At 42.2% G+C, this 234,301-nt stretch overlaps 2 protein-coding genes and 1 long non-coding RNA gene across 9 annotated transcripts; all 3 read right to left on the bottom strand.

The window, feature by feature from the left end:
• Positions 1-33,839: 33,839 nt before the first annotated feature.
• On the bottom strand, positions 33,840-66,269 carry LOC139420873 (carbonic anhydrase 4-like). 2 transcript variants are annotated; one of them, XM_071171247.1, is made up of 8 exons: positions 66,079-66,269; positions 44,203-44,247; positions 43,733-43,897; positions 41,308-41,453; positions 39,669-39,761; positions 37,799-37,865; positions 37,054-37,217; positions 33,840-36,138 (listed from the first exon to the last, which is right to left on the bottom strand). In XM_071171247.1, exons 1-8 carry the CDS (start codon positions 66,140-66,142, stop codon positions 35,959-35,961), a joined length of 924 nt encoding a protein of 307 aa, XP_071027348.1. In that variant the 5' UTR covers positions 66,143-66,269; the 3' UTR covers positions 33,840-35,958. The 2 variants fall into 2 exon arrangements, with proteins under 2 accessions (XP_071027348.1, XP_071027349.1); XM_071171248.1 differs by lacking the exon at positions 39,669-39,761.
• Positions 66,270-70,665: 4,396 nt separating this feature from the next.
• Positions 70,666-230,192, bottom strand: LOC139420868 (phosphatidylinositol-3,5-bisphosphate 3-phosphatase MTMR4-like). 4 transcript variants are annotated; one of them, XM_071171240.1, is made up of 20 exons: positions 230,122-230,192; positions 193,311-193,412; positions 137,977-138,066; positions 111,831-111,947; positions 105,302-105,331; positions 103,887-103,969; positions 102,656-102,822; positions 102,462-102,558; positions 95,388-95,501; positions 93,027-93,229; positions 91,457-91,585; positions 84,935-85,046; positions 84,018-84,213; positions 83,590-83,775; positions 79,689-79,859; positions 79,172-79,326; positions 77,263-78,838; positions 77,006-77,116; positions 73,367-73,455; positions 70,666-73,047 (listed from the first exon to the last, which is right to left on the bottom strand). In XM_071171240.1, the coding sequence occupies exons 1-20, from the start codon at positions 230,122-230,124 to the stop codon at positions 72,870-72,872; spliced, it is 3,909 nt and encodes a 1,302-aa protein (XP_071027341.1). In that variant the 5' UTR covers positions 230,125-230,192; the 3' UTR covers positions 70,666-72,869. The 4 variants fall into 4 exon arrangements, with proteins under 4 accessions (XP_071027341.1, XP_071027342.1, XP_071027343.1 ...); XM_071171241.1 differs by lacking the exons at positions 193,311-193,412; positions 230,122-230,192 and adding an exon at positions 166,364-166,560; XM_071171242.1 differs by lacking the exons at positions 193,311-193,412; positions 230,122-230,192 and adding an exon at positions 158,982-159,065.
• On the bottom strand, positions 205,659-222,607 carry LOC139420872 (uncharacterized). Of its 3 annotated transcripts, XR_011635556.1 has the most exons (6): positions 208,472-208,583; positions 208,194-208,279; positions 207,923-208,074; positions 207,098-207,753; positions 206,283-206,354; positions 205,659-206,072 (listed from the first exon to the last, which is right to left on the bottom strand). It is a non-coding gene; the product is annotated as an uncharacterized lncRNA (long non-coding RNA). The 3 variants fall into 3 exon arrangements; XR_011635555.1 differs by lacking the exons at positions 208,194-208,279; positions 208,472-208,583 and adding an exon at positions 222,492-222,607; XR_011635557.1 differs by lacking the exon at positions 208,194-208,279 and having other exon boundaries at positions 208,472-208,682.
• Positions 230,193-234,301: the final 4,109 nt, after the last annotated feature.

Here is a 234,301-nt window from a genome sequence, read left to right as displayed (position 1 = left end):
GTGAGCCCACTTCACCCACCCAGCACCTGCGTGAATGAAGAACAGCTGCAACTTCACTCACAATGTTTTGGTTGTCACATATTTGTACTTCTCCCAGTAGCTCCGCAGAGGACAGTTTCGTGTTTCTTTAGATGACTAGGTTTTCCAAAAATATTTTTCTGTTGAGAAACTGCAAGCAAATTTCACATTTAAAAGAAAAGACCTCTCCTGGCCTTACTGACTTTTCAGTTGTGTGTTGCCTCGACAAATGTACCTCAAATCAAATAACATTTTATTTGTCACATACACATGGTTAGCAGATGTTAATGCGAGTGTAGCAAAATGCTTGTGCTTCTAGTTCTGACAATGCAGTAATAACCAACAAGTAATCTAGCTAACAATTCCAAAACTACTACCTTATAGACACAAGTGTAAGGGGATAAAGAATGTGTACATAAAGATATATGAATGAGTGATGGTACAGAGCGGCATAGGCAAGATACAGTAGATGGTATTGAGTGCAGTATATACATATGAGATGAGTATGTAAACAACGTGGCATAGTTAAAGTGGCTAGTGATACATGTATTACATAAAGATGCAGTAGATGATATAGAGTACAGTATATACATATACATATGAGATGAATAATGTAGGGTATGTAACATTATATTAGGTAGCATTGTTTAAAGTGGCTAGTGATATATTTTACATCATTTCCCATCAATTCCCATTATTAAAGTGACTGGAGTTGAGTCAGTGTGTTGGCAGCAGCCACTCAATGTTAGTGGTGGCTGTTTAACAGTCTGATGGCCTTGAGATAGAAGCTGTTTTTCAGTCTCTCGGTCCCAGCTTTGATGCACCTGTACTGACCTCGCCTTCTGGATGATAGCGGGGTGAACAGGCAGTGGCTCGGGTGGTTGTTGTCCTTGATGATCTTTATGGCCTTCCTGTGACATCGGGTGGTGTAGGTGTCCTGGAGGGCAGGTAGTTTGCCCCCGGTGATGCGTTGTGCAGACCTCACTACCCTCTGGAAGCCTTACGGTTGTGGGCGGAGCAGTTGCCGTACCAGGCGGTGATACAGCCCGACAGGATACTCTCGCATTGTGCATCTGTAGAAGTTTGTGTGCTTTAGGTGACAAGCCAAATTTCTTCAGCCTCCTGAGGTTGAAGAGGCGCTGCTGCGCCTTCTTCACGATGCTGTCTGTGTGGGTGGACCAATTCAGTTTGTCTGTGATGTGTACGCCGAGGAACTTAAAACTTACTACACTACTGTTCCATCGATGTGGATAGGGGGGTGTTCCCTCTGCTGTTTCCTGAAGTCCACAATCTCCTTAGTTTTGTTGACGTTGAGTGTGAGGTTATTTTCCTGACACCACACTCCGAGGGCCCTCACCTCCTCCCTGTAGGCCGTCTCGTCGTTGTTGGTAATCAAGCCTACCACTGTTGTGTCATCCGCAAACTTGATGATTGAGTTGGAGGCGTGCGTGGCCACGCAGTCGTGGGTGAACAGGGAGTACAGGAGAGGGCTCAGAACGCACCCTTGTGGGGCCCCAGTGTTGAGAATCAGCGGGGTGGAAATGTTGTTGCCTACCCTCACCACCTGGGGGCGGCCCATCAGGAAGTCCAGTACCCAGTTGCACAGGGCGGGGTCGAGACCCAGGGTCTCGAGCTTGATGACGAGCTTGGAGGGCACTATGGTGTTAAATGCCGAGCTGTAGTCGATGAACAGCATTCTCACAAAGGTATTCCTCTTGTCCAGATGGGTTAGGGCAGTGTGCAGTGTGGTTGAGATTGCATCGTCTGTGGACCTATTTGGGCGGTAAGCAAATTGGAGTGGGTCTAGGGTGTCAGGTAGGGTGGAGGTGATATGGTCCTTGACTAGTCTCTCAAAGCACTTCATGATGACGGAAGTGAGTGCTACGGGGCGGTAGTCGTTTAGCTCAGTTACCTTAGCTTTCTTGGGAACAGGAACAATGGTGGCCCTCTTGAAGCATGTGGGAACAACAGACTGGGATAGGGATTGATTGAATATGTCCGTAAACACACCAGCCAGCTGGTCTGTGCATGCTCTGAGGGCGCGGCTGGGGATGCCGTCTGGGACTGCAGCCTTGCGAGGGTTGACACGTTTAAATGTTTTCCTCACGTCGGCTGCAGTGAAGGAGAGTCCGCATGTTTTAGTTGCGGGCCGTGTCAGTGGCACTGTATTGTCCTCAAAGCGGGCAAAAAAGTGATTTAGTCTGCCTGGGAGCAAGACATCCTGGTCCGTGACTGGGCTGGTTTTCTTTTTGTAATCCGTGATTGACTGTAGACCCTGCCACATACCTCTTGTGTCTGAGCCGTTGAATTGAGAGTCTACTTTGTCTCTATACTGACGCTTAGCTTGTTTGATTGCCTTGCGGAGGGAATAGTTACACTGTTTGTATTCGGTCATGTTTCCGGTCACCTTGCCCTGATTAAAAGCAGTGGTTCGGGCTTTCAGTTTCACGCGAATGCTGCCATCAATCCACGGTTTCTGGTTTGGGAATGTTTTAATCGTTGCTATGGGAACGACATCTTCAACGCACGTTCTAATGAACTCGCCCACCGAATCAGCGTATTCGTCAATGTTGTCTGACGCAATACGAAACATATCCCAGTCCACGTGATGGAAGCAGTCTTGGAGTGTGGAATCAGATTGGTCGGACCAGCGTTGAACAGACCTCAGCGCAGGAGCTTCTTGTTTTAGTTTCTGTCTGTAGGCAGGGATCAACAAAATGGAGTCGTGGTCAGCTTTTCCGAAAGGAGGGCGGGGCAGGGCCTTATATGCGTCGCGGAAGTTAGAATAGCAGTGATCCAAGGTTTTTCCAGCCCTGGTTGCGCAATCGATATGCTGATAAAATTTAGGGAGTCTTGTTTTCAGATTAGCCTTGTTAAAATCCCCAGCTACAATGAATGCAGCCTCCTGATAAATGGATTCCAGTTTGCAAAGAGTCAAATAAAGTTCGTTCAGAGCCATCGATGCGTCTGCTTGGGGGGGGATATATACGGCTGTGATTATAATCGAAGAGAATTCCCTTGGTAGATAATGCGGTCGACATTTGATTGCAAGGAAATCTAAATCAGCTGAACAGAAGGACTTGAGTACCTGTATGTTGTTATGATCACACCACGTCACGTTAACCATGAAGCATACGCCCCCGCCCCTCTTCTTACCAGAAAGATGTTTGTTTCTGTCGGCGCGATGCGTGGAGAAACCAGCTGGCTGCACCGATTCCGATAGCGTCTCTCCAGCGAGCCATGTTTCCGTGAAGCAAAGAACGTTACAGTCTCTGATGTCCCTCTGGAATGCTACCCTTGCTCGGATTTCATCAACCTTGTTGTCAAGAGACTGGACATTGGCGAGAAGAATGCTAGGGAGTGGTGCACGATGTGCCCGTCTCCGGAGTCTGACCAGAAGACCGCTCCGTTTCCCCCTTTTACGAAGTCGTTTTTTTGGGTCGCCGGCTGGGATCCATTCCGTTGTCCTGGGTGAAAGGCAGAACCCCATGTTTTGAAGAAACAGATGCAATCTGGGGGAGGCAGGGCAGTGGTTGATTATGTCCATGCCTTATGTCCATGCTATAGCGCTTCAAAAGTTATGTTTGTTTGAATGCAGCAAAACTGCAGATCTTACATTGCATGTGCCACCTGATCCCTACAGAATTTAGATGAATCTATTATTTCTGTGTGTATATAAGCTTAAAACATTATTACTAACATCCCCTATGCTATCTCATTCTAAAATAAGTAAGACACACATTGTTAATCCCTACCTGGGCGACAAAGCATTGTGTAAAACACGAATCGAGCTCGTGTTAACTTTTTGTTGCCTAACTTGTTCAATCCATTTGGTTGATTTTAAAAATACAGTATATACTGTATCTAATACCTATTATTCACACTAATGTTGGGTTACTGTAATAAAAATATCCTGCGTATCCTGTTCGTATTCCGTTTAAATTTCTGGATTCCGTCTTGAGTTTTCCGCATTGCGGAAATCATAGGGCCCTATAAGCCCTAATGGGAGCTACAATCAAAACACACAGACATTTGAATATATTTACCTTGTCTTTGTATTCTGGAAAAAATGGTCTGTCCAGTACTCAGGAACGTCTGAATACGTGAATACCTATAACGTTACCTAAAGAAGAGGAGTTAGATTTTAATACATGACAATGTTAGGAAAATAAAACTCTACTTCAGCTTTAGATAGCTAGCAGAAACTTCGCAATCCTTGCTGACTTCGAAGATCTGCTTGTTATCTTACTAGCCAGCCCAGTTATTTCATTTAGCAAGTTTGGCTGTTAGATTATTGACTAGATACACAAGGTCAATGTAAAGGTCAACGTTTGCAGTGCTACCTTGAACATGTTGTGAATACATGAACAACAAGGTTTCTGCAAGGACAGGTGTCGCTGGATAGCTAGGTGTAGCTAGATAGCTAGCTACGTTTTGTTCATTCCTGTCTCTGCCTGGCTAGCTTGCCTAGCAGGAAAACATTACATTGCAGGGGCACCATGTTTTCAGTTCTACTGTAATGTTTACTGACTATGCATTTTTTGTAAGCTAGGTAGATAATATGTTACATAGCTATTTCGGGTTAATATAAAACGTACACAAAAATGACAAAGGTTAGAAACAGTGTGAAGGCAGCGTGCACTGCTAACTTACTAGCTAGTACCATGCCCACCACTAGCTAACTGTACAGACATCACGGTCGTTAACTAGCTAGCTTATCAACGTGCAAATATAACATGCTCTGGCAATATAGCTAAAGTACTTGAAGAATATTATCTAACGTTTTCCACAAATCATTTCGCCGTGAAGAGAGATCCAACTACATTCCAAGTTATAATTTGGTCCTTTCCTGCCGCATAGCCATTCCAGAGGAGAAAGATCAAGACAAAGTTTGAAATGTTCCAAGCACAATTGACATTCAGAACTAGATTTCGCATGTCAGTCCAACATAACAATTACACTTTGAATATCATATTTTTAAGTTGTTGGTTGTTACTTAGAAATATTCGTTCTAATTTAGCACCTTAGATTTTTATTTGCAAATGCCAGTCTTTTTCAACCCATATAAATTAAGTATTATATTCCAGTAAAACCATAAACCTATTATTTTAAGTAAAAATCATTGATTTTCTTTTGCAATATTTACTAAGCCCGTGGGTCATTTTTTACAGTGTATGATCATTGTGGTTCACAATATTGTATACCTATTGCTAGACAAGTTGCATACTGATAAGTTTAGTGAACATTAACATGCATTCATTGTGTTTGATAATGTTGATGACAAAGTTGTTGTAAAAGTTGAGGATCTGACATTTTAAAAAGCCTTTTGTCCTTCAAAGTGCTTATGGTTCTGATGAGAGCCTTTATGTTGTTCATTTGTTTGACATGATTGAATTATTAGTCAGATTATTGGCAACTTTGTCAAGAAAACAGCATACGTAGTCTTAGGAGTTGTTAAATAAAAACTCTGCAAATACTATAGTTCTCGTATGTATTGAGGCACCTGTTTTCATTCTGAGGAGCCTGTGATGCACTGTTTTCATTCTGAGGAGCCTGTGATGCACTGTTTTCATTCGGAGGAGCCTGTGATGCACTGTTTTCATTATGATGCACTGTTTTTTACTTTGGCCTAAATAAATGAAACAAAGCAGAGTCACTACTCTTGTACGGAATCCTTTATTTCTCCTGTTTAACTCACCTACAACTTGCAGGCATGATTTATGAGTGGGAAAGAACCATACAAAAAATGGTTATTTCCTAGTGTGAATATTTAGCACTTCCTGGTGTCAATTCAGATACAGGATGCATTCTCTAGAGTTGATCCTCAACACTGAAATGTGTTGCTGCTTAATACTGAGGGTGTTGAAAAAACACTCCCATGGGACATTTGAACAACATCAGACAGTGTTTCAATATTAACACTACAAAAATGGTTAAATTAACACTGATGAGAGTGGACCTATATAAACACTGCACAAGTGTTAAAATGAACACGCCTGGTGTTAAATTAACACTTTCAAATTTGCTGTGTACCCAAGAATACTCAAAGCTGTAATCGCTGCCAAAGGTGCTTCAACAAATTATTGAGTAAATGGTCTGAATACTTATGTAAATGTGATATTTCAGTTTTATTTTTAATACATTTGCCAAAATAAAATAAAACTGTTTTTACCCTGTTATTATGGGGTATTGTGTGTAGATTGATCAGGGGAAAAAACTATTTAATGCATTTTAAAATAAGGCTGTAACATAACATTTGGAAATAGTCAAGGGGTGGGTAGCACCAATATGGTTTAAATTAATCTAGGATTAGAGTTAATCTAGGTTTTGTATATCTAGGTTTATAATTAATCAGAGATGTGTTGCACCACTTAATTTTAAATCCGGATCAGTAAATCTATGATTAACGGTTTTAAACTATGATTAGTGACATTTTACACCAATATATGAGGTGTTTCGTGAGTTGAAACAAAGTAGCTAGCCTACTTCATAAATGAGGCCACAAAGTTGCTGTTCCTTGATACATTGTTATTATTTTAACGTTAGAACTACTGCAACTCCATCGTGAAAGGTTCTCATGGGTTGGCTGATTTGAAATAAAATCCGTTATTTGACAGTACTAGACAGAAAACGAATTCGTTAGCTACTGTAGCTAGCTAGTTTATAAACCAAGCTAGCTAGCATACAATATTATTTATTGTCATTACTTAATGTTATTTAGCCATTAATTATTTGTCCGTGCCACCTGATCACGGCACGTCAAAGAAGTTCAGATTTCTCTGTTTATGAAAAAATACTCTTGTCGGAGCTGATGGAGGAATGTTGTAACGTACTGAAGGATAAATAGACAGACATCATGACTGTCAAAAAGAAGCAAGACACCTGGGCCATTTTATGCGACAAATGTAATGGATTGACACAGATTAAAGAGAAGAGGGACCCAAATCGGATGAAAGCGTGCTGGAAAAAAATTAAAAGCCAAAGCCAAAGCCTCCATCCAAGGGAATTGATCCCATATCACCCAGAAGATATACGAGATGATTCCCCAGCAGTTTGCCGCTTTCCACAACCCCAATGATGACGACGGACAACTTGACCCACCAATATTTAGTAAGCATAAATATCAATGCCTGTAATGCACGTTAAAACTAACGTTAATGCTACTTCACAACAACGTTACTGTTATCAGGGGCGGCAGGTAGCCAAGTAGTTAGAGCTTTGGGCCCCTAGCTGAAAGGTTGCTGGATCGAATCCCCGAGCTGACAAGGTAAAAATCTGTCGTTCTTCCCCTGAACAATGCAGTTAACCCACTGTTCCCTGGTAGGCTGTCATTGTAAATAAGAATTTGTTCTTAACTTCTTGTGGGTGGCAGTATTCGGTATTTGGGATGACTGACGTGCCCAAAGTAAACGGCCTGTTACTCATGCCCAGAAGCTAGGTAGTATTGGATAGAAAACACTAAAGTTTCTAAAACTGTTAAAATAATGTCTGTGATTATAACAGAACTGATATAGCAGGCGAAAACCGAGGAGAATCCATCCAGGAATGTTTTTGATGTTGAGCTCACCACTCATTATAATGGCTGTCTATGGGAATATCAAATGAAATCCTCCCAGGTTGTAGTTCCTAGGGCTTCCAGTAGATGTCAACAGTCTTTAGAAAGAGTTTCAGGCTTGTTTTTTGACAAATGAGCTAGAATTTGTAGCTTTTCTAAGTGGCTCTCATTTTGGCTGTAGTGTTGTGGCGCAAGTCGGTGAGGGCGCGCACTTCGTTATTTATCTCCGGTAATGAACATACTATTCTCTGTCTTAAATTTTATCGTTTATTTACCTATTAGGGTACCTGAGGAATGATTAGAAATGTTGTTTGACTTGTTTGAACAAAGTTTATTGGTAACCTTTGGGATTCATTTGTATGCATTTTGAACGAGGGAAACCGGTGGATTACTGAATCAAGCGCGCCAACTAAACTGACTTTTTTGGGATATAAAGAAGGACTTTATCGAACAAAAAGACCATTTGTTATCCCCTTGGGATTGCGAAAAGAGGAATATCTTCAGAGGTAAGTGATTTATTTTATCGCTATTTCTGACTTGGTTGGAAAATGTTTGTAATGCTTTTGTACGCGGGGCACTGTCCTCAGATAATCGCATGGTATGCTTTTGCCGTAAAGCCTTTTTGAAATCTGACAAAGTGGCTGGATTAACAAGAAAGTTAAGCTTTTAAACAAATGTTTAATATTACGATTTTGTATTTTGAATTTGGCGCGCTCCGATTTCACCGGATGTTGTCGAATTTGATTCCGGTAACGGGATTTCCGCTCTAAGAGGTTTTTAACTGACTTGCCTAGTTAAATAAAGGTTATATACTGTGGGGAGAACAAGTATTTGATACACTGCCGATTTTGCAGGTTTTTCTACTTACAAAGCATGTAGAGGTCTGTCATTTTTATCATAGGTACACTTCAACTGTGAGAGACGGAATCTAAAACAAAAATCCAGAAAATCACATTGTATTATTTTTAAGTAATTAGTCTGCTCTGAGTAGCAGGGGTTCAGATTCGAGGCTGGTAACATACACAGGGTGAACTAGTGATCCATCCTGGAAGTGTAGTTTCAGCATGACTCTCAATGTGAGAGGTGAGGTAGTCTGAGTGAAACCTCGAAGTGTAGTGTTGCATCATTCCACTTTTAACCAACGTTTATTTTGCTTCAAAGCCCTTTTGAGATCATTGAACAATTTTTGAGAGATGAGCGCTATTGTTGCACCCGAACGTAGTGAACAGGTCGATTGTAGCGGTAGTCGTTTTGATGACAACGTACTTTACAGTGATTTCATCCGCAGAGGTTATTGGATTTGTGGTTTTGTGGTAGAAGCTGCTGTTGTGCGTCATCTCTCAACGCTCCAATACCTGATAATGCACCCTCTAACTGGAGTGAGTGCTTCTGGTCAAACTTCAGAACCGGTGGTCAGGGCTTTTAGTGTTGCGAGCTTTGGATGCCTCAAAAGCTGTGCTTGCAAGCTCTCTGAGTTGTAAGATAGCCAAACCAACGTGGGTTGTAGGGCCCAAGTAGGTAATGAAGGTGGGATACATGTTTGACAGAAACATTTGTTTGAATGGTAACAGCTCTTCCATTCCTGTTTCAGTGAGTAGGCCAAAGTAAGCTGAACAAAGCTTGTGGGTGTTCATGCCGAGCTTGTTTGACAATGTTAGCAAGTGAGCTATCGTGTTTGCGAGTCGCAGAGCAACTGAACTCTAATTTCAAAGCTGTGGCAAGTTTTGCGTAGTCGTTTGGCACTTGTTGCTGTTGTAGACAATTGGAGGCCATGGAAGGAGAGTTGTATGGCATTGAAGCTCGTCTGGAGGTTAGTTAACAGTGTCCAAAGAAGGACCAGAAGTATGCACAATGGTGTCTGCGTAGAGATGGATCAGAGAATCACCAGTAGCAAGAGTGACATCATTGATGTATACAGAGAAAAGAGTCGGCCCGAGAATTGAACCCTGTGGCACCCCTGTAGAGACTGCCAGAGGTCCGGACAACATGCCCTCCGATTTGACACACTGAACTCTGTCTGAGAAGTAGTTGGTGAACCAGGCGAGGCAGAGAAACCAAGGCTGTTCAGTCTGCCGATAAGAATGTGGTGATTGACAGTCGTAAGCCTTGGCCAGTTCGAGGAATACTGCTGGAGAGTATTGTCTTTTATCGATGGCGGTTATGATATCGTTTAGGACCTTGAGCGTGGCTGAGGTGCACCCATGACCAGCTCTGAAACCAGATTGCATAGCAGAGAAGGTACGGCGGGATTTTATATTGTTGGTGATCTGTTTGTTAACTTGGCTTGCGAAGACCTTAGACAGGCAGGGTTGGATAGATATAGGTCTGTAACAATTTGGGTCTAGAGTGTCTCCCCCTTTGAAGAGGGGGATGACCGTGACAGTTGTCCAGTCTTTGGGAATCTCAGATGATACAAAAGAGAAGTTGAACAGGCTAGTAATAGGGGTTGCAACAATTGCGGCGGATAATTTTAGAAAGATAGTGTCCAGATTGTTTAGCCCAGCTGATTTGCAGGGGTCCAGATTTTGCAGCTCTTTCAGAACAACAGCTATCTGGATTTGGGTGAAGTAGAAATGGGGAGGCTTGGGGAAGTTGCTGTGGGGGGTACAGAGCTGTTGACCGGGGTAGGGGTAGCCAGGTGGAAAGCATGGCCAGCCGTAGAAAAATGCTTATTGAAATTTTTGATTATCGTAGATATATCGGTGGTGACAGTGTTTCCTAGCCTCAATGCAGTGGGAATCTGGGAGGAGGTGCTCTTATTCTCCATGGACTTCCATGTGTTTATGTGGTACCTGACCACACGACTGAACAGTAGTCAAGGTGCGACAAAACTAGGCCTGTAGGACCTGCCTTGTTGATAGCGTTGTTAAGGCAGAGCATCTCTTTATTATAGACAGACTTCTCCCCATAGCTACTACTGCATCAATATGTTTTGATCATGACAGTTTACATTCTAGTGTTACTCCAAGCAGTTTAGTCATCTCAACTTGCTCAATTTCCACATTATTTATTACAAGATTTAGTTGAGGTTTAGGGTTTAGTGTTTTGTTCCAAATACGATGCTTTTAGTTTTAGAAATATTTAAGGCTAACTTATTACTTGCCACCCACTCTGAAACTAACTGCAGCCCTTGTTGAGTGTTGCAGCCATTTCAGTCGCTGTAGTAGCTGACGTATATAGTGTTGAGTCATCTGCATACATAGACACTTTGGCTTTACTCAAAGTCAGTGGCATGTCGTTAGTAAAAAAAATTAAAAGCAAAGGGCCTAAACGGCTACCTTGGGGAAATCCTGATTCTAACTGGATTATATTTCAGAGGCTTCCATTAACTTCATATGGTTAGCTACTGTCCCACCTGGCCAACATCCAGTGAAATTGCAGAGCGCGAAATACAAACTACAGAATTATAAATATTTAACTTTCATAAAATCACAAGTATAATATATCAAAATTAAGCTTAACTTCTTTAAAGCTTAACTTCTTGTTAATCCAGCCGCTGTGTCAGATTTCAAAAAGGCTTTACGGCGAAAGCACACCATGCGATTATCTGAGGACAGCACCCCGCATTCAAAAGCATGAAAAACATATTTCAACCAGGCCGGGGTTGTCCTCGGGGTTTTGCCTGCCATATCAGTTCTGTTATACTCACAGACACAATTTTAACAGTTTTAGAAACTTATCCAAATCTACCAATTGTATGCATATCCTAGCTTTTGGGCCAGAGTAACAGGAAGTTTACTTTGGGCACGCTTTTCATCCGGACGTGAAAATACTGCCCCCTAGCCCAAAGAGGCTAATGTCCATTGCTTGTGTTTCTTGGTCCAAGCAAGACTTTTCTTCTTATTGGTGTCCTTTAGTAGGGTTTTCTTTGCAGCAATTCGACCATGAAGGCCTGATTCAGAGTCTCCTCTGAACAGTTGATGTTGAGATGTGTCTGTTACTTGAACCCTGTGAAGCATTTATTTCGGCTGCATTTTCTGTAACTCTAATGAACTTATACTCTGCAACAGAGCTAACTCTGGGTCTTCCTTTCCTGTGGTGATCCTCATGAGAGCTAGTTTCATCATAGCCCTTGATGGTTTTTGAGACTGCACTTGAAGAAACTTTCAAAGTTCTTGAAATTTTCCTAATTGACTGTTCCGGAACAGAACCATTATTTTAAAAGCATGGGAACCGGTTAATAATGTTATATTTTTCTAGTCCCACAACAATCGTGACAAAGTGCCTATGTAAAGCCCTCACTCAGAAACGTATTCCAGTGCCTGCCTGCCAGCTGGAAATCTTTGCTAGTTGTAACGATGACGCTGGGAGTCAGGAAGCAAGTGCAGGTGGTGAGTTTAGTAATAATAATGAACATAAAGCGAAAAGCATCTGACATGAAAGCTTCAAGTTCCTCGGCGTATACGTCACTGACAAACTGAAATGGTCCACCCACACAGACAGTGTGGTGAAGATGGCGTAACAGCGTCTCTTCAACCTCAGAAGGCTGAAGAAATTTGGCTTGGCACCTAAAACCCTCACAATCTTTTACAAATGCACAATTGAGAGCATCCTGTTGGGCTGTATTATCGCCTGGTATGGCATCTGCACCACCCATAACTGCAGGGCTCTCCAGAGGGTGGTGAGGTCTGCCCAATGCATCACCGGGGGCAAATTACCTGAAACCTACAGTACCCGAAGTCACAGGAAGGCCAAAGCAATCATCAAGGACAAAATCCACCTGAGCCACTGGCTGTTCACCCCGCTATCATCCAGAAGGCAAGGTCAATACAGCTGCATCAAAGCTGGGACAGAGAAACGGAAAAACAGCTTCTATCTCAAGGCCATCAGACTGTTAAATAGCCATCACTAGCACATTAGAGGCTGCTGCCCTATATACATAGACTTGAAATCACTGGCCACTTTAATAATGGAACGCTAGTCACTTTAATTAAGTTTTTTTTTAAAAATGCATTACTCATCTCATATGTATATACTGTATTCTATCCTATTCCACTGTGGTCTATGCCGCTCTGACACTGCCCAAATATTTATATATTCTTAATTCTATTCCTTTACTTTAGATTTGTGTGTATTGTGAAATTGTTAGATATTACTTGTTAGATATTACTTCACTGTTGAAGCTAGAAACACAAGCATTTTTCTACACCCGCAATAACATCTGCTAAACACATGTATGTGACAAATACAATTTGATTTGATTTGAATACCGCCTGAAGAGAGATGCTAGGGAGTGCAAGATAAAGGGGGAGTAATCAGGGTAGTGATGGAGTCCAGGTGTGCCTCATGATGGGGCGCAGGTGTGTGTAATGATGGGTTGCCAGGACCGGTGGTTGGTAAACCAGCGACGTCGAGCGCCGGAGCAGGGGAGCAAGAGCAGACGTGAAAGCAGTGAATGTGCGTGTACCTGCCCCTCCCGTCTGAAGCATAGGTTACTGTAGCTTGATGACATTACAAACATAATTCAGAAATTAGGGGGAGATGTTTAATAAGAGAAAAATTGATTGACTTTTTCAATGCTAGTTAAGGATACTATAGTTATAACGTTTCACATTGGATTTATTAACTACAAAAAGGTAAAGATGTGTTTTTAATTCTAGTGCTGCTCTGTACACACAAGCTTGTTAGCTAGCTAGCTAACATTTGCTCTGGTCCAACGCTAAACCAACTCGGAAGTTAAGAGACATTCAAAGTTCCTCCATAGAAGCCACTCCTCCGTAGGTACAATTCTGTGGGCCTAATTCAGATCATGCATGTCATAACAAGATGCCCAGCACTTCAAGGCAAGCTTCCTCTCTCCTCACCCTCAAAATTTCAGTGACTGCCAGCACAGTGTGTATGTTTGTCTTTCATTATGATCAAATCATGCTGTTACGATAAAACACAATTTGTTCTTAATGATTTTCCACACTGATTGGTAAAGTAATTAAATGTTGAGCTATTGAATGGAAAAAAATTATGGTTCTGTTCAGAACCAAACAATTGGAAAATAAGTTCTGGTCCAACCACTGGTACAGAACTGCAATGTATTGACATACAGTGCCTTCAGAAAGTATTCACATCCCTTGGCCTTTTCCATATTTTCTTGTGTTACAGCCTGAATTTAAAATATATTAAATTGAGATTCTTTGTCACAATTCATATTGGAAAATAATTTCTGTTCCAACCACTGGTACAGAATAAAAAAAAATATTTTTAAATGCATCCTGTTTGCAACAAGGCACTAAAGTACTGCAAAAAATGTGGCAAAGCAATTCACTTTTTATCCTGAATGCAAAGTGTTATGTTTGGGGCAAATCCAATACAACACATTACTGAGTACCACTTTCCATATTTTCAAGCACAGTGGTGGCTGCATCATGTTATGGGTATGCTTGTAATCATTAAGGACTGGGGAGGTTTTCAGCATAAAAATAAACTGAATAGAGCTAAGCACAGGCAAAATCCTAGAGGAAAACCTGGTTCAGTCTGCTTTCCACCAGACATTGGGAGATGAATTCACTTTTCAGCAGGACAATAACCTAGAACACAAAGCCAAATCTACATGGAAGTTGCTTACCAAGAAGACAGTGAATGTTACTCTGGAGTTGCTTACCAAGAAGACAGTGAATGTTCATGAGTTACAGTTTTGACTTAAATCTGCTTGAAAATATATGACAAGACTAGAAAATGGTTGTGTAGCAATGATCAACAACTAGTTTGACAGAGCTTGAAGATTTTTGAAAATAATAATGTTGCACAATCCAGGTTTGGAACGCTCTTAGAGACTTATCCAGAAAGACTTACAGCTGTAATCAATGCCAAAGGGGATTCTAACATGTATTGACTCAGGGGCTCAGTTGAATACTTATCTCTTCAAGATATATTAGTGTTTTATTTTTTTACAAATTGTATAATTTTTCTTAAACTTTGACATTACAGAATATTTTGTGTAGATTGTTGACAAAGAATTACAATGAAATACATTTTCATTCCACTTTGCAACATGTGGATAGAGTTAAAAACCTGTTTGGGCGCATGAACCGCTAGCGGGACACCTACGACAACATCCGGTGAAATTGCAGAGCATGAAATTCAAAATACAAAAATCATATTATTAAACATTCATGAAAATACAAGTGTCATACATCATTTAAAAGCTTAACTTCTTGTTAATACAACCGCGTTGTCAGAATTCAAAAAGGCTTTACAGCAAAAGCATACCATGCGATTATCTGAGGACAGCGCCCCACATCAAAATACTTTTTCAACCAGCACAGGCATCACAAAATCACAAATAGCGATTCAATAAATCACTTACCTTTGAAGATCTTCCTCTGTTTGCAATCCCAAGGGTCCCAGCTACACAGGGAATGGTAATTTTGTTCAATAAAGTCTTTCTTTATATCCAAAAAAGTCAGTTTAGTTGGTGCCAATGATCTCAGTCATCCACTCGTTCAACATGCATACAAACAAATCCAAAAAGTTACCGGTATTGTTCGTCTGAACAAGTCAAACGATGTTTCTAATTAATCCTCAGGTACTCTAATATCTAAATAAATGATCATATTTAAGACGGAGAATAGTATGTTCAATAGGGAAGATAAATAACGAAGAGCGTGCACCTCATTCACGCGCCAACAATACTATTTTTTTAATGAGAGACACCATGTAGTTTTTCCAAATACTTGCTCATATTTCAAAAAACAAGCCTGAAACTCTTTCTAAAGACTGTTGATATCTAGTGGAAGCCATAGGAACTGCAATCTGGATCCTATATTTGTATTTCCCATAGACTAGCACTGAAATGGCCTGTGACCTCAAAAACAAAAAATCCCGGATGGATTTTCTTCTGGTTTTCGCCTGCCATATCAGTTCTGTTATACTCACAGACATTATTTTGACAGTTTTAGAAACTTCAGAGTGTTTTCTATCCAATGCTACTATTGACATAAGCTTCATGTGCTGTGAAGATATTTTTGCAAAAACGTCACAGAATGAGTTTGAGGCTGATAATGGGCTGCTTTGTTTTTGGTAGAGAGGACCATCTTTCACCCTTGCCTTGGCATAGCTTCTTGTTGATCTAGCTACCTTGTCTGTCTCCTCCCTCAGTGTTTATTCAGGTCGCCATGACACCTCAGTCCTTTTTATTGCCTAAGTGCCATTATGTTTGTTGTGTTGTATCTCTGCCAGAGTTAACTTTGTCTTTTTTTTTTTTAAACGTTGTCTTTTAAAAATAAATAAATTATACTCTTCTCTGTGGAAGACCTTCCCTCTATGCTGAAAATAAGCTAGGCTCGTTTGAATGACATCATAGTTTGCAATCGCAAGGAATAATCTGCTCAAACCCAAATCCAAGGAGCATCAAAAGTCGTGCTATGAATTCTCAGACAACCCAAAGATTCCTTGATGCCCTTCCAGACTCCCTCTGCCAAGGATGTTAGAGGACAAAAATCAGTTAACCACCTAACTGAGGAACTCAATTTAACCTTGCGCAATACCCTAGATGCAGTTGCACAAATAAAAACGAATGACATTTGTCATAAGAAACTAGCTCTCTGGTATACAGAAAATAGCCAAGCTCTGAAGCAATCTTCCAGAAAATTGGAACGGGAATAGCGCCACACCAAACTGGAAGTCTTCCGACTAGCTTGGAAAGACAGTACCGTGCAGTATCGAAGAGCCCTCACTGCTGCTCGATCGTCCTATTTTTCCAACTTAATTGAGGAAAATAAGAACAATCCAAAATGTATTTTTGATACTGTCGCAAAGCTAACTAAAAAGCAGTATTCCCCAAGAGAGGATGGCTTTCACTTCAGCAGTAATAAATTCATGAACTTTGAGGAAAAATGTAATGATCATTAGAAAGCAATTTAGGGACTCCTCTTTAAATCTGCGTATTCCTCCAAAGCTCAGTTGTCCTGAGTCTGCACAACCCTGCCAGGACCTAGGACCAAGGGAGACACTCAAGTGTTTTAGTACTATATCTCTTGACACAATGATGAAAATAATCATGGCCTCTAAACCTTCAAGCTGCATACTGGACCCTATTCCAACTAAACTACTGAAAGAGCAGCTTCCTGTGCTTGGCCCTCCTATGTTGAACAAAATGACTCTCTATCCACAGGATGTGTACCAAACTCACTAAGTGGCAGTAATAAAGCCTCTCTTGAAAAAGCCAAACCTTGACCCAGAAAATATTTTAAAAACTATCGGCCTATATCGAATCTTCCATTCCTCTCAAAATAAATTTGAAAAGGCTGTTGCGCAGCAACTCACTGCCTTCCTGAAGACGACCAATGTATACGAAATGCTTCAGTCTGGTTTTAGACCCCATCATAGCACTGAGACTGCACTTGTGAAGGTGGTAAATGACCTTTAAATGGCATCAGACTGAGGCTCTGCATCTGTCCTCGTGCTCCTAGACCTTAGTGCTGCTTTTGATACCATCGATCACCACATTCTTTTGGAGAGATTGGAAACCCAAATTGGTCTACACGGACAAGTTCTGGCCTGGTTTAGATCTTATCTGTCGGAAAGATATAAATTTGTCTCAGTGTTCCTCAAGGTTCCGTTTTAGGACCGCTATATATATATATATATATATATATATATTTTACCTCTTGGGGATTGTTACTCTATGAAGAGGGAACGCAACACCCTGCTACAACTAAACTCTCCGTGAAGTGAAAGAGGTATGGACTGTAGGCGCGAGTAAGGATGACAACAGGCAGAATGTGGTACCGTTTACAAGGACTTTATTCCTTTACACGGTAATATGGGGAAAAGGGGCTGGACGGAACCAAAGCAAAGAAAGTTAATCTCAAAGCCCCCCCTCTCCTATCTTACCTGCCTAACCACTTTTACCTAACTTAGCACCACCTGGTGCACTAACCAAAATACAGGGGGTGGTCCACCCAGGTCTTACCTAGTGTGCCTAGACAATGAATATACTACGGGTATATGTATGCCCGCGGGCCTCTTGCCTAAACACTCCCAAGGTGCCTTCCCCTTTCCCCCTGGGAACAAATGAAACAGAATATTAAACAATTTCACAAACAAACTAAGAAACAAAGGACATCAAATAAGCTCCATCTGAGCAACAAACTCACAAAACATACCAACTTCCCAGCAATGAACTCCCAGCAAGATCAACCTCTAGCAAAATCTCTGCAATGACCTCCCAGCAAATCAACCTCTAGCAAAAACTCTCTCACAAACAATCGCTCTGCAATGACCTCCCAGCAAATCGCTCTGCAATGACCTCCCAGCAAATCGCTCTGCAATGACCTCCCAGCAAATCTCTCTCTCCTGAACAGAACACTGGCTTTTATATAGCTTCAGAATGAATGTGTAATTGGAGACAGCTGTGTCTTGACGAGGGGGCGGGGTCAGCTCTCCAATTAGCTCTGGAGTCGACCAATCAGCTGCTTGAGGGATTTCAGGAAGCCATTTCCTGAAATAAACACATGCAAATACACAAACTACAACACATAAACTGGGGAATGTAACAGGGATGTAATTTGAAATCCATAATGTTAACTTTCACTGCTATGTGGATGACACACAGCTGTTCATTTCAATGAAACATGGTGAAGCCTCAAAATTGCTCTCCTTAGAAGCCTGTGTTTCAGACATAAGGAAGTGGATGGCTGCAAACGTCCTACTTTTAAACTCGGACAAAACAGAGATGCTTGTTCTAGGTCCCAAGAAACAGATCTTCTGTTGAATCTGACAATTAAACTTGGTTGTACAGTTGTCTCAAATAAAACTGTGAAGGACCTCGGCGTTACTCTGGACCCTGATCTCTCTTTTGACGAACATATCAAGACTGTTCAAGGACAGCTTTTTTCCATCTACGTAACATTGCAAAAATCTGAAACTTTCTGTCCAAAAATGATGCAGAAAAATTAATCCATGCTTTTGTTGCTCCTAGGTTAGACTACTGCAATGCTCCACTTTCCGGCTACCCGGATAAAGCAACTTCAGTTAGTGCTAAATATGGCTGCCAGAATCCTGACTAGAACCCAAAAATGTGATCATATTACTCCAGTGCTAGCCTCCCTACACTGGCTTCCTGTTAAGGCAAGGGCTGATTTCAATGTTTTACTGCTAACCTACAAAGCATTACATGGGCTTGCTCCTACCTATCTTTCCGATTTGGTCCTGCACTGTACATACCTACACGTACGCTACGGTCACAAGACGCAGGCCTACAAAATGTCCCTAGAATTTCTAGCTGGAGGCAGGGCTTTCTCCTATAGAGCTCCATTTTTATGGAATGGTCTGCCTACCCATGTGAGAGACGCAGACTCTGTCTCAACCTTCAAGTCTTTACTGAAGACTCTTCTCTTCAGTAGGTCATATGATTGAGTGTAGTCTGGCCCAGGAGTGTGAAGGTGAACGGAAAGGCTCTGTAGCAACGAACCGCCCTTGCTGTCTCTGCCTGGCCGGTTCCCCTCTCTCCACTGGGATTCTCTGCCTCTAACCCTATTACAGGGACTGAGTCACTGACTTACTGGTGCTCTTCCATGCCGCCCCTAGGAGGGGTGCGTCACTTGAGTGGGTTGAGTCGATGACGTGGTCTTCCTGTCTGGGTTGGCTGAGTTTTTCCTAGCCACCGTGCTTCTACACCTGCATTGCTTGCTGTTTGGGGTTTTAGGCTGTGTTTCTGTACAGCACTTTGAGATATCAGCTGATGTAAGAAGGGCTTTATAAATGATTCGATTGGATCTTGTGATGTTTCAGATATAGAAGATCTTGTAGGCCTATATCACACACCACTTTTTCTTTCTTAATAGAATAATTGAGTTCTGATCTCCTTGAGTTCTGATCGCTGGGCCTCGGACCGCCTGCCGCCAAAAGGAAACGGGAGGACTAGAGCCAGGGGCTTAGACCACTACACCAGAATCTGGCACAACAGGCCACTTATTAATGAGATTTTCAGGTCTTGATCTCCTTACCTATTTTATTGTTCATTGACAGGACCAATACATAGTAAGTAAAGTGTGAGATGTCAACATAGAGAGAATTTAAGGGCACAGTCAGCTGAGCTGGGGCTTGAACCTCTTGCTGCCAAAGGGGCACGTGAGGTCTAGAGTCAGGAGCTTAGACCACTACACCAGAATCTGGCACAACAGGCCACTTATTAATATGATTCTCAGGTCTTGCTAAGCTGCACTCTATACTCCTCTGTAAACTAGCCAGCTCTGTATACCCGTCGCAATACCCACTGGTTGATGCTAGTTTATAAATTTGTTTAAACAATATGTTTATTGATCTTTAACAAGACATATATAAGCAGAATTATTACATGAAAAAAATTACAGTGAAAACCACATCAAAAGCTAACAGCAACAAAAATGATAAATACATAAATGATGAAACATCTAAGACAAAACAAAAGTGTTACAGAAGCATAAAACCACCAAATACATTTTACAGTGGTCTGATGCAATACAATAGAACATATTTGGGACAAATTTCAGATGAAACACAACGCCACAAGCCAATCGGATATCTCTCACCACCACCACCCCACATGCACACAAAGCATAGTACACTACCCAGAATTCCCATTATTTAGCCAATATTTCACCCACACCCCAATGCTCAACAAAATCCCAAAATGGCCCCCAAACATTTTCAAACGTGTCTTGTTTAATGTAGGTTATGTTATTTTTTCCATTGTTAGACAGGACGACATTTCCCTAAACCATTGAGCAATACCAGGCTTGTTCACACTTTTCCAGGCAAGGATCTATCAAGCGTTTTGCTGTAAGTGTTTGTACTTGTTTCTTTCGATGAGGATTGATTGGGTACAACCCCAGGATAAACACTTTGGGATGGAGAGGCAATTTTACTGATACTATTTGGGATATCATATGGGATACCTCCTTCCAAAAATCTAGAATTTTCTCACAATCCCACAGACAATGAAACAGTCCCTTCAGAGTGATTGCACTTGTAGCATATATCTGGAACTGTACTATTATACTTATTGATTAACTTAGCAGGGGTTACATATGTTCGCATCAACCAAATGTATTGCATTAGTTTTAGCCGAGTATTCACAGTCTGTGTCTGAGCCTTAGTACATATATACTTCGTTCGTCCAAGACTATGTCCTCCCGAATATCTTCCTTCCAAGAGTTCAGTTTGTGTGCAGAGGATTCTGTTGAGCCAGACTCTAGCATAATGTATAGATCTGAAATTCTACCCTTATCATTACAATGAGTTGAGATTGTATTTTCTAAAGTGGACAGAAGGGGTTAAGTTAGGTTTTGGTTCTGGGCAACCATGAGGAAGCTCCTAAACTGTAAATATAAATCTATGTTTTCTAGGAATGTCATATTTTACTATGAGTTCTTCAAATGACATAAAAAATACCTTCTTTACAAACTTTCCTTAAAAGTTTTGCTGGCCCATAGTTGGAAACCCGGATCAGCTCTCCCAGGAGTGAAACTGTGATTTCCCCAGATAGGACTAAAACATGACAAAGAATGTGCTTCAGCAAGGAACATCTGCACCTCATACCAAATGTTGATTGAAAACAAAGGGATTTTTTTTTTGTGTGTGTGTGTGTCTTGATATCAGCTGAGTAAATGTAGAGGTCAAGGGGTAATTTGGGTACAACTGAAGACATTTTAATCTCCATCCACGAAGGGAGATACTCAGAGGTAAAATAGTACATAGCAGTGCGAAGCTGAGCTGCCTAGTAGTACCACTGGATATTAGGCAAATGGAGCCTCCCTCTGTCATACGCTAGGTACAATAAGGACACACGAACTCTGGGACGTCTGTTATCCCAGATAAATATAGTGAACATCTTTTTAAGCCTTGTAAAAAAGGGATGGTGGCGGCGGCAAGGGAATGTTCTGAAGTAGATACAACAGTTTTGGGAGGACATTCATTGTCAGAATGTTAATCCGGCCAATTAAAGATATAGGTAAAGATGACCATCTATCTATATCGATTGAGTTATTGAATCTACGACAGGACCATAGTTAGTTGAGACTATACGATCAATCTCTGGCACAATACGAACGCCGAAGTCAGAGGTCTACGTATTTTCTCCTCCTTTAGCATCATAATTGAGGATTTTGCAGTTTTTATTTTGTATCCCGAGAACATCCCAAACTCTTTGATTAGGTCCAGAAATGCAGGTATGGAATTACACAAGTCTGTAAGAAACTAAATTAAGTTGTCTGCATAAAGGGCATTTTGATGTTCCATCTGATCTATTCTGATACCTGAAATATTGGGGTGGGACCTAACAGCTATGGCTAGAGGATCAATGGCTAGGATAAACAGGAGAGGAGAAAGAGGGCAGCCCTGCCTTGAACCCCTGCAGATATCAAAAGGTTTAGATAGCGTAATAGTAGTAAGGCTCTCTGCAGTGGGATTTGTATATAGTATCTTTATCCATTTACAAAAGCTCTCACCACAACCAAAATTAGTTAACACTTAAAAGAGGTAGGGCCACTCAACCCTGTTGAAGGCCTTCTCTGCGTGTCTGACGACCCAATTCTAACATGTAGAACATTTTGCACTCTCCTAACATTATGAAATCCTTGACGACCTTGAATAAAGCCATTTTTCTCTACCCACCACATCCGGGAGATAACCCTCCAACCTCCTCGCAAGTGCTTTACAAAGAACCTTAGTTTCAGAATTCAAAAGTTAAATAGCGTGATAGGAATCACATTTGGTATGCAGCTTTGCAGGTTTTAGGAGCAGAGTGATCAGAGCTCCTCTCAAAGGGGGCAGGAGACCATTTTTGTAAGATTCCAAAATCTCCAGGAGTGCACAGTTTGTTCTTAAATCTCTTGTAGATGTCAGTGGGCAGCCCATCTGGGCCAGATGCCTTCCCCGCCCTCATACTATCAATTGCATTGGACATTTCCTCCACAGTCAGCTCAGCACTAAGAATATCCTTAGATTCATCTGAAATATTGGGAAACTCCAATCTCTCTAAAAAGCTAACCTAGGTATCAGTTTCAGGAGGAGACTCGGATGCATATATTTTTCCGAAAGTTACTTTTTAACAAATTACTATTGTTAATCTCCCAAGGGTCTACCATCACAGCTCCACCTGCATCCTGAATTGAATTGATTGCTCTCTCTGCTTGCTGCTGTTTGATTCGCCAGGCCAAAAGATTCCCAGCTTTTTCACCCTGGTCATAACGTGATTGGTTTAGTCTCAATAAGCCTGCTGCAGCTCTACCCGCAGAAATTCTGTTATATTGTACCCTGAGCAAGAGCAACTTCTTGTATGCACCTGTGGAATTAGTGAGGAATATTTTTCTCTCCAGCTTTAATTTTGTTTTGAAGTAATTTCAATTTTTTGACGACTATTTTTTTGACTTGGAGGTGGTGAAATGTATCATTTGACCCCTTATGAAGATTTAAAGGCTTCCCATCTAGTACAAGCTGAAGTCTGTGTTGTATTAATTGAAAAGTATAGGTCTATTTGCTGTCCAATGTATTCTGTAAAACTTGTATCTTGCAGCCATTTAGGTTGGAAGCACCATTTTAGGTGGGTCACCTACTAAATTAGAATATATAAGAGATGCTGGTGCGTGGCCAAAGATGACAATGTTATTATAAAAGCAATCTTCAATTTTAGAGCGTAATACTGCTGAGATTTAAAACAATAGTCGATTTGGGAATAGGTCTGGTGAGGGCTTGAGTAACAGAAGTAGTCCACATCATCTGGTTTCATTTCTCTCCAAATAAGTTTAAATCCTTCATAAAAGGCTCTGTGGGTTTCCTAAACTGGGTGTGGGAGTAGTTTGAACCCGAAGTGCGATCTTTAACAGGATCTAAATCGTTAAAGAATTTAGAGTCATCTTCGTTGGGACCATACAAATTCATTAAATTCAACTGCTCGGACAGCAAAGTACGCCCGTATAATAATATATCTGCCGGCAGGATCAGAAATTGTTTGCAATATCTGATATGGAATGGACTTATGTATAAGAATAATAACTCCCCTTGCATGGGAACTAAACGAGGCTGCAATGACCTGCCCAGGCCACCTCGTGCATATCTTAGGAATGTCGCCAGAAAATATATGTTTCTTGCAAAAATATGATCTTCGCCTGAAGTTGTTTTAATTGACTTATTATCTGTTTTATTTTGGGGATTTTATTTAATCCCCTATAGTTCCAGGATGTAAATTTAACCGTAACACGATGAGTCATCACATTTACCAGGGACACTTGAACTAAAACATTGGATCAGCCTAATATACCTATAGACCTCTGTTACCACCATAAACAAAAACACAAAGGACGCTTTAAAGCTCGTCAACATACAAAAACACGTGCCTAACAATCAACCACAAACGTGATTAACCCTCTTTCCCCAAAGTCTCTAACAGACCTCCCTCTTCCCCTCTCAGTAACACTCCGTATAAGGTGCTCAACAGATCCACACACACGAGGAGCCGCCTCTGCCTATGCGTTTTTCCCCTCTGTACGCCTTCTGCCCTCCACTTGTCATTACACTATATTGTGTTCATCATTTAACAAAGCGCCAAATAAAATAGCAGGAGTCATCCAGAAAATAAGACCCCTGTGATCTTGCCTCCTATAGGCCTAAATAAAACAAACCTGCACCAGGATGTTCCGATGCATAAAAGCTAAGTTTCATGGTACATAAAATTAATAATTAATAAGGCCTACTTGTAAACAGGCCATGTTATAATAATTCAGTAGACTGTGCTACTATGTTACTAGATAAATTATAACACGGTAAACTGGCTAAAAGTTTAAATACCTGTTTAGACAAAACCAAAAGCAACAGTTAAATAAAAAAAAACAGTAGTTCAAAGTTTAACTTTACGTTGCTATTCCTTCTTCAGCATTGCTCCACTTCCACACCTCTGCCTAGCTTCTCAAGAAACTGCTCTGCCTCGGCTGGTTTTTAAAAAATGTAGGAACGATCGCCGTGGGATACCCTCAGGCCCACTGTAAAGATGATTCCATACCGGATAGCCTTAGCCCGTAGCCGCTGCTTTACACTGTCGAAGCATTGCTGCTGCTTGTGGACTTCCATGGAGAGATCTGGCAAGAACATAAATGGCCAATTCTTGTAGAGTACTCTCCCTTTCACCCTGGCTGCATTCACCACTCACATTTTATCTTTATAGTTTAAGAACTTCATTATCAGAGCCCTCGGGGTGCGTTGGGGTCGGCTCTCTCAATGATCAAAGGAGAGTGGAGTGGCTCCATCTCCAGAGCCTCGGGAAGCCACCGCTCTAGGAATGAGCAAGCATCACTGCACTCAGCGCCTTCCGGGAGATGGACTAGTCTCAAGTTCAATATCCTGCTGCGGCCATCCATATCAATTAGTTTAGAGGTAAGCGATTCAACCTTTTCCTCAAGAGTGGTGGTCGTTGCCTGCAGAGCTATCATGTTGTATTTGGTTCTCTCTCTACCCTACTGATGTTACATTTGCAAACACCTTGGTTAACATAGAGATTCTGGGAACATCAGAAGGTGGGGGGAAATGACCTATATTCCGGTAGTCCGACCAATTGAACATATGCTGTGGTACTTAATGAATATGATGTCAGTTCGGTTGTCATCTGAGACGTTCTCATCAATGATAAGATGACAAACTCTACAGTGAAAAGTTGACACATCAGAGTTATCGGATTCACATGGAATTGTTGTTCAGTTTAAATGTTTGAATTGAAATTATTCATGATGGGATGAAATGTGATTTTAGCTTCTAAAATGTGAGATTTGGGTTTTCATGATGAATTATGCCCGACTCAGTGGCCCACCCACGTGAAGAGACATAGGTTGTAAACTATGAAACATACCCCTTTTCTCCCTTCCTTATATAGGACAAAACACACATCACAACAAGAGAGACAACACAACACTACATGAAGAGAGACGTAAAGACAACAACATAGCAAAGCAGCAACACATGACAACACAGCATGGTAGCAACACAACATGACAACAACATGGTAGCAACACAACATGGCAGCAATTCTGTGTGATTAGTTAGGTATTTAGTAAATAAATAATTAAACCCAATGTTGTATTGCTGATTCAACTTGTTAGCCAGGGTTCGTGAAGATAACCAAGAATTTACAACTTTCAGATGAGACTGAATTAAGGTGACGATTAATGTTGACTGCTATTAATGTAAAATATTACTAGGTCTTTTAAGAGTTTATTCAGAAGATAACAGCTCTATAAATATTATTTTGTGGTGCCCCGACTCTCTAGTTAATTACATTTACATGATTAGCTCAATCAGGTAATCATAATTACAGTGGCTTGCCGTGGGCCTGGGGCCTGGTCCTTCAGTGAGGTCCTACACAGTCCCACCCGAATTAATCCACCTCTTATTACCATCATTATGATGCCATGGCTCTAGACACTATACATTTAGACAGAAACGCAGTATAACCAGGCGTTGCGTCACCTTGAAATTGACATTTTTATTCAGAGAATTGCAGGGGAAGAGTACAATACAGTACAGTTCAACTAATAGGCAAGAACATAGTCGAGTGCAACAGAGTTATATTAATATTCTTCTTCTATCCATTTCTGGTCCACAAACTTTGAGCTTTAAGTAAAAAAAAAAAATACAGTGTGTTCACTAATAAACAGCACATTGTCGCAGCCAAAGCAGTTTCACCGTGATGACAAAGGCACATAACTATTCACTGAAAATAAAATAAAGAAAATAATTTGCAACATAGGCTATTTGCCATTTTATTTTGTTAATATATAGGCTATTTAATATTAATTAAATAAAATGCGAAACATACATACACATTTAATAAAAATAAAATGCATTGTATGCCTACTCACCAAAGACTATTATTTGAACACAAAATCCATCCTCCTTTCTTTCCTCAAGAAGACTTCAATGACTCTGTTGTACAGTCTATCTGTGCGTTTTAGTTCCACCAATAAGTCATTTTCTATCGACATGGAGGCAAATGCTGAAAGCCGAGTCTGTCCAGTAGCATTTCTGGAATACGCTTTGATTTGCTTTAAGGCCGAGAATGACCGCTTGACAGAAGCCGTGGACACAGGGATAGTCAATGTCACACATGCCAATGTGTAAAGTTGCCCCATGTCCTCATTCAGATTTTTCTGCTTAAGGAAATCAAGGAGATCGAGGGACTTTTCCCTTCAAAATCAGTCATAGCATACATTACAGTCAGTTCTGTTTTTAGCTTGGATACGTCGAACAGTGTTCCGTGACTCTCTGTTAAGCTGGAGAAGGCTGTTTGCGGGAATTTTTTCCGGTAGGTCTGAAAGTTCTGGGGGTCCAGGAGGGAGAGAAACATAAATTTTTCGTGGTCTTGAAACCTGTTTCGTATCTGGCAAAGAACGTTGTCCAGAATATTGCTGTGGAGTTGTTGGTGGTACAGTTTGCAGTGCTTCTCGGAGCCTGTGAGCCATTGATAGCGCTCGTAGTTGGAATTTTGAAAGTGGTGAACGAACCCCTTTCCCGCCTGTGACAGGCTTTGTAGCGTCGGCGTCGGGCGACCTCTCCTTACAATGTCTAACTTTTCTTGAAAAGTTCGTCTTGAGAATGGCGTTATAATTATATCCTCGACCAAATCGATATCTTCTCCTCCTTCCGCCATTGTGGGTTGATAAAACAGCTTAGTAGTACGCAAATTAATTATTTTATCAAATTAAGTTTCCTAGTTCTGAGGTTCTGCATAGACCTGCCCATAGGACCTGCCTCTCAATATTGGTAATCCAATATTAATCCAATCAAAAGACGTGCACGCACTACCGCCTGCTAGCTGGCTCCTGTGTAACACTGGAGCCAGCCAGCAGGCATACAATAGCCAACTCTAAAGCTGATTGGTTGACACTAAATTTAAATTTCCATTCACTTTAAGCTACAAGCACCCGCACTGTTGATTCTGAAGGCCTGAGCGCAGATTTTAGACCCCTGGCAACACATGATGGCTGAATATGATTGGATAAAAGATCTAACATAAAGACCAGCCCTCCAAATCTCAACATGGGGCTGGAAGCAGTGCAACCAAGAGGAAAGCTATGAAATGAAGAGTATAACTCTTACTCTGGGGAATAATTTAATACATATTTGTGGGAAAATATATATATTTTTTAATTATATTCTGATGATGTTTAGGCCAGCAGAGAAGGCCTTGCTGGCCCTGACGGCCCACCACTGCATAATTACGGAGAAATTATTTTATAGAATAGAATGTCATATCACTTAATAGCCAAAGACACGACATTACCTTCTTGCCCTTTGTGCTGTTGTCTGTGCCCAATAATGTTTGTACCATGTTTTGTGCAGCTACCATGTTGTGTTGCTACCATGTTGCTGCCATGTTGTGTTGCTACCATGTTGTTGTCATGTTGTGTTGCTACCATGCTGTGTTGTCATGTGTTGCTGCTTTGCTATGTTGTTGTCTTTAGGTCTCTCTTCATGTAGTGTTGTGTTGTCTCTCTTGTTGTGATGTGTGTTTTGTCCTATATATATATATTTTTTAATCGCAGCCCCTGTCCCCGCTGGAGGTCGTTTGCCTTTTGGTAGACCGTCATTATAAATAAGAATTTGTTCTCAACTGACTTGCCTAGTTAAATAAGCCTCTCTGGGATAGGCGGGATGCAAATGTCCCACTTGGCCAATTGCCAGGGTGAATGCAGAGCGCCAAATTCAAATAAAATACAATAAAATTCAAACTTTCATTAAATCACACATGTAAGAAACCAAATTAAAGCTACACTCGTTGTGAATCCAGCCAATATGTCAGATTTCAAAAAGGCTTTTCGGGGAAAGCATAAGGAGCTATTATCTGATGATAGCACAACAGTAAACAAAGAGAGAATAGCATATTTCAACCCTGCAGGCACCACACAAAACGCATAAATAAAATATAAATCATGCCTTACCTTTGACGAGCTTCTTTTGTTGGCACTCCAATATGTCCCATAAACATCACAAATGGTCCTTTTGTTCTATTAATTCCGTCGATATATATCCAAAATGTCCATTTTATTTGGCGCGTTTGATCCAGAAAAAAACAGCTTCAAATTTGCAACGCAACTACTAAATTTGCGCAACGTCACTACTAAATTTCTCAAAAGTTACCTGCCAAAACATTTCAAACTACTTTTGTAATACAACTTTTTAAACGTTAATAAACGTTAATAATCGATCAAATTGAAGACGGGTCTATCTGTTTTCAATACAGGAGGATCACAAACTAACGCTACTTTTTTAGTCTTGCGCAACTCTCAAACAGTACACATATAACGTTACCCTGATCCAAGATGGCCGTACTTCTTCATTACACAAAGGAATAACCTCAACCAATTTCCAAAGACTGGTGACATCCAGTGGAAGCGGTAGGAACTGCAAAAAAGTTCCCAATGAAAAGTCATTGAATAGACAGTGACCTCAAAAAAAAATTATCTGAATGGTTAGCCCTCTGGGTTTTGCCTGCTACATAAGTTCTGTTATACTCACAGACATGATTTAAACAGTTTTAGAAACTTCAGAGTGTTTTCTATCCAAATATACTAATAATATGCATATCTTATATTCTTGGCATGAGTAGCAGGAAGTTGAAATTGGGCAAGTTGAAATTGGGCACCCATAGAAAAACAAACAGACTGCCCCCCCCCAACTCACGCCCTGATCATACTAAATAATGACAAAACAAAGGAAATAAAGGTCAGAACGTGACACAGACTTTGAACATTTATATTTGTGTCATTCTCAAAACTTTTGGCTACGACTGTAGGGTCACCCAGCTACGTAATAATACACACACAAATGACCTGAGAGCACAGCAGGAAAGGAAGTGATTGAAAAAGCATTTTCTACTTCCCCAATGCACAAGTGATTATCTCCACACTGCTACCACAAAAATACTTCCACCCTGCTACTATTCAGCGGGTAAATGCAAGTATTTCCCGTGACTGTGCCTCAAAACCAAATGTTTAGCTGGCCCACCACTCCACCCTGGACTTGAACAACATTTACGACAAGGTCCACCTAAACAAGGCAGCAGTGCTCACATCGCCCTCAACCGCAACTGCAACCCCAACACCTCACATAGGAATAACAGACAACCCCGGACCTATGCATAGAGGACCCACACAAAGGTATCACTATCTCATCCTGGAATATCCAAGGCCTGAGGTCATCTGCCTTTGGCCTAAAGAGCAGGAACCTGGACTTCAAAATAAATCAGAAATACAGACATTGTCATCCTACAAGAAACATGGTATAGATTAGATGGACCCACTGGTTGCACTCTAGGTTACAGAGAGCTGGTAGTCCCATCCACCAAACTACCAGGTGTGAAACAGGGAAGGGACTCAGGGGTTATGCTAATTTGGTATAGAGCAGACCTATAGTACCAGTCAAAAGTTTGGTCACACCTACTCATTCAAGGGTTTTTCTTTATTTTACTATTTTCTACATTGTAGAATAATAGTGAAGACATCAGAACTATGAAATAACACATATGGAATCATGCAGTAGCCCAAAAAGTGTTTGCCAAGAGTGCAAAGCTGTCATTAAGGCAAAGGGTGGCAACTTTGAAGAATCTGAAATATAAAATGTACTTTTTTGGAGTGAGTTTTTGCACTACAGAGTAAAGCCGCCATCGTTCCTCCCGCTGTTATTGAAAAACCTACACACTCGGTTGATATATTATCGAATATATATTTTAAAAACTACCTGAGGAATGATTATAAAAATGTTTGACATGTTTCTGTGGACATTATGAAGACTATTTGGAATTTCCGTCTGCGTTGTCGTGACCGCTCTTTCCTGTGGATTTCTGAACATAACGCGACAAACAAACGGAGGTATTTTGGGTATAAAAATAATCTTTATGGAACAAAAGGAACATTTGTTGTGTAACTGGGAGTTTCGTGAGTGAAAACATCCGAAGATCATCAAAGGTAAACGGTTAATTTGATTGCTTTTCTGATTTTCGTGACCAAGCTTCCTGATGCTAAGTGTACATAATGCTATGCTAGGCTATCGATAAACTTACACAAATGCTTGTACTGCTTTCGCTGTAAAGCATAATTTCAAAATCTGAGACGACAGGTGGATTAACAAAAGGCTAAACTGTGTTTTGCAATATTGCACTTGTGATTTCATGAATATGAATATTTTTTTGTAATATTATTTGCTATGTATTCAGCGGTTGCTGACGAAAATGATCCCGCGACAGGGATGGGTAGCGTCAAGAAGTTAATGGCATCAGACCGAGGCTCTGCATCTGTCCTCGTGCTCCTAAACCTTAGTGCTGCTTTTGTTACCATCGATCATTGCGTTCTTTTGGAGAGATTGGAAACCCAAATTGGTCTACACGAACAAGTTCTGGCCTGGTTTCGATCTTATCTATCGGAAAGATATCAGTTTGTCTCTGTGAATGGTTTGTCGTCTGACAAATCAACTGTAAATTGCGTTGTTCCTCAATGTTCCGTTTTAGGACCACTATTGTTTTCACTATATATTTGACCTCTTGGTGATGTCATTCGGAAACATAATGTTAACTTTCACTGCAATGCGGATGATACACAGCTGTACATTTCAATGAAACATGGTGAAGCCCCAAAATTGCCCTCCCTGGAAGCCTGTGTTTCAGACTTCCAGGGATGTTTTACTTTTACTTTTAAAACTCAGACAAAACAGAGATGCTTGTTCTAGGTTCCAAGAAACAAAGAGATCTTCTGTTGGATCTGACAATTAATCATCTCAAATAAAACTGTGAAGGACCTCTGCGTTACTCTGCACCTTGATCTCTCTTTTGACAAACAAATCTAGAATATTTCAAGGACAGCTTTTTTCCATCTTTGTAACATTGCAAAAATGATGTAGAAAAATTAATCCATGCTTTTGTCACTTGTAGATTAGACTACTGCAATGCTCTAATTTCCGGCTACCAGGATAAAGCACTAAATAAACTTAGTGCTCATGCTAAAGTTAGTGCTAAACATGGCCGCTAGAATCTTGACTAGAACCAAAAAATTATCATATTACTCCACTGCTAGACTCTCTAGGCTAGGGTAAATTCAAGATTTTACTGCTAATTTACAAAGCATTACATGGGCTTGCTCCTATCTATCTTTCTGATTTGGTCCTGCCGTACATACCTACAAGTACGCTACGGTCACAAGACACAGTCCTCCTATCTGTCCCTAGAATTTTAAGCAAACAGCTGGAGGCAGGGCTTTCTCCTATAGAGCTTCATTTTTATGCAATGGTCTGCCTGTCCATGTGAGAGATGCAGAATCGGTCTCAACCTTTAAGTCCTTATTGAAGACTCATCTCTTCAGTAGGTCCTATGATTGAGTGTAGTCTGGCCCAGGGGCGTGAAGGTGAACGGCACTGGAGAGGATAAACCGCCGTTGCTGTCTCTGATTGGCCGGTTCCCCTCCCTCCACTGGGATTCTCTGCCTCTAATCCTATTACGGGGGCTGAGTCACTGGCTTACTGGTGCTCTTTCATGCCGTCCCTAGGAGGGGTGCGTCACTTGAGTGGGTTGAGTCACTGACGTGATCTTCCTGTCCCGGTTGGTGCCCCCCTCGGGTTCGTGCCGTGGGTGAGGTCTTCGGGTCAAGCCGTGGGGGAGGTCTTTGTGGGCTATACTCGGCCTTGACTCAGGGTAGTAGGTTGGTGGTTGAAGATATCCCTCCAGTGGTGTGGGGGCTGTGCCTTGGCAAAGTGGATGTGGTTATATCCTGCCTGTTTGGCTCTGTCCGGGGTTATTGTCGGACAGGGCCACAGTGTCTCCCGACCCCTCCTGTCCCAGCCGCCAGTATTTATGCTGCAATAATTTATGTGTCGGGGTCAGTCTGTTATATCTGGAGTATTTCTCATGTCTCATCCGGTGTCCTGTATGAATTTAAGTTTTTAAATCCCTCTAATTCTTCTCTCTCTCTTTTTCTCTCTCGCTCTCTCTCTCTTCTCTCTCTCTCTCTTTCACTCTCTCTCTTTCTCTCTCTCTCCCTCTTTCTCTCAGAGGACCTGAGCCCTAGGACCATGCCTCAGGACTACCTTGCCTGATGACCTTGCTGTCCCCAGTCCACCTGGTCATGCTGCTGCTCCAGTTTAAACTATTCTGCCTGCGGCTATGGAACCCTGACCTGTTCACCGAACGTGCTACCTTGTCCCGGACCTGGAGTTTTGGACTCTACCACACCTGCTGTCTCTAACTCTTAATGATTGGCTATGAAATTCCAACTGACATTTACTCCTGAGGTGCTGACCTGTTGCACCCTCTACAACCACTGTGATTATTATTATCTGACCCTGCTGGTAAAACGTCTATAAACGTTTGAACATCTTAGCCATGTTCTGTTGTAATCTCCACCCGGCACTGTCAGAAGAGGACTGGTCACCCCTCAGAGCCTGGTTCTAGGTTCTAGGTTTCTTCTTAGGTTCTGGGAGTTTTTCCTAGCCGCCGTGCTTCTACATCTGCATTGCTTGCTGTTTGGGGTTTTAGGCTTGGTTTCTGTACAGCACTTTGTGACATCGGCTGATTTAAAAAGGGCTTTATAAATACGTTTGATTGATTGATTGATCCATCTTATTGTCCAGATACTGAACATTGACTCGTAACATACTAGGAAGCCCATTTTCTCAGCCTCACTAAAACGCCACCTCTCCTACCACGTTAACGCCTCTACCTGGGTAAGGAGCCAGGTGTGAGTAGGACTGTTTCAGAGGATCCAAACAAAGGGTTCAGCTCTGGAAAGCCGAATTTGAGGTGAGTAACCAACGATCTGATGTTCAAAAGTCTTGGCGGTCATAATAAAAACTAAAAACAATAGAAAACCGCAAAGTTGGACTGTCTCTGTCGGCATCATCTTACCAGGATTCTGTGTGTGGTGTGTAGTGTGTACGCGCGTGCGTGCGTGTGTGTGTGAGCCAAAGACAGCACCCAAACACCCAGAACAAGTCAATTAGAAAAGCATTAGAGGACTGAGATCAGACTCTCTGACAGACCGACTAGCAGAAACTCCGAACCACAAACTTTGAGCCCCCAGATAAAATGAATCAGAGCCAGAACACTTGATCTTAGATTAGCACCTTTCAGGGTACAGTAGGGATTAACAGTAACTTCGAAGCTGAGGCAGGAACCTGTGTTTGTCATTGAATTCAAAGAGCAGACACACTTATACATACAAGTGTACACACACACCTTTTCTTGCTCATATCTTGCAAAATATGTGGACACCTGCTCGTCGAACAATGAACAATTTGACAATGAACCAGACAGACCAAAGCATTGAAAAGGCATGTCAGTAGTTTATTGTTCAATCGGAACACATTCTCCATATCACTTATAACATTTTCAAGCATTACAAATAAACAAACAAAACTATTCAATAATTTTGAACGTCAACATAGATCATTCCAAGAGTACAGGTATTTTGAATTGGTCAGAAACCACTTGATAATGCAGTCAATGAAACTTTTTTGCGTTGGTTCTTCTTTCTGATAGATGTCGATATATAAACTTTTAAATACCTAGCTATATATAAATAACATCAACAGTGTGTCTTTATATGTCAATATACACATAACGACCGATGCTGGGAGACGAGAAGCAAGTGCAGGGAGTGAACATTTAATGGATAATAGACAAGAAACAAACAAGGACAGCATCTGGACAGGGGAAAACGTAACGACATCAATGCTGACACGGGGAACAAACTGAGGAGCAGAGAGATATAGAGGGGCAATCAACAAAGTAAAGGAGTCCAGGTGAGTCCAGTGAGTGCTGATGCGCGTAATGATGGTGACAGGTGTGCGTATTGAAGGACAGTCTGGTGCCCTCGAGCGACAGAGAGGGGAAGCGGGAGCAGGCGTGACACATACAGTACATAAATACATGTGTACAAATGTCAAGAGTATAGAAATATAACATTGGTGCGTTATGAAACAATGGAATATTTCTAATATATTCCCACTTCAATCTTGTCTTATTCACAAGAAACTCAAGAAACAAATATATTGCTTGAATTAGCTAGATAGAAGCCATGTGAATAAACAAAATGATAAGTCAAAATATTGAATGTAGTAATAATTCACAGTGGGTATAATTCAATGCATCCGAGACCCTGCAATCCAAGCCACAAACCTAGTCGCATGTTCGCAAAGATGAACCTGAGACAGTTTAGTTGGCCTAGCTGGTGGAGAAAGAGTATAACGTTACTGAAGTGTCCATGGTGGCTGGGTAGAAGGCTGTGCTACAGTTGTACAGTCTGTATGGTACTGTACAGCAAGATTCCAGCATGACAGAACATGCAGATCAATGCTAAACATTTGATATGGATAATTGGTCAGAACACTGTAATGACAACGGTTCAATAAGGATCAATCAATGAGTCCATTTTTCAAATCAATTGATTCATCTATTTATTAATGAATGAATGAGTTAGTTATCTTAAACGCTACTGTGTTTAGCTTCTAGAAACTGAGTCTTCAGAATCCCCCTGTCACTTGCCTCATGACCTATATTGTCAGAGCAGTTTTGCAGGCAGCCGACAAGCTCTTCGCCCCATCACTGCATCATCATCATTATTATCCTCCTGGAACTCATGTGTGACTGGGGATCTGGGAGTCGGGACAGGGACAGGGACAGTTCAGCTTCTTAACTCGGTAACACACAGGACCGCATGGTCCGTTGCGCTCGTCATCAGCCTGTGCTATTACCCTATGGTGGGTGATTCACCTGGAGCTAGGGGACCTCCATTCCCCTCACCCCTCAGATAATTTGCCCGGCCCGTGGTGGGTGGCATAGAATCCCCACCTGACTCGTGACAGTGGTGGTGGAAATAGGAGTTGCAGAGGGAAAGGCAAGACCATGGCATCTCTCTCTCCTCCTCTCCTAGGTTTGAACTGGAGAGTATTTATGAGTGCTATCTATTATTAGCTATGACCCACCATTCACACATTCCGTTCTAAGAACACGGTCACGTGCCAGTCTAATACCAACTAGGTCATGGATTTATTGACGTCTATGTTTAGACTCTAGTGCAGTGACCCAACGACCTGAGCACTGAGCAGAGGCTCCTCACATTTTGTATTGTAAATTTAGGCTGAGGACTCTAAATTGATCTGACAGTGGACAGGGAGGGAGGTTGAACCTATGGACTGTAGGACTTGTGAACTTCAGAACTTGAGCTACAGAACTCGATAATTCAAGAACTCTAGAACTCATGAATCACTATGATGTATCGTAAGGGCCTGGGGCATGTTGGTTTTCAGGCTGAATGTTTAGGGCATGGCTGTTGGTTGGTGCTGTACTTTAGTTTGTCAGTTGGTTGTTTGGTTTTTTGTTTTGAGAACTCATTGTGTTCCTGCATGTCGTGGTGAGGCTCGCTCAGAATGCCTTCCTTCTTCTAGTTGGGCTGTGATAATCCCATCGCCATGTTGACGGAGGCCAAGAGGATTGCAGTGCTGGCCACTACCACAGCGCCTCCCGACCTGTACACCACGCGGCCATTGAGGGGCTGCACCGGCCGGTATGTGCCCACCATAGGCTTGCCATCCTTAAACTGGAGGTCTGAGAACACCCGCAGCTCGAAGATGGAAAGAACACACAGGCACAAAGGTCACTGAGATGCAGCTGATATTAAAAGTAACAATAAGTATCATATAAAATGAACACAGTGTATCTACTGGTGCGTTTTGTTCAATTACTCAAAGCCAGACTAACAGACTCTCTTCACATAAGTATTTTTAGACAGACAGAATGCTCGGCTCTCTACCACATAACTTCTCTGCTTCCAGGGTGTTTCATAATGTACAAACAGTGGTGGGAAAAGTACCCAGTTGTCATACTTGAGTAAAAGTAAAGATACCTTAATAGAAAATGACTCAAGGAAAAGTGAAAGTCACCCAATAAAATATTACTTGAGTAAAAGTCTAAAATTATCTTGTTTAAAATGTAATTAAGTACAGTGGTAAAATAAGTACTGAATTGTCATATTTGAGATAAAGTCAAAAGTGTAAGTAAATGTTATCAATCAAATTCCTTATATTAAGCAAACCAGACAGCATGATTTTCTTGTATTTTTTTTATTTACAGATAGCCAGGTTCACACGCAAACATTAATGCCAAACACAGTATTTGTGTTTAGTGAGTCATTTTTGTTGGGATGTTTAGTGAGTCATCCCTTCAGAGGCTGTAGGGATGACAATGTGTTGATAAGTGTGTGAATTTACCTGCTGTCCTGTCTGAGCATTCGAAATGGAACGAGTACTTTTGGGTGTCAGGGAAAATGCATGGGAGTTAAAAAGTACACATTTTCTTTAGGAATGTAGTGGAGTAAAAGTAGTCAAAATATAAATACTATAAATACTATAAATACTACAGTCAAGTACAGATACCCCCCAAAAAACTTCTTAAATAGTACTTCAAAGTATTTTTACTTGACCTATTTTTACTTTTACACCACTGGCCAGCAAGATGATGGGTTAACGAGCTGCTCTACCTGGTCTCTGCTGAGAGGGATGGGCTTCTCGAACACAGTCCAGATCACAGACTCGGTACAGCCGGGGGTGGTGAGCGAGCCCTTGTAACGGTAGTAGTTGCTTAGGTTCTGCTGGGGAGGAATCAGCTGTTCCAGAGAAACTGACACCAGAGTTGCATTGGCACCTGCAACAACACAGCCCAGTACATTGAGAAACATTGAGCAATGAAACAAACAGACAAATTGTATTTGCTACACTGAAGTTATATTAATCTTAGCAAAACATTGGTGTTGGCTACCTGCAGACAAACGGAATGTGGGAGAAACAGAACAAATTGAGACAAATGATTTCTGCAGTGCACATGTTACATACTGTACAAAGTTACATTCATCGTAGCATGTATTCGTGAAAACGTTGGCCTCTTAGGGCTGATAGGGCAAGACACAGAGGAAAACATTGAAGAAATGAGGGAAGACACCTCAGCCTTTCTTGTTGATCGTTGCGCATCAACAAAATTAAACTACTGTATGTAATGATGAACAGTATCTGCTACACAGGAACTAAAATACACATAATGATTTATGTATTACATGTACAAAGATACATCAATCTTAGCAGATTCTCATTTCAGTGTCTCAGCTGTGAGTGTAGCTGTGTATGCAATTTTGTAAATCAAATTTATGAGACATGTCATATTGTTAGCAAGATGGATCTGAATAACACATACGGTTGCTAGAGGAAGCATTAGTTATGACATTTATTCACCAGTCATCATGATGCGCTGGAGGGCTCTTAAAACGGGGTCATATTTTCTGTTGGCACTGAGGGATTCCTGAAAACGATACGAAATAAGAATCATGACACGTACATGTACAGTGCCTTTGGAAAGTATTCAGACCCCTTGACTTTTTACACATTTTGTTACTTTTACAGCCTTGTTCAAAAATGGATTCAATTGTTATTTTTTTACTCATCAATCTACACACAACACCCCATAATGAAAAATATATATATTTTTGAAAATGTTGCTAATTTATTAAAAATATCACATTTACACAAATATGCAGACCCTTTACTCAGTACTATGTTGAAGCACCTTAGGCAACAATTACAGCATTGAGTATTCCTGGGTATGACACTCATACCTGTATTTGGGGAGTTTTTCCCATTCTTCTCTGCAGATCCTCTCAAGCTCTTTCATGTTGCATGGGGAGCGTAGCTGCACAGTTATTTTCAGGTCTCTCCAGATATGTTTGATCAGGTTCAAGTCCGGGCTCTGGCTGGGCCACTCAAGGAAATTCAGAGTCTTGTCCCGAAGCCAATCCTGCGTTGGCTTGGCTGTGTGCTTAGGGTAGTTGTCCTGTTGGAAGGTGAACCTTCAGTCTGAGGTCCTTTGCCCTCTGGAGCAGGTTTTCACCAAGGATCTCTCACTAGTCTCCCAGTCCCTGCTGCTGATGCTCATCCCCACAGCATGATGCTGCCACCACCATGCTTCACCGTAGGGATGGTGCCAGGTTTCCTCCAGATGTGAGGCTTGGCTTTCAGGCCAAATAGTTCAATCTTGGTTTCATCAGACCAAATAATCTTGTTTCTCATGGTCTGAGAGTCTTTAGGTGCCTTTTGGCTAACTCCAAGTGGGCTGTCACGTGCCTTTTCCTGAGGAGTGGCTTACGTCTGGTCACTCTACCATTAAGGCCTGATTGGTAGAGTGCTGCAGAGATGGTTGTACTTCTGGAAGGTTCTCCTATCTCCACAGAGGAACTCTAGAGCTCTGTCAGAGTGACCTACCTGACCAAGGCTCTAATCCCCGAATACTCAGTTTGGTCAGGCGGCCAGCTCTAGAAAGAGTCTTGGTGGCTCTAAATATCTTGAATTTAAGAATGATGAAGGTCACTGTGTTCTTGGGGACCTTCAATGCTGCAGAAATGTTTTGGTACCGTTCCCCAGATCTGTGCCTCAACACAACCCTGTCTCAGAGCACTACGGACAATTGCTTCAACCTCATGGCTTGGTTTTTGCTCTGACATGCACTGTCAACTGTGGGACCTTATATAGACAGGTGTGTGCCTTTCGAAATAATGTCCACTCAATTGAATTTACCGCAGGTGGACTCCAATCAAGTTGTAGAAACATCTCAAGGATGATCAATGGAAACAGGATAAGCCTGAGCTCAATATCGAGTTTCATAGCAAACAGTCTGAATACTTATGTAAATAAGATATTTCTGTTTTTATTTTGACAAAATGTGCAAACATTTCTAAAAACTTTGTCATTATGGGGTATTGTGTGTAGATTGAGGAAAACAATTAATGAAATCAATTTTTAAATAAAGCTGTGATGTAACAAAATGTGGAAAAAGTCAAAGGGGTCTGAATACTTTCCGAAGGCATATCTACATACATCTCAACATATAAATATACGTATACCTACATAATATTCTAAATCACATACAAGATAAAGACAGTAGATTTCCATTAGGGTTATTGCACGGTCCTATAATGCATGCATGATATAATGTAATATCATTATCCTCCACATTATGAGTCTTGCCATGGATATATCTATTAAAAGTCAAAGATTAACTGGGTATGGCAAAGAGTTTAGCAAATATGAATAAAAACAATGAAATGTTAACCTCATAGAAAAATCCAAGGACTGCAACTCCTATAGGGTCTTTCAGGGCATCTTCCAATGTTGAGTATTCCTCATTTATGTGAACAATATGCAGCTGTAGAAAAGAGTATCAATCGAAATGTGTTATAGATAATGTCACAAGCCATTCCCAATAGTAGCATTTAAACACCATTTGGGCTCAGGTTATGGATTTGGTATCAATGACAGAAATCGCAGAAAACTTTTTACTCTCACTTGATTGTGTTTAATTGACCTTGAGAAAATGACAATCAAAACTTGTTTACAAAATAAATGCGTGTTATGACCTGTGCGTATATTGTTCTGCTGTTACAACCACTGTGTTTGTGTGTGTGTGTGTGTGTGTGTGTGTGTGTGTGTGTGTGTGTGTGTGTGTGTGTGTGTGTGTGTGTGTGTGTGTGTGTGTGTGTGTGTGTGTGTGCTTGCATGCGTATGGCCATCCTACAGGACATTCGGAAAGTTTTCAGACTCCTTGAATATTTCCACATTTTGTTACAATACAGCCTATTTTAAAGTTGATCAAAAAAATGTTTTACCTCATCAATCTACACAGAATACCTCATTATTACAAAGCGAAAACAGGGTTTTAGACATTTTTGTAAATGTATTAAAAATAAATGTTTCTACAACTTGATTGGAGTCCAACTGTGGTAAATTCAATTAATTGGACCTGATTTGGAAAGGCACACACCTGTCTATATAAGGTTGAACAGTTGACAGTGCATGTCAGTGCCAAAACGTAGCCACGAGGTCGAATGAATTGGCCGTAGAGCTCAGAGACAGGACTGTGTTGAGGCACCAAGACTCTTCCTAGAGCTGGCCGCCCAGCCAAACTGAGCAATTGGGGGAGAAGGTCCTTGTTCGGGGAGGTGACCAAGAACCCGATGGTCACTCTGACAGAGCTTCAGAGTTCCTCTTTGGAGATGGGAGAACCTTCCAGAAGGACATGGAGGAAACATGGCACCATCCGTATGGTGAAGCATAGTGGTGGCAGCATCATGCTGTGGGGATGTTTTTCAGCAGCAGGGACTGGGAGACTTGTCAGGATCAAGGGAAAGATGAACGAAACAAAGTACAGAGAGACCCTTGATGAAAACCTACTCCGGATTGCTCAGGACCTTCACCTGCCAACAGGACAACAACCATAAGCACATAGCCCAGACAAAGCAGGAGTGGTTTCGGGACAAGTCTATGAATGACCTTGAGTAGCCCAGCCAGAGCACGGACTTGAACCTGATTGAACATTTCTGGAGGGACCTGAAAACAGCTGTACAGCAACGCTTCCCATCCAAGCTGACATAGCTTGAGACGGTCTGCAGAGAAGAATGGGAGAAACTCCCCAAATACAGATGTGCCACGCTTGTAGCGTCATACCCAAGAAGACTTGAGTCTGAAATCGCTGCCAAAGGTGCTTCAACAAATTACTGAGTAAAGGGTCTGAATACTTATGTAAATTCAATATTTCAGTTTTTTCTGAAAACCTGTTTATGTTTTGTCATTATGGAGTATTGTGTGTAGATTGATGATGAGGAAAAAACAATATGATACATTTTAGAATAAGGCTATAAAGTAAAAAGTCAAGGGGTCTGAATAGTTTATGAATGCACTGTACATGACATTACCTCCATGGGGTACTGCTCTCCGTCGATAGTGTGTTCTGACCCTGGTCCTCCGTTCTTTCCCCAGTGCAGGTGAAACTGCACTACCTTATATGGCGTCTCCAGGTCTCCACCAATGACATACGGTTGGTGAGGCACATTCACTTGAACTTGAGGGGGAAGACACAGTGGAAATCAGACAACAAAGGACTAAAAAACTTTATATATATGTATAGAAAACTGCATGCTTTTGGGGGGAGGTGGGGATGTCAATGACAGGATGTTTTCTCTTTGAATTAAAACATTTCCAGGTAAAAGGCATATTTCTAAATGTGCACATTTTTACACCATTTTTTATTTTATTTAACCTTTTTTTAACCAGGTAGGCGAGTTGAGAACAAGTTCTCAAAGCAAAGCAGTTCGACACATACAACAACACAGAGTTACACATGGAATAAACAAACATACAGTCAAAAATACAGTAAAAAAAGTATATATACAGTGTTTGCAAATTAGGTAAGATAAGGGAGGTAAGGCAATAAATAGACTATGGTGGCGAATTAATTACAATATACCAATTAAACACTGGAGTGATTGATGTGCAGAAGATGAATGTGCAAGTATAGATACTTGGGTGCAAAGGAGCAAGATAAATAAATAAATAAATACAGTAAGGGGATGAGGTAGTTGGATGAGCTATTTACAAATGGGCTATGTACAGGTGCAGTGATCTGTGAGCTGCTCTGACAGCTTGTGCTTAAAGCTTGTGAGGGAGATATGAGTCTCCAATTTTTGCAGTTCATTCCAGTCATTGGCAGCAGAGAACTGGAAGGAGAGGCAGCCAAAGGAAGAATTGGCTTTGGGGGTAACCAGTGAGATATACCTGCTGGAGTGTGTGCTATGGGTGGGTGCTCCTATGGTGACCAGTGAGCTGAGATAAGGCGGGGCTTTACCTAGCAAAGACTTGTAGATGACCTGGAGCCAGTGAGTTTGGCGAAGAATATGAAGCGAGGGCCAGCCAATCAAAGAATCACCAGCGGCAAGAGCGACATCATTGATGTATACAGAGAAGAGAGTCGGCCCGAGAATTGAACCCTGTGGCACCCCATAGAGACTGCCAGAGGTCCGGACAACAGGCCTTCCGATTTGACACACTGAACTCTATCTGAGAAGTAGTTGGTGAACCAGGCAAGGCAGTCATTTGAGAAACCAAGGCTGTTGAGCATGCTGATAAGAATGTGGTGATTGACAGAGTCGAAAACCTTGGCCAGGTCGATGAATACGGCTGCACAGTAATGTCTCTTATCGATGGCCGTTATGATATCGTTTAGGACCTTGAGCATGGCTGAGGTGTACCCATGACCAGCTCTGAAACAAGAATGCATAGCGGAGAAGGTACGGTGTGATTCGAAATGGTCAGTAGCCTCTTAGTGCGTAAATCCCTCTAGCGGGATCAAAATCGACAACATCCAGTGAAATTGGAGCACGCCAAATACAACATCGTAATATTGACCATTAATGAAAATACAAGTGTCCTACATAATTTAAAAACTTCTTGTTAATCCAGCCGCTTTGTCAGATTTCAAAAAGGCTTTACGGCGAAAGCATTACAAACATTTTCCAAACAAGCAGAGGCGTCACGAAAGTCAGAAATAGCGATTGAATAAATCACTTACCTTTGAAGATCTTCCTCTGTTTGCAATCCCAAGGGTCCCAGCCACATAACAAATGGTCCTTTTGTTCGATAAAGACCTTCTTTATATCCAAAAAAAGTCAGTTTAGTTGGCGCGCTTTATTCAGTAATTCAGTTTCCCTCGTTCAAAATGCATACAAATTCATCTCAAAAGTTACCAATAAACTTCGTCCAAACAAGTCAAACAATGTTTCTAATCAATCCTCAGGTACCCTAATAGGTAAATAAACAATACAATTTAAGACGGAGAATAGTATGTTCATTACCTGAGATAAATAACAAAGTGGGAAACACCTAGAAAAACTAAAAATTCTAGCTAATTTTTCAAAAAACAAGCCTGAAACTCTTTCAAAAGACTGTTGACATCTACTGGAAGCCCAAGGAACTGCAATCTGGGAGGTATCCTTTGATTTTCCCATAAGCAATGATTTGGATGGGCAGACACCTAAAAAAAAAAGAAATCCGGATGGATTCTCCTTGGGTTTTCGCCTTCCATATCAGTTCTGTTATACTCACATACATTATTTTAACAGTTTTAGAAAGGTCAGAGTGTTTTCTATCCAATACTACATGATTCCATGTGTTATTTCATAGTTTTGATGTCTTCACTATTATTCTACGATATAGAAAATAGTACAAATTAAGAAAAACCCTTGAATGAGTAGGTGTTCTAAAACTTTTGACCGGTAGTGTATGTTTTTAAGGATGTGCGTATGACCGCAAACTTTTATATAGACTGGCCTAAATTAAACATACCAGAGTGTCCATTGTTTTTGATCAGGCCACTGAAGGAATCCTGGTATTTTCTGAACTGGAAGGGTGTGAGGCGCTCATCTGGTAGGGTCTTCCTGTGGACGATGTTGATGGGGGATTGGGCTCTGCCTTCACAGTCTTTGTTGGCATGGTACCACTTCTCAGGTCCTGTAGAACGGTGAGGAGACAAAATACTGTACACCATCAAGCTCTGACCGCAAACCCCAAACGAGGAATGTTCAAGTTTATGTTTGTCTGAGTAAAACTGTTTTGAATGGGTAAGTGTTTAAATGGGAGATTAGGGAGGGACAGGTATGGATGGATAGGTGGATGTAGAGGAAGTGGATTTGTGGCTGTAACTGTCAACTCCCTTTTAACAACTTGAACTTGTGACGGTGACACAAAGGTAAGAGAGGATCCAAGTCAGTGCAGTGTGTTGCATGGAAAGTTCAGTCACGGTGTATCAAAATCACCATTACAAGGGGTGGCACAGGTATGCTGCGACTGGTAGCACCAATCTGGAACAAGAGGAGAAACATAAGGGAGCCACATGGTCAGTAGTATACTCCATACATAAAATAGAATCAAATTACACCATCTGTTTTAGGACTGTAATACATTGTTAAAGACCTACTTCAGGTTCCCTAGCACCTCATTTATCATCTGATTTACTTAACAAATCTAAATAGGCGGTCCAGGTATCCTCATGACATGGCACAAGTGGGGGGGGGGGTGGGCCTTTCCTGTTTTGTCCGCTAATTGCTCTTCTCTTGTTCCTGCACGCAAGGGGGGAGGCCGATGACCTCAGAGTGCACCCATCAGACCAACTTGAATTGCCAACTCCTTGAATTTGTGTCTAATTTCTAATTTTTTACCCTTTAAGACATGGCCCGGTAGTAAGATTTTTTTTTAAACCTCCCGCTTTGGGCTGGATGTGTCAATAATTAGTTCATACATGCATAATCTATGAGCATAATTATTGTCTTACCTGAATTAGTCACGAAATGCCTAGTTTGAAATCCACTGTTTTCTGGCATCTGTGCGACACCATTTTCCCTACATTTACCCCTACAAGGGCCAGCCCAATAGAAATTTGAATTTCTGCCAATGAGCTTCAGAACCTCTCCATTTGTGTGACAGCTAGCAAGATGTGCACACAGTAGAGCAAGAGAGAGAGCAATTACGTGGTGCACATATCTGCACATTTGTGAAGTAGTACGCAATTTTCGTGGCCGGTACTTTCAGAACTACTGGCAAAAGTATACAAAAGTTCTAGATAATCTTTTAAAGGGGCAATCAGCAGTTGCTTAATCCGTTATTGGACTACATTTATAATATGTACCAATTGATTCTTGAAGAATATAACTTAAATGCCTCATGAGCTTAGTTTAACCGCTGTACCCCATCAGAACACAAAATATAAGCTTATTTTACTCCAATGCTAGTAAACAAAGTAAATGTAAACAAACACTGTATAGCCTCAAAACATGGTTAGAGATACAATTTCGATATCATGGACGCATCCATATTGCTGTCCATGAATTTGAAAGTGATTACATCTCCAGCCCCATCCCTCAGCTTTTTATGGAAACAGTGGTGGGGAGTACGTTTTGTTATTGTTTCAACTGCTTATTGGCCCTTTAAGTGTGTGTACTCTACTGTATATACATTGCCTTTGGAAAGTATTCAGACCCCTTGACCTTTTCCACATTTTGTTAAAATTGATTAACTAAATAAAAATCCTCAGCAACCTACACACAAAACCCCATAAAGACAAAGCGAAAACAAGTTTTTTGAAATGTTTGTAAATGTATTACAAATAAAAAACAGAAATACCTTATTTACAGAATTATTCAGACCCTTTGCTATCAATCAAATTTCAATCATATGTATTTCTAAAGCCCTTTTAACATCAGCCGATGTCACAAAGTGCTGTACAGAAACCCAGCCTAAAACCCCAAACAGCCAGCAATGCAGATGTAGAAGCACGGTGGCTAGAAAGGCCAAAACCTAGGAAGAAACCTAGAGAGGAACCAGGCTCTGAGGGTTGGCCAGTCCTTTTCTGGCTGTGCAGGGTGGAGATTAGCCAAGATGGCCAAGATGTTAAAACGTTCATAGACGTTTTACCAGCAGCGTCAAATAATAATAGTCACAGTTGTTGTAGAGGGTGCAACAGGTCAGCACATCAGGAGTAAATGTCAGTTGGCTTTTCATTGCCGATCATTCAGAGTTAGAGACAGCAGGTACGGAAGAGAGAGAGGATCAAAAACAGCAGGTCCGGGACAAGGTAACACGTCCGGTGAACAGGTCAGGGTTCCATAGCCGCAGAAAGAACAGTTAAAACTGGAGCAGCAGCACGACCAGGTGGACTGGGGACAGCAAGGAGTCATCAGGCAAGGTAGTCCTGAGGAATGGTCCTAGGGCTCAGGTCCTCCGAGAGAAGAGAGAAAGAGAGAATTAGAGGGAGCATACTTAATGCCAGGTCGCAGTTGTAAATGAGAACTTGTTCTCAACTGGCCTACCTGGTTAAATAAAGGTGAAATCATTTTTAACCTCTCTTGGGTAGGGGGCAGTATTTTCACCTCCGGATGAAAAGTGTGTCCAAAGTAAACTGTCTGTTACTCAGGCCCAGAAGCTAGGATATGCATATAATTGGTTTATTTGGATAGGAAACACTCTTTCTAAAATGGTTAAAATAATGTTTGTGAGTATAACATAACTAATTTGGCAGGCGAAACCCCGAGGACAAACCATCCAGGGAACATTTTTTTAGGTCATAGGATTTTCCAATTGTTTGTTTTTTTGGATACCCTTATTATTAGGAACCTAGTTGCAGTTCCTATGTCTTCCACTAGATGTCAACAGTCTTCAGAAATTTTTTGATGTTTTTCTTTTGAGAAATGAAGAAGTAGTCCTATTCATTGTAAGTGTCACTCCAGGTGGACTCTACTGTTTTGGTGCGCGTGAACTGGAGCGCGCTTCACATTGTTTTTATCCAGTATTAGAAACGGTTTATTCCATCTTAAATTGTATCGATTATTTACGTTTTAGGGTATCTGAGGTTGGATTGGATTGGCCCGACCAACCAATGCTCTCGCACATTGGCTAACCGGGCTATCTGCATTGTGTCCCACCACTCGCCAACCCCTCTTTTTACGCTACTGCTACTCTTTGTTCATCATATATGCATAGTCACTTTAACCTGTACATACTACCTCAATAAGCCTGACTAACCGGTGTCTGTATATAGCCTTGCTACTCTTATTTTCAAATGTCTTTTTACTATTTCATTTCTTTACTTACCTACCTACACACACACACACACACACACACCTTTTTTTTCCGCACTATTGGTTAGAGCCTGTAGAGCACACGTGACAAATAAACTTTGATTTGATTTGATTAGGAACGTTGTTTGAAATGTTTGGACCATGTTTGGACCAAAGCGGCTGGACCAGGTTTACAGGTAAGTCAGATACTTTGTAGGCATGTTGGGCGAGTTGAAACCGGTGTATTTCTGAATAAAGCTCACCAAATAAATTGACATTTTTAGGACATAAAGAAGGACATTATCGAACAAAAGGACCATTTGTGATGTTTCTTGGACATTTTGGAATGCCAACAGAAGAAGATCTTCAAAGGTAAGAGGCATTCATTATTTTGCCATTTCTGACTTTTGTGGCGCACCTGCCTGGTTGAAATATGATTTTCATGTGTTTGATGCGGGGCGCTGTCCTCAGATAATCACATGGTTTGCTTTCGCCGTAAAGCCTTTTTGAAATCTGACACAGTGGCTGGATTAACAAGAAGTTACGCTTTATTTTGATTTATAACACATATATTCTCAAGAATGTTAAATATTTGAATTAGGTATTTTTGAACTTGGCGCTCTGCAATTTCACCGGATGTTGGCCAGGTGGGACGCTACCGTCCCACCGTGCCCTAAGCAGTAAAACAATTCAAATAAATTCACACAGGACACCGAATAAGACAGGAGAAATACTTCAGATATAACAGACTGATCTAGCCCCCGACACATAAACTATTGCAGCATCAATACTGGAGGCTGAGACAGGAGGGGTCGGGAGACACTGTGGCCCCGTCCGACGATACCCCCCGACAGGGACAACCAGGCAGGATATAACCCCACCCACTTTTCCACAGCACAGCCCCCACACCACTGGAGGGATATCTTCAAACCACCAACTTACTACCCTGAAACAAGGCCGAGTATAGCTCACGAAGATCTCCCCCACGGCATGACCCGAAGACCTCACCCACGGGACAGGAAGACCACGTCAGTGACTCAACCCACTCAAGTGACACACCCCTCCTAGGGACAGCATGGAAAAGCACCAGTAAGCCAATGACTCTGTAATAGGGTTCGAGGCAGAGAATCCCAGTGGAGAGAGGGGAACCGGCCAATCAGAGACAGCAAAGGTGGTTCGTTGCTCCAGTGCCTTTCCGTTCACCTTCACACCCCTGGGCGAGACTACACTCAATCATAGGACCTACTGAAGAGATGAGTCTTCAATAAAGACTTAAAGTTCGAGACCGAGTCTATGTCTCTCACATGGATAGGCAGACCATTCCATAAGAAATTAGCTCTATAGGAGAAAGCCCTGCCTCCAGCTGTTTGCTTAGAAATTCTAGGGACAATAAGGAGGCCTGCATCTTGTGACAGTAGTGCATGTGGAAAAAAAAAAAAATAACACTTTCTCTTTGCCAGCACAAAACAACTGTATTATATTGTAAAGATAGGTAGCAGCAAGCCCATGTAATGCCTTGTAGTTTAGCAGTAAAACCTTGAAATCAGCCTTCATTTATTTATTTATGTAACCTTTATTTAACCTGTTGCGACGACCAAACCCGGATCCGGGATTCTATTTATAGACCTAAGCTCATTACCATAACGCAACGTTAACTATTCATGAAAATCGCAAATGAAATGAAATAAATATGCTAGCTCTCAAGCTTAGCCTTTTGTTAACAACACTGTCATCTCAGATTTTCAAAATATGCTTTTCAACCATAGGAAAACAATCATTTGTGTAACAGTAGCTAGCTAGCGTAGCATTTAGCGTTAGCATTAGCGTTAGCATTTAGCAGGCAACTATCACAAAAACAAGTAAAGCCTTCAAATAAAATAACTTACCTTTGAAGAACTTCTGATGTTTTCAATGAGGAGACTCTCAGTTAGATAGCAGATGCTCCGTTTTTCCAAAAAGATTCTTTGTGTATTAGAAATAGCTCCGTTTTGTACATCACATTTGGCTACCAAAAAAAAAAAAAAAAAAAAAAAAAAAAACGAAAATTCAGCCCTCAAAACGCGAACTTTTTTCCAAATTAACTCCATAATATCGACTGAAACATGGCAAACGTGGTTTAGAATCAATCCTCAAGGTGTTTTTCCACATATCTCTTCAATGATATATCCTTCGTGGAAGCCTGGTTTCTCCTTGCTCTCAAATGGAAAAATAATTGCACCTGGCTTTACGCTCCAATTTCGACGCAGGGACAGGCGGACACTTGGAAAATGTAGTCTCTTATGGTCAATCTTCCAATGATATGCCTACAAATACGTCACAATGCTGCTAACACTTTGGGGGAACGACAGAAAGTGTAGGCTCATTCCTTGCGCAATCACAGCCATATAAGGAGACAATGGAAAACAGAGCTTCAGAAATTCTGATCATTTCCTGGTTGATGCATCATCTTGGTTTCGCCTGTAGAATGAGTTCTGGGGCACTTACAGACAATATCTTTGCAGATTCTGAAACTTCAGAGTGTTTTCTTTCAAAAACTGTCAAGAATATGCATAGTCGAGCATCTTTTCGTGACAAAATATCGCGCTTAAAACGGGAACGTTTTTTATCCAAAAATGAAATAGCGCCCCTAGAGATCAAAGAGGTTAACTAGGCAAGTCAGTTAAGAACAAATTCTTATTTACAATGAAGGCCTCCTGCCTGCGGGGACGGGGGCTGGGATTTCAAAAAATAACATAGAAATATAGGACAAAACACACATTACAGCAAGAGAGACAACACAACACTACATAAAGAGAGACCTAAGACAACATAGCAAGGCAGCAACACACAACAACATAGCAAGGCAGCAACACACAACAACACAGCATGGTAGCAACACAACATGACAACAACATGGTAGCAGCATAAAACATGGTACAAACATGATTGGGAACAGACAACAGCATAAAGGGTAAGAAGAGACATTACATCACGCAAAGCAGCCACAACTGTCAGTAAGAGTGTCCATGATTGAGTCTTTGAATTAAGAGATTGAGATAAAACTGTCCAGTTTGAGTGTTTGTTGCAGCTCGTTCCAGTCGCAGCGAACTCAAAAGACGAGGCCTAAGAGGGTTTCATAACCTCACTAGGGTAGGGGGCACTATTTTAATCTCCGGATGAAAAGTGTGCCCAAAGTAAACTGCCTGTTTCTCAGGCCCAGAAGCTAGGATATGCATATAATTGGTAGATTTGGATAGAAAACACTCTAAGATAATGTCTGTAAGTATAACCGAACTGATATGGCAGGCGAAAAACCTGAGAAAAATCCATCCAGGAAGTGGGATTTTTTTATGTTTGTAGTTTTCCATTGACTGCCTATACAGATTCCAATGAGTTAGGACTCAAATTGCACTTCCTATGGCTTCCACTAGATGTCAACAGTCTTTAGAAATTGTTTCAGGCTTGTATTCTGAAAAATGAGGGAGTAAGACCACTCTGAATGAGTGGTCTGGGAAAGTCACCAGAGCTGTTCGCTGCGTGCGACCGAGAGAGTGCCTTCTTGTTTTCCTTTTTTATTGACAACGTTATTGTCCGGTTGAAATATTATTGATTATTATGACTAAAAACAACCTGAGGATTGATTATAAACATCGTTTGACATGTTTCGACAAACTTTTCTGATACTTTTCGGATTTTTTGTCTGCCTGTGAGCCTGTGGATTACTGAACAAAACGCGGCAGTTTTTTTGGATATAAAAAGGGACTTTATTGAACAAAATTAACATTTATTGAGTAAATAGGAGTCTTGTAAGTGCAACCATATAAAGATCATCAAAGGTAAGTGATTAATTTTATTGCTATTTCTGACTTTTGTAACTCCTCTACTTGGCTGGTAACTGTTTGTAATGATTTGTCTGCTGGGCGCTGTCCTCAGATAATCACATAGTATGCTTTCGCCGTAAAGCCTTTTTGAAATCTGACACAGCGCTTGGATTAACAAGAAGTTAATCTTTCAGCCAATGTATAACACTTGTATGTTTATTTTATACATTTTTATAATGAGTATTTCTGTTTTTGAATTTGGCAGTCTACAATTTCACTGGATGTTGGCCAGGTGGGACGCTAGCGTCCCACAGACCATAGAGGAGATAAATAAGCATCACCAGTTGGTCTTGCGACGGGTATACAGAGATGACCAGTTTACAGAGGAGAATAGAGTGCAGTGATGTGTCCTATCAGGAGCATTGTTGGAAAATCTGATGGCCGAATGGTAAAGAACATCTAGCCACTCAAGGGCACCCTTACCTGCTGATCTATAAATGATGTCTCCGTAATCTAGTATGGGTAGGATGGTCATCTGAATCAGGGTTAGTTTGGCAGCTGGGGTGAAAGAGGAGTGATTATGACAGAAAAAAACAAGTCTTGATTTAACTTTAGCCTGCAGCTTTGATATGTGCTGAGAGAAGGACAGTTTGACTACCTCAAGCTCTAAACCCTCAGAGGTAGTAATCACACCTGTGGGGAGAGGAGCATTCTTCTTACCAAACCACATGACCTTTGTTTTGGAGGTGTTCAGAACAAGGTTAATGGTAGAGAAAGCTTGTTGGACACCAAGAAAGCTTTGTTGTAGAACATTTAACACAAAATCTGGGGAGGGGCCAGCTGAGTATAAGACTGTATCATCTGCATATAAATGGATGAGAGAGCTTTCTACTGTCTGAGCTATGTTGTTGATGTGGGGAGCGTGGGGCCTAGGATTGAGACTGGTACTCCCTTGATGACAGGCAGTGGCTGAGACAGCAGATTTTCTGACTTTATACACTGCATTCTTTGAGAGAGGTACTTAGCAAACCAGGCCAAAGACCACTCAGAGACACCAATACTCCTTAGCAGGCCCACAATAATGGAATGGTCTACTGTATCAAAAGCTTTGGCCAAGTCAATAAAAATAGCAGCACAACATTGCTTAGAATCAAGGGCAAGCCAGTCAGTTGACTATTGACAAGTTTTTCCAATGCTTTTGATAAACAGTCAAAATAGAAATAGACCTATAACAGTTAGAATCAGCTTGATCTCCCCCTTTGAATAAAGGATGAACCGTGGCTGCCTTCCAAGCAGTGGGAACCTCCCCAGAAAGGAGAGACAGGTTTAAAAGGTTGGAGATGGGCTGGCGATGATAGGGACAGCAAACTTAAAGAAGAAAGGGTCTAAACCATCTGACCCAGATGTTTTTTTGGGGTCAAGTTTCAGGAGCTCCTCTTGCACCTCGGGCTCAGTGACTGCTGAAACTTTGTAGCGGGGGAAAAAGAGGGAGAAGCATCGGGGATAGTCGCATTAGAAGGGGTGGGAGATGAGGAAATGTTGGACGGGCAAAGAGGAACAGACTGAGTCAAATAGGAATCCTGACTTAATGAAGTGGTGATTAAAGAGCTCAGCCATGTGCTTCTTGTCAGTAACAACCACATAATCAACTTTAAGGGACATGGGCAGCTGTGAGGAGGAGGGTTTATTCTCCAGGTCTTTAATCCTTTTCCAGAACCTAGTTCTACCTTTGGCCTGCCGGATAGCCTGAGTGTACTTATTTCTCATTTGCCTGAGTATGCGTGGGCCGAGCCTTTCGCCAAATGTAATTCTTGAGGTGGAGTAACTCTGCAAGATCATGGTCAAACCAGGGGCTGAACCTATTTTTAATTCTCATTTTCTTCACGTGGCGTGTTTGTTAACCTGTTGAACCTATAGGGGCGCTGTGTCATTATTGGATAAAAAGACGTGCCCGTTTTAAGCGCAATATTTTGTCACGAAAAGATGCTCGACTATGCATGGAATTGACAGCCTTGGAAAGACACAACTCTGACGTCTCCAAAACTGCAAAGATATTATCTGTGCGTGCCCCAGAACTAATGCAACAGGCGAAACCAAGATGAAGTTTCATACAGGAAATGCCCCGGATTCTGAAGGTGCTGTGTTCCAATGTCTCCTTATATGGCTGTAAATGCGCCAGGAATGAGCCTGCGCTTTCTGTCTATTCCCCGAGTTGTCTGCAGCATTGTGACGTGTTTGTAGGCATATCATTGGAAGATTGACCATAAGAGACTACATTTACCCGGTGTCCCGCCCGGTATCCTGTGTGCGTAATCTGTAGGTCCATGCGCGTTCCATTTCTTCAGAATTGAAAGTAAACTGCCACGATGGATTTTATCGTCGATAGATATGTGAAAAACACCTTGAGGAGTGATTCTAAACATCGTTTGCCATGTTTCTGTCGATATTATGGAGTTAATTTGGAAAAAAGTTCGCGTTTTAATTACTTTTTTTTTTTTTTTTTTTTACCCAAACGTGATGAACAAAACGGAGCGGTTTCTCCAACACAAATAATATTTTTTGTAAAAACGGAACATTTGCTATCTAACAGAGTCTCCTCATTGAAAACATCTGAAGTTCTTCAAAGGTAAATGATTTTATTTGAATGCTTTTATGGTTTTTGTGGAAAATGTTGCATGCTAAATGCTAGGCTTAATGCAATGCTAGGCTATCAATACTCTTACACAAATGCTTGTTTAGCTATGGTTCAAAAGCATATTTTGAAGATCTGAGATGACAGTGTTGTTAACAAAAGGCTAAGCTTGAGAGCAAATAGATTCATTTCATTTCATTTGCCATTTTCATGAATAGTTAACGTTGTGTTATGCTAATGAGCTTGCTGATAGATTTACACAATCCTGGATACAGGGGTTTTTTCGTAGCTAAACGTGACGCAGAAAACGGAGCGATTTGTCCTAAACAAATAATCTTTCAGGAAAAACTGAACATTTGCTATCTGAGAGTCTCCTCATTGAAAACATCTGAAGTTCTTCAAAGGTGAATTATTTTATTTGAATGCTTTTCTGTTTTTTTGTGTAAATGTTACCTGCTGAATGCTAACGCTAAATGCTACGCTAAATGCTACGTTAGCCATCAATACTGTTACACAAATGCTTGTTTTGCAATGGTTGAGAAGCATATTTTGAAAATCTGAGATGACAGTGTTGTTAACAAAAGGCTAAGCTTGAGAGCAAATAGATTCATTTCATTTCATTTGCGATTTTCATGAATAGTTAACGTTGCGTTATGGTAATGAGCTTGAGTCTGTATTCACGATCCCGGATCCGGGATGGGGAGATCAGAGAGGTTAATAATACTACTGAAAATATCAAAAAAGAAGGTCCAAGCATCCTCGACAGAGGGGATCAAGCTGATTCTACAACATTTTACAGAGGCCAGTTCATGAAGGAAGGCTTGCTCATTAAAGTTTTTTAGCAAGCGTCTATGACAAATCACGACAGGTAGTTTCACTGAGCAGCCATTACGAACACAGGCTGTTAAACAGTGATCACCAAGGTCATTACAGAAAACACCAGACTGATACCTGTCAGGATTATTTGTGAGGATAACATTGAGGAGAGTAGCCTTTTCTGGGTGTTTGGAGTCATACCTTGTGGAATAGGTAATAATCTGAGAAATATTTAGGGAGTCCCATTGCTGTAGGACTTGGTCAGGTGGTTTAAGCATGTCCCAGTTTAGGTCACCTTGCAGGACAAAATCAGATTTTGTGTAAGGGGCCAGGAGAGTGCTTAGGGCAGGTAGGGTACAGGCCGGTGCTGATGGAGGGTGATAGAACCCAGCAACAGTCAACAAAGAGCTATTTGATAGTTTAATACATAAAACCAGTGAATAAGATTGTTTGGGGATAGACTTGGTGGAGACAACCGAGCACTGAAGGTGATTCTTGGTAAATATTGCCACTCCCCCACCTTTGGAAGATCTGTCTTGCCGAAAAAGGTTATAACCAGAAAGGTTTACATCAGTATTCAAAACACTCTTCCTTATCCACAAATGTTTTAGTTCTAGTCAAGATTCTAGCAGCCATGTTTAGCACTAAATTAAGTTTATTTATGAAAGTAGAGCATTGCAGTAGTTTAATCTAGTAGTGACAAAAGCAGGGATACAGGGATCATTTTTGGAGAGAAAGTTTCTGATTTTTGCAATGTTACGAAGATGGAAAAAAGCTGTCCTTGAAATATTCTTGATATGTTCGTCAAAAGAGAGATCAAGGTCCTGATTAATGCCGAGGTCCTTCACAGTTTTATTTGAGACGACTCTACAACCATCAACAGAAGATATCTTTGTTTCTTGGGACCTAGAACTAGCACCTCTGTTATGTCCGAGTTTAAAAGTAAAACATTTGCCGCCATCCACTTCCTTATGGCTGAAACACAGGCTTCCAGGGAGGGCAATTTTTGGGCTTCACCATGTTTCATCGAAATGTACAGCTGTCCGCATAGCAGTGAAAGTTAAAATTAAGTTTCCAAATGATATCACCAAGAGGTAAAATATATAGTGAAAACAATAGTGATCCTAAAATGGAACCTTGAGGAACACTGAAATGTACAGTTGATTTGTCAGAGGACAAACCATCCACAAAGACAAACTGATATCTTTCCAACAGATAAGATCGAAACCAGCCCAGAACTTGTTCGTGTAGGCCAATTTGGGTTTCCAATCTCTCCAAAAGAATGCAGTGATCGATGGTAACAAAAGCAGCACTAAGGTTTAGGAGCACGAGGACAGATGCAGAGCCTCGTTCTGACACCATTATAAGGTAATTTATTAAAAGGTAATTTACCACCTTCACGAGTGCAGTCTCAGTGATATGATGGGGTCTAAAACCAGACTGAAGCATTTAATATACCTTGTTTGTCTTCAGGAAGGCAGTGAGTTGCTACCCAACAGCTTTTTCAAAAACTTGTGAGAGGAATGGGAGATTCAATATAGGCCGAAAGTTTTTTGTATTTTCTGGGTCAAGGTTTGGCTTTTTCAAGAGAGGCTTTATTACTGCCACTTTTAGTGAGTTTGGTAAACATCCAGTGGATAGGGAGCTGTTTATTGTGTTGAACATAGGAGGGCCAAGCACAGCTCTTTCAGTGCAGTTGGAATAGGGTCCAATATGCAGCTTGAAGGTTTAGAGGCCATGACTATTTCCTCAATGTGTAAAGAGATATAGTGTTAAAAAACATGAGTGTCTCCATTGATCCTAGGTCCTGGCAGTTTGAAGAAATATGCAGATTTAAAGAGGAGTCCGTCATTTGCTTTCTAATGATCATGATCTTTTTGTCAAAGTAGTTCATGAATTTATTTACTGCTGAAGTGAAAGCTGTCCTCTCTTGGGGAATGCTCAATTTTAGTTAGCTTTGCGACAGTATCAAAAAGACATTTCGGATTGTTCTTATTCTCCTCAATTAAGTTGGAAAAATAGGATGATCGAGCAGCAGTGAAGGCTCTTCGAGGTACTGTCTTTCCAAACTAATCGGAAGACTTCCAGTTTGGTGTAGCATCTTTCCGTTCCAATTTTCTGCGAACTTGCTTCATGGCTCGGGTATTTTCAGTATACCAGGGAGCTAGTTTTTATGACAAATGTTTTTTGTTTTCAGGGGTGGGACAGCATCTACGGTTTTACGCAAGGTTACACCTTTATTTAACCAGTCAGTTGACCTTCTTAACCATTTAGTTCCCCAGTTAGGTGGTTAACTGATTTTTGTGCTCTGACGTCCTTGGGTAGTTGAAAGGAGTCTGGAAGGGCATCTAGGAATCTTTGGGTTGTCCGGAAATGTATAGCATGGCTTTTGATGATCTTTGGTTGGTTGTCTGAGCAGATTATTTGTTGTGAATTTAAACGTAATAACATGGTGGTCCGATAGTCCAGGATTATGAGGAAAAACATTAAGATCCACAATATTTATTCCACTGGACAAAACTATGTCCAGAGAATGACTGTGGCAGTGAGTAGGTTCGGAGACATGTTGGACAAAACCCATTGAGCCGATGATGGCTCCAAAAGCCTTTTGGAGTGGGTTTGTGGACTTTTCCATGTGAATATTAAAGTCACCAAAAATTGGAATATTATTTGCCATGACTACAAGGTCCAATAGGAATTCAGGGAACTCAGTGAGGAACGCTGTATACGGTCCAGGAGGCCTGTAAACAGTACTAAAAAAAAGTGATTGAGTAGGCTGCATAGATTTCAACGGCAACAAAACAAAGGAGATGATTGTGGACTTCAGGAAACAGCAGAGGGAGCACCCCCCTCGACGGGACAGTAGTGGAGAGGGTAGTAAGTTTTAAGTTCCTCGGCATACACATCACAGACAAACTGAATTGGTCCACCCACACAGACAGCGTTGTGAAGAAGGCGCAGCAGCGCCTCTTCAACCACAGGAGGCTGAAGAAATTCGGCTTGTCACCAAAAGCACTCACAAACTTCTACAGATGCACAATCGAGAGCATCCTGTCGGACTGTATCACCGCCTGGTACGGCAACTGCTCCGCCCACAACCGTAAGGCTCTCCAGAGGGTAGTGAGGTCTGAACAATGCATCACCGGGGGCAAACTACCTGCCCTCCAGGACACCTACACCACCCAATGTCACAGGAAGGCCATAAAGATCATCAATGACAACAACCACCCGAGCCACTGCCTGTTCACCCCACTATCATCCAGAAGGCGAGGTCAGTACAGGTGCATCAAAGCAGGGACCGAGAGACTGAAAAACAGCTTCTATCAGACTGATAAACAGCCACCACTAACATTGAGTGGCTACTGCCAAAACACAGACTCAACTCCAGCCACTTTAATAATAAAAATTGATGGAAATTGAGGTAAAAATATAACACTAGCCACTTTAAACAATGCTACTTAATATAATGTTTACATACCCTACATTACTCATCTCATATGTATATGTACAGTGGGGCAAAAAAGTACAAGTTCTCCCACTTAAAAAGATGAGAGAGGCCTGTAATTTTCATCATTGAAGTGTACTTCAAATATGACAGACAAAACGAGAAGAAAAAAAATCCAGAAAATCAGCATTTTTAATGAATTTATTTGCAAATTATGGTGGAAAATAAGTATTTGGTCAATAACTAAAGTTTATCTCAATACTTTGTTATATACCCTTTGTTGGCAATGACAGAGGTCAAACATTTTCTGTAAGTCTTCACAAGGTTTTCACACACTGTTGCTGGTATTTTGGCCCATTCCTCCATGCAGATCTCCTCTAGAGCAGTGATGTTTTGGGGCTGTTGCTGGGCAACATGGACTTTCAACTCCCTCCAAAGATTTTCTATGGGGTTGAGATCTGGAGACTGGCTAGGCCACTCCAGGACCATGAAATGCTTCTTACGAAGCCACTCCTTCGTTCCCGGGTGGTGTGTTTGGGATCATTGTCATGCTGAAAGACCCAGCCACGTTTCATCTTCAATACCCTTGCTGATGTAAGGAGGTTTTCACTCAAAATCTCACGATACATGGCCCCATTCATTCTTTCCTTTACACGGATCAGTCGTCCTAGTCCCTTTGCAGAAAAACAGCCCCAAAGCATGATGTTTCCACCCCCATGCTTCACATGGTGTTCTTTGGATGCAACTCAGCATTCTTTGTCCTCCAAACACGACTAGTTGAGTTTTTACCAAAAAGTTATATTTTGGTTTCATCTGACCATATGACCTTCTATCAATCTTTTTCTCGATCTTCCAAATGCTCTCTAGCAAACTTCAGACGGGTCTGGACATGTACTGGCTTAAGCATGGGGACACGTCTGGCACTGCAGGATTTGAGTCCCTGGCGGTGTAGTGTGTTACTGATGGTAGGCTTTGTTACTTTGGTTCCAGCTCTCTGCAGGTCATTCACTATGATTTTTGCTCACCGTTCTTGTGATCATTTTGACCCCACGGGGTGAGATCTTGTGTGGAGCCCCAGATCAAGGGAGATTATCAGTGGTCTTGTATGTCTTCCATTTCCTAATAATTGCTCCAACAGTTGATTTCTTCAAACCAAGCTGCTTACCTATTGCAGATTCAGTCTTCCCAGCCTGGTACAGGTCTACAATTTTGTTTCTGGTGTCCTTTGACAGCTCTTTGGTCTTGGCCATAGTGGAGTTTGGAGTGTGACTGTTTGAGGTTGTGGACAGGTGTTTTTTATACTGATAACAAGTTCAAACAGGTGCCATTAATACAGGTAACGAGTGGAGGACAGAGGAGCCTCTTAAAGAAGAAGTTACAGGTCTGTGAGAGCCAGAAATCTTGCTTGTTTGTAGGTGACCAAATACTTATTTTCCACCATAATTTGCAAATAAATTCATAAAAAATCCTACAATGTGATTTTCTGGATGTTTTTTCTCATTTTGTCTGTCATAGTTGAAGTGTACCTATGATGAAAATTACAGGCCTCTCTCATCTTTTTAAGTGGGAGAACTTGCACAATTGGTGGCTGACTAAATACTTTTTTGCCCCACTGTATATACTGTACTCTATATCATCTACTGCATCTTTATGTAATACATGCATCACTAGCCACTTTAAACTATGCCACTTTGTTTACATACCCTACATTACTCATCTCATATGTATATACTGTACTCGATACCAAATCAAATCAAATCAAATCAAATTTTATTTGTCACATACACATGGTTAGCAGATGTTAATGCGAGTGTAGCGAAATGCTTGTGCTCCTAGTTCCGACAATGCAGTAATAACCAACAAGTAATCTAACTAACAATTCCAAAACTACTGTCTTATACACAGTGTAAGGGGATAAAGAATATGTACATAAGGATATATGAATGAGTGATGGTACAGAGCAGCATAGGCAAGATACAGTAGATGGTATCGAGTACAGTATATACATATGAGATGAGTATGTAAACAAAGTGGCATAGTTAAAGTGGCTAGTGATACATGTATTACATAAGGATACAGTCGATGATATAGAGTACAGTATATACGTATGCATATGAGATGAATAATGTAGGGTAAGTAACATTATATAAGGTAGCATTGTTTAAAGTGGCTAGTGATATATTTACATCATTTCCCATCAATTCCCATTATTAAAGTGGCTGGAGTTGAGTCAGTGTCAGTGTGTTGGCAGCAGCCACTCAGTGTTAGTGGTGGCTGTTTAACAGTCTGATGGCCTTGAGATAGAAGCTGTTTTTCAGTCTCTCGGTCCCAGCTTTGATGCACCTGTACTGACCTCGCCTTCTGGATGATAGCGGGGTGAACAGGCAGTGGCTCGGGTGGTTGTTGTCCTTGATGATCTTTATGGCCTAACATCGGGTGGTGTAGGTGTCCTGGAGGGCAGGTAGTTTGCCCCCGGTGATGCGTTGTGCAGACCTCACTACCCTCTGGAGAGCCTTACGGTTGTGGGCGGAGCAGTTGCCGTACCAGGCGGTGATACAGCCCGTCAGGATGCTCTCGACCGTGCATCTGTAGAAGTTTGTGAGTGCTTTTGGTGACAAGCCGAATTTCTTCAGCCTCCTGAGGTTGAAGAGGCGCTGCTGCGCCTTCTTCACAATGCTGTCTGTGTGAGTGGACCAATTCAGTTTGTTCTACTGCATCTTGCCTATGCCGTTCTGTACAATCACTCATTCATATATCTTTTTGTACATATTCTTTATCCCTTTACACTTGTGTGTATAAGGTAGTAGTTTTGGAATTGTTAGGTTAGATTACTCGTTGGTTATTACTGCATTGTCAGAACTAGAAACACAAGCATTAAGCTACACTCGCATTAACATCTGCTAACCATGTGTATGTGACAAATACAATTTGATTTGATTTGACTGGAAACTCAAAAGACGAAAATGCAGTCACTTTTGTTTTTGTAAATTGAAATTTGGTATCGTAAATGTTAGCAACACCTCCGCCTTTTCGGGATGCGCGGGGGATATGATCACTAGTGTAACCAGGAGAGGCCTCATTTAACACAGTAAATTCATCAGGCTTAAGCCATGTTTCAGTCAGGCCAATCACATCAAGATTATGATCAGTGATTAGTTAATTGACTATAACTGCCTTGGAAGTGAGGGATCTAACATTATAAGTATCCCCATTTTGAGATGTGAGATATCACAATCTCTTTCAATAATGACAGGAATGGAGAAGGTCTTTATTCCAGTGAGATTGCTAAGTCGACCACCGCCACGTTTAGTTTTGCCCAACCTGGATCGAGACACAAACACGGTCTCAATGGGGAAAGCTGAGCTGATTTACACTGACTGTGCTAGTGACAGACTCCACTAAGCTGGCAGGTTGGCTAACAGCATGCTGCCTGGCCTGCACCCTATCTCATTGTGGAGCTAGAGGAATTAGAGCCCTGTCTATGTTCATAGATGAAAGAACCCCGTGTAGAACCATGTCCAGATAAAGTGTCAGGGGTGAAAAAGTTGAATGAAAAAAGTAGAGCGAGGGAATACAAAAAAATATACAACCGTAAAGTTGGCAGGTAGCAAAGTAACGTTAGCACGTAGCACGTAAACAATCCACAAATTGTGATCGGAGACTCGAAATTAAGCTCAGGTGCATCCTGTTTCATTCGTTATTGTTTCAACTGCCGATTGGCCCTTAAAGTGTGTGTACTTTAATGTGTTTATAGTGGCTTTGGAAAGTTTTTGACTTATTCCACTCAACCAGCCTTACTCTAAAATTGATTAAATAAATAAAAATCATCAGCAACCTACACACAATACCACATATTGACAAATAAATAATTACATTTATTACAAATAAAAAACAGAAATATCTTATTTACAGAAGTATTCAGACCCTTTGCTATGAGACTCAAAGTTAAGCTCAGATGCATCCTGTTTCCATTGATCATCCTTGAGATGTTTCTACAACTTGATTGGAGTCCACCTGCGGTAAATTCAATTGAGTGGACATGATTTGGAAAGGCACACACCTGTCTATGTAAGGTCCCACAATTGACAGAGCAAAAACCAGTGAGGTCAAAGGAATTGTCCGTAGAGCTCAGAGACAGGCACAGATCTGGGGAACGGTACCAAAACATTTCTGCAGAATTGAAGGTCCCCAAGAACACAGCGATCTGTGGCGAAGGGCCTTGGTCAGGGAGGTGACCAAGAACCTGATGGTCACTCTGAAAGAGCCCTAAAGTTCCTCTGTAGAGATGGGAGAACTTTGTTAATGGTAGAGTGGCCAGACGGAAGCCACTCATCAGTAAAAGGCACATGGCAGCCCACCAAAAGCCATCTAAAGACTCTCAGACCATGAGAAACAAGATTCTCTGGTCTGATGAAACCAAGTTTGAACTCTTTGGCCTGAATGCCAAGCGTCATGTCTGGAGGAAACCTGGCACCATCCCTACGGTGAAGCATGGTGGAGGCAGCATCATGCTGTGGCGGTGCTGTGTGGAAGTTTTTCAGCAGCAGGGACTGGGAGAGTAGTCAGGATCAAGGCAAAGATAAATGGAGCAAGGTACAGAGAGATCCTTGATAAAATCCTGCTCAAGAGGGCTCAGGACCTCAGACTTGGGTGAAATGTCACCTTCCAACAGGACAACTACCCTAAGCACACAGCCAAGACAATGCAGGAATGGCTTCGGGACAAGTCTCTGAATGTCTTTCAGTGGCCCAGCCAGAGCCCGGACTTGAACCCAATCAAACATCTCTGGAGAGCCCTGAAAAAAGCTTTGCAGCAACACTCCACATCCAACCTGACAGAGCTTGAGAGGATCTGCAGAGAAGAATGGAAGAAACTCCCCAAATACAGGTACCCAAGAACACTCAAGGCTGTAATCACTGCCAAAAAAGCTTCAACAAAGTACGAGTAAAGGGTTTGAATACCTAAGTGAATGTGATAATTCAGTTTATTTTTGTATATAAATTAGCAAAAATGTCTAAAAACCTGTTTTTGCTTTGACATTATGGAATATTGTGTGTCGATTGATAAGGGAAAAAAACTGTTTAATTAGTTTTAGAATAAGGCTGTAATGTAAAAAAAAATGTGGAAAAAGTCAAGGGGTCTGGATACTTTCCGAAAGCACTATATACACACTGAAAAAAAATATAAACGCAACATGTAAAGCTCCATGTTTCATGATCTAAATTTAAAGATCCCAGATATGTTCAGATTTCAAAAAGGCTTTACGGCGAAAGCACACCATGCGATTATCTGAGGACAGCGCCCCGCATACAATAGCATGAAAAACATTTTTCAACCAGGCAGGTGCCTGTCAGAAATAGCGATATAATAAAAGCCTTACCTTTGAAGATCTTCTTCTGTTGGCACTCCAAAAGGTCCCAGATACATCACAAATGGTCCTTTTGTTCGATAAAGACCTTCTTTATAACCGCAGAAAACTCAGTTTAGCTGGCATGCTTCATTCAATAATCCACCGGTTTCCCTACTTCAAAATGCATACAAAATGAATCCCAAACGTTACCAATAAACTTCTCCAAACAAGTCAAACAAAGTTTATAATCAAACCTCAGGTACCCTAATACGTAAATAAATGATACAATTTAAGACGGAGAATCGTTATTGTCTTTACCGGAGATAAACAACAAAGAATACGTGCTCATCCAAGCGCATGAAAACAACACTACAGCCAAAATGGGAGCCACTTAGAAAAACTACAAATTCTAGCTAATTTTTCCAAAAACAAGCCTGAAACTCTTTCCAAAGACTGTTGACATCTAGTGGAAGCCCTAGGAACTGCAATCTGGGAGGATTCCGCCTCATAATAACCATGACAGCCATTGGAATGTTTTATTTGTGATGGTTTGTCCTCGGGTTTTGGCCTGCCATATCAGTTCTGTTATACTCACCGACATTATGTTAACATTTTTAGAAACTTTAGAGTGTTTTCTATCCAAATCTACCAATTATATGCATATCCTCAGCTTCTGGGCCTGAGTTACAGGCAGTTTACTTTGTGCACGCTTTTCATCCAGATGTGAAAATACTGCCCCCTAGCCCAAAGAGGTTTTAAGGTATGTTAAAAAAAAGACAGTGAGAGAGATCTCAGGACATGTATGTCATTGTGTTCTCTATGAGTAGGCATACACAACAACACTCCACATTTTACATGGTATGTAGGTCTACCTGGTTAAATAAAGCTGAAATAAATAAAAAATGTATTTTGGAATGCAAAGGGAACGACTACCTGGAAGAGCAGGGGAGAATTCAGTGCGCAGGTATTTTAAACCTCTATCCTCTACAGGATCGGTGTCCCTACCTCGGGATGGTTGAGCTAACGTAGGCAATTGCGATTAGCATGAGGTTGTAAGTACCAAGAAAATTTCCCAGGACATAGACATATCTGATATAAGCTTAAATTCTGCTTAATCTATAACTGCACTGTCCAATTTACAGTAGTTGTTACAGTGAAAGAATACCATGCTATGGTTTGAGGAGAGTGCACAGCTATGAACTTGAAAATGTATTAATAAACCAATTAGGCACATTTGGGCAGTCTTGCTACAATTTTTTAAACAGAAATTAAATGGTTAATTGGATCAGGCTAAAACTTTGCACCCACACTGCTGCCATCTAGTGGCCAAAATCTAAATTGCGCCTGGGCTGGAATAATACATCATGGCCTTTCTCTTGCATTTCAAAAGCTCTAGGTGTCTTGTTATCAGATGCAAAACAAACGTAGCATGATCAGTTACGTTTGTGAATGCAATCTTTATCCAAATGGTATGGTATCCAGTTTCAACAGCACCTATTCTCAACATCTGCAGAGCATGCAGTGTAGCCTGTGAATTACCCATTTCAGCATTGGGGAAAACAGACAGATCATGGATTGTGTCGTAATTTTATCAATGAAACTAGGCCTGTAGGATATCTGCGTTCGTCGTGTTAAAGATTTTACGTTTTTACGCAGCGCTTATTCCTGCAGCTCATGCCGCGTCTCGTTGATTGCTGTGGTAAACACGCACGTTCCTCTCATTGGCTCGCGTTGAACTTCGCATATGATGCAGGTGCACGTGGAAGATGAATGGGATTGCTTGATATAACGTAGCCTTTTCAAATTCCTTCATCTATATAGAGGATAAGGAGGTTGTCACCTCATCTGATAGTTAATAACTAACTCACACGCACACACACACACACAGATAAAATGATACTGTAAAAGCCTGAAAATACAATTCTAAAAACGATATGATGGGCTTCTCCGTTCGTTTTCTTTTAATAGTAGCCCCAGAATAATCTACCGGACACCATTTTGACACCTCAGTGCCAGCACCTTTGGCATATTGATTTGCTGACAGGCAGAGACTCTCACTTTATGTCCTTGAATTCACTGTGCTTTCCTCGTCAGGGGGAATGAGAGCCTGCCAGCAATGCCGTGATGCTCGTGTGAAATGCGTGGGAAATCTCTTATAGACAAGGCTGTTAGTTATTGGGGAGAATTTTATTTGGGGTGATAGTGCGGTGCGTGGAATATGAGCATGTCTTTGATGTTCAAAGCTAGTAGTGGTCATAGGGTACGCTAGTAGCCTACATATAGATTACAAACATATTTTTTATTTATATTAAATTAGCCAGCGAAGTGTTATCAATTTCATAAATGCTCAAATAGGACACCGGATAAAATGCCAAAACAGGACCTTCCCTAATGAAAGGCCATTTTTGAAGTCTATAACAAAAATATAACAGCTAAAACTGACTTCAACCAATTACTTTTACGGTTTTATTTGTCGACTTGTACATAATATAATAGCCAATGTTTGATAGCTTTTGATATATCATAGGAAATAAGAAGTAGATGTGTTGCTGTTTAATTAAACGAATCTAAACCCTCAATACAACATCAACAATGTAAATGTAAATGTAGAACAATGTAAATGCTTTCAGAGGGTAACAATGAGCAGGTGGATCATGCATAAACTTTATCGGCTAGAATGATCAATGGATGTAAAGTGATCCCCTCCCCAAGTTCATGTGATCTGTAATATGCAGGACACTGATAGTTTCAACTCAGTGGTAGGAAATGAGAACATTGTCGCATGTTTACTTCAGGGTATTTGATCAATTTAAACTGCAAATAAACAAAAAAATGTTTTTACATTTGTTTTGAATTTACAATGAGCTCATTTTTACTAATCAAGCTTTTTTCGATTCTCCCAAATGTATTAAACACCTATTTGTGTCAGTTGACAATTGAAAAATATGCACAAATCTGATTCATTTAATATATAGCCTATACAGAGATTATACATTTCCTTCTAAATTCCGAACACAATTAATTGAAATCGACTCACCTGCCCCGGTGCAGATCTTCAAAAAGGATGCAAAAAAAATCGGTATGATTAGATGCCGCTGCATTTTGGAGTGCGTCTCTGTCAGGCTCGAGCGGCGCAGGGGAACACAATGAGTTCGTTATTAAATGTGATCCATTCTTCTTCTAAGGGGGTCTTATACTTTATTAACAGCCCTGGCCCCTCCCCCTCGGGCATTACTTCTAATAAACATCCCAACCGATAACGTCTCCTCTAATAGCCTATCAATTGCTCACATATTTACAGAGGTTTTCATTATGAGATTATTTTCAATAATGAATATGCTGGCATTTATTGACAGTTCAACTGTCAGGAGGTATGAGAAGACTGCCACTAAACTAACACCATGCAGGTATAGATATCTCATTATACAAAGTGATAACTGACCACCTCTGATTACTTAAACATATATCTGTGTGTGTGTGTGTGTGTGTGTGTGTGTGTGTGTGTGTGTGTGTGTGTGTGTGTGTGTGTGTGTGTGTGTGTGTGTGTGTGTGTGTGTGTGTGTGTGTGTGTGTGTGTGTGTGTGTGTCCATTGTTCAGAATCTGAGCTATTCCCCCTCTGGAATGAGGAGGGTGTGGGTAATATGTTTCCCCATGACCCCTTTATTTAACTGACCTGGATCTGGGTGATAAAACGTAATCTCAGCCATGGAGTTCGACTTGTTTTATGTTAAAGTCCAATTAGAAATTCCTCCATCTATATAGAGGATAAGGAGGTTGTCACCTCATCTGATAGTTAATAACTAACTCACACGCACACACACACACACAGATAAAATGATACTGTAAAAGCCTGATTGTCCAGTCTCTGAGACCTGGAAACAAATAAACAGGCTGTTTCACTGCTACAGTACTTGTATTGTGAACACAGTTGCCCCTCAGAGGCCATGACAAGAGATGAGAGAGGTCATATGACTTGAGTTGAATGCCATGTATGAATGTAAACATCCCCTACCTCCGACACACTGTCAGATAATGACATTAAGTAATTTCTTACAAAGCATTCTGTGACGAAACACAGTCTGTGTGGGGGCCTTATTACTGCACTGTGTCAATGCCATACTGTAGTAGACATACAGAAGGAAAGGTATTAACTTCAGCCCACCACCATCTTGTGGTCAATTTGGAAAATACAGGAAATTATTTCTCACTAGGATGTGCCATGGCCGGGGGAACTCTGTCAGTAGCATAGTATCCATGTGAAAAAAAGAAAGAAAAAAACAGGATCCAAGGGACATTTATAATCAACAGCAGACTGCCAATATCGCTCAACTGATATCAACCCGAAAATGACATATCCAATTCATTCTCAGGCCATCTTGCCTGCTCAGTCAGACTACTGGCATTTCAGCACCTTGTCCAGCGTCTGAGGCTACAACAAGTACAAGACCTCGCCAACTAGAATGTGCAATATGAAGTTAACTAATTAACTATCCTTACACCAATATAAATGTCAATTGAATGATGATGTCCTTGTCCTTGATATAGTTACCTTTTGAGGGATGGCAAGAGATCCCCACTCCACATGCCAGCCTCCTGTCTGGGACCTGGATGGGTAGAGAGGGCCAGGTGGTGGTAGTCTGAACTCAAATCCTGTTTTGTTCAAAACCCAAAATCGCAGCCTGCCCAAAGGTGAACTAATATACAATGCTCAAATCATACTTCTGAAGCAGGTGGGCACCGAAAAGCTTAGTCTGAAGATAATATAACATCATAAAAACATCAAACAGAGAATGGAGATGGGAAGCACATCCATGATATAGATAATCTTTTTTATTTTAACCCTTGACCTTTTACAGTGCATTAAATTTGTTTACACAATTATTTGCTAAGTGACAGGTTTTAGCCACTAGTACAGAATCAGATAACTATGTATTATATTACATATTTGGGTTCCACAACCTCCTCCTTAAGGTTTTGCCTTAATCAACATTGTGTGAAAAGACCCCAAAAGTTATTATGCAATGGATAACCATGACAACCATACAAACTCAATATTTAAGTTAAATCTTTAAATCTTCAGTTCATTCATTTACAAACAAATCAATCTCATTATCTTTATCTAATGGACATGTCCCTGTTCTGATATTTAAATAGTTTCCATGTTGTTAAAGCAGCTATCTGTACCATTAAAACAAACCAAGCAGTGGCCAGTTAGTTAACCTGCTGTCGTCTCCTTGAGAAATGCTTTCAAAAATAAAAATACCAAAATAAAGTAAATATGGTACTATTGTGTCAAGGAAAGCTCATTAGACGAAACAAACACAGAGCTTTTTGCAATAGAACAATTTGTTGGAACCACAGCCAAACTCTGGCAAGGCGTCCAAACTGATTTAGCTACGTTCCACAACAGTTTCAGTTCATTTTGGAAACATGACAAACTCAGTTTAGATACAAGGCCAAACTCGCCTACTGTAAGCACAGGAAATAAAGAAATAGCATTTTAGTACTTTCTCTGGAGTCTTTTTAATGCCAGGTACTACATTCTGAGACAGGAACCTGACAAGGACAATGATCGAACGATTGATCGAACAATCAATCAAAAGACGAGGGTTGAGCAGTCAATCGCAACAGGACAATGTTACTGTACATCAACAAGCCCCTCTCAAACATCACTGTAGAAATACAGTACCTGTCAAATGTTTGGACACAGCTACTCATTCCAGGGTTTGTCTTTATTTGGACTATTTTCTATATTGCAGAATAGTAGTGAAGTAACACATATGAAATAACACAGATGGACTCATGTAGTCACCCAAAAAGTTTTAAACAAATCATAATATATTTTATATTTGAGATTATTCAAAGTAGCCACCCTTTTGCCTCGATGACAGCTTTGAACACTCTTGGCATTCTCTCAACCAGCTTCATGAGGTAGTCAGGAATGCATTTCAATTAACAGGTGTGCCTTGTTAAAAGTTAATTTGTGGAATTTCTGTCCTTCTTAATGTGTTTGAGCCAATCAGTTGTGGTGTGACATGATATAGATAGCCCTATGATAAAGATAAAGATAAAGATAGCCCTATTTGGTAAAAGACCAAGTCCATATTTTTATTTGATTTTACCTTTATTTTGCTAGGCAAGTCAGTTAAGAACAAATTCTTATTTTCAATGACGGCCTAGGAACAGTGGGTTAACTGCCTGTTCAGGGGCAGAACGACAGATTTGTACCTTGTCAGCTCGGGGATTCAAACTTGCAACCTTTCGGTTAACAGAACAGCTCAAATAAGCAAAGAGATATGACAGTCCATCATTACTTTAAGACATGAAGGTCAGTCAATGCGGAAAATTTCTTCAAGTGCAGTTGCAAAAACCATCAAGCACTAATGATGAAACTGGCTCTCATGAAGACCACCACAGGAAAGGAACACCCAGAGTTACCTCTGCTGCATAGGATAAGTTCATTAGAGTTACCAGCCTCAGAAATTGCAGCCCAAATAAATAGTTAAAGTAACAAACACATCACAACATCAACTGTTGAATCAGGCCTTCGTGGTCGAACTACTACTACCACTACTAAATGACACCAATAAGAAGAAGAGACTTGCTTGGGCCTAGAATCACGAGCAATGGATATTAGAACGGTGGAAATCTGTCCTTCGGTCTGATGAGTCTAAATTTGAGATTTTGGGTTCCAACCGCCGTGTCTTTGTGAGACGCAGAGAAGGTGAACGGATGATCTCCGCATGTATGGTTCCCACCATGAAGCATGGAGGAGGAGGTGTGTCGGGGTGCTTTGTTGGTGACACTGTCTGTGATTTATTTATTTTTCAAGGCACACTTAACCAGCATGGCTACCACAGCATTCTGCAGCGATAAGCCATCCCATCTGGTTAGCGCTTAGTGGGACTATCATTTGTTTTTCAACAGGACAATGACCCAATACACCTCAAGGATGTGTAAGGGCTATTTGACCAAGAAGGAGAGTGATGGAGTGCTGCGTCAGATGACCTGGCCTCCACAATCACCCAGCCTCAACCCAATGGAGATGGTTTTACTATGAGTTGGACCACAGAGTGAAGGAAAAGCAGCAAACAAGTGCTCAGCATATTTGGGAACTCATTCAAGATTGTTGGAAAATAATTCCAGGTGAAGCTGGTTGAGAGAATGCCAAGAGTGTGCAAAGCTGTCATCAAAGCAAAAGGTGGCTACTTTGAAGAATCAAATATAAATATATTTGGATTTGTTTAACACTTTTTTGGATATGTAAAATATGTGTTATTTAATCGTTTTGATGTCTTCACTATTATTCTACAATATAGAAAATAGTAAAAAATAAAGAAAAAACATTGAATGAGTAGGTGTGTCCAAACTTGACTGATACTGTATACTCCATTATTCAAAACCCCTCCATCCATCCCTCCCTCCCTCCCTCCATCCCTCCCTCCCTCTCCCATCAGCTAACAGCCATCAAGTACTTTCTAGTGATCTTTCAAGTCATACTCTATGACAACATTGACTAAAACCCTCTATTTGGAAACGTGGAAACAACTTTCCTTGTCTGTATGGTTAGCCATTCTATTATCATTTTTTAAGACTCCTCTGATCAGGTGCATGTCCGAATGACAATTATTTATTTGTTATAAACCTTTCTCGATACAAATAGTGGGGTACCTCTAATGTTAAAACAGTTGTGACAGGACTTGAGAATAGCATTGATGAAAGCAGAACCACATTAACTGTGCATATTATTATTCTTTTTAAATAACACAATGCAGGAATGAAAAAGTACACAACCCACCTAATGTGCATTAACATGAACGGTAACACTTGTCATAACATGGTCATAACACTGTCATGACCCATATATTTACACCTGTTGTGACATCTGTTTCGTTATTTGATGACTGCAGTTGTGACACCTACATAAGTGTCACAACTTTTTTTTAAATGTAATACTTTTAGATGTTTCCTTTCGTGTGAATGTTTGTTTCTTGAAACCTTTGTTGTTGTAATGAATTCTTTACAGTCATGTTATTTTTCATCATCATCACTGTCATGAAGCATTATGGCCACCCTGTGTCACTTTACTTGGACTGAGAAAATACACTTTATGACACTGTCAAGAAGCATTATGACCATCATAATCATATAAGCCAGATAGGCTCATTTTACATCCCCTTTAAATCAGTCAAAAAGAGGGTGTCTTTGTCCTGCTCCTGAAATCTTCTCCTGCATTCATCCAGTCATCAGCATTGGGTTAGGTGCATGTCTGACATCAATGTGTGCGAAATTACAATGTTCATTAAATATGGTCAACTTAAAAAAATATACATAACATCACAACCAGCCATAAAATAACTACTGTGGTAGGTTTTGTGTGTTTTTACTTTTATGTAGGTGTCATAACCAGCCATAAAATAACTACTGTGGTAGGTTTTGTGTGTTTTTACTCTTATGTAGGTGTCATAACCAGCCATAAAATAACTACTGTGGTAGGTTTTGTGTGTTTTTACTCTTATGTAGGTGTCATAACCAGCCATAAAATAACTACTGTGGTAGGTTTTGTGTGTTTTTACTCTTATGTAGGTGTCATAACCAGCCATAAAATAACTACTGTGGTAGGTTTTGTGTGTTTTTACTCTTATGTAGGTGTCATAACCAGCCATAAAATAACACAATATATGTCACAACAAGTCTAAATATGTGTCATGAGTGTTATGACCATATTATATTATATTATGTCAGCTGTTATGACATATGAAATGGTTATGACCACGTCATAACGTTTTGTGATGCTGGGTGTCAAGTGTTACCGCATAATCAAATATTACCGTCAGTCTTCCAGTTACTCCAACACACTTGTCCATTTCATTTCTAACATTTACATTCAAGCTCCACAAAAAGATACAACAGCAAGTAAAACAGCAGATTTCTCCCTTTCGCTCGAGTTTGGTCTCAAATTCCCTTAAATACACAAACAGCTTGCAGTGCACAAAATAATAAGAATACAAAATTAGACTTAAATACTGTAGCAGCATTTTTTCTTTTTCTTGTTAAAGTTGTCATCAGCCTCCATTTAACAGGTAAAGTTTTGGAGTCCCCAACACTTGGGAGGGCGAGAGATTGTCCTTGGAGGCGAGTAGGTGTGTGTGTGTGTGTGTGTGTGTGTGTGTGTGTGTGTGTGTGTGTGTGTGTGTGTGTGTGTGTGTGTGTGTGTGTGTGTGTGTGTGTGTGTGTTTTTCGGGCGAGGAGGCACATTATGGGGTGGTTGGTTGGTGTATGTGAGTGAGAGGGATGCTCTAGAATGGGGGTGGACATTCAGGTAGGTTTGAGATGGAGCTACAGGAGCAGGGGGGTGGCATGGGGCATCAGGGGGTATCTGAGGCACCAGTGGAGAACAATAGCCCCAGGGCAGGACAGCAGGATGCTGCAGCCTTCCTTCCAGGCTGGAAATGTGTTAGACCAAAAGGGGTTCAACTCAATGGGATAGCCTCCATAACAACTCTTCCTCATCCATCTCCCTCACTCAGTTAATTCACTGTCATCCCCTATCTTCTTCCACTCCTCAGTCAGTCTCTCATCCCCAGTGGTCAGTGGCCTCTCTCCATTCTCAAGCTTCGCCTCCCTGCCACAGAGCAACCACAAGTCCTCCTCATCTTCCCACACAGCCAAGACCAGAGCATGTTAGGGTAGTAAGGAGCAGGGCACATGGCTCAAGCTGATCCAAGAAGGTGCTGATCCAGGTCCTAACCGGGCCAAACTGAACTAGGCCAGGCCAGACTGAGCCAGGACTGGGACACTCAGTAAGGGGCTCTCTCTCCTGTCTCTCAGCTGGAGGCTGTGGCGATGGGCTTCTTGAGCTGCTGGCTGCAGATCTCTCTGTTCCTAGCCTCCAGCAGCAGGTCATAGCAGACGTTACACACTAAGACAGGGTCATACAGCTGCTGGTCTGGGATGGGCAGCTTCAGGTGGCAGCAGTCTTTACAGAACACATTGCCACAGTTCCTAGAGATGGGAAAAGAGCAAACAGAGTCAACAACTAGATTCACATTTGAGTCATTTGGCAGATGCTCTATTCCTGAGAGTGCATTCAACTAAGGTAGGAAAAACAACCAACTTTCTTCAAAACTGCTGATATCTGCAACTAGATTCACTAAAGATGCAAGGGATGTCGTACTGTCGTGCTGTAAGTCTTTTTTTAATCTCAAATCACGGTTGGTGTGGTATAAAATCTGCTGTGCGTTGAAGGTTTATGCTATGTTTATTATCCTACACTTTACATTTTGGCTTCTTGATTAGTGGGCAATGGTAAAGCTAAACAAACCTGCAGTGATGTCGTCGCTTGGCCATCCAGAACTCACAGTCGCAGTTGAAACAATGGGAGGCCATGTGATCGGGCACCCACCTGGTGACCTGCAGATACACGCATTTCTTTTAGAACAGTGTGTGATACATACAGTGCCTTCAGAAAGTATTCACACCCTTTGACGTTCTCCACATTTTGTTGTGTTACAGCCTGTATTTAAAATGGATTAACTTTTTATGGCTGCAGGGGCAGTATTGAGTAGCTTGGATGAAAAGGTGCCCATATCAAACGGCCTGCTCCTCAGTCATAGTTGCTAATATTTGCATATTATTATTAGTATTGGATAGAAAACACTCTGAAGTTTCTAAAACTGTTTGAATGATGTCTGTGAGTATAACAGAACTCATATGGCAGGCAAAATCCTGAGTTGAAATCAAAACAGGAAGTCAGAAATCTGGTGTATGTATTCACCAGTCCCCAATGAAATCCCCTTGAGATATGAATGATGTTGCACTGCCTAGGGGTTCCACTAGATGTCAACCATCAATAGAAATTATAATGAGGCTTCTATGTTGTTGTGGGAGTGAATGAGAGCAGAATATATCAGCTGTCCATCAAGCAGCCATTTTGTGATCGCACTTTTTCCTCATGGTAGTCACTTGCGTTCCATTGCTCACGAAGACAAGAAGGAATACTCCGGTTGGAACGTTATTGAAGCTATATGTTAAAAACATCCTAACGATTGATTCTGTACTTAGTTTTAAATGTTTCTTTGACTTTCTGGAGGATCGAGTTTTGAAATCAGTGGAATTAGAGTATGATAGCTAAAGAGATGGAGAAAATACCTGTTTCCGGATTACATCTTCAAACTAAGGGAAACCGTGGCATGGCATCCGTGACAGGGAGACACGTCCATCATGCATGATGATGTATGCAGGTAAGATAGTCTAGCTAGCTACATTTTCATATGTTACATGTTTATAATTTTGACAGAATGTAGTTTCATTTCAAGCTAAAGTGTACTGTTAGCTAGCTAGCTAACATTAGCTGGCTGGCTCCCTAGCTAATGCTACGGGTATGACGTTATTATTCGTATCCCAGAACCGTTTGCTTTGCTAGTTAGAGCCTAATGTTAGCTGAAATTGTTGCCAGCAGAGCTGGTTAGGCTATTTTCATGTTATCCGGAGGTAAACAAATGTGTGGAACTAAAGCTTAAGAGGGTGTGAACGATGCTGAATGGGTGTAGACAAAGAGGAGCAAAGAGAAGGCCATTTTCTCAAAAGTGAGTTTACAAGTTTAACAACTTTCAAAGCAGATTACTTTCCCATTGTTTCTCAAAAAATGGAGTGTATGATTTACCATTTTGTAGTCTCCACTTTTATCAATGTAAAAAACACAATTTGACATTTTGCTACATAAGACCAAATCCAGGTTGTGAGTCACAAATGTCTTGAGTCAATACGTATTCAACCCCTTTGTTATGGCAAGCCTAAATAAGTTCAGGAGTAAATATGTGCTTAACAAGTCACATAATAAAGTTGTATGGACTCTCTGTGCAATAATAGTGTTTAAACTGATGGATTTTTACAGGAATATTTTTATTATGCTAATTGGATTTTCACAGGTGCACGGACATCAACATTACAGGGTTAACATGATTTTTGAACGACTATCTCATCTCTGTACCCCACACATTCAATTATCTGTAAGGTCCCTCAGTCAAGCAATGAATTTTCAAATACAGTTTCAACCACCAGACAGGTTTTCCAATGCCTTGCAAAGAAGGTCACCTATTGGTAGATGGCAAAAAATAAAAAAAAGCAGATACTGAATATTCCTTTGAGCATAGTGAAGTTATTAATTACACTTTGGATGGAATATCAATACACCCAGTCACTACAAAGACACAAGGGTCCTTCCTAACTCAGTTACCGTAGAGGAAGGAAAGGGTTCAGGGATTTCACCAGTTACATAGTTTAATGGCTGTGATAGGAGAAAACTGAGGCTGGATCAACAACATTGTAGTTACTCCATAATACTAGCCTAATTAGTGGGTGAGAGATTGAAATGTTTAAAAAAAATGTATTGCCTTGTAGGTGATAGATAGCCTTCTTCGTTACACTTGGTACCTGGAGCGATTACAATGCCTCGGGAATTTGATTGTGAAATGTAGCCTACCTGATAACAAGGATACTTTGTCTATCATACCGTTTAACTCTACTTATTAACCACCAATATAGGTTATTTCACAGCAACTCTCCGTGACACATTGTGCTTCCGCACAAAACAATTACTTTTGTTAGCGCTTGTTAGAAATTCTGTTCCAGGTTCGGTCTTATTGTTTCTGATGTGCCTGAAGGTTTGGGCTGTGATGGTAAGAGCTGATCCTAAATCAGTTTGTAATGCGTGGAACCGAATATGAAACGTCGGCTCAACAAATACAACATGGAATGTGGCACACCACAAAAACATATACATTTTGAAAAATGTAATTTCACTTGTTTAGAGACTAACATTTTGTATATTTTCTTTAGTTTCGCTATTTTTATTTAAGGTTAACAAATAGAAAGGGTGAAGTTCACTTTAGTTTTTGTGTTCTGGAAGCCAAGAGAACTAGCTACAGATTGTTACATCAGATAATGTGAAGAGGACTGGCCGCCCCTCATAGCCTGGTTCCTCTCTAGGTTTCTTCCTAGGTTTTGGCCTTTCTAGGGAGATTTTCCTAGCTATATAAATACATTTGACTTGAATTGATTAATTGAGAGCGAAAAAAGGAAGCCTGTACAGAATAAAAATATTCCAAAACCTGCATCCTGTTTGCAACAAGGCACTAAAATAATACTGCAAATAAATTGGCAAAGCAATGAACTTTTTGTCCTTAATACAAAGTGTTATGTTTTTGGCAAATCCAATTAAACACTACTGAGTACCACTCTCGGTATTTTCAATTATAGTGGCGGCTGCATCATGTTATGAGTATGCTTGTAATCGTTAAGGACTGGGGAGTTTCTTAGGATAAAAAAAATGGTAGGGAGCTAAGTACAGGCCAAATCTACACTGAAGTTACTTACCAAGAAGTCAGTGAATATTCACGAGTGTCCGAGTTACAGTTTTGACTTCTACTTGAAAATCTATGGCAAGTTTTGAAAGATCTGAAAATGGTTGTCTAGCAATGATCAACAACTAATTTGACAGAGCTTGATTTTTTTTTTAAAGAATAATGGGCAAATCTTGCACAATCCGGGTGTGGAAAGCGCTTAGACTCACAGTAGTAATTGCTGTCAAAGGTGCTTCTACAAAGTATTGACTCAGGCGTGTGAAAACTGATGTACTGTAAATGAGATATTTCTGTATTTAATTTATAATAAATGAGCAAAAATTTCTAAAAATATGTTTTCACTTTGACATTATACGGTATTGTGTGTAGATGGGTGAATTATTAGTATTTATTTTTATCCATTTTGAATTCAGGCTGTAATAAGAAAATTTGGAATAAGTCAAGGGATATGAACACTTTCTGAAGGCACTGTACGTATCTGAAAGGTGGAAAGATGAGTGGGAGAGGAGAGGCTGTAGTATACAGGTGTAGTATAGGGTTATATATAAGAAGCAGTAGAGAGAGAGAGAAACCTGAAGCAGACTATGAGGGACGCTGACCTCTGTGTCCTTCTGCTCCACTCTGTCCCAGCTGCCCTCGGAGAAACAGTCCTCGCTGTGATCCGACAGACTTTCCTCCTCGTCACTGTCGTCTGACTCACGCAAACACGTCTGGGAACAGACAGGTTAATATGAGAGGGAGGGAGACAGGTTGAGAGCGAGAGACATATGTCATAATTTCACAGTACAGTAATAATACATTGGGAGTTTATCAACACTGGGTTACTGTTTAAAGTCTACATGTGAGAGTTACTCACAATGTCGTCCTCGTAGTCGACGTCAGGCTCAGAGGGCGGCATGCCGTACTGTCTCTCCAGCCTCATCTGCAGCTGGCGCACCTGTCTCCTCAGCACTTCCACTTCCTGTTTATATCCCGCCTCGATCTGCCTGAGACGCTGCTGCACCGCGTCCATGGGCACCGGCAGCCCGTCATCATCCAGGTAGGCCAGGGAGGGCGGGGAGAAGGGAGAGGCTGGTAAGAACTGGCCGGTTGAAGAGGTGGGTGGAGTGCTGGTGCTGGTTTGGCTGCAGATGGCAGCATAGCCTGAGCTGCTTCTGACTGCAGAGAGCCAGCCTGACTGGACTGGGCTGGAGCTGGCTGGGGCCGGGCCACGGACCCTTTCCTCCTTCTCCCTGCGGCAGCACTGCGAACCCCCGTTAGGCAACCCGTTGGACACGGCCATGCCCTGGGCACGGAGCAGCTTGCCAGCCAGGCGTCGACTCTGGTAGGCGGTGGGCTGGAGGGCCCGACAGAGACCTGAGGAGAGATTGGCTGGGAGGCCAGACTGGACCAGGCCCTGGACACTCTCCCAGTGGGAGCCCAGGAGAGACAGCTCCTCACTGACATTCAGTTGGCTCTGGGAGACCGGGTGTCGCACCGCCACTACCTGGCTGTTGTCAACAGGGGGCACTGTAGATGCGGAGGCCATTGCTACTCTTGGTACTGCTACTACACATTCTCTCAGAGGCACCAGCTCTCTACCACTTACAACCTCTGTCCTCTTCCCTTCTCTCTCCGCTCCCTGGGCCTGGGTCTGGGCCTGGGGTAAGGCCCACTCTGGGGCCTGGGTCTGGCCCAGACTTTCTCTCCTGCTGTGGGGCAGTGTTGGTGGGGCCTCTGCTTTGTCCGTGAGGGTCTCTGTGGAGTATTCCATGGCCATAGAGAATAGAGGAACTAGCTGCTCGAGGGCCGGCAGCTCTGCAGACACTGAGTGGCTGTTCTGGAGGCCATTGGTGATAGGCCCATTCAGAACAGCTGCCGGTAGTGGGCCCTTCCAGGAAGGTGGGGAAGGTAGGCATGCTTCTGCTGCCCGGGCAGGGTGGGTAGTGACCTCAGCAGTCCTGTAGCGGCTGTCAGCCGCCTGTTGTGGCAAGGGAGGTGGAGGGCAATGGGGGCTGGTGGTCTGGGGGAGGGAATGGAGGAGAATGGGTGTGGGCAGGGGGAGAGGGGTGGGGTGGGGAAAGCCCTTCTCCAGAGTGACGGGGGGGAGGGGCAGGGAGGGCAGAGGTTGTGTCGTCAGACAAATCTCCTCTCTCAACTCCTCCTCCTCAAAGCCCTCTTCCCTTGGCTCCATCTCCAGGGGTGTGGTAGGAGGAGTCTGAGTGACAGGCTCCACCTCCGAGTCATTGTCGTCCAATCCCGTGTCAGGGCTGATGTCCTCGGGGCTATCGGGTTCCGCCCCTCCTCCTATAGCAGCCATAGGCTCCAAGCCATGGGCAGTACGGCCCTCCTGGCAGTGCTTGTTGAGGTTGGGGTCGCTAGAGGTGCGGGTGAGGGCCATCCCGTTCTCACAGGCCGACACCAGGTTGTCCATGGAGCGAGACTTAGGAAGCCTGCACAAAGGGGAACAAATACCAATCTCAAGTTGACGGAGCTTCCCTCATCTGTGAGCTTCCTTCTGTACCACTAGAGAGCAGGCTGGATCTGAGCAACAAGATGTAAGATAGTGAACCAAGCCCACCTTCAGTTTTCACCACAAGCCTGTTGCCTCCTTATTTAATAAGCCTTGAGAAGAGAGAGCTCAGAGCAATACAAGGAATACAAGTAGGTCGACGATGGCTTGAGATAAAATTAAGTAAATGGTCTTACGAAAACGCTAATGGGCTATATTGATGAATAGAGACGGAGATGGATGAATGGAGTGAGTGGGTAAGGGATAGCCCCACCTGTCGAGAGATTGTGAGGTGAGCTCATCTCCCTGTGCGCAGGGGCACAGGTAGAGCTCCATGGCGTCCTCGGCAGTGGTGCAGGGGGAGGAGGTGGGCAAGTAGACGGCCGTCCACAGCTGCAGGGCCCGGGTGTGGCACACCGGCTGCAGCACCTGGACACAGGGGACAGGGAGGAGAGGACCAGGGGGCAGAGGTCAATAAAAGACAAACACATAAATTAGGTTTTGTCTCAGTAAATCCATATAAATGGTGCCGATATTATTTTTTATGCATTCATCGTGAATATTTGGATGAGAGCATCTTTCCTTTCTTTTAAAGGTCAACAAAAGTATCAAAAAGCTCCACTCATTACCGACACACTATGATCCTGGGCGTCATCAGAAGTGTATTGGACGTGGGAAAGATTGGCACCTTTGCCTCAATGTGAAAATGGAGGAGAGGGGAGGAGATAATGTGGATAGTATAGAACAGAAGAAGAAGAGAGAAGAAAAACGTGACCGTAGAGGTAGGTTACCATCTCATGACAGGGAATATAAAGGAAGTTCTGGAAGTTCTTGTTGCCGGTGCGGAGCAGAGACCAGATGGAGCAGGTGCGTTTGTAGATGTTGCGGGCCTCTCTCTCCCGCCCGTTGTTACACAGGAACGTCCCGTACAGGCACGAGTATGTGTGCTGAACCAGCTTGACCTGGGAGGAGAGGAACACAACACATTTAGCCGCTACACACATTCCTTACAATACATACACTCACTCTCGTACACTCTTAACAAAGAGACCAAAGGTATATATAGTTTTACAATGCCTTTACAATGGCTTTTTCTTAGTCCTTGCACAGCACACAATACTGAGACACAATACTGAGACTTCCGGCGCCGACAGAGATGGCCGCCTCACTTCGCTTCGCGTTCCTAGGAAACTATGCAGTATTTATATTTTTTACGTGTTATTTCTTACATTGGTACCCCAGGTAATCTTAGGTTTCATTACATACAGTCGGGAGGAACTACTGAATATAAGAGCAACGTCAACTCACCATCATTACTACCAGGAATATGACTTTCCCGAAGTGGATCCTGTGTTCTGCCTTCCACCCAGGACAATGGATCGGATCCCAGCCGGCAACCCAAAACAACGACGTCGTAAAAGAGGCAAGCGAAGCTGTCTTCTGGTCAGGCTCCGGAGACGGGCACATTGCGCACCGCTCCCTAGCATACTACTCGCCAATGTCCAGTCTCTTGACAACAAGGTAGATGAAATCCGAGCAAGGGTTGCATTCCAGAGAGACATCAGAGATTGTAACGTTCTTTGCATCACGGAAACATGGCTCACTCGAGAGACGCTATCGGAGTCGGTGCAGCCAGCTGGTTTCTTCACGCATCGCGCCGACAGAAACAACCATCTTTCTGGTAAGAAGAGGGGCGAGGGGTATGCCTTATGATTAACGAGACGTGGTGTGATCATAACAACGTACAGGAACTCAAGTCCTTCTTTTCACCTGACTTAGAATTCCTCACAATCAAATGTCGACCGCATTATCTACCAAGGGAATTCTCTTCGATTATAATCACAGCCGTATATATTCACCCCCAAGCAGACACATCGATGGCCCTGAACAAACTTTATTTGACTCTATGCAAACTGGAAACTACATATCCTGAGGCTACATACATTGTAGCTGGGGATTTTAACAAGGCTAATCTGAAAACAAGACTCCCTAAATTGCATCAGCATATTGATTGCGCAACTGGGCTGGTAAAACCCTGGATCATTGTTTTTCTAACTTCCGCGACGCATATAAGGCCCTCCCCCGCCCTCCTTTCGGAAAAGCTGACCACGACTCCATTTTGTTGCTCCCAGCCTACAGACAGAAACTAAAACAAGAAGCTCCCGCGCTCAGGTCTGTTCAACGCTGGTCCGACCAATCTGATTCCACGCTTCAAGACTGCTTCGTTCACGTGGATTGGGATATGTTCCGCATTGCGTCCAACAACATTGACGAATACGATGATTCGGTGAGCGAGTTCATTAGAAAGTGCATTGACGATGTCGTACCCATAGCAACAATTAAAACATTCCCAAACCAGAAACCGTGGATTGATGGCAGCATTCACATGAAACTGAAAGCACGAACCACTGCTTTTAACCAGGGCAGGGTGACCGGAAACATGAATACCGAATACAAACAGTGTAGCTATTCCCTCCGCAAGGCAATCAAACAAGCTAAGCGTCAGTATAGAGACAAAGTAGAGTCACAATTCAACGGCTCAGACACAAGAGGTATGTGGCAGGGTCTACAGTCAATCACGGATTACAAAAAGAAAACCAGCCCCGTCGCGGACCAGGATGTCTTACTCCCAGACAGACTAAACTTTTTTGCCCGCTTTGAGGACAATACAGTGCCACTGACACGGCCCGCAACCAAAACCTGCGGACTCTCCTTCACTGCAGCCGGCGTGAGTAAAACATTTAAACGTGTTAACCCTCGCAAGGCTGCAGTCCCAGACGGCATCCCCAGCCGCGTCCTCAGAGCATGCGCAGACCAGCTGGCTGGTGTGTTTACGGACATATTCAATCAATCCTTATCCCAGTCTGCTGTTCCCACATGCTTCAAGAGGGCCACCATTGTTCCTGTTCCCAAGAAAGCTAAGGTAACTGAGCTCATCATGAAGTGCTTTGAGAGACTAGTCAAGGACCATATCACCTCCACAATACCTGACACCCTAGACCCTAGTACCCTCCAAACTCATAATCAAGCTAGAGACCCTGGGTCTCGACCCCGCCCTGTGCAACTGGGACTTCCTGACGGGCCGCCCCCAGGTGGTAAGGGTAGGTAACAACATCTCCACCCCGCTGATCCTCAACACTGGGGCCCCACAAGGGTGCGTTTTGAGCCCTCTCCTGTACTCCCTGTTCACCCACGACTGCGTGGCCATGCACGCCTCCAACTCCATCAGGTTTGCGGACGACACTACAGTGGTAGGCTTGATTACCAACGATGACGAGACGGCCTACAGGGCGGAGGTGAGGGACCTCGGAGTGTGGTGTCAGGAAAATAACCTCACACTCAACGTCAACAAAACAAAGGATATGATTGTGGACTTCAGGAAACAGCAGAGGGAGCACCCCCCTATCCACATCGACGGGACAGTAGTGGAGAGGGTAGTAAGTTTTAAGTTCCTCGGCGTACACATCACGGACAAACCGAATTGGTCCACCCACACAGACAGCGTCGTGAAGAAGGCACAGCAGCGCCTCTTCAACCTCAGGAGGCTGAAGAAATTCGGCTTGTCACCAAAAGCACTCACAAACTTCTACAGATGCACGGTCGAGAGCATCCTGTCGGGCTGTATCACCGCCTGGTACGGCAACTGCTCCGCCCACAACCGTAAGGCTCTCCAGAGGGTAGTGAGGTCTGCACAACGCATCACCGGGGCAAACTACCTGCCCTCCAGGACACCTACTCTACCCGATGTCACAGGAAGGCCATAAAGATCATCAAGGACAACAACCACCCGAGCCACTGCCTGTTCACCCCGCTATCATCCAGAAGGCGAGGTCAGCACAGGTGCATCAAAGCAGGGACCGAGAGACTGAAAAACAGCTTCTATCTCAAGGCCATCAGACTGTTAAACAGCCACCACTAACATTGTGTGGCTGCTGCAAACACACTGACTCAACTCCAGCCACTTTAATAATGGAAATTGATGGAAAAATATGTCACTAGCCACTTTAAACAATGCTACTTAATATAATGTTTACATACCCTACATTACTCATCTCATATGTATATACTGTACTCTATATCATGTACTGCATCTTTATGTAATACATGTATCACTAGCCACTTTAAACTATGCCACTTTGTTTACATACCCTACATTACTCATCTCATATGTTTCTACTGTACTCGATACCACCTACTGCATCTTGCCTATGCCGTTCTGTATCATCACTCATTCATATATCTTTATGTACATATTCTTTATCCCTTTACACTTCTGTGTATAAGGTAGTAGTTTTGGAATTGTTAGGTTAGATTACTCGTTGGTTATTACCGCATTGTCGGAACTAGAAGCACAAGCATTTCGCTACACTTGCATTAACAACTGCTAACCATGTGTATGTGACAAATAAAATTGGATTTGATTTGTATGTACACTTTAAGACACAATACACATAATACTTTGTTCAAAGGTTACTGTCTGATACCTCTTATGTACAAACGTAAAATAAATCGTCAAGACATGTCCTATGCCAACAGAAGAGTAGTAAAATTGCCAGGTAGAAAGAGAGAGAAGGTGAAGGCAAAGAGAAAGAGAAAGGAGAGAAAAAGAGAGAGAAGAGAATGATTGGGTAAAGGAAAGTGAGAGAATTAAATCGAAAAGGAGAGGTGGTAAGTGTAGCCTACTGTACATACCAAGAATGCCTCGTTGAACTCGAAGAAGCAGGGGAACTGTTTGAGCAGCTGGTGAACACAGTCTAGCCACTGTAGGAAGACAGGACACTGCTCATTCACATCCTCAGCACTCTCCTGGTGACCGCAGCGATCGCCAAACTTATGACCGTAGTCCAACCACTCTGTCTCCACCAGTACCTGGAAACCCTGTGGATGGGTGGGTGGGGGGGGTTCAGTTGTGTTTCTCACACCATGGCATAAAAAAGGTGTGTGTGTGTTTTTGGTCAATTCAATAGGGTGTGCGAAACAATTGGTAATACCATGAACTTTCACTATCAAAATGTAACAAAACCTGAGATTTGCTGCATCAGTGTTAGTCTTAGTGACCACAGTATCCTAAGGGCCAGGGGTCAGAACGTGTCAGAGTGTGAGTGTGTATGTGTGTCTACCTCTAGTGTCCTATAGAAGGGGTCCAGCAAGATCTTGGCAAGAGCCACAATCTGTGGGGTGCGGTCCCACCCGTCTGAACAATGCACCAGGACAGGACGTCCCTCCCTTTCCACAGCAGAGCACACTAGAGTGGCAGCCTTCAGCATGACGGATAGGTGCTGCAGCCAACGGGTGCTCTCCAGAGCAGAAAGCCAGCTGGGAATACACAAGCCAAGGTGGGACCAATCAGAACAGGTATAGAGGTTTTAGAATGCATTCTGAGGGAGGTAAATAAATAACGATGGGTAGAGTAAGCCTGAGGACACCGGGGAGGGGGGTGTGGCAGCGGGAAGTGAAGCCCCTGACCTAGATCTGTAATGGGCTCTGTCATTTTAAAAGGGGTCACTACAGCACCTCTTTTAGAATACCAGGAAATCTACCACTAGAAAAGCCCTCGTGTGCATCATGTGATGTCACTGATTCCAGTTTGGGAGTTGGGGCATGCACTCTCTACATGCAAGGAGACAGTCACACACAAAAGACCTGGGACAAATATTATTTGAAATCTTTTAAGTACTTCAAGCATTTTCTTTAGCCTAACCTAGAATGCCAGGTGGGCGTGTTTGCCCTTTTGGGACTCTTCTATTGCGTCCATTGTGACAGACAAGCTCAATAAAGCACAGTTCAAGTATTTTAAATAATTTCAAATTGTATTTTAAGCCAGGTTTGAGACACACACACACACACACACACTTCAGGCCAGACAGCTATCCTGCCCAGCGGGAACGGGGCTGGATTGCGGCTGGCTGCATTCCCCTTCTCCCTGTGGTGTAACCTTACTGAGGCCTGGAGAAGGGGATAGAGGGATGAAAAGAGAAAGAGAAGGATGGAGGGAGGGAGGGAGGGAGGGAGAGAAAGGTCAGATGGATCCACTTACTTCCCAGGGTCAGGGATCTGGCTACAGACTGTTCGGAGGGACTGGAAGCTGTTCCTAATGGAGTGGATGTTGGCCATGCCCATGAACATCACCTCACAGTTAGGGTAGTACTCTGAAAACAAAAACATAATCACTCAGACTACAGTTAGGGTAATACTAGGAAACACACAGGAACACACACACAATAACTTCCGTCACATGGGGTATTAGTACCCTGCAGACACACAAAGACAAAAATATCATCAGTCAGAATAAAACACCAAGTACAATCTTTACTGCTTAGGGAGAGTGAGCTGTAAAGATGATTGATTACGGTTGTGCTCAAGCTCAGAACACATCCACTTGAAAGAAAACAGGCTAGGCTACTGTCAGGTGATTTGACAGATTGACAGGTCTGAATGTCAACAAGACCAATGTGAGCGGCTCATGACAGCATCTCCCAGAGGGAGAAATAGACCCACAGTGTGGGGCCATGTCATGTTACGCCTCTGCCTTTTGTTTTAAGATGGTCATACTATGGATCATTTAGCTATCTGATTTGGAATTTTAGGACCCCTTAAGGTATAAAAAAAAAAAAAAAAAAAAAAAAAAATATTTGATAAAATATTGAACTTGGCCTTTACTCCTGTAGCCCAGTGAAATACATTGAATAACACATTAATAAATGGCAAAAAATACAGTCCACCCCCAAAATCATAAGGTTTTGAAGTGTTTGTCCTATATCTAAGAAAGCTCAGGAAATATATATTTTTCTCACACATATTTAACCTCTTTTTTTGGGCATTCATTTTTTAAATTTTTACCAGTACCGGTTACCTTCAGACGAGTCCCCTGACACTTTTGGGGGGTTGTAGAGCAACACGGAGACCACCATCATGTTCGTGAGAGTCTCCCTTTTCCATAGAATGGTCATATTAGTAGATCAAACTGTTCAGACGCTACAGACGTTTTTGTGAGAAGATGGATTTTCAGGATGTCTCATGGTCTGACAAACGCCGTTCTAGTTCTGCCACCTTTCACTGCAGATGCGGAAGTGCGACATCGGCAGATTCAAAAAACATATTTCTAGCTGAAAGTGACGGATTTGATGGGGATTTTGTATTATGTTACTTAGATTGGGGTGACTCTAGGTGGTTATAATACACTATTTTTGTCAAATATGACTGGAGTTTAGCCAATATACAGTACCGGAAAGTATTCAGACCCCTTGACGTTTTCCTCTTTGTTACATTACAGCATTATTCTAAAATGGATTAAAGAAAAAAAAAATCCTCATCAATCTACACACAATACCCCATAATGACAAAGCCAAAACAGTTTTTTTTTTTTAATGGTTGCAAATGTATTAAATATTTTTTAAATGAAATACCTTATTTACATAAGTATTCAGACCCTACATAAGTATTCAAACAAAAACAACCTTTGAAATTGAACTCAGGTGCATCCTGTTTCGATTGATCATGTTTGAGATGTTTCTACAACTTCATTGGAGTCCACCTGTGGTAAATTCAATTGATTGGACATGATTTGGAAAGGCACACACCTGTCTATATGAGGTCCCACAGTTGACAGTGCATTTCAGAGCAAAAACCAGGAATTGTCCGTAGAGCTCCGAAACAGTATTGTGTCGAGGCACAGATCTGGGGAAGGGTACCAAAACATTTCTGCAGCATTGAAGGTCCCCAAGAACACAGTGGCCTCCATTCTTAAATGGAAGAAGTTTGGAAGCACCAAGACCCTTCCTGGAGCTGGCCGCCCGGCCAAACTGAGCAATCGAGGGAGAAAGGCCTTGTTCTTTGCTCACTCTGACTAGAGACTTCCTCTGTGGAGATGGGAGAACCTTCCAGAAGGACAACCATCTCTGCAGCACTCCACCAAACACACCTTTATGGTAGAGTGGCCAGGCGGAAGCCACTCATCAGTAAAAGGCACATGACAGCCCGCTTGGAGCTTGCCAAAAGGCACCTAAAAACTCTCAGAACATGAGAAACAAGATTATATGGTCTGATGAAACCAAGATTGAACTCTTTGGCCTGAATGCCAAGCGCAACGTCTGGAAGAAACCTGGCGCCGTCCCTACGGTGAAGCATGTTGGTGGCAGCATCATGCTGTGGGGATGTTTTTCAGTGGCAGGGACTGGGAGACTAGTCAGGATCGAGGGAAAGATGAACGGAGCAAAGTACAGTTGACAGTGCATTTCAGAGCAAAAACCAGGAATTGTCCGTCGAGCTCCGAAACAGGATTGTGTCGAGGCACAGATCTGGGGAAGGGTACCAAAACATTTCTACAGCATTGAAGGTCCATCGATCACCACATTCTTTTGGAGAGATTGGAAACCCAAATTGGTCTACACGGACAAGTTCTGGCCTGGTTTAGATCTTATCTGTCGGAAAGATATCAGTTTGTCTCTGTGAATGGTTTGTCCTCTGACAAATCAACTGTAAATTTCGGTGTTCCTCAAGGTTCCGTTTTAGGACCACTATTGTTTTCACTATATATTTTACCTCTTGGGGGATGTCATTCGAAAACATGTTAACTTTCACTGCTATGCGGATGAAACACAGCTGTACATTTCAATGAAACATGGTGAAGCCCCAAAATTGCCCTCGCTAGGAGCATGTGTTTCAGACATAAGTGGATGGCTGCAAACTTTCTACTTTTAAACTCGGACAAAACAGAGATGCTTGTTCTAGGTCCCAAGAAACAAAGAGGACTTCTGTTGAATCTGACAATTAATCTTAATGGTTGTACAGTCGTCTCAAATAAAACTGTGAAGGACCTCGGCGTTACTCTGGACCCTGATTTCTCTTTTGAAGAACATATCAAGACCATTTCAAGGATAGCTTTTTTCCATCTGGGTAACATTGCAAAAATCAGAAACTTTCTGTCCAAAAATTATGCAGAAAAATGTATCCATGCTTTTGTCACTTCTAGGTTAGACTACTGCAATGCTCTACTTTCCGGCTACCCGGAAAAAGCACTAAATAAACTTCAGTTAGTGCTAAATACGGCTGCTAGAATCCTGACTAGAACCAAAAAATGTGATCATATTACTCCAGTGCTAGTCTCCCTACACTGGCTTCCTGTCAAGGCAAGGCCTGATTTCAATGTTTTACTGCTAACCTACAAAGCATTACATGGGCTTGTTCCTACCTATCTCTCTGATTTGGTCCTGCCGTACATACCAACACGTACGCTACGGTCACAAGACGCAGGCCTCCTAATTGTCCCTAGAATTTCTAAGCAAACAGCTGGAGGCAGGGCTTTCTCCTATAGAGCTCCATTTTTATGGAATGGTCTGCCTACCCATGTAAGAGACGCAAACTCGGTCTCAACCTTTAAGTCTTTACTGAAGACTCATCTCTTCAGTGGGTCATATGATTGAGTGTAGTCTAGCCCAGGAGTGGGAAGGTGAACGGAAAGGCTCTGGAGCAACGAACCGCCCTTGCTGTCTCTGCCTGGCCGGTTCCCCTCTTTCCACTGGGATTCTCTGCCTCTAACCCTATTACAGGGGCTGAGTCACTGGCTTACTGGGGCTCTTTCATACCGTCCCTAGGAGGGGTGCGTCACTTGAGTGGGTTGAGTCACTGATGTGATCTTCCTGTCTGGGTTGGCGCCCCCCCTTGGGTTGTGCCGTGGCGGAGATCTTTGTGGGCTATACTCGGCCTTGTCTCAGGATGGTAAGTTGGTGGTTGAAGATATCCCTCTAGTGGTGTGGGGGCTGTGCTCTGGCTAAGTGGGTGGGGTTATATCCTTCCTGTTTGGCCCTGTCCGGGGGTGTCCTCGGATGGGGCCACAGTGTCTCCTGACCCCTCCTGTCTCAGCCTCCAGTATTTATGCTGCAGTAGTTTGTGTCGGGGGGCTAGGGTCAGTTTGTTATATCTCCTGTCCTATTCGGTGCCCTGTGTGAATTTAAGTGTGCTCTCTCTAATTCTCTCTTTCTCTCTCTCGGAGGACCTGAGCCCTAGGACCATGCCTCAGGACTACCTGACATGATGACTCCTTGCTGTCCCCAGTCCACCTGGCCGTGCTGCTGTTCCAGTTTCAACTGTTCTGCCTTATTATTATTGGACCATGCTGGTCATTTATGAACATTTGAACATCTTGGCCATGTTCTGTTATAATCTTCACCCGGCACAGCCAGAAGAGGACTGGCCACCCCACATAGCCGGGTTCCTCTCTAGGTTTCTTCCTAGGTTTTGGCCTTTCTAGGGAGTTTTTCCTAGCCACCGTGCTTCTACACCTGCATTGCTTGCTGTTTGGGGTTTTAGGCTGGGTTTCTGTACAGCACTTTGAGATATCAGCTGATGTACGAAGGGCTATATAAATACATTTGAATTGAATTGAATTGATCCTTGATGAAAACTTGCTCCAGAGAGCTCAGGTCCTCAGACAGGGGTGAAGGTTCACCTTCCAACAGGACAACGACCCTAAGCACACAGCCAAGACAACGCAGGAGTGGCTTTGGGACAAGTCTCTGAATGTCCTTGAGTGGCCCAGCCAGAGCCCAGACTTGAACCCGACTGAACATCTCTGGAGAGACCTGAAAATAGCTGTGCGGCGATGGGCCCCATCCAACCTGACAGAGCTTGAGCGGATCTGCTGAGAAGAATGGGAGAAACTCCCCAAATACAGGTGTGCCAAACTTGTAGACGACCCAAGGATGTAATCGCTGCCAAAGGTGCTTAAACAAAGTACTGAGTAAAGGGTCTGAATACTTATGTATATGTATTTATTAAAAAAAATATTAGCAAAAGGGGTAATGTGTGTAGATTGAGTATTTTTTCTTTCTTTAATCCATACATTTTAGAATAAGGTTATTCGGCATGGCCGAATTAGGGCCTATTTAAAGTTTTCATAACAATCGGTTATCGGCATTTTTGGCCAATTACATTGCATTCCACGAGGAAACTGCATGGTAAGCTGACTACCTGTTACGCGAGTGCATCAAGGAGCCAAGGTAAGTTGCTAGCTAGCATTAAACTTATCAATCTTCAAATAATCACTAGTTAACTACACATGGTTGATGATATTACTAGTTTAACTAGCTTGTCCTGCGTTGCATATAATCAATGCGGTGCCTGGAATTTATCATCGAATCACAGCCTACTTTGCCAAACGGGGGATGATTTAATAAAAACGCAATTCGCAAAAAAAGCACAATCGTTGCACGAATGTACCTAACCATCAATGCCTTTCTTAAAATCAATACACAGAAGAATATTTTTTAAAACCTGCATATTTAGTTAGAATAAATTAATGTCAGCAGTCAATATTAACTAGGGAAATTGTGTCAGGGTATATGCAACAGTTTGGGCCACCTGGCTCGTTGCGAACTAATTTACCAGAATTTTACATAATTATGGCATAACATTGAAGGTTGTGCAATGTAACAGAAATATTTAGACTTAGGGTTGCCACCCGTTCGATAAAATACGGAACTGTTCCGTATTTCAATGAAAGAATAAACATTTTGTTTTCGAAATGATAGTTTCCGGATTTTACCATATTAATGACCAAAGTCTCGTATTTCTGTGTTTATTATATTACAATTAAGTCTATGATTTGAAATTTGATAGAGCAGTGGTAGGCAGCATCAGGCTCGTAAGCATTCATTCAAACCGCACTTTCCTGCATTTGCCAGCAGCTCTTCTCAATGCTTGAAGCACAGCGCTGTTTATGACTTCAAGCCTATCAACTCCTGAGATTAGGCTGGCAATACTATAGTGCTCATAAGAACATCCAATAGGTATATGAAATACAAATGGTATAGAGAGAAATCGTCGACGCGTCATAATTCCTTAAATAACTACAACCTAAAACTTCTTAACTGGGAATATTGAACCACCAGCTTTCATATGTTCCGAGCAAGGAACTTAAACGTTAGCTTTTTTACATGGCACATATTGCACTTTTACTCTCTTCTCCAACACTGTTTTTTTGCATTATTTAAACCAAATTGAGCATGTTTCATTATTTATTTGAGACTAAATAGATTGTATTTATGTATTATATTAAGTTAAAATAAAAGTGTTCATTGCTCATTCAGTTTTGTTGTAATTGTCATTATTACAACAAAATATATATATATATATATATATATATATATATATATATATAAAAATCGGCCGATTAATCGGTATCTGCTTTTTTTTGGTCCTCCAATAATCGGTATCGGTATCGGCTCGGTTGAGCTCTAGTTGTAACCTTACAGAATGTGTAAAAAGTCAAGGGGTCTGAATACTTTCAGAAGGCACTGTAAGTAATTAAGTCTCAAAGTTTGGCTACATTTTCTGGCGCCTCCCTCATGTCAGTATCTTTGTGGACATAAGAGGCTGTAGCCAATATGCATAGTCTATCACCTATACTTTGACATGTAGGCTAATTATTTATGTACAGTTAATTTAACTTATTTTTTGGTTTTCCAATTAATTTAATTGGCTATTTAGGTTAATGGTCTTAGTGCCCTAGCAGAATAGGGCACCTCTTAAAATCATTACATTTCAGGCCTGGTGTACTGACCTTCACACTCGCAGCCACCTCCCTTGGCGCGGTTGGCCACTGCAGCAGTATAGGAGCGGGCGTCGAGAATGAGAAGCTTCTGTGGCGCAGCGTTGGCATCAGGGCCTGAACATCCTGTCAGAGAGGAGTCTGAGGCAGAGAGAAAGAGAGGATTTATATTTCAGTTTTAGTGGTGTGGGGGAAAGGTAGAGGCAGAATGAGGGATGGAGAGAAACATATAGATGGAATGGCCCAGATAGGGGACAGGTAGAGAGAATGAGAGATGTGAGGTGGAGGGAGGTAAAGAGAATGACAGATGGAGAGTTCGGAGGGTGGTGTGTTTAGGGGACAGGCAGATAATGAGAGATGGAGCATAGGAGAGAGGGAACGAGAGATGTTGACAGGGAAAAGGTAGAGATTAAGAGATGGAGGGAGAGTGAAAGGGAAGAGGTGGACAGGTAGAGAGCATGAAAGATTTTGGGATGGAATAGGGTGAGAGAGCGTGAGAGACTGAGCGATAGGGGATGAACTGGGGATAAACAGAGAGAGGAGTGTTAGGAACAGGGCCATGATGAACAATCGTGCTGGCTCAGCTCTCAGCTCGTCCCCTTGAGACGATCAATATCTCCTCCTGATGATGACCACTGCAGCATCGCTCAGTAACAGCTACCACGACTCACTCCTATAGTGGGCAATTGAGGACACACTGATCTGGGACCAGGATATCCCTCTCCCACTCAACTGAATCAATGTCCTGGCATTCAGGAAGTCAATTCTATTACTCCATGTTACCCCCCTCAACACAGAAAAGTGATGGGAATAGATTCGGGGTGCATTTAGCCTTTAGTTCCCTCTCTGAAAAGGGCTAGTCCTTTCACTGGATCCAACTTCTGTCCCGCTGTCCATTTTTTGTGAAGAGAAGCCAATATTTTGTGTTGAGTTAGAACAATGGTGTTGTATAGAAACTCAACAAGCTCAAAGCTGTCTAACTAGAAGAGTCGAGACAGAAACTTGGAGAGTAGTAGACTGTGTGCAGCCCACCGTTGTTCTCCCATCTGCATTCATGTCACAGTCATTTACACACAAAGTGAATGGAAGAGAGAGAGGGAACAGTCACTCCCAAAATGGGCCCCACATTCTTGGCCTCCAACATGAAAACAAGGTAACAAACAAGAGAGCCACAGCGATTTTGCCCATACACATCCGGTCTTGACTGGCGACAATTTATCCTTTGTCCAGCCACAATGTATGTGGGCGAGGTGTGTGTGTGTGTGTGTGTGCGTGTGAACCAGACATAATTGCACGCCAATGTGAATGTATTAATTGAGAATGGCATATTCCCAGGCACTTATGTCTTCATAGCTAGTTCTCATCAATCTAATTGGGGTTGTTTTTGGGACAGTGCAAACTGAATGAGCTGAAATGGCTACAGTTATCCATAAACAAGTTATCATTCCTACTGGTTTCAAAAGACTGGAAAGAACTGCTAAAGCAAGCGCTGAGAGATTCTTTCAGATGAGAATGTGTTCTCTCTCTCAGGCAACTTATCAGGTATCGTAAAGGTCAAATAATAAAGCTCTGTCAGCCGTACCAAAGTCGCCGTCGGAGCTGTCTGGGCCCTCCCCTCGGGGCCGGCTGCAGGCTGCGGCCCCACAGGTGACCCTGGCCCCTGGGTCCATCAGACAGGCCTTAGCGATGGAGGTGACCAAGTATTCATCCTCTGTGTTTCTCCAGCCCCACCAGCTGATCTCTGGCTGGCTGCAACGGGCGATCACTGCCCCATTCCTCTGGTGCCTGGTGGGACGTCACAGGAGAGAGAGTGGGGACCAACCATAAGTAGACATGCAATAAAAAACCAGAGCAGGTCAACAGTCAAATGATCATTGTTTGGAATGTGTTGCTACTTAGGTGTGGAATGGTGAGGATATTTAAAATGTGACAGTGTGTGTGTGTGTTTTCTTCAGTTTTTTCTTCCTCCTTCCTGCCTTCCCCCCTTTTGACATCCAGGTGGCAACACGTATCTCTGCGTGCCTGGCTGACATCTCAGCTTGGATGTTGGCCCCTCACCTCAAACTCTACAAGACGGACAAGATGACAAGCCCTTCCTCCCAAGGAAGGACTTCCCGCTCCAAAAGCTTTTTATCACGGTTGACAACTCTACGGTTTCCCAACCCTATGGAGTGCAAAGAACCTGGGCATAATCCTGGACAACACCCTGTCATTCTTTGAGTTCTACAATCATGCTCTACAACATCACACCGGAAATGGTATAGGTCCAGGCAATTGACCTCTCCCGTCTGGACTACTGCAAGCTTACCCGCTTCAGCCATCAAAGCCCTGCAACTCCCCCACAACACCGCAGCCCGCCTGGTTCTCAACCATAACAAGTTCTCCCATGTCACCCTGCACTTTCGCACTCTCCTGTAGCTCACAATCGAAGCTCACATCCATTTCAAGACCCTGCTGCTTGCCTACGTAGCAGCAAAGGAAACTGCCCCTACATACCTTTAGTCTATGTTGAAACCCTACACCCCAACCTGAGCACTCTGTTCTGCCACCTTTCATCTCTTGGCCCTCCCACCACTATGAGGGGCTGGCTCCCGCTCATCCCAGTCTAAGTTAATCTCTTGGCCCTCCCACCACTATGAGGGGCTGGCTCCCGCTCATCCCAGTCTAAGCTCATCTCTTGGGCCTCCCGCCACTATGAGGGGCTGGCTCCCGCTCATCCCAGTCTAAGCTCATCTCTTGTCCCTCCCACCACTATGAGGGACTGGCTCCCGCTCATCCCAGTCTAAGCTCATCTCTGTCCTGGCACCCAAATAGTGGAACAAGCTTCCCCCTAACATCAGGACAGCTGAGTGCCTACCAATCTTACAAAGAAGCCTGAAAAACGCTTTACAAAGTAGCCCTCCCCAGAAAACAAATACAAAATAAACACTTTTATTTATTTAACCAAGCAAGTCAGTTAATAACAAATTCTTATTTACAATGATGGCCTACACCGGCCAAACACAGAAGACGTTGGGCCAATTATGCACTTCCCTATGGGACTCCTAATCACAGCCGATTGTGATACAGCCTGGATTCAGCCTTAGCCTGGATTCAGCCTTAGACAGCCTGGATTCAGCCTGGATTCATTCAGCCTTAGCCTGGATACAGCCGTAGACCCCTGCGCCACTCAGGAGCCCCTTGCCTTTCTTGCAAGAACACTCGCTTGTCTTTTCTTACTAGCTCTGACTTTGCTGATAGCTGCTCTTTTGAGATTTTTTAAAAACTTACTATGTCTGTGATATGTGGTTGATTTCACCTAGTTACCTAAACATATGATGCAAAACTCATACCAGCTGTATTTCTGTCTTCTTGCACATCAATAGAACAAAAACGATCCTTTAAGATGAACACATTAACTGTTAGTCGCTCTGGATAAGAGCGTCTGCTAATTGAATAAAATGTACAACGTGTTTGTGTGTAGTATGGCGGATGTGTGTGTATGGTATGATGTATCTGTGTGTGTGTACATTATGGTGTGTGTGTATGGTATGATGTGTGTGTGTGTATGGTATGATGTGTGTGTGTGTACATTATGGTGTGTGTATGATGTGTGTTTGTACGTTATTGTGTGTGTGTACTTTATGGTGTGTGTATGATGTGTGTGTGTATAATGTGTGTGTGTGTTTGGTATGATGTGTGTACGTTATGGTGTGTGTGTGTGTGTGTGTGTGTACGTTATGGTGTGTGTACATCATGGTGTGTGTGTATGGTATGATGTGTGTGTGTGTACGTTATGGTGTGTGAGTATGATGTGCATGTGTGTATGGTATGGTGTGTGTGTGTGTGTACATTATGGTGTGTGTGTACGTTATGGTGTGTGTGTGTGTGTGTGTGTGTATGATGTGTACATTATGGTGTGTGTGTGTGTGTGTACGTTATGGTGTGTGTGTCTTCTGTGTACCTGTAGACCACCACAGGGATCCTCTTGGAGGACCTGAAGGAGCCGACACTCTCCAGCTCCTTGTCTGTGATCCACACTGGCACCAGCAGCTTCTGGGGGTAGCTGGAGCACAACCTGGCAGGAGAGAAGATGAGGGGACAGGTTAGGGTTATACAGATTATGAAGTCAGACCCCTTGATTTAAATCAAATCAAATCAAATCAAATTTTATTTGTCACATACACATGGTTAGCAGATGTTAATGCGAGTGTAGCGAAATGCTTGTGCTTCTAGTTCCGACAATGCAGTAATAACCAACAAGTAATCTAACTAACAATTCCAAAACTACTGTCTTGTACACAGTGTGAGGGGATAAAGAATATGTACATAAGGATATATGAATGAGTGATGGTACAGAGCAGCATAGGCAGATACAGTAGATGGTATCGAGTACAGTATATACATATGAGATGAGTATGTAAACAAAGTGGCATAGTTAAAGTGGCTAGTGATACATGTATTACATAAGGATACAGTCGATGATATAGAGTACAGTATATACGTATGCATATGAGATGAATAATGTAGGGTAAGTAACATTATATAAGGTAGCATTGTTTAAAGTGGCTAGTGATATATTTACATCATTTCCCATCAATTCCCATTATTAAAGTGGCTGGAGTTGAGTCAGTGTCAGTGTGTTGGCAGCAGCCACTCAATGTTAGTGGTGGCTGTTTAACAGTCTGATAGCCTTGAGATAGAAGCTGTTTTTCAGTCTCTCGGTCCCAGCTTTGATGCACCTGTACTGACCTCGCCTTCTGGATGATAGCGGGGTGAACAGGCAGTGGCTCGGGTGGTTGATGTCCTTGATGATCTTTATGGCCTTCCTGTGACATCGGGTGGTGTAGGTGTCCTGGAGGGCAGGTAGTTTGCCCCCGGTGATGCGTTGTGCAGACCTCACTACCCTCTGGAGAGCCTTACGGTTGAGGGCGGAGCAGTTGCCGTACCAGGCGGTGATACAGCCCGCCAGGATGCTCTCGATTGTGCATCTGTAGAAGTTTGTGAGTGCTTTTGGTGACAAGCCGAATTTCTTCAGCCTCCTGAGGTTGAAGAGGCGCTGCTGCGCCTTCTTCACAATGCTGTCTGTGTGAGTGGACCAATTCAGTTTGTCTGTGATGTGTATGCCGAGGAACTTAAAACTTGCTACCCTCTCCACTACTGTTCCATCGATGTGGATAGGGGGGTGTTCCCTCTGCTGTTTCCTGAAGTCCACAATCATCTCCTTAGTTTTGTTGACGTTGAGTGTGAGGTTATTTTCCTGACACCACACTCCGAGGGCCCTCACCTCCTCCCTGTAGGCCGTCTCGTCGTTGTTGGTAATCAAGCCTACCACTGTTGTGTCGTCCGCAAACTTGATGATTGAGTTGGAGGCGTGCGTGGCCACGCAGTCGTGGGTGAACAGGGAGTACAGGAGAGGGCTCAGAACGCACCCTTGTGGGGCCCCAGTGTTGAGGATCAGCGGGGAGGAGATGTTGTTGCCTACCCTCACCACCTGGGGGCGGCCCGTCAGGAAGTCCAGTACCCAGTTGCACAGGGCGGGGTCGAGACCCAGGGTCTCGAGCTTGATGACGAGCTTGGAGGGTACTATGGTGTTGAATGCCGAGCTGTAGTCAATGAACAGCATTCTCACATAGGTATTCCTCTTGTCCAGATGGGTTAGGGCAGTGTGCAGTGTGGTTGAGATTGCATCGTCTGTGGACCTATTTGGGCGGTAAGCAAATTGGAGTGGGTCTAGGGTGTCAGGTAGGGTGGAGGTGATATGGTCCTTGACTAGTCTCTCAAAGCACTTCATGATGACGGAAGTGAGTGCTACGGGGCGGTAGTCGTTTAGCTCAGTTACCTTAGCTTTCTTGGGAACAGGAACAATGGTGGCCCTCTTGAAGCATGTGGGAACAGCAGACTGGTATAGGGATTGATTGAATATGTCCGTAAACACACCGGCCAGCTGGTCTGCGCATGCTCTGAGGGCGCGGCTGGGGATGCCGTCTGGGCCTGCAGCCTTGCGAGGGTTAACACGTTTAAATGTCTTACTCACCTCGGCTGCAGTGAAGGAGAGACCGCAAGTTTTCGTTGCAGGCCGTGTCAGTGGCACTGTATTGTCCTCAAAGCGGGCAAAAAAGTTATTTAGTCTGCCTGGGAGCAGGACATCCTGGTCCGTGACTGGGCTGGATTTCTTCCTGTAGTCCGTGATTGACTGTAGACCCTGCCACATGCCTCTTGTGTCTGAGCCGTTGAATTGAGATTCTACTTTGTCTCTGTACTGACGCTTAGCTTGTTTGATAGCCTTGCGGAGGGAATAGCTGCACTGTTTGTATTCGGTCATGTTACCAGACACCTTGCCCTGATTAAAAGCAGTGGTTCGCGCTTTCAGTTTCACACGAATGCTGCCATCAATCCACGGTTTCTGGTTAGGGAATGTTTTAATCGTTGCTATGGGAACGACATCTTCAACGCACGTTCTAATGAACTCGCACACCGAATCAGCGTATTCGTCAATGTTGTTGTCTGACGCAATACGAAACATGTCCCAGTCCACGTGATGGAAGCAGTCTTGGAGTGTGGAGTCAGCTTGGTCAGACCAGCGTTGGACAGACCTCAGCGTGGGAGCCTCTTGTTTTAGTTTCTGTCTGTAGGCAGGGATCAACAGAATGGAGTCGTGGTCAGCTTTTCCGAAAGGGGGGCGGGGCAGGGCCTTATATGCGTCGCGGAAGTTAGAGTAACAATGATCCAAGGTCTTTCCACCCCTGGTTGCGCAATCGATATGCTGATAAAATTTGGGGAGTCTTGTTTTCAGATTAGCCTTGTTAAAATCCCCAGCTACAATGAATGCAGCCTCCGGATAAATGGTTTCCAGTTTGCAAAGAGTCAAATAAAGTTCATTCAGAGCCAACGATGTGTCTGCTTGGGGGGGGATATATACGGCTGTGATTATAATCGAAGAGAATTCTCTTGGTAGATAATGCGGTCTACATTTTATTGTGAGGAATTCTAAATCAGGTGAACAGAAGGATTTGAGTTCTTGTATGTTTCTTTCATCACACCATGTCACGTTAGTCATAAGGCATACGCCCCCGCCCCTCTTTTTACCAGAAAGATGTTTTTTCCTGTCTGCGCGATGCGTGGAGAAACCTGTTGGCTGCACCGCTTCGGATAGCGTCTCTCCAGTAAGCCACGTTTCCGTGAAGCAAAGAACGTTACAGTCTCTGATGTCCCTCTGGAATGCTACCCTTGCTCGGATTTCATCAACCTTGTTGTCAAGAGACTGGACATTGGCAAGAAGAATGCTAGGGAATGGTGCACGGTGTGCCCGTCTCCGGAGTCTGACCAGAAGACCGCCTCGTTTCCCTCTTTTTCGGAGTCGTTTTTTTGGGTCGCTGCATGGGATCCACTCCGTTGTCCTGTTTGTAAGGCAGAGCACAGGATCCGCGTCGCGAAAAGCGTATTCTTGGTCGTACTGATGGTGAGTTGACGCTGATCTTATATTCAGTAGTTCTTCTCGACTGTATGTGATGAAACCTAAGATGACCTGGGGTACTAATGTAAGAAATAACACGTAAAAAAACAAAAAACTGCATAGTTTCCTAGGAACGCGAAGCCAGGCGGCCATCTCTGTCGGCGCCGGAAATTCTAGGCATCTAACAAGTCTTCAGCTCTCAGGCAAGGTTACTCATCAAGCAAGTATAGTTAACCAAATCACCTCCATTACATTTGCACTAAGCAATACAGTAGACTGTAGATTTATACATATAGGAAAGGGAGAATGTACTTAACTTACCACTGACTAAAATGCACAGCAAAGCAGGGTAATTATCAACGTAGTGCATCAAGACTGTTGGCAACTATTTAGGTGAATATTAGTGAGAGAGGGCTTTTATTTCTCAGATAAAATACCCAAAGTGAGATCGACAACTCCAAGCCCTGCCATAACAGAGATATTCAGTGGCCCACTGTCTCTAGCTCTTTATCCCCTATTAAATCTTCCTATCATCTATTCCGACCCTCCAGCACTTACACCATCTCCTATAGTTTGCACATCACTGTTTCTCTCTTTCCCTCTCTCTCTCTCTCTCTCTCTCGCCTAGCCTAGCCTAGCCTGCAGTCGCTCTCTACTGTCTGCTCCAGGTAGATATGAGTGTGTGTGTTGTGCTGAGTTATGTATCCCCAGCAGGTTCTGGCCTGCTTAAATGACCCGTTTCTCCAATGTGACTGTCCCCCCCAGCAGGACACTCAGAGCAGACAGAGAGAGAGAGAACAAGACAGAGAGAGCATGGCACTGTGGCTCTCAGAGCATACTGCAGATTAATTTACTTATTTACCTACCCAGCAGAGGACACACACAGGCCTCAGACACCTTTTAATGTCTTTTCAAGTCTGTGTGAGTGGAATTGTGAAAGTTATGTTAAATATGTCTGCGTGTGTAAGTGTGTTAGAGATGGGTGTACAGAAAGGTGTGTATGATTTGCATGTATGTCAGACATGCACAGAAATGTGTGTGTGTGATGTGTGTGCGACATGACTGGTGAGTGTCAGACAGAGGAGAAGAACAGACAGATGGAAGCCCCCCCTCCCCCGAGCCCCACGGCGCAGCTGTCCTTCAGAGAGAGAGAGAGAGAGCTCAGCCTGTCACAGGGATGACAGCGACTCTTACTCTACCCCTCCGCCTAATCCCTGTCTCTCTCTCTCGCCCCGTCTCTCCCCACTCCCTCCCTCCCTCCCCTCATATCCCCTCTCCCTCCCCCATAGACCTGTCACACAGATTATCAAGAGCCGAGCAGCAACAGAGAGAGAGAGTTTAAACACTGACTGGTGAAGAAAATGCTATTTGAAATGCTGAGTCACTCTCCCCACCCAGTCTGCTTCGCAAACGAGTCTGGGACTATTTAACAGCACAGATGTTAGACGTACCTGCTTAGGAGAGAGTGGGCTATCTACAGTGCCTTGCGAAAGTATTCGGCCCCCTTGAACTTTGTGGCCTTTTGCCACATTTTAGGCTTCAAACATAAAGATATAAAACTGTATTTTTTTGTGAAGAATCAACAACAAGTGGGACACAATCATGAAGTGGAACGACATTTATTGGATATTTCAAACTTTTTTAATAAATCAAAAACTGAAAAATTGGGCGTGCAAAATTATTCAGCCCCCTTAAGTTAATACTTTGTAGCGCCACCTTTTGCTGCGATTACAGCTGTAAGTCGCTTGGGGTATGTCTCTATCAGTTTTGCACATCGAGAGACTGAAATTTTTTCCCATTCCTCCTTGCAAAACAGCTCGAGCTCAGTGAGGTTGGATGGAGAGCATTTGTGAACAGCAGTTTTCAGTTCTTTCCACAGATTCTCGATTGGATTCAGGTCTGGACTTTGACTTGGCCATTCTAACACCTGGATATGTTTATTTTTGAACCATTCCATTGTAGATTTTGCTTTATGTTTTGGATCATTGTCTTGTTGGAAGACAAATCTCCGTCCCAGTCTCAGGTCTTTTGCAGACTCCATCAGGTTTTCTTCCAGAATGGTCCTGTATTTGGCTCCATCCATCTTCCCATCAATTTTAACCATCTTCCCTGTCCCTGATGAAGAAAAGCAAGCCCAAACCATGATGCTGCCACCACCATGTTTGACAGTGGGGATGGTGTGTTCAGGGTGATGAGCTGTGTTGCTTTTACGCCAAACATAACGTTTTGCATTGTTGCCAAAAAGTTCAATTTTGGTTTCATCTGACCAGAGCACCTTCTTCCACATGTTTGGTGTGTCTCCCAGGTGGCTTGTGGCAAACTTTAAACAACACTTTTTATGGATATCTTTAAGAAATGGCTTTCTTCTTGCCACTCTTCCATAAAGGCCAGATTTGTGCAATATACGACTGATTGTTGTCCTATGGACAGAGTCTCCCACCTCAGCTGTAGATCTCTGCAGTTCATCCAGAGTGATCATGGGCCTCTTGGCTGCATCTCTGATCAGTCTTCTCCTTGTATGAGCTGAAAGTTTAGAGGGACGGCCAGGTCTTGGTAGATTTGCAGTGGTCTGATACTCCTTCCATTTCAATATTATCGCTTGCACAGTGCTCCTTGGGATGTTTAAAGCCTGGGAAATCTTTTTGTATCCAAATCCGGCTTTAAACTTCTTCACAACAGTATCTCGGACCTGCCTGGTGTGTTCCTTGTTCTTCATGATGCTCTCTGCGCTTTTAACGGACCTCTGAGACTATCACAGTGCAGGTGCATTTATACGGAGACTAGATTACACACAGGTGGATTGTATTTATCATCATTAGTCATTTAGGTCAACATTGGATCATTCAGAGATCCTCACTGAACTTCTGGAGAGAGTTTGCTGCCCTGAAAGTAAAGGGGCTGAATAATTTTGCACGCCCAATTTTTCAGTTTTTGATTTGTTAAAAAAGTTTGAAATATCCAATAAATGTTGTTCCACTTCATGATTGTGTCCCACTTGTTGTTGATTCTTCACAAAAAAATACAGTTTTATATCTTTATGTTTGAAGCCTGAAATGTGGCAAAAGGTCGCAAAGTTCAAGGGGGCCGAATACTTTCGCAAGGCACTGTAGCTACAGTGTGTGTGTGTTGGCTTGATGAGGCAGTTGTTTGATCATCAATCTTCCCGCTCTGTGTTGAGACTGGGGGGGCCGTGTGTACATGTGAGACTGTGGGGGCCGTGTGTACGTGTGAGACTGGGGGGGCCGTGTGTACGTGTGAGACTGGGGGGGGGGGGGGCGTGTGTACGTGTGAGACTGTGGGGGCCGTGTGTACGTGTGAGACTGTGGGGGGCCGTGTGTACGTGTGAGACTGGGGGGGCCGTGTGTACTTGTGAGACTGGGGGGGGCCGTGTGTACGTGTGAGACTGGGGGGGGGGGGCGTGTGTACGTGTGAGACTGGGGGGGCCATGTGTACGTGTGAGACTGGAGGGCCGTGTGTACGTGTGAGACTGGGGGCGGCCGTGTGTACGTGTGAGACTGGGGGGACCGTGTGTACGTGTGAGACTGGGGGGGCCGTGTGTACGTGTGTTTGTGGGTATCATACTTGTAGTTGAGGTTGATGTCGGACACTCTCCAGGCGTTTTGCATGTCGAAGCCCATCCTCCTCACCTCCATCTCCTGCCTCTGACGGACATGATCACCTACACAGAGAGAAAGAGGGAAGAGAGGTAAAGCAACAATAATGAGGCCTCAGGATTTAAATCTGCGTGTGTGTGTGTGTGCATGTCTGACACTAACCTGGTCTACAGAGGTGTAGGTGCTGGTCCTCATCGTCTGCGCTGCCCCCCAGACACCAGGCGTGGTAGGCCAAGGCAAACAGATCCTCCAGCCTGCCAGGGTGGGCTACGGCCCGGTTCAGACGCTTCAGCCACTCCTGGCACTGCTTGAATGTCGAGAAATGGCATCTGAGTAGATAGCAAAACACAAACACATAGGATGGAAAATCAGAGGATGGCCACCAACCTCAACACCATTATCATGCTTTCACCATATTATTATGGTTTGTGTACATGATCTATTATTATTCTTCATGTTCAAGGACCAAAAGATAAAACACAACCATGGGCTATGCCTACATTATCATACATTGTCCGACACGTTCATCTTGATTGGACAGAATGTGAGGGTGGTATACAGTTACTGTATGTAGACCTATATTCTCTCTTACAGTAGTAATAATGAGTTCTCTCCAACATGGAGATTTTTCTATGATTCTATATTCTCATGAGTGCTCTGAGTGTTTCCCTGGGCCGTGCCACATCACATCTGCTCCTCAGGCAGGATATAAAGCCATCATAATCAAAGAGGTGGGAACACTTCTGATGTCTGCATCTCTGTGAGGAGGACACCAGACAGGCTGTCACAGTGGGCCAGCAACACTACAGTTTTATAGGAGAGAAGTGGGCTGCAGTGCATAGATTGGCCAGTTCCAGTCTTTTCAGAAGAGGGTGAGTAAAAGAGTGAAACGTGAAGGGAGGGGGATTGTGAGCAGCAGCTATGTGTGTGTAAAATAAGCAGATTCGGATTCTTAGCTTTGAGAAAGAGGTTTCCAGAGGGGCGGGCAGGGCATGAGGGAAAACTCTTTATTCGTAGTCACGGCCTTAAAAAAAAGGATCTTAAGTGGTTTTGAGACAAAAATGTTCTTAAGCCAACGACATGACATCTCTTTTTCAACCTCTGCAATAACAAAGGATCTAGTTTTCCCATCAGCAGAAATATTGTGGCATAGGCCTATCAAAAAAGACCACTACGAACGAAGCCTATACATTCTGTCCAAAAATATTATGTTGTGCTTAAAGTCAATCAAATTTAATTTAAAAAAAAAATACTTATGAAAACAATTCCTATTTTTGATCATGTAAAAAAAACTATGATTCATGGAGCACAAGATATCCATTTATCAATAAGTCCTAATGATCGTTGTTTGTCACAAGCCAGTGTAGATATAAAGTAGGAATTTTCTCTTTACCTGACCACTTTGGAGTCCTTGCAGATGATGTGCAGTTGGAACATGTCTCTGCTCTCCACACTCTCTATGAGCCTCAGAGGCACCTGTACGGGGAGACAGAGAGAGGACACCACATTACACAAGACACCAGGGTAGACACAACACCTCTAACTTTTTTTTTTACCTTTATTTAACTAGGCAAGTCAGTTAAGAACAAATTCTTATTTTCAATGACCTAGGAACTGCCTGTTCAGGGGCAGAACAACAGATTTGTACCTTGTCAGCTCGGGGGTTTGAACTTGCAACCTTCCGGTTACTAGTCCAACACTCTAACCACTAGGCTACCACTTTACACAGGACACCTCACTGAACACAACACATTTAATGAAGTGCCTAGTAATCTAGGCTCGCCATGGCTAGTTAAGGTACCTACTGTAAGGTAGACAGCAAGGCACGGTGAGGTAACAATACATTTTTCACACAGCAGAGGGGATTGGAAGATGATATTTGTGGTGGTCTTACCCATGGGTTATGTAAATTCACACAAGCCTCTATTAGGTATAGGCCTAAAACAGACACCATACCAATGCCTCTATTGCCAGACCAATATCTAATTTACGTCAGCATCATTTGCATTTCCTTATAAAATCATCACGTTGCATGCTATTACATTGTCAATGCACTTCCATGAACTATAACGTTTATATCTTAAGTGTATTTACACTTTTCATAGTTGCCACAGTAAATTCTCACACAGTAAGTCTCATTCATACAAACATCAACCATTATGCAACCATAACAACCATTTTAAACCAATGAGTCATCACCACAGGCCAAGCTCTGGAGTCTGCAGCAGTGCAATCTATTCTAGACTCTCCACTCAGTCATTCCCGAGTTAGATGACCCATGCTGAGCCTGCAGTGTTCCGTACCACTGCTCTAGCTCTATTATTGGTCCACAGGTCAGGGGTGTTAATGAGGTCACTCTGAACTCAACAGTTATAAAATTACCCAATGAGGCTTGACCTTTGATTGGGGCAGGCCAATCAGCACCTGGGGGCCTGGGTCATCTAACTCGGTAAGGAACAACCAATTCATGCTGCCACACTTCAGACAGACTTCGGCACAAAGTGGTGCTACAAAATCTTAAGATGCGCTATAAATGAAATCTCTGCAAAACAGAACTGCTTGGGCTCTTGCCTTGCTAAGTGCATTCAATTATATTCAACGTTGAGGAGATTCTGAATCAGAAAATGAATAAAACAGTTTTTAGATTGCTTCCAATCTCAAATGAAATTACATTTTGTCTGTCCGGAGGGCACAATAATCCAGGAGTAGTCAGTCTGAACCAGAGGTTGAATGATAGAGCGCTCTAGTCTAGACTGTGGAAGGGAGGAGGGGGGAAGCTGCGGGTTGCTGTTGACACAAGGTACTCACAGAAATATGATTGTCCACACCTTGATAGGTCTGCAACAGTGACAGACAGACACCAGGACCAGGGAGGGAGCAGAGAGCAGGAAGGAGGAGGGGGGTGATAACAAGACAGGGGACAGAGGGAATGGAAAAACTATTAAACTGAAGAAAAACAACAGAACGAAGTTAATGATAGGCAATGCATAAAAAGAAAGAGCTAAAGGTGGAAGATAATGAAAATCAAGCAGAGAACACAAATTAGCACGGCAGAAAGAGCGACTTTTGCCGACCACAACCAAGCTTGAAAAGGAAAGTATGAGAGAAGAAAATGGAAGGGGAAAGGATATGAAAATGTAACACAAACTAACAGTGCAGATGTCTATATGTTTAGATAAAAAGTGGTCTTACTACAGGTGCTTTGTTAGATGACTGGAGTTCTGGGATGGGGGAGAAGGAGGAGAGGAGTTTGTCTCTAAAACCCGACCCTAGGCAACACATTGACCTTGTTTACATGCACACCAATATTCGGGATACTGTCGCATTCTGTCTTTGAGTTGACTCATATAAACATCATGTCCCGTTTACAACAACACGAAAAAGCTTATATCCCGGTTATGAGAAACTCGGATAAGATGCCTATGAAATGCTGATCTTCGACGGGATACTGTGGCATGTAAACATCTTATTCGCGTTCTGCGCAAGCTCAGCTTCTCATATCATAGGTGTTGTGTGATGATGTTCTCATCTGATATTCAAACTAAAAATGAAGAATCTGCGCAGTTTGATCCACTGGTACTCCGTACCTACTGGCTAATTTCACCAATAATTTAGATATGCTTTTTCTGACATTTGGTAGGCCATTTGTTTGTCAACTATAGTTAGATACATGTTGTTTCTCTTCTGTCATAACTGCCCCAGTAGATTATAAAGTATGCTCACCAGAATAATGTCTTACATCGATAGAATGAATGCACTAGTAATCTAGTTAACACCGGTAAAGTTAGTTTCGTATAGGGATCAGTCGTATAAGTCTGTTTCGTAAAGGGATCAGTCTGTTCGTATAGGGATCAGTCGTATAAGTCTAGTTCGTATAGGGATCAGTCTGTTCGTATAGGGATCAGTCGTATAAGTATATTTCGTATAGGGATCAGTCTGTTCGTAAAGGGATCAGTCGTATAAGTATGTTTCGTATAGGGATCAGTCTGTTCGTATAGGGATCAGTCGTATAAGTATGTTTCGTATAGGGATCAGTCTGTTCGTATAGGGATCAGTCGTATAAGTCTGTTTCGTATAGGGATCAGTCGTATAAGTCTGTTTCGTATAGGGACCAGTCTGTTCGTATAGGGATCAGTCTGTTCGTATAGGGATCAGTCTGTTCGCATAGAGATCAGTCTGTTCGTATAGGGATCAGTCGTATAAGTCTGTTTCGTATAGGGATCAGTCGTATAAGTCTGTTTCGTATAGGGACCAGTCTGTTCGTATAGGGATCAGTCTGTTCGTATAGGGATCAGTCTGTTCGTATAGAGATCAGTCTGTTCGTATAGGGATCAGTCGTATAAGTCTGTTTCGTATAGGGATCAGTCGTATAAGTCTGTTTCGTATAGGGATCAGTCGTATAAGTCTGTTTCGTATAGGAATCAGTCTGTTCGTATAGGGATCAGTCGTATAAGTCTGTTTCGTATAGGGATCAGTCGTATAAGTCTGTTTCGTATAGGGATCAGTCTGTTCGTATAGGGATCAGTCGTGTAAGTCTGTTTCGTATAGGGATCAGGGAGAAAACAGAATTACTAAAAACAGTGGAAAGATTGGTCCTGTGCAAAATGTCCAAATGTCATCCGTTTGACAGGTTTTAAGGAAACGAAAAGCTGAGAAAACGATGAAACACGTTTCTGATAAGACTTCAGTTCATATTGGGTGCATATTTTATGTGGTTGAAATACTGTCTACTTGTTTAACAGTGCCAGAGATAACACATTACACACACATTGACATTTTCGTCAAGAGATGCTGAAAGAAATAAATCATATTTCTCCACTCCTGTTCCCGAGACCAACTAAACATTTGTTGTATAATTTTACTGCAAGAAAAGCATAAATCCCCTGGAGTTGATATTGTTTTACTCTACATGTAGAAGGTTACAGGCCTACAGTCAGTGTCCTTATTTCAGTTACTGTTTCCATTTAACCCATATGAACTTAAATTAGGATTTTCTGTTTATTCATGGTTACATGGATACTCGTAAGCGGGTTATCAAAGGTGCTTGAAAACAGCTTAAGACCTTAAGCAGGATATGAGCTACTATCAGGAATACTGTGCGCATGTAAACGTGGTCAGTGACTAGGGTCTAGTTTCAATGACGGACTCATTTGGCATAGAGGAACTACGTCACTGCCTACTTCACTACTTTATCTGCTTGAATAAAAAAGGTTTTTAATCGCGACATTCTCACATGTCTGCCACGTGATTTTTCTTTCTTTTTCTCCCTTATCGACATAGGCAGTGACATCGATCCTCTATGCCAAAAGAGTCCATCACTGAAACCAAACCCTAGTCACTGTTGCCTAGGGTCGAGTTTCGAGACTAAAGAGGAGTAGGTGGAATCTCACTCTAAGGCAAACAATCAGGCTGTTTGTATTACAGCAGGGTCTGGCGTCAGTAGGAGGGGCCACTGGATGCCAATATAAGTGTGTGTGTGTGTGTGTGTGTGTGTGTGTGTGTGTGTGTGTGTGTGTGTGTGTGTGTGTACATGCGTGAGTGTGCCTGTGTGTCTGTGGTGTGCACGTGCAACTTTAAGTAAGTGCTGGGCCGGCTCCCTGAAACTCCAGAGTCACGTGAAACAGTCCTGGCTGGTGGTGAGATCATAGCCACCGCTCACTGCACCACTCCTGTGGTGCCTGACACACTGCCAACTCAGTGGGTGTGAGGAGCGGACCAGGCATCAGGTCCTGGGAATGGCTCTGCATCTCAATCACATCATTTGAAGTGCTACCAGCCTTGGCTTGTAAGCAGCAGGACATTCTGTCTAAAATGTATTATATGGCCTGTAATGAATCTAACCAGCAGAGCCTCTCCTTTCAGGCAGGGTTCTGTTCCTCACATTACCTACCTCTCAGTTCTGTGCACAGATCTACAGATCTACAGACAGTGTAATGAATCTAACCAGCAGAGCCTCTCTTTTCAGGCAGGGTTCTGTTCCTCACATTACCTACCTCTCAGTTCTGTGCACAGATCTACAGATCTACAGACAGTGTAATGAATCTAACCAGCAGAGCCTCTCCTTTCAGGCAGGGTTCTGTTCCTCACATGACCTACCTCTCAGTTCTGTGCACAGATCTACAGATCTATAGACAGTGTGGCAATTAGCCTGGCAACTAAACTGATTTATGTACATTACACTGCAGCATTCAATCTGATTTAACCAGGCTATGTCAGAGCAGCTATTTTTTTTATTTAACTAGGAAAGTCAGTTAAGAACAAATTCTTATTTTCAATGACGGCCTAGGAACAGTGGGTTAACTGCCTCATTCAGGGGCAGAACGACAGATTTTTACCTTGTCAGCTCGGGGATTCCATCTTACAACCTTTCAGTTACTAACACTCTAAGGCTACCTAGCTACTTGAACATGCTTGTGTTGTTTTTTCCAGGATCTCTGTACCATGTGTATTGCATGTGTTAGGGCTGGGCGATATGTGTTAGGGCTGGGCGAGTAGTGCGTGACCCTAGGGTGGCAACACATACATTCTAAGTGATTTCAATGGGTCTTTCTCCATTCTGATTGTTTTATACTGTTCAATTCACCCCAAAATAATTTTCCGCATTTTCTTCAATTTCTGCATTTCCTGCACTCATTTTAGACCATTTCCACACTGTCACGCAAGGGCTGCACAATATAGGCAAAGAATCTAGACCTTATTTTTAACCAAATGTTGCAATTGTGATTTGACTTGCGATTTAGAGCAAAACAATTGGGTGAACTGTGGAAATGATTATTCTAATTCCATTGTTAGAATATAATAGTGGGCACTTTGAATACAATAGATGACAACACATGAAAACCCCAGGAAGGAATTATTGTGACAGGGTAGGAACCAAAGTGTTGATAAGTGTTTACTTGGGGACCCTATAACTTTTGGCTACATTGAATGTTTTCTCTTAGCTACTTCATGTAACTAACATATTCATGCTTTGTGTATTCCTCTTTGATTTATAAGATACTGTTGCACAAAAAACATGATGATTTAGGTCTACATCATCAATGGTATTATCAGGCTGTATAGCTAATTACAGTACCAGTCAAAGGTTTGGACACACCTACTCATTCCAGGGTTTGTATTTATTTTTACTATTTTCTACATTTTAGAATAGTAGTGAAGACATCGAAACTATGAAATAGCACATATGGAATCATGTAGTAGCCAAAAAAGTGTTAAACAAATGAAAATATATTTTATATTTGAGATTCATTAAAGCAGCCACCCTTTGCCTTGATGACAGCTTTGCACACTCTTGGCATTATTTCAACCAGCTTCATGAGGTAGTCACCTGGAATTCATTTCAATTAACAGGTGTTGCTTGTTAAAAGTTCATATGTGGAATTTCTTTCCTTCTTAATGCATTTGAGGCAATCAGTTATGTTGTGACTAGGTAGGGGTGGTATACAGAAGATAGCCCTATTTGGTAAAAGACCAAGCACATATTATGGCAAGAACAGCTCAAATAAGCAAAGATAAATGAGTCCATCAATACTTTAAGACATGAAGGTCAGTCAATGCGGAACATTTCAAGAACTTTGAACATTTCTTCAAGTGCAGTCGCAAAATACGTCAAGCGGTATGATGAAACTGGCTCTCAATGAGGACCGCCACAGGAAAGGAAGACCCAGAGTTACCTCTGCTGCAGAGGATACGTTCATTAGTTACCAGCCTCAGAAATTGCAGCCCAAATAAATGCTTCACAGAGTTCAAGTAACAGACACATCTCAACATCAACTGTTCAGAGGAGACTGTGTGAATCAGGCCTTCATGGTGAAATTGCTGCACAGAAACGACTACTAAAGGTCACCAAAAAGAAGAAGAGACTTGCTTGGGCCAAGAAACACGAGCAACGGACATTAGACCGGTGGAAATCTGTCCTATTGTCCAAATTTTAGATTTTTGGTTTCAACCCCAGTGTCTTTGTGAGACACAGAGTAGGCAAACGGATGATCTCCTCATGTGTAGTTCCCGCTGTGGAGCACGGATGAGGAGGTGTGATGGTGCTTTGCTGGTGACACTCAATAATTTATTTATTTTTCAAAACACACTTAACCAGCATGGCTACCACAGCATTGTGGGTAGCCTAGTGGTTAGAGCGTTGGACTAGTAACCGGAAGGTTGCAAGTTCAAACCCCCGAGCCGACAAGGTACAAATCTGTCGTTCTGCCCCTGAACAGGCAGTTAACCCACTGTTCCTAGGCCGTCATTGAAAATAAGAATTTGTTCTTAACTGACTTGCCTGGTTAAATAAAGGTACAATTAAAAATAAAAAAATTCTGCAGCGATACGCCATCCCACCTGGTTCGCCCTTAGTGGGACTATTATTTGTTTTTCAACAGGACAATGACCCAACACACGTCCAGAATGTGTAACGGCTATTTGACCAAGGAGAGTGATGGAGTCATGCATGAGATGACCTGATCTCCACAATCACCCGACCTCAATCCAATTGAGATGGTTTGGGATAAGTCGGACTGCAGAGTGAAGGAAAAGCAGCCAACAAGTACTCAGCATATGTGGGAACTCCTTCAAGACTGTTGGGAAAGCATTCTAGGTGAAGCTGGTTTAGAGAATGCCAAGAGTGTGCAATTCTTTCATCAAGGCAAAGGTTGCCTACTTTGAAGAATCTCAAATATAAAATATATTTGGATTTGTTTAACACTTTTTTGGTTACTACATGATTCCATATGTGTTATTTCATAGTTTTGATGTCTTCACTATTAATCTACAACATAAGAAATAGTAAAAATAAAGAAAAACCCTTGAATGAGTAGCTGTGTTCAAACTTTGGCTGGTATTGTATGTTTGTTCTGACTCAGTACATTAGCTAGCTAGCTAGCTAGCCAGCTAACTAGTGATTAGCATTAGCAGCTAACACGATTTAGGCCCAACTTGCTAAGAAAATACAAACTAGCTGGTTGCAAATGTAAGAAACACAAACTAATAGTGTAATTATAAAACACTACTGGATTTATATTAAGTGAAAACAGCATCATTGTCATCAACGATCCATGTGTTGCATTGACCATACAGACTGAAGGCACGTTTCTCGTGGTCGAGGAACAACAAATGCCCACCTTGAGTGACAGGGGGCGGGGCTATGTCTGTGTGGAAAGCAGCATGTTAAGAGAGAGCGATGACTCAAATAGTGAAGTAAACTATAAAAATGGAAGTTACACACAAAGTATCACATTGTACAAACCAAATATTTAAATACCGATATAGAAGGTAAAATAAAAACCCAAACCGGTCCGTGGATCAATACCAGTAAAATACGCATGTGTTCATTATGTCTTACATTTATAATGGAGTCCTTAAACTTGATGTGGAGCCTGTAGTTGGAGATGGCAATGATGGTGTCATCGGCTCGGCCTAGATACTCAACCCCTTCCCCCTGCAGAGCTGGGAACGGCACCTGGAGGGGACACAAACGTCAACGCAACGTTAAGACATGAACCACAACGCTTAATCAAATCAAAATCAAATCAAATCAAATTTTATTTGTCACATACACATGGTTAGCAGATGTTAATGCGAGTGTAGCGAAATGCTTGTGCTTCTAGTTCCGACAATGCAGTAATAACAAGTAATCTAACTAACAATTCCAAAACTACTGTCTTGTACACAGTGTAAGGGGATAAAGAATATGTACATAAGGATATATGAATGAGTGATGGTACAGAGCAGCATAGGCAAGATACAGTAGATGGTATCGAGTACAGTATGTACAAATGAGATGAGTATGTAAACAAAGTGGCATAGTTTAAAGTGGCTAGTGATACATGTATTACATAAGGATACAGTCGATGATATAGAGTACAGTATATACGTATGCATATGAGATGAATAATGTAGGGTAAGTAACATTATATAAGGTAGCATTGTTTAAAGTGGCTAGTGATATATTTACATCATTTCCCATCAATTCCCATTATTAAAGTGGCTGGAGTTGAGTCAGTGTCAGTGTGTTGGCAGCAGCCACTCAGTGTTAGTGGTGGCTGTTTAACAGTCTGATGGCCTTGAGATAGAAGCTGTTTTTCAGTCTCTCGGTCCCAGCTTTGATAAACCTGTACTGACCTCGCCTTCTGGATGATAGCGGGGTGAACAGGCAGTGGCTCGGGTGGTTGATGTCCTTTATGATCTTTATGGCCTTCCTGTGACATCGGGTGGTGTAGGTGTCCTGGAGGGCAGGTAGTTTGCCCCCGGTGATGCGTTGTGCAGACCTCACTACCCTCTGGAGAGCCTTACGGTTGAGGGCGGTACAGTTGCCATACCAGGCGGTGATACAGCCCGCCAGGATGCTCTCGATTGTGCATCTGTAGAAGTTTGTGAGTGCTTTTGGTGACAAGCCAAATTTCTTCAGCCTCCTGAGGTTGAAGAGGCGCTGCTGCGCCTTCTTCATGATGCTGTCTGTGTGAGTGGACCAATTCAGTTTGTCTGTGATGTGTATGCCGAGGAACTTAAAACTTGCTACCCTCTCCACCACTGTTCCATCGATGTGGATAGGGGGGTGTTCCCTCTGCTGTTTCCTGAAGTCCACAATCATCTCCTTAGTTTTGTTGACGTTGAGTGTGAGGTTATTTTCCTGACACCACACTCCGAGGGCCCTCACCTCCTCCCTGTAGGCCGTCTCGTCGTTGTTGGTAATCAAGCCTACCACTGTTGTGTCGTCCGCAAACTTGATGATTGAGTTGGAGGCGTGCGTGGCCACGCAGTCGTGGGTGAACAGGGAGTACAGGAGAGGGCTCAGAACGCACCCTTGTGGGGCCCCAGTGTTGAGGATCAGCGGGGAGGAGATGTTGTTGCCTACCCTCACCACCTGGGGGCGGCCCGTCAGGAAGTCCAGTACCCAGTTGCACAGGGCGGGGTCGAGACCCAGGGTCTCGAGCTTGATGACGAGCTTGGAGGGTACTATGGTGTTGAATGCCGAGCTGTAGTCGATGAACAGCATTCTCACATAGGTATTCCTCTTGTCCAGATGGGTTAGGGCAGTGTGCAGTGTGGTTGAGATTGCATCGTCTGTGGACCTATTTGGGCGGTAAGCAAATTGGAGTGGGTCTAGGGTGTCAGGTAGGGTGGAGGTGATATGGTCCTTGACTAGTCTCTCAAAGCACTTCATGATGACGGATGTGAGTGCTACGAGGCGGTAGTCGTTTAGCTCAGTTACCTTAGCTTTCTTGGGAACAGGAACAATGGTGGCCCTCTTGAAGCATGTGGGAACAGCAGACTGGTATAGGGATTGATTGAATATGTCCGTAAACACACCGGCCAGCTGGTCTGCGCATGCTCTGAGGGCGCGGCTGGGGATGCCGTCTGGGCCTGCAGCCTTGCGAGGGTTAACACGTTTAAATGTCTTACTCACCTCGGCTGCAGTGAAGGAGAGACCGCATGTTTTCGTTGCAGGCCGTGTCAGTGGCACTGTATTGTCCTCAAAGCGGGCAAAAAAGTTATTTAGTCTGCCTGGGAGCAAGACATCCTGGTCCGTGACTGGGCTGGATTTCTTCCTGTAGTCCGTGATTGACTGTAGACCCTGCCACATGCCTCTTGTGTCTGAGCCGTTGAATTGAGATTCTACTTTGTCTCTGTACTGGCGCTTAGCTTGTTTGATAGCCTTGCGGAGGGAATAGCTACACTGTTTGTATTCGGTCATGTTACCAGACACCTTGCCCTGATTAAAAGCAGTGGTTCGCGCTTTCAGTTTCAATCGAATGCTGCCATCAATCCACGGTTTCTGGTTAGGGAATGTTTTAATCGTTGCTATGGGAACGACATCTTCAACGCACGTTCTAATGAACTCGCACACCGAATCAGCGTATTCGTCAATGTTGTTATCTGACGCAATACGAAACATTGAGTTTGAGTTTGAGTTTATTTTTATTTTTACAGGGACAGTGCACATTAATCAACGTTTCAGTAAAAGTGCCGGTTTTAGCCAGCCGGCTAATTTTCAACCGCAGTCCCTGGGCAGGTTATTAAAAACAATTACAATATAGACAATAGCAGCATAGAACAAGCAAGACATAGCAACATAGGACAAGCAAGACATAGCATACAGAGCAACATAGGACAAGCAAGACGTAGCATACAGACAGAGCAACATAAAACAAAAAGCAGCAAGACAAAATTCATAAAAGCAACAAAGTGTTTCCACACCTCACAAGCTACAGACAACAGACAACATGGAGAGCGGCAACACACAGCTAGGGACCATGTTCACAAATCTGATTGACCTTTAGCCATGTCTTCAAGCATTTTGTGAAAGTGTGATATGTGGTGCAGTTATGTGTGTCTGATGGCAGTGTATTCCAGACATGGGAAGCTCTCACAGAGAATGCAGATTTACTAAAGGTGCTTTTCCTTAAGGGAACTATACAGTCACCTCTCATGGCAGACCTTGTGGATCTGCTGCCATATGTCTGGGTTTTCTGTTTAACAAAAATATTGAGTGGAGGGGGAGCCAGGCCATTAAGGATCTTGAATACAAGACATGCGTCGGTGTATTGCACAAGATTTTCCCAACTCAAGAGCTCATGCTTTCTAAGAATGTGACAATGATGATGGCTATTGGGCTTCCTATCAAGCACTTTGAGAGCCTGTTTGTAGACAGACTGAATAGGTTTTAATGTTGTACAGCAAGCTTGGGCCCAACTAGTCAAGCAGTATGTTAAGTGGGGGAGTATCATAGTTTCGAAGTACAGTTTTGCTACCTCTGTAGTCAAACAATTTCGTATAAATCGGAAATTAGCTAGGTTGAATTTGGTTATTTGAATTACTTTTTTCACATGCTTTTTAAAAGAGAGGTTGGAATCAAGTATGATGCCAAGGTACTTAAAATCGGATTCCACCTGGAGCTTCTCCCCTGACACATAGACATCTGGCTCAGTAGCATCTGTTGCCCTCTTTGTGAAGAACATGCAAACAGTTTTTTTCACATTGAGATGCAAACACGAGTCACTGAGCCACTTTGTAACCTGGACCATTACAGTAGTGAGTTCTTGTGCAGCTTGTTGTTTGCTCTTTGCATGCACATATATCACTGTATCATCTGCATACATTTGAACTTCAGACCCAGTACAGACAGAAGGCAGATCATTAATGTACAGGCTGAACAGGAGGGGCCCCAGTATTGACCCTTGGGGCACGCCCACATCATAGCTACGAGTGGGCGACAGCTCATTGCTCACTCTGACACACTGAGTTCTGCCTTCAAGGTATGATTTCATCCATCTCAAGGCATCAGGGGAAAAGTTGAACTTGGACAATTTTGTGATGAGAATCTCATGGTTAACAGTATCAAAAGCCTTCCTTAGGTCCAGAAACACAGCCCCCACAACACCCCCTTTGTCCATCTTGGACTTCACATTTTCCAGAAGAAAGCAGTTGGCCGTTTCTGTGGAGTGTTTCGCTCTGAAGCCAAACTGCATGGAGTGTAATGTGAAGGGGCTGTTGTTGAGGTGGGCAATCAGTTGTTCTGCTACACACTTTTCAACAACCTTTGACACCACAGGTAGTATACTAATGGGCCTGTAGTTACTCACGTCAGCAGGGTCGCCTGATTTAAAGATGGCCGTTATTATGGCCGACTTCCATACCCTTGGAAACACACCGAGATACCCTTGGAAACACACCGAGATACCCTTGGAAACACACCGAGATTGCCATAAGGACGTTGGATATCAGCGACACAAACGTCACAAAGTTCAAATCTTGCAGTTTTTACAGTATATTCACTTCATTATCTTCCTATTAATCCCACTGTTCTCTGTAAAACTTGCAATGCAGCCGTCACACATCAAACCAGAGTACATGGTCCAATGGAGAATCAACATTATCTGCTCTGTCGTAACCGGCCGCGACCGGGAGGTCCGTGGGGCGACGCACAATTGGCCTAGCGTCGTCCGGGTTAGGGAGGGCTTGGTCGGTAGGGATGTCCTTGTCTCATCGCGCACCAGTGACTCCTGTGGCGGCCCGGGCGCAGTGCGCGCTAACCAAGGTTGCCAGGTGCACGGTGTAGCCTCCGACACATTGGTGCGGCTGGCTTCCGGGTTGGATGCGCGCTGTGTTAAGAAGCAGTGTGGCTGGTTGGGTTGTGTATCGGAGGACGCATGACATTCAACCTTCGTTTCTCCCGAGCACATACGGGAGTTGTAGCGATGAGACAAGATAGTAGCTACTACAACAATTGGATACCACGAAATTGGGGAGAAAAAGGGGTACAAATTCACACAAATAAATAAATAAATAAATAAATAAAAAAAAAAAAGTAGGACAAAAAAAACATTTATTACCCTACCTGTGAAGTAGGAACTAACGCCAAATGTCCAGCTTCTTGAATCCATTCACAAATGTGCTTTGTGGCAGTCCCCATTAGCACTAATGGCATAAAAGGATCTATGTGAGAGAGCAGAGCAGGTTGGCTGTTCTTTGAGCCTGAGTGAACAGGCCGACAGGCAGGCGGGCAGGGAGGTTGTGTACTATGTACTGTGTGTGTGTTGCACTTTACTGAAAATGATTTATACTGAACAAAAATATAAATGCAACATGTAAAGTGTTGATCCCATGTTTCATGAGCTGAAATAAAAGATCCCAGACATTTTCCATAAGCGCAAAAAGATTATTTCTCTCAAATTTTGTGCACAAATGTGTTTCTCCTTTGCCAAAATAATCCATCCACCTGACTGGTGTGGCATATCAAGAAGTTGATTAAACAGCATGATCATTACACAGGTGCACCTTGTGTTGGGGACAATAAAAGGCCACTCTAAAATGTGCAGTTTTGTCACACAACAATGTCACAGATGTCTCAAGTTTTGAGGGAGTGTGCAATTGGCATGCTGATTGCAGGAATTTCCATCAGAGCTATTGCCAGAGAATTGAATGTTAATTTTCTGCCATAAGCCGCCTCAAACATCGTTTGAGGAGCATTTCTGTCAATAAAGCTCTTTTGTGGGGAAAAGTTATTTCTCATTGCCTGGGCCTGGCTCGCCATGGCTGCACCCCTGCCCAGTCATGTGAAATCCATAGATTAGGGCCTAATTTATTTCAATTTCCTTATATGAACTGTAACTCAGTAAAATCTTTGAAAATGTTCTGTGTTGCGTTTACATTTTTGTTTAGTGTAATATTGACAGAGACAAATTATGCCCATGTTCGTCTTGTCATTAGACTGGTGCGTGGCAACAGATGAGAAACATCTTAGCTGTAATTGATGTTTTACTGTGAAGTCTAAACGGGATGAAATAATATCTAAATCATTTTCCTCTGCCTGGAACTTAGCTCTAGTCTTGTTCGCTGGTGCCATGACAAAGGTCTGTAATGCATAATGTACAGTGCCTTGCGAAAGTATTCGGCCCCCTTGAACTTTGCGACCTTTTGCCACATTTCAGGCTTCAAACATAAAGATATAAAACTGTATTTTTTTGTGAAGAATCAACAACAAGTGGGACACAATCATGAAGTGGAACGACATTTATTGGATATTTCAAACTTTTTTAACAAATCAAAAACTGAAAAATTGGGCGTGCAAAATTATTCAGCCCCTTTACTTTCAGGGCAGCAAACTCTCTCCAGAAGTTCAGTGAGGATCTCTGAATGATCCAATGTTGACCTAAATGACTAATGATGATAAATACAATCCACCTGTGTGTAATCAAGTCACCGTATAAATGCACCTGCACTGTGATAGTCTCAGAGGTCCGTTAAAAGCGCAGAGAGCATCATGAAGAACAAGGAACACACCAGGCAGGTCCAATATACTGTTGTGAAGAAGTTTGGATACAAAAAGATTTCCCAAGCTTTAAACATCCCAAGGAGCACTGTGCAAGCGATAATATTGAAATGGAAGGAGTATCAGACCACTGCAAATCTACCAAGACAAGACATGGTCGTCCCTCTAAACTTTCAGCTCATACAAGGAGAAGACTGATCAGAGATGCAGCCAAGAGGCCCATGATCACTCTGGATGAACTGCAGAGATCTACAGCTGAGGTGGGAGACTCTGAGACTGGGACGGAGATTTGTCTTCCAACAAGACAATGATCCAAAACATAAAGCAAAATCTACAATGGAATGGTTCAAAAATAAACATATCCAGGTGTTAGAATGGCCAAGTCAAAGCCCAGACCTGATTCCAATCGAGAATCTGTGGAAAGAACTGAAAACTGCTGTTCACAAATGCTCTCCATCCAACCTCACTGAGCTCGAGCTGTTTTGCAAGGAGGAATGGGAAAAAATGTCAGTCTCTCGATGTGCATAACTGATAGAGACATACCCCAAGCAACTTACAGCTGTAATCGCAGCAAAAGGTGGCGCTACAAAGTATTAACTTAAGGGGGCTGAATAATTTTGCACGCCCAATTTTTCAGTTTTTGATTATTTAAAAAAGTTTGAAATATCCAATAAATGTCGTTCCACTTCATGATTGTGTCCCACTTGTTGTTGATTCTTCACAAAAAAATACAGTTTTATATCTTTATGTTTGAAGCCTGAAATGTGGCAAAAGGTTGCAAAGTTCAAGGGGGCCGAATACTTTCGCAAGGCACTGTATAATTACTCTGTGTGTGTATGCCTGGTGAATTGAAGAACATCTCTAACCTATACTTCTATCTCTCGGAGTAGAAAGGCCTACTTTGATTTTTCTCTTCCACTCATGTCTCCTGGCATCAATCTTTACTTTACTCATCACCTCCGCCACGCTGGCTGTCAACATGGGGGCCCCACAGGGGTGTGTGCTTAGTCCCTTCCTGTACTCACTTGTTCAACACGACTGTGTGGCCACGCATGACTCCAACACCGTCAAGTATGCTGACAACACGACGGTGATAGGCCTGATCACCGGCGACAATGAGACAGCCTACTACAGGGGGGAGGTCAGTGACCTGGCAGTGTGGAACACTCCCCCATCTACACCGTGAAGAAGGTGTGATAGCGCGTCTTTCCCCTGAGGAGGTTGAAAATACTTTGCATGGGCCCTCAAATCCTCAAAATGTTCTACCGTTTCACCATTGAGAGCATCTTGACTGGCTGCATCACTGGTATGACAACTGCACCTCCCTTGATTGCAAGAGGATGGTGCAGACAGCCCAGTACATCACAGGGGCTGAGCTCCCTGCCATACAGGACCTCTATATCAGGCAGTGTGAAAGGTGAGTAGGCCGCCATTTGTTCTTTAACTGACTGGCCAAGTTAAATAAAGGTTAAATAAAAATTTAAAAAAAGTTAAATTAGAGGAAGGCAATTGTTCTAGACTCGAATCACCCAAGCCATAGACTGTTCTCTCTGCTTCCGCACAGCAAACGGTACTGAAGCAAGCCAGAAGACTGCTAAATAGCTAACAAAATGGTTACACAGACTATTTGCATTGACCCTTCAAATTTATTTTTGCACTGACTATGCACACGCACACACAAAGTCATATTATATGCTGCTACTCTGTTCATCATATAGCCTGATATCTAGTCACCTTAACATATCTAACCCTCCAACTCCAGTATCCCTACACATTGTAAATATGGTATTGGCACTGACTCTGGAACTGACCCTGTATATACAGTAGCTTACTTTTTGTTCTTATTTCTATTTGCTTTGTTCTACTTTGCTTTATTTATTTTGTATAGTACTACTGATATTGATTACTGCACTGTTGCGAAAGAGCAAGCAAGAAAGTCATTTCACCATGTGACAAAAACTTGAAACTGAAGTTGTGTACCATACCCTTGTTGGCCAGCGAAAAGCGGTTTGGTTGTTGTTATGCTGTGAGCATTCACTAGAGACGACAACATCTAGAAGATCTCTATTTTGGAAAGACACAGCACAGAGTTGTTGCCTAGTGACCACTTAGGCACAATAATACCTCATAATAATTGCCTCATCACACTCACTACTTACTGAGTCACTCTAAGAGCAGGACCTGTTGGGGCATGACCATACAGGACAGGTAGGGGAGAGAGGATTACTGTAAGATGTGAAATGGTACAGCCCAGAGAAAACAACTCATTAAAAGGAGCATGCGATTGGGCCTGGGTACTACAAAATTAATGTCTGTATAAAAAATAAAACATTCATTATCTACTCAAACTCACTTCTCTCTGGTGAAATTAATGATCAGAGAAAATGCACAAGGATCACAGCAAGGGGAGATGAGAGTGAGACGTTTTATTTAATTTTTTACATTTGATCACAGAAAATGTAAGAAATGGACAATCTTATTTTTTTTTAAAACAGGGAGCATGCAGGCTTCCAAATGGAAGCATCACGAATCGATAGAGGCCGTGAGGCTTTACTGATGGCTCTGGATGGAACCTGGCACTGATGCCTGGCCCAGATAACACCAGACTGAATGAATGGTGAGGGCAGCGTTCAGTCTGGTTTAATCAGTCTACTCTCCCTCCATGGTGGAGATTATAACCTTTACTTGTTTTTTATCATTGTCCCTCCCAGGCCAGCTCCTTGAACCAGCCCAGACCAGTGCCCCATAGTCTGCCCTGTGCCCCATATATCTTACTAATGTTTGTGTTGCTGTTCATCTGTCACAAAAAGAAAGTGCCTGGGTAGCTTTGGCTTGGCAGAGGTGCAGGAGAGAGGGTGGGGTGCAGTGTCGATGGGGTCTCACAGATAACATCAGTAGTAGGCCTAAATATGAGTGGAGGAGCTGTTAAGATAAAACTATGGGTATGGTTCTCTCTTTATGGGAGGTGTAATATTCCTAACATGATCTCTGAGTCTGACTGTCTATTATGAGAAACTGAAATGACAAGGAGAGACAATATCATCAGAATACTAACGAAGCCTCCAGGGGCTAAATCATGTGCACCGCTCGTTAACTGTCCAGGCAAGAGTGGATGAAGGCAATCCACTGCAACTCCACTGTCGAAGGCAGGGAACTAACACATCCCGCTGAAAGTGTCATACATAGTTAACATCCTGTACAGTCTCTCTCTGAGCTGCATCAAACTGGCTCTGTGGTTCTGCTCTGCTCCAAATAGAGTTGTATGACTCATAGACGGCCGGCTAGTGCAGCAGAAGATACTGTGTCACGTTTTTCCCTCTATCCTGCCTCAGGCAGTACAGATAAAAAGAGAGGGAAGAGAGACCCAGAGAAAGAGAGAGAGATGGATAGAGGGAGGAAAAAGACCATGCAGTGACAAATATTTTATGACTTGGTGGTTTGTGAGTCGTGACTTCCGGTTTTAGGCAACTGGAGAGGGAGGGGCACTCCAGAGAGGGGAGCGGAGGAGGAGAAAAGGGTGAAATGCAGAGCTATACAGTATGTGAAATGGACGATTGTAAAGCACCACTGTGATACTACTGTGGCAGAGGTTAGCTATACTGGCAGATGTCTGTAATTCGCCTACAGTGAAACCCAGTTAAAGTCAGTGTAGGTAGCACCTATTTCTCAATGCGAGAAAAGCATATACAGTGCATTTGGAAAGTATTCAGACCCCTTGTTACAGCCTTATTCTAAAATGGATTAAATAAAACATGTCCTTATCATTCTACATAATGACAAATATTTTTTAAGTATTTAAACCCTTTGCTATGAGACTCAAATTGGGCTCAGTTGCATCCTGTTTTGATTGATCATCCTTGAGATGTTTCTACAACTTCATTGGAGTCCACCTGTGGTAAATTCAATTAATAGGACATGAGTTAGAAAGGCACACACCTGTCTATATAAGGTCCCACAGTTGACAGTGCATGTCAATGCAAAAACCAAGCCATGAGGTCAAAGAAATTGTCTGTAAAGCTCCAAGACAGGATTTTGTCGAGGCACAGATCTGGGGAAGGGGACCATAGAATTTCTGCAGCACTGAAGGTTCCCAAGCGCTCAGGACCTCAGACTGGGGGTGAAGGTTCACCTTTCAACAGGACAACGACCCTAAGCACACAGCCAAGGCAACGCAGGAGTAGCTTCGGGACAAGTCTCTGAATATCCTTGAGTGGCCCAGCCAGAGCCCGGACTTGAACCCGATCGAACGTCTCTGAAAATGGCTACAGTATGCAGAGACGTTCCCCATCCAACCTGATAGAGCTTGAGAGGATCTACAGAGAAGAATGGGAGAAACTCCCCAAATACTGGTGTGCCAAGCTCAAAGCTGTAATCGCTGCCAAAGGTGCTTCAACACGTAGTGAGTAAAGGGTCTGAATACTTATGCAAATGTGATATTTCAGTTATTATTTTTAATACATTTGCAAAAATCTAAAAATATAGTTTTTGCTTTGGCCTTATGGGGTATTGTGTGTAGTTTGATTAGGGAAAAAAAACAATTTAATCAACTTTAGAAGAAGGCTGTAACTTAACAAAATGTGGAAAAAGTCAAGGGGTCTGAATACTTTCCAAATGCACTGTAATAGCAACTAAGAGCACTTCAAGAAATTCCCAAATTACAAAGTCTTAAATTCATTTTATATTGTAATGTTGTTTTGAAAATTGGACTTGAGGTTTTCTCAAAATCAGCTCTAACTTTGGAAACAATCCCATAACGCCCCGCGGTTAGTGTCACACAGTGAGGAAATATAAAGTCATGCTCACCTTTCTATATATTTTTTTGTCCATAGGTATAAAGACAGTAACAGTATGGAGCTAGCAATTGCATTTTTATTCATCTCCTTTTTGATCGTCTTTTAAAAGTTTAGTGAAGTTTAATACATTTGAATCAATTTCAATTTAATCCACCAGAAAATACAGAAGAAATAATACAACAAATAGTGTGGTTAAACTCAAATATACCAATTGATTAAAAAAAACATACTTTTTAAAAATACAAATAAATAATCGTAAATGATATCATAAATATGACTGGTGGAGTTATGTTATACATGCAGCTAACTAAAACATAATGGAAGAGGAAAGTGGAAGGGGGAAAAAGTAAGGAACTTGTCTGTCGGCCCTGCATGAAATAAAATTGTGATAGATAAAAAAGTATACCAGTTTCATTTAAGGACCTGAAAATTGACAGCCGTGTTATATAGATTGCAAAACATGGTTTATGAACTGATACGCAAAACGACGCCGGATTCAAAACTTAGAATATTTCAATTTAAATTATTATACAGAAAACCTCCTTCCATCAGCAAGGGCATTGAAGATGAAACGTGGCTGGGTCTTTCAGCATGACAATGATCCCAAACACACCGCCCGGGCAACGAAGGAGTGGCTTCGTAAGAAGCATTTCAAGGTCCTGGAGTGGCCTAGCCAGTCTCCAGATCTCAACCCCATAGAAAATCTTTGGAGGGAGTTGAAAGTCCATGTTGCCCAGCAACAGCCCCAAAACATCACTGCTCTAGAGGAGATCTGCATGGAGGAATGGGCCAAAATACCAGCAACAGTGTGTGAAAACCTTGTGAAGACTTTACAGAAAACGTTTGACCTCTGTCATTGCCAACAAAGGGTATATAACAAAGTATTGAGATAAACTTTTGTTATTAACCAAATACTTATTTTCCAACATAATTTGCAAATAAATTCATTAAAAATCCTACAATGTGATTTTCTGGATTTTTTTTCTTTTCTTATTTTGTCTGTCATAGTTGAAGTGTACCTATGATGAAAATTACAGGCCTCCCTCATCTTTTTAAGTGGGAGAACTTGCACAATTGGTGGCTGACTAAATACTTTTTTGCCCCACTGTATATTGTTTTTAACTCTTGTCCTTCCTCTACACGCAATCTCTCCCATATATTATTGATGTCCATCCGATTTGATTTCCATTTGCCATATCTTTCAAACTGTACTCTTTCAAAATCAGTTCCTAACCTATATACATTTTACGGGCACAGTAAGTTTTACATTAGATATCTTGTTGTTATTAGTCCAAACCTTCAGCTTCATTCAACCCCTCCCATCTATCGCTTAACACAATCCATATTGGATTTCTATTTGCCATATATCTTTCAACTGTGCTGTGATGTTTCACAAAAGCTCTGCTATCTGCTGGTTTAGCTCCCGGGTAAATATTCAAATTCTTCAGCCATTCCTGGATGTGACCAAAAACAAGCTACATCTGGACAGTACCAAAACAAATGATCTAATGATTCTGCCTCTTTGCAGCTAAATCTGCAGAGCTGGGAATGTTGTATCCCCCATATAAATAACATTATGTTGGTTGCAAGAGTTCTGTATAATAATTTAAATTGAAATATTCTAAGTTTTGAATCCGGCGTCGTTTTGCGTATCAGTTCATAAACCATGTGCCATGGAAAAATGTTTTGCAATCTATATAACACGGCTGTCAATTTTCTGGTCCTTAAATGAAACTGGTATACTTTTTATTTATCACAATTTTCTTTCATGCAGGGCCGACAGACAAGTTCCTTACTTTTTCCCCCTTCCACTTTCCTCTTCCATTATGTTTTAGTTAGCTGCATGTATATATCCTTGTATATATATCCTTGTAGCAGAAGTGTGCAAATCAGTTAGGTCCTGCCTTTGACAACTCAATGAATGCAATGTTGAGTAAGCATTGTAGAGAGACTTTTATGACAGATTTTCTATTGTCCGTGAAGGTCAAAAAACTGATATAAAGCTAGAAATAATGAGCTAAACATAGATATATCTGAAGAGAAAAGCTGAAAATTCATCGTTCTCGTCCTGAGACTGATTGAATGCGTTTGTGGATGACAAATGAAGCTGCTGTATTAGCGCATCTTTAGCGGGCCAATGCTAACTTTTATCATGTTAAGTAAATTGTGCTATTTATGCTAATTGCTATGTGCACTTCTTTTGAGGTAATTATACACGGAGTGTACAAAGCATTAGGAACACCTTCCTAATATTGAGTTTTGCACCCCCTTTTGCCGTCAGAACAGCCTCACTTTGTCAGGGCATGTCCTCTACAAGGTGTCGAAAGCATTCCACAGGGATGCTGGCCCATATCGACCCCAATGCTTCCCACAGTAGTGTCAAGTTGGCTGGGTGTCCTTTGTGGGTGGACCATTTTTTGAAACAGACGGGAAACTGTTGAGCGTGAAAAACCCTGCAGTGTTGCAGTTATTGACACTCAACCCGGTGCGCCTGGCACCTACTACCATAATCTGTTCCAAGGCACTTCAATCTTTGTCTTGCCCATTCACCCCTCTGAATGAAACACATACACAATCCATGTCTCACGGCTTAAAAATCATCCTATAACCTGTCTCCTCTCCTTCATCTACACTGATTTAAATACACGTGACATCAATAAGAGATCATAGCTTTCACCTGGTCAGTCTATGTCATGGAAAGAGCAGGTGTTTCTTATGTTATGTACACTTAGTGTAGTTTTTTTTATAGTGAACAATACTGTATCTGAACGTTGCTTTTGGTACAACCTGATTTTCAGAGAAATCTTTCAAATGATTAGAACATGTAAACAGCTTAAAATCTAGTTCCATCTGTGTATTTGTTCTGCGCATGTGCAAGCACCGGTAGTTGTGTCTGTTCCACGCTAAGAACACGCTACATTGGTACAGGTGAAGTTGGAAGTTTACATACACCTAAGCCAAATACATTTAAACTCAGCTTGACAATTCTTGACATTTAATCCTAGTAAAAATTCCCTGTTTTAGGTCAGTTAGGATCACCACTTTATTTTAAGAATGTGAAATGTCAGAATAATAGTAGAGAGAATTATTTATTTCAGTTTGTATTTCTTTCATTACATTCACAGTGGGTCAGAAGTTTACATACACTCAATTAGTATTTGGTAGCATTGTCTTTAAATTGTTTAACTTGGGTCAAACGTTTTGGGTAGCCTTCCACAAGCTAACCACAATAAGTTGGGTGAATTTTGGCCCATTCCTCCTGACAGAGTTGGTGTACCTGAATCAGGTTTGAAGGCCTTCTTGCTTGCACACGCTTATTCTGTTCTGCCCAGACGTTTTCTATAGGATTGAGGTCAGGGCTTTGTGATGGCCACTACAATACCTTGACTTTGTTGTCCTTAAGCCATTTTACCACAACTTTGGAAGTATTCTTGGGGTCATTGTCCATTTGGAAGACCCATTTGCGACCAAGCCTTAACTTCCTGACTGATGTCTTGAGATGTTGCTTCAATATATCCACATAATTTTCTTTCCTCATGATGCCATCCATTTTGTGAAGTGCACCAGTCCGTCCTGCAGCAAAGCACCCCCACAACATGATGCTGCCACTCCGTGCTTCACAGTTGGGATGGTGTTCTTCAGCTTGCAAGCCTCCCCCTTTTTCCTCCAAACATAACGATGGTCATTATCATCAAACAGTTCTATCTTTGTTTCATCAGACCAGAAGGACATTTCTCCAAAAAGTACGATCTTTGTCCCCATGTGCAGTTGCAAAGCACAGTCTGGCTTCTTTTTATGGTGGATTTGGAGCAGTGGCTTCTTCCTTGCTGAGCGGCCTTTCAGGTTATGTCGATATAGGATTAGTTTTACTGTGGATATAAATACTTTTGTACCTGTTTCCTCCAGCATCTTCACAAGGTCCTTTGCTGTTGTTCTGGGAATGATTTGCACTTTTCGCACCAAAATACGTTCATCTCTAGGAGACAGAAAGCGTCTCCTTCCTGAGCAGTATGATGGCTGCGTTGTCCCACGGTGTTTATACTTGCGTACTATTGTTTGTACAGATGAACGTGGTACCTTCAGGTGTTTGGAAATTGCGCCCAAGGATGACCCAGACTTGTGGAGGTCTACAATTTTTTTCTGAGGTCTTGGATGATTTCTTTTGATTTCCCCATGATGTTAAGCAAAGAGGCACTGAGTTTGAAGATAGGCCTTGAAATAAATCCACAGGTACAACTCTAATTGACTCAAATTATGTAAATTAGCCTATCAGAAGCTTCTAAAGCCATGATCTCATTTCATTTTATGGAATTTTCCAAGCTGTTTAAAGGCACAGTCAAATTAGTGTTAACTTCTGACCCAATGGAATTGTGATACATTGAATTATAAGTGAAATAATCCGTCTGTAAACAATTGGAGGAAAAATTCCTTGTGTCATGCACAAAGTAGATGTCCTAACTGATTTGACAAAACTATAGTTTGTTAACAAGAAATTTGTGGAGTGGTTAAAAAACGAGTTTTAAATGACTCCAACCTAAGTGTGTGTAAACTTCCGACTTCAACTGTATAGTGTGGACACCTTTGAATGCATCAACATTTTTTTTCTCACTCTTTAGGGACTATTGTGATTGAGTCCAAAGACCAAATGTGGAATGAGTCTGACTTTTAGTCCATAAGAATAATATATTCTATGATTATTTTCAAAAGGGTTCCCACAGTTATCCTATTTCCCAAGTAAAAATTGCCTTTCAATGATCAAAACATCACCCAGAATATGTTGACGCTATCAAAAAACTCAGAATTGAAGAAATTGTACCTTCTCTCATCTCAAACTATCAAGAAGCCTGAGAGAAGATGCAGAGTGGGGGGAAGCTTATACTCATGAGCTCACCTTGACTGACAGCTCTTTGAAATGCCCTTGTGGTCATTGCCAGGTAAAAAGGTAAACAATGGACCAAATGTCATTCCGAGCCTAAATAGGAAGCCTCAACCCATTTTCTCTGCAAAATGCTCTCATGATCAACAATTGGTCTGTTGGATATCAGACAAACAGCAGCAATACACAATTGCAATTCTATTGTTTGTAACTATACAGAACAAAAATATAAACGCAACATGTAAATTGTTGGTTCCATGTTTCATGAGCTTAAACAAAAGATCCCAGAAATGTTCTATATTCACAAAAAGCTTATTTATCTCATGTTGTACATCCCTGTTAGTGGGCATTTCTCCTTTGCCAAGATAATCCATCCACCTGAAAGATGTGGCATATCAAGAAACTGATTAAACAGCACGATCGTTACACAGGTGCACCTTGTGCTGGGGACAATAAAAAGGCCACTCTAAAATGTGCAGTTTTGTCACACAACACAATGCTACAGATGTCTCAAGTTTTGAGGGAGCGTGCAATTGGCATGCTGACTGCAGGAATGTTGAGCTGTTGCGAGAAAATGTAATGTTAATTTCTCTACCATAAGCTGCCTCCAATGTCGTTTTAGAGAATTTGGTAGTACGTCCAACTGGCCTCAACAACCACAGACCACATGTAACCACACCAGCCCAGGACCTCCACATCCAGCTTCTTCACCTGCGGGATTGTCTGAGACCAGCCTCTCCAACAGCTGATGAATCTGAGGAGTATTTCCTTCTGTAAGCCCTTTTATGGGGAAAAACTCATTCTGATTGGCTCGGCCTGGCTCCCCAGTGGCTCGGCCTGGCTCCCCTGATTGGCTTGGCCTGGCCCCTCCCAGGCCCACCCATGGCTGCCCAGTCATGTGAAATCCATAGATTAGGGTCTAATTTATTTATTTAAATGAACTGATTTCCTTATATGAACTGTAATTCAGTAAAATCGTTGAAATTGTAGCATGCTGCGTTAATATTTTTGTACAGTATAATTACAGAATACAGTTCACTGATATACTTCACATGAAGTCTGAGTCACCTTAGAAGCTTAGACATAAGGGAAGGTATGTGAAAACAGCATACAATAACTGTACTGGACAATTTATTGGTTCCCTCTGCATTATACATGACAATATATGTTCAGAGTTGTATGCATTGAGCAGACATTTATTTGATAATTTCCTAAAGGCCAGCTTAGACAAAATATTGATCAACATGAACACTTATGAAAAAATAAAGGTGAGAAATAATGGTGAGACACCATAAGCCTAATATAGAAACCCAGCCACCCTACAGTATGCAGGACCCATTGATTCGTACAATTTGTAACACTCATCTCCTATCCAAACGCTTGAAAAAAACAATACAATGAAACAGAATGTGATATACTGTATCACGTAACAGTGAATTACTTAGGCTTTAGGAAATGCAACCAACTACAGAAATTCATGGGGAGGACAGCGAGAGAACAGGAGGACCTGCTTCAATCAAGCATGGCCTAGCTATGGCCCGCTCTTTGTCAGGCCTCTCACACTGGGATGGACAGCTTGCACAGCTTCCCCACATACGGCGCTGGATCAAGGGTGACCATGTTGAAGAGGAGATCCAGGAGCCAGTTTACGCAGCCTGTAATGTTTCTGAAAAGGGAAATGTTTGTTAAATGGGTAGTGATTTTCCTTTTATTTGTCATGATGCTATCCATTTGTTGATGAGGTGATCTACTCATTCTACAATGTGCTTTCTGGTATTTTGGAAGTACTCAATTTGAAATTTGCGAACTTTGGTCGTGCACTTTTGTGAAACTTTTCAATGTTTGTATTTGGAAATGTTTCTGTGCCTGAAATGCTCAATTGATCAAAGGTTGCATTTTCTAAAATGTGTATCATTACTGCTTGACAATAGTGGAAAGACAAAAGGAGATGGAAAGGGAAAAAAATTACACCCCACCCCCGAATCATCATGATGAGCCCCAATGACACAAGCTACATTAACTGTAAGACAACAACCCACACAATGGAATGGTAAAATATGATTTTCAGGGGTAAATGACAAATACTATACACACCACATCTCCTTTTGTGGATAACATTCCTTCGTTCCAGCTGTGTGCTGGAAGTTCTCAGACTCAATGTAGGGGGCTTAGGGATGGAAGAACAAAAACCATATAGTGACTATCAGGTGTTACAGAACATATACCGTCAAAGCAGCCACAGTTGCATTACCTAACTTTAGCCCCCCGATTACCCCAAACTGTTGGCTACTGTGTCAGACTCATCAAACACTGATACTTACATACACTGTTAATGATGGCGTCTTCTGGATTAGCTTCCTAACAAGACCCATCGAATGTTCTCCCCAATAAAGCAACTTGGCACGGAATGTGCACTGCAGACGCGTAACATGATTGTAATTTTCGGTGCAGCCTGTCCACCAAAATAAATAGCAGCCACTGCTGTCGGATGTCTTCATTCTTCGGAAAATTGTGTAATGTTAAATTTACACTATGATACCCAGCCACAACACAGAGTGCTTTTGCCGGCATGCTGGTAAGTAGCTTGCTAGCTATCAGTCACACCACAGATGAATGGTTACCAATAACTTTGGTCCAACGTTCTCCTAGTAGCTATCTTACGGCTTGTAAATAAAGCTAAAGTAAGGTGTAGGAGCATGGGATGACAGTTTTAAGGTGGTACATATTTAAATAAGTAAATATGATAAGACCCTACCATTAGTGTAATCCTTGGTAATGCCTGTCCCCTGAATCCAAGTGTTTGACACAGGGGGAGGGAACACATAACTTTATTATCAAACTTTATCAATGTACCAGCTACAGAAATGTGTTATACTTGAGTTACCCTACTTTGAACTGGTGTCATCCAAATATCATTCGATTTCATGAGAAACATGATTTTCACTGTTCAGGACCTTTAAGCATTAGCGTTACAGTCAAAACGTGAATTGTTAATAGTGTCCTTATTTTTTAAGATATCAATGCCAAACTTAACATGGTTCATTATGGTAATGTCTGATGACCCTAACACGTTTCAAGTTGATAGGCCATTGAGAAGTGGATTTAAAAAGGATTGACATGGACACATACAATCAGATTTCCTTATTTATCAATCATCTATTCTGTCAACCTTATGGGTCCTTCAGGCAAATTTGTTCAGCAGGAGGAAAGACACCTACATACAAATGTTCAAGTCTGTAGGTCAAATAGGGCGGCGGACATGATGATTTAAGTGAAACTTCTTATAACAGCACCACCTATAAGCCAATCGGTGCTATTCTTTTTGACCTCTAATTTCTGTGTGCCGAATTTGAAAAGGTCTGGGAAACCCTGCAGTAGGCTACAGGCTAGTTCTTCACCGTGTGAGTTATAAAAATGACAATCTTGCGTTCAAGCCTTTCCGGCAGTCTTTCGTGGATTTTATATACGGGGAGATTAAATTGTACAATTGAAAACTAACAAAGAATTGTTCAAGTTATAACTCAGCTGGCAGTGTGGTATGATCATGCGAATGACTGTGAAACAGAGAGAGAGGGATGGAGAGCGCATGAAAGAGAGAGCAAGCGAGAGCAAGCGAGAGAGAGAAAAAGAGTGGCGATGGTAACAGATGGGAGGGATAAGGAAGAGAGAGAGCGACTAAATGGATGCCTAAAGGAGGGAGGGTGACTTGAATGAAACAAAATGTCTATGATGATCCTCTTGTGTGACAGCTGTGGGGAAACAAATAAGACAGACACAGCACTTTATTTAGCCAGGCCAAATGTCTGTATGACATGGGCACACACCCATTTTCTCAACCAACCACAAATCAGTTGGACAGACCCACAGAACCACCGAGCAGTAGGAGTATCACTATCCATTGTGTAGCCCGACACTCTTTGTTTATTAGAAGCTACACGCAGGGCTTGTATTCAATTCCGATCCTGGAGGGCTGAAACACTTCTGATGTTCATCCTCTCCTTCTAATAAGGGACTAATTCAGTGAAATTAGCTTCGAGGTAGAAAGAAAAAAACTGAAATGTTTTGGCCCTCCAGAATTGAATAGCCCTGTCACTCCTTGTAGCAGTGTAGCTCCTAGTAAATTTCAGCAGCTCTGGAGGTAATGCCATACCGAAGAGATGGGGTGCTTCTCCAAAAAGGGAGGCCTGTGCTGACATACAGGATCAGAGTCAGCAGGACAGAGGAGAGCCTGGAGACTTCCTTTAACCACACTGCAAGCCTGCATCCCAAATTGTACCCCATTTACAATGCACCATTCACAGGGTTGGGGAGTAACTGATTACATGCAATCAGTTAGAGTGCCTTCAGAAAGTATTCATACCCCTTGACTTATTCCAGATTTTGTTGTGTTACAAAGAGTGATTACAATTGATTAGATAAGTATATTTCTGGGTAAATCTAAGCGCTTTCCATGCCTGGATTGTGCAACATTTGCCCAATATTAATTTAAAAATTCTTCAAGCTCTGTCAAATTGGTTGATGATCATTGCTAGACAACCATTTTCAGGTCTTGCCATAGATTTTCAAGCAGATTTAAGTCAAAACTTTAATTCAGCCACTCAGGAACATTCACCGTCTTCTTGGTAAGCAACTCGAGTGTACATTTGGCTTTGTATTCTACGTTATGGTGAATTAATCTCCCAGTGTCTGGTGGAAAACAGACTGAACCAGGTTTTCCCTTAAGATTTTGCTTGCGGTTAGCTCCATTCCGTTTCTTTTTTATCCTGAAAAACTCCCCAGTCCTTAAGTGATTACAAGCATACCCATAACATGATGTATCCACCACTATGCTTGGAAATATGGAGAGTGGTACTTATATTCAGGACAAAAGTGAATTGCTTTGCCACATTTTTTGCAGTATTACTTTAGTGCCTTGTTGCAAACAGGATGCATGTTTTTGAATATTTTTTATGCTGTACAGGCTTACTTCTTTTCACTCTGTAAATTAGGTTAGTATTGTGAAGTAACTACAATGTTGTTGATTCAGCCTCAGTTTTCTCCTATCACAGCCATTAAACTATGTAACTCTTTTAAAGTCACCATGACTCATGGTGAAATCCCTGAGCAGTTTCCTTCCCCTCTGGCAACTGAGTTAGAAGGACTCCTTTATCTTAGTGGTGATGGTGTATTGATACACCATCGAAAGTGTAATTAATAACTTCACTATGCTCAAAGGGATATTCAATATCTGCTTTTTTTTTTCCATCTACCAATAGGTGCCCTTATTTGCGAGGCATTGGAGAAACTCCCTGGTTCTTTGTGGTTGAATCTGTGTTTGAAATTCACTGCTCGACTGAGTGACCTTACAGATGTGTGGGGTACAGAGATGAGTCATTCAAAAATCATGTTAAACACTGTAATTGCACACAAAGTGAGTCCCTGCAACTTATTATGTGACTTGTTAAGCACATTTTTGGTCCTGAACTTAATTAAACTTGCCATTAAAAGGGGTTGAATACTTATTGACTTGAGACATTTAAATTTTAAATTAATATGAAAAAAATTTGAAAAACAGAATTCCACTTTGCAATTAAGGGGTATCATGTGTAGGTCAGTGACAGTGAAAAAGTCAAGGGGTGTGAATACTTTCTGAAGGCACTGTAAAAAAAAAAAATGACTCAATGACATTCAATTCACCACTTAAAAAAGGTGCAAGTTTTAAGTTTGTTCCACCTGAGCGAGTCTGACAATAAGATAGAGTCCACTATGACGACACACCAAATGCGTTTGATGGATTCTATTTGTCTTCTTCTAATGCCTCTTAAGGGGAAAATAATCAAAAAAATATCAAAGTAATGAGATTACGTTACTGCGTCTGGGTAATCCAATAGTTACGTTACTGATGACAATTTTGGACAGTTAACTAGCAACGGATTACATTTAAAAAGTAACATACACATCCTTGACCAGTTAATATACTGAGTACTCTCCAGTTCTCTACTACATATTGCTCACACCTTTCCAATCCTCTCAGACCTCCACAAGTGCCTAGGGGGTATGGGTTGCTTCTGGTCAGGGCTGAGGCCTCTACAATTCACAACACAGCCTGGGTCCACCATTCTGAATCGTCAGGTCCATATGGAGATATTTTTTTATTTTTTATTTTACCTTTATTTAACTAGGCAAGTCAGTTAAGAACAAATTCTTATTTTCAATGACGGCCTAGGAACAGTGGGTTAACTGCCTGTTCAAGGGCAGAACGACAGATTTGTACCTTTTTTGGTTACTACATGATTCCCTGTGTTATTTCATAGTTTTGATGTCTTCACTATTATTCTACAATGTAGAATGAGTAGGAATGAGTAGGTGTGTTCAAGCTTTAGACTGGTACTGTATGGCACATCACAATTCTATCTCCGAGATCTACGGACAGTTCCTTGGACTGCATGGTATAGTTTACACTTTGCCTGTTGTAGCCTGCACGCAGCCGGTGTCTCAGCAGCCCTCTTCTCAGGTGAGTTCTGTGGCTCTGGCCTCACAACCTTCTTCGTGACACATCAGAGACCGGATCGTTCCAGTGATTGTGATAAGGAGTTCTATGGTGAGGCATATATCTGTACCTGGGACAAACACTCTGTTTTTCTGGGGCAAAAGTTCAGGATATAACCAGGTTGCTTCCCGAGGCTGCGAGTCAGTCACCGGGGGCTGATACTGTCATGGTTCATGTGGGGTCGAATGACATTATGAAGGGCAGCTCGGAACAGCTGAAGAAGTATTTTAAAGAACTGATTGTGTCTCTACTTAACATCAGCAAACACCTCATAATATCTGTCCCTCTGCCCTCCCCAAATTGTGGCATTGAACAGTTCAGCAGATTTGTAGCCCTCCATAACTGGCTACCTGACTATTGCAGCTCTGTGCGTGTAACATTTATTGACATTTTTGATACCTTCTGGAAACAAAGCTTGTATTATGAGGATGGGATCCACCAAAATCATTTGGTTTCCTGGATCCTTTCACAGCATTATAAGACTGAGTTGAGACAATGACTTATCAATGACCCAAATCCACCAAAGTTCATCCCTAGGATTGTCTCACAATGTTTCAGCAAATGTACCAGGGGCATTGGAAGACACAATGTAAGTAACCTAATTTATGTCCCCCTTACTGTCCCTCTTACTGCCCTGAATGCCTCTGCGGATCCTACATCTATTGTATGCAGTAATCATATGCCCAGAGTAATACAGCACTAAGGTTGTGTGCCCTAGTAGGAAGTCCACTGTGTGCAGCTCACCCTGCACTAATAAAAAATAACCTAAGCATGTCTACCTCTGCTAAACTTCCCAATAAAGCAAGAAAGTGTTTAAAATATCCCACGTTAACATATTTAGCTTAAGAAATGAGGTTCATGAAATCAATAATTTGCTAGTAAAAGATGACATTCATATTCTGACAATCTCTGAAACTCACTTCGATAATACCTTTGATGATACAGTGGTAGCAATACATGGTTATAAGATCTACAGAAAAGTCAAATCAAATGTTATTGGTCACATGCAGATGTTATTGCGGGTGTAGCAAAATGCTTGTGATAAGTTCAATTGCCCTGGGTGGTACGAACAAAGAATCCAGTTCGGGAAAGTCATATTCTTGGTCGTAATGCTGGTGAGTTACTGCCGCTCTAATATCAAAAAGTTATTTCCAGCTGTACGTAATAACACAAAAAAACTTGCTGGCTAATAGTGTAAGAAATAACACACATAAAAACAAAATACTGCAAAGTTGCTTAGGAGTTAGAAGCAGAGCTGCAATGTCTGTTGGATGCCAAAGGTGGAAATGCCAATGGTGGAGAAGTGGCTGTTTATATTCAGAACCGCATTCCTGCAAAGCTTAGAGAGGATCTCATGTTAAATACTGTTGAAGTAATATGGCTACAGGTTCATCTGCCTCACCTAAACCCATTCTGGTGGGAAGCTGCTATAGACCACCATGTACTAACAGTCAGTATCTGGATAACATGTGTGAAATGCTTGATAATGTATGTGATATCCATAGAGAAGTATATCTTCTGGGTGATTTAAATATTGACTAGCTTTATCAGGCTGCCCACTCAAGAGAAAGCTTCAAACTGTAACTAGTGCCTGCAACCTAGTTCAGGTCATCAATCAACCTACCAGGTGTAGTTATACACAGCACAGTGTGTAATGGCAAGCAATCATACGCTGAACTTGACACTTTAATGAAATTGCTTATCCCAGTTACTAATAAGCATGCACCCATTAAGAAATTGACTGTAAAAACAGTTAAATCCCTGTCGATTTATGAGGAATTGAAAAATGGTATGGTATGATGAGGCAAAAGGAATGGTGAATAAGTCTAGCTGCACATTCAATTGGCAAACGTACTGCAAATTGAGAAATCATCTGAATAAACTGAATCAAAAGAAGAAACTACACTATGAAACAAAGGTAAATGACAAAGAATAATAGTAAAAAGCTTTGGAGCACCTAAAATGAAATTTTGTGGATAAAGAGTGACCTGCTACATTGTGGATAAAGAGTGACCTGTCTAACAGAACACAGAGGGTGTTCTTTAATGGAAGGCTCTCCAACAAAATCCAGGGAGAATCAGGAATTCCTCAGGGCAGCTGTCTTTTTACAATCTTTACTAACGACATGTCACTGGCTTTGAGTAAAACCAGTGAGTCTATGTATACGGATGACTCAACACTATACACGTCAGCTACCACAGCGACTGAAATGACAGCAAACTTAACAAAGAGATGCAGTTAGTTTCAGAATTGGTGGCAAGGAATAAGTTTGTCCTAAATATTAAAAAAATAAAAGCATTGTATTTGGTACAAATCATTAACTAAACCCTAAACCTTAACTAAATATTGTAATAAATCATGTGGAAATTGAGCAAGTTGAGGACATGGAACTGCTTGGAGTAGCCCTGGATTGTAAAACTGTCAGGGTCAAAAAATATTGATACAACAGAAGCTAGGATGGGGAGAAGTCTGTCTATATCGTTGCTTTCTTAACAACACTATCAACAAGGCAGGTCCTACATGCTTTAGTTTTGTCGCACCTGGACTACTTTTCAGTCATGTGGTCAGGTGGCACAAAGATGGACTTAGAAAAATTGCAATTGGCTCAGAACAGTGCAGACCGGCTGGCCCTTGGATGTACACACAGAGCAAACTTCAATAATATGCATGTCAATCTCTCCTGGCTCAAAGTGGAGGAGAGATTGACTTCATCAATACTTGTATTTGTATTGATACATGTTGAATGTACCAAGCTACTGGCACACAGCTCGGACACCCATGTATAGCCCACAAGACGCCAGAGGTCTCTTCACAGTCCCCCAAGTCCAGGACAGACTATTGGAGGCACACAGTACTACATAGAACCATGAATACTTGGAACTCTATTCCACATCAAGTAACTCATGCAAGCAGTAAAATTAGATTTAAAAAACAGATAAAAATACACCTTATGGAACAGTGAGGACTGTGAAGCAATACAAACATAGACACATGAATACAAACACTCTATAACATACGCACGTACACATGTATTTTATAGATATGTCGTAGTAGAGTAGAGGCTCGGGGGCACACAGTTAATATGTTGTTACATCTGTATGTATTGTAATGTTTTAAAATGTATAACTGCCTTCATTTTGCTGGATCCCAGGAAGAGTAGCCTTGGCAGCAGCATCCATAGTAAATACAAATACAAATGTATGTGTCTGTAATGCAGAGTAACCCATCCCTTTAGCAAACTACAACAATTCAGAAAAACAACACATTACTACACTACAACACACCCAGCTAAACCTGAGGAACATTGAGATTGTGAAATGAATTATAGGTGTTACTTCCATTGCTATTATTATTGAGTTTGACTTCAACCCACATCATGAGTCATCGCCTGTCTGCGGTGTGTATGTGTATATGCATGTGTGTATGCAAGCCCGATCGTTCCTGTGAGTGTGCGTGTTTCTATGTATGTGTGTGAACCGGTGTGGGCACACGCGCCTGTGTGTGTTCTCAGTCACCCACCTGGAGGCTGTCGTCCTCCTTGACCAGCTCTTTCGGAGGGAACAAGTCCTTGGCCTGGATATACTCCAGACTGGGGGGTCCTTCTTCACCCTGGAGGACAAAGATGAACACAGGCTGGTCAGACATCTCAGTTCTTAACACACAACATACAAATAGTAACAGTAACATTACTTTATCAGATCAAAAAGAAGGCACAAAAACAGGGGCTTCAATCAATCATCAGCCACCCAGGAAAAGGTCAATAAAAGCCACTCCCGGCCTCCCGGGTGGCGCAGTGGTTAAGGGCGCTGTACTGCAGCGCCAGCTGTGCCATCAGAGTCCCTGGGTTCGTGCCCAGGCTCTGTTGTAACCGGCCGCGACCGGGAGGTCCGTGGGGCGACGCACAATTGGCCTAGCGTCGCCCAGGTTAGGGAGGGCTTGGTCGGTAGGGGTGTCCTTGTCTCATCGCGCACCAGCGACTCCTGTGGCGGGCTGGGCGCAGTGTACGCTAACCAAGGTGGCCAGGTGCACGGTGTTTCCTCCGGCGCGTTGGTGCGGCTGGCTTCCGGGTTGGATGTGCGCTGTGTTAAGAAGCAGTGCGGCTTGGTTGGGTTGTGTATCGGAGGACGCATGACTTTCAACCTTCGTCTCTCCCGAGCCCGTACGGGAGTTGTAGCGATGAGACAAGATAGTAGCTACTACAACAATTGGATACCATGAAATTGGGGAGAAAAGGGGGTAAAATTCAAAAAAAATAAAAAAAATAAGAAAAAATAAAAGCCACTCCCTTTACAGGAGCCTACAGGGGCACTGTCCTGTTTTTCTGAAATGGCAGACTACAGCTGCTATTAACATTGCCTGCAAAGAGCCGGCGTCAAACACTCACTTCTTCTCTGAAAAAGGGAGTTCTCACAGGTCAGTTTGAAGTCGGAACTTTCAGTCAGGCAATTATTTATTATTATGAGTGACCTGAGTTTTTTGGGGGGAGGACATGACAGAATGTCCCCTAGACAGCTGCTGTTTATGTCTGTGCCTCCTCCCCAGCCAGCGAGATGGCCTGTGCCCGTGGCAGACTGTGGCAGACAGCACTGCAGCCACAGCAGTAAACCCAGCTGTAGCTCTACACAGTAGGAACAACATACAGTTGAAGTCGGAAGTTTACATACACTCAATTAGTATTCGGTAGCATTGTCTTTAAATTGTTTAACTTGGGTCAAACATTTCAGATAGCCTTTCACAAGCTAACCACAATAAGATGGGTGAATTCTGGCCCATTCCTTCTGACAGAGCTGGTGTAACTGAGTCAGGCATGTAGGCCGCCTTGCTCGCACACGCCTTGCTCGCACACGCCTTGCTCGCACACGCCTTGCTCGCCTTTTCAGTTCTGCCCACAAATGTTCTATAGGAATTGAGGTCACGGCTTTGTGATGGCCACTACAATATCTTATTATTTGTTGTCCTTAACTTCTTTCTTCTACTTGAGACGCAGATGTCTCAAGTAGACACCTGGAAATGCAAATGCGCTACGCTAAATGCTAAATGTACTCGTTAAAACTCAAACGTGAATCAAAATTCACAAGCAGGGTATTGAATTAAAGCTACACTCGTTGTGAACCTAGCCAACAAGTCAGATTTTTAAAATGCTTTTCGGCGAAAGCATGAGAAGCTATTATCTGATAGCATGCAACACCCCAAAATGCCTGAATGCGATGTAAACAAAGATATAGCTTAGCCGGCGCTACACAAAACGCAGAAATAAAATATAAAACATTCATTACCTTTGACGAGCTTCTTTCTTGGCACTCCTATATGCCCCATAAACATCACTATTGGGTCTTTTTTTCGTTTAAATCGGTCCATATATACCCAAAATAGCTTTCTATGGAAGCTGTGTCATTCAGAAAAAAACATTGTTTTTAAACGCTGCGTCATTTTTTTAAATTAAAAAAGTTGACGATAAACTTTCACAAAACACTTCGAAATACTTTTGTAATCCAACTTTAGGTATTAGTAAACGTTTATAATCTATCAAAATGATTACAGGGCGATGTATATTCAATAGCTCCTCGTCTGCAAATCAATGGCTGCCAATGTGCACATTGAAAACATCCTGGTGGAGACCGGAAGAAACGGAATCCAGTAGGTTGGATTTTCCAACAAAAAACTCCATTGAAAATGCCGACAATGGCGACATCGTGTGGAATCTGTATGAATTGCATGCAGGTCGATATTAAATTTTGTGCCCTTTTAACAACTCATGGAAGTGAGTTATGGAAATTATTTTTAGCTTTCAGAGAGCAGTTTTTCTTGCGTTTTTCAATGAAACACACGATCTGTTATAGTCACAGCCGTGATTTAACCAGTTTTAGAAACTTCAGAGTGTTTTCTATCCACACATACTAATCATATGCATATACTATATTCCTGGCATGAGTAGCAGGACGCTGAAAAGTTGCGCGATTTTTAACAGAATGTTCGAAAAAGGAGGGGGTAGAAGTAAGAGTTAAGCTATTTTGCCACCACTTTGGAAGTATGCTTGGGGTCATTGTCCATTTGGAAGACCCATTTGCGACCAAGCTTTAACTTCCTGACTGATGTCTTGAGATGTTGCTTCAATATATCCACATCATTTTCTTCCCTCATGATGCCATCTATTTTGTGAAGTGCACCAGTCCCTCCTGCAGCAAAGCACCCCACAACATGGTGCTGCCACCCCCGTGCTTCACGATTGGGATGGTGTTCTCCGGCTTGCAAGCCTCCATCTTTTTCCTCCAAACATAACGATGGTCATTATGGCCAAACAGTTCTATTTTTGTTTCATCAGACCAGAGGAAATTTCTCCAAAAAGTAAGATCTTTGTCCCCATGTGCAGTTGCAAACCGTAGCCTGGCCTTTTTTATGGCGGTTTTGGAGCAGTGGTTTCTTCCTTGCTGAGCGGCCTTTCAGGTTATGTTGATATAGGACTCGTTTTACTGTGGATATAAATACTTTTGTACCTGTTACCTCCAGGTCCTTTGCTGTTGTTTTGGGACTGATTTGCACTTTTCGCACCAATGTGCATTGATCTCTAAGAGACAGAACGCGTCTCCTTCCTGAGCGGTATGACGGCTGCGTGGTCCCATGGTGTTTATACTTGCGTACTATTGTTTGTACAGATGAACGTGGGACCTTCAGGCGTTTGGAAATTGCTCCCAAGGATGAACCAGACTTGTAGAGGTCTACAACTTATTTTCTGAGGTCTTAGCTGATTTCTTTTGATTTTCCCATGATGTCAAGCAAAGAGGCACTGAGTTTGAAGGTCAACTCCAATTGACTCAAATGATGTCAATTAGCCTATCAGAAGCTTCAAAAGCCATGACATCGTTCTCTGTAATTTTCCAAGCTGTTTAAAGGCACAGTCAACTTAGTGTATGTAAACTTCTGACCCACTGGAATTGTGATACAGTGAATTACAAGTGAAATAATTTGTCTGTAAACAATTGTTGGAAAAAGTCCACAAAATATATGTCCTAACCGACTTGCAAAAACTATAGTTTGTTAACAAGACATTTGTGGAGTGGTTGAATAACGAGTTCTAATGACTCCAACCTAAGTGTATGTACACTTCTGACTTCAACTGTATGTGCTAATATTTCTAAAAATGTGTTTTCACTTTGTCATTATGGGGTATTGTGTGTAGATAACTGAGAAACACTTCAACAATTTTATTCAAAATGTGGAATAAGTTAAGGGGTGTGATTACTTTCTGAAGGCATTGTAGTCTATAGCACTGTATTGCTGTTTGTCTAATGTACATTGCACAGTCTTGCTTGATGTATTCATTAAGTTGTTGTCATCTTGTGCCTGCTAGTAATAATTGTCCCTCAGAGATTAATAATATTTTTTTATTGAATTATCATACACTACATGACCAAAGGTATGTGGACACCTGCTCGTAAAACAGATCATTCCAGAATTATTGGCATCAATTGGTGCTTCAACAGCCTCCACTCTTCTGGGAAGGCTTTCCACTAGATGTTGGAACATCACTGCGGGGACTTGCTTCCATTCAGTCAGAAGCGCATTAGTGAGGTTGGGCACTGATGTTGGGCGAATAGGCCTGGCTCTCAGTCCGTATTCCAATTCATCCCAGAGGTGTTAGATGGGGTTGAGTAGAGAGCTCTGTGCAGGCCAGTCAAGTTCTTCCCCACCGATCAACAAACCATTTCTGTATGGACTTCACTTTGTGCACCGGGGCATTGTCATGCCGAAACAGGAAATGGTCTTCTCCAAACTGTTGCCATGAAGTGAAGCACAGAATCGTCTAGAATGTCATTGTATGCTGTAGCATTAAGATTTCCCTTCACTGGAACAAAGGGGCTAGACCGAACCATAAAAAAAAGTCCACCAAACTTTACAGCACTATGCATTCGGGCAGGAAGCGTTCTCCTGGCATCTGCCAAACCCAGATTTGTCTATTGGCCTGTTAGATGGGGAAGCGTGATTCATCACTCCAGAGAATGTGTTTCCAATGGCGGTGAGCTTTACACCACTCCAGCCGACACTTGGCATTGCGCATGCGCATGGTGATCTTGTGTGCGGCTGCTTGGCCATGGAAACCCATTTCATGAAGCTCCCAACAAACAGTTCTTGTGCTGATGTTGCTTCCAGAGGCAGTTTGGAACTCGGTAGTGAGTGTTGCAACCGAGGACAGACTATTTTTACGCGCTATGCGCTTCAGTGTTCCCGTTCTGTGAGCTTGTGTGGCTTACCACTTCGTGGCTGGGCCATTATTGCCCCTAGACGTTTCCACTTCACAATAACAGCACTTACAGTTGACCGGCGCAGGTGTAGCAGGGCAGAAATTTGACTAAGTGACTTGTTGGAAAGGTGGCATCCTATGACGGGGCCAGTTTAAAGTCACTGAGCTCTTCATTAAGGCCATTCTACTGCCAATGTTTGTTGGTGGAGATTGCATGGCTGTGTGCTAGATTTCATACACCTGTCAGCAACGGGTGTGGCTGAAAAAGGGTGTCCACATACCTTTGTATATATAGTGTACTTATTCCCTACAGACTGTAGATAAGTTGCTTAGATGGCTTATTGGAGGTGGGACTGCGGCCCACAGATGGGACAGCATGGCAGATGGCTGGGATTGTGAGGGGACAGTGAGGAGACTGGGGGAGTCAAAGGGAAGAGACCGTGACCTTGAAAGCAGGGAAACAGCTAACGAGTTGTGACAATCTCAAAGCTTCGTAAAAGATGCAACCAGTTAGACAAGGGGTTTGGGGTTTCAACAATTATCATGTGATTTGCATATTTCAGATAATACCTTCAAATGAGCAGGAGTCAAAAAGCCAATGTCTATGACTACAGGTCTTATTGCACAAATGCACATTTCTAGGGAAATCTTTGCCTTTGAAAATGTCACTCTTAAAAAGACGAGGACAAAAACATAAGCGTACTCTACCGTGTGCAACCCTCTCTAGGGCAAGTCTTTTTCAATATTTGCTAACACAGCAATCTACATATATGCCCTAATTCAGCAATACCTCATCTTATTCTACAACTATAGGCTATATGCTACACCACAGTACCACTTGATTCTTGTACTGGGCCATTTATACAGAAATTATGAATTACATTTTTCAAGACCCTGATTGATACCTCAGAGGGAAGAAACAAACTATAACAAGCTTTTACACTTGTTAAACAACAATTCTTTGAGGACCAACTAACAATTTCAATATAGATTATTAAATGCGTGTCAACTGTTGAACTCCTTTGGGAAAACATAAGGCACATCCTAGATAAACTGAAGCATCAAGCAATAATGCTCACTTTGCCCAGTCTCCTTCCACTGAGGAGAAACAGGGGAAGCAGCAGGAGGATACAGATATAATCCCCTCTTCCCTCCTCCCTCCATCCCGGCTGTCTCCCCAGCAGCAGGTGCCCAGCTCCCTCCCTCCATCCATCCACTGCCTTGGCTCAGACACATGGGTTAAGATGAGAGGGCCCTCCGCGGAGTCTACAGCACCACAGACATACCAGACACAGCAACATGAGGTCTTTACTCCATGTACTGCATGCTGGCATGAGCCTCATATCAGACGAGAATCAAATGTCAGTACTGTCATGGGGCAACATCCCCTGGTACATGCCCACTAAGCCTACATCAGTATCAGACATGTGAAAGTGGGAAGCCGGTTAAAACCCCCCAAAAAGTACAGGTTTTTAAACCTTTTTTGCATTTAACTCGACAATACATTCACTTCACCAATCAGTGCTGTTAGAGCAGCTTGCCATGGGGCGGTTTAAGCGATTTAATTTGTATCGGAAAGTTGTTAAAAGCCGATTTTATTTTGCCGTAAACAGTATGGTTTAATCATACTGAAAGACAAACACGCGTCATTTTCCTGCCAGTCACAGTGTAGGGTGCTAGATGCAACTGAAATTTTGCAGGTGAGGAGAGAGCGAGAGAATGGAGGAAGCTTGCCTTGAAGCGCTGGCCATCTTGTTATGACATGCATTATCTGAATTAGGCCCACAGCATTATACTTACGGAGGAGCGGCTTCTATGGAGGAACTTCGAATGTCTTTGAAATTCTGAGTTCTAGCTAGCTAGCGTAGCACTAAAATTAAAAAACATATTTTTGTAGTTAATAAATCCAATGCGAAACGTGATAACGAGCATTGAAAAGGTTCATCTATTCTTTTAAACATCTCTCACTAACTTCTGAATCATGCTTGTAACGTCAGGCTACATCTATGCTTCAGACGGGAAGGGCAGGTAGCCTACACACACACCCGCTGGCCGGCAGACACTGGAATACATTTGAGTGACAAAGTGAGGGCTTTGCATAGGTGCTTTATTGTGATTTTTGTGGGCCTGAAAAAAAATGCCTGGAACATAAAGAAATGCTATTAAGCGATTCCCATGCTTTTAAAAATAACGGTTCTGTTCCTGAACAGTATATATCACTTGTTTTCAATTCGGGTTCTGTTCCTCAAATCATTTTGTTTTTCACCTACCCTGTGCCATCAAACTGAACCTGTCCACTTCAAACAACTACAAGAAACAGAGGGGATGACAGGCACTAGGTGTCGACACCTGCCACATTGATTTGACATGTGGACATGTGAATGACTTTGTAAACAGAGGAGGAAAAAATAGTTTCTCCCTTGACTTTGGTTTGAGGATGGCATGGGAATGTGAGGTGCAGCATAGGAAGCGTGTGCATTAACATTTAAACTGGAGTGCTGACATATGTGTTCCCCACCCAATCCGAGTAACTCCGACAGACGTATCTGCCTTGGCAGTAGCCATAGACCGAGGGTCATTCCAGTTCCTCAAAAGAGTCTCAAAGAGTTACTGCAACGCTGACAACCTTGGCTCAGACATTCTCTAACAATAGCCAGAAAATTATAGCACGACTCGATTATCATTTCATTTGTAAATTGACTGCATCTCATTCTCTGGAAGGCATAAAGAGAGAGAAAGAGAGCACTCGGGCCTAGATGTTGGCATTTGGTGGTTTTTCTTTCTGCCATCTGTGCCTTACAACAACGAGGCAACACAACAAAGCCAGTCTGGCCACTACCTGAGCCAAGAAGTGTGGGGTGGATAGACTGAGGATGGAAGCGAAATGTGTGATTGGGAGTTGGCTAGAAGGCAAAATGGTGAGTGTGTCTTGGAGCAGGTTGAGTGCAGCTGCAGCCATCAAGACTATCCCATCAACGGGACCTGAAGAACTGTAATATCCTGTGTTTCTCTGAGTCGTGGCTAAACAAGGACATGGATAATATACATCTAGCTGGTTTTTCTATGCATCGTCAAGGCCAAACGGCAGCTTTGGGTAAGGTTAAGGGGGAAGGTGTGTGTCTTTGTTAACAACAGCTAGTGCACAATCTCTAATGTTAAGGAAGTCTAGAGGTTTTGCTTGCCCGAGTTTGAGTACCTCATGATAACCTGCAGACCATACTATTTACCAAGTAAGTATATCTATATTTTTCGTATCGGTCTATTTACCACCACAAACCTATGCTGGCCCTAAGACCGCACTCAACTAGCTGTATAGGGCCATAACCAAACAAGAAAATGCACATCCAGAGGCGGCGCTCCCCCGAGGTAAGACTGAAATCGGTCTTACCTATTTTTTTACCAGCATGTCAACTCTGCAAATAGAAGCAAAAAAACCTCTACATCACCTTTACTCCACACACAGAAACGCATACAAAGCGCTCCCTCGCCTTCCATTTGGCAAATCTGACCATAACTCTACACTCATAAATCCTGCTTACAAGCAGAAACTCAAAAAAGGAGTTTCAGAAATGCGCTCAATATGGAAGTGGTCCAATGAAGCGGATGCTAAGCTATAGGAATTTCGCTAGCATAGAATGGAATATGTTCCGGGATTCATCCGATAACATTAAGGAATTTACTACATCAGTCACCTGTTCAGGATGGCTGTGTGTTCTCGCTCTCTGTAACCGATGTGAGTAAGACATTTAAACAGGTTAACATTCACAAGCCCGCAGGGCCAGATGGATTACCAGGACGTGTACTCAGAGCATGCGCTGACCAGCTGGCAAGTGACATGTTCAACCTCTCCCTGACTCAGTCTGTAATACCTACATATTTCAAGCAGTCCCTGTGCCCAAGAACAACAAAGGTAACCTGGCTAAATGACTATCGCCCCATAGCACTCACATCTGTAGCTATGAAATTATTGAAAGGTTGTGAGCTATCACCCTAGACTCCCTAGACCCACTCCAATTCGCATACCACACAACAGAGCCACAAATGATGCAATATCTATTGCACTCTACACTGCCCTCTCCCACCTGGACAAGAGTAACACTTATGTGAGAATGCTGGTCATTCACTATAGTTCAGCTGTCAACACCATAGTGCCCTCCAAGTTCATCACTAAGCTCAGGACCCTGGAACTGAACACCTCCCCCTACAACTGGATCCTGGACTTCCTGACAGGCCGCCCCCAGGTGATGATGGCAGGCAACAACACATCCGCCATGCTTACCTTCAACACAGGGGCCCCTCCAGGGGTGTGTGCTTAGTCTTCTCCTGTACTCCCTGTTCACCCACGACTGCGTTGCCGCACATGACTTCAACATTAGCATTACATTTGCTGACGATACGATAGTGGTTGGCCTAATCACTGACGACGATGACTATAGGGAGGAGGTTAGTGACCTGGCAGTGTGGTGCCAGGACAACAACAACCTCTCCCTCAACGTCAGCAAGACAAAGGAGCTGATTGTGGACTACAGGAAAAATAGAGGGCCGAGCATAACTCCATCCACATCGATAGGGCTGTAGTCGAGCAGGTCGAAAGTTCCTCAGTTTCCACATCACTAAGGAATTATCATTATCCACACATACCAACACAGTCATGAAGAAGGCACGACAACACCTATTCCCTCTCAGACGGCTGAAAAGATTTGGCATAGGCCCTCAGATCCTCAAAAAGTTCTATAACTGCACCATTGAGAGAATCTTGACTGGCTGCATCACCGCTTGGTATGGCAACTACTTGGCATCTGACCGCAATGCACTACAGAGGGTAGTGTGTATGGCCTAGCTACCCGGACTATCTGCATAGATGCTTTTTGCACTAACTCTTGACCCATCACTTACACTGCGACTAGGGCTGTGTTACTACAGATCCTGGTTCAATCCCAGGCTGTGTCACAGCCGGCCGCAACTGGGAGGTCCATGAGTCGGCACACAATTGGCCCAGCGTTGTCAGGGTTAGGGGAGGGTTTGGCTGGCCGGGATGTCCTTGTCCCATTGTGCTCTAGCGACTCCTGTGGCGGGCCAGGTGCATGCACGCTGACAGGGTCACCAGGTGTATGGTGTTTCCTACCGACACATTGATGCGGCTGGCTTCCGGGTTAAGCGAGCATTGTGTCAAGAACCAGTGCGGCTTGGCGGCTTGTGTTTTGGAGGATGCACGGCTCTCGACCTTCTCCTCTCCAATGTCCGTACAGGAGTTGCAGCGATGGGACAACACTGTATCTACCAATTGGATACCACGAAATTGGGGAGAGAGAAAAAAGGGCTAAAAAAAATTATTATAAAACTGTCGGCGTTACGGTTATTGACTGTTAATTAGCATAAACACATTTAGCATCTCCTGGCTTCCACACATAGCCTACAAGCCACTGATGCAGAACTTTGGGACATCTACATTTCAAAAGTTGAATAAATCCATGTAATAGAGCCTACACCTTCACAATAAAACCGTGATTTATTTTAGACAGGTCTAAAGAAACATAATGTGAAGAAAATGTAGTCGATTTCAGAAGAAAATAATAGTATACTCTGAGTTGTCCTTATGTTAGGTCCTGATCTGGCTATATCATATGGCTGTGGGCTACACTAGTTCATTTAGCAGACAAGATTTGCTTAGAATTCCATGGAATTATTTTATATTATTTTATAGAATGAAGAATACAATTGAACAAAGCTGAATAAAATAGAAATGATATTTTCTCCAAATAATTTGAGGGAGTCCGCACTATTCTGTGTTGAGCGGTTAATAGGTAATGCTTAATTTAGAGTTATTAATGTAACTTTAGTTGTTCTACAAATGTTGGGTTATATGTTTAGATGTTTAATACATTGTAAGGCTGCATGATGCACCTAACAATGATTTGAAATAAGTTAGTTAAAAGAAATTAGCTCTGCTTTGTTTTTTTGCGCAGGCTGTACACATGTCAGTCTCTCATTCACAATTTCAGAAGCACTTGATAATGCATCCCCTTTGTGTGGCAAAAATGCACCCTAAAAAAATCCATGCCTTTTTGCAGCCCCTCTCCCTGAGCGCTGCCTGCTCCGAAGCACCTCTCATCTCACTCACACCGCTCTCCATCATGTGATCGGGTCTTTCTCACAGGCTACAAGTGAAGACAGACACATCGGGGATGCAACTGCAATTCCTTATCCAATTCCAAGGTGCATATTGAAGATATTGGAAGAACTGTCCACATTTACTTTTCGTCAGCCAACAAGATGAGTAGGCCTAACGAACAGCAAAAGCACTAGCCTATGTAAATCAACCATAATAAAAAAGTTATTTTATTATATTCTGTGCGAGAAATAAATATTCCAAACATAGTCTTTGATGCGATAGATCCCAAATTAATACAACCACTAGCATCAAAAAACTTTTAAAGGGCCTCCCGGGTGGCGCAGTGGTTAAGGGCGCTGTACTGCAGCGCCAGCTGTGCCACCAGAGACCCTGGGTTCGCGCCCAGGCTCTGTTGTAACCGGCCACGACCGGGAGGTATGTGGGGCGACGCACAATTGGCCTAGCGTCGTACGGGTTAGGGAGGCAGGGCGCAGTGCACGCTAACCAAGGTTGCACGGTGTTTCCTCCGGCACATTGGTGCGGCTGGCTTCCGGGTTGGATGCACACTGTGTTAAGAAGCAGTCCGGCTTGGTTGGGTTGTGTATCGGAGGACGCATGACTTTCAACCTTCGTCTCTCCCGAGCCCGTACAGTTGTAGCGACAAGATAGTAGCTACTAAACAACTGGATATCATGAAATTGGGGAGAAAAACGGGGTAAAAAAAACAAACATGTTTTAAGCAATGAGGCTGATGCAACAGATCAGAACGTTTATCTTAAATGTTGATAAACTATTAGGCTATTTCTTCACATTATAAGCGCAGCAATAAGCGCAAATGTTTCATTAGTGGGAAAACACCATTATCAAAAGTGCAAAAATGCGATTATGCATGTAATGCTTTTATATGGTGAAAATGATCTTCCCCAAACTTGAAACTCACGCACTGCCAGTTAGGCTCTTCACCCGTTGTACAGTTGTACAGCTTAATGTGCTTCATTTTAAGAAGTTATTTGTGATATAAACCATGTGCGACTATGATTAGAAAAAGTCACACAAAAAAGGCATTGCTTCTTGCCTTAAGCATTCCCAATGATAATATATCATTTACAAGTGATAGGCTAGTATTGTCATCCATCAGACTATTCTTGATTTTTAAAAATCATGACTTTACAGATATTAAATATTATTTGTGTGAAATTCGTTTTGATTTAGAATTAACCACTATCATGCACCTGTCTCGAAACAGGGGCAGGGGGAAAAAATACATGTAATATCTGCACTTAACTAGCGAATAAACAACGCTTTTCCTGTGGTTCATTTTCATGCCAGCCAGGTAGGCTATAGTCCTGTTGTAAAGATAAGCAATGTGCTTAATATTTGCTTAATATTAGGAAAGTTGAGAAATAAATATAGCAGGCCTAGCCTATAGATGGGATTATCCTCCTTTTAATAGAGGCCATCACTCTGTTTTCTCGCCCAATTGCATAGCCTATAGAAATGTTGCGCAACATAAGCTCATGGTCTCTCATGAAGTGTTTGATTAGATTTTCAATTACATTTGCATTGATGTCAGAGTGATTAGAGGGAATATAGAGTGCTGAGTACAAGGCAGTTAGCAAGTTTGGTATGCAATTAATGACCATCAGCAGCATCAGAGCTTGGAGAAGCCTAGTTACTTAACTAAACGTTTACGTGGAATTTGACTGCTTTCATTCCTCGTGACCGCCGGTGAGGCAGCCGGTACTGTTTATTATCTATCCTGTTGCCTAGTCACTTTACCTATGTACATATCTACCTCAATTACCTTGCACATCGACTCAGTACTGGAACCCTGTGTATATAGCCAAGTCATCATTACTCATTGACTCAGTAATGGAACCCTGTGTATATAGCCAAGTCATCATCACTAATTGTGTATTTATTACTCATGTTTTTACATTTTCTATTAGTTCTCTTTTTTTCTCTCTGCATTGTTGGGCAGGACCCGTGAATAAGCGTTTTACTGTTAGTGTACATGTGACAAATAGTCATTAAGCACCCCTTAAGGATGATTTATATCCTACGGAGACGGAAGATTCGACACGTAGGGTAGTGTCACAATGTCATTTTTCATCACAAAAGGGGCGGCTCCTTGTAGTACGCACAAAAATGTGGCAGATTCCTGCCACGCATCAAATTTGGAAGGCGACGTATAATTAATTGCACACGAATGGGGCCAGTGTATGTGTAGGCAATGAAGTTAGCTCACTTCCTTGATTTGAACTATATAGGCTATGCATCAAAGTGGCCTATTTTGCATTAATAACCAAATATAAACTCAGCAACTGATCAAACAATAAACCAAAAGTCATTAACCTAGGAGTTCACATACTTTTTCCAACCCACACTGTGAATTTTTAAATGATGCATTCAATACAAACAATAAAAATACAAAATGTTGTTTGTTATTAGTTTAAGCACACTGTTTGTCTATTGTTGTGACTTAGATGAAGAACATATCAAATTTGATGACTAATTTATGCAGAAATCCAGGTAATTCCAAAGGGTTCACATACGTTTTCTTGCCACTGTACTTGCATGTGTGGTTTTTATTCATACTTATTTTTGTTGTTGTCTATTTTGTATTATCATTTATATTATTATTCACTGCATTGTTGGGAATGAGCTCTCAATGTAAACATTTCACTGTACTGTTTTACACCGGTTGCATCCTATGCACGTGGCGAATAACCTTTAAACTTAAAACTATTTGGGAGTCTGGACCGGCGAGGTATCATGTTACAAAAGGTGTGCGTTGCAAAAAAAAAATCTGGCTCCACCCAAAGCACATGTAGATCTACGCAAGTGAAGCTTATAGACACCTTTAGAATAGAATAGTACTTCACTCTTGTTCTCGCACTTTCAGAAGTCTTTCTTACACTTTCAGTTGTCTGTCTTGCTTCTAACAGTTTACCAAATCAAGGATGATGTGGCGTGTGAGGCTAATGTGATTAGCTGATACATTAGAGTGTTAAACACATTTTCTATTTGAGATTCTTCAAAGTAGCCACCCTTTGCCTTGATGACAGCTTTGCACACTTTGCATTTTCTCAACCAGCTTCATCTGGAATGCTTTTCCAACAGTCTTGAAGGAGTTCCCCGCATACACTACAGTTCAAAAGTTTGGTGTCACTTAGAAATTTCCTTGTTTTTGAAAGAAAAGCAATTTTTTTTGTCCATTAAAATAACATCAAATTGATCAGAAATACAGTGTAGACATTGTTAATGTTGCAAAGTCTCCTCTGAACAGTTGATGTTGAGATGTGTCTGTTACTTAAAAACTGTGAAGCATTTATTTGGGCTGCAATCTGAGGTGCAGTTAACTCTAACTTAATGAACTTGTCCTCAGCAGCAGAGGTAACTCTGGGTCTTCCTTTCCTGTGGCAGTCCTCATGAGAGCCAGTTTCATCATAGCGCTTGATGTTTTTTTGTGACTACTTTCAAAGTTCTTGATATTTTCCGTATTGACTGACCTTCTTGTCTTAAAGTAATGATGGACTGTCATTTCTCTTTGCTTATTTGAGCTGTTCTTGCCATAATATGGACTTGGTCTTTTACCACATAGAGCTATCTTTTGTGTACCATCCCTACCTTGTCACCACACATCTGATTGGATCAAACGTATTAATGTTCAGAATCAAAATGTATTCACCTTGCTGAATATAGGTTTCTCTTGTTTTGGTATGTTTGTTTTATTGCTGTTATTGGTCTGTTTAATATGGTTAATATAGTTCTGATCACATACGCTGTGCAGTTTTATATTTTTTCCACAAATTCCACAAATTAACTTTAAACAAGGCACACCTGTTAATTGAAATGCATTCCAGGTGACTACCTCATGAAGCTGGTTGATAGAATGCCAAGAGTGTGCAAAGCTGTCATCAAGGCAAAGGGTAGTTACTTCAAGGATCTGAAATATAAAATATATTTTGATTTTTTAAACACTTTTTTCGTTATTACATGATTCCATATGTGTCATTTCATAGTTATGATGTCTTCACTATTATTATACAATGTAAAAAATAGTAAAACATTTTTTACTGGTACTGCACATACATACACTGCATTCGGAAAGTATTCAGACCCCTTAACATTTTGCAAATTTTGTTATGTTACAGCCTTATTCTAAAATTGATTAAATCGTTATTTCCCCCCTCAATCTACACACAATATCCCACAATGAAAAAGCAAAAAGAGGTTTTTTTTACATTATTGAACATTTATAAAAAATGTAAAACTGAAATATCACACTTACATAAGTTTTCGGACCCTTTAATCAGTACTTTGCTGAAGCACCTTTGACAGTTTTTACAGCCTTGAGTCTTGGGTATGACGCTACAAGCTTGGCACACCTGTATTTGTGGAGTTTCTCCCATGTATCTCTGAAGATCCTCTCAAGCTCTATCAAGTTAGTTGCTGCACAAATATTTTCAGGTCTCCAGAGATATTTGATCGGGTTCAAGTCCGGGCTCTGGCTGGGCCACTCACGGACATTCAGAGACTTGTCCCGAAGCAACTCCAACATTGTCTTGGTTGTGTGCTTAAAACCTTTTGTGACTAGGGGGCAGTATTTTAATTTTTGGAAAAATAATGTTCCCATTGTAAACGGGATATTTTGTCAGGACAAGATGCTAGAATATGCATATAATTGACAGCTTAGGATAGAAAACACTCTAAAGTTTCCAAAACTGTAAAAATATTGTCTGTGAGTATAACAGAACTGATATTGCAGGCGAAAGCCTGAGAAAAATGCAATCCGGAAGTGACTCATTTTTTGAAAGCTCTGCGTTCCAATGCGTCCCTATTGAGCAGTGAATGAGCTATCAACCAGATTACTTTTTCTACGTAGTCCCCAGGGTGTCTACAGCATTGTGGCGTAGTTTTACGCATTTATGTTGAAGAATACCCGTAAGCGGCTACATTGCGCAAGTGGTCACCTGATGGCTCTCAGAGTGATTCTCGCGTAAAATACAAAAGGTAGCCATTATTCTAATCGGTCCTACTGAAAAACCAATTGTCCCGGTGGATATATTATCGAATAGATATTTGAAAAACACCTTGAGGATTGATTATAAACAACGTTTGCCATGTTTCTGTCGATATTATGGAGCTAATTTGGAATATTTTTCGGAGTTTTCGTGACTGCAATTTCCGGTCGATTTCTCAGCCAAACATGAAGAACAAACGGAGCTATTTCGCCTACAAAAATAATATTTTTGGAAAAAAGGAACATTGGCTATCTAACTGGGAGTCTCGTGAGTGAAAACATCCGTAGCTCATCAAAGGTAAACAATTTAATTTGATTGCTTTTCTGATTTCCGTGACCAAGTTACCTGCTGCTAGCTGGACAAAATGCTATGCTAGGCTATCGATAAACTTACACAAATGCTTGTCTAGCTTTGGCTGTAAAGCATATTTTGAAAATCTGAGATGACAGGGTGATTAACAAAAGGCTAAGCTGTGTCTCAATATATTTCACTTGTGATTTTCATGAATAGGAATATTTTCTAGGAATATTTATGTCCGTTACGTTATGCTAATTAGTGTCAGTCGATGATTACGCTCCCTGACCCGGGATGGGGAGTCACTAGTTAAGGTCGTTGTCCTGTTGGAAGGTGAACCTTCGCCCCAGTCTGAGGTCCTTGGCGCTCTGGGGCAGGTTTTAATTAAGGATCTCTCAGTACATACAATTGAATTCGGAAGTTTATATACACTTAGGTTGGAGTCATTAAAACTTGTTTATCAACCACTCCACAAATTTCTTGTTAACAAACTATAGTTTTGGTATGTCGCATAGGACATCTACTTTGTGCATGACACAAGTAATTTTCCCAGCAATTGTTTACAGAGAGATTATTTCACTTATAATTCACTGTATCACAATTCCAGTGGGTCAGAAGTTTACATACACTAAGTTGACTTTGCCTTTAAACAGCTTGGAAAATACTAGAAAATGATATCATGGCTTTAGAAGCTTCTGATAGGCTTACTGACATAATTTGAGTCAGTTGGAGGTGTACCTGTGGATGTATTTCTAGGCCTACCTTCAAGCTCAGTGCCTCTTTGCTTGACATCATTGGAAAATCAAAAGAAAGCAGATAAGACCTCAGAAATGTTTTTGTAGACCTCGACAAGTCTGGTTCATCCTTGGGAGCACTTTCCAAATGGCTGAAGGGACCACTTTCATCTGAACAAACAGTAGTAAGCAAGTATAAACACATTGGGACAACGCAGCCGTCATACCGCTCAGGAAGGAGACGTGTTCTGTCTCCTAGAGATGAACGTACTTTGAGGCGAAAAGTGCAAATCAATCCCAGAGCAACAGTAAAGGACCTTGTGAAGATGCTGGAGGAAACAGGTACAAAAGTATCTGTAGCCACAGTAAAACGAGTCCTATATCGACATAACCTAAAAGGCCGCTCAGCAAGGAAGAAGCCACTGCTCCAAAACCACCATAAAAAAAGCCAGACTATGGTTTGCAACTGCACATGGGGACAAAGATCATACTTTTTGGAGAAATGTCCTCTGGTCTGATGAAACAAAAATATAACTGTTTGACCATAATGACCATTGTTATGTTTGGAGGAAAAAGGGGGAAGCTTGCAAGCCGAAGAACACCATCCCAATCGTGAAGCACGGGGGTGGCAGCGTCATGTTGTGGGGTTGCTTTGCTGCAGGAGGGACTGGTGCACGTCACAAAATAGATGGCATCATGACGTAGGAAAATTATGTGGATATATTGAAGCAGCATCTCAAGACATCCGTTAAAGTTAAAGTTTGGTCGCAAATGGGTCTTCCAAATGGACAATGACCCCAAGCATACTTCCAAAGTTGTGGCAAAATGGCTTAAAGACAACAAAGTCAAGGTTGGAGTGGCAATCACAAAGCCCTGACCTCAATCCTATAGAAAATGTGTGGGCAGAACTGAAAAAGCATGTGCGAGCAAGTAGGCCTACAAACCTGACTCAGTTACACCAGCTCTGTCTAGAGGAATGGGCCAAAATTCGCCCAACTTATTGTGGGAAGCTTGTGGAAGGCTACCTGAAATATTTGACCCAAATTAAACAATTTAAAGGCAATGCTACCACATGCTAATTGAGTGTATGTAAATGTTTGACCCACTGGGAATGTGATGAAAGAAATAAAAGCTGAAATACATCATTCTCTGTACTATTATTCTGACATTTCACATTTTTTAAATAAAGTGGTGATACTAACTGACCTAAGACAGGGCATTTTTAATAGGATTATATGTCAGGAATTGTGAAAAACTGAGTTTAAAATGTATTTGGCTAAGGTGTATGTAAACTTCTGACTGAGTATACTAAACATTAGGAATACATTCCTAATATTGACTTGCGCACCCCCTTCCGTTCATCTACACTGATTGAAGTGGATTTAACAAGTGAAATCAATAAGGGATCAAATCTTTCACCTGGATTCACCTAGTCAGTCTATGTCATGGAAAGAGCAGGTGTAACTAATGGTTTCTACACTCAGCGTATATACAGTATATAGACTCACCAGACAGTTTATTTAAAAAATGGTTCGCTCCTACAGACAGTGAGTCATGTGGCTGTGGCTTGCTTTACTAAGCAGGCATCGAGGCTTTCAGTTACTGTTCGACTGAACGTTAGAATGGGAAAAACAAGTGACCTAAGCGACATTGAGCGTGGTATGATTGGTGCTAGGCACACCGGATCCAGTATCTCAAAAAACGTGCACTCTTCTTACCCGAGAATGGTGCGACAAACAAAAAACTTCCAGTCAGCAGCAGTCCAACAGCTTGTGATGAGAGGTCGATGGTGAATGGCAAGATTCGTGCAAGCTAACAGGTTGGTCAAAAACAGACAAATAACAGCACAGTACAATACAGTGGTGTGCAGAACAGAATCTCGGAACACAAACTCGTCAATCCTTGTCACGAATGGGCTATTGCAGCAGATAACCACACCGGGTTCCACTCCTATCAGCTAAAAGCAAGAAGAAGTGGCTTCAGTGGGAACGAGATCAACAATGGACAATTAAGGATTGGAAAAACATTGCCTGGAACATGACAGCAAGTTCAGTTTACTCCAGTGGCATGCGCAGTCCCAGACCTCAACCCAATAGAGCATCTTTGGGACGATATGGAATGGGCTGTTTGCAGCATGAATGTACCGCCGTCCAATCTGCAGCAACTGCGTGATATCATCATGTGAGCATGGACCAACATTACTGTGGAACGATTCTGACACATTGTAGAATTCCCCAAAGCATTCAGGCTGTTCTGGAGGCAAAGAGCGCTCCGACCCGGTACCTAATAAACTGGCCAGTGTGTGTATATGTACATTTTGCAGATGCTTTTATCCAAAGCGGCTTGCAGTCATGCATGCATATATTTTACATGCGGGTGGCCCCGGGAATCAAACATACTTTCCTGGCTTTGCAAGCACCATGCTCTACAAACTGAACTACAGTGGAAAAGTGTAAAAAGTTGACAAAACAAAAAGTAGGATGAAAAACAAACAAAGAACAGACAAAGTACTAAGCAATTAGAGCAGGCAGCAATTAGACACCAAGTGCAGGATGCTCCATCTGTTCCTTGTTTACATCACACAGGTGGCTATTTGAGACTGTGTTAAATTGAAGTTTTAAGGTACCTGCTAACGTAGCTAGAGGCTAACGTTAGCTAGCTCAAGCTAGCTAGCAACTCAGTAGCACAGAGTAGGTTCTCTGAATGACGTTGACTTTAGTGCATCTTTGGTAGTTCCAAAGATATCCGAATATAAGTTAATAAATATTTCAAAAACCCAAAACATAACTATTTTTGGAGTTATAGGTAACCAGAAATGACTACAACTAAGTTAGTAAGGCTTTGACCACACTGTGTTCTTACTTTGGTGAGTAAAAACTCCTGCTGCCTACCCTTTAATTAATACTACAGTAAACTCATCACAGTGCATAACAGAATTTGAGTCCAGTCCAGACACTGCCACTGAGTCCGAGATGGTACCCTTTCCCCTGTTGTGCACTAATTTTGATCAGGGCTATCAGGGAATAAGGTGCCATTTTAGATGCAGACATGGGTTTTAATTTGTCGCTTGGTGTTTTGATGCTCAACGGCTTAACGGAGGAGCCACACTTTCCAAATTAAGAATGCAGAGAGCCAGGAGAGGCAGAGCTTCAAAATACTGTTCCTGGCTGGCCCAGACCCAGACAGAAACCCTGGTTAAAAGATGTTAAATAGGACTGTGAGGACTAGGAGCAGAGACAAAGAAAAGAAAGAGAGCAACAAGCAATATGAGAGAGAGAGCGCTGAGAGGCTGGCAGACAGAGGGTGGAAAGTCTGGGCACAGGAAAGTAAGAGGCTCAGATTATTCAGAGCAGATTGTGGTACAAGCAACTGCGCTCTTTTTCAATCATCTTGTCCTCTCCGCATCTCTTCTCCTTCATTCCCGTGCACTGATCTGAAAGAACAGACCAGGTCAAAGCCAGCCAAATGATGAGCTTCCATCATATTTTCACGTGTCAAGTCTTCCATTAATACAGTGCAGATGAAGCGAACTGCAGACACCCAGCTGATCTCCTGATGACCTCAAACGGGTCATAGCAGAGCTTCAGAATAGCAAAAAGAGAAGGGGAAAAAACACTTGGCTGCTTGGCGCAGGAGGTAAACAAAAGTCTGCCAATGTATTTCTTATTCGTCTCTTTCCCGCCCCATCCATTTGATGGTAGTCCACTTCCAGATAAAATAAGACAGACAGACAGAGAGGACAGAAAGAAAGGACTAAAAGGACAGAGAGCGAGAGAGTGCGAGGCAGGCAGAGAGAGAGAGAGTGAGGCAGGGAGAGAGAAACCTTCTACTCTGTCCCTGCAGGCGAAGCCAGGAAGATAGAGAACAGCGCGTGCTGTGCTGCGGGGACAGACAAGCCAACAACGCGTTTTTGCTTCGTCACTGCTGTTCTGAAAGCCTGCCTGCACCCCCTTCCCCCCTCTAACAAGCACAGAGTCAGAAAACCGGACCTGGAGAACACGCTGCAGCTTAACGTCTCAGCTCTCTTTTTCCATCCACCTCTCCTTCCCTCTTTCCCATCCTCCCCAGTCCCAACACATCATATCTGGGCTTATTATAACAATGACTTATTTTATCACCTTATCTTCCTCAGCTGTGATACTGTACATCTGTTCTTCTGAGGGGATCCTCAGTGCTCAGCCTCTGACACAGTTCAGCTTAAGGCCACTAGTAGTGAATGGGGTTGTCACAGCTGGTCTTTTTAATTAACTAAAAACAATGGCGTTCTAATCCTTTTGTAAAAAGCTCCGCGAGTCGAGTGACAGACTCCCTTTCCAGGGAATACTGTACTGTAAGTATAGATAGAAAAATAATGTGATGGACTGCTGAAGGAGGAAAAGAGAGGGAACATGAAGAATAGAAAAAAGATGGGTGACTGGAGGTATTCAGACACAGAAAGACAAAGGAAAGGCGGCATATGAACATTTACCTCAATCGTGAATAAGTCTGACTGAGTCTGGTTGCTATGGAAATGAAAATCTGACGATAACTACAGTACCAGTCAAAAGTACCAGACACACCTACTCATTCCACGGTTTTTCTTTATTTTCGACATTGTAGAAAACTAAACATCAAAACTATGAAATAACACATATGAAATCATGTAGTAACCAAAAAAAGTGTTAAACAAATCAAAATAGATTTTATAATTGAGATTCTTCAAAGTAGCCACCCCATTGCCTTGATGACAGCTTTGCACACTCCTAGACATTTTCTTTACTGAATACATTTTAGAATACAGCTGTAATGTAACAAGATGTGGAAAAAGTCAAGGGGTCTGAAAACTTTCCGAATGCATTGTACAGTTGTGGCCAAAAGTTTTGAGAATGACACAAATATTAATTTTCACAAAGTCTGCTGCTTCAGTTTGTATGATGACAATTTGCATATTCTCCAGAATGTTATGAAGAGTGATCAGATTAATTGAAATGAATTGCAAAGTCCCTCTTTGCCATGCAAATGAACTGAATCCCGCCGAAACATTTCCACTGTGGTAAGTGAACATAACTCTTTAATTAAAGAGAGAACACTGAACAGAACTAAACAAAACAACAAAACGAACCACCCTTGTCACACCCTGACCTAACCAAATAATAATGAAAACAAAGATAACTAAGGTCAGGGCGTGACACAGGGATTGGACTGCTGAGGACTGGGGTAAAGTCATTTTCTCTGATTGTTTGGGGCATCCGGAAAAAAGCTTGTCCACAGAAGACAAGGTGAGCGCTACCATCAGTCCTGTGTCATGCGTCATGCCAATAGTAAAGCATCCTGAGACCATTCATGTGTGGGGTTGCTTCTCAGCCAAGGGAGTGGGCTCACTCACAATTTTGCCTAAGAACACAGCCATGAATAAAGAATGGTACCAACACATCCTCCGAGAGCAACTTCTCCCAACCATCCAGGAACCGTTTGGTGACAAACAATGCCTTTTCCAGCATGATGGAGCACCTTGCCATAAGGCAAAAGTGATAACTAAGTGGCTCGGGGAACAAAACATTGATATTCTGGGTCCATGGCCAGGAAACTCCCCAGACCTTAATCCCATTGAGAACTTGTGGTCAATCTTCAAGAGGCGGGTGGACGAACAAATCCTGACAAACTCCAAGCATTGATTATGCAAGAATGGGCTGCCATCAGTGTGGCCCAGAAGTTAATTGACAGCATGCCAGGGCAGATTGCAGAGGTCTTGAAAAAGAAGGGTCAACACTGCAAATATTGACTCTTTGCATCAACTTCATGTAATTGTCAATAAAAGCCTTTGACACTTATTAAATGCTTATGTCAGTATTCCATAGTAACATCTGACAAAAATATCTAAAGTCACTGAAGCAGCAAACTTTGTGAAAATTAATTTTTGTGTCATTCTCAAAACTTTTGGCCATGAATGTACATGTACACACAAGCACATGACACACACAGTCAGAAATGTGCATTGATTACCAAATTCCACACCAAAATGTTTTGGTTAATTTTCCCCCTTAGTTCAGTTCGTTTGGACTGGTGTGAACAATATCCACATTCAGGAGCGCACTAAACAACGCACCTTGGTTCACTCAAAAAGGGTGGTCCCGGTCCGATTCCATTCGTACGGTGGTCTAGTTCGCTACAGGTGAGAACGTAGTCTGGACCAAACAAAAGAAAATAACCACTGGCGGTGCAGTAGAACTATTATATGGTTGTTTGACGGCGAGCAGTTTCTTAAATGCATGCAGTAGCGTACCATAACTTGATATATCTGACACATTATGAGTAGCAGCGCATTCATGAGGGCATCCGATGCAGATTAGGGGGAGATAGGGGCTATAGCCTACCGGGTATTATAGGCTACTGAATATAGCCTATTTAAGTTGCGGTTAGAATGGCATTTGTGCCGTTTCCTACCGCACGTTGTGTGAAGATCAAAGTTAAAGTAATAACGTTTGGGAAACACAAGTTATGCTGATTGATAATCAAAGAGCATTTTCCTCCAATAAACAAATTACTTGCATGAACGTGATTTTGTTTAAGCATTTTAGTTTGTTGGACAATGTGAAACCAACTGGACCAAATAACAAAAATACTGTACAATGTTACAAATAATCAAACTCTGATTCGAACTATAGCTCAGAATTATATGTGAAAACACACTTATTCTGTTAAAACATGTTAAAATCATGGGGCACTGTCAGCAGATAATCCATCCATCAGATCAGCTACAGGGAGAGTGCAGTGACCTCAGAGAGAATGCGGACATTCTGCTACCTGTGACCTCACGGATCAACAGGGAGAAAGCACATGGAATGAAAATTCTATTTTAAATTCCTTGACCTCAGTGTCTAGCGCTACTTTTTATAGCTGGAACTGAATGTGCAGAAACTGAGGAAGCCTAAACTCCGAAAAAATACAGGGAATGCTGAAGTACCTTTGAGCCTCTAATAGGACGGTGTGATGGAGCGAGAGATGGAGAACGGTAGTGAGACTCAGGGCACCACTCATCACACGGCCCATTTGCTGCCAGGCTCTGATTGGGGACTAACCCACTAGGTACCATGCAGTCAGGGTGGCACCTGATCTGCAAGTCCTTCCAGGTGCCAGTGTTGATGGAGCAACAGGCCAGGGGCAGAGAGACAGTCCCTCCCCATTTCAAAACGTTTTCTCCCTCCTGAGCACTACTGAACACTACCCAGGACTCATCTGTTGCCAGGCTCTCATAGGGCTCACCCACTATTATAGTAACCTAGGTGCCATGCCAGTCAGGTTGCCACTTGATATATGAGCCCTCCCAGGTGCCAGAGTGGCTGATGCAGGCCAGGGGCAAAGAAAAAGAGATGCACCGCCTCCCCCAGAAGCCCTTGGCTCAAATTTCACTCCACCTGATTCACTTAGCCAACACAGAGAGGAGAGAGGGCTATAATGGTATCTGAGTTACAGAAACAAAAAACAAAACAATTACATTTGCCTTTTATGGCTCAATTTACTGACGGAAATATATTTGCAGAAGAAACAAACATGATAGTCAGAGGGAGAGGAAGAGAGATGAAAGGTAGAAGGGGGGAATGGAGCATTTGACTTCAGTTAAGAGCTTTTGAATTAATTTGCTGGGGTTTGCCAAAAGAAATGTAAGACAAGCTAGCATATGAGTGCTAGAAATTCAACTATGGAAATTATTTTATTTAAGTGTGCCAAAAGCAAAGACTAGTGCAAGCTTGGGACATTATAAAAAACTCAGTTTTGAGCCTCCTTCAAAAGTGAAAGGTAACAAGGGAGTCTTGATACTAAATTATACAGACAGTAACTGGTGCAGCCATGAGAACAGCCAATTCAGCTGAATCACTGACAGTAAAAACACAACACAGCCAAGTGAGGTGTCCACACAGAGTTAATATATCCAGCCGTGCTCAACCTGCCAGGCCACATGACTGCACATGAAGGTGTGTGTGACAAAGTTGACATTTTGTCTGCACCCTGTAGAATTCAATGATTTATATATATATACACACTAGATGACAGACAGTGGCCGTTGTTTTGAAGCCACAGACTCAAAACTCCCCATCATTGTATAGTACTCCCTACCATTGTAAAAAAAGATTTTGGGAGCTAAAGAAATGCATTTATTAATTACTACATGAGTTCTTGCCTTGTTTATTATATTACAGAATATTAATGCAGGGAGGGGCAATAAAATAAAAAAAACGCGGTGGGCCCTAAAAGCAATTTGCGGGCCAGAAAAGGGGAAGTTATTTGAAAATATACTGTGCCATTTGAAAGTATTCAGACCCCTTGACTTTTCACACATTTTGTTACGTTACAGCCTTGTTCTAAAATGGATTAAATCGTTTGTCCCCCTCTTCAATCTACACACTATACCCCATAATGACAAAGCAAATACAGGTTTTTAGAAATGTTTGCTAATTTATCAAATAAAATAAATAATAAAATATCACATTTACATAGGTTTTTAGACCCTTTTAGACCCAACACAGTACTTTGTTGCGGCACCTTTGGCAGCGATTACAGTTTTGAGTCTTCTCGGGAATGACGCTACAAGCTTGGCACGCCTGTATTTGGGGAGTTTCTCCCATTCTTCTCTGCAGATCCTCTTAAGCTGTCAGGTTGGATGGGGAGCATTGCTGCACAGCTATTTTCAGGTCTCTCCAGAGATATTTAATAGGGTTCAAGTTTGGGCACAGGCAGGGCCACTCAAGGACATTCAGAGACTTGCCCCGAAGTTACTCCTGAGTTGCCTTGGCTGTGTGCTTATGGTCGTTGTCCTGTTGGAAGGTGAAACTTCACCCCAGTCTGAAGTCTAGAGCGCTCTGGAGCAGGTTTTAATCAAGGATCTCTCAGTACTTTGCTCCGTTCATCTTTCCCTCGATCCTGACTAGTCTCGCAGTCCCTGCCACTGAAAAACATCTTCACAGAATGATGCTGCCACCACCATGCTTCACCATAAGGATGGTGCCAAGTTTCCTCCAGATGTGACGATTGTCATTCATTCCAAAGAGTTCACTCCTGGTTTCATCAGCGGAGAGAATCTTGTTTCTCATGGTCTGAGTCTTTAGGTGCCTTTTGGCAAACTCCAAGCGGGCTGTCATGTGCCTTTTACTGAGGAGTGGCTTCCGTCTGGCCAATCTACATACAATAAAGGCCTGATTGGTGGAGTGCTGCAGAGATGGTTGTCATTCTGGAAGGTTCTCCCATCTCCACAGAGGAACACTGGATCTCTGTCAGTGAGACCATCGGGTTCTTGGTCACCTCCCTGACTAAGGCTCTAATCCCCTGATTGCTCAGTTTAGCCAGGCGGCCAGTTCTAGGAAGAGTCTTGGTGGTTCCAAACTTCTTCCATTTGAGAATGATGGAGGCCACTGAAATGTTTTGGTACCCTTCCCCAGATCTGTGCCTCGACACAATCCTGTCTCAGAGCTCTACGGACAATTCATTCGACCTCATGGCTTGGTTTTTGCTCTGATATGCACTGTGGGACCTTACATAGACAGGTGTGTGCCTTCAAAATCATGTGCAATCAATTGAGTTTACCACAGGTGGGTTCCAGTCAAGTTGTAGAAACATCTCAAGGATGATCAACGGAAACAGGATGCACCTGAGCTCAATTGCGAGTCTCATAGCAAAGTTTCTGAATATTTATATTAATAGCGTATTTCTGTATTTTGTTTTTTATAAATGAGCTAAAAACCTGTTTTCACTTTGTCATGATGGCATATTGTGTGTAGATTGATGAAATGTAAAATGTATTTAATCCATTTTCATATAAGGCTGTAATGTTACAAAATGTGGAAAAGGGGAAAGGGGTCTGAATACTTTCCGAATACACACACGGCGTTCCAATTCATCCCAAAGGTGTTCGAAGGGGTTGAGGTCAGGGCTCTGTGCAGGCCAATCAAGTTCTTCCACACCAATCTCGACAAACCATTTCTGTATGGACCTCGCTTTTTGCATGGGGACATTGTCATGCTGAAACGGAAAGGGTCTTCCCCGAACTGTTGCCACAAAGTTGGAAGCACAGAATTGTCTAGAATGTCATTGTATACTGTAGTGTTAAGATTTCCCTTCACTGGAAGTAAGGGGCCTAGCCCGAACCATGAAAAACAGCCCCGTTGTTGCTCCTAGACATTTATATTTCACAATAACAGCATTTACAGTTGACCGGGGCAGCTCCAGCAGGGCAGAAATGTAACGAACTGACTTGTTGGAAAGGTGGCATCCTATGACAGTGCCACATTGAAAGTCACTGAGCTCTTCAGGCCATTCTACTACCACTGTTTGTCTATGGAGATTGCATAGCTGTGTGCTCGATTTTATACACCTGTCAGCAACAGGTGTGGCTGAAATAGACAAATCCACTAATTTGAAAGGGTGTCCACATACTTCAGCCACGGTACACCCTGGCCCTGCTGATAAGCTTCCCTGATGTTTTCCAATATATTTTGATATATTTCAGTCACTCAGCCTACTGATGCAAATACACTTTTATTTTTTAACATTTCCCATAGGCTATTCAAGTAATTTAGAGGTGAAGGAAACGCACACCTATTTAGGCGAGGTGCTGGCTAGCGGAGTGGAACACTTCGAAAAAATAAAGTAGAAACGCACACTCTAGGAGCTCTGATGCAAAAACATTTATGTCCTATGTTTCGACAGACAAGCTGTCTTCATCGGGGTATAATGACAAACACTGCGAGATGACTAATTTACATAGTGTCAAAAGACACACAGGTGTCTGTAATCATGGCCGGGTGTGACCTGAGTTCATTGGTTAATTCTCATATATTAAAATAGCATACAAAAAACATAAATGGTTTGCGTACGATCATAGATACAATTTGGCTACATAAGCCTACAAACATTTACAATAGCAAAATCAAAATAATCACAAGAATAGCTTCAGATTAGTAGTCTCCACTCTTTTCATTGGCCTATGCCATTGGTTGCATTTAAAACAGATTTTATTGATATCAGTATGTCAGTGACAGAGTAGTCTGTCATTTTGGTAATTTGTGTGGTATAAAAAAAGTGTGTTCTTCACAATGCATGTTCTTTCTCTGTCCATAGTCTGGTCTATTTCGGGCAACACGCCTGTCTCTCCCTCGCTCCCTGCCGCTACCCATCTTAAGTGGCTCTGTCCTCGATTAGAACAGAAAAGAGAGAACCGGAACACCAACAGACTCACAGCCACAAATTGACCTTCTCACATACTGTACATCAAAAGAGGACCTAATTTATTAAGTATTTTCTTTAAACTCGCCATTGGTTACTTAGCAGCTGGGCAGTGCTCACGTGCGCTGATCACTACCCCACCTCCATCCCCCGCTGACTGAAAGGCGCACACACACACAGCGCAGGAAAGGGAGAAGCACGGCGCGTTCAAAACACAATACAGATAGAAACTTGCGCACACACACGCACACACACACACACACACACAGAAGAGAATTTGAAAAAGGGGCTTAGAGTCACTTACAAAGCAGTTGAGCACAGAGCAGGAGACCCTTGCTGCAAGGCTCATGACGATAAGAGGAAGCAGGGCTGTGCCCCTGAGACACACAGCCTACAGAGAAGCAGTAGCAGCAGGAAGAAGGGAGAGCCACGGGCCGGCATTACCATCCTCACCACTCCTACTCCCTCCACACCTATCCGCCTCCGTATTACCCCCACACTGCCCCAGGAGGGGCTATACACCCCCACCCTTAGTCCCCCCCCCCTCCCCCAGTGAGGGGGATGAAAACCGAGAGAGGGAGTGCTGGTGCCTGGAAAGCCCCCCTGTTGCTCAGACCAAGTTGGGAGGAAGCGAATGATAGTCCATAAGAACACACAGAGTCCACACAAAGAGGAGGATGAAGGACAAGAAAGGGAGAGCAGGTGAACTTACTAGACGTGCGCGGAAAAATGAGGATGCCGTGAGTGTGAGGAGAGACAGAGGAGAGAAAGAAACAGAGAGCAGGAATTGCCTGATGCTAAGCTCCACCCTCGGCATGCCATGCGCATCTCCACCCTCTCACCCAATCACGTGCTCTTGCTTCACTCTCTCTCCATCACATCCTCCCTACCTACCTCTTCCCTGTTTACCCTTCACCGAGATACATCTCCTCGTACGCAGTCAGGCAGCCTCCTCAGCAACGCGTCAGAGCAGCATAGACCGTACCACACCACTGCTGGATGCTACAGCCAGCACATCACGCATCTATCTCATGCACCACACCGCAACGCAGCATATGCACAACGCATGGGTAGAGATACACACACGCACAAATAAACGATCAGAACATGTCTTCACAAGGCTATATTTAACACCTCACACTAGTGGTTGTTTTTCACAAGGGTTTGTTTCTTACATTGACACCTCTGCAATCAGAAGGCACAGACACACGCTGGGGAGGATGGGGTCTCTCGCTAAAACAGTATCAAGCCGACTGACACTGTGGTACGGTAGGTTGGAGCAGAACATGGAGGGAGGAGTGGAAGAGGAGTGAGCCTATGCAGAAAACTCCAGTGACAGCATTCTACAGCAGAGCTGCCCCCTCCTTGCCCCCTCGCCTACCCTCCCTCTATTCTGAGTTTCTCCTTGGTGCTGTGTGTGTGTGTGTGTGTGTGTGTGTGTGTGTGTGTGTGTAAGCATATACAGTGTCCCCTAAGCCAGAGGGGCACACACACTACCACGGTTGAGTCGTGACTTTGGGAGGAGCCATTCTTTTTTTACATTCTAGAGTCATCCGAGCAACACTGCACACAAGAACCTGCAGTGTAAGCTACTGTACCTGGATTTCAACTGTATACACATCACACACAGTTCATTAATCAAGATAACACTGCAATCAATGTATTTTTTATTTTACTGTGTATCAATAGAATACACTTCCCTACTAGTGCATTGCAGCATGCCCCATTGACCTTAGACAGTGGTGCAGCCAATACTCATCCAGCCCCAGCCTTTCCATCAGTCCCATTATCACAATGGCCCGTGATGTATTTATAAGATAGGCATGTACTGTATAATGTCATGTATAGAGCTGAAATCACCCTTCATTGTTGAGGATAGACAATCATATCGATTCGACACAAATCATTTGTGACTGTTCTGTAATGTCCTAAACAGACCCTGCCTGGGCTCTGGTCTATATGGATGCTGTGTCCTCTCTCTGTGATGTAACAATAGACTGGAGGGGACCCTGACTGCTAATTGGCTGTGAGTGACGGCCCATGGCAGGCAGGCAATAGCGTGGATCATGACTCGCTAACAGAGAGGAGAACCTCAGAACACCCAGTTAGGGGGATGGGATACGTGGATATATGGATGGCTTCTGGTGCATGACAGAGTTTTATTATCATAGGGTGTGTTCGTGATTTCAATCTGGAGTGCCAGAATGTGCTCTGGGTGTTTGTAAATTCAGGGCGTTGTCAGATTGTCCGTTCATAAATTCAGAGCGTTTCGCTCTCGGAGCGTTCCGAGCGCAAACTAGATGCTCTGGCCGAGGAGTAGGGGTGACCTGAGCGTAAATTAATCAGTTATTCTGTGCTCTGCCTCTGGCACAGTGAGACGAGAGTGCTCTGAAATCGGAGAAGACAGCCAGAGTGAATTTACGAACGCACCCATAATGTACTGTATAGAACCGACTACAGCCACAATGTACAGTCATGGCCAAAAGTTTTGAGAATGACACAAATATTAATTTTCACAAAGATTTCTGCTTCAGTGGGATATTTAGATATTTTTGTCAGATGTTACTATGGAATAGTGAAGTATAATTACAAGCATTTCATAAGTGTCAAAGGCTTTTATTGGCAATTTGATGAAGTTGATGCAGAGTCAATATTTGCAGTGTTGACCCTTCTTTTTCAAGATCTCTGTAATCCGCCCTAGCATGTTGTCAAATAATTTCTTGGCCACATCCTGACTGATGGCAGCCCATTCTTGCATAATCAATGCTTGGAGTTTGTCAGAATTTGTGGGTTTTTGTTTGTCCACCCGCCTCTTGAGGATTGACCACAAGTTCTCAATGGGATTAAGGTCTGGGGAGTTTCCTGGCCATGGACCCAAAATATGGATGTTTTATTCCCCGAGCCACTTAGTTATCACTTTTGCCTTACGGCAAGGGGCTCCATCATGCTGGAAAAGGCATTGTTCGTCACCAAACCGTTCCTGGATGGTTTGGGGAAGTTGCTCTCGGAGGATGTGTTGGTACCATTCTGTATTCATGGCTGTGTTCATAGGCAAAATTGTGAGTGAGCCCACTCCCTTGGCTGAGAAGCAACCCCACATATGAATGGTCTCAGGATGCTTTACTGTTGGCAGGACTGATGGGAGCGTTCACCTTGTCTTCTCCGGACAAGCTTTTTCCGGAAGCCCCAAGCAATTGGAAAGGGGATTCATCAGAGAATATGACTTTACCCCAGTCCTCAGCAGTCCAATCCCTGTACCTTTTGCAGAATATCAGTCTGTCCCTGATGTTTTTCATGGAGAGAAGTGGCTTCTTTGCTGCCCTTCTTGACACCAGGCCATCCTCCAAAAGTCTTCGCCTCACTGTGCGTGCAGATGCACTCACACCTCCCTGCTGCCATTCCTGAGTTCTGTACTGGTGGTGCTCCAATCCCGCAGCTGAATCAACTTTAGGAGACGGTCCTGGCGCTTGCTGGACTTTCTTGGGCGCCCTGAAGCCTTCTTCACATCATTTGAACCGCTCTCCTTGAAGTTCTTGATGATCCGATAAATGGTTGATTTAGGTGCAATCTTACTGGCATCAATATCCTTGCCTGTGAAGCCCTTTTTGTGCAAAGCAATGATGACAGCACGTGTTTCCTTTCAGGTAACCATGATTGACAGAGGAAGAACAATGATTCCAAGCACCACCCACCTTTTGAAGCTTCCAGTGAGTTATTCAAACTCAATCAGCATGACAGAGTGATCTCCAGCCTTGTCCTCGTCAACACTCACACCTGGGTTAACGAGAGAATCACTGACATGACTGAAATGTAGTGGGGATGTTTTGGGGGGATTAAGTTCCTTTGCATGGAAAAGAGGGACTTTGCAATTAATTGCAATTCATCTGATCACTCTTCATAACATTCTGGAGTATATGCATATTGCCATCATACAAACTGAGGCAGCAGACTTTGTGAAAATGTATATTTGTGTAATTCTCAAAACTTTTGGCCACGACTGTACGTCAAACAGAGGTGCGTCAACTGGCAATGGGGACCAGATTAAACTAAAGTACCTTCTCACTGTATCACTGAATACATTATGGGGTTAGATGGTTGGGTTGTGCCTTCTTGAACATTCCCTTGGCCATATATAAAGTACCAGTCAAAAGTTTGGACACACCTCTTTATTCTAGGGTTCTTCTTTATTTTTACTATTTTCTACATTGTGGAATAATAGTGAAGACATAACAACTGTGAAATAACACATATGGAATCATGTAGTAACCAAAAAAAGCGTTAAACAAATCAAAATATATTTTATATTTGGAATTCTTCAAAATAGCCACCCTTCGCCTTGATGACAGCTTTGCACACTTTTGGCATTCTCTCAACCAGTTTCATGAGGTAGTCACCTGGAATGCATTTCAATTAACAGGTGTGCCTTGTTAAAAGTTAATTTGTGGAATTTATTTCCTTCTTAATGCATTTGAGCTTGTGTTTTGACATGGTAGGGGTGGTACAGAGAAGATAGCCCTATTTGGTAAAAGACCAAGTCCATATTATGGCAAGAACAGCTCAAATAGCAAAGAGAAACGACAGTCCATCATTACTTTAAGACATGAAGGTCAGTCAGTGTGGAACATTTCAAGAACTTTGAAAGTTTCATCAACTACAGTCACAAAAAACATCAAGCGCTATGAGGAAACTGGCTCTCATGAGGACCGCCAAAGGAAAGGAAGACCCAGAGTTACCTCTGCTGCAAAGGACATGTTCATTAGAGTTAACTGCACCTCAGAAATTGCAGCCCAAATAAATGCTTCACTGAGTTCAAGTAACAGACACATCTCAACATCAATGATATTTGACCAAGAAGGAGAGTGATGGAGTGCTGCATCAGATGACCTGGCCTCCACAATCACCCGAACTCAACCCTATTGAGATGGTTTGTGATGACTTGGACCGCAGAGTGAAGGAAAAGCAGCCAACAAGTGCTCAGCATATGTGTGAACTTCTTCAAGACGGTTGGAAAAGCATTCCAGGTGAAGCTGGTTGAGAGAATGCCAAGAGTGTGCAATATATTTCGATTTGTTTAACACTTTTTTGGTTACTACATGATTCCATATGTGTTATTTCATAGTTTTGATGTATTCACTATTATTCTACAATGAAGAAAATTGCAAAAATAAAGAAGAACTCTTGAATGAGTAGGTGTATCCAAACTTTTGACTGGTATTGTATGTGTGCAGCTGTGCACTTTATGTCACTGTAGCTGTGCAAATAGGGAATCATTATATGCCCTCCTGTGTTTCAATAGCGTGTTTGCTGTCACATGCGGTAAACGCATGCAGGCCTGTATGATATCTGGTAGGGTTATGCTTCGATCCCAACGACAGCTTCTTTGTGCAAATTGGACGCAGCATCATCAGGACATGTATGCTACAAATGTTCAACATTCACCTTCTGCTACCATTTCTGTCAAATTGTATTTTCCTGACTAAATGTCATATGTTGTTTCTATGTTTTTATGCATGCATGTTTTTATGTTTTTACTGCAATTATTTTTTGTGAAAAATATTTTACAAATAAAATCTAACCCGCATTACCCATATAAGGCACAAATTAGCTAAACTAGCTACCCCGTTGTTATTTGGGGATGAAGGGCAGTGGGCCAGCGCAGCCTTGCCTCCCGGATGACACCAAGACTGTCTTTGTTAAGGAGTAACGTGCCTTCACCCCTGACTACTAACATTACAAGGCCTTTCAGTATCTCGACAACCCAACAGCAGAGTGAGACTGGAGGAATGCCAGCCCAAAACTTCTAAAGCACACCACATTGCACAACATATATGGCAGGGGTAGGCGGGCCGAGTTTTGTCCAAGTGGATGGTCGGGAGGAGGGGTACACAGCAAATTTAAAGCCCAAAAAGAAATTGTATCTTAAAATGTAAAAAATGTATACCATTGAGACACGATCACATATTGTGGGAATGCTTGGGGACAAAATACAAATCTTGTCTGAAGATGTGGGCTCGGTAGTGGCACAGATGAGCTCAGCCTACAAAAACACAGTACATGACAACCGAGAATATGCATCCATTATAGCAGACATCGTTATGTTGTTGGCAAAAAAGGGGATTGCATTTATTTAACCTTTATTTAACTAGGCAAGTCAGTGAAGAACAAACTCTTATTTACAATGATGGCCTACTGGGGAACAGTGGGTTAACTGTCTTGTTCAGGGGTATAAGAGATTTTTGCCTGGTCAGCTCCTGGATTCGGGATTAGATGCAGCAATCTTTCGGTTAATGGCCCAACGCTCTAACCACTAGGCTACCTGCCGCAGGGCATGAGGCATGATGAGCCCGAGACCTCCATGGGGCAACTTCTTAGAAATGTCCCACTTCCACACAAAAAGAGATGTGGCATTTATTGCCAAGCTACACACGTCACTGAATCTCACCAGCCACAAAACACAAAATGAATTCATAGCCATTGTGGCTAAAAAATAAATAATTTGGGAGGTAGAGGCCAATGGCTTTTTAACTCTAATGGTTGACTAGGCACACAGCTACAAAACAGAGGAGATGACTGTGTGTGCCAGTTACAGAAAACAAATGGAAGTTCAAGAACAGTTCATGGGCTTTCTCGACTGTTCAGAGCGGGCAAACGCAGAGGCCATATACACCCACATCAAGCAGTTCCTGCAAGAGCACAGTATTTCCAACCTACCTGTGGTTGCCCAGTGCTAAATGGAGCCGCTGTGCCATGGCTGGCAAAGTGAACGGGAAACGCGCCAGGAACATACAGCGGCAGTCTACATTCACTGCATGGCCCACATGCTCAATCTGTTGTTGGAGGAGGCCTACACAGTTAACCGGGCAGCCTCACGGTTTTCTTCCATCTTGGAAAGCCTTCTTTTTTACAGCCAGGTACTCACCATGCCCTCCTGGAGATGGGTCAGGGACGGCCATCTTCCCTGTCACTTCTCCATATCAAGTGACATTGCCAAAACTATAGACCCAGAACAGCTTATCTACGCATATGATGCAAAGACCTGATGTTGGATGCTGCTCCATTAGGGTAAAAGTGTTATTTTTGAATCACTGTTGCTTTGGCAGCTACTATGCCATTCATCGCCTGTATGCTTTGGTTTGTAACCATAATTGCTTTCCAGAACAAAGTGTTTCAATATTTGTTTGTTGAATTTTATGAAAGCTGCTGGACGTACTTCTCAGGGTTTATTGTGTCAAAATAAAACAAATTGTCATGGTCCACACTTTAGTGTTGCTGCATTATAGGCTCATGGAGAGCTTCATGGCATTTGTCCTTTGCATTGGTCTTGGTCTGGGTTGAACGTTGATTTTCATGAGAGAGCGGGATCAGTGACCCCGACAGGAATCCCAAGGCCATGATAATACAGTTATGAACATAATGAACAGATTATGCCAGTCATGTATAATTAACAAAAAGCCTTTCTCTGCTAAAATGTGTATAGGCCTAGTTTTTTTCCCTCTTACAGTTAAGGTTCGCACACATTGCACCGAACGTAGATCTAGCTTTCGCCTGCCATTCATTCAGCAAGCATCATTTTAGGGACCACCTGCTGTAGACGTTTGACTGCCGACATTTTTCACCGCGATTCTACATGTAAAATTGGTGTGCAAATTACATTGAGGTGCTAAGTACTCTCGGCCAGCCAATGCTATTGGCCTTACACGTGACAAGAGTTCAGAAGTGTTTGTTTTGTTCTTTTGGGAGAGACCAATAAAGGAATTGACGGATTTGCCTATTCTTTCCTAAAATGTAGCCGATATGCCTGTGCTATTTTGTAGCATAGCCCACTCACTGTGTACATTCCTGTTTGGTCTGGTCCTGCAATTTGATTGATGCACTTGATTTTATTATATTATGTACTGCACCCGATTTTATGTTGGCCTACTTTTAATATACGATGTCATTGAGTGTCCTGAAAAGTGTACGTCAAATGTATTATTTTTAAAGAAATATAATTTGCAAACAGTTGAAATAAATTGCTATTTGTATGTAAAGCATTAGCCTGTGCATGTTTCTAATAGAACAGCAGTAACTGATCATTTGTTTACACTATAGCGTATTTGTCTCAGACATGGGGCGCTCTGTTCATGCCGGGTATTGATTTCTATCAGTATTTATTGCCTGTAATTCACAATCCATTTAAACATGAAAAAGATGGGAAGGCCTGTGTGAAATCTTCCTGCTTCGGCATCCCAATAGGAATGTAGACTGGCGTTCACGCTCTGAAGTAGACTCAGGGCTCCGCACACCTGGCTAGAGACTGCTGCCACTGTCCATCAGTGTTGGTTCTTAACCCGTCAGCTCTGAATAGAGTGATACATCCCGTAGCGACTGGCGCATATAGCCACAGCCAAGAAGCCAGTCATTTGAACAGCGCAGCAAATAACCGATTGTTGAGTTGCCGCTGTCAGTGAAAAACAATTGTGGGAAATACAATTGTAAAGCAATTGGCCATATGCCTACTGAAAATAGTAGAATTCTGTCTGTCCGTACCTACCATAATTATTTCTCAACAGCATCATGTTGTGGGGGATCTTTGCTGCAGGAGGGACTGGTGCACTTCACAAAATAGATGATATCATGAGGAGGAAAATGATGTGGATATATTGAAGCAACATCTCAAGACATCAGTCAGGAAGGTAAAGCTTGGTCGCAAATGGGTCTTCCAAATGGACAATGACCCCAAGCATACTTCCAAAGTTCTGGCAAAATGGCCTAAGGACAACAAAGTCAAGGTATTGGAGTGGCCATCACAAAGCCCTGACCACAACCCTATAGAAAATGTGTGGGCAGAACTGAAAAAGCATGTGCGAGCAAGGAGGCCTACAAACCTGACTCAGTTACACCAGCTCTGTCAAGAGGAATGGGCCAAAATTCACCCAACCTAAAGAGGATGTTTGTGTGGAAAAACATATACAGCTTCCCCAAACTTGAAACCCACGGGCCACCTATGGATATATATATATATATATATATATATATATATATATATGTTTTTTTTATTTAACCAAGAAAGTCAACTAAGAACAAATTATTATTTACAATGACGACCTAGCAAGAGGCAAAAGGCTTCCTGTTTAGAGGGCACATTGGGGCACTCGTCTTGTGGTGTGACTGAGTGGCTTAGTGTTCCCCTCTCTCCTCTACCCGTTCTCCCTCCGACCAGCCAGACTAGTCAGTCAGTGAGTTCCAGATATGGCCTCCTGTATCCTGTGTCTCCACAGTGTTAAAGTTATTTTAGGAAAGGAGGCCATCCATCCACTCAACCAACCAACCACAGGGCCTGTAGGTGCAGCTGTTGATAGTTACTGGGCAGATATATTGTCACGACTTTCGTCGGAAGAAGAAGAGGAGTCATTGGACCAAAATGCAGCGGAGTATGTGTTCATCTTTATTAGCTTAACTGACTGAACACTGAATACAAAATAACAAAAAGAATAGCCAAAACAGTTCTGCAAGGTGCAACCAACACTAAACAGAAAATAACCACCGACAACTAACAGTGGGAAAACAGGCTTCCTAAGTATGATTCTCAATCAGAGACAATGAAAGACAGCTGTCCCTGATTGAGAACCATACCAGGCCAAAACATAGAAATACACAACCTAGACATAGAAACATAGAATGCCCACCCACATCACACCCTGACCAATCAAAAAATAGAAACATACAAAGCAATCTACTGTCAGGGCGTGACATATATGATCATGGTCTCATATGTGTTATGAGATTTTGATGAATAATGACTAAATTAGGTATACATTATTTAGCTTAAAACTACAACTAAACAGAATACTACTGTGTTACTGTATGGATGTATGAATCTTATTATAATCATAGTACTGAAAATAATGTGTGTAATTATAATCAAGGATTAGAACAATGACTGTCTGTTCCTTGTTAGAAACGAATGAACTGTGTTCCTTACAGCATCTTATCTCTACACAGGGAGAGGAGAGACCTTGGGCTAGTAGTAAATTATTTAACAGGTGGTGGACGATGTGGGAAGGTTTGTGAACTATACTGCCATTGTATCGGAGTGGAGGAAGCCAGTTTAAAACCTATGACGTCATTTTTTGTATATAACCTGTTGTAAATTGTACCATGATCAGTATTCCTGAGAATAAACGCTATTGATTGATTTTGAGACTGGTCTCTGTCTATTTTATGCAAATAAGTATCTTACAAATCCTTAGAAATGGGCAGTGTTTTAACTGAATTGGTTGATAAACATATAGTTATCAAATTCCTTTAACAATATGTCAAATCAATTTGTATTTGTCACATGCGCTGAATACAGGTAGACCTTACCGTGAAATAGTTAAGTAACAAAATAATAAAAATGAGAATACAATGCCTTCGGAAAGTTGACCTTTTCCACATCTTGTTAAGTTGCAGCCTTATTCTAGAATTGATTAAATAAATACAAATCATCAGCAATAATGTATTAACTATTATTCTACAATGTAGAAAACAGTAAAAATGTATTAAAACCCTGGAATGAGTAGTGTGTCCACACTTTTGACTGGTACTGTACGTAAATGGGGCGGTAGGTAGCCTAGTGGTTAGAGCATTGGGCCAGTAACCGAAAGGTTGCTAGATCGAATCCCCGAGCTGACAAGGTCGTTCTCCCCCTGAACAAGGCAGTTAACCCACTAGGCCGTAATGGTAAATAAGAATTTGTTCTTAACTGACTTGCCTGGGTAAATAAAGGTTAAATGTTTTATTTTGTACAAATTTGCAAAAAATATCTCAACTTTTTTTGCTTTGTCATTATGGAGTATTGTGTGTAGATTGATGAGGGGAAAAACGATGTTCCCTTGTCAAACAGGTGGAAGAGGGTTCTTGTTTAAAAAATATATATCATGCTCAGTGCTGCAGTAGTCAGGCCACAGAGCTTGGCCCAAAATGTGTTGCATGGTTGTCCCAAATCACGTTTTGACAACTGAATGGGAAATTGCCTGCCCGCCCATTTGATCGATGCCAAATACATTTGATTGACAACTAAGAGATATGCTAACTGTGATTAACAGTCATTCAAAATAGCTAGCTATCCAGCAAAGTGGTTCTTCATTTCTTGCTAGCTAAGCAAATGACAACTGCACCTCTAGCTGTAGCCATCAAAAAATTATATGAGGGGAAAAAGTCACTCACCCACTCCTCCAATAATATGACATGCTCCCAGCAGATATCTAGCTGACGTTAGGCTCAGTGCCTTTAGCTTGCTAAATAAATAGCTAGCTACATCAATAGACATGCTAGCCCAGATATTTAATAACTCCAAATAACAAAAAAGTTTGTTGTGACATTTAAACTTAAAACATTATTCATTTTTTGCACTGCATGGATCCCCGCTGCGGTTGAATGCAACACTGCTGCATGGTACACTCAAAATGTATTGTAGTGGAGTATCCAGCCTAGGCTAAAATGTATTGTAGTGGAGTAGCCAGCCTAGGCTAAAATGTATTGTAGTGGAGTATCCAGCCTAGGCTAAAATGTATTGTCGTGGAGTAGCCAGCCTAGGCTAAAATGTATTGTCGTGGAGTAGCCAGCCTAGGCTAAAATGTTGCTGTAATAGGTTTACATGTTTCTCCTTTGCATGATTTTTGTTGCCGGTTTAGTTTTTTGGGTTCTTCATTATCAAGCTTTAAAAATCGAAGCCAGACGGCAACATTTTAGTAGCCTAGCTAGGACTGTCTCATGTCTGTACACTTTCCCTCTACTGTGCGCTGTCAAAGGGACATACGAAAGCAGCGCAATTGAAGTTGAATTCACCGATGCGAGTGCATTAGGCTGTGTTTGAAACATGTGCACTTGCCTATTAGCCACATTGTGACTGACTTGTGATCATTGCCCTTGCTAGTTTGAGTGTATAAACATTCACAACCTCAGTCACAGTCATACATTTTTGTTAAAAATATTGAGTAATTTAAACTGAAACCGAATGGGTGGCAGCAGAAAACAATGCATCAGGCCAGCTGTGATTTACAACCTGATAGCAATCTTTTTGGACTACCAAGAAATCTATTGGTGAATTATATGAATCATATATTGAACCGCATCCATCTATTCTGCCAACAATGCATTACTGTAAGGCATGTAATTTCTTGTCAAATGGAACCTACTTGTGAAAGTTGGTTTTGAATCAAACTGGGAATTGGATATGTTTTACTGATATGATTGTCTGTTTGGTTCATATCTGCAAAGTAGTTAAAATGCTGTCTGTTCCACTTTAACTAATCACTAGCCCTGCACAGTCTCTAGTGTCCTGTCAGTGGGTGGCATCATATGGGGCATTGTGTGAGTGACACAAAAGCTCCCATGTTTACTGTGCCCACACGCGCACGCACGCACGCACGCACGCACGCACGCACACACGCACACACACACACACACACACACACACACACACACACACACACACACACACACACACACACACACACACACACACACACACACACACACACACACACACACACACACACCAACAGTGGGTAACAATTAAGTACATCAAATCAAATCAAATTTTACTTGTCACATACACATGGTTAGCAGATGTTAATGCGAGTGTAGCGAAATGCTTGTGCTTCTAGTTCCGACAATGCAGTAATAACCAACAAGTAATCTAACTAACAATTCCAAAACTACTGTCTTATACACACAAGTGTAAAGAATATGTACATAAAGATATATGAATGACTGATGGTACAGAGCGGCATAGGCAAGATACAGTAGATGGTATCGAGTACAGTATATACATATGAGATGAGTATGTAAACAAAGTGGCATAGTTAAAGTGGCTAGTGATACATGTATTACATAAAGATGCAGTAGATGATATAGAGTACAGTATATACGTATACATATGAGATTAATAATGTAGGGTATGTAAACATTATATTATATCACTGTGATTGTTTTCAATTAAAATAATAGCTTCTTATTAAATAGCAATTTCTCAACAATACATTTTGCTAGAACTGTCTGAGTGGTCTGAGTGAGGAGGGGGAAAACTGAAAATTAGCTGTTATTGGCAGAGAGGTTTGGAACTCTTTCTTATTGACTTGCCTAGTTAAATAAAGGTTCAATAAAAAATGTAAATGGTCTATTAAGAGGCTGACATTTCAGGCGGTCTTTTCAAACAGCTCTTTCACTGATTATCATCATTTTCACAGTATTATTTCAACCTCAGTGTGGAAATATTTAAAACACAGGAAATCGTGTTTTTGACTGCACTGGGCCTTTAATGCAAATAATATATGACCCATTAAAGAAATCTGGGCATATAACGCATGCCACTACTTCACAGGAGAGGAATTTGAATTTAAAATAAATAAACAATTTTTGTCAAAATGCTCTGTCAAATGACACATCCTGCTCTCTGCTACCCCAGATATTTCATCATGGACTACATACAAAGTGTTGCTACAGATTTCAAAACCAGTGTTGTCCTGAATACTGCTGCTGGTATCGACATAGCTCTGTCTTCTGTGGTTAAAGCAGTCTAGACTGGCTGAAGCCAAGAGGGAAGGATTATTTTGAAAGTGTTTCAATCTGCCATGAATCATCATAATCCATACACCAGTAAGAGTCGACAGTTAAAATGCTAAGATAATAGCGTATGTACATGTAGCTATCTCAACTGTATAAAAAGTAATTTTCATCGTTAGCTATTGTTAGCTAGCTAGCTAACTAGGTAGACAGTTGCATACAGGTACCGTTATAGCTTGCTTCGAACTGCAATAAACCATTGTTTGCAGATGTGGCCAGTTGCATTCTGCTGTTAATGTGGATTGCATTACATAATGACAATCTTTTTCATGTTTGCCAGTTTGTCATGTTTAACTACCTAGCTACCAAATCAAATGTTATTTGTCACATGTGCCCAATACCACAGTCGTAGACATTACAGTGAAATACTTACTACAAGCCCTTAACCAACAATGCAGTTTTAAGAAAATACCTTAAAAAACAAAGAAATAAAAGTAACATAATTAAAGAGCAGCAGTAAGATAACAATAGCGAGGCTATATATAGGGGGTACCCGTCAGTGGAGGTAATTGAGGTAATATGAACATGTAGGTAGAGTTATTACTTGTGTCTACATTGCCTTCATTGTTGGGATGGAAGCAGGTTAAGTGCGTACAAAACATTTTAGTACAGCTGTAGCAGTCGGCAGGCAATAACAAGCTATAGAACATGAATTAATTTGTGTTTTAACCTATTTTTCTGGAATTTATCTTTCAGCATAAACCCATAAACCCACGTACAAGGAGATGATTGAGAGTGAACAAGCAACACTTCATGTATTTTGTCTTTGTACTTTGAGCTTATTGCTTTGACTTGGGGGTCAACTAATGTTATTGCTGGTATGAAAGGTTTCAATGTCTTGTCTATTTTGTCTGCTTTCCTCCGTTATAGCTTTAATTATCTGGAGCCTGGTGTTGTGGCCAAGGAGCTTTCACTCAGATGGAACCAGTTTTCAGCTGCTGTGCAAGGTTGACGTCCTTCCTCCCAGAGATGTGCAAATCATCACCCGGAATAGATACATCCCGGCAAACATATAGTTTTAAGAAGACCAGGACTTTTGCAATGAAAAGGCCATGCACATTATATGCTGCTCCAAAGGGCAGGGCAGAAATATGCTCTCAGGCTAGATTCCTTTTGTTCATATCATAGCATGACCTGAACCAAAATTACTCAAATGATCTTATGATACAGGCCTAGGTCTAGATATTGTTTTTTACCTTTATGTGTTAAGTTTTTCCCAATTGTAGACTACAATTTTTTTAAATGTGGTTTATTTAACCTTTATTTAACTAGGCTACCTTTACCAGATGAAGTTAATAAAGAATTTTGTTGAAATCGTTTGTTTTTTAAGCACTACCTCACTGCTTTAGCACATGGCCACATTCACGTGTTCCAGTGTGAATTATTTAAGAGATGGGTGGGTCTAAGGCTTTAGAGGGTGTGAACGATGCTAAACGGGCTTAAAGAAAGGACAGCACTATAGATATACAATAACGGGTCATTTAATACTGTTTGCCTAGTGGGGTAACTTGGTGAGATAATGTTCAGAGAAAAAAATATTTAACTATTAAAGCAGCATTACTTCATGTTTCCTCAAACTATAGTGTATGATATGCCATTTGAAGCTCTGAGACTGTACTTTTACACAATGTAAAAAAAAAACAATTTCAAATTTTGAAACATAAGACTGAGAAGAGATGTGGTCACATACACTAAACAGAAATATAAATGCAATATGCAACAATTTCATTGATTTTACTGAGTTACAGTTCAATTGAATCAGTCAACTGAAATAAATATATTAGGCCCTAATCTATGGATTTCACATGACTGGGCAGGGGCGCAGCCATTGGTGGGCTTGGGAGGGTATAGGCTCACCCACTTGGGAGCCAGGCCCACCCACTGGCCACTCTCCCATAAAGCCCATACTGGTGAAGTGCTGTAGAAACTGTTGTCCTTCTGGCAGGTTCTCCCATTGCAGGCAAGGAACTCTGCAGTTCTGTCAGAGTAGTCATTGAGTTCTTGGTCACCTCCCTGACCAAGGTCCTTGCCTGGTTGCTCAGTTTGGTCGGACGGCCAGCTCTGGGTAGTCTGGGTAGTTCCATATTGTTTTCAATTTCCCAGTGATGGAGACCGCTGTGCTTATTAAACTTTTAAAAATTATTTTACACCCATCCCCAGATATATGCCTCATCATAATTCTGTCTCTGAAATTTACGGACAGTTCCTTGGACTTCATTGTATCGTTTATGCTCTGACATACACTGTTAACTGTGGGACCCTATATAGACAGGTGTGTTTCTTTCTAAATCATGTCCAAACTGAGTTGGCCACAGGTGGACTTCAATCAAGTTGTAGTGACATCAAGGATGATCAAAGGAAATTGGATGCGCCTGAGCTCAATGTGCAAGGTCATAGCAAAGGTGTAAAATAAATTGCAAACATTTCTAAAAACAGGATTTTATCGTGTGAAGAAAAAATCTATTTTATCCATTTTGAATTCAGGCTGTAACAAAATGTTGAATAAGTTAAGGGGTATGAATACTTTCTGAAGGCACTGTATATTAGTCCTGGTCTATGGTCTTTTCTCCATATTTGGGGGATCCAAAAACCAGGAGAACATGAGATTTTCCCACAGAGATTTTCCTTGTCCAGGAAACATCTGACAGAAAGAATGGGTCAGCCAAACTTCCCATTCATTCAGAGCACCCCAGTGGGCAGAACGTCCACCCACCGGTCATAGACAATTAGAGCTTGGCTCTTGTCTGTCACACAGAGGGCCCAGGCCTGTGCAGAGGGGCAGGGTGGCATTCTCCAGACCCACCCAACCAGAACAACTGGGTCACAAGCTGAACTGGCACATTATTTATTTTACAACAACTTTTGATTATAGTCACACAAATGGGGAAGGATGGTCCCTGCCTGATGCTTTCATAAACCCTTTTTACTTGTCTTGACTAAGTGACTGACTGACTCTACCCCCTGAACATTTTATTTATTTTATTTTACCTTTATTTTGCTGGAGATAATATTTAGTTATTGGTGTAGAAGATTTAATGCCCTGCCATCCACCCAATAACAGAGGCTGTGCCGTTATTTGTCTTCTCTGTACTCAGCAAATGTAATACAGGCACCAGGCAGAGCACTCTAATAAGATGCAAGGGATTAAATCAAATCATCATCATCAAAAACAGGCAGTAAATCTAAGCTGTGTGTGTGTGTGTGTGTGTGTGTGTGTGTGTGTGTGTGTGTGTGTGTGTGTGTGTGTGTGTGTCTGTGTGTGTGCGTGTGCGTGTGCGTGGGTGGGTGGGTGGGTGCGTGCGTAATCTAATTTTATTCGTCCAGTACACAGTTTACAGCATGTATAAAAGGTGCAGTGACATGCTTACGTAGGTGTGTTATGGAAAAGAACACTGGATCCCTAAGGTCACACAATCCTGTTCCAACAACACTGATTGGATCTTTGGTATTTAATTAAATATTAGATGAAAAACAAATGTCCACATTTCTATTCTTACTTATTGGCTGCATGTTGTTCACAATAATATCAGGGAAAATAAATTCAATCAATGAAATAAAAACAAAAAAAGGTAGCCTGGCACTAGTCTTGTGATTTGTCTTTAGTTTTCCATGCTTTAATAATTAGTGCCCTAAAGCTCATGATGATCACACAAGGCAGCATCATGAATAGTGCAGTCTGTATAACCCACAACCATGCTGAGAACTCTGCTTTTGGAAGACTCAGCATTCTGAGCAGAACTTAGTTAGAATCAGCTCCTCCAAAAGAAACAAGATTTGATCCCTCATTAGTTGAACTGCATTCTGCTCCTCCCAGATAAATCAGATCAGATGCCTCATTGGTTGAAATACAGGAAGCAGAAGCACCGATTCTCATGAAACCAACTAAAACCATGTCTTTGATGAATTCATCTATATAACCTATAAATAACATTAGGGTAGAAGGAACGAAAATATGTTGCCACGAGCAGCACCAGGGATATTGAAATGAGTGAGAATGGGGCATCATACACGCACCCAAAAATCTGAGGGGGCACAAGAATGTAACTATGGCTGGGTGGTGGTCCGAAATGGGGCTAGGCCCTCGGTCCATAAGTTGGATAATTTTGCCTTTTTCAAACATTTGAAAGTAAATTTTCCTGCAATATAGAGCCATAATCATTATGCTTAAGTCTATGTAAAAAATGCAGTGGTGCAAAAAAGTATTTAGTCAGCCACCAATTGTGCAAGTTCTCCCACTTAAAAAGATGAGTGAGGCCTGTAATTTTCATCATAGGTACACTTCAACTATGACAGACAAAATGAGAAAAAAAATCCAGAAAATCACATTGTAGGATTTTTAATGAATTTATTTGCAAATTATGGTGGAAAATAAGTATTTGGTCACCTACAAACAAGCAAGATTTCTGGCTCTCACAGACCTGTAACTTCTTCTTTAAGAGGCTCCTCTGTCCTCCACTCGTTACCTGTATTAATGGCACCTGTTTGAACTTGTTATCAGTATAAAAGACACCTGTCCACAACCTCAAACAGTCACACTCCAAACTCCACTATGGCCAAGACCAAAGAGCTGTCAAACGACACCAGAAACAAAATTGTAGACCTGCACCAGGCTGGGAAGACTGAATCTGCAATAGGTAAGCAGCTTGGTTTGAAGAAATCAACGGTGGGAGCAATTATTAGGAAATGGAAGATATACAAGATCACTGATAATCTCCCTCGATCTGGGGCTCCACGCAAGATCTCACCCCGTGGGGTCAAAATGATCACAAGAACAGTGAGCAAAAATCCCAGAACCACACAGGGGGACCTAGTGAATGACCTGCAGAAAGCTGGGACCAAAGTAACAAAGCCTACCATCAGTAACACACTATGCCGCCAGGGACTCAAATCCTGCAGTGCCAGACGTGTCCCCCTGCTTAAGCCAGTACATGTCCAGGCCCGTCTGAAGTTTGCTAGAGAGCATTTGGATGATCCAGAAGAAGATTGGGAGAATGTCATATGGTAAGATGAAACCAAAATATAACTTTTTGGTAAAAACTCAACTCGTCGTGTTTGGAGGACAAAGAATGCTGAGTTGCATCCAAAGAACAACATACCTCCTGTGAAGCATGGGGGTGGAAACATCATGCTTTGGGGCTGTTTTTCTGCAAAGAGACCAGGACGACTGATCCGTGTAAAGGAAAGAATGAATGGGGCCATGTATCGTGAGATTTTGAGTGAAAACCTCCTTCTATCAGCAAGGGCATTGAAGATGAAACGTGGCTGGGTCTTTCAGCATGACAATGATCCCAAACACACCGCCCGGGCAACGAAGGAGTGGCTTCGTAAGAAGCATAGTTCTGGAGTGGCCTAGCCAGTCTCCAGATCTCAATCTTTTGAGGGAGTTGAAAGTCTGTGTTGCCCAGCAACAGCCCCAAAACATCACTGCTCTAGAGGAGATCTGCATGGAGGAATGGGCCAAAATACCAGCAACAGTGTGTGAAAACCTTGTGAAGACTTACAGAAAACGTTTGACCTCTGTCATTGCCAACAAAGCAAAGTATATAGCAAAGTATTGAGATAAACCTTTGTTATTGACCAAATACTTATTTTCCACCATAATTTGAAAATAAATGCATTCAAAATCCTGATTTTCTGGATTTTTTTCTCCACATTTTGTCTGTCATAGTTGAAGTGTATCTATGATGAAAATTACAGGCCTCTCTCATCTTTTTAAGTGGGAGAACTTGCACAATTGGTGGCTGACTAAATACTTTTTTGCCCCACTGTATGTTTATTTTTCTGCATAGCTAAGCATCCCTCCTGAGCTGTCTGTAGCCTCCTGATGCTTCTCTGCATCTCTACTAAAATATGGGTAAAAGATTGAAATGAATGTGAGTCTTTTTCAGTACATTTAGTAATTGCTTGCTTTTCTAAAGTCTACCGACCTTGCCAAAAGGCATGAATATGTACCACTTCATATTCATGCCTGAAAAAATGAAACCCTTAAACGGGAAAAACAACAACCACCACCAGTCCCCCTTCCCCTTGTTCTGGAAGGTTCTCCCATCTCCTTTATTGTCCCACCACTTCTAAAAAATATCTAGGAGAAACACAGTTAATTTATAATTTAGAGGCTTTTTAAAAAGGCACATTACACTTAAAAATCTAGTTTGTCTTCAGTCAACATACCATCCGTTTTGTAGATCCAACTGTATGGAAACAGACAAAAATGAATGGAAAAGATGGCAACCAAATAATTTCCAGATTTGTGGTGCTTAAATGGCAGTTTATTAACCCTTAGTCAGCACCTCTACTATCATGCTTTTCACAAGATGAATACACACCCCATGCCATTGATTGCGTGGAGCCAGCCGTATGCCTAAACACGAACAGGAAAAGAACACCATATCATTTCCAGATCTTATTTGGTGTTGTTTATCTTTACCCACAGTTGACAGTGTATGTCAGAGCAAAAACAAAGCCACGAGGTCAAAGGAATTGTCCGTAGAGCTCCGAGACAGGATTGGGTCAAGACACTCAATACTTTGTTGAAGCACCTTTGGCAGCGATTACAGCCTTGAGTCTTCTTGGGCATGACGCTACAAGCTTGACACACCTGTATTTGATAAACCCTTTTCACTCGTCCTGACTAAGTGACTGACTGACCCGACTCCTGAACATGCTGGAGATAATATTTAGTTATTGCTGTAGAAAATGCCCTACCATCCACCCAATAACAGAGGCTGGGTCGTTATTTATCACTCAGGGCATTTGAACTGATTCCAGAGGCTGAACCAAAACAAAGCCGCCGGAGAAGAGGAAGACGGAGCGGTCTTCTGGTCAGACGTCGGAGGCGCTCACGCCACCCACTGCTTCAGAGTATATTACTCGCTAATGTCCAGCCCTTAGATAACAAGGTCGACGAAATCAGGGCAAGGGATGCTTTCCAGAGAGACATCAGGGATTGTAACATACTCTGTTTCACAGAAACATGGCTCTCTGGGGATATGCTGTCGGAGTCGGTACAGCCACCTGGATTCCCAGCGAGTCGCGCCAACAGGAATAAACATCTCTCCGGGAAGGAGGAGGGTGGGGGTATGTTTCATGATTAACGACTCATGGTGTAATTGTAACAACATACAGGAATTCAAGTCCTTCTGTTCACCGAACCTAGAATTCCTTACAATCAAATGCCGACCATATTATCCCCCAAGAGAATTCTCGGTTATTGTCACAGCCGTGTATATGACGGCCCTCAAGGAACATCTCTGGACTTTATGCAAACTGGAAACCATATATCCTGAGGCTGCATTTATTACAGCTGGGGATTTTAACAAAGCAAATTTGAGAACAAGACTATCAGCATATCGACTCTAGCACTTGCACTGGAAAAACACTGGACCATTGTTACTCTAACTTCCGCGATGTACAAGGCCCTCCCCTGCCCTCCTTTCGGAAAATCTGACCACGACTCCATTTTGTTCCTCCCTTCCTATAAGGCAGAAACTCAAACAGGATGTACCCGTGCTAAGGACTATTTAACACTGGTCTGACCAATCGAAATCAACGCTTCAAGATTGTTTTGATCATGCGGACTGGAATAATTTCCGGGTAGCCTCAGATAATGATATTGACGTATACGCTGATTCGGTGAGTGAGTAATATAAGGAAGTGTATAGGAAATGTTGTACCCACTGACTATTAAAACTTACCCTAACCAGAAACCATGGATAGATGGTGGCATTCGCGCAAAACTGAAAGCGGCTCAATTCAACGGCTCAGATGTGGCAGGGTCAACAGAATCACGGACTACAAAAGGAAAACCAACCACGTCACAGACACCGACGTCTTGCTTCCGGACAAACTAAACACCTTCTTTGCCTGTTTTGAGGATAATACAGTGCCACCGATGCGGCCGCTACCAAGGAATGTGGGCTCTCCTTCTCCGTGGCCGACGTGAGAAAGACATTTCAATGTTTTAACCCTCACAAGGCTGCCGGTCCAGAGCATGCCGCAGACCAGCTGACTGGTGTGTTTACAGACATATTCAAACTCTCCCTAAGTCTGCTATACCCACATGCTTCAAGATGGCACCATTGTTCCTGTACCCAAGAATTCAAAGATAACTTAAATAAATGACTATTGGCCCGTAGCACTCACTTCTGTCATCATGAAGTGCTTTGAGAGACTAGTCAAGGATAATATCACCTCCACCTTACCTGTCACCCTAGACCCACTTTAATTTGCTTACCGCCCCAATAGGTCCACAAACGATGCAATCGCCATCACACTGCACACTGCCCTATCCCATCTGGACAAGTGGAATACCTATGTAAGAATGCTGTTCATTAACTATAGCTCAGCATTCAACACCATAATACCCTCCAAGCTCATCATTAAGCTTGAGGCCCTGGGTCTGAACCCACGCCCTGTGCAATTGGGTCCTGGACTTTCAGGTGGTGAATGTAGGAAACAACATCTGGCCATGCACACCTCCAACTCAATCATCAAGTTTGCAGACGACACAACAGTAGTAGGCTTGACTGCCAACAACGACGAGACAGCCTACAGGGAGGAGGTGAGTGTTCTCGGAGTGTGGTGTCAGGAAAATAACCTCTTACTCAACGTCAACAAAACAAAGGAGATGATCCTGGACTTGAGGGAGCAGCTCCCTATCCACATCAACGGGACAGCAGTGGAGAAGGTGGAAAGTTTTAAGTTCATCGGCGTACACCACTGACGATCTGAAATGGTCCAACCACACAGACAATTGTGACAGTCAACCTCCGGAGGCTGACAAAATGTGGCTTGTCAACTAATACCCCCACAAACTTTTACAGATGCACAATTGAGAGCATCCTGTCAGGCTGTATCACCGCCTGGTACGGCAACTGCACAGTCCACAACTGCAAGGCTCTCCAGAGGGTGGTGCAGTCTGCACAACGCATCACTAGGGGCAAACTACCTGCCCTCCAGGACACCTACAGCACCCGATGTCACAGGAAGGCCAAAAAGATCATCAAGGACAACGACCACCCGAGCCACTGCCTGATCAGCCCGCTACCATCCAGAAGGCGAGGTCAGTACAGGTGCATCAAAGCTGGGACCGAGTGACTGAAAAAAAGCTTTATCTCAAGGTCATCAGACTGTTAAACAGCCATCACTAGCACAGAGAGGCTGCTGTCTACATACAGACTGGAAATCATTGGCCACTTTAATAAATGGAACACTAGTCACTTTAATAATGTTTCCATATCTTGCATTACTCATTTCATATTTATTCTATACTATCCATTTCATCTTAGCTTATGCCGTTCTGTCATTGCTCATCCATATATTTATAGTTATATATTTTTATTCCATTACTTTACTTTGATGTGTGTATTATTTATAGGTATTTGTTGTGGAATTGTTAGATATTGCTGCACTGTCGGAACTAGAAGTACAAGCATTTCGCTACACTCGCAATAACATCTGCAAACCATGTATGTGACTTCAGTCTGGGCACTCTACCATAAAGGCCTGATTGTTGGAATGCTGCAAAGATGGTTGTCATTCTGGAAGGTTTTCCCATCTCCACAGAGGAGCTCTGTCAGAGTGACCATCGGGTTCTTGGTCACCTCCTTGACCAAGGCCCCTCTTCCCTCTATTACTCAGTTTGGCTGGGTGGCCAGCTTTAGGAAGAGTCTTGGTGATTCTAAATGTCTTCCATTTAAGAATGATGGAGGCCACTGTGTTCTTGGGGACCTTCAATGCTGCAGACATTTTTTGGTACCCCACCCCAGATCTGTGCCTCGACACGATCCTGTCCCGGAGCTCTACGGACAATTCCTTCGACCTCATTGCAGTGACTGGGCCTTGCACACAAAGAAGATGATTTGCATATGACCTTTGACGTGTACAGAGGCATAGGCAGAAATTGCCATGTGGCTGGGCCTGAGTAAAAGTGGATGGGACAACATTTTTCCAGGCAAGTCAGTTAAGAAGAAGTTCTTATTTTACAATGATGGCCTACCCTGGCCAAACCCTCCCTTAACACAGACGACGCTGGGCCAATTGTGCGCCGCCCTATGGGACTCCCGATCACGGCCGGTTGTGATACAGCCCGGGATCGAACCAGGGTCTGTAGTCACGCCTCTAGCACTGAGATGCAGTTTCTTAGACCGCATCGGGCATCGGCCGGACACCAGCTCTGCACTGGATTGGAATATGCGCAAAAAGTTTATTGTACAAAGAAGCAAGGAAGAATAGAAAACCGTGAAAGTGTTTTCATTAAGCCCGAAAGTGCACACTTTTTGGCATGTAAAAACAGCGACAAACAATACAAACCCTTTAGGCCTATATCGTGAACTGTATGGAGGGTATGAAATGAATAACTCACTTTGAATAAGCAAATGCTACTGTAGGCATTCAGGTATGAAAACATGAACTCATTATACATAATACCACGGCGGGTATGAATACACTAGCTCACTTGAATCAGCAAAAACATACCTGGCCTACCAAGGCAGGCATGAAAACATGAAATCATTATACATAGCCAAATATCACGGTGGGTAGCCCACTTGGAACTAAAACACATAGGCTTGGCCTACCAAGGCCGGCATGAAAATATGAGGCTAAAACATAAATAAACAGTATTCAGGCTTTCTTGTGTTCTTCAAGTTTTACAGCACAAGGCATAGACGCCAAGGCTTGGTGTTGCATATAGGAGATTATTTCATCACAGTCCAACGAGTCACTGAGTTCCTTTTAAAAGGACAACAGGGCTAAATTGTTGAGACGTGCAGTCAGCATGCAAGATCTTTTGACACAGCCTGTATCAATGTTTTGATACAGAAGAGTCTCTCAACAGTACATGAAGGCATAGGAAAGGTGATGGCCTAGTAGTCTTTTGATGTTAGGGAAAATATCGGGGCTGCAGCTGTCCAAAACTTCAATACGGGATGGGAATTCCTGACCTTGCCCTGGAACCTCTTAGTGCATTTTTCAACGTTTCTAAAAAGTTAAGAGACAATGCAAACAACAAATCAAATTCATTTATTTCACTTTAAAAATGTTTTTTTTAAGCCATCCTGATAGGGTGGGCCAGTGTTCAATCTGACAGGGCCTCTGCCAGGCCCGGCTTCCCTCTGCATGCGTATATGATTTGCATATAACTTTGACATGTGTCATGCACAGAGAGAACTAAAAACAGGCACGTTAGAAAGTTGCAGCGATGCTTCTGCTCAGTTCTTATGACCCATGAGGCCTAGACTATATAGTGATAAAGCCTACTACAGTATAGTATTTGGCCAGTTTACCATATAGGCCTGATTGGTTGAGTGCTGCTTGAAGGTTCTCTCATCTCCACAGAGGAATTCTGGAGCTCTGTCAGTGAAACCATCGGATTCTTGGTCACCTCCCTGACCAAGACCCTTCTCCCCTGATTGCTCAGTTTGGCCAGCTCTAGGAAGAGTCTTGGTTGTTCCAAACTTCTTCCATTTAAGAATGATGGACGCCACTGTGTTCTTGGGGACCTTCAAAGCTGCATTTTTTGGTGTCCTTCCCCAGATCTGTGCTTGGTTTTTCCTCTGACATGCACTGTCCACTGTGGGACCTAATATAGACAGGTGTGTGCCTTTAAAAATCATGTCCAATCAATTTAATTTACCACAGAAGTACTCCAATCATGTTGTAGAAACATCTCAAGGATGATCAATGGAAACAGGATGCACCTCAATTTCAAGTCGCATTGCAAAGTTTTTTATTTTTAATACATTTGCAAAAATGTTTTTAAAAACCTGTTCTCATTTTGTCATTATGGGGTATTGTGTGTAGATTGATGAGGAAAAACATTTATTTAGTCCATTTTAGAATAAGTCTGTAACCTAACAAAATGTGGAAAAAGGGAAGGGGTCTGAATACTTTCTGAATGCACTGTATATAGAAAGAACATTGCCAGCTACATTTCCTAATATTTTGCTTGAAGTTAATCCTGCATTTCAATTTACACAAGAAAAATAACCGTCGCGTCTTCCTCTCTGCCATCAGTCAGAGCGATGTCTGCTGATCAAATGCTTGTTCAAGAATGCGGGAATTTGATTGGTCTGAAGACAAGAGCAAAGATTTTTCCTCAGAGTGGAGAAGTGCAACTGACGTATAAAATGGGTCTGAAGCCGAGCAGAAATTACCATAAGAAGCATTTTAGATCTCAGTTTACAAAATGTAATAAGATATTTCTGTTTTACCTTTTTTGCGTGAAAAAACGAATTCTGCGTTGAAGAGCCACTGAACACTGCAACTGGCACGTTTGTTTTTCTGTTTCTCATTAGAAAAATTGGATTTCAGTCTTGGAGGTGTTTTTCCTGACTGATTCCACCTTTGGTTAATAATGTTTGTCCCCAATGAGACAATGTAGCCTATTTCACTTTTTCCAAACCCGCAGAATGGAACATAGATAACTCAAGAAATCTGTAATTCATTTAGATATTTTTGCCAATGATGTTTTAGTTGCACAATTTTACATCTATCTAAGGTGTTTGGTGAAGTATTTCTCAAGTAAAAAATATGCCCGGCGTGTAAAAAGTCGGAGCTGCAGAGCAGGTCTGTCGCACTGTCTATGCTATTAGATAGAGAGCAATCGCCGCTGCTGTTCACCCCAGTAGGAAAATTGATAGTCAAATCAAAATTCAACCTTTATTTTAACCGTTGTGAAGCATTTATGTTCCAAGCTATGTTTTAGACGAGACTGACTTTATGACCAGAATTATCCTATTTACACATTGTAGTCAATTTTGAGACTATAATAACTGTTTCTGACTCATGTCGATGCCACGTAGGGCATTTTCAAAGGGATTCATTGCTTTTTAAAGGCAGTCACTCTTTAACGCAACCCATGCAGTAAGAAGGGGAACGAACCCCTGTTCTGAATGCAGCAAACAGGAACATAAGATGCCTAGTGAGAGGTCACCAGAAAGCACGGGGCACACATTCCACTTCTACTCCGTCCTCAGGTGTTTGAGTGTGGTGTGAGTCGTCAGCAAAAACGTGTTCAACCCTGTTTTGAATTCATTAGGGTCTGGAGTGGATGGGTTCATGCTGTGATGAAAAGAACCTTCAGGGAATAGTCTGTACTATGGGCTTCGCAACACAGCACGTTTGAAACATGTGAAGAATATCCTCCACGTGGTTTAGGCATGTGAAAACAGCTGCAATGTTTCTAAAAGTCTACATAGAGCCTATGGGTGATGAGTGTCAGATAGTATCATCATTTTTTATATAATGAGACACCATACCATACTGCAAAAAAACATTCATTCGATTTTAACGGTCTACACACGGTCTAAGACACTGCATCTCAGTGCAAGAGGCGTCACTACAGTCCCTGGTTCGAATCGAGAATGCATCACATCCGGCCGTGATTGGGAGTCCCATAGGGAAGCGCACAATTGACCCATCGTCGTCAAGGTTTGGCCGGGGTAGGCTGTCATTGTAAAAAATATATTTTTCTTTTTTTAAATTATTTTTAAATTTAACTTGGCAAGTCAGTTAAGAACAAAGTTAAATAAAGGTTAAATCTATAAAAAAAAAACATGTAAAGAGAACTTCACAGGAAGAAGAATAAGCCAGTGAGAGATGAAATGACAGCAGCTTCACTCCCTCCCATTCTCTCCCGTGGTGCTGTCTGATTGGCTTACCATGCTGTCAGTCTGTTGTTCTGCACCAATAGCATTGGTTATCCTCTCCAGCTCCCTCCCTGTCCTCCCCGCTACCGGGCTGCGCTTTCTCAGCAAAGTCTCCTGCCAATACAGAAGACCCACAGCTAAGACACTGGATGTTTTCTGGCACATCATTTACACTATATACAGTGCACCTTGACATTTTCCACATTTTGTTATGTTACAGCCTTATTCTAAAATCAATTAAATAGTCAATCTACACACAATATCCAAAAATGACAAAGCAAAAACAAGTTTAAAAAAATGTTTGTTATCTATTAAAAAGAAGATACTGAAATTTCACATTTACAAACAGTTGAAGTCGGAAGTTTTTTGTTAACTCTGTTTATTAAGTTTTACACACACACACACACACACACACACACACACACACACACACACACACACACACACACACACACACACACACACACACACACACACACACACACACACACACACACACACACACACACACACACAAAGCAGTATAAATAATATACTCAACTAGAAAAAAAATACAAATAAAAATACCCCAAAGAAAATAGCTTTAAAGATATACTTTAGACAAGTTAAACACACCAGCCAGAAGGCTACAAAGGTTAAAGGGCAATCTATAGTACAGGGACAGAGCAAACACCTCACCATTGTTCCTGTAAACAGTCAAGGGATAAGGGTGGAGAAATGCAACCACTCACAGACAGTCATGGCCACAGACCGTGAAGTCGGAAGTTTACATAAACCTCAGCCAAATACATTTAAACTCAGTTTTTCACAATTCCTGACATTTAATCCTAGTAACAATTCCATGTTTTAGGTCGGTTAGGATCAACACTTTATTTTAAGAATGTGAAATGTCAGAATAATAGTAGAGAGAATTATTTATTTCAGCTTTTATTTCTTTCCTCACATTCCCAGTGGGTCAGACGTTTACATGCACTCAATTAGTATTTGGTAATATTGCCTTTAAAAATGGTTTAACTTGGGTCAAAAATGTTGGGTAGCCTTCCACAAGCTTCTCACAATAAGTTGAGTGAATTTTGGCCCATTCCTCCTGACAGAGCTGGTGTAACTGAGTCAGCTTTGTAGGCCTCCTTACTCGCACACGATTTTTCAGTTCTGCCCAGAAATGTTCTATAGGATTGAGGTCAGGGCTTTGTGATGGACACTCCAATACCTTGACTTTGTTGTCCTTAGGCCATTTTGCTTGGGGTCATTGTCCATTTGGAAGACCCATTTGAGACCAAGTTTTAACTTCCTGACTGATGTCTTGAGATGTTGCTTCACTATATCCACATAATTGTCCTACTTCATGATGCCATTAATTGTGTGAAGTGCACCAGTTCCTCCTGCAGCAAAGCAACATGATGCTGCCATCCCCATAATGCTGCCACTGGGATTGATTTGCACTTTTTGCACCAAAGTACGCGCCATGGTGTTTATACTTGCGTACTACTGTTTGTACAGATGAACGTGGTGCCTTCAGGCGTTTGGAAATTGCTCCCAAGGATGAAGCAGACTTGTGGAGGTCTACAATTTTTGTAGGTCTTGGCTGATAGCTATGATTTTCCCATGCTGTCAAGCAAAGAGGCACAGAGTTTAAAGGTAGGCCTTGAAGTACATCCACAGGAACACCTCCAATTGACTCAAATGATGTCAGTTAGCCTATCAGAAGATTGTAAAGCCATGACATCATTTTCTGGAATTGTCCAAGCTGTTTAAAGGCACAGTCAATTTAGTGTATGTAAACTTCTGACACATTGATTTATAAGTGAAATAATCTGTCTGTAAACAATTGTTGTGAAAATTACTTGTGTCAGAAGTCATGCACAAAGTAGATGTCCTAACCGACTTGCCAAAACTATAGTTTGTTAACAAGACATTTGTGGAGTTGTTGAAAAATGAGTTTTAATGACTCCAACATAAGTGTATGTAAACTTCCGACTTCAACTTCAGACCCTTTACTTTGTTGAAGCACATTTGGCAGTGATTACAGCCTTGATTCTTGTTGGGTATGACATTACTAGCTTGGCACACCTATATTTGGAGAGTTTCTCCCATTCTTCTCTGCAGATTCTCTCAAGCTCTGTCAGGTTGGATGGGGAGTGTAGCTGCACGGCAATTTTCAGGTCTCCCCAGAGATGTTAGATTGGGTTCAAGTCCGAGCTCTGGCTGGGCCACTCAAGGACATTCAGAAACTTGTCCTGAAGCCACTCCTGCATTGTCTCGGCTGTGTGCTTAGGGTCGTTGTCCTGTTCAAAGGTGAACCTTCGCCCCCAGTCTGAGGTCCTGAGCGCTCTGGGGTTGGTTTTCATCAAGGATCTCACTGTACTTTGCTCTGTTCATCTTTCCCTCGATCCTGACTCAGTCTTGTTTTCATCATACCAGAGAATCTTGTTTCTCATGGTCTGAGACTTTAGGTGCCTTTTGGCAAACTCCAAGCGGGCTATCATGTGCCTTTTACTGAAGAGTGGCTTCCGTCTGGCCCCTCTACCATAAAGGCCTGATTGGTGAAGTGCTGCAGAGATGGTTGTCCTTCTGGAAGGTTCTCCTATCTTCACAGAGGAACTCTGGAGCTCTGTCAGAGTGACCAGTAGGGTTCTTGGTCACCTCCTTGACCAAGGCCCCTCTCCCCCGATTGCTCAGTTTCGCCAGGAGGCCAGCTCTGAGGAAGAATCTTGGTGGTTCCAAACTTCTTCCATTTAAGAATGGAGATCACTGTATTCTTGGGACCTCCAACGCTGCAGAAATATTTTCTTACCCTTCCTCAGATCTGTGCCTCGACACAATCCTTTCTCGGAGCTCTACGTACAATTCCTTCATGGCTTGGTTTTTGCTGTGACATGCACTGTCAACTGTCGGACCTTATGTAGACAGGTGTGTGCCTTTCAAAATCATATCCAATCAACTGAAATTACCAGAGGTGGACTCCCATCAAGTTGTATAAACATCTCAAAGATGATCAATGTAAACAGGATACACCTGATCTCATCTTCGAGTCTCATAGCAAAGGGTCTGAATACTTATGTAAATAAGGTATCTGGTTTAATTTTTTTATAAATGTGCAAAAATGTCTAAGAACCTGTTTTTGTTTTGTCATTATGGGGTATTGGGTGTAGATTGAAGAGGATTTGTAAAAATCTATTTTAGAATAAGGCTGTTATGTAACAAAATGTGGAAAAAGTCAAGGTGCCTAAATACTTTCCCGAAGGCACTCTATACAAAAGGAATGTGGACATTAGGGGATTCGGCTATTTCAGCCACCCCAGTTGCTGACAGGTGTATAAAATCGAGCACACCGCCATGCAATCTCCATAGACAAACAGTATCAGTAGAATGGCCTTACTGAAGCTCAGTTACGTTCAACTTGGCACTGTCATAGGATGCCACCTTTACAACCAGTCAGTTCGTTACACTTCCGCCCTGCTAGAGCTGCCCCGGGTCAACTGTAAGTGCTGTTATTTTAAAGTGGAAACATCTTGGAGCAACAATGGCTCAGCTGCAAAGTGGTAGGCCACACAAGCTCACAGAAAGGGACCGCCAAGTGCTGAAGCATGTAAAAATTGCCTGTCCTTGGTTACAACACTCACTACAGAGTTCCAAACTGCCTCTGGAAGCAACGTCAGCACCAGAACTGTTCGTTGGGAACTTAATGAAATGGGTTTCCATGGACGAGCAGCCGCAAACAAGCCTATGATCACCATGCGCAATGCTAAGCATTGGCTGGAGTGGTGTAAAGCTCGCCTCCATTGGACTGTTGAGCAGTGGAAACGCGTTCTCTGGATTGATGAATCACACTTTAACATCTCGCAGTCCAACGGACAAATCTGGGATTGGTGGATGCCAGGAATCTGGGATTTGGTGGAGGAGGAATTTAATTTTTTATTGTATTTTTTATTTTACCTTAATTTTACTAGGCAAGTCAGTTAAGAACAAATTCTTATTTTCAATGACGGCCTAGGAACAGTGGGTTAACTGCCTGTTCAGGGGCAGAACGACAGATTTGTACCTTGTCAGCTCGGGGATTCGAACTTGCAACCTTACTAGTCCAACGCTCTAACCACTAGGCTACCCTGCCGCCCCAATAATGGTATAGGGCTGTTTGTCTTGGTTCAGGCTAGGCACCTTAGTTACAGTGAAGGGAAATCTTCATAATACAGGATACAATGACATTCTAGACAATTATGTGCTTCCAATTTTGTGTCAACAGTTTGGGGAAGTTCCTTTTCTGTTTCAGCATGACAATGCCCCCATGCACAAAGCGTGAGATTCATACATAAATGGTTTGTTGAGATCAATGTGGAAGAACTTGACTGGCCTGCACAGAGCCCTGACCTAAACCTCATCGAACACCTTTGAGATGAATTGGAACGCCGACTGCAAGCCAGGACTAATCGCCCAACATCAGTACCCAACATCACTAATACTCGCAGCTGAATGGAAGCAAGTTCCCATAGCAATGTTCCAACATCTAGTGGAAATCCTTCCCAGAAGACTGGAGGCTGTTTGAGCAGCAAAGGGGGGACCAACTCCAAATTAATGCCCATGATTTTGGAATTAGATGTTTGATGAGCAGGTGTGCGTGCACATACTTTTGGTTAAGTATTTTTTTTCACGTGCTTCATCTAGCCAGCCACGCAAAGTCGTGGGGGATAGGCGGTATCCAGGTTTTCATACAGTCATACCGTTTCTGTACCATACCGGGTAATACAATATTACGGGAAGTGGACAGAAGTGCATGCTTCAACCTGCTTCAGTCTGCTTTCCAACAGACAATGGGAGATGAATTCACGTTTCAGCAGGACAATAACCTAAAACACAAGTTCAAATCAACACAAATCTAATGCCTACTTAAATAAAGGTTAAATAAATTAATAAAATACACTGGAGTTGTTTACCAGGGAAGACAGTGATTGAGGGAGAGTTAGAGTGTTGACTTAAACCTGCTTGGAAATCTATGGCAAGACCTGAAATTGATTGTCTAGCAATGTTCAACAACCAATTTGACAGAGCTTGAAGAATCTTTAAAAGAATAATGGGCAAATATTGTACAATCCAGGTTTTTATTTTATTTATTTAACTAGGCAAGCCAGTTAACAAGAAATTCTTATTTTACAATGATGGCCTAACCCAGCCAAAACCTCCCCTAACCCAGACAACGCTGGACTAATTGTGCTTCGCCCTATGGGACTGCCGATCTTCGGACAGTTGTGATACAGCCCAGGACCAAACCAGCGTCTGTAGTAACCGCTTCTAGCACTGAGATGCAGTGCCTTAGATCGCTGTGCCACACTGGAGCCTAGAGACTTACCCAGAAAGAAAGGTTATTCTAACATGTATTGACTTGGGTGTGAATACTTATGTAAATACGATGTCATTATTTCATTTTCAATACATTATGGGATATTGTGTGTAGATGGGTGAGAAAAAAATATGTCATCCATTTGAAATTCAGGCTGTAACAACAAAATGTGGACTGAGTCGAGGGGTATGAATACTTTCTGAAGGCACGGCACTTGTGGAAAACACTGCAACACACTCCATTACCGGACGTGTAAACTAGTGCGCGCTACCATGCAGTGAAACACTGCTTCCCATTCATTTTCAATGGAAGGAAAGCAGTGAGAGGCAGTGTGGGCGGGGGACCTTTGGGCGGCGCGAAAGTGGCGTGGGAGGCGGTGAAAAAGTTCAGCATTTCCCAACTTTATGCGAATCACCAACCAAACTGGTTCCCATTACCCAAGGCTGGAGTTCTTCAGCAACGATGGCTGACAAAAATTCTAGGATGGAAGCAAATTTAAGTCATTATAATGTCATAACTAATCATGCAAAAAATGTACAGTTGAGAAGAATATGTTAGGTAAATTTAGAGACAAACGATTATGCATATTTTTTTGACATGATGTTCATTTACGTAAATTGCTATTTAGTAAGCTAGCTGACTAAATAATATTAGCCAGCTAGCTTTATGGGCATTGTGACATGAGTATGGAATTGTAATTATGGTTGTTTAATGTTTTAGGGACTCCTGAAACAACCAGCAAACCAGGCTGTGGTCTTGTGAAACAGTGGATGTAAAGAATCTAGCTAGCAAAAGCATTTACTGCAAATTGAACGTACAATTTCGTAAACTTGCCTTGCTGATATTTGCCATGAAGGGCCGCTGAAGTAACGTAGCTAGCTAACCATTTTCTTGCTTATTGCTTAAATACATGTATGCCTATGGATGTGTACTTAGCTATGTAGCTGATCTAAAACGTTTGGTATAAATATTATTTCAGAACCTAGCTAAAGAACACCAGCTATGATATCCAGTTGTATCAACTTCAAAACAGTCTGAATGACATTAATGAAGACTATGAATTGAGTAGAATATAACTTAACTGAGACAAGGATGCAAATCGTATATACGTGTAGTTATTTCCAAGCATGAGATCTACACATTGTAGCCTGTTCATTGAATATATTCACTTGTCATGTACTCCACCGTTGCAAATAAAGGTGAGACATTTTTCAGTCATATCCAATACCAGGAGTATCAAACTCAAGTCTTTGAATGATGTTTTGACTGCAAGCACAGTACCAGTCAAAAGTTTGGACACATCTACTCATTCAAGGCTTTTTCTTTATTTTTGCCTTTTTCTAAATTGTAGAATAATAGTGAACATCAAAACTATGAAATAACACATATGGAATCATGTAAACTCAGCAAAAAAAAAAAAAAAAAACGTCCCTTTTTAATGACCCTGTCTTTCAAAGATAATGCATAAAAATCCAAATAACTTCACAGATCTTCATTGTAAAGGGTTTAAACATGTTTCCCATGCTTGTTCAATGAACCATAAACAGTTAATGAACATGCACCTGTGGAACGGTCGCTAAGACACTAACAGCTTACAGACGGTAGGCAATTAAGGTCACAGTTACGAAAACTTAGGACACTAAAGAGGCCTTTCTACGGACTCTGAAAAACACTAACGTGAACGTGAACGTGCCTTAGGCATGCTGCAAGGAGGCATGAGGACTGCAGATGTGGCCAGGGCAATAAATTGCAATGTCCGTACTGTGAGGCGCCTAAGACAGAGCTACAGGGAGGACAGGACGGACAGCTGATCGTCCTCGCAGTGGCAGACCACCTGTAACAACCCCTGCACAGGATCAGTGCATCCAAACATCACACCTGCGGGACAGATACAGGATGGCAACAACAACTGCCCGAGTTACACCAGGAATGCACAATCCCTCCATGAGTGTTCAGACTGTCCCCAATAGGCTGTGAGAGGCTGGACTGAGGGCTTGTAGGCCTGTTGTTAGGCAGGTCCTCACCAGACATCACCGGCAACAATGTCGCCTAAGGGCACAAACCCACCGTCGTTGGACCAGACAGGACTGGCAAAAAGTGCTCTTCACTGACAAGTCGCAGTTTTGTCTTACATGGGGTGATGGTCAGATTCGCATTTATCGTCGAAGGAATGAGCGTTACACCGAGGCCTGTACTCTGGAGCGGGATTGGTCTGGGGTGGTGTGTCACAGCATCATCGGACTGAGCTTGTTGTCATTGCAGGCAATCTCAACGCTGTGCGTTACAGGGAAGACATCCTCCTCCCTCATGTGGTACTCTTCTTGCAGCCTCTTCCTGACATGACCCTCCAGCATGACAATGCCACCAGCCAAACTGCTCGTTGCGTGATTTCCTGCAAGACGGGAATGTCAGTGTTCTGTCATGGCCAGCGAAGAGCCCGGATCTCAATCCCATTGAGCACGTCTGGGTCCTGTTGGATTGGAGGGTGCGGGCTAGGGCCATTCCCCCCAGAAATGTCCGGGAACTTGCAGGTGCCTTAGTGGAAGAGTGTGGTAACATCTCACAGCAAGAACTTGCAAATCTGGTGCAGTCCATGAGGAGGAGATACACTGCAGTACTTAATGCAGCTGGTGGCCACACCAGACTGTTACTTTTGATTTTGACCCCCCCCCCCTCCCCTTTGTTCAGGGACACATTATTCAATTTCTGTTAGTCACATGTCTGTGGAACTTGTTCAGTTTATGTATCAGTTGTTGAATATTGTTATGCTCATACAAATATTTACACGTTAAGTTTGCTGAAAATAAACGCAGTTGACAGAGAGAGGACATTGAGTTTAGTAACCAAAAAAGTGTTAAACAAATCAAAATATATATATTTTTGAGATTATTCAAAGTAGCCACCCTTTGCCTTGATGACAGCGTTGCACACTCTTGGAATTCTTTCATCCAGCTTCATGAGGTAGTCACCTGGAATGCATTTCAATTAACAGGTGTGCCTTGTTAAAAGTTAATTTGTGGAATTGCATTCTCTCAACCAGCTTCACCTGGAATGCTTTCACAACAAGGGGTTGTGTGTGAAGGGGTTCACACATATGCTGAGCACTTGTTGGCTGCTTTTCCTTCCCTCTGCGGTCCAACTCATCCCAAACCATCCCAATTGGGTTGAGGTCAAGTGATTGTGGAGGCCAGGTCATCTGATGCAGCACTCCATCACTCTCCTTCTTGGTCAAATAGTCCTTACATATTCTGGAGGTGTGTTGGGTCATTGTCCTGTTGAAAAACAAATGATACCACAGCCTTGTCTCAGGGTAGTAGGTTGGTGGTTGAAGATATCTCTCTCGTGGTGTGGGGGCTGTGCTTTGGCAACGTGGGTGGGGTTATATCCTGCTGTTTGGCCTCGTCCGGGGATATCGTCGGACAGGGCCACAGTGTCTCCCGACCCCTCCCGTGTCAGCCTCCAGTACTTATGCTGCAATAGTTCATGTGTCAGGGGGCTTGGGTCAGTCTGTTATATCTGGAGTAATTATCCTGTCTCATCTGGTGTCCTGTGTGAATGTAAGTACACTGCTCAAAAAAATAAAGGGAACACTTAAACAACACAATGTAACTCCAAGTCAATCACACTTCTGTGAAATCAAACTGTCCACTTAGGAAGCAACACTGATTGACAATACATTTCACATGCTGTTGTGCAAATGGAATAGACAACAGGTGGAAATTATAGGCAATTAGCAAGACACCCCCAATAAAGGAGTGGTTCTGCAGGTGGCGACCACAGACCACTTCTCAGTTCCTATGCTTCCTGGCTGATGTTTGTCACTTTTGAATGCTGTCGGTGCTTTCAGTCTAGTGGTAGCATGAGACGGAGTCTACAACCCACACAAGAGGCTCAGGTAGTGCAGCTCATCCAGGATGGCACATCAATGCGAGCTGTGGCAAGAAGGTTTGCTGTGTCTGTCAGCGTAGTGTCCAGAGCATGGAGGCGCTACCAGGAGACAGGCCAGTACATCAGGAGACGTGGAGGAGGCCATAGGAGGGCAACAAACCAGCAGCAGGACCCCTACCTCCGCCTTTGTGCAAGGAGGAGCAGGAAGAGCACTGCCAGAGCCCTGCAAAATGACATCCAGCAGGCCACAACTGTGCATGTGTCTGCTCAAACAGTCAGAAACAGACTCCATGAGGGTGGTATGAGGGCCCGACGTCCACAGGTGGGGGTTGTGCTTACAGCCCAACACCGTGCAGGACGTTTGGCATTTGCCAGAGAACACCAAGATTGGCAAATTTGCCACTGGCGCTCTGTGCTCTTCACAGATGAAAGCAGGTTCACACTGAGCACATGTGACAGACGTGACAGTCTGGAGACGCCGTGGAGAACGTTCTGCTGCCTGAAACATCCTCCAGCATGACCGGTTTGGCGGTGGGTCAGTCATGGTGTGGGTTGGCATTTCTTTGGGGGGCCTCCATGTGCTCGCCAGAGGTAGCCTGACTGCCATTAGTTACCGAGATGAGATCCTCAGACCCCTTGTGAGACCATATGCTGGAGCGGTTGGCCCTGGGTTCCTCCTAATGCAAGACAATGCTAGACCTCATGTGGCTGGAGTGTGTCAGCAGTTCCTGCAAGAAGAAGGCATTGATGCTATGGACTGGCCTGCCCGTTCCCCAGACCTGAATCCAATTGGGCACATCTGGGACATCATGTCTCGCTCCATGCACCACAGACTGTCCAGGAGTTGGCAGAGGCTTTAGTCCAGGTCTGGGAGGAAATCCCTCAGGAGACCATCCGCTACCTCATCAGGAGCATGCCCAGGCGTTGTAGGAGGTCATACAGGCACGTGGAGGCCACACACACTACTGAGCCTCATTTTGACTTGTTTTAAGGACATTACATCAAAGTTGGATCAGCCTGTAGTGTGGTTTTCCACTTTAATTTTGAGTGACTCCAAATCCAGACCTCCATGGGTTGATAAATTTGATTTCCATTGATAATTTTTGTGTGATTTTGTTGTCAGCACATTCAACTATGTAAAGAAAAAAGTATTTAATAAGAACATTTCATTCATTCAGATCTAGGATGTGTTATTTTAGTGTTCCCTTTATTTTTTTGAGCAGTGTATATTCTCTCTCTCCCTCTGAGGACCTGAGCCCAAGACCATGCCTCAGGACTACCTGGCCTGATGACTCCTTTCTGTCCCCAGTCCACCTGGTCATGCTGCTGCTCCAGTTTCAACTATTCTGCCTGCAGCTATGGAACCCTGACCTGTTCACCGAACGTGCTACCTTGTCCCGAACCTGCAGTTTTGGACTCTACCACACCTGCTGTCTCTAACTCTTAATGATCGGCTATGAAAAGCCAACTGACATTTACTCCTGAGGTACTGACCTGTTACACCCTCTACAACCACTGTTATTATTAATATTATTATTATTATCTGACCCTGTTGGTCATCTATGAATGTTTGAACATCTTGGCCATGTACTGTTATAATCTCCACCCGGCACAGCCAAAAGAGGACTGGCCACACCTCAGAGCCTGGTTCTGCTCTAGGTTTCTTCCTAGGTTCTGGCCTTTCTAGAGTTTTTCCTAACCACCGTGCTTCTTCATCGCTTGCTGTTTAGGGTTTTAGGCTGGGTTTCTGTAGAGCACTTTTCTTCAGCTGATGTAAAAAGGGCTTTACAAATACATTTGATTGATTGGCTAAGCCCAAACCACATGGGATGGCATATTGCTGCAGAATGCTGTAGTAGCCATACTGGTTAAGTGTGCGTTGAATTCTAAATAAATGTCACCAGCAAAGCACCCCCACACCACCTCCTCCATGCTTCACGGTAGGAACCACATGCGGAGTCCATCAGTTCACATATTCTGCATCTCACAAAGACATGGCGGTTGGAACCAAAAATCTCCAATTTGGACTCATCAGACCAAAGGACAGATTTCCACTGGTCTAATGTCCATTGCTCATGTTCTTGGCCCAAGCAAGTCTCTTATTGGTGTCCTTTAGTAGTGGTTTCTTTGCAGCAATTCGACCATGAAGACCTGATTCACAGTCTCCTCTGAACAGTTGATGTTGAGATGTGTCTGTTACCGGAACTCTGAAGCATTTATTTGGGCTCTCAATCTGAGGTGCAGTGAACTCTAACTTATTCTCTGCAGCAGAGGTAACTCTGGGTCTTCCTTTCCTGTGGCGGTCCTCATGAGCCAGTTTCATCATAGCGCTTGATGGTTTTGCGACTGCACTTGAAGAAACTTTCAAAGTTTTTTACATTTTGATTGACTGACCTTCATGTCTAAAAGTAATGGACTGTCGTTTCCCTTTGCTTATTTGAGCTGTTCCTGCCATAATATGGACTTGGTCTTTTACCAAATAGGGCTATCTTCTGTATACCACACCTACCTTGTCACAACACAACTGATTGGCTCAAACGCATTGAGGAAAGCAATTCCACAAATAAACTTTTAGCAAAGCACACCTGTTAATTGAAATGCATTCCAGGTGACTACCTCATGAAGCTGGTTGAAAGAATGCCAAGAGTGTGCAAAGCTGTCATCAAGGAAAAGGGTGGCTATTTTGAAGAACCTCAAATATAAAACATATTTTCATATGTTTAACACTTTTTTGGCTACTACATGATTCCATGTGTCTTATTTCATAGTTTTGATGTCTTCACTATTATTCTACAATGTAGAAAATAGTACAAATAAAGACAAATCCTTGAATGATTAGGTGTGTCCAAACTTTTGACGGGTACTGTATGTATTACAATTATTAACTTCAACAGTGCATACCAATCCTGGTCCTGGGACATCAATGGTTACACATTGTAATTATGCAATAGAATAGAAACATGATTTAACTAGCTAAAGGCAGATTTCTAATTCATAAACAGTACACTACACTTCCTATGCATCATGTAAATACTCAAACCGTTTCATCTCAATATATAATTTCTTTAATCTGCACTGATCTGAGGACACAGGATAGGTGTAGTATTTCATCAAATGAGAAACTTAATTTCAACATGTAGAGAATGTGAAACGCTTTATTGAACATGTTCATTATCCAAGTGTTATAAATACATGCATTATAAATATTATAATTGTAATATTATAAATACAAGTTCAATCTCTACTTCAATGCACATCTGGTGTGCTAATGCAAAAACAGAGGAAGAAAGGAGGTGGGGCGAGAGGTATGAGTGTAAAAGACAGAAAGGTAAAGAGGTAAGAACAGAGGAGCAGGGACGACAGCGTATGATTATTGAATTACAGTGCTACTAAACTTATTGTTGCAGTTCATCACAATTACACAATAGTGTATCTAGCTGTGTCTCCTAACCAGCCTTGTGCACCCAGTTGGTCCGAAGGTTATCTTAAGAGCGAGTGAGTTGGTGATGACGAGACTGGGGGTTGGCATCCTCTCTCAGATCAAAACATACCTGCAGACGAGAGACAGATGGAGACAATACATTTTAAAAAACGCAAGGCTTAATCATGCTTACACTGTCAGTCATCTTAATCATCAGGACGTGAAATGCAAAACTGACCTTGGATCATTAACTCTGGAACTTCTACATCTCTATCTGTATTTCAATGTAAAGCATCTCTTTAATAATACTTCCTATTGACCCGACCAAGAGACCTCTCACCTCTGATCATGATGTGCCCTCTATGTAGCCAGTTCAGATGAGGGAGGGGTTCACAGACACAGCTGATATAACCTACAGGATTTAGGGTGTTGGGTAGAGGGATAAAGTGAAGGAGAGAGACTTATTGTGTGTTAAGGGAATTTTATCAATGATGACTAATTATGTATACATTTCAATCAGGACTGACTAGTCCAAATGCTATTATGTAATGTACATATATGAATTTTCTCTCTTGCTCCCATTCCCAATTGTATATAATATAGTCAGGAGTTTAGAACAGTGCCATGGTACAAATGAATTAACTATCTCCAGATGGCAGGGACGGACTATCTCCAGACTGTCTAGAATGCTATCTACTCTGACTGACCTTGGCTTCAGGCGAGGAGGGAAGGCTCGAGAACTATAGGGCCTCTCTACTAGTGTCATGAAGAGATAGAACATTTAGAAAACACTGACGTCATTTTCAGTTTATAACCTGTGGAAAAATGTGTATGTACCCAGTACTCTCTTGAATTAAACGCTGTTACCTGACTTTTAAGACCGGGGCTCTGTCCATTCTTATAAAAATATAGGGTCTTACAAGCCCTTTGAATGCATTGACAGAGTAATTAATTCTGAATGGGAAATAATACAGAGGAATTTTGAATTCCTTCAACATTGTGAAAATCAGGTAGTTAAAGACCGTGTTCAACAGGAATCAGGCCTTACCTGGTGTCCACACTAAGTGGCTGAAGAGTACTTTGCACTGAAAAGCATGCACAGACACATTAGGACAAACAATATAGCGTAGTTATAGTAATAATGAAGTGTCTTACTATTCTCCATGGTTGGTCCTCTTGCCTATTCCTTGAAGGTGGAAGGAGCCACAGTTATACAACTGAGCCTGCTTAAGTACACAATCCATAAATCAGACTGATACACAAGTGTGTAGGTGTGGGTTATTGGGTGTTTAATTGTTCAAAAAAAAATCAATATGGCTCTTAAAAGAGCTTGTTTTGTTTTTGTACAGACAGCACCCTCACCTGAGAAGTAGAAATCAAAGGGAGAGAAACTGGGAATTAAATAACTGCAGGTGACATAGCTAAGTAAAGGGAATAATACTCTTATTGCAATGTGGATGGCTCTTAAAATAGCCCTTGGTTGTGCATAGTGTAGTCTATGGTCTTGCCAGGGAACAGCACCCTCTTCGAAGTAGGAGGTGAAGATCTCCCAAACACAGATTGCTGAGTTGTTGGCCCCCATCCTTGAAACATTCTACAGAGCAGCACACCAGAGGCGAACTGCAAATCCCCTCCTGATCCTCGTGTCCAACCTCATGAAGTTATGCAGGACACAGGTAGCCTTCACAGGTGCACAGGTGCCTGAATTCCCCTAGGAGGCAGTCCAAGATGGCCCTGGTCTCCAAACCTTGTAGTGCCCTACACGGTAACTGTAGGCAATCGTTTTGAAGGAATCTCCAGTTGCAAGGTATCTGTAGGAATATGGAATGTCATTATTAGACTTTTACATCACCAGGTCATTGTGGATTACTGAAGTATCTCTTCAAACAAATCATAACATTGGATAGATAGATGCATGTGTAGCATGTGACAACAGCAGGGTCATATCAAGGATAGCATCACACATGAATACATAAATACCACTTGAAGCTTGAGGAGTTGATCATTTGAATCAGCTGTGTAGTGCCGAGGCCAAAAACATCCATCCCTTTGAGTCCCCAGGATCAGGACTGAGAACCACTGCTCTTCTTTGGGACCTCGTCATCTGTAGACAGGCTTTCACAGCTCTGTATCTGGGGACAGAAAACATCACAAGAAACAGACTTCATTATACTCAAATTAGACAGCACTGAATATTATGTTACCATTTTCTCTGTCCTCAAGTCTAGGGACTGGAATTACACAAAAGTACCTGCCCTGTCCAGAATAGCCTTCTCTCTCACTTTGATAGTGGGGCTGCTGTCCTTTCACTCTCCCCCATGGCTGTTAGCTAGCTACCTACAAAACGCAAAATAGTTAGCTAATATGAAGTTAGATACCTGGTGATATTTAATTCACTTAGCTAGCTATACAGTATATAAAGTTGTCTAGATAGCTAGCAGCTCATTTGAGTTAGCCTGCACTGTAGCTAGTTCGCTAATAATACAGCGTTGTTGTTGTTTTTTACATTTTCGAAATGTATTTACTTACTTGAATAGGTTCTCCCAGACATGTGGACGCTTGGAAACAGGGCAGCAAAGTTTGTTTGTCACCAGAGCAGTTGAGCATATTACTATTTACTTGTAATGTAAATAAATTCATGAAATGGCTGTTAGCCAGCCTGCCAGCATAGTGGAGTCTGCCACTAGCACAGTCAGTGTAGTCAGCTCAGCTATCACCATTGAGACCGTGTCTGTGCCTCGACCTAGGTTGGGCAAAACTAAACATGGCGGTGTTCGCCTTAGCAATCTCACTAGGATAAAGACCACCTCCATTCCTGTCATTATTGAAAGAGATCATGATACCTCACACGATACCTCACAAAATAGGGCTACTTAATGTTAGATCCCTTACTTCAAAGGCAATTATAGTCAATGAACTAATCACTGATCATAATCTTGATGTGATTGGCCTGACTGAAACATGGCTTAAGACTGATGAATTTACTGTGTTAAATGAGGCCTCACCTCCTGGCTACACTAGTGACCATATCCCCCGTGCATCCCGCAAAGGCGGAGGTGTTGCTAACATTTACGATAGCAAATTTCAATTTACAAAAACAAAAAAATGACGTTTTCGTCTTTTGAGCTTCTAGTCATGAAATCTATGCAGCCTACTCAATCACTTTTTATAGCTACTGTTTACAGGCCTCCTGGGCCATATACCTCGTTCCTCACTGAGTTCCCTGAATTCCTATCGGACCTTGTAGTCATAGCAGATAATATTCTAATCTTTGGGGACTTTAATATTCACATGGAAAAGTCCACAGACCCACTCCAAAAGGCTTTCGGAGCCATCATCGACTCAGTGGGTTTTGTCCAACATGTCTCTGGACCCACTCACTGTCACAGTCATACGCTGGACCTAGTTTTGTCCCATGGAATAAATATTGTGGATCTTAATGTTTTTCCTCATAATCCTGGACTATCGGACCACCATTTTAATAATCTGCTCAGACCCCAACCAAGGAACATCAAAAGTCGTGCTATAAATTCACAGACAACACAAAGATTCCTTGATGTCCTTCCAGATTCCCTCTGTCTACCCAAGGACGCCAGAGGACAAAAATCAGTTCACCACCTAACTGAGGAACTCAATTTAACCTTGCGCAATACCCTAGATGCAGTTGCACCCCTAAAAATTAAAAACATTTCTCATAAGAAACTAGCTCCCTGGTACACAGAAAATACCCGAGCTCTGAAGCAAGCTTCCAGAAAATTGGAACGGAAATGGCGCCACACCAAACTGGAAGTCTTCCGACTAGCTTGGAAAGACAGTACTGTGCAGTACCGAAGAGCCCTTACTGCTGCTCGATCATCCTATTTTTCTAACTTAATTGAGGAAAATAAGAACAATCCGAAATTCCTTTTTGATACTGTCGCAAAGCTAACTAAAAAGCAGCATTCCCCAAGAGAGGATGACTTTCACTTTAGCAGTGATAAATTCATGAACTTCTTTGAGGAAAAGATTATGATTATTAGAAAGCAAATTACGGACTCCTCTTTAAATCTGCGTATTCCTTCAAAGCTCAGTTGTCCTGAGTCTGCACAACTCTGCCAGGACCTAGGATCAAGAGAGACGCTCAAGTGTTTTAGTACTATATCTCTTGACACAATGATGAAAATAATCATGGCCTCTAAACCTTCAAGATGCATACTGGACCCTATTCCAACTAAACTACTGAAAGAGCTGCTTCCTGTGCTTGGCCCTCCTATGTTGAACATAATAAACGGCTCTCTATCCACCGGATGTGTACCAAACTCACTAAAAGTGGCAGTAATAAAACCTCTCTTGAAAAAGCCAAACCTTGACCCAGAAAATATAAAAAACTATCGGCCTATATCGAATCTTCCATTCCTCTCAAAAATTTTAGAAAAGGCTGTTGCGCAGCAACTCAGTGCCTCCCTGAAGACAAACAATGTATACGAAATGCTTCAGTCTGGTTTTAGACCCCATCATAGTACTGAGACGGCACTTGTGAAGGTGGTAAATTACATTTTAATGGCATCGGACCGAGGCTCTGCATCTGTCCTCGTGCTCCTAGACCTTAAGTGCTGCTTTTGATACCATCGATCACCACATTCTTCTGGAGAGATTGGAAACCCAAATTGGTCTACACGGACAAGTTCTGGCCTGGTTTAGATCTTATCTGTCGGAAAGATATCAGTTTGTCTCTGTGAATGGTTTGTCCTCTGACAAATCAACTGTAAATGTTGGTGTTCCTCAAGGTTCCGTTTTAGGACCACTATTGTTTTCACTATATATTTTACCTCTTGGGGATGTTATTCGAAAACATAATGTTAACTTTCCCTGCTATGCGGATGACACACAGCTGTACATTTCAATGAAACATGGTGAAGCCCCAAAATTGCCCTTGCTAGAAGCATGTGTTTCAGACATAAGGAAGTGGATGGCTGCAAACTTTCTACTTTTAAACTCGGACAAAACAGAGATGCTTGTTCTAGGTCCCAAGAAACAAAGAGATCTTCTGTTGAATCTGACAATTAATCTTAATGGTTGTACAGTCGTCTCAAATAAAACTGTGAAGGACCTCGGCGTTACTCTGGACCCTGATCTCTCTTTTGAAGAACATATCAAGACCATTTCAAGGACAGCTTTTTTCCATCTACGTAACATTGCAAAAATCAGAAACTTTCTGTCCAAAAATGATGCTGAAAAATTTATCCATGCTTTTGTCACTTCTAGGTTAGACTACTGCAATGCTCTACTTTCCGGCTACCTGGATAAAGCACTAAATAAACTTCAGTTAGTGCTAAATACGGCTGCTAGAATCCTGACTAGAACCAAAAAATGTGATCATATTACTCCAGTGCTAGCCTCTCTACACTGGCTTCCTGTCAAAGCAAGGGCTGATTTCAAGGTTTTACTGCTAACCTACAAAGCATTACATGGGCTTGCTCCTACCTATCTCTCTGATTTGGTTCTGCCGTACATACCTACACGTACAAGACGCAGGCCTCCTAATTGTCCCTAGAATTTCTAAGCAAACAGCTGGAGGCAGGGCTTTCTCCTATAGAGCTCCATTTTTATGGCACGGTCTGCCTACCCATGTCAGAGACGCAAACTCGGTCTCAACCTTTAAGTCTTTACTGAAGACTCATCTTTTCAGTGGGTCATATGGTTGAGTGTAGTCTGGCCCAGGAGTGGGAAGGTGAACGGAAAGGCTCTGGAGCAACGAACCGCCCTTGCTGTCTCTGCCTGGCCGGTTCCCCTCTTTCCACTGGGATTCTCTGCCTCTAACCCTATTACAGGGGCTGAGTCACTGGCTTACTGGGGCTCTATCATGCCGTCCCTGGAGGGGGTGCGTCACCTGAGTGGGTTGATTCACTGATGTGGTCATCCTGTCTGGGTTTGAATTAACATTCTATATAAACTATGAATTTTTTTCTTAGGAGTCCCTGTTGACAGCAGAAATGGAGTCAACCACAGGAATGCCAGGCGTGTCCCTGTGACAACAATTTTGGACCCCCTTGTGGCCCCCCTATAAATGTGGAGTAGGAAATCATTTTTACATAACTAATTTTTGCTATAGTTCTTTTTTTTACCCCCGTTATTAGACAGTCGCAACGATGATGATTATGAACATCGTCTTTTGCCTGCTAATGCCTGCAATGCAGTGAAGAAAATGATGACAACAATGTCTAATTTAACTGGCCCCTCTAACAGTACAACTGTCCCCAGCTTGGCCTCCCCCAGTTGAAATGGTCTAGAACCGCCCCTGATGCCAGGCGGTCCCGTCTTCAGTGAGCAGTTCGTTCCACACGTCTTTTTTTACGGTTATGATGATTACCGTCTGTAAATTGTTAGTGTCTTAACAACCGTTCCACAGGTGCATGTTCATTAACTGTTTATGGTTCATTGAACAAGCATGGGAAACAGTGTTTAAACCCTTTACAGTGAAGATCTGTGAAGTTATTTTGGGATTTTTCGGATTATCTTTAAAAGACAGGGTCCTGAAAAAGGAACCGTTTCTTTTTTTTTGCTGAGTTTAGGTTGAATAATTGTTTAAATGAAAACTACAACTACAACGAAACTTTTTCCATTTAAGAATGACGGAGTCCTTCAATGTTAAGACATTTTTTGGTACCCTTCCCCAGATCTGTGCTTTGACACGATCCTCTCGGAGCTCTATGGACAATTCCCTCAACCTCATGGCTTGGTGTTTGCTCTGACATGCACGGTCAACTGTGGGACCTTACATATTTTATTGGTTACATACACATGGTCAGCAGATGTTATTGCGAGTGTAGCGAAATGCTTGTAAGGCAGGTGTGTGCCTTTCCAAATCATGTCCAATCAATTGAATTTACCACAGGTGGACTCCAAATCAAGTTCTAGAAACATCAAGGATGGTCAGGATGCACCTCAGCTCAATTTCGAGTCTCATAGCAAAGTGTCTGAATACTTGTGTAAATAAGGTATTTACATTTTTTATACATTTGCAAACATTTCTAAAAACCTGTTTTCGCTTTGTCATTACGGGGTATTGTGTGTAGATTGATGAGGGAAAAAATGTATTTAATACATTTTAGAATAAGACTGTACTGTAGAGTGGAGATACAAGTTATCCTGGCTGCTATAGACAGTAAAGCCCTCTCCAGACCAGACAACCATTTCAGACTCATGCAAAGCTACTGACTCAGTCCTCATCAGTCTATTTACCCAGGAGACAAGCCATCTAACAAGGTGAATAGTGATTAAAAAGGGAAACTCAACATTCAACAGTTGTTACTGGGACCCTGATCCACAACAGGCCATAGAAACCAGAGGCTGTGTCCGAATTCTTTTTTTTTTTTTTACCTTTATTTAACTAGGCAAGTCAGTTAAGAACAAATTCTTATTTTCAATGACGGCCTAGGAACAGTGGGTTAACTGCCTGTTCAGGGGCAGAATGACAGATTTGTACCTTGTCAGCTTGGGGATTTGAACTTGCAACCTTTAGTCCAACGCTCTAACCACTAGGCTACCTTTCCGCCCCGAAATAGCACCCTATTCCATATATAGTGGAATAGGGTGCCATTTGGAAGGCAGCCAGAGTAAGCACACCCACCCAGCCAGCAGTAGGCCAGCCACAGAGAGATAACTGGAGGATATTGACAAAGGAGGCAGAGAAATGAAGAGAGAGAATGAATTCCACAACCAGACTGATCCACCACGCCCAACAATACTCCACACAGAATACTCCACACAGGCAATCGTTCTGGTTGGGATAACAAACTATAGCCTTTAGTGGTAGATGGGTTCCAGTGACAAGGTCCAACCAAGGCAGTTCAATACTTGGCGCAGGTCCAATACTTGGTACAGGTTCAATACTTGGCACAGGTTCAATACTTGGCACAGGTTCAATACTTGGCATTGATATGAACACTTAGACATTAAACTGTGATACTTGAAAAGTGTATGATTTATTTGATTGATTATCCACATCAACGGGGCTGCAGTGAGGTGGGTCAAGAGCGTCAAGTTCCTCGGTGTCCAAATAACTAAGGACTTAAAATGATCCTTCACACGCAGTCGTGAAGGCACGACAGTGCCTCTTCCCCATCAGGAAGTTGAAAAGGGTTGGCAAAAAGTCCTCAAAATGTTCTACAGCTACATCACTGCTTGGTATGGCAACAGCATTGCCCTCAATCGCATGGCGCTACAGAGGTAGGTGCGGACAGCCCAGTACGTGATGTACGAGACAGCCTGTGGCGGTGTGAAAGGCAGGCCCGGAAAAATGGTTCTAGACTCCAGCCACCCAAGTCAGACTGTTCTCTTTGCTTCCACACAGCAAGTGGCATCAAGTGTGACAACAGGCTCCTGCACAGCTTCTATCTCCAAGCAATAAGAGACTGCTAAATAGCTAACAAAATGGCTACACAATTATATTTTATTTTTGTACTATCTCTATGCACACACAACCATAATTTACGCTGCTGCTACCCTGTTTATCATATATCCTGATGCCTAGTCACCTTACCCCAATACATACAGTATCTACTCCAGTATCCCTGCAAATTGTAAAAATGGGTATTGGAACTTACTCTGTACATACAGTACCAGTCAAAAGTTTGGACATCTATTCATTCCAAGGTTTTTCTTAATTTTTACAATGTAGAACAATAACATATGGAATAATGTAGTATCTCCCCCCCCCCCCCCCCCAAAAAAAAAGTGTTAAAGAAATCAAAATATATTTTCGATTTTTCAAAGTAGCCACCCTTTGCCTTGCCAGATTTGCACTCCTGGGATTCTCTCAACCAGCTTCATTTTAATTAACAGATGTGCTTTGTTAAGTTAATTTGTGGGATTGCTTTCCTTCTTAATGCATTTTATGTTGTGACAAATTAGGCGGTATACTAGAGCCTCTAGTCCTGCTCACTATACCTTATCCAACCTATTAGTTCAACCACCCACACATGCAATGACATCTCCTGGTTTCAATGATGTTTCTAGAGACAATATCTCTCTCTTCATCACTCAATACCTAGGTTTACCTCCACTGTATTCACATCCTACCTTACCTTTGTCTGTACATTATACCTTGATGCTATTTTATCGCCCCCAGAAACCTCCTTTTACTCTCTGTTCCAGACGTTCTAGACGACCAATTCTTATTGCTTTTAGCCGCACCCTTATTCTACTCCTCCTATGTTCCTCTGGCGATGTAGAGGTGAATCCAGGCCCTGCAGTGCCTAGCTCCACTCCTATTCCCCAGGCGCTCTCTTTTGACGACTTCTGTAACCGTAATAGCCTTGGTTTCATGCATGTTAACATTAGAAGCCTCCTCCCTAAGTTTGTTCTATTCACTGCTTTAGCACACTCTGCCAACCCGGATGTTCTAGCTGTGTCTGAATCCTGGCTTAGGAAGACCACCAAAAATTCAGACATTTTAATTCCAAACTACAACATTTTCAGACAAGATAGAACTGCCAAAGGGGGCGGTGTTGCAATCTACTGCAAAGATAGCCTGCAGAGTTCTGTCCTACTATCCAGGTCTGTACCCAAACAATTTGAACTTCTACTTTTAAAAATCCACCTCTCTAAAAACAAGTCTCTCACCGTTGCCGCCTGCTATAGACCACCCTCTGCCCCCAGCTGTGCTCTGGACACCATATGTGAACTGATTGCCCCCCCATCTATCTTCAGAGCTCGTGCTGCTAGGCGACCTAAACTGGAACATGCTTAACACCCCAGCCATCCTACAATCTAAACTTGATGCCCTCAATCTCACACAAATTATCAATGAACCTACCAGGTACCTCCCCAAAGCCTTAAACACGGGCACCCTCATAGATATCATCCTAACCAACTTCCCCTCTAAATACACCTCTGCTGTCTTCAACCAAGATCTCAGCGATCACTGCCTCATTGCCTGCATCCGTAATGGGTCAGCGGTCAAACGACCTCCTCTCATCACTGTAAAACGCTCCCTGAAACACTTCAGCGAGCAGGCCTTTCTAATCGACCTGGCCGGGGTATCCTGGAAGGATATTGACCTCATCCCGTCAGTAGAGGATGCCTGGATATTTTTTTTAAATGCCTTCCTAACCATCTTAAATAAACATGCCCCATTCAAGAAATTTAGAACCAGGAACAGATATAGCCCTTGGTTCTCCCCAGACCTGACTGCCCTTAACCAACACAAAAACATCCTATGGCGTTCTGCATTAGCATCGAACAGCCCCCGTGATATGCAGCTGTTCGGGGAAGCTAGAAACCATTATACACAGGCAGTTAGAAAAGCCAAGGCTTAGCTTTTTCAAGCAGAAATTTGCTTCTTGCAACACTAACTCAAAAAAGTTCTGGGACACTGTAAAGTCCATGGAGAATAAGAACACCTCCTCCCAGCTGCCCACTGCACTGAAGATAGGAAACACTGTCACCACTGATAAATCCACCATAATTGAAAATTTCAATAAGCATTTTTCTACTGCTGGCCATGCTTTCCACCTGGCTACTCCTACCCCTGTCAACAGCACTGCACCCCCAACAGCAACTCGCCCAAGCCTTCCCCATTTCTCCTTCTCCCAAATCCATTCAGCTGATGTTCTGAAAGAGCTACAAAATCTGGACCCCTACAAATCAGCCGGGCTAGACAATCTGGACCCTTTCTTTCTAAAATTATCTGCCGAAATTGTTGCCACCCCTATTACTAGCCTGTTCAACCTCTCTTTCGTGTCGTCTGAGATTCCCAAAGATTGGAAAGCAGCTGCGGTCATCCCCCTCTTCAAAGGGGGGGACACTCTTGACCCAAACTGCTACAGACCTATATCTATCCTACCATGCCTTTCTAAGGTCTTCGAAAGCCAAGTCAACAAACAGATTACCGACCATTTTGAATCTCACCATACCTTCTCTGCTATGCAATCTGGTTTCAGAGCTGGTCATGGGTGCACCTCAGCCACGCTCAAGGTCCTAAACGATATCTTAACCGCCATCGATAAGAAACATTACTGTGCAGCCGTATTCATTGATCTGGCCAAGGCTTTCGACTCTGTCAATCACCACATCCTCATCGGCAGACTCAACAGCCTTGGTTTCTCAAATGATTGCCTCGCCTGGTTCACCAACTACTTCTCTGATAGAGTTCAGTGTGTCAAATCGGAGGGTCTGTTGTCCGGACCTCTGGCAGTCTCTATGGGGGTGCCACAGGGTTCAATTCTTGGACCGACTCTCTTCTCTGTATACATCAATGAGGTCGCTCTTGCTGCTGGTGAGTCTCTGATCCACCTCTACGCAGACGACACCATTCTGTATACTTCCGGCCCTTCTTTGGACACTGTCTTAACAACCCTCCAGGCAAGCTTCAATGCCATACAACTCTCCTTCCGTGGCCTCCAATTGCTCTTAAATACAAGTAAAACTAAATGCATGCTCTTTAACTGATCGCTACCTGCACCTACCTGCCTGTCCAACATCACTACTCTGGACGGCTCTGACTTAGAATACGTGGACAACTACAAATACTTAGGTGTCTGGTTAGACTGTAAACTCTCCTTCCAGACCCATATCAAACATCTCCAATCCAAAGTTAAATCTAGAATTGGCTTCCTATTTCGCAACAAAGCATCCTTCACTCATGCTGCCAAACATACCCTTGTAAAACTGACCATCCTACCAATCCTCGACTTTGGCGATGTAATTTACAAAATAGCCTCCAATACCCTACTCAACAAATTGGATGCAGTCTATCACAGTGCAATCCGTTTTGTCACCAAAGCCCCATATACTACCCACCATTGCGACCTGTACGCTCTCGTTGGCTGGCCCTCGCTTCATACTCGTCGCCAAACCCACTGGCTCCATGCCATCTACAAGACCCTGCTAGGTAAAGTCCCCCCTTATCTCAGCTCGCTGGTCACCATAGCATCTCCCACCTGTAGCACACGCTCCAGCAGGTATATCTCTCTAGTCACCCCCAAAACCAATTCTTTCTTTGGCCGCCTCTCTTTCCAGTTCTCTGCTGCCAATGACTGGAACGAACTACAAAAATCTCTGAAACTGGAAACACTCATCTCCCTCACTAGCTTTAAGCACCAACTGTCAGAGCAGCTCACAGATTACTGCACCTGTACATAGCCCACCTATGATTTAGCCCTATCAACTACCTCTTTCCCAACTGTATTTAATTCATTTATTTATTTTGCTCCTTTGCACCCCATTATTTGTATTTCTACTTTGCACATTCTTCCATTGCAAAACTACCATTCCAGTGTTTTACTTGCTATATTGTATTTACCTTGCCACCAAGGCCTTTTTTGCCTTTACCTCCCTTCTCACCTCATTTGCTCACATTGTATATAGACTTGTTTATACTTTATTATTGACTGTATGTTTGTTTTACTCCATGTGTAACTCTGTGTTGTTGTATCTGTCGAACTGCTTTGCTTTATCTTGGCCAGGTCGCAATTGTAAATGAGAACTTGTTCTCAACTTGCCTACCTGGTTAAATAAAGGTAAAATAAAAATAAATAAATACAGAAGATAGCCCTATTTGGTAAAAGACCAAGTCTGTTTTATGGCAAGAATAGCTCAAATAAGCAAAGAGAAATGACAGTCCATCATTACTTTAAGACATTGAAGGTCAGTCAATCTGGAAAATGTCAAGAACTTTGAAAGTTTTACCGGTATGATGAAACTGGCTCTCAAGAAGACCGCCACAGGAAAGGAAGACGCAGAGTTGCCTCTGCTGCACCTTAAGATTGGAGCCCAAATAAATCCTTCAGAGTTCAAGCAACAGATGCATCTCAACTAGAGGTCGACCGATTAATCGGAATGGCTGATTAATTTGGGCCGATTTCAAGTTTTCATAATTTTTGGGCGCCGATTTGCCGATTTTTTAAAATGTATTTTTTTTTAAATGTATTTTTTTTAAATATAAAAAAAAAAAAAACGTTTATTTAACTAAGCAAGTCAGTTAAGAACGCATTCTTATTTTCAATGACGGCCTAGGAACGGTGGGTTAACTGCCTTGTTCAGGGGCAGAACGACAGATTTTCACCTTGTCAGCTCAGGGGATCCAATCTTGCAACCTTACAGTTAACTAGTCCAACGCAATAACGATCTGCCTCTCTCTCGTTGCACTCCACAAGGAGACGGCCTGTTACGCGAATGCAGTAAGCAAAGGTAAGTTGCTAGCTAGCATTAAACTTATCTTATAAAAAATAATCAATCATAATCACTAGTTAACTACACATGGTTGATGATATTACTAGATTATCTAGTGTGTCCTGTGTTGCATATAATCTGACTGAGCATACAAGCATCTAAGTATTTGACTAAGCGGTGGTAGGCAGAAGCAGGCGCGTAAACATTCATTCAAACAGCACTTTCGTGCGTTTTGCCAGCAGCTCTTCGTTGTGCGTCAAGCATTGCGCTGTTTATGACTTCAAGCCTATCAACTCCCGAGATGAGGCTGGTGTAACCGAAGTGAAATGGCTAGCTAGTTAGCGCACGCTAATAGTGTTTCAAACGTCACTTACTGAGCCTTCTAGTAGTTGTTCCCTTGCTCTGCATGGGTAACGCTGCTTCGATGGTGGCTGTTGTCGTTGTGTTGCTGGTTAGAGCGAGGAGAGGGACGGAAGCTATACTGTTACACTGGCAATACTAAAGTGCCTATAAGAACATCTAATAGTCAAAGGTTAATGAAATACAAATGGTATAGAGGGAAATAGTCCTATAATTCATATGATAACTACAACCTAAAACTTCTTACCTGGGAATATTGAAGAACCACCAGCTTTCATATGTTCTCATGTTCTGAGCAAGGAACTGAAACGTTAGCTTTCTTACATAGCACATATTGCACTTTTACTTTCTTCTCCAACACTTTGTTTTTGCATTATTTAAACCAAATTGAACATGTTTCATTATTTACTTGAGGCTAAATTGATTTTATTGATGTATTATATATTAAGTTAAAATAAGTGTTCAATCAGTAAGTAAGTTAATTTTTATTTTATTTAAAAATGTAAAAAAATAATAAAATTAAAAATATATTTTAAATTGGCCGATTAAATCGGTATCAGCTTTTTTGGTTCTCCAATAATCGGTATCGCCGTTGAAAAATCATAGTTGGTCGACCTCCAATCTCAACATCAACTGTTCAGAGGAGACTGCGTGAATCAGGCCTTCATGGTTGAATTGCTGCAAAGAAACCACTACTAAAAAGGACACCAATCAGAAGAAGAGACTTGCTTGGGCCAAAAAACACGAGCATTGGACATTAGACCGGTGGAAATCTGTCCTTTGGTCTGATGAGTCCAAATTTGAGATTTTTGGTTCCAACCCGTGTCTTTGTGAGACAGAGTAGGTGAATGGATGATCTCCGCACGTGTGGTTCCCACCGTGAAGCATGGAGGTGGTGTGCTGGTGACACTGTCAGTGATTTATTTAGAATTTAAGGCACACTTAACCAGCATGGCTACCACAGCATTCTGCAATGATAAGCCATACCATCTGGTTTGCGCTTAGTGGGACTATCATTTTTTAAAACCCCTTTTTTACTCCCCAATTTCGTGGTATCCAATTGGTAGTTACAGTCTTGTCTCATCGCTGCAACTCCCGTACGGACTCGGGAGAGGCAATGGTCAAGAGCCATGTGTCTTCCGAAACACAACCCAATCAAGCCGCACTGCTTTTTGACACAATGCCCACTTAACCCGGAAGCCAGCCACACCAATGTGTCGGAGGAAACACTGTACACCTGCCGACCGTGTTAGCGTGCACTGTGCCCGGCCTGCCAGAGGAGTCGCTAGCGCACAATGGGACAAGGACATCCCTGCCGACCAAACCTTCCCCTAACCCGGACAACGCTGGGCCAATTGTGTGCAGCCCCATGGGTCTCCCGGTCACGGTAGGCTGCCTGTACTCGAACCCAGAATCTCTAATGGCACAGCTAGCATTGCGATGCAGTGCCTTAAGGGGCCTCCCGAGTGGCGCAGTGGTATATAATTTGTTTTTCAACAGGATAATGACCCAACACACCTCCAGGCTGTGTAAGAGCTATTTGACCAAGGAGGACCCTCCACAATCACCCAACCTCAACCCAATTGAGATGGGTTGGGATGAGTTAGACCACATAGTGAAGGGAAAGCATCCAAGTGCTCAGCATGTGGGAACTCCTTCAAGACTGTTGGAAAAGCATTCCAGGTGAAGCTGGTTGAGAGAATGCTGAGAGTATTTAAACCTGTCATCAAAGCAAAGGGTTGCTACTTTGAAGAATCTCAAATATAAAATATATTTTGATTTGTTTAACACTTTTTTTGGTTACATGATCCCATGTGTGTCGTTTCATAGTTTTGATGTCTTCACTATTATTCTACAATGTAGAAAATAGTAAAAATAAAGAAAAACCCTTGAATGAGTAGGTGTCCAAACTTGACTGGTACTGTAGCTTCTTACTTTCTCGTGTTCTTAATTTTATTTGTTCTACGCTGTGTTCTTTTTTTGTGCTACATTGATTACAGCATTTCTGGATTTTGAGCTAGCAAGAAAGGCATTTCACTGTATGTGAGCACAGTGGTGTAAAATACTACTTAAGTATTTTTGGGGGTTATCTGTACTTTACTATTTATATTTTTACAACTTTTACTTTACTACATTCCTAAAGAAAATAATGTACTTTTTACTCCATACATTTTCCCTGACTCCCAAAAGTACTTGTTTTGGGAGTGACATTTTGAACACTTTGCAGGACAGAAAACGGTCCAATTCACATACTTATCAAGATTACATCCCTGGTCATCCCTACTGGCTCTGATCTGGCGGACTCACTAAACACAAATGCTTTGTTTGTAAAATAGTTTTGGAAGGTACCCCTGGCTATCCATGAATAAAAAATAAGAAAATTGTGCCTACTGGTTTGCGTAATATAAGGAATTTGAAATTAATCATACTTTTACTTTTGATACTTAAGTATATTTAGAACTAAATACTTTTACTCAAGTAGTATTTTACTGGGTGACTTTCACTTGAGTCATTTTCCATTAAGGTATCTTTACTTTTACTCAAGTATGACAATGGGGCACTTTTTCCACCACTGCTTGTGCATGTGACAAAACTTGAAGTAGCATTCAAACTCAACATTATTTATTCAAAACTTCACACGCATCCTCTACCACAAGACATTCAATAATGTGTTAAGAAAAAGCATGCAAGGAACACAAAACTTGAATTAACACACCCACACAGTAAACTGGGTTGGCCGTGGGGGTGTAGGGCTTACACACAGAGCACGCCAACTCCCAAGTTCAAAAAGTACAGTGTGCGAGAAGACTATGTTACACAAAACATAACAGAGAGTATAACATTAACAGTTGTTTCCCCTTTCTGTAGTAGTAGTTAATCTACTCTTTCATTCCTACATTTCACTGAGCAGTTTTTGCATGCTCCTCTCACTTCCCCATACTTCTGACTGACACACCCCTTTCTGCACACTGTCTTCAAACTAACAGAAAATGCTTTTTACTACAAAATCATATTCTAAATCCAGAGCATTTCTTACCTGAGTGAAGCAGTTTTGTGAAAAACGTTTTCCCCAATGTAAAGTTGGAAGTAAAACTAATTTTCCTGCAAAGCAGTAGCGTGCAGCATACTCAGTCTCCCCAACACACTCTGGTTGTAATCCAGAGCATGACGTCCCTCCCTCTCTTTCACTCACACCCTCCCTCTTTCCCCTCTGTGCCCCCCCATCCTCAATTCCACATTTTCTTTTCTCCCTCCCACTCTCTGCTGCGCTCTTTCTGACAGTGTGCTCAGTGTAAAGGGAGGCTCTCTATAGGGCCCGTCTACGTTTTACCTACTGTACAACCCTCGTCTCAGCCTCTCAGGCTTCTTTTCAACTAAACAAACCCAGTAGCTCTCATTTCAGCAGCTATAGGCTACTTCTATAAAGGGTTTCTTTGCTATACAATTTCAAGTCTGATCTTAGAAAGTAACCCAACAACAGCCAGGGCTGTTGCCAACTGAAATCTACAGTGGTTGCTCAACTAAAAGCTTTGCGATTATGCTGCGGGACTTAGAGGTAATTTGTAGTTTTGTTCAGTACCCTGCGTCACTACTTCATTGCTCCAGACCAGCGCAAGGGGGAGTTAGAGCACTGATTATGCTTTTGGGTCCCATGGCGCTACTGTCTCTCTAACTGACAATGAATGAGCGACATAAACCAAATAAATTTCAATTAACAATTATCAGTTTCTAACTGAATGATTATTTAATCACTACAGTCCCTGGTTCGAGTCTAGGCTGTATTACATCCGACCCTGATTGGGAGTCCAATAGTGCGGCGCACAATTATTCATTTAGAATTATATAAAAAGCCAATCACAGTCCTCCAATCCTCTGAATGTAATTTTTGGCAGAGTCACGTATTGAAAAATATATTTTTAGATATACTGTAGGCCTACCGTTGCCGACATGAGTCTCACTAGTGTTGAGTAATGTGCCGTTAAGTGGCGTAGGTCTTATTTATTTAAAAAGCATATTGAAGTTCGAAGCAATAGGATTTGAAGCATTAGTCTACCCCCGTATGGTCAACTATTTCAGCACGGTTTCACACTACTCTGAGACAAGCATGGGGACTGGTCTTGATAAATCAATGAGATTTGTATTTTCACTGAATCTCTATTTGGGTATTGGTTAGACTACAATTGGGATGTGGAAATGTTATGCTCTTAGTACTGTAGCCTACTCCAGAGAGTCACGTTGTACAGCGCCATATTTTCCGTTCCATCCTAACAGAAACCCTGAGGGTTTTGTTTTTCGTTTTTCTTGGAATAGAAATACAATAATATTAAATCAAATTAAGCTATATTTCTTAAAATCAATCCCATATACAATGTTCTTACAAAAAAAGGTTTTCAAATGCTCTAGTACAGCCAATACTGAAGGCTATCAAATGCTTCTCAAAGATGCCCTCTGGTGGTCAATATAGCACTAATTCGCATTAATGGTAACAAATGGCTGACAAATAACATGCCATAGAATTCTGCGGCAGACCGCAAGGTGTGCTGCAGTATGACGCAACTTTTAAAGGAAGAACCACTGTACTGGCCCAAGATCTCACAGAAAAGCTGATGCATGCATTATAGAGTTGCCCTTTATTCCAATTGTACACCTAGCAAGAGACTAGCAAGAGGCTAGCGATGTTCCTGTACTGTACAATGTAATGTTAGTGTACATGTGATGGCAGAGTTTACAAAACAAATGCACACCCAATGGATACAAATCATCATGATATATAATTCTGCCAGGTAGACCTACTATGCAGTCAACACTTAGCTAATTGGGAAGTTTTTGGGTGAACGCCTTTAAAAACTGACTAACTGGTTAGTGCATTATTACCGAATTGAGCATCAAATATTCTACCAAGACTTACGACCAAAAACTTTAAAATACCAAGTTGAAAACAGTCATTTACATGGACTACGGCTGTCCCTGACCACAAAAATTGGTTGAAGTTTTAAAATGTGTATGTTTCCATATAGACCTGCAGCTATCAAACCGTTTTGCGGCCCTGACTCCCGTCTTCATCGGGGCCCTCCGACCCCCCCCCCCTCCTATTGTAGGGAGTTCTTATTGTAAAGACATCAAGCTGCGGCAATCGGGGGAGTTCAAACGGGACTTTGACTACCTGAGTGACAGACTAATGGCAAGCGGATGGTCCTTTCTGACACTATCCAAACATACGGTCATGACTCACTTCTGCTGGCTATTTACACTGGACTCCTGGATGAAATCGAAACCCTGCCCCGAAAAAGCATTGGATTTTATCGAGAACTTCGATTTGTTTTGGAAGCGATCTCAGTTCTTATATTAGGGATGGCTTCCAACTGAAGAGGAGCTAGAATACTGAATTTTAACATTGTACAAGCAGTAAACAAGCGATGGGATTTCAGTCCTGGCCCACAACAGGTAACCCTCATCAACTCTCGTTTTTAAGTCACATTCATGTTCGAGGAATAGGCCTAAATGGTACAGTCCTGGGATATATTGTATCTATACCAAATCAAGCCAGTCTGACAGAGCTGCATTTTTTTAATTTTGAGAGACTCCATCTGATCTTCAATCGAGCAGCTTGGACTGATTCATGTATATGCCAGAAGTTTGACTTTGAAAATATATTTTACTGTAACTCGCTTCTCAAACCGACGTGGACCTTTACTGAATCTTGGTTACAGAAGTCTATGCCCGAATTCTGTGTTTGACTGGTTTTCATATTTTTTTTCCGACAGAGTTGTCAGAGGTGGAGGGAGGTTTGCCATATTTGTGTCCCTAAGCAATTTGAATTTCTAATCCTAAATGTGGGCCCAAATAATAATGCCCAAATGACACTAGTGGGAATGTATTGCCCTCCCTCAGCTCCGCCATGTGCTCTAAGCAAATTGTCTAAATTTACTGTCAGACTATGCTAAATCTGAATGATTAATAATAGGTGAACAATCTGGATTGGTTGATGCCAGTATCAGATGGATTTAGCTCAGTGGGTTAACTATCTTTCAACCTAAAATCACCTGATAACCAACTAAACCAACTCACCCAAACATTAAACAACCTGAAAAATCTTATCTTTTAGATATTATTCTAAGAAAGGACCCTCATAAGTACAGTGCCTTGCGAAAGTATTCGTCCCCCTTGAACTTTGCGACCTTTTGCCACATTTCAGGCTTCAAACATAAAGATATAAAACTGTATTTTTGGGACACAAGTGGGACACAATCATGAAGTGGAACGACATTTATTGGATATTTCAAACTTTTTTAACAAATCAAAAACTGAAAAATTGGGCGTGCAAAATTATTCAGCCCCCTTAAGTTAATACTTTGTAGCGCCACCTTTTGCTGCGATTACAGCTGTAAGTCGCTTGGGGTATGTCTCTATCAGTTTTTCACATCGAGAGACTGAAATTTTTTCCCATTCCTCCTTGCAAAACAGCTCGAGCTCAGTGAGGTTGGATGGAGAGCATTTGTGAACAGCAGTTTTCAGTTCTTTCCACAGATTCTCGATTGGATTCAGGTCTGGACTTTGACTTGGCCATTCTAACACCTGGATATGTTTATTTTTGAACCATTCCATTGTAGATTTTGCTTTATGTTTTGGATCATTGTCTTGTTGGAAGACAAATCTCCGTCCCAGTCTCAGGTCTTTTGCAGACTCCATCAGGTTTTCTTCCAGAATGGTCCTGTATCCATCCATCTTCCCATCAATTTTAACCATCTTCCCTGTCCCTGCTGAAGAAAAGCAGGCCCAAACCATGATGCTGCCACCACCATGTTTGACAGTGGGGATGGTGTGTTCAGGGTGATGAGCTGTGTTGCTTTTACGCCAAACATAATGTTTTGCATTGTTGCCAAAAAGTTACATTTTGGTTTCATCTGACCAGAGCACCTTCTTCCACATGTTTGGTGTGTCCTAGGTGGCTTGTGGCAAACTTTAAACAACACTTTTTTTTGATATCTTTAAGAAATGGCTTTCTTCTTGCCACTCTTCCATAAAGGCCAGATTTGTGCAATATACGACTGATTGTTGTCCTATGGACAGAGTCTCCCACCTCAGCTGTAGATCTCTGCAGTTCATCCAGAGTGATCATGGGCCTCTTGGCTGCATCTCTGATCAGTCTTCTCCTTGTATGAGCTGAAAGTTTAGAGGGACGGCCAGGTCTTGGTAGATTTGCAGTGGTCTGATACTCCTTCCATTTCAATATTATCGCTTGCACAGTGCTCCTTGGGATGTTTAAAGCTTGGGAAATCTTTTTGTATCCAAATCCGGCTTTAAACTTCTTCACAATAGTATCTCGGACCTGCCTGGTGTGTTCCTTGTTCTTCATGATGCTCTCTGCGCTTTTAACGGACCTCTGAGACTATCACAGTGCAGGTGCATTTATACGGAGACTTGATTACACACAGGTGGATTGTATTTATCATCATTAGTCATTTAGGTCAACATTGGATCATTCAGAGATCCTCACTGAACTTCTGGAGAGAGTTTGCTGCACTGAAAGTAAAGGGGCTGAATAATTTTGCACGCCCAATTTTTCAGTTTTTGATTTGTTAAAAAAGTTTGAAATATCCAATAAATGTCGTTCCACTTCATGATTGTGTCCCACTTGTTGTTGATTCTTCACAAAAAAACACAGTTTTATATCTTTATGTTTGAAGCCTGAAATGTGGCAAAAGGTCGCAAAGTTCAAGGGGGCCGAATACTTTCGCAAGGCACTGTATACTGCCAATGGAATCTTTGCTAATGAGCTGAGTGACCATTGTCCCATTGCCTGCGTAAGAGATGCTAGGGTACTTAAATCCCTCCCACGCATTATTACAAAGATACATTTCAGGAATTTTAATGAGCAACATGTCATGTCTGACCTGGGGTTGTGTGTGACTCGGATCAGGCCCTGAATTGTTTTACAGCTCTGTGTAACACTGTTGCAGATAAGCCTGCTCAGTATTTTTTTTAAACAATGAATAAAGGATAGATAAAACCCTTTGCTTCAAACATGAATTGTATGAAACATTTAAGGAAATAAACAGCTTGGGCTAAGGCTAGATTGACTGATACTACATCTGACTGGCAGCCCTTCAGACATTTGAGAAATAGATTGTTGTATTCGGTGCATGTGGCAAACACACAGTTCAACAATCAAATCAAATTGTATCTGAGAATGGTGGGAATCCAGCAAACTTCTGGAAAGTAGTAAAATCTCAACAAAAAAAGAGAGAATGTTTTAAACTCCCTACCTCAGCCATCTACTTGAAATAATAGTTTCTGGAAATCCCTCTAAATCTAGTAGAGGGAGTCCTTTATTCACCTCAAAGCAGACTGTAGAAAGTGATGCACACCCAGATGCACATTCTATATTTTCATTTTAACCATTTCTTATCCATGATGTACTAAGTGCCTTGCTAAAAATCGATGTACAAAAATCCACATGGGCTGATTCTCTTGAGCCCTTCTTACTGCAGCTCTATGGCCCACTTATGCAGCTCTGTGCCTCACTTGCAGCTCTGGGCTCCACCTATTGCAGAATCATTAACCTATATGTTTTACTTGACAATTGTTTCTGGTGTTATCGAAGTCCTGGAAAGCGACACAAAGGAGGAGATCCTTCTGACTTAAGACAAATACCGTCCAATTTCCAAGTTCTTAAATCCCTGGCAAACTCTCAGCTAAACTTTAAACATCATTCTAATCTACACTAATCTATAAACGTAATGTTCCATACACACAGAAAGCTTTTTTCTCACAAATGTGTTTACATCCCAGTTAGTGAGCATTTCTCCTTTGCCAAGATAATCCATCCACCTGACAGGTGTGGCATATAATGAAGCTGATTAAACAGCATGATCATTTCACAGGTGCACCTTGTGCTGGGGACAATAAAAGGCTACTAAAATGTGCAGTTCTTTCACACCATGCCACAGATGTCTCCAAGTTGTAGGGGAGTGCGTAATTGGCATGCTGACTGCAGGAATGTCCACCAGAGCTGTTGCCAGATAATTTTATGTTAATTTCTTTACCATAAACTGCCTCTGTAATTTTAGAGAATTTGGCAGTCTGTCCAACAACCGCAAACCACGTCTAAACATGCCAGCCAAGGACCTCCACATCCAGTTTCTTGACACTTGACAGTGTCAAAGACCTTGGAAAGGTCTATAAATAAGGCAGCACAATGGTGGTCCATCTGAGGGATCTTAAAAACCATTGTGCTTCCTTATTTGGAGACATTTCCAAGGCCTTCGACACTGTTGACCATGACATTCTCATTCAAAGGTTGACAAATAGGGCTGGATCAGGCTACTTGCAAGTCGTATGAGAATTAATCTAGATTCCTGGATATTACAAAAGGTGTACCGCAGGGGTTGGCTCACTTTACTATTTATATAAATTATATTTGTCTCTTAAAAACAGATAATATTTATCTGTATGCAGACGACACTTATGTATTCCATTGCCTTAACTGTTGGCCAGGCTATGCTTGTCACGATCGTGTAGTGAGGAGACCAAAGGTGTGAATACATACTTTTAATGAATGATGAAAAAACACGAAGTACACTAAACAAACAAAATAAACTAACAAACTGAACAAACCGAACAAAACAAACCGAACATGACCGCTATCGAAACGGAGTGCTAACATGCAACATCACATAGACAATAACCCACGAGCCCAAACTGGAAAATGGCAACCTAAATAGGTTCCCCAATCAGAGACAACGATAAACAGCTGCCTCTGATTGGGAACCAATCCAGGCCACCATAGACCTACAATATGTCTAGACACACACATCTAGACATACAAAAACCCTATAGATGAGACAAAAACACACATACCACCCTCGTCACACCCTGACCTAACCAAAATATAAAAAGAAAACAAAGAATACTCAGGTCAGGGCGTGACAATGCTAGAGCTGACTTTGTTGCCCTATAGAAAGCCATGGTTGGTTTAAAACTTGTACTTAATGTGTAATGTGGGCAAGACTAAATATATGTTACCTAATTGTTGCCCAAATACCTATTTGTATTGACAAAGATTTGTTTAAAAAAACAGATGAGCTAGTTCAAAATATTTCATTTAAAAGTTAAATAGCAGGAAGCAGATTGTACAGTTAAATTTCCTGCCAGTTCTTGACTATTGTGACCATTTACCAGATTGCAGCATCAACCTTAGGATGCCGTCTACCATAGCGCCCTTCTCTTTATCACAGGTGACAGTTTTAATACTCACCACAGCATCAAAAGGTTGGCTGGTCCTCATTAAAGTCCTGTAGATCACTTCATTATTCCCTTTTTGTTTACAAAGCTCTACTACACAAGTTTCAGACTAACCTAACTTTTCTGTTAAAATATAAAAGAAGATACCAAACCATTTTGGACAAAGACAGTCCTTACAAAGATGTGTCCTGAATGTGACCAGTTTATTTTTGGATGCAATGTTCAGACATTCACAAAAGTAGCGACAAAATAACACAATCATTCAAACCGGAAAATGTAGGCTACATTAGTTCTAGCGCTGAGGAAAGATTGACGTAATACAAGCGGTCATATTTAGCCAACTCTCGACTGACAGAAACCACAATATGAATTAGATAATAGCAATGATTATTTACAATTCATAACATCACGGGTGAGCTCACCATTGATACAAAGTCATCCGACGATGGGTAGTTAGTTTGTTGGCACCACCATCTTTGCTTTTTCGCGTCAACCAAAGATATTAACAGGAGACAAGATGACTTGTCTGGTTGCAGGATGCATGTTGAAGGGGGTGTAACGTCGAAGATAATTCGTTCCCCTTCCAGAAGTTACTCAAAAGATGAGTGAACCGTTCCTTCGCCTCATAACATATTTGTTATGACTGACGTTGACGTGACAGACAGAATGCATCGTATAATGTCAACAAATACGGCGCCACCCACACAGTTCCTTCGAAAAGTTAAGACCCCTTGACTTTTCCCACATTTTGTTACAGCCTTATTCTAAAATTGATTAAATAAAACATTTCCCTCAGCAATTCCCCATAATGACATAGCGAACACAGGTTCAGAAATGTTTTGCAAATTTAAAAATGAACTGAAACACCTTATTTCCATAAGTATTCAGAACCTTTTCCATGACACTCGAAATTTAGCTCAGGTGCATCCTGTTTCCAATGATCATCATTGAGATGTTTATACAACTTCATTGGAGTCCACCTATTTAAATTAAATTCATTGGACATGATTTGGAAAGGCACACATACACACACCTGTCAATATAAACGTCCCACAGTTGACAGTGCATGTCAGAGCAAAAACCAAGCCATGAGGTCGAAGGAATGGTCCATAGAGCTCCGAGACAGGATTGTGTCGAGGCACAGATCTGTGGAAGGGTACCAAAAAATTATTTCAGCATTGAAGTTCCCTAAGAACACAAGGGCCTCTATCATTCTTAAAATGGAAGAAGTTTGGAACCGCCAAGACTCTTCCTAGAGCTGGCCGCCTGACCAAACTGAGCAATCGGGGGAGAAGGGCCTTGGTCCGGGAGGTGACCAAGAACCCGAATTGTCACTCTGACTCTTGATTTCCTCTGTGGAGATGGGAGCAGTGGCAGTTCTAGACCATTTCAACTGGGGGGGCCAAGCTGGGGCCAGTTGTACTGTTAGAGGGGCCAGTTACATTAGACATTGTTGTCATCATTTTCTTCACTGTATTGCAGGCATTAGCAGGCAAAAGACCATGTTCATAATCATCATCGTTGCCACTGTCTAATAACAGATGTAAAAAAAGAACGATAGCAAAAATGAGTTATGTACACATTATTTCGTACTCCACATTTAGGGGGGGCACAAGGGGGTCCAAAATTGTTGTCACAGGAGCACTGCCCCCCCTGCATGGTGTTTATACTTGTGTACTATTGTTTGTACACATGAACGTGTTATCTTCAGGCATTTGGAAATTGCTCCCAAGGATGAACCAGACTTGTGGAGGTCTACATTTTCTTTTCTGAGGTCTTGGCTGATTTCTTTTGCTTTTCCAATGATGCCAAGCAAAGAGGCACTGAGTTTGAAGGTAGGCCTTGAAATACATCCACAGGTACACCTCCAACTGACTCAAATTATGTAAATTAGCCTAACAGAAGCTTCTAAAGCCATGACATCATTTTTGGGAATTTTTCAAGCTGTTTAAAGGCACAGTCAACTTAGTGTATGTAAACTTCTGACCCCCCGGAATTGTGATACAGTGAATTATAAGTGAAATAATCTTTCTGTAAACAATTGTTGATAAAATTACTTGTCATGCACAAAGTAGATGTCCTAATTGGCTTGCCAAAACTATAGTTTGTTAACAAGACATTTGTGGAGTGGTTGAAAAAAGAGTTTTAATGACCCCAACCTAAGTTTATGTAAACTTCCGACTTCAACTGTAAATCTTTTGTCTATCCGATTCACCCTCTGAATGGCACACATGCACAATCCATGTATCAATTGTCTCAAGGCTTCAAAATCCATCTTTAAAAATCTACACTGATTGAAGTGAATTTAACAAGTGAAATCAATAAGGGATCATAGCTTTCACCTGGATTCACATACGTGGTCAGTCTGTCAAGAAAAGAGCATGTTTTTTAATGATTGGGTGTCGCTCTGGCAATTAAAAACTTTTACTCTATCACACTGGGCACATAATGTGAGATGACTACACAGATATATATATATATATATATATATATATATTATTTTTTAAACACTACCACTGCAAACACTCAGAACAAAGAGAGCAGCAGTGCCTGGACTTTGCGGTCTCCCTCTTCAAGTCCCCCTTCAGAGACTGGCTGCCTGTTGAGAACAATTGACAGGCAGAACCTCCCACCCCCACCTCTATATTCCACATACCAGAATTCAGTATTTTAGTCTGATTGCCATGTGAGTGTACCAAAAAAAAAAAAAAAAAAAAAAAAAAAAGACAATTGTTCCAAAAACTATCAATGCATTAAAATCTTAAATATTGCCAGGTTGGTTTTCACAGCTGTTTCACAAGGTGTTCATTATTGTAAGGTATACTTCTATGGTATTTATTATTCGTCATTGTATCCTAGGACCTACAATAGAGAGATATACACACACACACATAAATATATATATACACACACACACACACACACACACACACAACCACAAGAGCTATGTGAGATATAATTTTTAAAAATCATAATAGAGGACTTCTGAAATGATATTATTTCAGTGTAGATAAGGGAAGGGCAGGTTAAAATAAAACATGACAGCCAGTGTATGAATCAAACGGATTTGCACTTTACATGTTGGGTTTATATATTTTTGTTCGGTATAGCTAGCTAGCTTGCTAGTTAAAATTTAAAAAGTATGATGTTGACATGATCAGTTCAATGAAAGCAAGAGATCTAAGGTGATTTGATGTAATTTTATCTGTCTATGGTAGCCCCCCAGGGGGCTTACACTATCCAAGCTCACTGTGCGGTGACAGGGCTGTCCCCTAATCTTAAAACGTGCATTTTCATATAGACACACCCTGTTTGAATAAAATAAACTATATGTAGGCTCCTGACCTTCTCTGGTGCTGTAAGCACTGCGATTAAAAACGAGGACACACAAATTACTCAAACGGAGGGAGCCAAAGATAAATATAGCCTAACCAGAAAAAAACAAAACTGTTCCCTATCCTCCTCCTGCTGCACGCTGCTGCTGGCCTTTACAGGCAACTTCAGTAATAGGCTACACCAGCGGTCTGTAACCTTTTCCATTTGGAGTGCCAAGTTATCGTAAACTTTTTACTGATCTGTGTGCCAGTAATTTTTTTGTAATTATGCACATTTGTGGAACAGTTTAATTTAATGTACAAAAAAGTCTTCATATCTCAAAATCAATGTCATGTGGTTAATCTAAATGAAAATAATACAAATCTAAAAGTAACTTCTATTGTCAATATGTAAAAACAGCCTACATAAAGCTAACAAATAAAAACAGCAGCCCAGAGGTAGAAAACATCCTGATGAAAATAAATATCCTATAAATCACATAGTTGATACATGCATAGCCTATTGTATTAACTGCTTAATTTTGGAAACCAAGTCAAACCTGTGATAGAAACACATATTCACAACAAAGCATATTTCACTAAACTGTTGACAGTCCCTCTCTGCGCACTCGAGAAAGGAATGAAGAGAGACGGAAAGAGATGGAAACACACAGTAGTGAGATATTCTGTAGCTAAAAGATAATGTGTCAGCCTATTAAATATGAAAACATAAAAATGCCCCATTAATAGGCTATTCAAAATCAAATTCACTATAATTTTAGGCTAACTCCGTAAGCCGCCCTGCACAATCCATGAACCAACAGCATCACTTAGGCCTTTAAAGTCTCTCCCAGACTCCTGGACAGAAAGTTTGGAGCGTAGCATAAGGTAACCAGTCCATCCAGTATGCATAATAATAATAATAATAATAATAAAGTCCACACTCAAAAGAAGATTAGGGAGTGGTCGAAATATACATTTTTGCCTGGAGGCAAATGGAGGAGGGTCATGTTTTTGCAATTTAAGTCATGGGGAGGGATTAATATTATTGTTTTTTTGTCCAGGGGAGAGTCATGTAATTTGTAATCGATTAAATGTCAGTATTTGGGAATTTATTGTTTATTATATCTCGATGTGTGCCCGATGCTGCCCCTGATCACCAAGTCTCTGCTGGGCACGCAATATCAAGCGCGCCTAGTGTGGTCTCAATCAAATTATCGTTAGCCAATACTATAGGCTATACAAAGAGCATGCCTGGAGAAGCACAGAGCAAAGTTACATTTCTAAG

The sequence above is a fragment of the Oncorhynchus clarkii genome, chromosome 12 (assembly GCF_045791955.1).
Source record: "Oncorhynchus clarkii lewisi isolate Uvic-CL-2024 chromosome 12, UVic_Ocla_1.0, whole genome shotgun sequence".
Classification (NCBI taxonomy): domain Eukaryota; kingdom Metazoa; phylum Chordata; class Actinopteri; order Salmoniformes; family Salmonidae; genus Oncorhynchus; species Oncorhynchus clarkii.
Note: the sequence above shows the minus strand (reverse complement) of the source record. Positions and strands in the feature narration are given on the sequence as shown.

What these genes read in the sequence shown, in the direction of transcription:
- LOC139420873 (XM_071171247.1), bottom strand. Translation starts at nt 66,142, where the DNA reads ATGCAGCGGCATCTAATCATACCGATTTTTTTTGCATCCTTTTTGAAG. An exon ending in GAGAGCAGTACCCCATGGAG is followed by an intron (nt 39,762 to 41,307) that starts GTAATGTCATGT and finishes TCTTTTCTACAG; the next exon opens with CTGCATATTGTTCACATAAA. An exon ending in TCCCTCTCAGCAGAGACCAG is followed by an intron (nt 36,139 to 37,053) that starts GTAGAGCAGCTC and finishes TCCATCTTCGAG; the next exon opens with CTGCGGGTGTTCTCAGACCT.
- LOC139420868 (XM_071171240.1), bottom strand. An exon ending in CCTACACCTCTGTAGACCAG is followed by an intron (nt 102,559 to 102,655) that starts GTTAGTGTCAGA and finishes CTCTCTGTGTAG; the next exon opens with GTGATCATGTCCGTCAGAGG. An exon ending in GACATCAACCTCAACTACAA is followed by an intron (nt 95,502 to 102,461) that starts GTATGATACCCA and finishes CTCTCCTGCCAG; the next exon opens with GTTGTGCTCCAGCTACCCCC.